This window comes from Schistocerca cancellata, chromosome 8, assembly GCF_023864275.1.
Source record: "Schistocerca cancellata isolate TAMUIC-IGC-003103 chromosome 8, iqSchCanc2.1, whole genome shotgun sequence".
Lineage (NCBI taxonomy): Eukaryota > Metazoa > Arthropoda > Insecta > Orthoptera > Acrididae > Schistocerca > Schistocerca cancellata.
Window position 1 is genome coordinate 198,192,002 of NC_064633.1, and position 288,358 is coordinate 198,480,359.

The 288,358-nt window shown below is 42.7% G+C and overlaps 1 protein-coding gene across 1 annotated transcript; it reads right to left on the minus strand.

Moving 5' to 3' along the window:
• Positions 1 to 878: 878 nt before the first annotated feature.
• LOC126095464 (G1/S-specific cyclin-D2-like) lies at positions 879 to 198,410 on the minus strand. Its single transcript, XM_049910255.1, has 4 exons — positions 198,071 to 198,410; positions 139,796 to 140,011; positions 106,510 to 106,657; positions 879 to 1,138 (listed from the first exon to the last, which is right to left on the minus strand). The coding sequence occupies exons 1-4, from the start codon at positions 198,266 to 198,268 to the stop codon at positions 879 to 881; spliced, it is 822 nt and encodes a 273-aa protein (XP_049766212.1). The 5' UTR covers positions 198,269 to 198,410.
• Positions 198,411 to 288,358: the final 89,948 nt, after the last annotated feature.

The following is a 288,358-nucleotide window of genomic DNA, read 5'->3' on the forward strand; positions in this document are numbered from 1 at the left end:
GTGATAAGGCCATAATGGCATCGTCAAAACATATAAATATAATCAGCACAGCATCATCACACGGATCTAAATTTCTAAACCTTATTTTAGATCCATGTGACGATGCTGTGCTGATTATATTTATATGTTTTGACGATGCCATTATGGCTTGATCAACTTAGGACACGGTGTAAAAAAGATCTGAGGATGGTCATTACGGACTGAAACCGGTCATCGTCTAAACAATTCATACTGTGATCAGATACTGGAATAAAAAACATTTTCCAAGTATTAGACCCACAATCGTTTCTCCGGTCTATGCGCTCAGTATGTGAGAAGCCTGCAGTATCTGAGAAAGTGTGCTCTGGAAATGGCGACAGTTTAGACCTCGAAATGGAGAGAAAAATGTTTTGGCATATAATGAGGATTTATAAAGTTTGGCATGACCATACTGAAGGAGAATATGAGAGAAAAATCACTGAAGCAAACTGGGGGATTAAGCAAAAAGTGAATCAACTACAGCATGTTGATGAACAAGATCTTAAATGAGTACATGTTATAAAGTAGTAAATAAATTGACTTATTCAAAAGACAATGCTATTAACTTGTGTAACACTGTAAATGCTTAGATCGACATAATGAGTGCACAAAGGAGGTTAAACTCGCTCGCAACACGTTGGCACAAATATAGTTTTTTTGTTGGAGGAAGGTGGTGTGGTAGGTGAGTGAAAAATGTTTTACACTCTCAAAACGTAATTCGGTAGAAATTATTTTGACGCGCACGTTGTTAGGCTCAGTCAAAGTTTCAACTCGGCATCGGAGTGTAGCGCGAGTAAGGGGAGTGTGTGATGTGGGCGAGAGAGAAACTGGCGGGAGCAGTCTCCGCGGAGGGCGGAGCGTCAGAAGGAGTGTCCGGGCAGCGGCAGCGCGGTGAGCACGGCGTCCCAGCGGTCGGCGGAGGGCTTGGCGGGGGAGGGGGAGGGGGAGGCCGCCAGCAGGGAGAGGACGCGCTCGGCGGCGGGCGCCGCGACGCCGGCCAGGCGCAGCGCGTCCGCCTCGGCGGCCGGCAGCCACGCCGCCCCGGCGTGCACGCCCCGCGCCGCGCACAACAGCGACGCCGCCGCCACCACCGACGGCGCCACCTGCACCAGCTCCGCCTCTGCAACACGACGGCGCGCTTTTACTCTCTAATTACTTACAATTACTTACAATTTGTACAGAAACCAGATTGCAGTTATAAGAGTCGAGGGGCATGAAAGGGAAGCAGTCGTTGGGAAGGGAGTGAGACAGGGGTGTAGCGGCTCCCCGATGTTATTCAATCTGTATATTGAGCAAGCAGTAAAGGAAACAAAAGAAAAATTCGGAGTAGGTGTTAAAATCCATGGAGAAGAAATAAAAACGTTGAGGTTCGCCGATGACATTGTAATTCTGTCAGAGATAGCAAAGGAGTTGGTAGAGCAGCTGAACGAAATGGAAAGTATCTTGAAAGGAGGGTATAAGATGAACATCAACAAAAGCAAAACGACGATAACGGAATTTAGTCGAATTAAGTCGGGTGATGCTAAGGGAATTAGATTAGGAAATGAGACACTTAAGGTAGTAAAGGAGTTTTGCTATTTGGGGAGCAAAATAACTGATGATGGTCGAAGTAGAGAGGATAAAAAATGTAGACTGGCAATGGCAAGGAAAGCGTTTCTGAAGAAGAAAAATTTGTTAACATCGAGTATAGATTTAAATGTCAGGAAGTCGTTTCTGAAAATATTTGTATGGCGTGTAGCCATGTATGGAAGTGAAACATGGACGATAAATAGTCTGGGCAAGGAGAGAATAGAAGCTTTCGAAATGTGTTGCTACAGAAGAATGCTGAAGATTAGATGGGTAGATCACATAACTAATGAGGAGGTATTGAATAGAATTGGGGAGAAGAGGAGCTTGTGGCACAACTTGACAAGAAGAAGGGACCGGTTGGTAGGACATGTTCTCCGGCATCAAGGGATCACAAATTTAGCATTCGAGGGCAGCGTGGGGGGTAAAAATCGTAGAGGGAGACCAAGAGATGAATACACTAAGCAGATTCAGAGGGATGTAGGATGAAGTAAGTACTGGGAGATGAAGTTTGCACAGGATAGAATAGCACAGAGAGCTGCATCAAACCAGTCTCATGACTCAAGACAACAACAACAACAACAACAACAACAACAACAACAGTCACCGATACCGTCGAGACAGTGCAAAGCAATGAAGCTATTCAGGCCGCAACCACACAATATCAAAAAATTAAACAATGAAAATACACTCTACTGGCCATTAAAATTGTTACACCAAGAAGAAATCCAGATGATAAGGGGGTATTCATTGGACAAATATATTATACTAGAACTGACATGTGATTACATTTTCACGCAATTTGGGTGCATAGATCCTGAGAAATCAGTACCCATAACAACCACCTCTGGCCGCAATAACGGCCTTGATACGCCTGGGCATTGAGTCAAACAAGACTTGGATGGCGTGTACAGGTACAGCCGTCCATGCAGCTTCAACACGATACTACAGTTCATCAAGGGTAGTGACTAGCGTATTGTGGCGAGCCAGTTGCTCGGCCACCATTGACCACACGTTTTCAATTGGTGAGAGATCTGGAGAATGTGCTGGCCAGGGCAGCAGTCGAACATTTTCTGTATCCAGAAAGGCCCCGTACAGAACCTGGAACATGCGGTCGTGCATTATCCTGCTCAAATGTACTGTTTCGCAGGGATGGAATGAAGGGTAGAGCCACTGGTCGTAGTACATCTGAAATGTAACGTCCACTGTTCAAAGTGCCGTCAATGCGAACAAGAGGTGACCGAGACATGTAACCACTGGCACCCCATACCATCATGCCGGGTGCCACTATGGCGATGACGAATACACGCTTCCAATGTGCGTTCACCGCGATGACGCCAAACACGGATGCGGCCATCATGATGCTGTAAACAGAACCTGGATTCATCCGAAAAAATGACGTTTTGCCATTCGCGCACCCAGGTTCGTCGTCGAGTACACCATCGTAGGCGCTCCTGACTATGATGCAGCGTCAAGGGTAACCGCAGCCACGGTCTCCGCGCTGATAGTCCATGCTGCTGCAAACGTTGTCGAACTGTTCGTACTGATGGTTCTTGTCTTGCAAACGTCCTCAGGGATCGAGACGTGGCTGCACGATCCGTTACAGCCATGCGGATAAGATGCCTGTCATCTCGACTGCTGTCCACGGCTCGTGGTCTAGCGGAGCCGGCACGGTAGCTCAGCGTGTTCGGTCAGAGGGTTAGCTCCCTCTGTAATAAAAAAAAAAAAACTGAGTTAATCGATCAACAACAAACTTAAACGGATGTCCTACGACGTCCGCCCCGAGCAGATGCAAAAAAAAAAGCGGTAGCGTTCTCGCTTCCCGCGCACGGGGTTTCGGATTCGATTCCCGGCGGGGTCAGGGATTTCCTCTGCCTCGAGATGACTGGGTGTTATGTCTCTTTCATCATCGTTTCATCCTCATTCACTCGCAAGTCGCCGTAGTGGCGTTAAGGAACTAGTGGAGCGACGGCCGAACCGCCCCGCGAGGGGTCTCCCGGCCACCAATGCCATGCGCTTATTATTATTATTATTATTATTATTATTATTATTATTATCATCATCATCTCGACTGCTTGTGATACGAGGCCGTTGGGATTCAGCACGGCGTTCCGTATTACCCTCCTGAAACCACCGATTCCATATTCTGTTAACAGTCACTGGATCTCGACCAACGCGAGTAGCCGCAATCGCGATAGGCTACAATCTGACCTTTATCGAAGTCGGAAACGTGATGGTACGCATTTCTCCTCCTTACACGAGGCATCGCAACAACGTTTCACCAGGCAACGCCGGTCAACTGCTGTTTGTGTATGAGAAATCGGTTGGAAACTTTCCTCATATCAGCACGTTGTAGGTGTCGCCAGCGGCGCCAACCTTGTGTGAATGCTCTGAAAAGCTAATCATTTGCATATCACAGCATCTTCTTCCTGTCGGTTAAATTTCGCGTCTGTAGCACGTCATCTTCGTGGTGTAGCAATTTTAATGGCCAGTAGTGTAAATACAAAGAAAAGCAATGGCGCTGGGAGGAAATAAAAAGGTAAAAATAATATTGTATGGAGAAGTATTAGAACGGGCGCGAAGATTTAAATACCTCGGAAACAGGACAGAAACGGAATGGATAAGTAGCGCAGAAATTAAAACCAGAATAGCAATGGCGAATGACGCATTTTATAAGAAAAGGAGAATTTTCTGCAGCTTTAAGGACAAAGGTTTTAGAAAATGGCCGATAAAATGTTTTGCATTTAACCTCCTCCTGTAAGGTGCTGAAACGTGGACAGTGAGAAAGAAAGATAAAGCCAGGCTTTTGAAATGTGTACATGGCAGAGGCGGAGAATGAAAAGAATAAGTCGGATGGACAGGCTGAAAACTGAAGAGGCACTGAAAAGAGTGGGAGAGTAAACACAATTACTGGATGTAATAAAATGAAGGAGACGAAACTGGATTGGACATACGCTAAGAGCAAAGGAGGGGGATTATAAAAACAGTCTCAAAAAGGTATGTGGGAGGAATGAGGATATCAGCCGCACACCGGCTGCCATGGATCGCATGAAATGGAGACGCAAGGGATCTGGTAATACAGCAGAAAACAATGTCATTTGTCTATTTGAGGCAAGCTACTTTTTGAAAGTAGTTTCCTCATCGGATTAGTTTGAGCGTTTGCCCATTATCAGTGCAATCTGTATTGTAGAAGTCATTTCTTACAATATGTTATTTGTAGTTTATGGTGATTTACAAGTATGCGGTTTTCTATATTATCGTACTGAGAGTTGGCTTATATGTACTTATTTTTAGCGAATACCAAAGACGATTTTTCTATTATTATTATTATTATTATTATTATTATTATTATGTGTGTGTGTGTGTGTGTGTGTGTGTGTGTGTGTGTGTGCGTGCGTGCGTGCGTGCGTGCGTGCGTGTGTGAGATTATTTTTCCTTGAGCGGTCTATTCGTTCGAAATGTTAGCATATTTCCATTACACATGTGAAAATTTTCTCAAAAATATTCAGAAGTTGCCTTTTTCGGCAATATGTAGGACTACCAGTTTTATGACAGTCAGATTCTAATGTTCTTTGGATCTTGTTTTGAAATTTCCTTCTTTTCTGTCCTGTGCACATTTTCTCACAGTTATTGCACTTATATACACCTGAACGAGCCAATTTACACTACTGTTAAATGTTATGACATATTTCTGATTGTAAGGTACTGTGTACTGAACCTGTCTTCAGTTGGGTTTTTGAAGTGCAAGTATTATTTCATCTGAAATTTTTCGCCAACATGGTACGATAGTGAGCTCTGTTTTTTCCTGGAATTTGTTCTTGTCAGGGTAAGGCTGTCTATTTTTCATTTACGTATAGTTTATCGATATAAATTTCATCGACTAAGAATGGGTTGTAACCCTTGTTTTGTGCTGCTCTTCTTATTATTAGTATCTTTAATTCAAATGTGTTTTCTTTAGCCAAGGTATACCGTACCTTTTAAGTCTCTCCTTAAATGTTCGAAAATGTGCTCCTTTGTGTTTTCAGTAGATGTTGATTTGTGCATCGGTCAACTTCTTTATTTAGAGATTTAGAAAACTTTATTTTATTATTCTATGCGTGTTAGAATGCGAACGTGATATTTTTATGCGAATTAATCTGCTCCGAGTGGAACATGTCTGTCGTCTTCTCGCCCTTCAAATACAATTATTAAATCATCTACGTATCTACGGTAGTATTGCACTTTATTAGTCCGTTCTGTATGTTTTTTAAACAGTGTTCTCGATATGGTGAAAAATACTAGCCGGTGTATCAGCAATACAATTTCCCACTGCTACATCGTCTTTCTGTATACACAGTTGGTTGTTGAACCTGAAATACGAGAGAGTGTCAATTTCAGTAAAGTAATAAGTTCTTCTATTTCAACTGTAGACATTTTACAAAATGGTTTGCTTCATTACCATGGCTGGTTTCGATCTTTTTTACTGCGTGCTTTACTTGTTCAGGCTACGTAATGTAAACAACAACAAAATGTAATTCCAACATATTTCTAACCGACAGAAAGTTTGTATTTATATATTTCAGAAACAATAAAATTGGAAAAATCCACTGACGATGCCCCAGATGTGGTGAAACTTGTTTGAGGATTAAACAAAACAAAAATTGATTTCTTGCAAGGAACACCTTTTCCGTGTCATTGTTAAAAACAGACACTTGAGACTAATTGACAGTTTAGATTATGAACAAATAGTTCTATTCTCATCATAACGCCAAGGCGTCTTCAGAAGAGCAACACGTGGTTGGATTTCGAAAGCATATTTACGTGGAATTTACGATAGTCAATTTTGAACTTCGCATTTGCCTTTACTGAACAGGTTTTGTGATTATTGTCTGCGTTACATTCTAACAGCTGGGGTGTGGATGGTTTTTCGGCGTAAGGTTCTATGTATTCCAACAGCAGCTGAGCACGCCCTTAACAGTGCTTCAGGTCGCTGAATAACAACACTTGTTATAAAAACCGTAATACAAATGTCAACGCCGGCCGTTGTGGCCGTGCGGTTCTAGACGCTTCAGTCTGGAACCGCGTGACCGCTACGGTCGCAGGTTCGAAACCTGCCTCGGGCGTGGGTGTGTGTGATGTCCTTAGGTTAGTTAGGTTTAAGTTCTATGGAACTGATGACCTCAGAAGTTAAGTCCCATAGTGCTCAGAGCCATGTGAACCATTTTATACTTGTGTAAATAGTGTCAGGAAACAGTGGCCGCAGTTTTACTGCATATGTGGCTGCAATTCGTTTTGTCGCAAAGTAGCAGGACAACGCCGCCAGGCTATTTTAATGTACCGCGTAAGCATATTGTAAGAATTTTTTTGAATTCCCCCCCTATTTCGAAGGTGCACAGGTGTGACGCCAAAATCTGGTGCTGGGTAACATCTAATACTCTTTTGCACCATCCCTCTTCTTGTTAAATGCTTGGGTTCCCCTGTCCCCAAGATGGTCGAGACATCGCTGCTCTAGCTCGGCTCACGTTTGGACGGCAGCGCGCTGTGTGCTAAGAGGACGTCTGTGATGTTACATTACCTATCTTAACTGATCCCGTGCACACTCAATAAGGTTATTGTCAGCGGATACAGCAGGCCTTTCCGTTAGATTCTACAGGAAGGTGTTCACAAGGTGGACGCGGTGTCGTCGTGCATTAGAGTAAGTTCAGATGTAACGCGCGTCGACGCCCGCTAACGCGCTATCGAATTTCAAGCGAGTTCACATGGCGACTGGTAGAGTGCGTTAGTCGCTGCAAAAAATGGTTCAAATTAGAGATGGGCAGACTGAAACACGTAACTGTTTCGAAACAAATGAAACAGTACAATGTAATGTTTCGAAACAGTGAAACAGTTTGTGTTTTGTAATGTAATAAACCTACACGTTTTATCATCTTGAATGTCTTCTGTATAAGTATGTCCATATAAACACAAATGAGGTGCGAAAGCGCTAATCATGTCGCAGAAAGTATGAAACTATCACTTAGGCGTCTTGGCAGTTTCGTATTTCCTGCAGCAAATGCGCTGCTTTCGTGCCGTGTGACTTTCATACTCTTCAATTGGCTGAGGACAGCCATAGCTGAAGACAGAAGAACCACCACGAACGAAACTGGAAGTGGGAGCAAACTGCAGAAACAACGGATATGCTACTGGGATTCCCACATTCTGTTAGTATGGGTAATATACCCATCCTGCTAATTTCCATGCACACAAAGGGAATCATTGTGGATAATAGGCACAGTGACTATAGACTCACAAATAAAGCCAAATAATTCGAATAAACAACAAAATATAACATTAAAAAATTTTGTCTTGCAAGGTGTTTCGAACCGTTACTATAAATTCACCATGCTTCCCAGCCCTTCCCGTTCACCAATACACTATTAGTGATATGTCAAACAGATTGCTTGCAATTATACCTACATCAAATTTATGTATATCTCTAATAACTGTCACTCTACGCCTTTTGTTATTCAAAATGTAGCCTTACTTGCGTTTCTTAATATGATTACTGTACATGAAAAGAGAAGCGTATGTTATAAAAAAGTGTAATTTAACGTGATGAGATCACATATTTATTATTTTGAATGTGAATAGTATGCGTTGTTTTATTGTTTGGTTAGTGTTTATAAAGCAGATGTAACGCCATTTCGGAATAGGACAGTCAGCTAGAAACGAAGCTTTATTTTTCGGATATCTTAAGCTTCATGCTATTGCTTGTCAAAAAGATTTCGACACTCTTGAAAGTGTGTCACGAAGTAGTATGTTGTGTTTTAGTACCTGTGCCGAGCCCGAATCTCGTCCGACACAGAGCGGAATGAAACATCACTGTTTCGATACAATTAGTACGTTCCAAGCACAGGTGGACTGAAACAGCCTTATTTTGAAACAACGATAGAGTTGCTGTGTCTGGCTCGAGATCGAATCTGGTCCGGTTATCCGAGACAGGGTCGGAATGAAACACCACTGTTTGGAAACAGTGAACCGCAGCCGTTCCGAAACACTGGCCAAGTCTAGTTCAAATGGCTCTGAGCACTATGGGACTTAACATCTGAGGTCATCAGTCCCCTAGAACTTAGAACTAATTAAACCTAACTAACCTAAGGACATCACACACATCCATGCCCGAGGCAGGATTCGAACCTGCGACCGTAGTGGTCACGCGGTTCCAGACTGAAGCACCTAGAACCGTACGGGCACACCGGCCGGCTAGTCGCTGCAGTTTATCGCAGTCTGTTTCTGTTTCAGGTGTCTTGCAAACGGTTGATCAGTGGTGGAGCTACGATATCCACATAAAATTGGAGAATGGGCTTTATATGGATAACTAGTCAACTATTCAAAGTTATCGGGTTGAAATTAAAAGACAGTGTGTTGCTAACACCTGATGAAAAACTGATTGAAATACACTCCTGGAAATGGAAAAAAGAACACATTGACACCGGTGTGTCAGACCCACCATACTTGCTCCGGACACTGCGAGAGGGCTGTACAAGCAATGATCACACGCACGGCACAGCGGACACACCAGGAACCGCGGTGTTGGCCGTCGAATGGCGCTAGCTGCGCAGCATTTGTGCACCGCCGCCGTCAGTGTCAGCCAGTTTGCCGTGGCATACGGAGCTCCATCGCAGTCTTTAACACTGGTAGCATGCCGCGACAGCGTGGACGTGAACCGTATGTGCAGTTGACGGACTTTGAGCGAGGGCGTATAGTGGGCATGCGGGAGGCCGGGCGTGAGGTCTCCACAGTACATCGATGTTGTCGCCAGTGGTCGGCGGAAGGTGCACGTGCCCGTCGACCTGGGACCGGACCGCAGCGACGCACGGATGCACGCCAAGACCGTAGGATCCTACGCAGTGCCGTAGGGGACCGCACCGCCACTTCCCAGCAAATTAGGGACACTGTTGCTCCTGGGGTATCGGCGAGGACCATTCGCAACCGTCTCCATGAAGCTGGGCTACGGTCCCGCACACCGTTAGGCCGTCTTCCGCTCACGCCCCAACATCGTGCAGCCCGCCTCCAGTGATGTCGCGACAGGCGTGAATGGAGGGACGAATGGAGACGTGTCGTCTTCAGCGATGAGAGTAGCTTCTGCCTTGGTGCCAATGATGGTCGTATGCGTGTTTGGCGCCGTGCAGGTGAGCGCCACAATCAGGACTGCATACGACCGAGGCACACACGGCCAACACCCGGCATCATGGTGTGGGGAGCCATCTCCTACACTGGCCGTACACCACTGATGATCGTCGAGGGGACACTGAATAGTGCACGGTACATCCAAACCGTCATCGAACCCATCGTTCTACCATTCCTAGACCGGCAAGGGAACTTGCTGTTCCAACAGGACAATGCACGTCCGCATGTATCCCGTGCCACCCAACGTGCTCTAGAAGGTGTAAGTCAACTACCCTGGCCAGCAAGATCTCCGGATCTGTCCCCCATTGAGCATGTTTGGGACTGGATGAAGCGTCGTCTCACGCGGTCTGCACGTCCAGCACGAACGCTGGTCCAACTGAGGCGCCAGGTGGAAATGGCATGGCAAGCCGTTCCACAGGACTACATCCAGCATCTCTACGATCGTCTCCATGGGAGAATAGCAGCCTGCATTGCTGCGAAAGGTGGATATACACTGTACTAGTGCCGACATTGTGCATGCTCTGTTGCCTGTGTCTATGTGCCTGTGGTTCTGTCAGTGTGATCATGTGATGTATCTGACCCCAGGAATGTGTCAATAAAGTTTCCCCTTCCTGGGACAATGAATTCACGGTGTTCTTATTTCAATTTCCAGGAGTGTATGTCGAGGAGTGTAACTCCATCGTAGATCTTGATGGCAAACTTATCAGTATACAAAACCCAGAACACTGAAGTTGTAATAGTTCATTGATATTTTTTTTCTCTTAATGCCCTTGGCGCTATGTGACTGCCTATCGCTGGACCTGGATAGATACGCTTGTGGGAAGCACAGCTGCTCAGGAATTTAAAGAAAACAGAAACACATGGAAAATTCGTCTGCTCACGACGGAAACGCCGTCAACTGAACAGCACATGGGCGCCATCTATCTGTCTGTCTGTCTGTCTAGCGGTCGTAAGTTGAATGGTATATATCTAAACTCGCGATTCGAGAACTGAAGTCATGTGAACAGCCTTCAGTCTCGACAGACGAATCCATCGCCGTAGTGTTAGCAGTAGGGCGGAACTACAGATTCCAGGAGCCTGTAAAAATACTGTACACGATCCTCCAATCATCGTCGATACATAAATTCACACATACCAGCCCAAAACATGACTGATGCACATTTTTGCGGAACCCTTGGGACTGCATTCCCGTGGCAGGCACCGATAACTGACGGGCACCACCACACCAAGACCATCAGACCCCAGACAGCACAAGCTGGGGAGGAGGATCTCATGCACTCCTTGGAAGGAGAATCTGATGCCGTTTATCCTGATTACGTTCAAAATGTTCCCTTATCCAATTTCTTCGAGCTCTACGGTGCTAGAGATATGTACAGGGCTATTACAAATGATTGAAGCGATTTCATAAATTCACTGTAGCTCCATTCATTGACATATGGTCACGACACACTACAGATACGTAGAAAAACTCAAAGTTTTGTTCAGCTGAAGCCGCACTTCAGGTTTCTGCCGCCAGAGCGCTCGAGAGCGCAGTGAGACAAAATGGCGACAGGAGCCGAGAGCGTATGTCGTGCTTGAAATGAAATCACATCAGTCATTCATAACAGCGCAACGACACTTCAGGACGAAGTTCAACAAAGCTCCACCAACTGCTAACTCCATTCGGCGATTGGTATGCGCAGTTTAAAGCTTCTGGATGCCTCTGTAAGGAGAAATCAACGGGTCGGCCTGCAGTGAGCGAAGAAACGGTTGAACGCGTGCGGGCAAGTTTCACGCGTAGCCCGCGGAAGTCGACGAATAAAGCAAGCAGGGAGCTAAACGTACCACAGCCGACGGTTTGGAAAATCTTACGGAAAAGGCTAAAGCAGAAGCCTTACCGTTTACAATTGCTACAAGCCCTGACACCCGATGACAAAGTCAAACGTTTGGAATTTTCGGCGCGGTTGCAACAACTCATGGAAGTGGATGCGTTCAGTGCGAAACTTGTTTTCAGTGATGAAGTAACATTTTTTCTTAATGGTGAAGTGAACAGACACAATGTGCTAATCTGGGCGGTAGAGAATCCTCACGCATTCGTGCAGCAAATTCGCAATTCACCAAAAGTTAACGTGTTTTGTGCAGTCTCACCGTTTAAAGTTTACGGCCCCTTTTTCTTCTGCGAAAAAAAACGTTACAGGACACGTGTATCTGGACATGCTGGAAAATTGGCTCATGCCACAACTGGAGACCGACAGCGCCGACTTCATCTTTCAACAGGATGGTGCTCCACCGCACTTCCATCACGATGTTCGGCATTTCTTAAACAGGAGATAGGAAAACAGATGGATCGGTCGTGGTGGAGATCATGATCAGCAATTCATGTCATGGCCTCCACGCTCTCCCGACTTAACCCCATGCGATTTCTTTCTGTGGGGTTATGTGAAAGATTCAGTGTTTAAACCACCTCTACCAAGAAACGTGCCAGAACTGCGAGCTCGCATCAGCGATGCTTTCAAACTCATTGATGGGGGACATGCTGCGCCGAGTGTGGGAGGAACTTGATTATCGGCTTGATGTCTGCCGAATCACTAAAGGGCCACATATCGAACATTTGTGAATGCCTAAAACAACTGAGTTTTTGTATGTGTGTGCAAAGAATTGTGAAAATATGTCAAATAATAAAGTTATTGTAGAGCTGTGAAATCGCTTCAATCATTTGTAATAACCCTGTATACTACTGTTCGTAGTAGAAGCCTAGAGGGTAAATCGATAGTGAGGGAGAGGTTGCGCACTGCCCGGTATGACTCACGTGTCAGTCATCCCAATTGCCTCCACAGAGGCAGCGCGGAGCTCTGTTGCACCCTCCTCCTGATACCTACGACCCACAATTTTTATTTAGTTATCGTCAGCTGGTGGTTATTAAACACTTATGACCAGTACCGCGTGTTTCGACTTCTGTTTAATGAAGTCGTTGTGGTATACATCATTTCGGCGAATAACTTCCCGTGCACGCCTCTTTTTGCCATAAAGTGACAATGCTCGCGACGGTCTTAGCTCGCAATGACGCTAGAAGCTTGTTGACAGTGTAAACAACCCGTACTTGTTCGTAGTTTTAACTTCATTACGCGCGTGGCGGCAAGTAACGATTTCCTACAGTCAAAAGAGTATTTAGAATCCGATAAAAACACCTATGCAAGTCAAGAGTGTACTGTAAAACTTACTCTGCGCAGTTTAGTACGACCATTCATGTAATAACTTTTGTTCTTTGGTGCTCGCAAGAAAATATGTCTTAATGATAAGATTATTGCTGTTATTTATAATAATAATCGATAGAGCCACGTCGTACCGCAACGCTGAAAGGGAAATATATCGTGATCAGTCAGATGGAAATAGTACCCGAAATAAGAGTTCTGTACAGAGGGTAACTTACAATAGGGTATAAATAAAGTACTGAGTGTGAATTAGAAGAATCAAAAACCCATACCACATTACCTGTCTACATAATCACCATACCTATTTAAGTGTTTATTATATCGCCAACGAATTGGGTTCATTTGACAGAATCGGGGGATCAAAGCATTGAGAACCGAGAAACTAACTTTTGAGTCAAATCTAGGCCGTCGGGAGGATGTTCAAGAACAATTGCAGAGGATCGTAAACCCAAGGGCCCCGAGTTCGGTCACCGTCCGGGTCAGAGATTTTCTCTGCTTATTGACTGGGTATTGTGTTGTCCTTACTGGGTATAGTGCTATCCTTAGTTTCGTGTCCTCATAATTGACATTATGACTGTATGGGCACATCCCGAGTTCTAATGAATTTAACAAGACACTTTCAGGGAAGGAACACTGTTTGCCACGCAATTTGTGGCCCAGTTTTGAGAGACATTTCTCAGTTTCCTTAACGTCTCGCACTATTTCAGAATTTATCGCCCTTCGACATTCCACAAAATCCACCAATATTCCCAAAACAACCAACTGTAACCACAAACTTTAAGGCTGACAATGAATGTTGCGTTTATGGGTGAGGCAGTATGACTCCACACAACTGACTGCTGTTTTGTGTACTCTTTAGAATCGGAAATTCATAGCTCGTCACTGGGCACAATTCAATAGGCCTTTTCCTTTCGCATGTAACGAAAAATAAAGTGCAGAGAAGCTGCTATCTGTTGAGCCTGGAACCCAACGAGGACGGAAACGTGGCACCGTAATTGCCAGTGTTTCATATGAAACACTTCGGGAAATCTGCTGAAAGTTGTCAGGCAGTTTTTATGACATTCAACGCCGAATTTTATCGTTAGTTTCCTGTACCAGTTCGCTACTGACCGTAGACTAACGGTCAGTGCTGTCATCACGAACATTTGTCCTTCCCCTTGTAATGGTACTTGAATTACGCAACCATTACGGCACCTCACCTCAACCTCTCGATACCAGCAATATTCTACTGTGTTTCTGTAAAATAGTTAACATATTTCTGTGACAACATTCAGATCTGATTTCATTAATGTAGAGGTACTTCAATACATCGATATGTATATGTTGCAATGATATTATTCTTATGTGTATTCTTTCTTTTGTCACAATGATCTTTGAAGTACTTGTAACTCTGATTTTTGGGCGCGTAAGCGGTTATTAGAGAGTCTAGCTTTGGTCGTCATGTTAAAAAGACGCAAATTGTAGTCAGTTTATGAAATGTGAACTTTAATAGTGAGGAAGATATTTTCAAGTATGTTTTATATTGTGAACTGATGTTTTGGAACGAGTTACGTGATATTGCAACAAAAGTAATAAAAAAGAAGTGTAATTTAAATTCGAAGTGCTGATTACTTTTTTACTCACCATTGTCCTAACTTGCAAAAGTTTAATCTTCAAGAATGGTTTATGAAACACATCTATAAAACTTTTGAATATCGCAGAATAACACCTAGGCCTCTTTGCATCTGAGCTTGGAATCATCACTACCTTGATTTTCGACGATTGAGCCACGAGTTCACAACGAGATCAGCGTGGGAAACACGAAAAGATGTGCCTAGTTTATCCATTATTTCAAGAAATGACTTTATTAACTGTGCTCTAATGACACCTGCCACATAATATAACTTTGTTGTTGCCCGAAAATGCAATATTTAGCAGCGTGAGCAACACTACAATCATAATTAATTTTTGACCTTTGTTGTGGTACGGTTGTTAGACCCTCACATGTCCGCAGCTCGTGTTCGTGCGGTAGCGTTCTCGCTTCCCGCGCCCGGGTTCGATTCCCGACGGGGTCAGGGATTTTCTCTGCCTCGTGATGACTGGGTGTTGTGTGATGTCGTTAGGTTAGTTAGGTTTAAGTAGTTCTAAGTTCTAGGGCCTGATGACCATAGATGTTAAGTCACATAGTGCTCAGAGCCATTTTTTAGACCCTCACAAACGACATCACTAATACGTGAGCACCTCGTTTCGTCATATTCGGTGGATATAGAGTATCAAGTTTATTACGAAAATGAACAGCTTTGATAACTTTTGCCACTAGAAACCGCATTTCAAAAACTGATTTTACATTTGGCCTTCCTCCTCGTGGGTATCTGCAACAGAGCGAAAGCAATTATTCAATTTCGTGAAAACCATTAGACCGATTGCCTGAGTTGCCTATAAAAATTCCGATTTTCCAGTTTTAGGAACCTGCATCAGGACCCTTGACCTAGAATTTTTCGAAAAATCTGCAGGGTAGTGAGCCAGTACCTTTCACAGCAGTTCGAATTGCCCCCGACGAGTAAGCCGAAATCTGAGGAATGCAGGATGTAAGAGGGTCTACAGAATATCGTTCCCAATGAAACCTGCGTTGCTGCTTTTAGGAGTCACTATCGGCGAATTCTGACGTAGCGCTAACAAAATACGAATTTCTGCCACGGGAGATCGGTTATCTGCCAACCCTCCTTATCCACGACCACCGAACTATCATTAAGTACATATACACGGGAACGTTTTTGTCCTTAGTTATCTACACGCTGACTCCTCAAATATTTATTGGTCCGTACGCGGCACGAGTCGCGACGTCTGTGCCAAAATCGAGAACGATAAATCTCGCCAAGTAGAGCAAAGCGGGATACGCACGGTGAAGAGGCCCGCTTGCGCAATGTTTGCTTCTGCAAGGAGCGGCCAGGCGACATTACGAGAGGCAGCTGCGTAGCGGCGCGCCAGTGTGGGAACGCGATGCGTCAGACCCCGCTCTCACGCCACGCTGTTTTCGTCGCCGCTAGCACGCGGGGTTGCAAGGGTAACCCCCACCCCCAGCCCCCTTTCCTCTGTAGTCCAATCCTGGACGAGGATAAAAGAGCCAATCAAGAACACCATGAAGAAAATGGTTACATTGCATTGTTAACACCCCTATGCTCGATACCTCTCCGGCAAGTGTACGCACAGAATGCCCTATGCTCGATACCTCTTCGACAAGTGTACGCACAGAATGATTGATTACGAAATTGTGAGAGTATCGACAGATTTGGAGAATATTCAGTAGTTTTATAACTCTTCTGATAGTACCAACACTGATACATACTTATTACTTAAGTTGACAAGACTCAATTAAGGTATAATTTGCTACGTAACTGCGTGAACTGGCGAAGTCATGACCTACGGAATTTGCTAGGATGTTTTGATCGAGTAGTATAAAATATTCGATGTGTACTTGTCGCGTTAGTGCCCCATGAAAATCTGAGCTTTCCACGATACCCACTATTGTCACAGCCAGGAAAGCAGCCGACTGTCCAAGAAGTAATGGAATTACACAGAAGTAACTGATGCATTCAGGATAAAGAGCAATCCGACAAGAAGTAATCATGCCGATACGAAATTCATTTTATCGTGGTAACACTGTTTTTCCAGAGAACTTTCGACAGTGCTTTCCTCTAGGAATTAAGCAATTACTATTCCTTTTTTTAATATAACTATCAAGAACAACAACGAAGAAAGCCTTAATTTTTAACAACCTCCGACGCCTGGACCTACTGCGCTAGTAATACCGTAGCAAGAAAAGCAATCTACAAGAAAAAGAAGTCAATAAAATGAGGCATGCCAAGTGCAGGAAGGCAGTTTTGCTATTCAAGAGACAATATCCCAGCATAGCTTCGAAGTGGAAAAAAGTAATTTCAAAATGGAGTGAACGATAGTAAAAAGTTGTTAAGGCTTTCGTGGCCACTTGTTGACAAACTGCCTCTTTGCTTCTGTCTCAGATTCTTCGGCCGACTTTCGTCTGCTCCATTGCCCAGTTCACCACCGGCAATGGAGGGTGAAGCTTTGACAACGCCAGCCACTCGTGCTGGCGAAACGTCAGTAAAATCAGCAGACGAACGTCGGCCGAAGAACCCGAGACAGAGTGAAACAGGCAGTTTGTGAACGATAGTAGCTCTGTTGTTAGGAAGTTTAGTGGTGTGGTCTACAACTATGTGTGAAAAAAGAACACTGCATTCAGTATTATGCACGTCTTAATTTCCAAACATTCATAAACCATTAATTTCGTGATATAGATGTACGAACTAAATAAACTTCCCTCGAAAATAATGAACGACGTAGACATGACGTACAATTATAACGAATGTTCTTGCTTCGCTTTAAGCATACAGCTGAGAATTTTTGTTTTTCACGTCTAGTTTCGTGTGACCAAACTGAGTAGCAAATCTCCATGGTCCTGGACCGAGTCAGTACATGAGATTAAAACCACAAAAAATAACTGATACGATGTACACGAATCCTATGCAGACGTGCTGCGAGTATACATATGAGTATAATCAACAATACGTAACACGGAAATTACCGAATTTTTACCAGTAAGAGAACAGAAGGAGTGAGCCATGACGAAATTCTTCAGTTTAGATTTAAAAGTACACAAGAGACAAGGAGGTGGATTACGGAGAGTAAATTTTTGCACTGTATTAAGTAGTATACGCGGCTAATTCTTGGGAATAAGCTCATACTGTTAACAACAAACAACATTAAAGAAAAGTATTGAGAAGCCAACGTCAGCATTCTCGCACTCCTGGACAGGAGTCGACAAGAGGTTCGTCAGCTTACAGCTGTATTGCTCGACATGCCTGTATCCGAGTCAAAGTATCCCTTTGTGAATGGGAACAGTTACCCCACAATATAATATTGCATGTCATAAGCGAATGAAAATATGCAAGAGAGACTAATTTTTCGTCTTTGACTATCACTTATTACCGATACTACTGGTAAATATAGCACCATTCAGTTTTTGAACAATATCCTGAACATGGGCTTTTCGTAGCAGCTTACAGTATCTGAACACCTATGTAAGTGAATCGTTGAGAATCGCTAACTACATGCTCATTCTCTGCAATGAAAATTGAATTGTGTGTTAAGAACAGCAAATACTAAATCTTACTGTAATTTAGCATCAATTTATTTTCTGCAAGTCCTTGAAGTGTACCATTTGATACAGTGCCTACATCGCACTTACTATCCTTCGTTACAAAACTAGTATCAACAAACAAATACATACGGTGTTTTAGAAGTAGCTGTCATATTAGGAAGCCTATTTACACGGGCAACCACCAATTGCAACCGAATGAGGTGGCGCAGTGGTTAGCACACTGGACTCTCATTCGGGAGGACCACAGTTCAAACCCGCATCCGGTCAGTCTGATTTAGGTTTCCCCTGCTTTCCCTAAATCTTTTCAGGCAAATGCCGAGATGGTTCCTTTGAAAGGGCACGGCTGACTTCCTCCCATCCTTCCCTAAGCCGTTGGGACCGATGACCTCGTTGTTTGGTCCCTTTCCCCGAATCAAGAAACCAGCTTAACCAATTGCGAGCTACTCCTCTTCTTCCACAACGGCCCAACTTTTGCAAAAATATTTTGTGAGCAACACAAACGTCTTACTGAAATGATACTTAGACTGCTCGCAACTTTTATTTAATTCGTTCAGTGCCTTTTCGAAAACAGAGAATACACGGTTTTAGTTGTTCGAGTCCTCTAATGTTTGAAATGCTATTTGTTGTTCGCTTTTCACTGGTAAAGTCAATAATATGGTTGAACTGAATATAGCGAGATTAATTTTAGGTTGCTGTATGGACAGGACACAAAAAATGGAAACAACATGCTGAAAGTAAATACGCATTTGGTAGTGGGAGCCCTAGCAACCCTGCTCCTCGTTCCCTGTCATATCTGGTCTTAGATCCAAAGAAGAGCAGCATTTTCTTCGCAGGTTAGTTACTTAAGCTGAACTTATTTTTGTCAGTGTTTTTTTTTCTATTTGTAACAGATTTGACGGCAATAAGCCGAAACCAGTGACTGCGAAATTTACAGCATACGTCATCAAGACGGACATTTATGAATGAAGTGTCAAACACCATCACGAACTTGCTTACAGACTTTGTCTCTTCAACTGATACAAAACATAACGTCGTTTGTGGTGTGTAGATTTAGTTCAAACCGTTCACTCTCTTTGGTTGTCGCTTTTGATAGCACAATTATTATTTGCGAGTTCTCGAAATGTCAGTTGACCTTTCAAGCAATAAATTTATTCTCACTGTAAATGTGAATGAAGTCTTTCTCACCGATGAAATCCTGTCGGGATATCAGTCTGGTGGCATCATCATCTGGTAGCAACGCTTCAACGATGTTGCCACTGATCTTCAGACATCTTCGCCTGAAGATAACAAATAAGAAACTCGTTGAAACATTGCTAAAAGGTGACGCTGCCACTCGGCACGTATTCCGAGAAGATTTCAGCAATTTCTATCCAATATTTCGCTGTTGGTGCTGTCTTTTGGCTATCTGTGCAGACGGAGTCTACCCTTCCCGAGATACACCAAAGACTGACTCGACGAAACGAGAGTTCAAAATTCTATATCGAAAATAAAACGTGAAAAGTTCATCCGTGAGTGTTTTATGAAATAATCTGTGTTTTTGGGTATTTACATATCCCAGACTCTTACTACATTTACTACACAGGCGTTTGGACAGGGAAGTAACATATACAGGCTACTCCCGTTGTTATTCAGTACTTATTGACATGGAAATATCGTTACAAAATTAAAACATAACAATGGACTGTTTAAAAATTAATATATCGTTTGCGCACCAGCTTCAAATTGCTATGTGCCTGTTAATTACTGAAAAATCTTTGAATCACATCTTCGGTAATTAAGAGCTGTGGAGTTATGTGCATTAGTGTCCATAACATAAAACAAAATAAAGATTTTCAGGTAAGCTTTAATTTAAGATAATTTCAGAAATCCTGAACTTGAACAAATTTTCATTCATCCATACACTCGAAGCAGATCGAGCGCCTCCGTTGATAACTTGTGTAGGAGGGTCGTTCAATGAGTAATGCCCCACATTTTTTTAAAAAAAAAGCCATTAACATACACAGACAAACGTACTTGTTGGTGCTTCACATTTGATGTTTGCTCTGTGCGCCGGTGAAGTTTAGAACCATTCTGGCAGATGTCAGAGCAGTAGTACAGCCTCAAAATGGCGTCTACATATGACTCACGTTACAAGCAGCGTGTTGTTACTGAATTCTTGTGTGCAGAAAAAAAGACACCGTGGTGAACATCCATAAAAGTGTGTGTGCTGTGTGTATGGCGATGCTGCAGTTGATAGGAGAACAGTTGGCGATGGGTAAAGAAAGTTATATCCTCATGAAACGCAGAAAAAGCTCCATGATCAGGCATCCTCTGGACGTCCTGTCACAGCCACTGCTCCAGACATGCTAACCTGGCACCCTCGAATTTGCGTCTATTTGGGCCGATTAAAGATTCTCTACGGGGAACACACTTTGAAGATGATGAGAGAGCCTGTCATGCAGTGGAAACATGGCTACGCCTACAAGACACGAGCTTTTACCAGCAGGGAGTACATGCCCTTGCACAACGCTTGCGTACGGCCATACATCGTGATGGAGACTACTTAGAAAACTACTAGGACAACTACTAGGACATGGACAAGACATGTTGATATATATTGCCACCAAATTCTGACTTAACAATAAATATGTTCTGAGAAAAAAATCTTGCTGAACGGCCCTCGTACTTTGCGCTCATAGAACGTGTTCTGTTTGGTTCCTTCACTAAGTCGTTCACACTCGTCACTCTCTGATATATCCAGTTCTGATTCAGTATCTTGTACATAGTTGCTTTCAGGATCACTTTCGTTGGCAATTTCAACATCACTGTAAGCACTGGGTGGCAACAGCTTCAAAATCTGGACCTGAAATAGTCACGCCTAAAGATATTTCTGTAGGTAATGCAAAATGTAAAGTGTTGAAAATTACTGATTTTGTAACGTAAACTGCGTTCTGGGGTCGCGTCATATGCTCAGCAACTTCTACTTATCAAGTCAAATTAACAGCAGCCCGCAATAATGACCATTCACTACAAACGCACACAACCAACTGAGCGAAAGCTTCTGACAAGCCCAAGTGCACAGCATGGAAAACTGCAACGTCATGATCATAGGAATGTTGGAGGGGATATCCTCACACAATACAACACCGATTGAGGGTTAATAGTTCCTTATCCTCGTGATCTTTTTGTCATTGGGTGTTTTTGCCCAAATATGGTGCACATGCCAACACACTTTGTTCGAAATTACTAATCACGCCTACTGGCACATTTCCGGCGCTGCAACGGAAAATCAAGTTCAAAATGCGACAGGCAAATCTCCCGAAGACAGCTGTAAAGGGCCGGGTCTCGGGCAGCTGCAGTCCAATGGTCGTCAAGCACGCTCGCTGCCTCATAACCTGCCCCATAGGCCGTAGCAGAAAGTCGACTAAACCGTGACGTCATTCCAGCCTCCGGCTGCTGCAGCTGCTGTGCGGCGGAACTCATTTAACACGTCTTCCTCGGAAAATATTACAATTTGTACATTCTCGTCTCTAATGTCACCAGCTTCTGTATTCGAGCGTCTCGTATCTTGCTTTTTACAGCTGCATTTTCTTCTCTATACCCCTGCCCATCGTCATTATTTCTCATTACGGTCAGATATAAAAGTATTCATTTGAAAGCGGCTCCTGCCATCCAACAGACTGATACAGTAAAGGCAACAGAAAAGGTATCGTAAGGACTGGGAGTACGTAGTGGATTAGAGCCATTTAATAAACGAAAATACCGTTAACCCCAAAAGAAACTGGTAGCATGCAGCAGCTGCAGGCATTAAAGCAGCTATCTAAAATACATTCAGGAAATGTGAAGGGAAAAAAATGACGTTCATTGCGTTTGACGGTGTGAAATATTCTCTTCCATGATGTTGAAGGAAGCATTCGCTGTCGGCTTCATCGAGCTCCAGGCGAGGGCGCAACCCGCGCAACACGCTCGCTACGCTTTGTACACAACTGGCCATTAAAATTGCTACACCACCAAGATGACGTGCTACAGATGTGAAATTTAACCGACAGGAAGAAGATGCCGTGATATGCAAATGATTACCTTTTCAGAGCATTCACACAAGGTTGGCGCCGGTGGCGGCACCTACAACGTGCTGACACGAGGAAGGTTTTCAACCGATTTCTCATACACAAACAGCAGTTGACCGGCGTTGCCTGGTGAAACGTTGTTGTGATGCCTCGTGTACGGAGGAGAAATGCGTACCATCACGTTTCCAACTCTGATAAAGGTCGGATTGTAGCCTATCGCGATTGCGGTTTATCGTATCGCGACATTGCTGCTCGCGTTGGTCGAGATCCAATATGTTAGCAGAATATGGAATCGGTGGGTTCAGGAGCGTAATACGGAATGCCGTGCTGGATCCCGAAGGCCTCGTGTCACTAGCAGTCGAGATGACAGGCATCTTATCCGCATGGCTGTAACGGATCGTGCATACACGTCTCGATCCCTGAGCCAGCAGATGGGGACTTTTGAAAGACAACAACCATCAGCACGAACAGTTCGACGACGTTTGACGCAACATGGACTATCAGCTCGGAGACCATGGCTGCGGCTACCCTTGACGCTGTATCACAGACAGGAGCGCCTGCGAGGGTGTACTCAACGACGAACCTGGGTGCACGAATGGCAAAACGTCATTTTTCCGGATGAATCCGGGTTCTGTTTACAGCATCGTGATGGTCGCATCCGTGTTTGGCGACATCGCGGTGAACGCACACTGGAAGCGTGTATTCGTCATCACCATACTGGCGTATCACCCGGCGTGATGGTATGGAGTGCCATTGGTTACACGTCTCTGTCACCTCTTGGTCGCATTGACGGCACTTTAAACAGTGGACATTATATTTCACACGTTTTACGACCCTTCATTCGATCCCTGCGAAACCCTACATTTCAGCAGGATAATGCACGACCGCATGTTGCAGGTCCTGTACGGGCCTTTCTCGATACAGAAAATGTTCGACTGCTGCCCTGGCCAGCACATTCTCCAGATCTCTCACCAATTAAAAACGTGTGGTCAATGGTGGCCGAGCAACTGGCTCGTCACAATACGGCATCACTACTCTTGATGAACTGTGGTATCGTGTTGAAGCTGCATGGGCAGCTGTACCTGTACACGCCATCCACGCTCTGACTTAATGGCCAGGCGTATCAAGGCCGTTATTATGGCCAGAGGTGGTTATTGTGGGTACTGATTTCTCAGCATCTATGCACCCAAATTGCGATAAAATGTAATCACATGTCAGTTCTAGTTTAATATATTTGTCCAAGGAATAACCGTTTATCAAGTGCATTTCTTCTTTGTGTAGCAATTTTAATGGCCTGTAGTGTATTTGTATGGAGTGTAGCCATGTATGGAAGTGAAACGTGGACGATAAATAGTTAGGCAAAAAGAGAGTGGAAGCTTTCGAAATGTGGTGCTACAGAAGAATGCTGAAGATTAGATGAGTAGATCACATAACTAATGAGGGGGTATTCAACAGAATTGGGGAAAAGAGAAATTTGTGGCATAACTTGACTAGAAGAAGGGATCGGTTGGTAGAACATATTCTGAGGCATCAAGGGATCATCAATTTAGTATTGGAGGGCAGCGCGGAGAGTAAAAATCGTAGAGGGAGACCAAGAGATGAATACACTAAGCAGATTGAGAAGGATGCAGGTTGCAGTAGGTACTGGGAGATGAAGAAGCTTGCAGAGGATAGAGTAGCATGGAGAGCTGCATCAAACCAGTCTCTTGACTGAAGACCACAACAACAACAACAACAACAACAACAACAACAACAACAACAACAACCTCCTTTTATTGCATCATTTTGCTTGCTTCGTCAAAAGTGGCGTACTCGCCGTGCATAGTAATCTTATCCTATAAATAGCGTTATATCGAGGTATGCCCGCTCGCTTACATTTGCTCCGACGTAAACGATGCTTCCTAGTGAATCACGAGTTCATCTTTACGTATGGTAGTTGGTCTCTCATCTCAGCCTTCAGACTCGTCCATTTGAGCCGGTCGCTACAGCGTCGCAACCACGAGGTGCAGCGAGGCACACAGCCGGCGGCAGACATCTGGCGCACCTCGCAAGCTGCTTCCTGCTCGCTGACAATCCAGTGCTGTTTGTTACAGTGCTGCGATATCGAAAAAGAACATTCTACGGTAGCTAACAGACGGCACTCACCTTCCGGACGGATACGGAATAATTTAAAGCTACTACTTATCTGAAACTTCCTGGCAGATTAAAACTGTGTGCCCGACCGAGACTCGAACTCGGGACCTTTGCCTTTCGCGGGCACGTGCTCTACCAACTGAGCTACCCAAGCACGACCCACGCTCCGTCCTCACAGCTTTAATTCCGCCAGTACTTCGTCTCCTACCATCCGAACATCACAGAAGCTCTCCTGGGAATGTTATTAGCACTTTGCGTCATGTAATGTCAGACGAACGAGGTGCCGAATGCTGGTCACGGTAGTACCGACATCGGTGCATTCCGTCGACGGCCGACATCGGCAGATCTTTTCAAATCAGTACGCCATTAAGCGCGCGGTTCGCTGGTGTTCATTTTGCTTTTAAGTGCGCGGTCACACTACAGAAAATCTCGGGGCCGGAACCTACAGACTTTGGATAACAACCCGTGAAATTCAAATCAGACTGTTTTCTTGGGTAAAGTCAGCCGACGTCATCACACATGAAATATCGACTGTGAGAAACTCTGTAAGTGGGCTGGTTAGGTTTTTATGTTGGTAACGCCACGTAGCGCTCTGTATGAAAATCACTGACTGTGCTATGTGCAGTCTGTGGCTGGTTGGCATTGCTGGAATATTCGCTATTGTAGTGTTGGGCAGTAGGATGTGAACAGCGCGTAGCGTTGCGCAGTTGGAGATGAGCCACCAGCAATGGTGGATGTGGAGAGAGAAATGCCAGAGTTTTGAGAAGTTACTATAAGCGAACGATCTGGACGTGTGTCCGCCAGAAAAAGGAAATTTGTAGAGATGGATGTCACATGACTTTTGAACATTATTAAGGTAAATACATTGATTGTTCTCTATCAAATTTTTTCATTTGCCAACTATGCCTATAAGTAGTTAGTGCCTTCAGCAGTTAGAATCTTTTATTTAGCAGGAAGCATTGGCGGCGGTCGCTGTATTGCAGTAGTTCGAGTAACGAAGGTTTTTGTGAGGTAAGTGATTCATGAAAGGTATAGGTTATTGTTAGTCAGGGCCATTCTTTTGTAGGGATTATTGAAAGTCAGATTGCGTTGCGCTAAAAATATTGTATGTCAGTTTAGTGATCAGAGTAAGTAAAGAGAGGAACTATTTGAGTACGTTGAGTTTTGCCCAGCTGTTTGAAAATCAAATAACGTAGAAGTTTACCAGCACAGTCATTCGTAATTTTTCTAAGTGGACGTTTCAACTCATAAGTTTAATCCAAGAAAGGGCGAGTTTGTGCATCCTGAGGCTGAAAACTATCATCTGGATATAGCTCGTAGCTTTTTTGCAAACACAAGTAGCCAAAATCTTTTACGGAATTTTAGTCGTAAATTATAACCTCAAAAAATAATTTGTTCAAGTTAGAAGGGTGGCGAATTTTATCAAAAAAATGGTTCAAATGGCTCTGAGCACTATGGGACTTAACATCTGTGGTCATCAGTCCCCTATAACTTAGAACTACTTAAACCTAACTAACCTAAGGACACACACATCCATGCCCGAGGCAGGATTCGAACCTGCGACCGTAGGAGTCGCGCGGTTCCGGACTGAGCGCCTGAACCGCTAGACCACCGCGGCCGGCGCGAATTTTATCTTTTTTAAAGTTAGGGTAAGGCATCTTTTTCGAGTTGTACTAGGTGGTCATTATCTGTCTAACAATTATTACTATTGATTCCTGGTTTTTTATTCAAGTAAAATGGTAATTCTGTTATTTCAGGTGGTTTGCAAATGTGGTGAATGCATTTCTACTTTTCAGTGCTGTAGGTGTTCAAGTATCTTATTTTAAAATTTAAGTTACTCTTTGACAAGTGTGCTGAACGACTATCACTGAAGATTAACTGACATATGTCTGTTTTGCTGAATTTATTTGAAATTGTGCAGAGTGTTTATAATCCTGCTCTTTAATGTCCCAACGAACAATCCCTAATATCGGTATGCAATAGAACATTTCTCTCTTCATCTCATATAATCCGTATGGTTATTCCAATAGCTGAGCAAAGAGTGTGCATTACTCGCCAAGTTCTTTTCGAGACAGATATAGCTCATTCTCAGCGACTTTTACCCTCTTCGCTACCCGCGTGTAGTATGCGACACACGGAAATGGTGACACACAGAATCCGCGGAACGCCAAAGACACATGCGCCAGTGCTTTTCTTATATTTTGCACGGTGTCATTATCCACTACAAGAAGTTTCAGTGCTCTGTGTCGTAAATTACATGTAAAAAATGCAGCACTAGTCTCAAAACACTGAAGCGTCGGGCCATCCATCCATCCCGCACCTTCATTCATACCGTCAAGTAGAGTAAGGGTGTAATTACCAAACTTTCAGGTCGAAACTGACTGCAATAATTCGCTTCTTATTCAGTACACAATTGATAGTTTAAATGCAACCCAGAGGGGTAGCTTCTGACGTATTAAAATTATAAAACGAGTTATTTCGGTTCCATATAAATCAGGAAAGCTTAATTGTGGACGGAAGTTTGGGAAAGTCACCTGATGTCACGACAAAAAAAGTTGTTACGGAAGTTAAAACGTAGATTTTGCTAACAGATTAAGAAACAGCTTTCCTTCGACTTCATTGAAAGACCTAAATAATACTACTTATGTAGCGAAGGAAGAGTCCAAGTGTTAGCGTGTTCCCATTAAAGGAATAACGTGTGTTTTTCGTGACATCTTTCGGAAAATTTGTTTCATTATTTTTTAGTATTAAAATATTATTAATTTCAGATTGTGATAAAGCAATACTTGTAGTCCTGGGGATCATGTTCCGTATCAAAGAAGGGGGTGCGAAGCGTTACTCGTACGTCACATACTAAAGAATACAGTATCCCAAAAGGAATGGTTAATATTCAGGGATGTGACAAGTACAATCATTCGAAGCACAGAAGTCTAGAGCATATGGGCTCCAACACGCATATCTTAGGCGCTAAGAACACTTTCTCGGTAGATGACATGTATTATAAGTAGCGAATATGAAGAAGTACTCATACTTCTTAAGGTATGCACCTTAGAGCCTTTGTTTATTGAACATTTTTTCTTGTTTTGTTACATAGTATGCCTCGACAGATACACACTACTGGCCATTGAAATTGCTACACCAAGAAGAAATGCAAATGATAAACGGGTTTCGCAGGGATCGAATGAAGGGTAGAGCCACGGGTCGTAACACATCTGAAATGTAACGTCCACTGTTCAAAGTGCCGTCAATGCGAACAAGAGATGACCGAGACGTGTAACCAATGGCACCCCATACCATCACACCGGGTGATACGCCAGTATGGCGATGACGAATACACGCTTCCAATGTGCGTTCACCGCGATATCGCCAAACACGGATGCGACCATCATGATGCTGTAAACAGAACCTAGATTCATCCGAAAAAAATGACGTTTTGCCATTCGTGCACCTAGGTTCGTCGTTGAGTACACCATCACAGGCACTCCTGTCTGTGATGCAGCGTCAAGGATGACCGCAGCCACGGTCTCCGAGGTGACAGTCCATGCTGCTGCAAACGTCGTCGAACTGTTCGTGCAGGTGGTTTTTGACTTGCAAACGTCCCCATCTGTTGACTGAGGGATCGAGACGTGGCTGCACGATCCGTTACAGCCATGCGGATAAGATACCAGTCATCTCGACTGCTAGTGATAGGAGGCCGTTGGGACCCAGCACGTCATTCCGTATCAACCTCTTGAACCCACCGATTCCATTTTCTGCTAACAGTCATTGGATCTCGACCAACGCGAGCAGCAATTTTGCGATGCGATAAAGCGCAATCGCGATAGGCTACAATCCGACCTTTATCAAAGTCAGAAACGTGATGGTACGCATTTCTCCTCCTTACGCGAGGCACCACAAGAACGTTTCACCAGGCAACGCCGGTCAACTGCTGTTTGTGTATGAGAAATCGGTTGTAAACTTTCCTCATGTCAGCACGTTGTAGGAGTCGCCACCGGCGCCAACCTTGTGTGAATGCTCTGAAAAGCTAATCATTTGCATATCACAGCATCTTCTTTGTAGGTTAAATTTCGCTTTTGTAACACATCTTCGTGGTGTAGCAATTTTAATGGCCAGTAGTGTAGAAAGCAAAGGGTTTGTAGTAGGAAATACATGTTTTCCAGAATCGGAAAAAAAGCCAACACTGAATAGACTTTTTGCTTCGAAGGATAGTTTTTGTCACATCCCTGAATATTGAATACTACTCCTAGGACTGTATAATATCTGCCACGGAACCGTCCTGAAATAACTTTATAAATTGAGTATTATTACAGCAGACAACGAGTTCGCTCAACGTTAGTAAAGAATGCCTATTTTCCGATACTACGATGTTTGTAAGAAGGGGCAAGAAAATGCAATGATGAATACCTTAATGACAAAATTTGTGTTTTATGAACGTTACTTCTCATGCGTACAGTTTTGATAGCACGTGGTTCCACTTCACCGACTTTCCTTCCGCTGCGAGCACGACCGAGCCGCCTCGTTCATGAGCTGAACCCTTATCCGGGCAGCTGCCAATGTGACAGATATGGTGATGTGTCGTCGTGGGGCGCTCAACTGCGCGGTCATCAGCGCCCTTACGAAGCTTTTTGCAATGCAAACGGGTTAGCATATAGGTGTGAGATGTTGACAGTAAACCTATTGAGTGTTACTCTATCCTCCTCTACTACGGTGGTTTCAGATCACACATACACTACTGTTGAGTCGGGTCCTACGCCTTTATTGACCGATATGTTAAACAAACCTGTAGCATGTGGAAAGTGGATACGAATGAAAACTAATGACATTATAGAATGAAAAACATAAATTAGACAGAAACGTAATCAAATATAAATTGTATTTACATATAACTGGTAACCTCAGTCTGGTAAATTCAGCCCTTACAGTTCCAGGCTCAAAATATATCGACATGCTACTATTCAAAGTACACAATTCTAACGTCACATAATAAAACATAAAATTCAACAAACATAAAAACAAAAATTGACAAGAAAATAATCACAATTGTTTATCACAAACATTCTTCATCATAGGTCGAGCAGTCAGGGCACATGACAATTTTATATTCCTCACACATCGATTTTTCACAGGAAGTACAATACGAATCTCCTTTCCTGTCGACGACGCAGCGCAGTGGATAAGTTTTTGAGAAAAGTCGAATGGATTGTATTGGGATATGGCTCCCTGTTCATGTTCCATTTGTAAAGAACTAGGCTGTTTACCCCAGCGATATCAAGGATACCGTGAATGCACCGTATCGGCCATCGATTGCTTTTTCTCTTCATGGACGAAGAACGGCACAAATTTTCTTAACACGTCGACTCTTTCTTTAGTCATGTTGTAAAATCAAATTATTACCGGTAATTTGGAGACACTGTCTTCCTTCTCATCGAAATGCATTGATGATACCAGGACAACTTTATTTTTATTGGAAGTGTATGCTACAAGCGTTTTTCCATCATCATAAGCAAATGTTGAGACCGAGACAGGGCCGTTGGCTAATAACGATGGAGGAATCTGCAGCTTGTTTCCTCGCAGAGTACCGACGTACGTCAGTCTCCTTTTTTGCAACTCTTCAAGCAACTCACTCGATGAAAGCGAATCATCAGTGGTGATATTCCGACAAGTGCCACTAAGTGGTTCGTTAATTTTCACAACATATTGCATTGGTAAGGACAAATCACCCTTTTATGTGGTTTCTTTTCCCACGTACGGTATAGTCAAATCTAGTCACTGTCGCAGGCAAATAGTGAGCTACTGGCAGTACCTAGTCGAGTAGTCGCAGCAGCTTCATCCAGAGCACCGCTAGAAGCAAGGGGAGCACGGCCTGGACGGGCTGTCGGCACCTGCCCACCGGCTGACGCCCGCATAATCCCACGTGGAAGACTGCGACGGGGCAGGTGTCCGGCCGAGGAAAAGTAGAAGGTTATCACCGCAGCGAGGTCATTACATCGCCGGCCTTCTGGCGGGGCGTTCATCGCTGCGTATTAACTGCAATAAATTTTCCTGTCAGATTTATAAGCAGGAGGCCCGGGAATGAACTGATGAAAAACAAGGTCTCCTTCCTCACAGGAAATCATCACTGAAGAGGTTAATACACTACACCACGAAGATGACGTGCTACAGACGCGAAATTTAACCGACAGGAAGAAGATGCTGTGATATAAAAATGATAAGCTTTTCAGAGCATTCACACAAGATTGGCGCCGGTGGCGACACCTACAAAATGCTGACATGAGGAAAGTTTCCAACCGATTTTTCATACACAAACAGCAATTGACCGGCGTTGCTTGGTGAAACGTTGTTGTCATGCCTTGTGTAAGGAGGAGAAATCCGTACCATCACGTTTCCGACTTTGATAAAGGTCGGATTGTAGCCTATCGCGATTGCGGTTTATCATCTGCACGAACAGTTCGACGACGTTTGCAACAGCATGGACTATCAGCTCAGAGACCATGGCTGCGGTTACCCTTGACGCTCCATCACAGACAGGAGCGCCTGCGATGGTGTACCCAACGACGAACCTGGGTGCACTAATGGCAAAACGTCATTTATTCGGATGAATCCAGGTTCAGTTTACAGCATCATGATGGTCGCATCCGTGCTTTGCAACATCGTGGTGAACGCAAATTGGAAGCGTGTATTCGTCATCGCCATACTGGTATGGGGTGCCATTGGTTACACGTCTCGCTCACCTCTTGTTCGCATTGACGGCACTTTGAACAGTGGACGTTACATTTCAGATGTGTTACGACCCGTGGCTCTACCCTTCATTCAATCCTTGCGAAACCCTACATTTCACGACCACATGTTGCACGTCCTGTACCGGCCTTTCTGGATACAGAAAATGTTCGCCTGCTGCCCTGGCCAGCACATTCTCCAGATCTCTCACCAATTGAAAACGGCTGGTCAATGGTGGCCGAGCAACTGGCTCGTCACAATACGCCAGTCACTACTCTTGATGAACTGTGGTACCGTGTTGAAGCTGCATGGGCAGCTGTACCTGTACACGCCATCCAAGCTCTGTTTGACTCAATGCCCAGGCGTATCGAGGCCGTTAGTACGGTCAGAGGTGGTTGTTCTGGGTAGTGATTCCTCAGGATCTATGCACCCAAATTGCGTCAAAATGTAATCACATGTCAGTTGTAGTATAATATATTTGTCCAATGAATACTCGTTTATCATCTGCATTTCTTCTTGATGTAGCAATTTTAATGGCCAGTAGTGTAACTTCCACTTGACTGCCACTTGCAGCGCCTAGAGGAAAGACACGGCCTAAAGTAACTGTGGTGAGATCAGTCCATCGCCTATCTACAGCTTTTCATTCAGCACGAAAAGCGACAGGTTTAGGCGATTGTCCTGCCTATCGCATGAGTCGCTATTTTCGGTTCAGCTTTCACCGAAATATCTCAATATGAAAGGAGCGATAGGTGTTGGATAATGTGAAAAATGGAAGCACGAGGCTATCTTGTAACTGCGTAATTCTTCAGTATATTTAGATGCGCGATACGGCTTGCGGTGAATGCGATAAACAAGAACAGTACATCCGAGCCCCATTGGTGGACATTAATTTCGCCTGGATGACGTTTTCAACTCTGGTGGGGACAGTTTCTGCGAGATGCTTGGATGTCTGGAGGAATGGCAGCCCACTCTTCCTCAAGAGCTGATACCAAAGAAAGCAGTGATGTTGGAAGCTGGGGTTTGGAGCTAAGTCCACGTTCTAATTGGTCCCGAAGGTGTTCCATTGGGTTCAGGCGAGGAGTGTGTGAACAGACCAGTCTGTTTCTGGAATGTTAAGTGTCCACAAACCACTGCCTCACAGATATAGGTTTATGACGGTGCTTTGTCATGCAGATACAATCATTCATCGACTCAGAAATGTTCCTGTATCGTATGCAACACACAATGCAGTAACATGTGTTCCTATCCTTCCGCATTTACCGTTATATTAAACAGAATGAGGCGACCATAACCTAACCACGAAAAACACCTCCATACCGTAGCACCATTTCCCACGTGCTTCACTGTTGCACTCCACATGATGGAGAGTGACTTTCTCCAGGGCACCCTTCCATCGGATTGCCAAATATTCATCACTCCGAATGAAGTTGTGCTCAAGTTAACATAACTGAATTTTTCAAGTGCAACTGATCTGTTGGCCAATTCTACTGTATCGTTTAAGCACGTCCCCATGTACTTATAAATGCTGAGTGTGACGGCATGGTATTTGTGTACTGGTTTTGTAATGGAAACGCTGCTGATGCTTAGAGTGAATACGGTAGCCGAGTCCCTAACCGCAGAGTACCAGATTCAGGAGCGTCTACTCGTGTTTTCACTGACCTTTACAATATTGGTTGAGCCTCCAACGGTCATAGACGGTGTTTCACAATTCCTTTACATGTTTCTAGGGTTATAGTGAGGTTTAATAAGGTCCTGATGTGAAGCCTATGTCCATAATGCACCGTTTACTTCACGGAACGCACGCAGGCGCTGTTGTCAGTCGTCGTTGCAATTTTGACATAACATAGCCTTTGCGTCCAGTCCAACTACAACAACGGCTGTGAAAAACTGGCACGATAGCAAGAAGGCGCACTCACTTTGATTCTCCACAGATTCGCCGCTGGTTTGAGTTCGACGAGGAAGTACACTCCTGGAAATTGAAATAAGAACACCGTGAATTCATTGTCCCAGGAAGGGGAAACTTTATTGACACATTCCTGGGGTCAGATACATCACATGATCACACTGACAGAACCACACAGCACATAGACACAGGCAACAGAGCATGCACAATGTCGGCACTAGTACAGTGTATATCCACCTTTCGCAGCAATGCAGGCTGCTATTCTCCCATGGAGACGATCGTAGAGATGCTGGATGTAGTCCTGTGGAACGGCTTGCCATGCCATTTCCACCTGGCGCCTCAGTTGGACCAGCGTTCGTGCTGGACGTGCAGACCGCGTGAGACGACGCTTCATCCAGTCCCAAACATGCTCAATGGGGGACAGATCCGGAGATCTTGCTGGCCAGGGTAGTTGACTTACACCTTCTAGAGCACGTTGGGTGGCACGGGATACATGCGGACGTGCATTGTCCTGTTGGAACAGCAAGTTCCCTTGCCGGTCTAGGAATGGTAGAACGATGGGTTCGATGACGGTTTGGATGTACCGTGCACTATTCAGTGTCCCCTCGACGATCACCAGTGGTGTACGGGCGGTGTAGGAGATCGCTCCCCACACCATGATTGGCCCTGTGTGCCTCGGTCGTATGCAGTCCTGATTGTGGCGCTCACCTGCACGGCGCCAAACACGCATACGACCATCATTGGGACCAAGGCAGAAGCGACTCTCATCGCTGAAGACGACACGTCTCCATTCGTCCCTCCATTCACGCCTGTCGCGACACCACTGGAGGCGGGCTGCACGATGTTGGGGCGTGAGCGGAAGGCGGCCTAACGGTGTGCGGGACCGTAGCCCAGCTTCATGGAGACGGTTGCGAATGGTCCTCGCCGATACCCCAGGAGCAACAGTGTCCCTAATTTGCTGGGAAGTGGCGGTGCGGTCCCCTACGGCACTGCGTAGGATCCTACGGTCTTGGCGAGCATCCGTGCGTCGCTGCGGTCCGGTCCCAGGTCGACAGGCACGTGCACCTTCCGCCGACCACTGGCGATAACATCGACGTACTGTGGAGACCTCACGCCCCACGTGTTGAGCAATTCGGCGGTACGTTCACCCGGCCTCCCGCATGCCCACTATACGCCCTCGCTCAAAGTCCGTCAACTGCACATACGGTTCACGTCCACGCTGTCGCGGCATGCTACCAGTGTTAAAGACTGCGATGGAGCTCCGTATGCCACGGGAAACTGGCTGACACTGACGGCGGCGGTGCACAAATGCTGCGCAGCTAGCGCCATTCGACGGCCAACACCGCGGTTCCTGGTGTGTCCGCTGTGCCGTGCGTGTGATCATTGCTTGTACAGCCCTCTCGCAGTGTCCGGAGCAAGTATGGTGGGTCTGACACACCGGTGTCAATGTGTTCTTTTTTCCATTTCCAGGAGTGTATTGGAAACCAAGTTATCTAAACTTCTCACGCAATAATACGTGCACTAAATGTTTATATTCGGCTAAGTAATGTATACATAGAGATAAACATCTATACACCTTTTCATTCGTAACTTTGTATTACCTCTCATCACGGACAACGCACTGGGTGACGGCGTAGAGTTGTCAGTGCTAAGAGGCAAACAACACGGCGTGAAATAACCGCAGAATTTAATGTAGGACGTACGATCAACGTATCCGTTAGGACAGTGCTGCGAAATTTGGCGTTAATGGGCACAGCAGACGAACGACGCGAGTACCTTTGCTAACAAGACATCACCTGCAGTGCCTCTCGTGGGCTCTGGACCATATCGGTTGGACCCTAGACGAATGGAAAACCGTGGCTTCGTCAGACGAGTCGCGATTGCAGTTGGTAACAGCTGATAGTACGGTTCGAGTGTGGTACAGACCTCAACAAGCCACGGACCCAAGTTGTTAACAACGCACTGTGCAAGTAGATGGTTGCTCCATAATGATGTGGACTATATTTACATGAAATGGACTGAGTCCTCTGGTCCAAATGAACAGACCATTGACTGGAAATGGTTATGTTTTATTTCTAGGAGACCATTTGCAGCCATTCATGGACCTCATGTTTCCAGACAACGATGGATTCTTTATGGATGACAATGCGCCATGTCACCGGGCCACAAATAGCTCGCGACCGATTTGATGAAGATTCTGGACGATTCGAGCGAATGATTTGGCCACCCAGATCGCCTGATATGAATTCCATCGAACTTTTATGGGACATATTCGGGCGGTCAGTTCGTGCACAAAATCCTGCACCGACAACAATTTCGCAATTATGTACAGATATAGAGGCAGCATGGCTCAATATTTCTTACAGGGGCTTCCAACGACTGGCTGAGTCCATGCCACGTCATATTGCTGCGGCACGCTGGGCAAATGGAGATCCGATACTATATTAGCGAGTATTCCATGACTTCTGCCACCTCACTGTACGTCGGAAGTTTTAGATTTTTTCTATATTATTGCGCAACCACTCAATCTTCACCCCCCTCCCCCCTTTATGTTCAATATTATAGTGCATCAGAAAATATTTCATGTTATTAATGTGCGTCTAATGGGCGGTTTAGAGTACAGAGGTCTGAGCTCATTGTCTGCTTTGTGCGTACCGTGCAGCGGGCTGTTTCAAAGTGATTCTATGTTTGAACTTAATGCAAACGGAACATTTCCGAACATGGGTTACTTATCAAAACTTTATCTACTAAGGCTGCTTTACAACGCCTAGGGGCCTGCAAGAGGAATCGGTTCAAATGGCTCTGAGCACTATGGGACTTCACTTCTGAGGTCATCAGTCCCCTAGAACTTAGAACTACTTAAACCTAACTAACCTAAGGACATCACACACATCCATGCCCGAGGCAGGATTCGAACCTGCGACCGTAGCGGTCGCGCGGTTCCAGACAGAAGCGCCTAGAACCGCTCGGTCACTTGAGCCGGCAATGCGTACGATTCAAAAGCTTTTTTGGAACCTACGCCACCCCACCTTTCAAATATTAACTATTTCTCCTGAATATACAAGCAGAGCGATATTACGTTTAATTGTCGAATAACACATTTCCCTTGTCCAGTCTTAGTTTTAGTATCGTTTATACTCTTTCCATTCGCAGTTATAGTCACGGCTCGGTACTTCAAGTTCCCTGTCGCTGTTCTACGTGTATGTTCGAGCTACAGGAACTACTGAAGGGATTTCACAAACAGATAATTTATGAGGTTTTCTTTGCATAAATGATAAATACTTCGTGCAAATTGGCTGAATTATGATGAATTAGTCTCCCGACGCCGTGAAAACGATGCCATTGGCATCTGGCGGTGATTCACAGAACTTCGACGCACAGATCTGTACGATGCGAAGTAGCCATGGCCACACTGCGAACGTGCAAACGCTCTTGTTTCTTTCGTGTACCAACAAGCAGAACGCGTTCGGCGCGGCGCACTGAGTGATGGTGCCACGTAACTTATTGAGATGTCTTAAGGACACTTTTTCACACTGCTACACGACTCTCCTCTGGCGAAAAAGGTATATACGCCCTTTATCATCATACTTTTTTATCGATAGTTTACTACAGTTCGTGTGTAGCAATGTATAACGTGCACCAACTGAACAGCAGCAGCATCGCTCATACACGTTAATAGATTAGCGAGTTAGTTAGAGAAGAAAATAGACAACGCCACGAGCATCCTGGAACCTTAAAAAGTAGTGTATAGAACGGGACTCAGCAATTTCTTGCAGATGACTACAGGAAGTTTCCAAGGACTTCCATAGATGGTTGGTGGAGGCGTATCCTAAAATGACAACTATTTCAGATTGTCAATCTTTGCTTCCCTCAGATTAACAATCGCAACTCTCCCTCGTGTCACGGGCTACGTGCCTACATCAGTCATCACGTTGTTTTTTTCCCTTTCTTTTTTTACTTTGTTTTATTTCTGGCCTTCAGTCATGATCCACTCTCGCATCTTCCGAAACATGATATGCCAGTAATTAAAACTGTACGGGGTGATACCTAAAGCCATGTCCATTAAAACAAATTCACACGATGAACCAGTAACTCCACTGACAAACTTTCAGGGTTGGTAGTATGAACCAAAACACGAAAAAAATGCCTAGTAACCAAGGGATTTAAAATGCAGTACTTAAGAGCTATGAGCACTAGGTCAGTAGAGGAGATGTGTTTCACAGTAACGAAGACGAACAGGAGCTCATAGTTCGTATGGTGTGCTCTTAGAGCTCTTGTTTACCGGACGTTTTTTGTCTTATTCCATACTATCACCTCTCAAAACATGGAAAGCAACGATCTTGCATTACAAGAGATTTGTTTCACAGTACCGAAGATGAAGTGCTCGTAGCTCGTAAGGTATGTGTGTTAGAACCCATGTTTAGTGGACTTTATTTTTTTATTTTGTCCATATTCTCTCTCTCTCTCTCTCTCTCTCTCTCTCTCTCTCTCTCTCTCTCTCACCCCCTCCCCCCCCCCCCACACACAATTAGCCTAGAATATTTACATTGGTTGTAAACATACTAAATAAGGTATGATGCTTCCATCTTTGGTATGAGATGTCATTCCCAAACGCCAATTAAATATTGGACAGACAACATTCACGCCTCCAAAGAAATGTGCGTGTTGTGCGCTGCTTAAATCGTTTAAGTTATATGAAACTCATAACTTAATCATAGCTAACACTTGGTTTAAGAATCATGAAAGAAGGTTGTATACATGGAAGAACCCTGGAGATACTAAAAGGTATCAGATAGATTATATAATGGTAAGACAGAGATTTAGGAACCAGGTTTTAAATTGTAAGGCATTACCAGGGGCAGATGTGGACTCTGACCACAATCTATTGGTTATGAACTGTACATTAAAACTGAAGAAACTGGAAAAAGGTGGGAATTTAAGGAGGTGGGACCTGGATAAACTGAAAGAAGCAGAGGTTGTATAGAGTTTCAGGGAGAGCATAAGGGAACAATTGACAGGAATGGGGAAAGAAATACAGTAGAAGAAGAATGGGTAGCTTTGAGGGATGAAATAGTGAAGGCAGCAGAAGATCAAATAGGTAAAAAGACGAGGGCTAGTAGAAACCCTTGGTTAACAGAAGAAATATTGAATTTAATTGATGAAAGGAGAAAATATAAAAATGCAGTAAATGAAGCAGGAAAAAAGGAATACAAACGTCTCAAAAATGATATCGACAGGAAGTGCAAAATGGCTAAGCAGGGATGGCTAGAGGACATAATGTAAGGATGTAGAGGCTTGTCTCACGAGGGGTAAGTTAGATACTGCCTACAGGAAAACTAAACAGACCTTTGGAGAAAAGAGGACCGCTTGCATGAATATCAAGAGCTCAGATGGAAACCCAGTTCTAAGCAAAGAAGGGAAAGCAGAAAGGTGGAAGGAGTATATAGAGGGTCTATACAAGGGCGATGTACTTGAGGACAATAGTATGGAAATGGAAGAGGATGTAGATGAAGATGAAATGGGAGATACGATACTGCGTGAAGAGTTTGACAGAGCACTGAAAGACCTGAGTCGAAACAAGGCCCTGGGAGCAGACAACATTCCATTAGAACTACTGACGGCCTTGGGAGAGCCAGTCAGAAAAAAAAACTACCGTCTGCTGAGCAAGATGTATGAGACAGGCGAAATACCCTCAGACTTCAATACCGAGCGAGTTGGCGCAGTGGTTAGCACACTGGACTCGCATTCGGGAGGACGACGGTTCAATCCCGTCTCCGGCCATCCTGATTTAGGTTTTCCATGATTTCCCTAAATCCTTTCAGGCAAATGCCGGGATGGTTCCTTTGAAAGGGCACGGCCGATTTCCTTCCCCGTCCCTCCCTAACCCGAGCTTGCGCTCCGTCTCTAATGACCTCGTTGTCGACGGGACGTTAAACACTAATCTCCTCCTCCTCTTTTTTCAGACTTCAAGAAGAATATAATAATTCCAATCCCAAAGAAAGCAGGTGTTGACAGATGTGAAAATTACCGAACTATCAGTTTAATAAGTCATAGCTGCAAAATACTATTGCGAATTCTTCACAGACGAATGGAAAAACTGGTAGAAGCCGACCTCGGGGACGATCAGTTTGGATTCCGTAGACATGTTGGAACACGTGAGGCAATACCGACCTTACGACTTATCTTAGAAGAAAGATTAAGGAAAGGCAAACCTACGTTTCCAGCACTTAGTTTCTACGACTTAGAGAAAGCTTTTGACAGTGTTGACTGGAATACTCTCTTTCAGATTCTGCAGGTGGCAGGGGTAAAATACAGGGAGCGAAAGGCTATTTACAATTTGTACACAAACCAGATGGCAGTTATAAGAGTCGAGCGGTATGAAAGGGAAGCAGTGGTTGGGAAGGGAGTGAGACAGGGCTGTAGCCTATCCCCGATGTTATTCAATCTGTATATTGAGCAAGCAATAAAGGAAACAAAAGAAAAGTTCGGAGTAGGTATTAAAATCCATGGAGAAGAAATAAAAACTTTGAGGTTCGCCGACGACATTGTAATTCTGTCAGAGACAGCAAAGGACTTGGAAAAGCAGTTGAACGTAATGGAAAGTGTCTTGAAAGGAGGGTATAAGATGAACAACAAAAGCAAAACGAGGATAATGGAATGTAGTCGAATTAAGTCGGGTGATGCTGAGGGAATTAGATTAGGAAATGAGACACTTAAAGTAGTAAAGGTGTTTTGCTATTTGGGGAGCAAAATAACTGATGATGGTCGAAGTAGAGAGGATGTAAAATGTAGACTGGCAATGGCAAGGAAAGTGTTTCTGAAGAAGAGAATTTTGTTGACATCGAGTATAGATTTAAATGTCAGGAAGTCGTTTCTGAAAGTATTTGTATGGAGTGTAGCCATGTATGGAAGTGAAACGTGGACGATAAATAGTTTAGACAACAAGAGAATAGAATAGAAGCTTTCGAAATGTGCTACGGAAGAATGCTGAAGATTAGATGGGTAGATCACATAACTAATAAGGAGGTATTGAATAGAATTGGGGAGAAGAGGAGCTTGTGGCGCAACTTGACTAGAAGAAGGGATCGGTTGGTAGGACATGTTCTGAGACATCGAGGGATCACCAATTTAGTATTGGAGGGCAGCGTGGAGGGTAAAAATCGTAGAGGGAGATCTAGAGATGAATACACTAAGCAGATTCAGAAGGATGTAGGCTGCAGTAAGTACTGGGAGATGAAGATGCTTGCACAGAATAGAGTAGCATGGATAGCTGCATCAAACCAGTCTCAGGACTGAAGACCACAACAACAACATATATGAAACTGATGATAATTATCTAGCACTGTTCTCTGAATTTTATGCATAGCTCTACGCAGTGGCCTGTAAACAAATTTACAGATACTCCAGACAAGTCCTCCGGCCATAGATACTTCCGAGGTGTGGCTATAAAATAACGAGACTATTGCCGTAAAACATTGTATCTCAAAAACATGCATATTTAGTTATTGTCACCCTCAACATACTCCCCTTCTCTATTCCTATAACTCTCCATGCGTGTTTCCCATTGATGGAAACAGTGCTGAAAGTCGTCCTCTGTGATCTCCTTGTTGAGGAAGGCCACTTTTTCTTTCACTGCTGTAACGGACTGCAATCTTCTTCCTTTTAATGCAGATTTGACCTTCGGGAACAGATCTAGATCAAGTGAGATGGTTCTAGATCAAGTGAATGTGGTGGGCGGTCTAACGATGGAATGCTGTACTTAATTAGAAACCTCTTCACAGGCAATGCGGTATGAGCCGGTGCATAGTCTTTATGCAGAACCCATTACTTTTTCTTCCACAATTCGGGTCTTTTTTCCTTATTTTCCCATAAAGTGGAGCTAGAACCTCAAGTAGTAATGTTGATTAAGAATTTACCTTCAGGACCCCAACGAAGATACAAAATTCCTCGAATATTGACAACAACCATCGTCCCTTTTAATCTTGATTTCCACGTTCAAGCTTTTTCCACTCACTGTAAAGTTGGGCCCTTCCAATGCATGGAATGGCGCTTAGTTCCTGGATCATAAATGAGAAATCAAGATCTGTCACGTTATCACTAGACTCGGATTTTAGGTAAAAACCTATTTTGTTCCTCATTAAATGAAGGCAATAAAAGTTGTACATACACGATTTACGCCAATTTATGATCGAAAACGTTAATTTTATAGCACCTAAAAATACCTAATTTCAGATTAGTACTTGTTTGTACTTAAATTTTAAAAAATCCAATTAAATAAAATTTTTATGACTAACATTCTTTTGTGGTCTTCCCAGCTAAGAATGACGCAAATATTTTATAGAAAATTGTAATTTTATAGTACCTAAAATACCTAATTTCGTGTTAAAATCTGATTGTACATCATTTTTAAAAATCCTAAAAATACCTGATTTAATGTTAGAAATTTTTAAAAACCCAGTCAAAATTTCTATGACTAAAACTACTCTTCTGGTCTTCCCGGCTACTTATGAAACAGTAACTGAATGATAACTGGTTTGTTTGCATGCTTGACCCCCAATCGCGATCAGATGACGACAGCATACGCCAGGGTGTTGCAGCCCGGCCTGCACCGCAGAGCGTTGTCGCTCGCTGTGAACCGTCAAATGGGCCGGCAGGTCACGGAGGGGCCTTGTGACCTGCCTCCTGCGCCTTCCTGACCTGTCGGAACAGCCTGTTTAAAACACCTGCACTGTCTTCATTCAGTGGGTCAGCGTGCTGCTTGCGTGTGGTAAAATATTTCACAGCGACAGTGTGTTTGTGGAAAGTGAAGCATGCTGAAAACAGCCAGCTCCAAATCATCTTTGATTCCTCAGTGCTTACAAGAATTTCCTGATTTCTCTACAGACGGAAGAGTGATTCACTGCAATGTGTGCAACAAAGAGGAAGTAAAATGTTAACATTTTATCTTTTACGCTCACTCGGAGACCAATGAAGGCACTGATTTTTCCGAGTTGACTTAGACCAGACACATGAGACAGCAAAAATATTGTTTCTAAACCTTTAATGTAGGTTAATTTTGCTAAGTACATCTCGCACGTAAATTCTTCCACGAAGTATTTCTCATTTCTTGTAGTTTTTAGGTGCGTTCTGAACAGAGGTCGCATTTAAGTCAGCATGTTGCAGGGATTAAACTCCAGGCTAATTTAAAAAATAAAACTTGAAACAAACGTTTGTAACTAAACCAAATGCAACAAACAAAAACGCATTTTATCTTCACCTGTGTCGAGCCATTGTTGTAGCTAACATACCATCCAATGCAGTTGAAAATAGCAAGTTAAAAAGTTTTCTAGAGAAATACTGTCAACCGCAGCATTCCATCAGAATCCACACTGAGAAAAGAACTATTTGGATACTTTATACTGAAATACATTGAGCAGGATAAGGGAAGATATAGGCGATTCAAACATGTGGACTCTGTGGATAAGACAACTGACAGGCAAGGTCGGTATATGGCTAATTTGATTGTTGGAAAGTTAGATCCTGACACTCGCTCTGTATCTCATCTGACCTGCAGCAAGGAGCTAAAAAAGACTAACCAGGAAACAATTGCTCACTTTGTTAATTAAGCCCTCACATTACTTTTCCCCAACAGTCTACATGAAAATAAAGCACTTTTAAACCACATTGATGCAGCCGCATACATTTGACGGAAACAATGATAGCAGCGCTCCAAGTGGCGTAGTAGTGAATTCCGAGTTGGCGCGGAAATTCGCATTATTGCTTTTCGAAATACGAGTACCAGATGATATTTTTCATTTATGTATCTGGTAGTCAGGTGGTGAAGTGCATTTCTTTGTAAAACCCAATATTGAAATTTCGAGCGTATGGCTGTTATCAAGTGGAAATTATGTTCCTGATTACGACCGTCTTCTGCGGATTGCACTCTTTGAATTGCAGCGTAAATATGATGCTCGTATTCTGCTTAACTTTTGCTCTTATCCGTAACATTGGGTATGGAAAGTGATTCTGTATTTGCTTTTGTTTCATATTAAATAGAAACTGCTTTCGTTACACGGTTTTCCGTGGACTCCTGTCTGTCTACTGCTTAATGATCCGCGTGTGATCTGCTCGATTTAAATGCACTGTAAGTATATTGCTCGTATTCCACGGTATTATTGTTACCATCCGTTTTTCATACTCTCGCATTTTTGAAGGCCATCGACATTTTCATTGACTTCTGCTAAAATGTATTGTTCGTATTACCTGTTAATAACGTATGAAAACATTTGCGTAACTACTGTTGCATTTTTTACATTTGCAAGGAAGAATGCTCTAGTCATCGAAACTAAAAAGCATAGAAACTACTCACATACATAGACATCCACACTTTGCTAGAAACCATGAAATGCATGGCGCTCAGTGGCAAGAAGCACCATCATTAAAACCAGAATTACTTACTCATTCCGTGGCAAGATATAATAAAGTTGAATACAAATACTGTCAAAACCTGCTGACACGAAGTTCTCCATTAAACACAAGAAAGTACGGAAAAAGGATACAAACAAAAATGACGTCGAATACGAGCAATATACTTCAATGCATTTAAATCGAGTAGTTCAACCTCAGATTCGTAAGCAATAGCAGATACACGTAAGCCCACAGAAGACCATGCAACCAAATCGACTTCTGTTTCACACGAAACAAAAACAAATTAGGAATCATTCACACCACACAGTACTACGGATTTGAGAAGACCGCAATACGAATACGAGTAACATATTTACAGCGCAATTCAACGAGTGCAGTACAGACGAGAAGTCCTAATCAGAAGCATACTGTAATGAAACCAACTTCTGTTAACTATGAAACGAAAACAAGCACGGAAGACTAAAAATAAGCCAATAAGAAAGCGAGATGATGGACTAATGATAAACTTGCAACCCTCAAAGTGGCGTGGCAGTGGACCACGGACATGTTACCTAGTTACCTAAGTCCCCATACGGATTTCATCCTGTAACTGGCACAATAATTTGTCTTCAGATACCAGAGATGCCGCATTTGACTGAGAAAGCTTCACACTTCACAGCTATCAGCCGTTCATTTTTGGCGTATGCGTACTAACTCTGTGAGACCACCATTCCCGGTATTTTACAGCAACACCTAGTTAGGGCTGTGTGTGAACAAGACTCGAACAATTTACGTCACAGTTCGGAAATCTCGGGTTTTATTCGACCTTTCGATCGGCCTGCGATCTAGTTGCCTTTCGTTGGTACTATTACAACGACCTGTGTTAGCGTTTTTAATACACTATGGATTTTAACTATAAAAATAACTATGAAACACGCACTAAAATATTTTCGAGGGTGCACGTCACGCGTAGCAACAGAATCTAGTTAATACCAGATTGTCTTCATAATTCTGTGTTGGATCGTCTCGCGTTTTAGCCATGTTTGATGTCACTATCTCCATGACGGGTCATTCCGCTTTATTTTTATTCTCGCGATAAAAATTACCGTCACTTTATTATGATACAGTTGGTTCGGCATTTAATTCTTGATTAGTTGTCTTGATTGTTTCATCTGAATGTTGCTGTCTTGTTTTCAAACTGATTAAAAGGTGGAGAACTTTTTATCTGTTATTCAAATATGTGAACAGGGATTGAATTGCTCATTTGCAACCGACTTGGTAAATCATTACCGCCTCTCACAATAAAATAAAATGTTATACCCGGTTCGGTCACGATCTGGATGACAACATTTTCGTCATTGTATGTTACCTTTACTTAAAAATCGGTATGAATGTTTCTTATATCCATACATACAATGGTGTCCAAAATTAATGCAACAAACAGCTATTATCCCGTGCAGTGCCTAATTCACTATATAAACATACAGACTGTCAACAGATGTCGGTACAATCATGTTCTGCACGGAAGATAGCATTCCTGTCGACGGACAACCACGGCAACGGTGACATCACAGCACACCTCAAATGGGCTAGTGTTTGCCGGGTAGTCTCACATCCACAATCGCCGTGTACGCAGCCACAGGCGGTGCAGTATGGACTTGACACTGCGGTGGACGATCACACGGAGAATGGAAGGCCAGTCACAAACTGATGTGGTCCGATGGCTTAATGTGAATAGTTCTGTTGTTTCTGGCACGTGGCGGCAGTTTAGAGAGACCGAAACTGTATCCCAAAGATCAGGGCAGGGCCGACCACGTATATCAAAAAGAAAGGACAGTTTTTGGCTGTAAAAGGATGACGGTACCGCCTTAGTACTGCACGGGAACTGGCATCTGACCTCGCTGCATCCACTGGACGTGTTGGATCGAAGCAAACGGCGTACAGGAGGATTCGGCACATTGGTTTTTACTGTCGCAGACCTGCCGCATGTAGATCTCTGACGCATCTTTACAGAAAGTAAAGTCTAGAGTGGAGTTGTCAACATGCCACCTGGATAGTCGAACTCTGGGCCAATATTCTTTTCACAGATGAGCCCCGATTTGGTATGGAGGGTGAGTCTCGACGGATTTCCATCTGGCGGTAACGTGGAACACGATTTCGGGACGCAAACATTGTGGAAAGAGACCGATATCGAGGAGGATCCCGAATGGTGTTGGCAGGGATTATGGTGACAACTGTAAGACCTCTTCGTGAAATTGTACGGGTGTATCGCAAAGGTTTAACTGCTGTCAGGTATAGTGACGAGATCTTGCGACCTCAAGTGCGGTTGTTGCGATGTACTGTGGGTCCTGACTTCGTACTGATGGACGATAATTCTCGATCTCATAGAACACGGGTGGTTGATGTTTTCTTGGCAACTAAAGATATTGCAAGCATAGCGTGGTCCACTCGCTCTCCCAACTCGAATCCCACAGGACACGTATGGGATGTAGTAGGGAGACCGTCTGCATCACGTTAGCATCCACTATCGACTCTCCAAGACCTGCGAGCAGCTCTGCACGAACAGTGGGCGTTATTGCCTCAACGCGAGGTTGATGACATCATTTACAGCATGCCCCGTCGTTGCAGGGGCTGTACTGCTGTCAGAGGTGGTCTCGCCCCATACTGAGCACATTGACTACTTGTCGGAATGTGTGTGTGCAAATCCGTTAAGTTGAAAAAACAAAGAACATTTTTGTCTACCGTTATGCATGTTGCATTTGATTAGGTTTATATTCGTTACATTGTTTTTACTTTACTATAACCTGTTTTTACACTGTTTTGTAGCAAAATAAACGGAACCTTGAAAAATTTACGTTTGTTGCTTTAATTTTGGGCGCCAGTGTTTATCCATACTGTATGGGAACGCATATTGTAAAATTGTTCAAACGCAATTGGAGTTTGGGCAATGGTAGGATTTATTTCGGTTTCCTCCACTGTTTCACGAAACAGAAATTTATGCAGAGCCTTAAGCCGTCGGCACACGGACCGTGCATCCGAACGTTGAGCGTGCCGAGTTTCTGACGCCATAGCGTGGAATAGCACGTGCGGGAGTCTTTCCGAACGTGCAGAGCAATATCTGGCATGTCATATATTCTGAGCGTGCGTCTGAGCGTTGACCAATGAGATGGCACAACGCCACCTACGTCACACGCACGCCGTCTCCCTTCAGTACAGAGTTGTGAGGCGCCATATTGGCATTCATTTCAAGCTTATATGTATATATGTCGTTTCTGAGCACCAGCAAATTCAGAATCATTGGAAAACCCGTTGTTAACTGTGTGATTCGTTCCAATAAAATAACGAGAATCATCATATTCATGGTTAAAGAATTATTGTAACTTGTGTCTTATGAGAGTAGGCTATTTGAAGGAAGTGACACACGGAAGATCCACCCAAACCGCATTGTTCTTGGTACAATTTGTTATAATTAAATTTCAATTAGTAACATATCTACGACAAGGTTTTCTGCAACGGGTAATATACTTTGATTACTTGCGAAATGTGTATGTTTGTTGTTGGGTTAGCGTAATGAGTAGCGTCATTGTCTCGTATAGATTTGATAGTTGGGGCGGAGGTTCGCGTATTGACTGTCCTAAATTTTATTTCCTAACATTAGCGTTTTTATTAGGTTCTGATACTTTATTATTAGTTTAATATAAGTATATACTACGATATTTGATGTTATGTAAATATAAGTTCACCTTTTTTTGAGGCGTGACTTTGTTCGATTGGCTTAATCTGCAGGACAGCTTGCGCTACTTCTATATATATATTTTGCTCCTTTTTCTTTTACGCTTCGTAATTCACATGTTGCAAAGATTCTGCTATTGGGTAGGAACAGTGATTAAGCAAGACTGACCTTCGAGTTTTAATAAAATGTGGGAATGATGAAAATAATGTTTATGCGGAGAAGTATTCCAAATTTGTACCGCACTGTTTGTTATGGAACTTTTATATGTCTCTGTCCTTACTGATTGGACATGGTACTTTCCTTTTCGTGTGGACGATGGAGGAAATGTGCGTTTTAATTGAGCTAACGTGGGAATTTTACGCGCGCCCGTTGAGCAAACAGTGTGATTTACAAACTAGAAACATCCCTCAACTGCCGCTGGAGTGCGTTTAGATCGCGTATACCACGTTGGGGCCCACGTACCGTATGCACAAGTCGCACCATTCCTGAGCGTTCAGCAGCACGTTGAACTTGGCACGCTCAACGTTAACGTTCGACAGCACGGTCCGTGTGCCGACGGCTTTAGCTTATTGTTGTGGCTAGTTCGTAGTTTCTTGCATATCCCTTGCACTCGTACCGCGCGAATCAAATGTCACGTGATAGGTCGAACAAGTCGATACAGTATAGGACGCAGTGGCGAATCAGGAAATCTCGAGCCCGTTAGTATCGTTTGCCCAGCCCTACTCGTAGTGCCACCCGCGCGAAGCCGGGTCGGGTCGCTAGTTCAGTACTAAAATTGGCAGCAATACTAGAAGCAGCAGTTTACGTTTGCGGCAGAGCAGGGGGCTGGCAGCCCTCGCCACACCAGACCGTGCGGCCACATGGCGCGCCGAACTCCTAATTGCCGGCGCTTCCTTCCGCCCGCTAACGCCGCCTTCCTGTCCAGCCGATGCAGTTATATCTACTGTCGTATCTCAGCCGGGGCCAGCTTTTCCTCCTGCACTACGACCCCGAGTCGTAGGAAACGCTGCCCCCACCCCCTTTCACTACCGCAACCACTGAAGTGTGACCACCATGAAAGACAAGATTCTTCACGATAAAGGATGACAGCCAAAACAGTTGCAGGATAAAAATGTATTAAAATTCTTGACCAAGGTTTCGCTATATCTAAATATACCTTCATCAGAAGTAAAAAATCCTGAACAGGAAGACACTTTAATTAGCAAAAACCTTAGCGTCAGAAATGAGAAACACTAAAGCTTAAGTAACAGTGAAATAACCAGAGTAATACAGGCACAAAATCTTTTAGTTACTTACTAAAATTACATCATGCAATGGAGATTAATAAAACAATTGTGCCAAAGGCGTCGTCAATAATTAAGACATCTTCTCCATTTGTACAACATGATTATGGGCACAAGGTCAATGCGAACAGTTTAGCACCAGTACTTCGCCTATGAACTATCGAGACAAGAGTGTGAAAGCACTAGGGCAGATGGTTTCGCTGAGAGAGGGCACTTGCGGTATGTGCCAGACACACGCACATATTAAAATCTATGGATACCTACATAAGCGCATCAAAACTGTTAAAAGTTGTGCTAATTCAAATCATCTGTCTTAATAAATAAAACATACACATTTATGTAAAACAGAAAATATGGAACCAATTTACCTGTGTCCTAGTGTCAAACAGATGAAGCTTGCGCTATGGAACACGTCTAACGAGAGAGGGCGCTAGTGTAATGCGCGAGAATCTCGTGTAACGTAGGCTGTGAAATACATACTAGCGAGAACAACCAAAATGTTAAGTAAAACGAAACCATCTGTCGTTGTGAATAAAAACATACTAGTCAATTAACCACACATACACATCGAAAATCACAAACAGCAAACATCAAAAATACGTTTCAGCTATGTTTAAAATCTTGGAAGACAAGATGAGGATAGCGCACTGATACAGTAACTTATACAGGGTGTAAACGGTATAAGGCGCCAAAATTATACAGATGGTACATCTCTGTGTGCTTGACAAAAAAGTCTAATGACATTTTCTTGTATCATGTACTTTATTTCTGTATTATTAAAAACTAATGTTCGTAGGATAGATAGTATACCCATTTCTGTTTACGTAGTCGACCGACAGCACACGGCGTGCCGAGCTTATTGCCTACAATGACGGGGCGGCCAGAGAAACGCAACGAGCCGACCAGAGGATTGAAATCATTAGACGTGTACAACGACGTGGTGTGATAATCAGGTGGTACCGAAAAAAGGAATGTAAACGGTTTTTGGGTTGTCAAGAATGTGTAATTCGCTTTACGTGAATTGAATACAACCAGTCTGTTTCTCAACAAGTCGATAACGTAGGTCGTCGTAGTAATGACAAGCTAATATCAAAGACAATGTATTTCCATTAGTACAAATTCAATCAATCACCAAGTAGATAGTTGTGCATTAATTACATTACCTGTTTCACCTTTTTACGGCAATGCCACAACGAATACTAAATTCACATTATTTTCCTTCTGTACAACGACATCGTAACGAAAAGAAAACCCATTACTTCGTTTCCTCTTACACCAATACTACAATAAATGTTCGAAATGACCACCATTCGCTTCTACACATACTTCATTACGGCGAACCCAGTTTTCTCGCACTCGTTCACACACATGTACATTGGCCTTTATGGTATTGGCAGCATCTAAAATCTTCTGCGTCAATTCATCCACATTATTTACTGGCTCAGCATAAAAAAGTTCCTTCATATGGCCCCAAAAGTAAAAATCCAGTGGATTTAAATCAGGGCTGCGTGCTGGCCATCGACGTGGACCCGAACGCCCGATCCATCGTCCTGGAAATCGACTATCCAAAACTCTGCGTACTCTGTGACCAATGTGGGGTGGAGCACCATCGTGGAGGAACCACATGTTATGACGTATGCCTAACGGAATTTCTTCTAACAAAGTTGGTAACAATGTTTCCTCTAGAAACGTTCGGTAATAGTTACTAGTCAAACGTGCAGGTGAAACATATGGCCCAATAATGTTATTATCGAGCATACCCGCCCACACATTTACGCAAAATCGTCGCTGAAAATGTGTTGCCACAACGTGGCGAGGACTGTGTACACTCAACGTGTGCATGTTATGGAAACTAGTTATTCCGTAGCGAATGAAACACGCTTCATCTGTGACGAGTATTTTGTTGACAAAATCATGCTGCCCACTGTGTAACAAAAACCACTCTGAGAATTCACGTCGTGGAGGGAAATCTTGTTCTTCCAATGCTTGTACGCGTTGAATGTAGTAAGGCCGCAGACGCTCCTCTTGCAAAGTGCGATGAACGACAGTGTGCGATATTCCCACGTGGCGGGCGAAGCTTCTAGTACTCTCAGAAGGATCCTCCTGGATGCGGTCCAGAACTCTTTCCTCAGATTCCAATGTACGATCGGCGCGTTGTGGGCCTCTGCCTTCTGCGCGGGGCAGTAAAGAGCCAGCGTCTCTCAATCTAAGGAAATTAAATACGTACTCGTCAGTTGTATTCTGTCATGATGTAACAAAAACGGAAAGCATATCAGAACAGAAGATACGTTTCGCATACGGACGAAAATTTACAAAGGTGCATTAACTACTGTACTTTATTAAGATGTAAATGCCTAATAATCGCATACAAGTAGAGAATTACAATGACACAAACCTTTGGTGCAGAGCAGCAAATGTCTTTCGTGCAGGAAGTCGTCGTCGTGGGAAGCGTTATCGATAAATTCGTACAGCTGCCCTCGCAACACCTTTTGCTTCGCCATAAATTAAATGCATATCGCATAGTTCAGCTATAGTAAATCTCCTTTCCATCCTAACAGTTAACAGAGTTGCAATAACACCTGCACAGGTTACTCGCCTACTGTCGTCGATCGGTGTATTACAATGACGCAGCCACTCAGGCCGCAGTTGCCTATGTGTTTACGATTTACGATCGCGATGTCAATACGCGCAGCGGGCAATAACAGGAACCGATTGCTTACGTACGTGCACGGCCAAGTATCTACTTTTCCAAAACCATTATCCTGAGACGAACTTCTTTTTTTTTCCCTGGGACAACCGTAGGAAATACGCAAACATGTTACTAGACACTTATTGTCAAGCATTGCGAGATGTGCCATCTGTATAATTTTGGCACCTTATACCGTTTACACCTGTATATTCCACAAACCACCGTACGGCGCATGGCAGAGGGTGTCTTTCATTCCCTTTCCTGTTCCGTTCGCAAACGGAGCGAGACGGAAACGACTATCTAGACGGTCTAGTTACACTAATTTGACCACCTGTCAAAAGACTGAATAGCCACCTTTTGCAACGCGGACGTGTAGGAAGTGAGTGAAGGTGGTTCTGGGAGCTTTGTAAAGCCGCATGGCTTTCCAGTGTGCCTCGCGCTCTTAGACGCCTTGCCACGGTTACCGCGACTCCCTGATGACCAATCTTGTCATTTAGATTTTTGTTCTTTACGGCGGACGGGGATATGCTGACGTAATCGCCCCTACTAACAGAAACAGCAACATTATGCTTCAACACGCAATTTTGACACTAAAATACTGCTTTGCCGCTGGCGCTTGCAGAAATAAAACCAGCGAAGTCGACATGAAGTGTTCCAGACAAATCCTATATGTGACGAAACCGAACGATGGACTCATTGGATACCTTTTATTGTGCCACTTACAGTGACCATTGTTAGCAAAGCGGTCTTCGCCAAGCGTGAAAGTGCATCGTTTTACTTTCAATTCTTGCTTTACAGGGAGATAAGCAGGCAGCTGGCTTGTTGATGTATAGAATATGTAATAATAAATCAGTACTTAAATATACAGCTCTAAAACTGGCAATATATTTACAATGTGCAGCCGATATTTTTTTTGGACGGTACGTCGATATTTTTCCGTCGATATATCAATTTTTTCGATGTATTGAGGGCTGATATTGATTTCGTTTTAAATATCGATATGTCGGGTTCCCGATGTTTTTAAGAATGTCAATAGTCCTAATGTAGAATGGAAAGACAACAAAGATTTGTGGTCAGGGGAGTATAGGGTAATACACTCCTGGAAATGGAAAAAAGATCACATTGACACCGGTGTGTCAGACCCACCATACTTGCTCCGGACACTGCGAGAGGGCTGTACAAGCAATGATCACACGCACGGCACAGCGGACACACCAGGAACCGCGGTGTTGGCCGTCGAATGGCGCTAGCTGCGCAGCATTTGTGCACCGCCGCCGTCAGTGTCAGCCAGTTTGCCGTGGCATACGGAGCTCCATCGCAGTCTTTAACACCGGTAGCATGCCGCGACAGCGTGGACGTGAACCGTATGTGCAGTTGACGGACTTTGAGCGAGGGCGTATAGTGGGCATGCGGGAGGCCGGGTGGACGTACCGCCGAATTGCTCAACACGTGGGGCGTGAGGTCTCCACAGTACATCGATGTTGTCGCCAGTGGTCGGCGGAAGGTGCACGTGCCCGTCGACCTGGGACCGGACCGCAGCGACGCACGGATGCACGCCAAGACCGTAGGATCCTACGCAGTGCCGTAGGGGACCGCACCGCAACTTCCCAGCAAATTAGGGACACTGTTGCTCCTGGGGTATCGGCGAGGACCATTCGCAACCGTCTCCATGAAGCTGGGCTACGGTCCCGCACACCGTTAGGCCGTCTTCCGCTCACGCCCCAACATCGTGCAGCCCGCCTCCAGTGGTGTCGCGACAGGCGTGAATGGAGGGACGAATGGAGACGTGTCGTCTTCAGCGATCAAAGTCGCTTCTGCCTTGGTGCCAATGATGGTCGTATGCGTGTTTGGCGCCGTGCAGGTGAGCGCCACAATCAGGACTGCATACGACCGAGGCACACAGTGCCAACACCCGGCATCATGGTGTGGGGAGCGATCTCCTACACTGGCCGTACACCACTTGTGATCGTCGAGGGGACACTGAATAGTGCACGGTACATCCAAACCGTCATCGAACCCATCGTTCTACCATTCCTAGACCGGCAAGGGAACTTGCTGTTCCAACAGGACAATGCACGTCCGCATGTATCCCGTGCCACCCAACGTGCTCTAGAAGGTGTAAGTCAACTACCCTGGCCAGCAAGATCTCCGGATCTGTCCCCCATTGAGCATGTTTGGGACTGGATGAAGCGTCGTCTCACGCGGTCTGCACGTCCAGCACGAACGCTGGTCCAACTGAGGCGCCAGGTGGAAATGGCATGGCAAGCCGTTCCACAGCACTACATCCAGCATCTCTACGATCGTCTCCATGGGAGAATAGCAGCCTGCATTGCTGCGAAAGGTGGATATACACTGTACTAGTGCCGACATTGTGCATGCTCTGTTGCCTGTGTCTATGTGCCTGTGGTTCTGTCAGTGTGATCATGTGATGTATCTGACCCCAGGAATGTGTCAATAAAGTTTCCCCTTCCTGGGACAATGAATTCACGGTGTTCTTATTTCAATTTCCAGGAGTGTATAAAGCGAACCGAAAATGGTATAACGGAAGATAAAGTAGAAGGATTCGTTATGAATGAATTACCGTGAACAGTTCAGTGACAGGGTTATTCTATCAGTATAGGCAGCAAACCAACAGCAACAACAGTTCAGGAATACATTGCCGCCATCACAGGGAGAAGACGGATACCCAAAAATGTGTATGACGACATCGGAACGGGCAGACATTATGTAAAGAGAGATGAAAATCTAATTATCATAAGGTTTGGAGCGCCTTAGTATAGGAAGGAATAGAATACGTAGTTATGGGAGAACATGGGCTCGGTAGTAGAAATTAGAGGGAGGAACATGGGAGCTCTGCAAGAAGTATCAGCTACTAATAGCAAATAAACTGTTTAAAAATCTGAAGACACGGAAATATTCCAGCTGTATTATGTCATGCAGAGACAGATTCAGAAATTAGATAGTGGTTTGTAAGGTGTACAATGGAGCAGGTGTATATTCAGACTACAATTAAATAATGATGAAGAATTGGCGGGAGTTTAAGAGAATCGCCCGGAAAAATCACTGTGGAAGGAACTAGGGAACTGATATACTAAGGAATGCTGTTGAGAAGTTCTGCAAGGCTGTAAATACCGCAGTAAAGAATAACACAATAGGCGATTCAACTGAAGACGTACGGACATACTGTTCAAGTTGCTTTGTAGAATCTATCAACGATATACGATCAGACTTTCGGAAAAATATCAATACAATCCCAAAGACAGCAATCACAGACAGTGTGAGAACTATCGTAGAATCAGCTTAACACCTCACGTATCCAAGTTGCTGACAGGAATAATACACAGGAGACTGGAAAATAAAACTGAAGATCTCTTGGATGAAGACCGGTTTGGCTTTAGGAAAGATAAAGGCACCAGAGACGCGGTAATGCCCCTGGTAATGCAAGCAAGACTTGAGCAGAAACGATACAGGTACTCAAGGTTTGTCCACCGAAAAAAATTCTACATTCCCCGGAAAGTAGTGTAAGCTTTAAAGAAAGACGGGTAATATAAAATATGTAGAAAACCCAGAGGAAAGAATGGCGGACAGAATGAAGTGCTAGGATTAAAAGAGTGTAAGATAGGGGCACAGTCTCTCGCTGCTAGTGTTCAATCTAGACATCGAAAAATCCGTAACGAAAAAACGGAAGGTTCAGGAGCGGGATTAAAATTCAGGGTAAAGGACAACACAGAAGAATTTCATCCATGACAAGTGTTCTCCATCGAAGTGAGAAATAAATATAAGGCCTTGTTGAATGGAAATGATCTGTTTGAATATGGACTGACTGTAAAGCAATGAGAGACACAAATAATGAGCAGCGATATGAGATTAACGAAAAACTTATCAAAATTGGTGACCAAGAAGTAGATGAAGAGCAGGAGTTCTGCCACCTTGGATGCAGAGTAACACGTGATGGACGAAGCAAGGTGGATGTAAAAAGGAGACTAGTATAGGCGGAGAGGGCATTCCCGCCAAAAGATATGTACAGGCGACGGCAAAATAATGTGAACAGTGGTAGTAACGGGATGGTTGTGTTTGACGGTCAACAACGCAAATAAGGCACGTGTCGCGTGCGTGTTCAGTATGGACAAGGCATCAGCGCAGATTGTTTATAAGCAGTGTACATTTCGTATTTGCATCCAGAGGCCGATGTCGAAGTGAAGTGAAAGTTCCAAAGAGGGCAGATGGTGGTGGCCCGGTTAGCTGGAGCATCAGCAACCAAGACAGCCAACTTACTGAATGCTTTAAGAGAAACAGTTTCAACAGTCATGACACCCTGCAGAAAACACGGAAAGACATCTTGTTAATAAACGATTCCCAAGTTCACATTATTTGGCCTATCCCCTATATTAATATCAAACATTGGCCTTAATTTGAGGAACACATTTCTGAGAATACATTAATGCATGTCCAAAGGAACTTTGCATCGTAATCAGAATAACACAGGCACTGCAATATCGTATTTATCTGCAGATACCGGCCAAGGAACTTTCAAGCACAACGTCTGGGCTGCACCAGAATATACAGTACATGATGGATGTTCGAATACAGGTCGCAGACGCAAGGCTGACGACATATGGAAGTTTGGGTCTGGCCGTGAGTCATTCATGGATAGCCGAATGGTAAGGCGACCGCTCGGGATAAGCGGCAAATTCTGGTTCGAGTCCTGGTACGGCACAAATTTTCATTGTCATTCCGTTCTACAGCATGCATGTCCAAAGGAACTTTGTATTGTAATCAGAATAACTCAGGTACTGCACAATCGTATTTCTGAGGATGTGCGTTTGGAGCACAGCATTCTTTGGTAGTGAATCATAGACAGTGGGGGAACCGGAAAAGAAGAGAACCGAAGTGTTTGGAATGATGTGCCACTGCCGGAAGTGGGTAATTAGGTGGACTGATAAGAACTAAGGATATACTCCGCAGGATTGGCGACAATAGGGCGGTATGGAAAACAGTTACAAGAAGCGAAGACAATACTTCTCTACATAGTCGCCGCTCCGACTTAGACAATTGTCGGAGCGTTACACCAAATTTCCAACACCATCGTCATATGAGGCAACTGCCTGTGCTTTCCGATAATTCTCTAAACTGGTCTATGGTGCGTAGCCTGCGCCCAAGTGTTGTCTTGGTATCCAGCGTTTCATGTGAACAGAGATGATACTCAGGACGAGCCAATTAGGACTCTGTTGTGGGTGATCGAACACTTCCCATCGAAAAGGCTGCAGGAGCGCCTTAACTGCCCCTGCATAGTGCGTCTGAGAATTGCCATGGAGAAGGAAGTGCGTGGCAGTTGTGTTAAATGGGCTGCATTCATTAAGGCGAAGCCTCTCAGTGGGCCTTCCTACTTGGCGGGAGACATCGTTGTTCTAGGCAACTTTACCCGCTCACAGTGCACTCACAACTGAAAAGGGCGTCTTGATGCGATCGATGGTCACACTAGAGACACTACCCAACACATCTGTGGAAAGCTTCATCAGGGTTTCACTGTGGTGTCCATTTCGCGACCGATCGGAACTTACTTTCTGGACAACCCTCGTATCTGAGACAAACTTGTGTTTGAAGGATTTATAGAGGGTAAAAACTCTAGGGGGAGACAGAGGTTCGAATATATTTAAGAAATTGCTGAGCACATTGGTTGCAAGTGCTAATCTGAGATGACGAGATTGTATCAGGACAAAAAGTCGTTGCGATCCACTTAAAACCAGTCTGACGACTATTGGTGACATAAATAAGTAACAAAAAATATTGCATGATGTTTTCTCAGCAACAAGTGGTTTGGTCTACATGCACAAAGCGAAACTAGACTGTCCATTCAAGAAGAAACGCGCCGGAGGCTGTAAAATGAAAACCACTGAAAGGATGGTAATGTCACTGGCAGCGAGAGTGGACCCTATAAGACCGCTTAGGGCTCAAACTCGCCGCTAGAGGGCATTGTCGCAAATCAACATGACGAAAGAGCAAGCAAACACACGCATCGCCCGCCCGTTGCAACCAGCAGTCAAATGGAGGCTTCAGTGCAAGAGCAAAGGGGTGTGGTGCGTTTGGGCTGAGTAAATGGAACTTATTCCTTTCTTCGGCACAGCGCTGCAGATGTCCAAGACAAACTCCCATTCGACCTGTTTTCCTTGGTGAGTGAAGATTGTGACGCACCCACCGGACGCACACATACCGAAATTGCGCTCTGTCCTTAACCCTCTCAAGTACATAAGATACCTATAGGGCTAATGACTGAAATTTATGGATCTCTTTAGTAACGAAGTTTTATGAACAAAATATGTTATTATTTCACACATTTTTATTTATACTGCTAAAAAATGCCAGGACGTTTTTTTGTCCCTATGTCCCTTAAAGGTCTGTTATAGAACATATTACACTTTATATATCGAAGAACTACAAAGGCTGTGTATAGGTCGTCTATTTGATATGAAATTCTGCAAAACACTTTCTACTTGAAGTGAAGCATAAGTTAACAACATTGTTCACAGATACTGTAAGTGCGATTTTACACACGCTTTGAAGCACAATGAACACACATTTTCCTCACGTCCGATGCTCTGCACTCTTTGGATTACAACATATTTGCAACCTTCTGAGGTTTTTACAGCTGTCTATAAACTCCTTTGTCCACTTGAATAATTGCCAATTAGATTTCTTGCAATGCATTGTCTGAACTCTAGAGATGATGATGTTGATTTCGATCCCCCTTCTGTTGTCAATTCTGAATATGTTACATATGCATTGTTCACACCAATGTCAAGAAGATCAAAGAAGTAAAACTTAATATGTAGCTTTTTGTCGATCTCATAAGTTACTTTCTGTATATTCTTATCACAAAAGGTCACTGAATACTGATAATCTCAGGCGAACCAGACTGACGTACATGGTATTGAGGAAATAAAATTAGTCTGTAGATAAACTGACTTGTTATCTATCAATCAGCATTGTCAGTCCATTGCTACTAAGACTGTATGAATAACCTCTTTTCATTCCTTTGTCTGGAGTGAATGTCTTGGGGATGTTTTTACGGTTGGTGGGCACTGTCCCACAGGTTCTCGTATTTTCTAAACCAAGATAATACTGCAAAACAAGAGAATTAAAAAAATCATATACATCATATACGTAAATTTCACATCCCAATCTGGATACAGATTTTGTCATTTGCAGAACTACTGACTCACCCATGCCTATTTCAAGACCTTAGTTTTTTCTGCCAGTGTATAAATCAAATAGATAACCAGTTTATGAATCACACCTGCACCAAATTTTGAAAACCCATTTGATTGGTTTATTTTTAACGTACTGCCGCATAATACTATGTCCTTTTAACACGACCATATGCTCTTCTACAGATGATTCCTAGCGCAACACACGAATCATGTTCATTTGTCCAGTAACTTCTAAATGTAGATAAAATGTGGTACCCCATTACCAAGAGGTGCCTTGATTTCATCTTCATTTGTGCTGAATGGACTGCCAGATTGTTCCGCATACCAAATACTTTTAGTAACTAACATATCATGTAACAAAGCTTTCAGGCCCATAGTGGAAGAAAAGATTTCAAATGGCTGTGGGATTTCACCATTTTCACTAATACTAAACAACAGAACGTTCCCAAATTCATGATTCATATTATCACTGAACTGCTTTTGTTGGTAATTTCTGGTCCATGGAAGGCATTCGAGTACCTCAGAATTTAGCTATGATGTGACTTCTTCTGTCTACCTTCTTTTGCTGTACATCCTTTTCAGGATCTTCTATAACATGTTCTCTTTCATTTTACTTGTCTCCACCTAGAAAAATTTTATTCTCTTCATCTAGTAACAGATGATCTTCGTCATCACTATTGCAAGTCTTCAAAATCTGCAGAACACTTTTTCTGGAGCACGTGACCTAGAAGTAAATTTGAAATTATACTAGCGCAAGGTTTTTCGTTCATTTAATAAAAAAAACATAATACATTTCCAACTGAATTCCCCTTTAATACGTAATAGTAACGATTTCGTATCATAACGTGATATTCAAATGCAAGTACACAAGTTACCATTGTGGTACATTGGGACAACTATGTCCCAAAGAATGAAAATAACGATTTCCACTGATAAACTGCAGTTTTTCTAAATAAATGGTCTAAAGTAAAAGAGAAATTTACATGAATATAGTTTCAAACTATGAACCATGGACCTTGCCGTTGGTGGGGAGGCTTGCGTGCCTCAGCGATACAGATGGCCGTACCGTAGGTGCAACCACAACGGAGGGGTATCTGTTGAGAGGCCAGACAAACATGTGGTTCCTGAAGAGGGGCAGCAGCCTTTTCAGTAGTTGCAGGGGCAACAGTCTGGATGATTGACTGATCTGGCCATGTAACATTAACCAAAACGGCCTTGCTGTGCTGGTACTGCGAACGGCTGAAAGCAAGGGGAAACTACAGCCGTAATTTTTCCCGAGGACATGCAGCTCTACTGTATGATTAAATGATGATGGCGTCCTCTTGGGTAAAATATTCCGGAGGTAAAATAGTCCCCCATTCGGATCTCCGGGCGGGGACTACTCAGGAGGACGTCGTTATCAGGAGAAAGAAAACTGGCGTTCTACGGATCGGAGCGTGGAATGTCAGATCCCTTAATCGGGCAGGTAGGTAAGAAAATTTAAAAAGGGAAATGGATAGTTTAAAGTTAGATATAGTGGGAATTAGTGAAGTTCGGTGGCAGGAGGAACAAGACTTTTGGTCAGGTGATTACAGGGTTATAAATACAAAATCAAATAGGGGTAATGCAGGCGTAGGTTTAATAATGAATAAAAAAATAGGAGTGCGGGTTAGCTACTACAAACAGCATAGTGAACGCATTATTGTGGCCAAGATAGATACGAAGCCCACACCTACTACAGTAGTACAAGTTTATATGCCAACTATCTCTGCAGATGATGAAGAAATAGATGAAATGTATGACGAGATGAAAGAAATTATTCAGGTAGTGAAGGGAGACGAAAATTTAATAGTCATGGGTGACTGGACTTCGTCAGTAAGAAAAGGGAGAGAAGGAAACATAGTAGGTGAATATGGATTGGGGGGAAGGAATGAAAGAGGAAGCCGCCTTGTAGAATTTTGCACAGAGCATAACTTAATCATAGCCAACACTTGGTTCAAGAATCATGAAAGAACGTTGTATACCTGGAAGAATCCTGGAGATACTAAAAGGTATCAGATAGATTATATAATGGTAAGACAGAGATTTAGGAACCAGGTTTTAAATTGTAAGACATTTCCTGGGGCAGATGTGGATTCTGACCACAATCTATTGGTTATGAACTGCAGATTGAAACTGAAGAAACTGCAAAAAGGTGGGAATTTAAGGAGATGGGACCTGGATAAACTGAAAGAACCAGAGGTTGTAGAGTGTTTCAGGGAGAGCATAAGGGAACAATTGACAGGAATGGGGGAAGGAAATACAGTAGAAGAAGAATGGGTAGCTCTGAGGGATGAAGTAGTGAAGGCAGCAGAGGATCAAGTAGGTAAAAAGACGAGGGCTAATAGAAATCCTTGGGTAACAGAAGAAATATTGAATTTAATTGATGAAAGGAGAAAATATAAAAATGCAGTAAATGAAGCAGGCAAAAAGGAATACAAACGTCTCAAAAATGATATCGACAGGAAGTGCAAAATGGCTAAGCAGGGATGGCTAGAGGACAAATGTAAGGATGTAGAGGCTTGTCTCACTAGGGGTAAGATAGATACTGCCTACAGGAAAATTAAAGAGACCTTTGGAGAGAAGAGAACCACTTGTATGAATATCAAGAGCTCAGATGGCAACCCAGTTCTAAGCAAAGAAGGGAAGGCAGAAAGGTGGAAGGAGTATATAGAGGGTTTATACAAGGGCGATGTACTTGAGGACAATATTATGGAAATGGAAGAGGATGTAGATGAAGACGAAATGGGAGATAAGATACTGCGTGAAGAGTTTGACAGAGCACTGAAAGACCTGAGTCGAAACAAGGCCCCGGGAGTAGACAACATTCCATTTGAACTACTGATGGCCTCGGGAGAGCCAGTCATGACAAAACTCTACCATCTGGTGAGCACGATGTATGAGACAGGCGAAATACCCTCAGACTTCAAGAAGAATATAATAATTCCAATCCCAAAGAAAGCAGGTGTTGATAGATGTGAAAATTACCGAACTATCAGTTTAATAAGTCACAGCTGCAAAATACTTACGCGAATTCTTTACAGACGAATGGAAAAACTGGTAGAAGCCGACCTCGGGGAAGATCAGTTTGGATTCCGTAGAAATACTGGAACACGTGAGGCAATACTGACCTTACGACTTATCTTAGAAAAAAGATTAAGAAAAGGCAAACCTACGTTTCTAGCATTTGTAGACTTAGAGAAAGCTTTTGACAATGTTAACTGGAATACTGTCTTTCAAATTCTGAAGGTGGCAGGGGTAAAATACAGGGAGCGAAAGGCTATTTACAGTTTGTACAGAAACCAGATGGCAGTTATAAGAGTCGAGGGGCATGAAAGGGAAGCAGTGGTTGGGAAAGGAGTGAGACAGGGTTGTAGCCTCTCCCCGATGTTATTCAATCTGTATATTGAGCGAGCAGTAAAGGAAACAAAAGAAAAATTCGGAGTAGGTATTAAAATTCATGGAGAAGAAGTAAAAACTTTGAGGTTCGCCGATGACATTGTAATTCTGTCAGAGACAGCAAAGGACTTGGAAGAGCAGTTGAACGGAATGGACAGTGTCTTGAAAGGAGGATATAAGATGAACATCAACAAAAGCAAAACGAGGATAATGGAATGTAGTCAAATTAAGTCGGGTGATGCTGAGGGAATTAGATTAGGAAATGAGACACTTAAAGTAGTAAAGGAGTTTTGCTATTTAGGGAGTAAAATAACCGATGATGGTCGAAGTAGAGAGGATATAAAATGTAGACTGGCAATGGCAAGGAAAGCGTTTCTCAAGAAGAGGAATTTGTTAACATCGAGTATAGATTTAAGTGTCAGGAAGTCGTTTGTGAAAGTATTTGTATGGAGTGTAGCCATGTATGGAAGTGAAACATGGACGATAACTAGTTTGGACAAGAAGAGAATAGAAGCTTTCGAAATGTGGTGCTACAGAAGAATGCTGAAGATAAGGTGGGTAGATCACGTAACTAATGAGGAGGTATTGAATAGGATTGGGGAGAAGAGAAGTTTGTGGCACAACTTGACTAGAAGAAGGGATCGGTTGGTAGGACATGTTTTGAGGCATCAAGGGATCACAAATTTAGCATTGGAGGGCAGTGTGGAGGGTAAAAATCGTAGAGGGAGACCAAGAGATGAATACACTAAGCAGATTCAGAAGGATGTAGGTTGCAGTAGGTACTGGGAGATGAAGAAGCTTGCACAGGATAGAGTAGCATGGAGAGCTGCATCAAACCAGTCTCAGGACTGAAGACCACAACAACAACAGTTTCAAACTTTGACGGTAAGGCAGAACCGCTAACGAACGACTGGTGACAGTTAATAGTATTTGTTGCCACCATAGCTGTATGAAATTAAAGAAAACTAATATCTCTGCTTCAAGTAGAGCTTTTGCAGAACATCTACTGCTATTACAATCAAATTATTAAAGCGATTTATAAATGAGACAGATGTTCAAAAAATGGCTCGGAGCACTATGGGATTCAACTGCTGTGGTCATAAGTCCCCTAGAACTTAGAACTACTTAAACCTAACTAACCTAAGGACAGCACACAACACCCAGCCATCACGAGGCAGAGAAAATCCCTGACCCCGCCGGGAATCGAACCCGGGAACCCGGGCGTGGGAAGCGAGAACGCAACCGCACGACCACGAGATGCGGGCTGAGACAGATGTGTCCTACGAACGTGAAAGGGTTAATGATGGCGGGAACACTTCCTCCGCTCAATCCGACCGCTGCGGCAATGACTGCCACCGTAACTAGCCGGCCTTTAGTAATGAGGGTGTCAACCTGCTGGCAATGGCATCGATAATGCGGTGTGGCGTTCCAGACCGTGCATCATAGACCAACGACACCCGTCCTTCCCTGAATCGGTTGTGCCACAGCTTGACCGTTGGAAACCTCTCCAGACGCTTGCGCCATTCTTCGCTGAATTTCCGTTGCCAACACTCCTTCCACTGTCAGGAAACGCACAACACCTCTTCTCTCTTCTTCAAAGGTTCGAGTTCATTGTTTTCAGCAGTGCTGTGTCGGTCGACGCACGCGCGTGCTCGTAGTATCTTCACGTGGATGTGCACGCATACGTCTTTAGCGGCAAGTTTGGACGCCTAAGGCTAGGCGCGCACAGGCGATTTTTCAGTCGGCGCGACTTAACAATCTCTGTCGCGGAAGTACATTGTGGTGCGCACACAGCGGCAGGAAAATTGCAACTACTCTCAGTACCAGCATGTATTTCATCAAACAGCTTGTTTGGTGGCGCTTTTACTACGAAGAAGAGCGAGAAAACAGCGCAAATGTCGTTACTGGGTGCATCTGATTGTTAGTCAAAGACTAGTGAAAGGGCAGTTTTACAAATTACACGAAGAGTTACAAAATCACCCAAATAAATTCTTTCAATACTATCCAATGAGTAAGAATAGTTTTGATACACTGCTTCAGACAGTAGGATCGAATATAACAAAACAAGATACGACATGGAGGAAGTGTATACCACCTGAGGAGCGCTTATCAGAGACTTTGAGGTGAGCACACATTATTTCATTCAACAGTTTTTATTGCCCTTTTACATTACTGATTAGATACATCAAGAGAATCATTTCATTCAACAATTGTTGTTGCCATTTTACATTACTGATCAGATACATCAAGAAAATCACTACTGCAGGTCGAAAATGGCGAACTTGTTTCATGAGAAAACTGCAAAACCATGTTGCGCATAGAGGTTTCTGTGGTCTTGTTGCGGTTGTCAGCAGAGGGGCACACGAACAAATTTCGTGGAGGTTCCATTTCATTTAGGACATTTGAAGAATACGGTTGAACGAATGCTGGAGAATAAGTTGCTTGAGTGGTGTTGTAAGTCGCTTGAGTTGTGTTATAACACATGTTCGGATGCTGTGGAAAAATCGGTGAAAGCTGATAATACCTGGCATTCCTCATCACATTCAGTATTTCTATTTTCGCGTAATGTTTTTGTTATTCGTTTAACTTCGCCAGCATGGGGACAAGCATTAATGCAAAATTCTTATCCTCGTTAACTTCTTCTTTTTGTCTGTCTTTTAATATGTTTAATAGAGATTACTCGTAGGACGTAACCTTCTTGGCTTCTCTTTTCGTAGGATGTCGTACTTTTGTGCTCTGTGCAGTATCGTTGTTGTTTTGTGAAGACAAACTGGGGGGAGAACTTACTTCCTTGTTTCCTGTGCTACTGGGCAAAATTTCGATGTTGCTGGTGGTCGGTCTGTCTTCCATTTGAGGGAGCAGAAATAACATTGCATCGAAGTATAGATATTTCCTCCACTTTCTTGCAGCCTCGCCAGACGAAGATTTTTTCTGTGATGCCAGTTCTATCGCGAAGCAGTCCTTCAGATTTTATCACTTCCTTTGAATTTCTTTACCTGTCATAAATGAAATTATCACTGTATATAACTTATTGTAAGTATTTCCCTTAATACTGTACTTCTATGAATAAATATTAATGCTGTTACTGAATATTATTTCTTCCAGATACCTTGCAACTGGAAATAGCTTTCGCTCATTACACTACGAATATCTACTGGGATCCACTACAAACAGAAATTGTGAAGGATACATGCAAGCTGTTGTGGCAATGTCTACAGCCTATTCATATGGCAGAAAAAACTGAAGATGACTGGAAGATTATTGCCAAACAGTTTTTAGACAGAACTGAGTTTCCAAATTGCATTGGTTCTGTAGACGGGAAACATGTGAGACTGAAGAAGACTGCTTACAGTGGCTCAGAGTTTTATAATTACAAGAATTATTTTTCGACAATACTTTTGGCCGTAGTGGACGCTGACTATTGTTTCACTGTGATAGACGTGGGCTCGTACAGAGCCACTGGGGATTCTAATGTGTTCAAGAAATCCAACTTCTATCAAAAACTGAAATCTAATCAGTTAAACATTCCAAATCCTCAAAAATTACCACACGACGAGGAAGGAGAGCCTCAACCTTTTAATTTTGTAGGAGATGAAGCATTTGCACTGTCTAGACATATTCTGCAGCCGTACTCGAAGAAACCTGACAACGAAACAGCGTTTTTAATGATAGACATTGTCGTGCTCGTAGAATGGTGGAATGTACTTTGGGGATTTTGGCTAACAAATGGGGAATATTTCATCGACCTATGGATTTGGATGTTGGTTTTTCAGACATAATCATAAAAGCATGTTGTATTCTGCATAATTTCGTAAGACAAAATGACGGTGTACGAACTGAGGACGAGTCGTAACAATGCCGAATGCCTTCTACAAGGCTGTGAGCCTGTAGGAATAAGAACTGATGCGTGTGGTATGCAGATAAGGGATTATTTTGCAAACTACTTTGTGACTCCACAAGGATCAGTATCTTGGCAAGATGAAACAATTTCAATTGTTGTAACTGTGATGTCTACACGAATGAATAAAATAAGTGAACCATGAAATACCTTTGTTAGTCTTTTCTGGTCCAGGCAGTTCAGTCCAGTTCCGAATTAGGCTGCATCATACTTCTCCCCATAGCTTCTCTTTCAAATTGCGATCACTGTATTCTTTTAATTTCCTGTTGTAGAGAGCTGGTCGCTTTTCTACTTCTGCAATTAGTCTTTCTGAATCGACAACACAATTTACAATGTCATCCGTAGCGCAACTCCCGTTACTCAGACATGCTGCTGGCGCACTGAACTTGTGTGTATGCAACACAGAGCGAGAGCGACCGACTGAGAAATCGCGTCGCTAGTGGCGCGGGCCCATTCCAGTGCCTGTGAATCATTCCACACCTGCGACAATCGCGTCGCGCGTGAAATAGGGCCGGTTGCGTCTTTTAAATCGCCGCTACTTTTTTGTCGCACGTGCGCGCGCTCCTATTAGAGCCACTGTGTTTCATTCTTGCGACAAATAAACCGCGCGACGGAAAATCGCCAGTGCGCGCCTAGCCTAAGCGCTCTTAACAGGGGCATTACTGTTCTGTTAACAGTTTTCATTTTACAGTGTGTAAACTTTTAGATGGCAGACCTCTCCCTAGTACTGAATCGGCAGAAGTCGGTAAACGTCGGGAGGCTTCGGTAGGCACGCAGTTTCGACTGCTGCCAACATTACGTAGCTGACAGTGTTGTACAAGGTAGCCATTGTCGCCTGCTTCGTTATTGTTTTGCGCTGTACTGTTGTTGTGCTAAACATTATCAAAATGAGCGAAGAGGCAGTTGCTGGCCCATCTCGGGAGTCGCCAACAACCCCTACCAGCAGGCCTACGGTTAGCAGGAAACCAGTATTATGTAGCGATGCTCGGAAAATTATATTGCGTGTGATTGAATGCTGCGAAAGGGAAAGGGAGCAGAAAAAATTGCTTCACCCCATTTACAAATATTCAGTGAGAGATGCTACATACACAGCTCAAAGCATGCGTAGCATTGGAAGATTCAAACAGTTTTCCAAGAATCATCCTGGCGTATCACCACAAACGCCTGGCAAGAAAAGGTGAGTTTCCATTTCAGATATTTTGTTCGCGATCACTTTGAAGGAATCACCAAAATTTCATCGCAATCGGATGAATGGTTTGGGAACGCACAGAGGGCAGACATACATACATTCATTTTTATATATAGATATTGACAGTTACGTTATACTATATGACCTGTTTAAGTATGTTTAAATTTTATAATTAATAGTTTAACATTGCGGGGAATGAAATAAAATGAAAAAAAATGCGAGTAGTGGGAATCGAACGCGGGTGCGCTGCGTGACAAGCCTTTACCCAATCAACTGCGCTACGCATACAACGGGGGCATAATTGCTGAAACATGTCCATTACTGTTTTCGGGCGTTCGGAGAACAACTCACCAAAGATTCATAGCAATCGGATGAATGGTTTGTGAGCGCATAGTAGACAAACACACATACATTCATTTATATGGATTTTAGTGTACATGACGATTTCAGTTTCGTTTACGAGCAACATTTAAAGCGAGTTTTACTTCCAAGCCTTTCGTCTGCTTTCGTGTAAGCATGACGCGCAATTTGTAGTGTCCGCACTGCAACTGGTAGGCGTGCCTTGTCTCTCCCCCCCCCCCTCCCCAAGGGCTCCACCCCTCGCCAGCGAATGCTTGCTTCCTCCTCTCCCCGCACACCCCTCGCAACTCTGCCGTCTTACAGTTAACACACTGTACAGTTCCCGGGTTGTTTCTTTTTGAACGCACCTTGTAGTAAAGGGTTGCGTACTCTGTAGTTATGTGGGTGCTTTCTTTCCAAACTTAAATAACAATACGAATTCATTTCACTTGTCTCAGGCCGACTTTCCGAATCGTGTTTATATTACACACTTTCTATGAAGTCACAAGCAAATTGCAGGAGGGTGTAACACAAGAACACGTCTTTACTACTATATAAAGACAAGTCTTTTAACGCCATTGCCGAAAATCTCGAAAAGTACTTGACCGACTGACTTAATACTTTTACACGATAGTCTAATAGACGTTCGCACGGACGCAGGCTACATAGTTCCGTGATACGGTATATAAATATACATATATAAAGACTAGTCAATTTTTAATGTTATTACAAAAAAATCTCGTAACGTTCTTGATCGATTTACTGGAAATTTTACACGATACTTACTGTAATAAACATTCATTCAGATACAGGACTTTTCTTTAACAAGAATGTAATGGTTTTCTGTTAAAATCGAAGAGTAAGAAAATGCTGTGATGTGAAAATGTGTGATTTCCTTTTCTTTCTCGCAGTCAGTTTTAAGTACGATAGCAGGGCATTTGAAACATTAGACAAATTATATGGGAGTGCAGGGTTTCTCGGGCGAATTTTGATGATGAAGTCTTCTCCGGTAATCAGCCGAGTCAAGGCGTCGCAATGGGGCAGCGTTTCGACAAGTTTCCAACTCGTATCTTCAGGCAAAGTCATAACTAGAGGAGACTTCATCATTAGAGAAACACTTTCCCCCATACATATTCTTTCTCCTTATATCTAATTTTACACAAATTTGTGCAGAGAATTATATGCTGTTTTTTTTATGTTCTTCGCTGTCGGTTTTAACAAGAAACAGAGAAGTTGTACAGCTTAGCGGTGTATGGTTAGAAAACTACTAAGGAATCTGAATCGTTCGGAACTTTGTAAACCTAACCGTTTGCACATTAAAACGGTGCGAAATACTGTCAATGATGCTACTATCCTCATAGCTCCAGCAGCAGCAGCAGAGTTCTCTCACATCCGGTATGATAATGATTCAAACCGATAGAGCCATTTATTTTAAGCGACTTCAATTTCTAATCAGTGTTACATTTGCAATGACAATAAATAAGGCTCAAGATCAGCGAGCAGGAGGAAGGGAAGATAAGCAGAGAGGGGGTGGGGGAGAGGAAAAAGACAGAGAGGGGGAAGGAGATGGACAAAGAGAGGAGGACAGAAAAACAGACAGAGAGAGAACACAAAAAATCTCCTCCGCCTGTGACACTAGGCACCACTGCCTTGCCGCAGTTTTTGCTGTTGCTGTGACGTCAGCAGGCGCTCCTTTAAGCAGTAGAGATGGGTAAACTCGTTCATCCTCGGGAACTAGTTCACTGGTGATCGCTCTTTTTTGGGAACCGTTCATTTTTACTCGTTCACCGTTCATTTGCGCTTGGTATATGGTTCTTATCAAAAAATTAGTAGCATAGGTGACTGAAGATGGAAAGCGCCAAGAGGGGGGCACTTGCCTCCCCCCCTGGAGTACAGAATTTTTATTCGTAACAGAATTCTCGCACATTTGTAACTTTCGTGGTTCTGCAGAACCTTTCATTTAGCCAATTGTAGCGTTTTATGGCTGATCGCAGTGAAATATTATAAGGTGGCGCACGAATAACCGGCCACGAGTACAGACTACTAGCCAATTACGCACGATTTGTTGACCGCTGCGAGCGGAATAAATAAACATGTAATAATTAGGCAGTGAAGAAACAACACATAAGCTAATGCAAACAACAACTTCGAAACCATAGATGACGATAGGTGGGCGACAATGAGCAGTCTAGTGCTTGTGCCGATTTTTCGTGCGCCACCCCGTACCACTGAAATAATATTGTAGGAGTTGTTATATTCTCTTTACAAAATGTGACACCAGACACTCGATTATGGAGCGCAGTCTTCCATAACAATGAACATGTTCTTTTACCTTGGATAAAAAAAAAGACGGAAAATGGCCTCTCGTGTGTGCCATGCCGACTTCCTTTGCATGTGTAATATCAAAAAGATCTTGTTTTTCACAAGTATTTCTTCTGCTGTTTATCGAAATAGTGAAGTAAGGTGATATGCCGCTTCATTACCTGAAAAGATGTATGTATTTCATACAACGTAATTTTTATGTAATTTACGTAATTATAAAATACATTTTAATTACCGGTCGTGGACGCTGAATAGAATACGAAAAGAACCAGAAGTTCAGAGTTCAAAAAAGTTTTGAAACAGAAGTAGAATTAGCGTGCGCAACGAACGAAACGAACAACAACTCCATACTGAACTATGGGTAGTCGGCAGTGGAACTGCAACAAGTGGCGAAGATGGACGAGTCCGGCCGAACGGGACCGAGGCTGGAACGGGACCGGCCGACGTGCCGTTGCGGGACCGAGACCGAAGTTTCCCGTTCCTGGGAACTGTAGAAAGCCGCGACCGAAGTTAACTATGAAGGACCGTTCCTTAGAATTCGTTCCTCGCTCGTTCCGTTCATCTTGATGAACCGTTCATTTGGACCCGTCAGTTCGCGAACGACCCATCTCAAGTACGCAGGCCGCTCGCCGCAGTCCCTGCGATCCGGCTAACCCGCCAACCACTGACGTTGCATAGATACTCCACAGTCACTGACGTCCCAAAACGACACACAACTTTACACACATCGATAAGGAAGCTTCAATGACCTCCCAAATGCAGACCGTGGGTAAACGGCATCTGGACCACAAAGTGTGACGTACTTACGTTAACACAGTTAACATAGGTTTTGACGGCATTATTCATTAATGATGTGCCTTCAAGTGTTCAGCGGAATTGTTTCGGTTTCATGCACGTCAGACCGAGTCGTTTTCTTGGCTGGAGCCCTGACAGCGAGTACACATAGCAGAAATACTGGCAGCAGCTGAAGACGACGCTTAGGTCCTAAGTCGAACTATTGCGCATACTATGTAAACCACTACGTTTAACATCCACAGAAGCACACCACAAATGCTTTGCTGGTCAGCAACCCCGAAGAGAGGCGTTTACTTTCGAACAAGGCTAGTTCAAATGGCTCTGAGCACTATGGGACTTAACTTCTGAGGTCATCAGTCCCCCTAGAACTTAGAACTAATTAAACCTAACTAACCTAAGGACATCACACACATCCATGCCCGAGGCAGGATTCGAATCTGCGACCGTAGCGGTCGCGCGGTTCCAGACTGAAGCGCCTAGAACCGCATGGCCACTGCGCTCGGCCGAACAAGGAGTGTACTACATCTAATCAATATACGTGTACGGAAACACCCCGAAAGTGGATGAGAAATGTTGAACATGTGGCGTCACCAGATGACGTACGTTGTCGCACGTGCAGCGGTTGAGCCTATCAGTCCGTCACACCTGATCATCCCTATCGAAGTAAAAGTATTCACGTCGGTGTGACTCTGGGTCCACGTGCTCGACTTGAGCGCATCGGGCTCGCGATTAGAGTCTTGCATCTGGCAAGCAGCATTTTTTTTTTTCATTTCATTAGACAATTAAGCGTTTCCACTGAGGTAAGATTTATTATTTTCCTCGCCGGTCCCGCGGTCTCCGCTGGTTTATTACAAAGTACAATCTACCGCATTGCGTTATAAAGAAATGAGTATTAGCTTCCGAATTGTTTCATTACCAGTAAATGAGCTATGTTTTGTTTACTAAATATTGTTTGTAAACAAAAAAGGGGCAAAAGGGAAGAAACACAAAATAAGGGCAGCTATCATTTTGGTTACAGAAAGGACAAGAACTGTGAAACTTCTACGTTTACAACAGATCTCATTCACAAAAGCTGTTCGAAATTTGCACCGTTTGCTCACATGCATCCCTCAATCGTCCCTTCAGACCGAAGCCCAACAGGTGCACGGGCGCAGAGGTACGTCATCCAACGATGTCACATGTTAACCATTTCTCATTGAAGTGTTTCTCGACATTTCTGACCTATACGTCTTACATAAATAAATATTAAATTGTGATTCTTCAGTTTCTCCCGGCGTATTTGTTGCTCGAACAGTCCACGGGTATAGTGCCGGTTCATAGTGTCCAACGGGCACAACATTTCGGCGATCAGACATGTCGCCATCGTCAGGTGCGCTGAAATATTGTGCCCGTTGGACACTATGAACCGGCACTATACTCGTGGACTGTTCGAGCAAATATTAAATTATTTCTCTCAGCATCATCTTCGTCGCCTCGGGAGTTTTTAAACGTTAATAACAATCATTCTATATACATATTCTTAGATATCTTTGAAAGAAAATGGTATATCGTTGCAATTTTGTGCGCTTGCGTATTCCATTGTTTTCTCAATACATCTCTGCCCCGGTTTTCCAGCAGATGACAGTACAGCAATGAATGAATTATGATTGTCTATTGAGCAATGCAAGGCGATATTGAAGTGGTCCTGGAAGTGCGAAAACACAATACAGGTACAACGGCAATGGCGTAATTTGTACGGAATTTAGCCACCAACAGGTACAACTATTTATCGGATTCGGGATAAATCTGACGCCGACAGTACTGTTCAGGATGTGAATAAGGAAAGGTCTGGCCGACCAAAAACATCAACAAGTCCAGCTTCCAGCGCTGCTGTATTAACATTTTACTAGATCACCTCAAAAATCTGAAGCAGGGTGCACGTGAAAGCGAGGTAAGCCGATCAAGCATACGACGAATCCTGAAGTCTTCAAAGTGGAAAGCGTACACTCCAAGATCGCTGCACGCTATGAAGGAGGATGAACTGGATCGAAGGCTGGAGTACTGCGAGTGGTTTGAAGGCAGGCTTCGCGAGGATGATTGGTTACCGGGAATGGTTATCTCCTATGACCAGGCGCAATTCAAACTGAACAGCTGCATGTACTGGGCTCCTGAAAATCCTCACGTTCACGTGGACAAACATGTTAATCCAGAGGGTGCTACTTTGTGGTGTGGTCTGTCATCGCGCAGTTTGACTATCCCACTCTTCGTTGAAGGTACCGTAATTGCTGTGGTGTACCTTCATATGCTGCCAACATCGATTTTACATGCAATCCGTGAGGTGTTTGGAAATGAAAGATTTTTACCTACCACAAAATGGCTCTCCGCCTCACCACCATAGAGATGTAAGAGCCTACTTGGATGACAATCTACCTCGATGATGGATAGGTCGAAGAGGAGCTGTTGAGTACCCACCACGATTTCCAGACATTACACCTCTTGATTTGGGTAGACATCACATTAAATCAGGTAATATAGCAGAGAGGACATCAATAAGATAAAACTGCATGATGAGGGAATGTTACGGACTCCGATTTCTTTTATCATAATTACGGGATTTTATGGTCAGCGCCAGCACATCAGTTCTCAAACAAACGCCAAAAAATGGCCTTTGAAAATCTGAAAAATCTGGAGCGCTGAGAGTACGAAACATACCGATTATTTTGACAGATCGTGATATTTGAGGTCGTAGCGCATTAATCTTGTATTCGTGAGGTCGCTAGTTCGATTCGATTCTCGTGGTAGCAAGTTACTTTATTTTTGAAACTTTCTGGCAGACTAAAACTGTGTACTGGGCCGAGACTAACTCTGGATCTTCGTCATACACGGGCGATTGCTTTACCAACTACCCAAGCGTGACTCAGGAGCCGTCTTCATAGCTTTCATTCCGCCAATACCTAAAGCTGTGCAGCAGGGTACCCAGTCGTGCTTGGGTAGCTCAATTGGAACAACAATTGCCCGCGTAAGGCAAAAGTCCCGAATTCGAGTGTCGAACCGGGACACAGTTTTAAATCTGCAAGGACCTTTGATATGAGCGCAAACGCCTTTGCAGAGTGAAACATTCGTTCTGGATACCGTATTTTTATTTAAATTTCATATTTACCAGTTCTTCCAGCGTTTGGAGTTCTTGTTAAGTGGACTGGAAACAGGCAAGGAACGATTTCAGAAACGCACTTGTAGGACCGCAAAAGTTCGGTGAACAGGGAATGCTCGGAAATCTTAAATTGGCATCATAACGATGTTATCCTCGCGAAACCCTGTTGGGTAATTCACGGAACCTGTAAGCGAGGAACACTGTCCAACATACCTCATGCAGGAATCGTGAGAATAAGGCGATGAGATTAGGATGCGTACAGAGGTTTAAAGCCATTAATCTCTCTCCCCCCCCCCCTTTTCACTCAACACGCAAAAACTCATACTGGTAAAAACTTATCCTCCGTCCTTATCTGTAAAATGGCCTTGTGGAGTATGTAAGTAGGCTAGCAAATCCGGCAATGCCATGGAATTGCTACACATTTAAGGTTCAAAAATGGCTCTGAGCACTATGCGACTTAACTTCTGAGGTTATCAGTCGCCTAGAACTTAGAACTACTTAAACCTAACTAACCTAAGGACATCACACACATCCATGCCCGAGGCAGGATTCGAACCTGCGACCTAGCAGCAGCGCGGTTTCGGGATTCGAATCCGGGTCTCCCGCTTACATGGGAAATGCACTAACCACTGCGTCATCGGCACACAGTGGCCATTGCAGCTGCGCCTCCTGTCAGACACAAATTCTCAACTCATCCACAGACTACTGCTGCCTTTCCCGTTATCCTCATTAATCGCGGCACTTCGCCTATTCCCATAACAGCTCGAGCGTAGTGTACATCTGGACATCAGTTGTATGTGGATTAAGTTGTGAATTTGAATCTGAAGGGAGGCGTACTAGGGTAGTTCATGCAGTTGCAATGATCACTACGTCCGGATGGTGCAGTGATTAGCGCATGTACCTCGTAAGCAGAAGTCTGATCCCAATCCTGGTCCAGCACAAAATTTTAACTTTCCCCATTCATTTAAATCAATGCCCACTGGCAGCTAATGTCATTACTTCCTTAGTGTCTTAATGCTTTGTTTCTCTTCTAGACAGTGCCAAAAGGCTATTCCTAAGTAGTGACAACTAGAGTGCTGCAACGCTCAATGTTTGACCGGTCACGGCTCGCCTGTTGACGGGCGGACCGAGCCGCCCGTGTCCGGCCCCATACGACTCGGCTCGGTCAAGTACTCGCCCCATGTCTGTTGTCCGGAATCCGGACACGCCGATAACCGAGCATGACCGGTCACCGCTGACGTCTCACCTCGCTTCGCCCCAGCTCGCTGCTCTGTGCTGTACAAATCCAACGTCTCTCTCTCTCTCTCTCTCTCTCTCTCTCTCTCTCTCACACACACACACACACACACACACAATGTATTTATCTGTCTCTCTCTCTTTTAATAGAAAAGTAAAGTTTCCAAGAACGGGTACGTATAACAGCTAAATTCATAGAGGATTTTTTTTAATAATGTTTACTCCCGTCTTCTTAACGTCCGGGAATTTTGTTGTAAATGAAACATTTTTCACAAAAGACCAATCTGTGTTAATGTAATGTGTTGTAAGCGTCAAATAGTGCACTTGATTATGCGAATCAGTCCACACATCAACTGTCGCAGCACATGTTTTATTAATAACGTGCGCAATAACAGGAGGCATTATGCTGTTTCGTATTGCATCAGCTTGTTCTTTGACGTGTCTGCTTATAGTAGAGGGATGTGGCATGACATCTGCCACGTTAACTTCTCCATAATGCGCACCTAGATGTATTAATTCTTGGCCTAGTTCTCTGAAACCTTCACCGGAAACAGCATTAAAAGGTGTCATATCTTTAGCACACATTGCAACACACTTTCCTGTAATACTGTTTATTACTGCCTGTATCCTTGAAGGAGCTGTATCTTTGTGAGGTTTCTTGCAACTCTGTTTCTTTAAATTAGGGGTTCCTAACTGGAAACACAATAATGTTGAACAGTTTATGCACGAAACGTACCCAGCAGACTCACTGTTTTCGTCTACAACCAACAAAAATGTGCTCCACACTTGGCTTTTTAGACCTTCCCACTTTCTTTATTATGCAAACATTGGTTTCAATCTTACATCTTACTGCACTGGCTTCCTCGCGCTGCATGATTACATGATTACAGAGAGAGAGAGAGAGAGAGAGAGAGAGAGAGAGAGAGACTACAAATGAGAAGCCCGTACTGGCTGCAGTCTCACACGGATTATGACACGTGTAATGTGTTTGAAGTTATATGCTACGTATTTGGTCACGGTTTCTGTGCTCGGTCATTAGAACTAGTGCGGGCAGTCTATCCAGTTACGGTATGCTCGCCCCATCTCGTATTCTGTCCTCGCTTACTCGGTCATGCAGGACTCTAGTGACAACACACGCAGGTCGTTTAATACATATAAATCCACCTGATGATGGAAGTTCAAACCTTTGCAACGCGGTTGTGGAAATAAACAGTGACAGTAAAATTAAAATTGCTGTTTCTTTCAATACTTTCGGCCCGTTCGCAGCCTGCCTTGCAGGCCCGCGTCCAGCGCCTACCTGACCGCGCCAGCCTTGGACTGCAAGTCGCGACTCGCGTGGTCCAGAAGCCCCGCATGCTGCGCTATGCGGGCAGCCGCCGCCTGCCCACCTGCCGCCCCCAGCTGTGTGGCGAGCTCAGCCCCCTCCCCTCCGCCCTTCCTTTCTCTGGCCGCAGCTGCCTCCGCATACGTCACAGGCCGCTCTCAATGCACGTATTGTCGCGGGCCTCGCTGCGCCGCATTTGACGCTGCAACCGACACGCTTCCCACACCGGGCATCCGCTCTCCTGCCCTTGGCGTCCATTCCTATTCATTAGCCTGCGTCACAGGGTTGCACTCGGCACCCCCTTACACTTTATCCTTCCGCTGCTCACGTAATCAATATCGCCACATCCGCCGCGGGGCTTATATATCCACTGTTTAAAAGTCCATAACTGGTAAACTAATCGACAGAGTAGTCTCATCTTTGGTAGTCTAATAGTTTGCAGTTCCGGCAATCGCCACACAAGCATTGTATTGCGTTGTTTTGTTTTGTCTGATGACAGTCGCCAGATAGTCCGTGTTTTGTTCTTATAAGGGAACCTCCCCATCGCACCCCCCTCAGATTTAGTTGTAAGTTGGCATAGTGGCTAGGCCTTAAAAAACTGAACACAGATCAATCGAGAAAACAAGAAGTTGTGTGGAACTATGAAAAAAATACGCAAAATATACAAACTGAGTAGTCCATGTGCAAGATGACAACATCAAGGATAGTGTGAGCTCAAGAGCGCCGTGGTCCCGTGGTTAACGTGAGCAGCTGCGGAACGAGACTGCATCACACATCCTTCAGAATCAGCTTACTGTATTCATCTCTGTGTCTCCCTCTATGATTTGTATCCCCCACGCTGCCCTCCAGTACTAAACTGGTGATCCCTTGAGGTCTCGGAATGTCTCTTATCAACCGATCCCTTCTAGTCAGATTGCACCAGAAATTTCATCCCAATGCTATTCAGTACCTCCTATTAGTTACGTGATCTACCCATCTAATCTTCAGCAGTCTTCTGTAACACCACATCTCAAAAGCTTCTATTGTCTTCTTGTTTAAACCGTTCATCGTACATGTTTCATTTCCACACATGGCTACACTCCACACAAGTACCCTCAGAAAAAGACTTCTTAACATTTACATTTATATTCGATGTTACCAAATATCTCCTCTTCAGAAATGCTTTTTCTTGTCATTGCTAGTCTACATTATAGGCTATGTCCTCTATTCCGGCCATCATTCATTATTTTGCTGCCCCAAATAGCAAAACTCATCTACTACTTGTAAGTGTTTCGTTTCCTAATCTAATTCCCTCAGAACAACCTGATTTAATTCGACTATATTCCATTATCCTTGTTTGCTTTTGTTCGTGTTCGCCTTATAACTTCCTTTCAAGACATTGTCCATTCCGTTTAACTGCTCTTTCAAGTCTTTTGCGGTCTCGGACAGAATTACAATGTCATCGACAGACCACAAAGTTTATATTTCTTCTTCGTGAACTTCAATACCTTCTCAAAATTTTTCTTTGGTTTCCTTGCTCAATGCACAGATTGAATAGCGTCAGAGATAATCTGACTCTCTTCTAAATCTGTGCTCCTTTTCATGCCCCTTGACTCTTATAACTGCCGTCTGCTTTCTGTACACTTTGTAAATTGCTTTCGCTCCCTGTACTTTAGCCCTACTACCTTCGGAATTTCAAAGAGTGTGCTCCAGTCAGCATTGTTTAAAGCTTTCTGTGGTCTAAAAATTCTATAATCGTAAGTTTGCCTTTTCTTAACCTATCTTCTAAGACAAGTCATAGGGTCAGTATTGCCTCGCATGTTCCTACATTTCTCCAGAAACCAAACCGATCTTCCCCGAGGTGGACATCTACCAGTTTTTCCGTTCTATAAGAAATTCGTTTTAATACTTTGGGATTCGTGAATATGAAATGGAAATATCATATACGCTTAGTCCTGGTTGGCGCTTCGGTTTATTGACATTTATCTACAAAGGAGGCAGCTTACAAATCAGTCGTGCGACCCATCCTGGTACATTGCTCTCGTATGTGGAACCCGTAACCAACTAAGACTAACGCTGAATATTGAACGTGTACTGAAATAGGCAGCACGAATGATCACAGGTTTGTCTAGGCCGTGGGGGAGTGTCACAGAGATGCTGAAGGAATTGAACTGCTTGAAGATCGAAAAATGTTTTTAGAAAGCCTACTTACGAAGCTTCAAAAACCGCCTTTAAATAATGTCTCCACGGTTATACCATACGTATCGCTCCCGTAGAGATCTGGAGGGTAAGAGTAATTACAGTGCGCTAAGATGCATTTAAACTGCACTGTTCCCACGCTCCATAAGTGAATGAAACGGGAAAATGCCCTAATAGCTGTTACAGTTGGACGTAACCTCTGCCACGCACTTTAAAATGGTTTGCAGACTGTAAATATAAATGTCGCTATTTCCCACAGAGATAACGACTGATTAGTCGACTGCTGTTTCAGTCGGAGATGATGCCGACTCTTTGTTCGAATCTATGCCGACTGATTTTATTATATTGGAATAAATGCACAAAAAAAAAGCAGATAGTATTTGTTTGGATCTTTGAAAAGGTAAGTAGTCGCAAACAATAAGTTTTATTAATGATAATGGTCGCATACCTCTAACGGCTGTTTCAGGTCGACATACGTATTATCTATCGAGCGAGGTGGCGTAGTGTTATCACACTGGACTGGCATTTAGGAGGACGACGGTTCAAGTCTGCGTCCGGCCAGCCTCATTTAGGTTTTCCGTGATTTTGCTAAACGTTTGAGACAAATGCCGGGATGGTTCATTTGAAAGGGCACGGCCGATTTCCTTCCCCATCCTTCACTAATTCGATGGGACTGATGACCTTGCTGTTTGGTCCCCTCCCCCAAATCAACCGACCAACCAACCAACGTATTATCTTTTCCGTCACAGTATCTCTCCTCCAATAGTCATCACACACGTTGTGGGTGTGATAGAAGGCCTTTCAGGCCTTCTGATGAACCACACCAAAAACGAAAATGACTGCTACAAAAATAAGCGATCCTAGGTTGTAATGCCGAGGTCTCGGGTTTCCGGGAAACCACTTCAAACTTTTATCCTGGAAAGGTCTGAAAGGAGGTCCACCCAGTAATGTGAGGCCTACTGAAAAGCCACCTTAACGCAAAAGCAGCGAAATTGATGAGCGAGTCAGCGAAGAAACGTTAGATCGAAATGCTTGCACCAGGCAAGGTGACTACTGCGTTTATTCATTAACAGCAAAAGCAACCGCTGTTATTTTTTTGAGTTAGCAAGTGAGATTTACTTATTACGACTGAGAATCTCTATCATTTGCAAGACTTCACACCAGTTCTACAGCTTCTATATTACTAAGCAGCTATATAGGAATTTACAATTAATACCGGTAACAGGTTGCCTACCTAGCGGCTTATAGGGGCAATAGAAATTTGATTTTCATTCGCTTAGTTATTGATCGAATTTAAAAATTTCAAATTCGGTCATATGCTACTCATAAATCTACTCTACTGACGTCGCCCAAGTGCCTGGACTTTATCCAACCAGTATTTGTGAATGAGAGCGCATAGGGACTTCCCACAAACTTTACACATAATATCAAACACCAGTTTGCTTTTGTTCTACAATATTATTTTTATTGCTAACCGGTTTTCGGCTTACAAGGCCATCTTCAGGCATTTACTGAGTATTATCACCAAAGAAGTTAAATGTTAGCAGACAACATTGGAAGAGAAGTAACACATCTAGAGTGAAGTAGAAACATACAGTGAGTAACATCTTTGCAATGAAATAGTAAAAACTGAACAGTACATTTAATGTAAACTGGTATACAGCCACTGCTTTGATTATAATGTTAATGTTAAAATGCTGTACCACCACACTCTCAAACTGTAGGTTCCCTCAAACACCTCAATTTTCCTGCATTTATTAATTTCTGTTTATTGTATTGATATGGCTTAAGTTCCTCGTGTATTCTGTATTTACACTGACAACTGTCTCTTCTTTTTTTTTTTTTTTTAATTGGTTGTGTATTACTCTCCATGTTTCATACCTCTTCATGCAGCCTTGCCTAGTACTAATTTTATCTTATTTCAATAGTTTTGTTTATCAATAGAAACTTATGTAGGCATGCTATTCTTATTTTGTGCTAAAGGTTTTCCTGTCAACTCCATTGTTATTTATGTACTGTTCAGTTTTTACTATTTCATTGCAAAGATGTTACTCACTGTATGTTTCTACTTCACTCTAGATGTGTTACTTCTCTTCCAATGTTGTCTGCTAACATTTAACTTCTTTGGTGATAATGCTCAGTAAATGCCTGAAGATGGCCTTGTAAGCCGAAAACCGGTTAGCAATAAAAATAATATTGTAGAACAAAAGCAAACTGGTGCTTTTCATTTATTATTATAATGTTGTTCTACCAAGAACCGACGGAATATTCTGTTAATATGATAATATCAAACCTTAACGAAACCATTTCTTGCTGACATCCGCCACAAAATTATGAAAGGAAGGAAGTTTATCGCTTACTGCATTTCCGCTGTTCATGCAGTAGAACTTCAACAACTAACATGACGTTCTAATTTAATTACTTCTTTACTAGTCACTATACTCACGGCCGGCCGGTGTGACCGAGCGGTGCTATGCGCTTCAGTCTGGAACCGCACGACCGCTACGGTCGCAGGTTCGAATCCTGCCCCGGGCAGGGATGTGTGTGATGTACTTAGGTCAGTTAGGTTTAAGTAGTCCTAAGTTCTAGGGGACTGATGGCCTCAGATGTTAAGTCCCATAGTGCTCAGAGCCATTGTTTGAACTCTACTCGCAAAACATTTTGCAAGTCGTAAGCATGTATACCACTGAACGCACCTGCAACATTGTAGCACTGTGAAAGACACAGTCCACCAGGTATGACGTCGAACACTGAGACGCGTGAGAAAAGTTACTTTTGCTTAAAACTGAGTGCAAATTACCAACACTGAACTCATCCAGGCAGTTTGTGACTTCCGACAAACGTTAAGCACAATTTCAAACCTTTCCTAAACTTTCTCACTTACATGTTAACATCAACTATTTAACAATTTAACACATTTGTAAATTATTCAAAAGTAGAAGGCTATTTTACACATGGGAGTTCGATTTCTTAAGGAACCGGCGGTTTAGGCCTAATTGGTATGGCGGTAGCAGGCAGGAACCCATTTTGTTGCAAAGTTTGTCAGTGTAATTAAGAGGAGAAAGTTGGCGCTCCTTAATCAGTGCCATGAGTTCGGCTTTCCTTGTCTCTGTGTGTTTTTATTTTTTGTCCATTTCTACATTACAGTCCTGTTATAGTCAGATGAAAAATGATCACGAAACGAAACACTGAATTCACAACGATGAAACAGCACTGGTTTGACAATACTCGTCGGACACTGTTACTCCCAACACTTACTCACAGTGTGTAAAAAATAAATGACTTATTCCGGCGCCTTTTAAAAATCAAATCCCAAAGATGAACAGTTTCTCAGAGTTTCTTTGCTAGTCTCAGTGTCCAGTTTCGTGATCGCTTATCACGCTCGCATTCCAAGGTAACAAGGCGCGCTACTTTGAATTGAAACATGACTGTACCTTGTCACCCGACTTTCGTTCATACTACGGCCGCGTTACCATTTCGCCCTGCCGAGTATTATGGGCGGGCATTCTGCAGAAACATGTACGAGTGAGTGTGTGTGTGTGTGTGTGTGTGTGTGTGTGTGGACGAAAAGCTTATTGCCACACTAACTTAGCAAGACTCAGTGTTTTCTTTTTTTTGGGTTCACTAAACAACTGACAGTACCACAGTGTGCGTTTACATATATACCTTGCCACTCCCAGATTCACAATTATCCTGCACTTTTGTTTTCCTAAAATTCCTTCTGAAGGAGTTGATTTCCTTGGTGTGGAGAATAATAAAGTGTTAACAACCGTGGCTTTTTCTTTTCACCACACTGTCTGGCATTCAGTTAGAATTACGGCTTTTTCCCCGAATCACTTCAAGTGAACACCAGGATAGTTACTCTAAAAGGCTTGTTTATGTACAGAGCAGTTGCACAATTCCGTGAAACTTCCAAAAGACTACCAGGCAATATTTTGAGCTCGTGCTACTGTTTCCACATAAAATTCTTTTAATTTCCTTGACAAAGAATATGATACGTCTAGGCCGCTCCTCATACATTTCAACAAAGCCCTGAGCGAGGTAACAAAAAATGGTTCAAATGGCTGTGAGCACTATGGGACGTCTGAGGTCATCAGTCGCCTAGAACTTAGAACTACTTAAACCTAACTAACCTAAGGACATCACACACATCCATGCCCAAGGCAGGATTCGAACCTGCGACCGTAGCGGTCGCGCGGTTCCAGACAGAAGCGCCTAGAACCGCTCGGCCACACCGGCCGGCAGCGAGTTAACAGCTATTGAAGAAACTGGACTGGATACACCGGGAAGAAGGAGCTTCAGATGCCAGTCTGGCCTTTAACAGTCTGCGTGATTTCCCACACTCAACGAAGGCAAATGCTCTGCCTGCTCTTTACATAGTGGTCCCTACTATGACAGTTAACAGTCTCCAACATGCGCAATGTCGGCAAAACAAACTTGTTTGCTTCCTGAGGAAGTATTTGTTTCAACTGCGCCTCGCTAATTAGGATGTGCTGTCTCTGGCGCCTTTCTAGTTCCTTTTTCACATTTTAGATAGCGTTGACGTCCGCAGAATAAGGTGTGCGTAAAGTATTTAGGTCGTGGTGCACAGATTGTAAATTTTTGCGGTGTCCTTTTGCATTCACGTGCGCTCCTGTACAGTGCCCGAAATTTGGTATTCACGACACGCTATTGGCAATGTGGAACTCGGAATACCGAATTCCCTAGCGATTTCCAAAATGGAATACCTTATACGTCTGGCTCGAACTACACCCCGCCTTCGAAGTCTGTTAATTCTCGTCGTGCGGTCATAAACTCGTCGGGGACATTTTTCTATGAATCACCTGACAAGGGAACCTCCCCATCGCACCCCCTCAGATTTAGTTATAAGTTGGCACAGTGGATAGGCCTTGAAAAACTGAACACAGATCAATCGAGAAAACAGGAAGAAGTTGTGTGGAACTATGAAAAAAATAAGCAAAATATACAAACTGAGTAGTCCATGTGTAAGATAGGTAACATAAAGGATAGCGTCAGCTTAGGAGAGCCGTGGTCCCGTGGTTAGCGTGAGCAGCTGCCGAACGAGAGGTCCTTGGTTCAAGTCTTCCCGCGAGTGAAAAGTTTAATCTTTTTATTTTCAGAAATTGTTATTTGTCAGTCCGTCCGTCCGATGCGAGGTAACTGCGCCGTAGTATGGGGACGCTACACCTAAACAAACATCGAAACACACGACGTCAGTCGACTACAGCGCACGGAAGAGAGAGTATTCCTGCTAACGAGGCTCCCTGGCTGGAAGTTGTTGGTTCGCTACTTTGGACGAGAGCGCATTAAGTACGTGAGATGTATTCCGTGGGCAATATGAATCCAGCAAATGTTTTCGGTTCCCAATGGAGAGGCACGTCGTTTCGTTTACTAATCGCACGGTTTTGCGGTGCGGTCGCAAAACACAGACACTAAACTTATAACAGTTAACAGAGACGTCAATGAACGAACGGACAGATCATAACTTTTCGAAAATAAAGAAAGTAAACTTTTCACTCGAGGGAAGACTTGAACCAAGGACCTCTCGCTCCGCAGTTGCTCACGCTAACCACGGGACCACGGCGCTACTAACCTGACATAATATAATCCTTGATGTTGCCTATCTTGCGCATGGACTACTCAGTTTGTATATTTTGCTTATTTTTTTCATAGTTCCACACAACTTCTTCGATTGTTTTCTCGATTGATCTGTGTTCAGTTTTTCAAGGCCTATCCACTGTGCCAACTTATAACTAAATCTGAGGGGGGTGCGATGGGGAGGTTCCCTTGTGAGTACAGCCGGCCAGTGCGGCTGAGCGGTTCTAGGCGCTTCAGTCCGGAACCACGCGGCTGCTACGGTCGCAGATTCGAATCCTGCCTCGGGCATGGATGTGTCTGATGTCCTTAGTTAAGTTCGGTTTAAGTAGTTCTAAGTCTGGGGGCTCATGACCTCAGATTTTAAGTCCCATAGTGCTTAGAGCCATTTGAACCATTTTGAACCCGAGTACAAAACAACTCCCAGAATGCACTGCCTCTTTATATCTTGTGTACTCGATACTACCGACATCTGTGATGTACATATCGCTATCCAGTGACGTTGTCGTCTCAGTGTATTCGTGTGGATAAGATTTTTCAACATTTCTTCTAGAACAGTGCCCGCCTGCGTTTACCAACGTCCATATGGAAATGGAGGAATTACAAAAGTACTGATGAAACCACATTTTATCGTGTTGGTGAAATCGGAGCATCTGATTCTCAGGCAACGTTCTCGCAAAACAATCGACGCTCGAAAAGACGAAGTTTGATTAGGCTAGCAAAATGGATTCAACGCTAACACTTTAACAAGAGAGCGTAAATCGGTTTTCAAACATCGACTGTCCTGTTCTGTACATTGTGTGGCATGTAAACGGAAAGACAGTGGTCTGCCCTAAAGCTCGCCGCCAGCTGCTCAAACAATCCTGTTGGACCAGTTTAAAGGGGCAGCTCGTTTCGCCCGGGAGAGGAAGTTTAAAGGTCCAGCTGCTCAGGTAGCGGAGTTTAAAGGGCCAGCTCAGGTAGCGGCGTTTAAAGGTCCCGCGGCGGAGGCAAAAAAAAGTTTAAAGCCACAATGCGGGCGATCTGAGGCGCGCCTCGAGGCGGCTGCGCCACACCCAGCCGGGCCCTGCCCGCGCTGCGCTCTGCTATCTGCTGAACAAATAACTGCACCCCTCAGACGACGTGGCAACCGCCACGCGCCACGAGGCAGCTACTGGCGACCAGTCGGACATAAAAGGCGCGTAGCCACGGTGCACTGACCTCGCACGCTGTTAAGCTTGGCGATCGACGTCCTTCGATTATTCAGTTCTCGCGCCTGGCACAAGTCCTGTCAGGCACGCCTAGCTGAGTCCAGTGAAATCTTTAAAGTCACCACACTGCAAATCTCTTAAGACATGAGCTTTGTTTACAGAATGAATCACCGAATGGTTCAAATGGCTCTGAGCACTATGGGACTTAACTTCTGAGGTTATCAGTCTCCTAGAACTTAGAACTACTTAAACCTAACTAACCTAAGGACATCACACATAGCCATGACCGAGGCAGGAATCGAACCTGCGACCGTAGCGGTCGCGCGGTTCCAGACTGAAGCGCCTAGAACTGCTCGGCCACACCGGCCGGCGAATCACCGAAGTAACAATGAGTTTCAAGACGACAATTCGGCCTATCCGTCAGACATTTCACAGAATAATCGTTTTATTGTCTTAATTTGTGTCTATATAAAAAACCATAACTTAGAATAAAAAACTGGCCAAATGCGAGTTGCAGTAGCGCTCTGAGGGTTCCGTACAAACTTAATTCTTTATATGATCTGTTCATCCATCCTGGGAATCTACAATCTCTTGCCTGTTGTCGATATTGATATTAGCAAGATATCGGTCGCCAGGATTCCAAGATTTTCGAGACTGTTTTAAGTTTGAAAACGGATAACAAATGATAAAAGAAATATTTTTTATATGACAATTACAAATTTACAGTATTCGGAATTTTTTCTTTGGTTGTACTGTGAAACCTTCCTTTTTGTCAGATTTGATGATTCTAGGCCAACAGGACCTATAGGTTTTGGTGAGAGGGTTTGCATCTACACTAGAGTCCTGCATGACCGAGTAAGCGAGCACAAAATACGAGATGGTGCGAGCACAGCTTAACTGGATAGGCTGCCCGCACTAGTTCTTGTGACCGAATACGTAGCACGTAACTTCAAACACATTACACGTGTCATTATCCGTGTGAGATTGCTGCCAGTACGGGCTTCTCATCTGTGGTGTGTGTGCATGTATCTGTAATGAAGCGGCGCGAAGAAGCCAGTGCAGTTAAGACGTAAGATTGAAACCAATGTTTACACAATGAAGAAACGGGAAGGTTTAAAAAGCCAAGTATGGAGTACATTTCTGTTGACTGTAGACGAGAACAGTTCGTCTACTGGGTACTTTTCGTGCATAAACTGCTCCACATTATTGTGTTTCCACTCATTTAAAGAAACACGGTTGCAAGAAACCTCACAAAGATACAGCTCCTCCAGGGATACCAGCAGTAATAAAAAAGAGTATTACAGGAAAGTGTGTTGCAATGTGTGCTAAAGATATGAGACCTTTTAATGCTGTTTCCGGTGAAGGTGTCAGAACTAGACCAAGAATTAATACATCTAGGTGCGCATTATGGAGAAGTTAACGTGGCAGATGTCATGATACATACCTCTACTATAAACAGACTTGTCAAAGAACAAGCTGATACTATACGAAACAGCATAATGCCTTCTGTTATTGCGAAAGTTATTAATAAAAAAGTGGTTCAAATGACTCTTAGCACTATGGGACTTAACATCTGAGGTCATCAGTCCCCTAAAGCTTAGAACTACTTACACCTAACTAACCTAAGGACATCACGCACATCTATGCCCGAGGCAGGATTCGAACCTGCGACCGTAGCGGTCGCGCAGTTCCAGACTGAAGCGCCTAGAACCGCTCGGTCACAACGGCCGGCAAAAGTTATCAATAAAACATGAGCTTCGACAGTTGATATGTGGACTGATTCGCATAATCAGGTGCACTATTTGACGCTTACAACACGTTACATCAACACAGATTGGTCTCTTGTGAACAATATTTTATTTACAACAAACTTCCCGGACGTTAAGAAGACGGGAGTAAATATTACGAAAGAAATTGAAGAAAGGATGGCTGAGTGGGACATTTCGCCGGACATGTTGCACAGTTATGTTTTTGTCTCCGAGCAGGGTGCCAATGTAATAAAGGCTTCGGAAAATCACGAAAGGATTCCTTGTGCTGCTCATTGTATAAACACAGCACTTAGCCGTACTTTCGATGAAGATAACTGCTTGTTAAATCATGCCCCGAACATAGGATCAACATTAAATACTGCAAAATGCATTGTAAGGTATATTAATAAAGTGGCCTCTCCTCGTCTTTGAAATGGTTCAAATGGCTCTGAGCACTATGGGACTTAACTTCTGAGGTCATCAGCCGCCTAGAACTTAGAACTACTTAAACCTAACTAACCTAAGGACGTCACACACATCCATGCCCGAGGCAGGATTCGAACCTGAGACCGTGGCGGTCACGCGGTTCCAGACTGAAGCGCCTAGAACCGCACGGCCACAACGGCCGGCCCTCGTCTTTGAAATCTTTGTTGAAACAAGAGGTCTGCACACAGCTGGAACAGCTTGTACACTATGCTGCAATCCTTACGCACTAAGTATAACGAAGTTGCTGCTTTGCTGACGGAAAAGGCCTCCGCTTACATATTGCAAGCATATGATAATGAGCTTGCAGGAAAAATTGCACATTTTCTGAGACCATTTAAAGAGGCCACATATGAATTAGAAGGCGAAAAAGAACCGACAATACAGTTAGTTCTTCTTTGGTTTCACAAACTGCAACAAATTTCCAGTGTCAATTACACTGACTGTCAGGTGAGTAATTACTGCAGTTAAAAGCACTGTTTCATTATGATACGCGATAGATTTATAATTAACTAGCGTAATTGATGTGTACTAACATATGTATTTTTTAACAGGAGGTACAAAGGATTAAAAATTGAGCCTTGACTTTCGTTTGTGAGAAGATTGTGATCACTTCCAGACATAAAATTACTACGTTTCTTTGGCCGTCTTTCCGTGATCTTAATACGCTTGAAATAAATGAGAAGCAGGAAATTCTTAACAATGTGCGACAAATGTGTGCTACTTACGCAGGTACAACATGCAATCATTAACATAATCGTTTTTGCATAGTTAGTGGATAGTGTATTATAGAGAAACGGGAATGTTATAATTCGTATACTATTTCATTAACGCAAAACGCCTCGTTTTTACGGGAACGTTACGATGACTTCCGCATCAGTTCTGTATTACTTGTCTCTTTTGTTTATTATCATAAATCCTTAAAGTACTGTGTCATCACCACCCAGAAAGAGAGTTCGTTTCAAGGAATGGAGGAGCAACAGATCATCCGCAGCAGATGAAGTAGATCTCTACATTTTAATACAGTCCGGAGATGATGATATCTTAAAGTGCTGGAGGAGACATGAAACAGATCTGTCAGGCCTGGCTGCAGTTGCAATACATATTTTATGTATCCCAGCAACAAGCGCACCTAGTGAAAGATGCTTCAGTAAAGCCGGCATGTTACTAACAAACCGCCACAGCCAATAAATCGGCAACGCGTTAGTGAGTTCCTGCTGATCAACAATAACTATAATTTTGTTTCTGTTGCAAACAAGTGAAATGTATGACAAGTCACGTCTGTAAATGTTTAATGTTCTTAGCATGCTTTCTTTATGAAGATGGTTGTCTTCTAGATTACAGGGACAGCACTTGTTTAATGTTTCCTGTCAATGAAAGGAAAGATATATCTTCTGTTCGGAAATGAGACTCGTCTTCTATCTGCGATTGTATTGAAATATCATTTTACTTCCAAGTGCTTTATGAATTTAGCTGTGTCACGTACCCGTTCTTGGAAACGTTGCTTTTGTATTAAAAGAGAGAGACACAAAGATAAATAGAATGTGTGTGTGTGCGTGTGTGTGTGTGTGTGTGAGAGAGAGAGAGAGAGAGAGAGAGAGAGAGAGAGAGAGAGAGAGGCGTTGGATTTGTACAGCACAGAGCAGCGAGCCGGGGCGAGGCGAGGTGAGACGTCAGCGGTGGCTGGTCATGCTCGGTTATCCGCGTGTCCGGAATCCGGACAACAGACGTGGGCCGAGTACGTGACCGAGCCGAGTCGTATGGGGCCGGACACGAGCGGCTCGGTCCCCCTGTCAACAGGCGAGCCGTGACCGGTCAAACATTGAGAGTTGCAGCACTCTAATGCACTCATGGTCGTAAATGAAGGATAATGCTGATGCATGGTGAAACAACGCTCTTGTGGGTGGTTTGCGGGTTTAAAGACCTCGGTGTATGACCATGCGGTGCATTTGACCTGCGGTCGTCGCACGGTGGCGCTGGCAGCAGTCCACATACACAGAGGTGAGTTGGTGCATGTAAGAGTACGGTGTAGCAAGTAAGTGTGCAGACTTTTTCAGATGTGCTAATGGTGACTGTGTGTTGAAAATGACTCAAAGAACACATATTGATGACGTTGTAAGGTGTAGAATACTCGGGCGACTGGGGGCTGGTCAAACACAGTAGGTCGTAGCACGGGCCCTCCGTGTGCCACAAAGTGTGATCTCAAGATTATGGCAACGATTCCAGCAGGCAGGAAACTTGTCCAGGCGCTAAAGTACGGGACGTCCACAGTGTACAACACCACAAGAAGACCGATATCTCACCGTCAGTGCCTGCAGATGGCCTGGGACTACTGCAGGTAACCTTGCTCGGGACCTTACCGCAGCCACTGGAACACTTGTCTCGACACACAGTCTACAGACGACTGAACAGACATGGTTTATTCGCCCGCAGACCAGAAACGTGCATTCCACTGACCCCTGGTCACATGAAAGCCCGTAAAACGTGTCAAGAACACAGTACATGTTCATTGGACAGTGGTCTTAGGTTATGTTCATGGACGAGTCCAGGTATAGTCTGAACAGTGATTCTCGCCGGGTTTTCATCTGGCGTGAACCAGGAACCAGATACCAACCCATTAATGTCCTTGAAAGGACCTGTATGGAGGTCGTGGTTTGGTGGTGTGGGGTGGGATTATGATTGGTGCACGTACACCCCTGCATGTGTTTGAGAGAGCAACTGTAACAGGTCAGGTGTATCGGGACGTCGTTTTGCACCAGTATGTCCGCCTTTTCAGGGGTGCATCGGGTCCCACGTTCCTCCTGATGGATGATAACGCACGGCCCCACCGAGCTGCCATCGTGAAGGAGTACCTGGAAACAGAAGATATCGGGCGAATAGAGTGGCCTGTTTGTTCTCCAGACCTAAACCCTATCGAGCATGTCTGGGATGCTCTCGGTCGACGTATCGCTGCACGTCTTCAACCCCTACGATACTTCAGGAGCTCCGACAGGCACTGGTGCAAGAATGGGAGGCTATACCCCAGCAGCTACTCGACCACCTGATCCAGAGTATGACAAACCGCTGTGCGGCCTGTGTACGTGTGCATGGTGATCATATCCCATATTGATGTCGGGGTACATGCGCAAGAAATAGTGGCGTTTTGTAGCACATGTGTTTCGGGACGGTTTTCTCAACTTATCACCAATACCGTGGACTTACAGATCTGTGTTGTGTGTGTTCCCTATGTGCCTATGCTATTAGCGCCAGTTTTGTGTAGTGCCACGTTGTGTGGCACCACATTCTACTATTATCCTTAATTCATGAGCATAAATAATTTATGAGCATAAATAATTTATGAGCATAAATGGCCATATCTTTTCACTGCACTGACACTGACTTCGAAGCTTCAATTTTTTACGCCCTCAAGGGACCGTGGACCTTAGTACGTGACATGAATTTCTACACGATACGTCCACCCGTTTCTTCGAAAAACTGTTTTTGACAGTCGGACAGACAGCATACGGACGGATAACAAAGTGATCCTATAAGGGTTCCATTTATATCGATTGAGGTACCAAATCCTAAAAAACCCTGATGTTGAATTATCGTTGCACTAGCTTGAGGATAACAGTATTTTCATCGAGTAAGAGTCACAAATCCATCTATCTCCACCCGAAATATGCTACGCACAAAAAAAAAAAAAAAAAAAAAAAAAAAAAAATATAATATTGAACCCAAGCATTGATAACGGCGTCAATTTGGTGATGAAGAGTGTACCCAAGTTCCTTCATATATCCAGATGAAACCAGTCCTTGATTACATTGTGTACCGCTACCAAATTTGAGGGTTGCTGTGTGCTACGTTTCACCCTGCGTTCCAAACAATCCCACGGGTTAGGAATGGGTGATTTAGAAGTCGGGACGCGATAGCCTGCCTCAGTATTGGCCAGACAGAGACGAATGAGTGCACCCTGTGAACAAAGCTGATATCTTACGAAGACTCTAATCTCCATAGTGCGAAGATCTAGAAGAAAGGGTAGCATCTAGTCACCGATAACATTTAAATAAACATCCTAGTTCATGTTTACAGTCGCCTGAATGAGTAAGACCAAGGTATGGTGCGATTTTTTTCAAATGGCTCTGAGCACTATGGGACTTAACTGCTGAGGTCATCAGTCCCCTAGAACCTAGAACTACTTAAACTAACCTAACGACATCACAGCGCCTAGAACCCCTCGGCCACTCCGGCCGGCGGTATGGTGCGAAAAAAAACACCGTCAAAACACCACAAGCACCTCTGGCCTGAACTGCAGTCTCCACACTCTGGGTTAAATGTCCGATGGGCTGTCTCTGCTCTCGATGTATTGCACAATTGGAAAAGGAGGCAAAGCTGCTACAGTTCGGACAGTAGTTCACACCTCCAGTTTCTATGTTGTTTGGCTCACTGTCGATGTAACTTCACTGCTGTAAGCAATGACCTTTTGCGAAGTACCCGACTCCAATTTTCCACTGCATGCAGATCCGTCTCCAATGTTTCTTCGGCGAATGGTTGAGGTGGATCTGATTATGCCTTTGATCTTAGTTTCACTGCAACGTCTTTTGACGATCATTCCCATTATTTCCAAGAAGAATTATTATATGTGGGTCAGCAACTGATGTATTTTTCTTTGGAAACAACTATTCGACAGTTACACTTGTCTTTGTTTGCTCCTTCTTCAGTCCCACTCTCACGTGTCCCTGAGCTATTAAGTATTACACACAAATTCATGCCAATACAATACTGCTGTAACGTAATTCAGCACAATTTGTATATTTATGCTGAGAAACCTTATATATTATTTTTATTCAAGAGCGCATGAGATTGGAGCCGCCAAGGCAAACCTAGTAGCGAATAAAGAAATACAAAAGTTGAATTAAACATATGAATTATATCTGTGACACTGCTGCTTACCGGGAAAATTCACGGGAACACGCAGCTGACGTGGTAATGCTTGGCATGTTTGTCGGGTTTGCAGTCGGATTCTCAAATTAAATTAAAGTAATATTTCACCATTCCAGCTGGTCGCCATCGTCATCCTCACATTTGAAGACAGGGGCTAGCTAGTAATCCAAAATATCATATCCACACTGCTCAACAAAATTAAATGACCACTTTTTCGAAATCCGATAACTGTCTCCCATTACGGCGCTAAAATCTGAAAGTTGACTCAAAGACGCCTCCAACCTTCCCCTGTCATGCTGCGAAACCATGGTGTCCTGTGACGACGCATCAAATTGCACGGTATCAACACGTGAGGGGAAAAAAAGAAAAAAGCCACAGCTCAGAAGTTCATGTAAGCTGGAAGATGTGTCAATGACATATTGGCACCAAATTGCACCACAATTCTGCCCATTGTCGCCATACACGTCTCGTATAATCGGATGGTTACTCACATTTCACCCCTTCTTGTGATGCTGCAGCGACGGGGGTTAGAACCACGACAACCAGCGTTGAAATCACGCGGTTTTCTTATGGATGGCCGAGGAAAACATTTTAGGCACACCAACGCTCAGAATCGATATGAAAACGCCTCATCTTTCTTTCTTCCTTTTGCGCTTACGCCATAGTCCCGCAGCGATCGCAGGATCGGCGTGGTTACAACGGATTTGGCAATGTTAGTGTTAGGGATGGCCGGATGCCCTTCCTGCCGCCACCCCGTACCCCCCAGGACGGAATCAGTGTACCCCAACTGTCTGCGTCTAGTGTAAATTGTGAAATAGTGCGGACATGTTTCAAATGTCTGCGACGCGTGTAACTGAGGCGGAACGTGGGGAGCAGCCCGGTATTCACCCATCGGGATGTGGAAAACCGCCTAAAAACCACATCCAGGCTGGCCGCCGGGCTGATTCGATCCGGGGCCGGCGCGCCTACCCGAGTCCAGGAAGCAGCGTGTTAGCGCGCTCGGCTACCCTGGCGGGTTACATGAAAACGCCTCATGGGGTGGCATAAAGTGCGCCGCTAAAACAATCCCTTCAGTTGGGGCGTTGATTCCCAAACATTTCGCTGTCGAAAACGACAGTTTGCATTGGGTTAGACAACAGAATGACGTTTTTGATAACATTCGACACTACTGCCACCTCCTGAGCGTTTTAACTCTACTGTGAGGACATCTGTGGGGCTGCAGTTCCATTGAACGTGATCTGTCCTCTTTGGAGTGTAGTGCGACTGTAATTTCTGCTCCGGTTAAAGGGCGAAGCCACATGAGACCATTAAAAACCGTTCGACGAAATCTGAACGTGATCCGAACCACAAAAACGTTTCTATGCTTCTTCATTCCTCCTTTTTCGCGTCTTACTAAGGCATCATCGTGGGGGAGAGGTGCAACATTAAGATGTGAGTGAATAGAACGGCAAACGGCCTCTAAGATTCTCCCAGTTCGGCAACACCCTCTCTCCCACCTATGCACCTTAGTTAAGCAAGTCACATACGTATCTACCTGTCGAGACTGATACACATTCTGCCCTGCGGCTGCTCTGGCGCCTGCATGCAGGCAAACACCACCTCAGCGATGTCGAAGGGATTGCCTAACCGTCAGGCGCTACAGCAGCCACGGGCTGAATGTGTGTCGAAGTCTCTGATAGGTACATTTGTAACGTGCTCAACTAAGGTGTGTGGGTGGCACGAAGGGTGTTGCCGGACTGGGGTGTCTTAGAGGGACCCATTGCCGTTTTATTCACGCATATCTTAATGTTGCATCATCCATCCCCCCTTCCTATTACCATGTCATATGAGGGCAGAAAGAAGGAGAGATGAAAAAGCATATGAACCCTTCGCTACTTCAGATCACGTTCAGATTTCGTCCAATGGTTTTTAATGGTCTCTAATGAGTCCAAGCTGTACAGCAGAGCAAAACTTGCTGTCGTGCTACACTCCAAAGAGGGTGGGTCAGATCACGTTCAATAGTGTTTCAGACCCACGATGCCCTTAGGGGGTTGAAACGTCCACGGGGTGGCAGCAGCGTCGAACGTTGTCAAGAAGGTTGTCGTGTTCATCGCACTGCGACTGTACTTCGCGACCGCGAAATGTGCGGGAATGAACGCCCCAAGTGAAGGGGTGGTTTCATTGCGGCACTTTATGCCACCTTCATAAACGTCGATTCTGAGCAGCGATGTGTCTGAAATATTTTCTTCGGCCCCCCAAAAGAAAATAGCATGATTTCACCGCTAGTTGTCGTGGTTCTGACCTCCATCGCTGAGGCGTCAAAGGGAAGGGGGTGAAATGCGGGTAGGAGGGGGGGGGGGGTTACGAACTTCCAACCGTGTGCCGTGTGACACGCACATTGGAAAAAATGGTGGTTAAATTTGGTGCCAATGTGACATCCTGAACCCACCTCAAGGCTCACATGAACTTCTGAGATGTGACATTTGTTATTCCACGAGTCGACATCTTGCTGTTTGAAGCCCAGCGGTGGCGTCGCAGAATGCCACCCGTTTGCACCATCACAGAGGCAAGTTGTAAGCATTTTTTGGCCACATTTGCAACTTATTTGTGAGAATGGGAGACAATTACGTGGTTCTGAATAAGTGATCTTTTGATTTTGTTGCGCAGTGTATATATCCATGCTCTGCACACAACCGAGAAGTGTATGCTGCACTGGGTACTCCTCATTTTATCAGTTTTTAGGGCTTTCTCCCGTGCCATTCACTATGAGGTAGGCTGAAAAATGATCGCTTAAAAGCCTCTGTGCGCGCTGTAGCTAATCTATTTTCCTCATGATACCTGCGATACGTAGGGAATCATTTGAAACTGGTTCTTGAAAATGTTTGGACGCAGGTATTCTTTGCATAATTTGCGTCATCTTCAAGTGTCTGCCAGTGCAGTTTGCTCAATGCCGTTGTGATAACCTCACATTGGTCAAACAAACCTGAGACTATCCATGCTACCCCATCTGTATACATCACACATCTCCTGTTATTCCTATTTGGTACAGGCTCCACACACTTGACCAATATCGAGCACTTTTTGAGACTGATTGCATTTCCCTAGTATTCTACCAACAACCGAAGTCTGCCACGTGCTTTACCTATACAACTGAACCAATGTGTGTGTTCCATTTAATATCCCTAAAAACTGTTACCCCCATGTATTTGTATCACTTACCGAATTCCAACTGTGACTCATGTAGAAATACTGTAGTCATCGAATATTACGTGTTTTCGTTTTGTGACGTGCAAAATTTTCCGTTTCTGTAAATTTAAACCAAGTTTCCAGCCTTCGCACAAGTTTGAAATTTTTATCACGATCCGAGTGAATATTTGTACAGCTTTTTTTCAAGACAGTACTCCATTATAGATAACTGCATCGTCTTTGAAACGTTTGAGGCTCTGTTACAATCTGCCAGGTCGTTAATAAACAACATGTCCTTACGTACTTCAAAATGGTTCAAATGGCTCTGAACACGTTGGGACTTAACTTCTGAGGTCATCAGTCCCCTAGAACTTAGAACTACTTAAACCTAACTAACCCAAGGACATCACACACATCCATGCCCGAGGCAGGATTCGAACCTGCGGCCGTAGCGGTCGCGCGGTTCCAGACTGTAGCGCCTAGAACCGCTCGGCCACCCTGGCCGGCTGCTAACGAACTTCCCTGGGACACAAGCGAAGTCGATGACTTTCCATCCAAGGTAACTTGATGCATCCTCCCTACCAACAAATCTTCAATCTAGTCTCAAATTCCACTGGATACCTTATGCGCTGTTATTTTCCGTAACAAGCGTACTTGAAGGACTGAGTTAAATGCTTTTCGGAAGTTAAGAAATACTGCATCTACTAGACTTACTCGCTCCATAGCTTTCAGGATACCTTACGAGGAGAGAGCGAGTTGGATTTCGTGTGACTGATTTTTTCTGAATCCATGCTGGCTGGAATGGAGATCATTCTCTTTGAGATACCTTGTCACGTTTGTGCTCAGAATATGTTCTAAGATTCGACCACAAATGGATGCCAGGTATATTGGATTTTGTGGATCACTTCTGCTACCTTTCTTGTAGATAGGTGTGACATATGCTTTCTTCCAACTACTGGATACGGCTTTTTCTTTGGGACATTATAGTTAAATCAACAGCAAATTCGGTATAGAATCTGACAAAGATTTAATTGCCCCCTGGATCTTTGTCCAGCTTCAGCGATTTCAGCTGTTTCTCAACAGCACTGACTTAGCTATACCACTCGTCTTTCCAACGGTGTGAGAATTAAATCGGGCAACACCCCTAGATTCTCATTTGTAAAGAAACCTTTCAGAATTTGATTCGATAATCCTGCTGCAGACCATCATCGGAACTTCTTTATTAGTCGGCAGTGCAACCTATTCCTTGTGTATCTGTCTTTTCCGTGGAGAAAAACTTCAGCAGCTCCATGGACCATTTTCAAATTGATTGGATGTCTTTTTTCAGAACGTCACACTCTTCCCCGCAGCTACAGTTCTTCGTCCAAACATTCAACTAACTAAAATGTCCGTTAAGTTATTGAGTCGCCTCCACTTACATCAAACTTGGCCACAAAACTTAGCTACGCAAAGCATGGTGATTGGCACGTAGCATATTTGCGTGCTTTCACTGGCTCAATGAACTATATCCGGAGCCAATTAAGAGCTCCTGTTGTATTTTTAGCCATCTGCTTTTCAATGTCTCCCAAGTTTTTTTATCGGGTTTCTTAAGTAAGTTTCCGATCTGACTCCGTTTATGCGCAATAAGCGAGTTGGTTACCTAAGCGCATGTCGGCACCCCTGCGATCTCGAACAATGCAAACAAGGTGTGGCGCTGGAACGCTTTCTCGCAGGACAACAGATAAAATGGTCGCCAGCACTTGAGATTATCTCTAAGGATTCCAGCGTCCGAGAGAGCGTGCCTCCGATAAGTCTCGATCGCCGCAAAATGTCTGCACTTCATTCCTATACTTCTTTGCACGATTCTCCAGACATAAAGTTCTGAAAGTTTCCCACACCAATGAACTCCGTCGAATAGACGAGTTGTCACTTTATTAGAACATCTGATATTATAGTCTTCATTCCGAAGACTAATTTGAGGCAGCTCTTCATGCTAGTCTAACCTCTGGCAGCCTTTTCGTCTTTGCACAGCGAGCGCAAATTACACACATCTGAACCTGCTTACTGTCTTCCTCCGCATTATTCTCCCACACTTCACAGGGTTATTTGGTAAGTGTGATAGCCTTACGTAGATGTTTAGCAAACTCAAGTGGCAGACTCTGCAAGAGAGGCGCTCTGCATCGCGGTGTAGCTTGCTGTCCAGGTTTCGAGAGGGTGCGTTTCTGGATGAGATATCGAATATATTGCTTCCCCCTACTTATACCTACCGAGGAGATCACAAATGTAAAATTAGAGAGATTCGAGCGCGCACGGAGGCTTTCCGGCAGACGTTCTTCCCGCGAACCATACGCGACTGGAAGAGGAAAGGGAGGTAATGACGGTGGCACGTAAAGTGCCCTCCGCCACACACCGCTGGGTGGCTTGCGGAGTATAAATGTAGATGTAGTTTACCAAACTGGCGTTTTCTTCATATCTCAGGACATGCGCCATCAACCGATCCCTTCTTTTAGTCAAGTTGTGCCACAAACTACTTTTCTCTAATTAGATTCAGTGCCTCCTCATTAGCTACTCTGTCCACCCATCTAATCTTCAAAATACGTCTGTAGCATCACATTTCAAAAGCTATTTTTGTCCACATTTCACTTCCCTAAAAGGCTACACTTAACACAAATGCCTTCAGAAAACACTTCCTAACGCTTAAATTTATACTGGATACTAACAAATTCCTCTTTTTCAGAAATGATTTTCGTGTTATAGCCAGTTTACATTTTATATCCTCTCTAGTTCGGCCACCGTCAGGTATTCTGTTGATAAAACAGCAAAACAATACTCTTATTCCTTTTAGCGTTTCATTTTGTAATCTAATTCCCTCAGCCTTACCTAAGTTGACTACGTTCCATCACCCTTATTTTGCTTCTGTTTATGTTCATCTTATAATCTCTTTTAATGACACACTCTATTTCGAACAATTCCTCTTTTAAGTCCATTGCTGTCTATAGCGGAATTACAATCTCACCGACAAACCGTAAAGTTTTTATTTGACTTATTAAATTGATAGTTCCGTAATATGACTCTGCCAAGCACCTGCCTTCTTTGGAATTGGAATAATTAAATTCTACAGATTATTTCGTCTTCCTTAGCTATCTTCCACACGAGTACAGAGTGAAACACATCTGCTCATTATACCACTATTATTTAACTCCCAGGAGAAACTGCGCAAATTTCTACACAGGAAGCTACTCAGAGCGTTAAACTTCAGGAGTACAAACACGCATGTAAGGGGTGATACGTCACTTAGAAGCTAGAGATGGGTACTAACACAACTATATCACACCGAACGTTGGTGGGCTGCCATGAGAAACAATACGTGCCTTTGTTGTGTGTCGATGGTGTATGTTAGAAGTGTGTACTGTTCACGACTGGTTGTCTACAAGCACAATTCCATTTCAATAAAATCTCGTTTCACAAGCAGCGTCACTTCGAATAAAGTACTCAAACTTTCTTTACCTGTCTCCGACACAGTCTTCGGGTGTTAAAAACCACTAACTGCCAGGTCTGATTCGGTGTTCTGCTTACACAAGGTGCTGCCTGAAGAGTCGCTGGCGTTTCGGAAAATATTTTCAATTTCGTTTTTGGAATTTATGGATGGAGTCGGCCCAAACAAAAACTGCCGTAAAGACTTTTATGCGATACCCGGTGCCAACGGAAAGCGTTGGTTTCTTTCCTGTTACAAACAAAATGAATTTTAAAGCGGAATTTCATGTGCCCGATCGATAGAGCGATCCCACATTAGTCTAGTGCGATATTCATTTTATCGATTGCATTCAGACGGACAGTAAAACACGAAGAATAACCAAGTAATCTAGCACAGCTGCGCATGTAAAATTCAGTTTTAAAAATCATTTTGTTTGTAACTGGGAATAAACCGATGATTTCAGTCGACAATGAGCGTCGCAAGAAAGACGTAATGAGCAGCATCTGTTTGGGCTGATTCCAGCTACACACTGCATAAACGAAATTGAAAATGTGCCGCAACTCAAGAAAAAATGAGCCTGGCGATTCCCAGGAGAAACACCCTCTATTGATGCTATGGCAGCGACTGGAACAGCCCAGAGAGGAGCGAGGCACGCGCGGATGGCAAGTTGGGCAACTCCTACGGCTCCGACCAGCACCATCATCTGTATCTGTGCTGTGGCACTGCCAGTCCACGAGAGCCAGCAGCCGTCTGCGGCGGGCAGCGAGTAAATATTTCGGACGTCTTTAACAATTCTTGTCTGCGCATTTAATGCAAGGTCTCGATAGAGCAAAAGAAAGTTAAGACCTTTGGTGGGTCCTTTGTAATTACATATCGACTTCCTGTGGGCCCGTACGGAGTCGCGAGTTCGCGCAGTGTGGCGGACAATCCGACTAGTGTGACGTCAAGTTCGTTGCGGGCCTCTTATTTCTCGTAGGCCCCGCGCGAGACTCACAAGGGAACCTCCCCATCGCACCGCCCTCAGATTTAGTTAAAAGTTGGTACAGTGGATAGGCCTTGAAAAACTGAACACAGATCAATCGAGAAAACAAGAAGAAGTTGTGTGGAACTACGAAAAAAATAAGCAAAATAAACAAACTGAGTAGCCCATGCGCAAGATAGGCAACATCAAGGCGAGTGTAAGCTCAGGAGCGCCGTGGTCCCGTGGTTAGCGTGAGCAGCTGCCGAACGAGAGGTACTTGGTTCAAGTCTTCCCTTGAGTGAAAAGTTAACTTTATTTTTCGCAAAGTTGTGATCTGTCCGTTCGTTCATTGACGTCTCTGTTCACTGTAATAAGTTCAGTGTCTGTGCGACTGTGAAACTGTTTCATTCATTTGTTGCAGTTTATGTGACAAACTCTTATGTTTTCATTACTTTTTTGGGAGTGATTATCACATCCACAAGAAAACCTAAATCGAGCAACGTAGAAGAATCTTTTTACCAATTCGCCAAGTGTACAAGTTAGGTGGGTCGATAACATATTCCTGTCGTGTGACGCACATGCCGTCACCAGTGTCGTATAGAATATATCAGACGTGTTTTCCTGTGGAGGAATCGGTTGACCTATGGCCTTGCGATCAAAGGTTTTCGGTTCCCATTGGAGAGGCACGTCCTTTCGTCTACTAATCGCGCAGTTTTGCGGTGCGGTCGCAAAACATAGACACTAAACGTATTACAGTGAACAGAGACGTCAAGGAAGGAATGGACAGACCATAACTTTGCGAAAATAAAGAAAGTAAACTTTTCACTCGAGGGAAGACTTGAACCAAGGACCACTCATTCCACAGCTGCTCACGCTAACCACGGGAGCACGGCACTCCTGAGCTCATACTATACTTGATGTTCTCATCTTGCGCATGCACTACTCAGTTTGTATATTTTGCTTATTTTTTTCATAGTTCCACACAACTTCTTGCTGTTTTCTCGATTGATCTGTGTTCAGTTTCTCAAGGCCTATCCACTGTGCCAACTTTTAACTAAATCTGAGGGGGGTGCGATGCGGAGGGTCCCTTCTCAGTGACATCACATGGCGCGAGGAGCCGATGCCACGCTTGACACTGGCGCTCCCGCGCCAAGCCCACGTCTGCTTTCCCTTAATGTCCCAAGCCCGACCCACTAATTGCGTACACCTGATCTCTGTTAAAACTGTTGTTGTTTAATTTCGGCCGCTTCTTTTGCAACAGAATCCCAGCCGAAACTCTCTTCTTTTCAAATTGTATTTTGTGCCAGTTTCCTAGGCAAATTTGTCCGATTTGTCGTGAATGCTCTGCACAACGCTCAGCAACAATGCGAATAGTTAGACTACGAAAATGCTACCAAATTCACAGGGGACATCATACACGCCAGGATGTCTTAGACATATGTTGCCTTGGACACGGGCCGGAACACTGGTTTCAGTGCACGTCTCTTCAGCACGCGACCTATCTTGATAGTAGTTGCTCCACAGTATGGAAGGAATACAGCTGGCTTGGCCTCTTTCCCCGATTCATGAGGCGTCTTTCGTCGCTGGCACCTCAAAGCTTTTGGGATTTCTCCCTTGCTATGTTGGCTTTGGACATTGCTTTCGTTCAGAGACATAGGGCTGAAAATGGTTCAAATGGCTCACAGCACTGTGGGACTTAACAGCTGAGGTCATCAGTCCCCTAAACTTAGAACTACTTAAACCCAACTAACCTAAGGACATCACACACATCCATGCCCGAGGCAGGATTCGAACCTGCGACCGTAGCAGTCGCGCGGTTCCGGACTGAAGCGTCTAGAACCGCTCGCCCACCGCGGCCGGCAGACATAGGGCTGACGCTTGCAGAGACGCGAGAGCGTCAGTTTCAAACGTAGCGTGGTCCCTCGCACTATACGGCGTCACTCGGTCCCGCGCGAGACCTACGAGAAAGACAGGCCGCGGCGCGTACGTCACGAAGATAGGCCTGCGCTCGCTCAACTCAGCAGACAAACTACGTTTCTACGCCTGTCAACTCGTAACTAGATGTGTACGTACAAACGAAAATTGCGTCTTCAACTGGAATCTTACTGTTATTAGTCCTACAATGATTAGAACTCCTTAGGCCTACTTATAATTTGTTACGGCTGTGTTGGGGTATAACAAAATTAAAACATCCCAAAATGATTATCAGTAGCATATGACACCACTTCTTGTATGAAAGGAGGGCTGTTAAGCATAAGAGACTAAAGGCTATAAACAAGTCGTTATACAATTTATACCGAGTATTGATCTTCAATCAAATTTCGTTGTAGTACTGTTAATCAGCCGGCCGCTGTGGCCGAGGAGTTCTAGGCGCTTCAGTCCGGAACCGAGCAATTGCTACCGTCGCAGGTTCGAATCCTGCCTTGGGCGTGGCTGTGTGTGATGTCCTTAGGTTATTTAGGTTTAAGTAGTTCTAAGTATAGGGGACTGATGACCTCAGATGTAAAGTCCCATAGTGCTTAGAGCCATTTAAACCATTTGGACTGCTAATCAGTAAGACTCGATAATAGCAGATCCCAGTAGAAGATGCAATTATCGTTAGTGCATACACGCCCAGCTGCGAGTTAACAGGTTGAGAAACGCATTTTGTTTGTTGAGCTGAGCGAGCGAGCGAGTTCAGGCCTACCTTCGTGACGTAAGCGCCGCGGCCTGTCTTTCTCGCGGGCCTCGGTCCCGCGGCAAGACGGAGCTGCTCAACTTGCCTTCCGCGCATGCGTCACTCAGGCCCTCTCAGGAACGCTTTGCACGCTGCCATTGCATCTATATAATCAGAACATAGTGTCAGCCCCGGCAGTCAGTGATTTTAAGGCTGAAAACAACGGGGGAAGTGATGCGGCTTGTAAACGGAGAATATTTTATTCAAGCATGCCACCGCGAAAAATCGGAGGGCAGCACAATTCGCTACAGGAGATGCAGAAATGCATTCAGATTGTGGTGAAGCAGTACGCAGTTTACAAAGTCAAACGATCGGACGGAGGAACGTTTCATAACAGCCGTAAAACGAGATGGAAGTACGAGGTGCATTCAAGTTCTAAGGACTCCGATTTTTTTCTCCGGACTGGAAAGAGATAGAAACATGCACATTGTTTTAAAATGAGGCCGCGTTCATTGTCAATACGTCCCAGAGATGGCAGCACCGTACGGCAGATGGAATTTTACCGCCAGCGGCGAGAATGAGAACTGTTTTAAATACTTAAAAATGCGACGTTTTCCTTACTTGAACAGCGTGCAATCATTCGTTTTCTGAATTTGCGTGGTGTGAAACCAATTGAAATTCATCGACAGTTGAAGGAGACATGTGGTGATGGAGTTATGGATGTGTCGAAAGTGCGTTCGTGGGTGCGACAGTTTAATGAAGGCAGAACATCGTGTGACAACAAACCGAAACAACCTCGGGCTCGTACAAGCCGGTCTGACGACACGATCGAGAAAGTGGAGAGAATTGTTTTGGGGGATCGCCGAATGACTGTTGAACAGATCGCCTCCAGAGTTGGCATTTCTGTGGGTTATGTGCACACAATCCTGCATGACGACCTCAAAATGCGAAAAGTGTCATCCAGGTGGGTGCCACGAATGCTGACGGCAACATGCCACACGGGCAGCCGTGTGGTCGTCCAAGCAATGTTGACGCACAACGACAGCATGAATGGGACTTTCTTTTCGTCGGTTGTGGCAATGGATGAGACGTGGATGCCATTTTTCAATCCAGAAACAAAGCGCCAGTCAGCTCAATGGAAGCACACTGATTCACCGCCACCAAAAAAATTTCGGGTAACCGCCAGTGCTGAAAAAATGATGGTGTCCATGTTCTGGGACAGCGAGGGCGTAATCCGTACCCATTGCGTTCCAAAGGGCACTACGGTAACAGGTGCATCCTACGAATATGTTTTGAAGAACAAATTCCTTCCTGCACTGCAACAAAAACGTCCGGGAAGGGCTGCGCGTGTGCTGTTTCACCAAGACAACGCACCCGCACATCGAGCTAACGTTACGCAACAGTTTCTTCGTGATAACAACTTTGAAGTGATTCCTCATGCTCCCTACTCACCTGACCTGGCTCCTAGTGACTTTTGGCTTTTTTCAACAATGAAAGACACTCTCCGTGGCCGCACATTCACCAGCCGTGCTGCTATTGCCTCAGCGATTTTCCAGTGGTCAAAACAGACTCCTAAAGAAGCCTTCGCCGCTGCCATGGAATCATGGCGTCAGCGTTGTGAAAAATGTGTACGTCTGCAGGGCGATTACGTCGAGAAGTAACGCCAGTTTCATCGATTTCGGGTGAGAAGTTAATTAGAAAAAAAATCGGAGGCCTTAGAACTTGAATGCACCTCGTAAGTTATGGCCATGGATAGACAACATTCTGCCCACAAGGTGGGATGGAAAACCACCCGCCTGCCCTATTTGCCTTAGTGAGCATGCGTGATGTACCTCAGGTCTTATCCCCAGTTAGTGTATCCCTTTGTCCCGTCACGCTCACAGAACTGGAGGGGTCTCCTGCTCCGCGGTACATACTACCCGTGTGGAATTCCACCTTGTGGGCAGCGGGTTACCGGAGACTGGGCCATTCAAACCACATACCGCTTACCAACTGTTTTTACACAAAGTTGTTCTCAAACGAGAATTTAAGAATGTGTAAATTCAGTACATGGTACCAGATTCATTAGCAAGTACTCGCCAACTTGCACGAAAAATTCTCACTTCGAAGAATACAGTATGGAGAGTACTGATGGAGTAGCAATTACGTATCTCAAGGAACGTATGCAAGCAATCGCGCCATCTATTTTTGAACCGACAATCCCATTCTATCAATGGATCAACGAATGACGCATTTTTCAATATCAATAGTTTTACAGCTGACGCAGCAGCCATGTTTGGAGTGATGAAAATCCATACTCTTATGACAACCAACTTCTGAGCTGACATTGTACAATATCACCTCTGGCTACTAAAATTTTTTGCATTATTTAAACGGCATGCAGGTTACGTGAAATTGCGTGGATATGGTAATGGGCAGCACTTCAGCGCAATTGCACGAAGTGCAGTTTCTCACTCAGAAGTAGCATTTCCGTGCTGTTGATTGTAAGAGGCTCGTGCTATGCCTCGGGTAAGAAGATGGTTCAAATGGCTCTGAGCACTATGGGACTTAACATCTGAGGTCATCAGTCCCCTAGAACTTAGAACTACTTAAACCTAACTAACCTATGGACATCACACACATCCATGCCCGAGGCAGGATTCGAACCTGCGACCGTAGCGGTCTCGCGGTTCCAAACTGACGCGCCTAGAACCGCTTGGCCACACCGGCCGGCTGTAAGAAGATGAAATCGACAACAGGACAGTACGTTGGATCGGCAACTGCTGAGGTCGCAAGGTATGTTCTTCTGTAATTCAAAATTATTGTATGCAGTAAAAGTGAAGATACCTGTCGGCAGTAATCATCACAGTACATGTTACACCTCATGGAAAATGTTGTATTATTATGATATGCGCCTAAAAGGTTCGAATAGTTTGCACTGGCCGAATTTGAACTGTAAAATAAAGCATTTCAGCCTTTACGACCGACGCTGCCATTTATCCAAAATAAATTGACAATAATACGGTCGTTGTGCACACGGTTCCCAATGGAATTACACATCAAGAAAATTGTATCAACAAAACACAATGCAGGAAATGTGATGTCATTCTTACGTGTTTCATGTGGTAAAATAGAACAATGAAAATATTTATTTCAATATTTATTCAAAATTACGTTCATTATTTTCGTGAACAAAGTCTGGTAACAACATGAACCGTTGTGTCCGTTAGGACATAGGTTATGTTTGTAACATATTAATTAATTTTTATCGGTTCAATTATGAAACAGCTGTGGTACAGAAGTAGTAATGTCAATGTGCTATTTCAAGTAGTCTATTTTATGTTAAACAAATTATGCATCCTCCAAACCTTCAGACTCTTCTTTCTCTCTTCTGCTGTCTTAAAAACAAGACGTCCATTTTGATACTCTTACGTTAACTGCCAATAACCATCATAATTGACACATTATGAGTCAATATTTATTAGACATATATGTTCTATATCCATAAGTATTTGCATAACCGCATTTTGTGTTTCAGCTACTCATTTCTGCTGTGAAGCAAATGTTCGATGTGATGATTAGGCGCCGTCCGCGTACTACTATGTGATTCAACACCTCATTTATTTTAGAATATGCAGTCCGATTTGTTTTAAATAAAACGTATTTTATCGCACATGATCCAATCTGTTACTATCCAACTGCGAATTCCGTGGAATCAACTACATTGGGAGTCTTGTTCAAAACATTTCTCATTTTGTAATTATTCAGTCATTTCCTCTCTTACTGCAGCTCTTGTAATACACATGTGACTTCCTAATTTATGTGACTACGGGATATGTCACATGTTGGAAAGTATCAGACGCCATGCTGATTTACGTGTTCGCGAAAGTGAAGTGTTGTATTTGGTGTTTCTCATATTTATAATCGTATACTACAAAAATATCCAGTTTAACTGATGCACTGTAGTAAATGTATCTGAAAAACGCGGCAGTTTTATACGGTAAGTTGTGTACAAGTGTATGTCACCTCGCCGACTGTTACTGGTATGTAGTTCATATGACGTCACATCTAGAGTCAAATTATTTACGCATCAAATTACATGTTACTTTAAGGTCATACTGAACTCCTAGAAGTGACGAGAGTCAAAAGACAATTTTAGCATTTTGTAACTGTAACTGTAAATTATGGATATTAGTAAACTGTCGCCCTCAGATTTACAACGTTATTCCACGAGAATGTAGAAAAATGCCAAACGTCACGATATAAAAACCGCCAAAACCGAAATCGCAGATTTGTGACACTCGAGACGGAACAGTTTAGGCGAGCGCTGTGATGCCCGGTGCAGACTGACCAGTGCAGCAGAGGGCGGCCACGGAGAGCGCGTGCCGGCGCAGCGCGGCTGCCCAGGGCAGGCGGTGCACCAGCTGCTCCAGCACGTCCACGGCCGTCACCGCGGAGGCTCGCCACTGCAGCCGCGACAGCACCACCAGCTCCAGGGCCTGCCAACACCACCACAACCAAACGTCTTATAACCTTATCCGAAAAAATAATGGCCACTTCTTCAAAAAAGGTCGCTCGCTTTGGAGCGCTGTAGATCAGTGGGTCCCAACCTCGCGTCATTACCGCCCTTGTAATGTCCCCACAGAAAATACCCTCTACCACGCACCAATTAATCATTTTCAATCAAACCATCCACATTCATTCACTTTGGAAAAGTTATCTCATCTGATTTTCTAGTAATATATGCGGCGACAGCTCGACGACGCCAAAGTATTTTCTAGTGCGTTTATTCTTTGAAATAACAGATGCATATATGCATTCTCCATGGTTGTTGGGAGTGGTAACTAGGACAGCTTCTGGAGTATCTGTTGAGGGATTGATGTGTTTCTGAGAGATACATATTCGGCTTTTCTTCTCGCCGGCTTCGTCGCTACATAGAACGCGTGCAAAAAATCTGTCATCGTCCCGTAATTTATCTCGTGCCCAGTGACAGAACTGTACACGATGTTCAAAGTCGTCGCCATGCAATTCCTGGTGCATAGAAATATGGTGCAGGTGCAATCAATGTTGATGTAGCTTCTCAACACCGACGTTTATGAGATTCCCTATTCTCGCGCAATTTTTCTGCTACTGATGTGCGGATTAGCCGCGACAGCAGCTAAAACACCTACTTGGGAATCATCATTTGTTGCAGGTCGGGGTTGATGTTTCTCTTTGGGCTGAACACTTCCTGTTTCCTTAAATAACGTAACTATCCGGCGAACGGTCCAGACACTTGGATGATGTCGTCCAAGATACCGAGCAGCATACATAGCACACGCCCGTTGGGCATTTTGATCACAATATCCATACATCAACAAGATATCGACCTTTTCCGCAATTGGTAAACGGTCCATTTTAACACGGGTAATGTATCACGAAGCAAATACCGTGCGCTCTGGCGGAATGTTACGCGATACCACGTACTTATACGTTTGTGACTATTACAACGCCATCTATCACAAAGCGAAAAAAGTGGTCCAACTAAAACATTCATATTTCTTTACGTACTACACGAATATGTAATAAACAATGGGGGTTCCTATTTAGAAAAACGCAGTTGATGTCCGTTTGACCTATGGCAACGCCATCTAGCGGGCCAACCATAGCGCCATCTGTTTCCCCTTCAAGCTAGACGAGTTTCGTTCTTTGTAGTTTTTTCGTTTGATGCTTATTTCGTGAGATATTTGGCCCGGTCACTATCAATGGACCACCCTGTATACAAAAAGAAAAAAAAACGCAACACTAAAATAAATAAACACATAAAAAATAATATACAATATTGAAATTTTTGGAATACATTCATTAAGGAAACATATTTGAGTAATTAAATCACAGGTTAGAAGTCGGGAAAGTCGGGTGTATACTGAAAAAGCACTGCGAAAGACTGTCACTTGCCCGCTCAATAAAACACGGGCATTATTGGAGAGTGTCAGAGATGACCTTGGTTTGCGGAAGGCCAGTGTGTATCGTACACGAGGTGTGAGAGAAAAGTAATGAGACTGACAACGCTGTGTTGTTCTATTTGTGTGAACTGCTGTGTTCATCCTTTCCTGCTGCTCAGGTTGAATTTCAGTTCAGTATAGCCATCAGGTGATTTTTGAGAGCGCCATCACTGAAGTTGTGTCGTTGTGTTGTAAAAATGGAACAGCATAATTTAGAGTAACGTTATGCCACTAAGTTTTGTGTTAAGCTTGGGGGATACGCAAGTATCTCTCTGTAAAGTTGAAACACCCATAGGGGGACATTCCTAACAGAGAGCACACGTTTTTCACTGGCAAAATTAATTTTTGCAAGGCCGAGAACATTTGAAGACGAACCTCGCTCAGGGAGATCAACTTGAAAAACCGACGAAAACGTCGAATGTGTGCGTAACGTTGTTACTCTAGGTCAAATTGCCAACCAATTGTTTTACAAAGAGGTCCTTGAAAAGCGAAGGAAAAGGGTGAATCGAGTGAAAGCCGGTACTGCAGATAAGTGATGCTGCATCACAACAATGCCCTATGTCACATGGCCACTTCCATCACAGAATTTTTTTACCTCAAAAGGGTTTCCTGTTCTTCCAAAGCTCACATACCTGAGTTGAGTCCTTGTGGCTTCCTTTTGCCGAAATGAAAAATGTCATAAAAGGACGACAATTTGGGACTCTTGTGAACTCTAAAAGAACTACCAATTGCAATTTTTCAGCACTGCTACCAAGACCGCGGACAACGAGGGAGTGTCGCTAGAGAAGCTATCGAAATTCGCACTAGGGATAATCTCATAAATTGGGACTGCGACTACAATGTCAGCAAAACTTGGGAACCAGGACGGGTCTAATTAAGAAGACAGCCAACATAATGATCTGGCGACCATGGCGGACAGAGCAACTGCATCGACGATACCATAGACATCGACGGAAGCGTCACGGCGGCTGCCGTTGCGCGCCCTCGGGCGCGGACTACGGAGGGAGCAGCTTGCGGTGGGAGGGGATATACACTATGTGATCAAAAGTATCCGGACGCCCCGTAAAACATGCGTTTTTCATATTAGGTGCATTGTGCTGCCACCTACTGCACTCCATATCAACGACCCCAGTAGCCATTAGACATCGTGAGTGAACAGAATGGGGAACTCACGGACTTCGAAGGTGGTCAGGTGATTGAGTGGCGCCGCACGGGATTAGCCGAGCGGTCTGATGCGATGCAGTCATGGACTATGCGGCTGGTTCCGGCGGAGGTTCGAGTCCTCCCTCGGGCATGGGTGTGTGTGTGTGTGTGTGTGTTTGTCGTAAGGATGATTTAGGTTAAGTAGTGTGTAAGCTTAGGGACTTATGACCTTAGCAGTTAAGTCCCATAAGATTTCACACACATTTGAACATTTGATTAGGTGTCACTTGTGTCAAACGTCTGTACGCGAGATTTCCACACTCCTAAACATCCCTAGGTCTACTGTTTTCGATGAGATAGTGAAGTGGAAACGTGCAGGGACACGTACAGCACAAAAACGTACAGGCCGACCTCGTCTGCTCACTGACAGAGACCGCCGACAGTTGAAGAGGGTCGTAATGGGTAATAGGCAGACATCTGTCCAGGCCATCACACAGGAAATCCAAACTGCATGAGGATCCACTGCAAGTACTATGACAGTTAATCGGGAGGTGAGAAAACTTGGATTTCATGTTCGAGGGGCTGCTCATAAGCCACACATCACGCCGCTAAATTGCAAACGACGCCTCGCTTGGTGTAAGGAGCGTAAACATTGGACGATTGAACAGTGGAAAAACGTTGTGTGGAGAGACGAATCACGGTACACAATGTGGTGGTCCGACGGCAGGGTATGGGTATGGCGAACGCCCAGTGAAAGTCATCTGCCAGCGTATATAGTGCCAACAGTAAAATTCGGAGGCGGTGGTGTCATGGAGGGGGCTTGCACCCCTTGTTGTTTTGCGTAGGGCTATCAGAGCACAGGCCTACATTGATGTTTTAAGCACCTTTTTGCTTCCCACTGTTGACGATTGCATCTTTCAACATGATCGAGCAGCTGTTCTAACGCACAGTCTGTGGCGGAGTGGTTACACGACAATAACATCCCTGTAATGGACTGGCCTGCAGAGTCCTGATCTGAATCCTATAAAACACTTTTGGTTTGCTTTGGAACGCCGTGTAAGTCGGCCACGGGCCCTCCGGTGCAGCCCCCTTAGAAACGGTTGGAGTCTACGCTGCCGACACCGCTTACTGGTGTAAAGAACTCAAAGACACAGACCTACCTACAACGACTTGAGAACTTGATGGCTAAGTGGAAAATCCGACCAAACCCATGCAAAACAAATCAGACACACGGCTAAAAGAAAACAACAAAAAACGACAACAAAACGCAGATGACTTACAGATGATGCTCTGGGACTCACCACTGAGACTTGGTGATCCCGCTAGATGCCTGTGTGTCTACGAGTACTTAGACAAATACCTCATTTGGAAAACGCACCTAACATACTATTGAACACGACCTGAAAGGGACAAAGCTTAATCAGATGAGTTCAAGGACTACTTCACGGATACGACGACCAAACCGCAAATTACAAATAGAAGGCGTACATTAGACCCGTGATAGAATATGCCGGAGCTCCTTCAGGGGGGTATGCGTAGACCAGTAGCGGAACGACTTTACTCTAACGCAATACGATTCTTAGTCTTAAGCAGCATCTGCAGACTGCCGAGGTTAACATCCAGTGAAGACGTACGTGACTTCACTGGTGTGGAGCCGCGGCAGACCGGACTGACTAAACTTAGAGCAAATTACGGAAGACACCTACTAACCAAAAGACCCGACATGGAAGACATCTTGACAACAACACAATTAGCAAACAGATGACCCAATTTAAAGCATATTCAAGCTGCGCCCACAATACCTGCAAAGAATACCCGGACCTTGCCCCCATTATGGAATCCTTAACCTCTAGCAGAGATTAAGACTTTGTAATTGCCCACTACTATTACCTCCCTATGGTGACAGGACGACTTTGTGTAGAATCGACGGTCGATGAAACAGCCAAAAAATTGTAAACTGACTAAAATCATCCTCATATCCCACCAATGGCTGACCACTATAAAACAGCATAAAATTGCGAAATACTACGGAAAGAGGAAGAAATTCTATCACCTACCACAGCACAAATATACATAAACACCAACAACAATTACTATTGCTTTATTTATTTAATTAATCTTTAATTTATACAACTATTACTCAACCTCATGCATCCGACTTATTTGTTATTTTTAGCACTTCGCTCCATTTAAGAACTAGTTTGTAAGTAGTAGCCTAAGAGAACACCACCAGCACAAACGCATTCAAAATAAATGTAACACCACAGAATTACACTAAAACAGATGAATCATTCACCTCAAGAACTGTAACCTTAACTTCATAAATTCATTAACGTTGATTAATGGCACTTACGCATGAAATGTGAATAAAGAAATAAATAAATCGTCCTTGCGCAGCAAAAGGCTGGAAAGGGAGATGCAAGCCTTCAAGCAGCCCGCCCATCTCCCTTAGACAAGGGGGGAAAAAAACACCTCAACAGCCCACTGCGTCAGCGCACCTGACGATGGCGACATGTCTGATCGCCCAAATATTAGTGCCCGTTGGACCGGCAGTACATCCATGGACTCCTGTATCTTCCTCACATAATCCACCCATTACACACAAACTTTCTACCATATATCGATGGCAGTACAACTGAGATTATACATATATAGGCCCACATGCTTAAATATCTCGTGAAAATCCTTTCCCCTAGTTGTAGGTAGCAGGAACTGGACGAGATTGGGACCAATTTCAAGAAAAACAACAGCAGACACTTTTTCGGGAAATTCAAAAAGAGTATGATTGTATACAAAGGTAAAGAACTGTTTATAAGACATAAGAAAGTGGAGCTGGCTGTTAGTGCGAAGGAGAACTGTCGGATTTTTGAAGAGCACTTTCACGACCTGCTGAACTGTGAACCACCTGAAAAAGAGCTGGAACTGGGGACTGACACAGAAGAGAGCCACGTCCTCCAACCAGGGATGAAGTCGAACATACCATAAGCGATCTAAAGAATAATAAAGCAACTGGAGAAGATGGTATAGCATGATGATAAAGTGGGGAGGCAACAAAGCAATAGACAATATGACCAACATAATCCACCAGATTTGGAGAACAAAGAAGTTGCCGGAAGGATGGAAGAATGAAATTGTAGTACCAATACATAAGAAGGGGGACAAGAGAGATGCAAACAACTACAGAGGAATATCGCTACTAGAGGATGGATAGAAGGTGCTGTCAAAACTATTGCTCAAGAGAGAGTAGAAGAACAGGTAGAAAGTACAGGTGGCGACCACTAAGCGGGATTCAGGAAGGGAATAAGATGTGTAGAACAGATATTTATCCTGATGCAACTGACAGAACACAGGGCCTTAAAAAGCAAAGAAGCAGTAATAACCTTCGTGGACTTCACAAAGGCATGTGACTATCGACAGACAGACTCTTGCTAGGATCCTGAAGAACAGAGGACTAGATGGAACTACACAAGAACTCATGAAAGAAATTTTGACAGACACAACAGACTGCCTAGCCTTTGCAGCCGACATAGCAATAGTACGTGAGACAGAAGAAGACGCGAAGACACAACTCGACAACTTAAGTAACGTAGCCAGAAGGATGGGTCTGAATCTCGCCTGAAAGAAGACGAAGACAAATACCACTGCGGACTGGGAAACACCTGAAGGCACTGTGCAAATAGTGGAAAAGTTTAAATACCTGGGAGAATTTATAACAGGAAGGAACAGGAGCAAGGAGGGAATAGCAGAGACGATAAAGAAGATGAGGTCAGCCTTCTGTACGACGAGAGGGATATACAATAAAAAGAACATATCCACAGAGGCAAAGATAAGCCACTACAAGGCAACGGTGAGGAATGAGGTATTATATGCTGCTCAGACTATGACACTAGGAAGAAATGGAGCAGAACAACTAAAGAAAGAAGAGAGAAAAACATTAGGTCCCAAAAGAGGTGGAGAGAGATGGATGCGAAGACCTAGGGAAGAACTGTACCGGAACATGAGAACAATACCTGGGAAAAATCATACTGAAAAGAGCAAGGTTTGCTGGACATGTAATTAGGATGCGTATGGACAGGGTTGTAGCCTATCCCCGATGTTATTCAATAATCTGTATATTGAGCAATAAATAAAGGAAACAAAAAAGAAAAGTTCGGAGTAGGTATTAAAATCCATGGAGAAGAAATAAAAACTTTGAGGTTCGCCGATGACATTGTAATTCTTTCAGGGACAGCAAAGGACTTGGAAGAGCAGCTGAACGGAATGGATAGTGTATTGAAAGGAGGATGAATATGAACATCAACAAAAGCAAAACGAGGATAATGGAATGTAGTCGAATTAAGTCGGGTGATGCTGAGAGAATTAGATTAGGAAATGAGACACTTAAAATAGTAAATGAGTTTTGCTATTTGGGGAGCAAAATAACTGATGATGGTCGAAGTAGAGAGGATATAAAATGTAGAATGGCAATGGCAAGGAAAGCGTTTCTGAAGAAGAAAAATTTGTTAACATCGAGTACAGATTTAAATGCCAGGAAGTCGTTTCTGAAAGTATTTGTATGGAGTGTAGCCATGTATGGAAGTGAAACGTTGACGATAAATAGTTTAGACAAGAAGAGAATAGAAGCTTTCGAAATGTGGTGCTACAGAAGAATGCTGAAGATTAGATGGGTAGATCTCATACCTAATGAGGAGGTATTGAATAGGACTGGGGAGAAGAGAAGTTTGTGGCACAACTTGACTAGAAGAAGGGATCGGTTGGTAGGACATGTTCTGAGACATCGAGGGATCACCAATTTAGTATTGGAGGGCAGCGTGGAGGGTAAAAATCGTAGAGAGAGACCAAGACATGAATACACTAAGCAGATTCAGAAGGATGTAGGCTGCAGTAGGTACTGGGAGATGAAGAAGCTTGCACAGGATAGAGTAGCATGGAGAGCTGCATCAAACCAGTCTCAGGACTGAAGACCACAACCACAACCACAACAACAACAACAACAACAACAACAACATGGACAGAATGACGAAGAGAGTGGGAAACAACAGGGAGGATAAGGGGAAAGACAGGAACCAAGTGGGTTGTTGAACTTCGGAAGGACTGGTTGGAACTGGGGACCAAGGTCGAAGGAAAGGAAAATTGGAGGAAGAAATATACACCGACCAATATGCCGGAGATCAACGACAGAGAAGAGTGTCACCAGTGAAGCCGACAGAAGAAAAAAACACTGAAGATCTCGGAAGAAGAGCAGGAGAGAAGAAGAGAAGAAGAGAAAGAATGAAGAGGTTCTGGGAGAAGAAGAGGAAAATGCAGTCCACGAAGGGGCTACCCGTGGTCCTACAGAGGCCGTAACGCAAGAAGAACAAGACGAAGAAGAAGAAGAAGAAGAAGAAGAAGTTGTTCCCACAACGAATCAGAAATTGCTTCATTACGCATTTCGAAACAGTTAAACGGACAAATTGACAATAACACAATGCAACATAAAACTATGCGATTGCTGTTCAAAAAGATTTCGGGCTTGCAGCCGGTCATTGTAAACTTCATCGAACGCATTTTTGGTTGGACAACTGCCAGCCATCTTCAGGTGAGCCGAACGAGGTCTGACGACGACGCTCTTCTCTCCGTCTTACATAGTGCGCTGATAGTACTGCCGCGCATGCGTTACAGTCGCGGAGACAGAAGGGCCTCACCGCCCAGCGACAGCGCTCTCGCTGGTAGAACTGCAAGACTCAGCTGCCGTCGGTATTGTCGCTGGCCGCAGCTATGGAAGTCTTCTGGCGTCTTCGTCTCGAGCAAATTTCGGAGATGACGGGATTCCACGCGTTATTCAATTGGTAACCACTGTCACGCTTCATTAGATTTCCCGCAATGCGCATTTCAACAGATTCTTTGATAATGGAGTCCCAAAAAGTTGTTGCTGTGGCCAAAATCGAAGTTTTGTCGTACTCCATTGAATGTCCGTTAGAAATACAATGTTCCGCAACTGCAGACTTACTGGGTTGCAGTAGGCGAGTGCAACGTTGATGTTCTGTACAACGCTCTTCCACTGTACGCGTTGTCTGTCCTATATAGGCCATACCACATTGACAAGGTATTTTGTAAATTCCCGCCTTCCGCAATAACAAATCATCCTTCACCGATCCCAGCAAATCCGAAATCTTAGAAGGCGGACGAAAAACCACTTTCACATGAATATTAAGAATCCTCGCTATCTTGAAGGAAATATTTCCAACGAAGGGAAGAAAAGCTAGGGAGTTGGCTGGCGCGTTCTCCTCTTTATCCACTTCCCGGTTCCTGGCTCTTGTTGAGAAGGCCCTGTTAATTTGCCGGCTCGAGTATCCATTGTCTTTGATCACCGTCCTTAAATGTGCAAGTTCCTTAGGCAAATTCTCTGAATCAGACACCGTATGTGGCCTGTGCACAAGGGTTTTGAGTACACTCATGGTCTGGGATGGGTGATGGCAACTGCAAGTACAAATCAGTGTGAGTGGGCTTACGATAAACAGAATGTCCCACCTAGCAGTCACTCCTCCATTTAACCAAAACATCCAGGAATGGAAGGGAGCCATCTTTCTCTAGTTTCATAGTAAATCGAATATTCTCATGGATGGAGTTAAGATGATGAAAAAAATGGTTCAAATGGCTCTGAGCACTATGGGATAACTTCTGAAGTCATCAGTCCCCTAGCACTTAGAACTACTTAAACCTAACTAACCTACGGACATCACACACATCCATGCCCGAGGCAGGATTCGAACCTGCGACCGTACCGGTCGCGCGGTTCCAGACTGTAGCGCCTAGAACCGCTCGGCCACCTCGGCCGGCGATGATGAAAAAGCTCCATTAACTTTTGTTCTCCGTCGGGCCACGCTATGAAAGTATCATCGACGAACCTCCAAAAAACAGTTGGTTTACAAACCGCTGATTCAAGTGCTCTCTCCTCGAAATCCTTCATAAAAAGGTTAGCCACGAGAGGAGACGAGGTCTGCCCATGGCGACACCGTCAGACTGTTCAAAATATTCCTGGTTAAACATAAAGTAAGTTGAGGAAAGAGCGTATCGAAACAAAGCAGTGATGTCCGATTCAAATTGTTGACCAATTAGAATCAAGGAATCCGCAGGAGGTACTTTTGTGTAAACGGAAACTACATCAACACTCACTAGAAGATCCGAACTACTTAAGTAGAGAACACCCAGTCTTTTGATAAAATCAGCAGAGTTCCGTATATGATGTGAACATTTGCCAACAAGTGGTCTCAGCAAAGAAGCTAGATGTTTCGCTAAATCATACGTGGGTGCGTCAATAATACTCACTATAGGCCGTAAAGGCAGATCTTCTTTATGCACTTTAGAAAGACCATATATATAGTCTCGGTGGTACGCTGCCATGTGGTCTTAACCGCTTAATGGTCTCTGGAGCTAACGAGGAAGAATTCAAAAGTGCACACGTCTTCCGTTGCACACGTGCTGTTGGTTCTTAATTCTCCTATACATAATATCACTAAGTAGACTATACATCTTCTCCAAATACAACCCACGAGGCAACAAACCGGTAGATTACCTTTATCAGCCTTCAGCACCACTATTTCCGGATCTTCTCTAAGATTACGTAGTGCAGCCCTTTCTTCAGCGGTTATATTACTGCGTTGGGGAGGAGCTTTCAGAAGAACCCGAACAGTTTCCCTTCTTATTTCTTCAGCAGCGTCCATAGGCAGGCGACGTACAGCCTGTTCAACACCACTTACGAAACTTAAAAAAGGTACTGCACTTGGTGTAGGTGCAAAATTAAGACCTTTGCCCAAAACTGACGTCGCATCGTCTAAAATCTTCTCCGTGAAATTAACCACGGAACGTCGTGTAGTTATTTCCTGTGGCGTCGGCTACTGTGGCACCAAGCGATCAAATTTCGACATCTGCCGGGAACTAGCAGTCTTATATACCCAATCGAACTTGGCTGAAGTCACTCCATCCACCCAGTCCCATGATATAGGAGAAAGAAGTACTGCAATCTTCAAGTGTAGATGGAACAATTCTTCATTCTTCTGAGGTGGCATCCAACCATCGTCTCGTATAACAAATTCTCTCCTTCACAATACCACGGCTCGCCTTCTCCATTATTCTCCGTGCAGTGGTAGTCTTAATAAAATGTGTCACTCTGGCAAATTTGGGTATTATGCCATGGTCCCGACATCTCATTAAAAAACTTAAAGAACTTAAAAGTAATAGTTTTTTGAAAATTCACGTTACGCCTGATCCTGGTGTTCGGTTGTGAAGAAGAGGAAAAAATGATGCGTAAAAATGAAACGACGTAATTCGAACACAAAGCAGAGCATACAGTTTACTTTAAACCTGAAGAACCTGGCGATGTCCAAATCAACACCCCATCTCTAAATTAAAATACAGCAAGCTACACTCCTGGAAATTGAAATAAGAACACCGTGAATTCATTGTCCCAGGAAGGGGAAACTTTATTGACACATTCCTGGGGTCAGATACATCACATGATCACACTGACAGAACCACAGGCACATAGACACAGGCAACAGAGCATGCACAATGTCGGCACTAGTAGAGTGTATATCCACCTTTCGCAGCAGTGCAGGCTGCTATTCTCCCATGGAGACGATCGTAGAGATGCTGGATGTAGTCCTGTGGAACGGCTTGCCATGCCATTTCCACCTGGCGCCTCAGTTGGACCAGCGTTCGTGCTGGACGTGCAGACCGCGTGAGACGACGCTTCATCCAGTCCCAAACATGCTCAATGGGGGACAGATCCGGAGATCTTGCTGGCCAGGGTAGTTGACTTACACCTTCTAGAGCACGTTGGGTGGCACGGGATACATGCGGACGTGCATTGTCCTGTTGGAACAGCAAGTTCCCTTGCCGGTCTAGGAATGGTAGAACGATGGGTTCGATGACGATTTGGATGTACCGTGCACTATTCAGTGTCCCCTCGACGATCACCAGTGGTGTACGGCCAGTGTAGGAGATCGCTCCCCACACCATGATGCCGGGTGTTGGCCCTGTGTGCCTCGGTCGTATGCAGTCCTGATTGTGGCGCTCACCTGCACGGCGCCAAACACGCATACGACCATCACTGGCACCAAGGCAGAAGCGACTCTCATCGCTGAAGACGACACGTCTCCATTCGTCCCTCCATTCACGCCTGTCGCGACACCACTGGAGGCGGGCTGCACGATGTTGGGGCGTGAGCGGAAGACGGCCTAACGGTGTGCGGGACCGTAGCCCAGCTTCATGGAGACGGTTGCGAATGGTCCTCGCCGATACCCCAGGAGCAACAGTGTCCCTAATTTGCTGGGAAGTGGCGGTGCGGTCCCCTACGGCACTGCGTAGGATCCTACGGTCTTGGCGTGCATCCGTGCGTCGCTGCGGTCCGGTCCCAGGTCGACGGGCACGTGCACCTTCCGCCGACCACTGGCGACAACATCGATGTACTGTGGAGACCTCACGCCCCACGTGTTGAGCAATTCGGCGGTACGTCCACCCGGCCTCCCGCATGCCCACTATACGCCCTCGCTCAAAGTCCGTCAACTGCACATACGGTTCACGTCCACGCTGTCGCGGCATGCTACCAGTGTTAAAGACTGCGATGGAGCTCCGTATGCCACGGCAAACTGGCTGACACTGACGGCGGCGGTGCACAAATGCTGCTCAGTTAGCGCCATTCGACGGCCAACACCGCGGTTCCTGGTGTGTCCGCTGTGCCGTGCGTGTGATCATTGCTTGTACAGCCCTCTCGCAGTGTCCGGAGCAAGTATGGTGGGTCTGACACACCGGTGTCAATGTGTTCTTTTTTCCATTTCCAGGAGTGTATAAAGAAATTAAAGAATAGCAAGGCTTGTGGCGAAGACGAAATATGCTCTGTGCTGTTACAGAATGGACGACCGCAGCTGGAATGAGGACTACAATCTTTAATGGAAACAATTTGAAAGATAGAAACCATGCCCGCTGACTGGAAAACCGCAATATATGCCCCATATTTAAGAAGAATTATCACCTTATTTGCGATTACTACAGAGGAATTTCTTTACTTGATGTCACTTTTAAAATCCTATCTATGTGCCTAATGTACAGGTGACCCCAATAACTGAAGACAAAGCAGTTTCCGAAGAAGTAGATCCACGTTAGATCATTTATTCGCTCTAAGACAAATAACTGAGAAGGTGTGGGAATTCAATGCAGTTGCCTACATACGTTTAGATTTCAGAGAAGTCTGTGATAGCATACACTGACGGACACTCCTAATTATAATCCGTTTATTTAAAATCTGTATAGACGAAACTATGTCGTTTGCAGACACCTATAGAGAAACTGAAAATTTTATGGTGTTCACTGAAATGAGAGAAGGGGACGCTATTTCTCATACTATTTAACCTCGTCTTAGAGGAAATCGGTAGAGAAGTTAGTAAACTAATCCACAAGGGATTCAAATGCAAGAGATGAACTTTACTAGCCTTGACTGCGCAGATGACGTAGCATTGATAAGTAGTTCTAAAACAGAATATATCAGAATGATGCAAAATCACTGAGAAAACAGAATTACGCGTTAATGAAAAGAAGACAGAATATCTGGTTATAAGTAAGAAAATCCAAAGTGATGCACCTTTGGCTGTCTATGGATTCACTTTTAAGACATTTGATCGCTCCAGGTCAGAAAGAAAAATAAAGACAAACTTAATATTCGAAAGAAAAATACTAAGCAGAATTTTTGGATAGGTATATGATAAAAATAGCGTGGAATGGAGGGTAACAATAAAATGAAGAATTAAGATAGCTGTACAAACCACGTAACTTCGTTGAGGTGCTAAAGGAGAGATGGTTGAACTAGACAGGCCACATAGCAAGAATGACAACAAATAGAGTACCTAAAATAGCATACTGCAAGATAATTGGTGGAACGTGGGAACGAGGAAGACGTAGAGTTAGGTGGCGAGATATCATCCGGGAGCACAAAGCTATGATGAACAACACCAAATGGACGAACAGAGCACTCGAGACAAAGGAATGGAAGAGTTTCGTAGAGTAGGCACATGATCGATAAGGGCCTTGCCACATGTGAAATAATGTGAGTACACAATACAAATTGATAGGAAACACATAAGAAGAAATGAAGACGTTTCTGTTTTATTTGTTTCGACTGGGTCATCACCAACTTTGCAGTGCTAGATTTCGGAATGGCAACTATTAAAGCTATAGAAACAGTGTTCTTCGAAACATACCTATCCGGTTGAAATTTCCACTTCAACCAATGTCGGTGGAAGAAAATACAAGAAATTGGATTAACGGAGGAATACAAGCACAGAAAATAAATCAGATTGTTTTGCTGGATGCGAGCTGCACTGGCACATCTTCCACCACAGTGTTGTTGAAGCGTGGATAGTAACGGAGAAATTCGCAGACCGGTCAATTAGCGAATGGAAAATCTTTGTTGTTGTTGTGGTCTTCAGTCCTGAGACTGGTTTGATGCAGCTCTCCATGCTACTCTATCCTGTGCAAGCATCTTCATCTCCCAGTACCTACTGCAACCTACATCCTTCTGAATCTGCTTAGTGTATTCATCTCTTGGTCTCCCTCTACGATTTTTACCTTCCACGCTGCCCTCCAATACTAAATTAGTGATCACTTAATGCCTCAGAACATGCCCTACCAACCGGTCCCTTCTTCTTGTCAAGTTGTGCCACAAACTCCTCTTCTCCCCTATGCTATTCAATACCTCCTCATTAGTTACGTGATCTACCCATCTAATCTTCAGCATTCTTCTGTAACACCACATTTCGAAAGCTTCTATTCTCTTCTTGTCCAAACTATTTATCGTCCATGTTTCATTTCCATACATGGCTACACTCCATACAAATACTTTCAGAAACGACTTCCTGACACTTAAATCTATACTCGATGTTAACAAATTCCTCTTCTTCAGAAACGTACACTGAAATGTGGAATGTTTTTAACCAGCGGCAGAGGACGACGAATGCTGTCGAAAGTTGGCCCTGGAAACTTAACACCTCAATACATCAAACCCATCCGAAAGCAAACTTTCTGATACTGATACATTAGAGAGGAAGCAGTAAATGCTGTATTTGAAATAAAACAAAAAATACATTGGCCTGCCTCTTCAAAAAGGAAGGAAAAAGGTATATGGATCTTGACAAAAGGTTAAAGGACATAACGACTCGGGGGATTTAAGATTGTTTAAAATAATATCTGGCTTTCTTGCAAAAAATTGCACGAGGAATTCAAATTCATAAAATACACTGAAGACCCAAAGAAAATGGTACACCTGCCTAATTTCGTGTAGGGCCCCAATGAGCACGCAGAAGTGCCGCAACACTACGTGGCATAGACTCGACTGTCTGAAGTAGTGCTGGAGGGAACTGACACCATGAATCCTGCGGGGTTGTCCATAAATCCGTAAGAGTACGAGGGGGTTGAGATCTCTTCTGAACAGCACGTGGAAAGACATCCCAGATATGAATGTTCATTTCTGTGGAGTTTGGTGGCCAGCGGAAATGCTTAAATTCAGAATAGCGTTCCTGGAGTCACTTTATAGGAATTCTGGACGTGTGGGGTGTCACTTGACCTGCTGGAATTGCCCAAGGTCGTCGGAATGCACAACGGACATGAATGGATGCAGGTGACCCGACAGGATGCTTACGTACGTGCCACCCGTCAGAATCGTATCTAGACATATCAGGGGTTCCATATTACTCCAACTGCACACGCCCCACACCACTACAGAGCCTCCACCAGCTTGAACAGTCCGCTGCTGACACGCAGGGTGCATGGAGCATGATGATGTCTCCATACCCGTACACGTCCATCCACTCGATATAATTTGAAATGAGACTCATCCAACCAGGTAACATGTTTCCAGTCATCAACAGTTCAATGACGGTGTTGACGGAACCCGGCGAGGCGTAAAGCTTTGTGCTTTATGTCGTGCAGTCATCGAGGGTACACGGGTGGGCCTTCCGCTGCAAAAAGTCCATATCGATGATGTTTCGTTGAATGGTTAGCACGCTGACACTTGTTGATGGCCCAGCATTGAAATCTGCAGATATTTTTGGAAGGATTGCACTTCTGTCATGTTGAACGATTCTCTTCAGACGTCGTTGGTCCCGTTCTTGCAGGATCTTTTTCCGTCCGCAATGATGTCTGAGATTTGATGTTTTACCGGATTCCTGGCATTCACGGTATACTCGTGAAATGGTCGTATGGGAAAATCCCCACTTCATCGCTACCTCGGAGACGCTGTGTTCCATTGCTCATGCGCTGACTATAACACCATGTTCAAATTCAGTTAAATCTTGATAACCTGCCATTGTAGTACCAGTAACCGATCTAACAACTGCGCCAGACACTTAGTATTATATAGGCGTTCTCTACCGCAACGCCGTATTCTGCCTGTTTGCATCTGTGTTTCAATACGCATGCCTTTAGCAGCTTCTTTGGCGCTTCAGTGTATTTATGGCGCCGGAGCGAGCACCAGTGAAGCTACAGTAGGCAGCGTGCCTATATAAGGACTTGACTAAGTTTTTTAATACATGGCGCGTGTTGTACACTGCGATAAACAATAAACCATTTATTGATTTTTGAAAGGAAAGGAGCTAAGAGTTTCCAATCAGTGAGAAGTACTCTAATTAAACCTCCAGAATGTGATAATAGTGAGACCAAATCTTAAAAACCAGATTTGAATTTAACCGAGAATAACTGATCAATGCACAGAGGTTAATGAAAGTTGCAGCATGGTCTTGCAGGTAAAAAACCAAGAGAGACGGAGCTATCGACTTACGCCGTACGTTTGTTTTGAAGCCAGAATGGGCGGGGCCTGCCGCAGTCTTAAACAGCCCAAAACATTCGCGACTACTGTTTACGATTGCTTCTTCATTACTTCTGTCGTATGCTCGCAACAGCTCTTTGACATTATAAAATTACACTGCTTATATGAATAACAGTGTAAGGAAGTCAATTTCGAACGTTTTTCTATACTGGTATGCGTATTTGCTCTAGTAATACGGGATTTTTGTCCTCGTTGCTGTAACTTGATTTTGTTAACATGTTTTGAATAACCAAGAAGAGAAAGATGTTATGTGAAAAGGATGCTTTCGTAATGCATTTAATTCCGCTTTTACTTTGTTTCTATCGATAACAAATGAAGCGGGAACTTCAAAACGAACGCTTGTTTGCTTACTGGCACCGCTTCTTGTTCGTTACTTTTTCAGCTTAAACTCGTCGCAATATTTTTAATTTTTACGTTTGCAAAAAACTTACCTATGCGTTTGCGTTCTGTTAGCCCAAAAGCGTGTACACTGAGGAAAGTAGCAAGCCATGCTATCGTATCTTGTGCATGTCAATAAAGTGAAATAGTATTGAAATGCCAAAGAAACAGAACTGCCCATGCATGTTTTATCAGATTGTCAGTGCATTAGTCTTACTGTAGTTTACACAGCTTCTCACTTGAAATCTTCCCTATGATGTGCCATTTAGCATGTGGCCAATAATAGCAATTTACAAGGCAAATAACCGATATAGTTTTTTAAACGTGTTTCGTGACTGTGCAATGCTATAAAAGTGATTAAGGGAATGGTCTCAAACGCTTAACACCCCGTGAAATGGATATTTTACTTTAACGTGTATGTAAATTATTTTTTTTAGTGATGATAGCCTAATCTGTGTAACATATAGGCCTACCTTTACAAAAGAAGCCTAGTTACTTCTCTTCCCAGGATATTTCTCGCCAATAACCGTCAGTTTTTTTTTTTTTTAGGAATAAGCAAACATATAACAATTGGAATGTAGACAAACTGCCTGTTGGCTTCTGTCTCGGGTTCTTAGGCCGACGTTCATCTAACGATTTTTCTGACGTTTCGCCAGCACGAGTGGCTAGCATTGTCAAAGCTTCACCCTCCATTGCCGGTGGTGAACTGGAGCCGAGCTCGCGGCCGCAGACTATATGTACCCGGCGCGCCAACGTCCGAGGGCTTCTCCGCGGTCATTTCCGGTGCGGTTCTCCTCTTGCTACCTGCGACGGTCGTTCGCTGCAGTACGGGAATCCAGGGCCCGTTTACCTTAAGGCTTTCCTCTTTCTTGTTGAAACTGTTCGCGTGTTTTTGTATTTCTACAGCTTCTCTGAACAAGCGCGTGTGACAGTGCTTCTCTACAGCCAGAACTTCCGTGTCGGCGAATTTTATTACGTGGTCGGTCTCATTCAGTGCGTGCTCTGCCACGGCCGATTTCTCCACCTGCCCCAACCTGCAATGTCGCTTATGCTCTTTGATCCTGGTGTTAATTGATCGTCCAGTCATTCCGACATAAACCTTTCCGCATGTGCATGGTATACGGTATATTCCCGACATTGCAAGTGGGTCTCTTTTCTCCTTCGCCGATCTAAGACACTCTTTGATCTTCCTTGTGGGTTTGAAAATCGTCTTTACGCCATGTTTGCGCAATATACGGCCGATTCTGTCCGTCACTCTGGGAATGTATGGCAGAAAGGCCGTACCAGACATTTCTTTTTCTGGTTCCTTACTTCGCCGAGTGTTTGGCTCTGTTCCACTTCTAATGTAATTTGTGGAGTACCCATTGCTCCTCAGAACAGTTTCCAGGTGTTGCATTTCTCGTTTGAGGTGTTGAGGCTCACATATTCGTCCTGGTCTCGTTACGAGCGTACTAATCACGCCTCTTTTCTGGCTCGGGTGGTGGTTTGACAGTTTGTGCAGGTATCGGTCCGTGTGTGTCCGTTTTCGATACACGCTGTGTCCCAGGTTTTCGCCGTTCCTTGTGACCAGCACATCTAGAAATGGCAGTTTTTTGTCCTTTTCTACTTCCATGATAAATGTTATGTTGGCATGGAGGCTGTTCAAGTGTCTCAGGAATTCACCGAGCTGTTCTTCACCATGACTCCATATCACGAAAGTATCATCGACGTACCTGTACCACACCTTAGGTTTGCAAGTCGCCGAGTCCAGTGCCTGTGCTTCGAATTGTTCCATGAAGTAGTTGGCCACCACTGGACTGAGGGGACTACCCATGGCGACGCCTTCCAGCTGTTCGTAGAAATCGCCATTCCACGTGAAATAGCTCGTGGTGAGACATGCATGGAAGAGCTTTTTGATGTCTTGCGGGAACATGGAACCGATGTGCTCCAGAGCGTCACTGAGTGGCACTTTCGTAAATAGCGAAACAACATCAACGCTGACCAGGATGTCGTTTGGTGCAAGTTTCAGCTTCTCAATGAAATGTCCTGAGTCCTTAATGTATGTGTCGGTCTTCCCCACGTGTGGCTGGAGCAGAGAGGCCAAGTGTTTTGCCAGTTTATACGTTGGTGAGCCAGGAGCGCTAACGATCGGTCTCAGTGGAACGTTGTTCTTATGGATCTTGGGTAATCCATACAGCCGAGGTGGTAGGGCTTCCGTGTTGCGCAGGTTTCTCTGTATGTCCGCCAGCAGAGAAGACGCTTTGATTAATCGATTCGTATTCAGAGTGATACGCTGCGTCGGATCTGCGCTTAGTTTTCGGTACGTCGTCGGATCTAATAGGTCTCTGATCTTTTGCTCATAATCTTCGGTCATCATTACGACGGTCGCATTCCCCTTATCGGCAGGCAGTACCAATATACTCTTGTCGGCGTTGAGATTCTTAATGGCTTGTACCTCTTCTTTCTTCAGGTTGCAAGTTGGTGGTTTCGCTCGGCGCAGTATCCGTGCGTATTTCTTCTGCCTTTTCACAAGGAAGGGTCCGAATGGCTGCTTCGGTGTTGTCAATGATGTCCTCCATTGGAATGTAAATTTACTTTGCTCATTTGCTTGATTTTACTTTTGAATTTCATTTTGAGTTTTTCAGAGTGTATAAGCCTATACCATGTTTGTGATATACCAGTAGTTAGTTACTTAATTACTTTCATGTACCAAATATCATTTGTACGACAAATCTTAATGCTGTGGAACGAGTAATTTTATATTAACATCAATTTTTTTTAAATGTACCTCCATGCTAACCATTTATTAGATTTTTTTGTTTTTTAGTAAGAAACAGACGGATGTTAGTAATTGCTAACCATCACTATTTACACTCTGGAATAATAGGTTTTTGCGGAATAGGAGTAGTTGTCTAAAAGAAACGTTTTCAGTTGAGCTTCAAATTTTAGTCTGCTGTTGGTCTGGCATTTTATATGAATGGGTAAGTGATCAAAACTTAGTTAGCATTGTGAACCCCTGTTTGTCCTTTAGACAGACTTAATGTGGCGTCATGAATGTAATTTTTTTTTCTTCTGGTATTGTAATTATGTACATCACTCTTCTTGTTAAAAAGAGTGGATTATTTACAACATACTTCATGAGGGAATAGCTGTACCGCGTAGCGGACACACTGCTACACAGGCTGAGCAACAGGCAGGCACGATGAAAAGTGTGTCCACATAAGTTTTCACCCACAGCCTTCCTCAGCAAGGAACCAAAGCGAACGAGAGCGCGTGCACACACGCCCAAACGCACATGACCGCTGTCTCCGGCTTCTCTAGCCAGAATCTTTTTTAAAGAGGGAGGAAATATGAACAATAAATAATTATCGGCGGGAGGAATCCAAGGCATGAAATGATGCTCCACTAATCAGTGAGGTTACGTAGTCGTGTGTTGTGCGGGGACGAGACCGTTCATACACTGTGTCTCGGATAGCGGAGTGTTCGCACTTTGGGGCGCAATAAAAAGTACAAAAAAGAAGAGAAAGAACGGACACTGAGTGAAGTAAAGGAAATCAAAATCAAATGACAGAAATAAAACCACTAGCATAAAAGTAAACAGTGCAACCACAATTCATGTATACAAAAGAAAATATTGCTTGAAAGGCTCTACTTACGAATGAAGCGTGATATCTTTAAACTTTAGATTACGATCGGATCGATTAGTACACCCGTAAAAAGTGATCTACGCCTCCACACAATGAAGGCACCCAACACGATCGAAACAAGGCACGGACATGTCAGAGTATTTTGGGGGAAGTATCACCACGGTGAACCATGCAAATATAAATTCGGCGATCGTTATGTTTTGGGCCACGTAAGATGGCGGGCGCCAGCTTCATATTTGTGACGCAATAAAAACTCCTTTTTTTCACCACCATGAGCGCGATAGTATTCTCTTACCTCCTGTTCTTATAGCAACGGACAATCAACTGCGCTGTAATTACGAACAAACTTTAATTGGAATTTTTACTAGATGTACATAAAATTATTTGTGTTCATGCTCCATCTACCAATCATGTAGACCCTGCAAGAAAACATACCTCGAAAATAAAGTGATTTATGATCCCTAAGCAGCGAAGCTGTCGTAATTTTAAACGTCGAATGTTAACTCAGTACAAAGCACAGTGTCCGCAGCTCGTGGTCGTGCGGTAGCGTTCTCGCTTCCCACGCCCGGGTTCCCGGGTTCGATTCCCGGCGGGGTCAGGGATTTTCTCTGCCTCGTGATGACAGGGTGTTGTGTGCTGCCCGTAGGTTAGTTAGGTTTAAGTAGTTCTAAGTTCTTGGGGACTGATGACCATAGATGTTAAGTCCCATAGTGCTCAGAGCCATTTGAACAAAGCACAGCTCCGCTTAATGCTACTCACACTGAGTCGTGATACCTTCGAATACAGGTCCGTACCACCGATGTTCGGAGTGAACATTGGGAAGGGAACTGCATATAATGGACATTAGGAATCTGGTACCTCGCGAAAGGCCATTGCTCACAGTGCTACAAAGGATGGCTAAACACAGAAAGTGGTGGCGTTCAACGTGCTACGACGAAGCGCGATTCCTCCTCCTCTCCAGCGATGCAAGGACTTGGGTACACGGACGGCCCAATTAGGCTTTTAATTCAGTGTGTGGAGTGTTTAATTCGGGCCGTGGGTGTAGCTCGTACCATGACGTGGGCTTACTCATCCAAGCTACTATGAACTATAACCAGGATGTGATCTCCCAGGTCATCTCGGCGTAACAGATTAATGATTTGCTTCCGCGTATTTAGCCGGGTTGCTGTTACTATTTTATGCACAATCTTTCGAAGACCGACCCAGTTGCCTTCTGTAGGCGCTGCGAGTTGTGTCCTGCACCCGCGTTATGGAATGAAACCAGGATTATTATTATTATTATTATTATTTTACACTGGTGTACAAATCTTAAGGCAGTAGGCGCTACAGTCTGGAGCCGCGTGACCGCTACGGTCGCAGGTTCGAATCCTGCCTCGGGCATGGATGTGTGTGATGTCCTTAGGTTAGTTAGGTTTAAGTAGTTCTAAGTTCTACGGGACTTATGACCACAGCAGTTGTCCCATAGTGCTCAGAGCCATTTGAACCTTAAGGCAGTAAGTAACTTACGCATGGATGAATCACTGCCAACATAGTTCCAAGAACCTTGACATACTTAGAAGTAACAGCTGCAGTGTAGTACATAAGGCAACTGAAAGAAATACGCAATGAGACGAACAGAAATTAGCAGACAATAATTACACTGAAGTCACTGCAATTTATTATGGCCCTGCAGACATTACAAAAGGCGGGACATTGTTTTTTAATAGGGTGTGCGATCGCCACAAACGGCAAGCATGCTCTGCAACACGCTCCCATGGTGGCCACAGGGTTGGTAAGACGGATCAGCTGCTGGAAGGTCGCCGGTGCCTGTGTACGTGCTGCAATACGTCACCTCGACACATCCCACGCGTGCTCGATGGGATTCAAATCAGGAGAGTGGGCACGCCAGTTCATTCGCCCAATATCCTCTCGCTCCAAGAGCTCTTCTACCTGCCCAGTTCGATGCGGTCGCATGTTGTAAGCCATAAAAATGAAGTCAGGGCCGAAAGCGCAACACTTATAAGATGCACACGGTGAAGGAGCAAAATGTTACGGTAACGTTGACCAGTGAGTGAGCCGTGTTTGGAGGTCAGTGCGCCCATGCATCATTATGCCTCCCCATACTAACACCCTCAACCACCAAAACGATCACGTTCGACAACGCTGGACATACAGAGGAAGAGGTAGGAACACGTAATGCACCCAGTAACATTGTCTTTAAGATGGCAGAATAAATGAAGGCCACATTCGCACCTTACATGAGAGCTTTATACATCGCAGCGGGAAGGTGAATATGGCACCTAACTTCATTCGGCGGTAATGAGCAAATTTGCCTAGCAGTGGGTAATGCAAAAAAGGATGACATTCGTTCAATGAGCAAATTTGCCTAGCAGTGGGTAATGCAAAAAAGGATGACATTCGTTCAATCGGCGATAATTAACACACCGTTCCTATAATGCCTGTTAGAGCGGAAGGTGAAACAAGCAGTTAGAGGCGTTTTAGTTTGGAATTCAGAGGGACAACGCAGAGGCAAGGCTGTGCTACAGGGAGTACCATGGAAACCACTTAAAGGGGTGTCCCAGGCGGAAAGTCAACGACCCACCAGGTGACTCAGATGGGGAGAGTGAGTATAACGGCCCATCTCAGGAAGGAAAGGAAAGGAAAGAAACTTATCAGGAAACTGCGCTTCGGAATTCGAAATGGATACGAAACAAGACCAATGATGCAGTCTCGATCATGCGTCCAGTGAGTGGTACACACGTGAGAGTGTCAATGTATGCTTTTAGGCATCTGGAACGGGCACATAACGTCCGATTGGCGGAAACGCGCTAGGAAGGTGGAAAGATCCAAAGTCTCAACGCAATTTAATGGTAGGGACCTTGCGGTTGGTTGAGAGAGTTTCCACAAAATAAGAGGAACGCTCCTATTGGTCGAAACAAGCTGTGACGTGAAGAACGAAAGAACCCAGGTGGGGAGACAGTTCGGCTATGAGTAAGACAAGACGCAAATTTTCGTGGACTCTTCTCTGAACTGGTGTCAAGTGCAGAACAGAGCGCATAACACTCTGCATGACGCAGAGGAGTAATTATGTGAACACTGCGTTCACAGTGGCTGATATCCAGCTAGAAATTAGCTGTAGCATCGTTTAGCTCCAACTGTGGAGAAACGAACCAGTCAATTAGTTAATTGTTCTGGCGAGAACTGAGAGGACATTTTAATATGCACGCTGCTCCAACCATGCGCATGTATTCGCCGCATTCTAAGACTAGGGATGAGTACATGTTCTCTCATGTAACGAGAAACACATGGAAAGTTTCTGCTGGAAAATTCAGCAAAGGTGTAATTAGTTTTATAGGAATTCCAGCAGATGAGAGAGGCCTAGCAGACGACAGTTCATCGCAGCTTAAGGTAAATACCGCACGCAGAGGCGTAAACTTGTTGGTTCACCAGCATGCGTCCACGGTAAACTCGAGCGACCTTGGGTAATCCTTTGCTCAATTTGTCACATAACTAATCATCCACCATAGACTTGGTTGTCATTGTAACTGTAGCACCGAACTTTGAACCGGAATCGGACCATTTACGTAGTACTCACCAACATCATAACATAAGTGTAGAAACAATTTTGTAAAGAAACTTCTAGTTTAATATTGTAGTGTTTAGAATAATTTAACCTTCTGAGAGTTAATATTTAATATTATTGTGTTTAGGATTATTTCATTTTTTTATGTTGACAAGATGCGTTATCCTGACAACTGTTTTATGCTGTCACATTGAAAATTGTGTAAAAGCGTGTATTTCTGTGCTAATATTGCGACATTAATTGTGTCATTGCAACTTACACAGTTTTCTTCAATCCTAGAATAAGCAAATCACAAAATATTGCACCTTACATGTCGATCATGACCTTTTGATGGTTCGTGTGATATGGTATCGGGAGGTTTTCCGTTGAACACATTAGTTGACACCCTGGTCAACGCTATTGTGACTCTGTACTCCTTCCCCATGTGCGTCTTTCCAGAGGTGCATTCAGCCATACTTTATTTTTTATGGATGACAATGCGCGACTGTATCGAACTGGACAAGTGGAGCAGCTCTTTGAGCAAGAGGATATTCTGCGTATGGACTGGCCCTCCCGTTTCCCAGACGTAAACCCCATCGAGCACATGTGGGAACCGTTGTGGAGAGGTATTGCAGTATGTCCACATGCACCAACCATTATCCAGCAGCTGACCACATCCTACCACAAGAACTCCTTACCAGTGTTGTGTCCAGCATGGGAACACGTTGCAGAGCATGTACTGCAGTCTGTGGTACTCCCATGCAGTATGAACAACCACGTCACGTCTTTGTAATGTCCAGGGGACTGTTATAAATCGCGGTGACTTGGCTGCATCAATTGTTTTTGAATATAAGTGTCATTTCCGTTTGTCTCATTGCGTATTTCTTTCAGATGACTTCTATCAAATACTGTAACTTATTTGGATGTATGGTCTAAGCTTACTCGAACTTCCTTACTTGGCAGCGACACATCATTCGAAATTTGCCTTCGTTCTTACGATCTGCACACGAGTACACAACATTCGCTGTTATCAAGTGTTGCACTTTTTTTATACTTCCACGATGAGTATGCTGCAGACCATCCCGTATTCCTAGGACAGCGAAGTTTACAACGCTGCACACATACATTCCTGGTTCGAAGACTATACAAGTATCCTATCGCATCTCGACTTGCACGCTTAATCACCCGATGTTACACTACAGAATATGGCTGAGACTATTTGGAACAGCAGGTGAAAGGGGACTATCAACATCCCCGCAATTGGGTGGCTTTACGAGCGCCAATACCTGAACTACAGTGGTGTGACTAAAATATGGAAACACCGCGAGAAATGCAAGCTCGATCATAAGTACAGATGTTAGCCAAGCCTGCAGACTGTGCTCTTCTATTTGGCAATGAACGCCATCTGTGGAACGTTACTCAGTAAGAGACTGCGAGTGTGAGTCGTAGTCGGAACAGTATTCTGTATAGCTGTTGGTGAATTATGTCGGATCTACACGATTTGATCAAAAGTATCCGGACACCTGGCTGAAAATGATTACTAATTCGTCGCGCCCTCCATCGGTAATGCTGCAATTCAATATGGTGTTGGCTCACCCTTAGCCTTGATGACAGCTTCCATTCTTGCAGGCATACGTTTAATCAGGTGCTGGAAGGTTTCTTGGGGAATGGCAGCCCATTCTTCACGTAGTGCTGCAGTGAGGAGAGGTATGGATGTCGGTCGGTGAGGCCTGGCATGAAGTCCGCGATCCAAAACATCCCAAAGGTGTTTTATAGGATTCAGGTCAGGACTCTGTGCAGGCCAGTCCATTACAGCGATGTTATTGTCGTGTAACCACTCCGCCACAGGCCATGCATTATGAACAGGTGCTCGATCGTGTCGGAAGAGTCATTCGCCATCCCCGAATTGTTGCCCTTCAACAGTAGGAAGCAAGAAGGTTCTTAAAACATAAATGTAGGCCGGTGCTGTGATAGTGCCACGCAAAACTACAAGGGGTGCAAGCCCCCTCCATGAGAAACACGACCACACCACAACACCACCGCCTCCGAATTTTACTGTTGGCACTACATACGCTGGCAGATGACTTTCACCGGGCATTCGCCATACCCACACCCTGCCGTCGGACCACCACATTGTGTACCGTGATTCGTCTCTCCACACAACGTTTTTCCACTGTTCAATCGTCCAATGTTTACGCTCCTTACACCAAGCGAGGCGTCGTTTGCAATTTAGCAGCGTGATGTGTGGCTTATGAGCAGCCCCTCGAACATGAAATCCAAGTTTTCTCACCTCCCGCCTAAGTGTCATAGTACTTGCAGTGGATCCTGATGCAGTTTGGAATTACTGTGTTATGGTCTGGATAGATGTCTGGGTACTACACATTACGACCCTCTAAAACTGACGGCAGTCTCTGTCAGATAGCAGACGAGGTCGGCCTGTACGTTTTTGTGCTGTACGTGTCCCTTCACGTTTCCACTTCACTATCTCATCGAAAACAGTAAACCTAGGGATGTTTAGGAGTGTGGAAATCTCGCTTGCACATGTATGACAAGTGACACCCAATAACCTGACCACATTCGAAGTCTGTGAGTTCCGCAGAGCCCCCATTCTGCTCTCTCACGATGTCTAATGGCTACTGTAGTCGTTGATATGGAGTACCTGGCAGCACAATGCACCTAATATGAAAAACGTATGTCTTTGGGGATGTCCGGATACTTTTGATTACAAATTGTAAATGACTTCGTAATCTTCGAACATGGGCAAATTATTGACGCTCGTATGTTGGGTGCTTTTGTAACCAAGGTAGATTAAGTGTTTGGTGTTTTGAGACATATCATATCGAAGATTTACACCGCTTGCAGGGAAAGCTGAGAAATCACATCATCCGCTTAGTCTCGACGTGGACGAAAGTGTGTATTGAGTGACTGTGACAGACGGGCATTCAAGAGGATTGTTACGCGAAATAAGACGACGATAGCTGCAAAAGTCACAACACAACTAAATGTCGCACACGCGTGCCCTGTCGGCACCAAAACAGGAAGGCAGCCCCATAAGCAGGAAATTGCAGCGCGAGCTGGTTCCAAAGCAAATCAGTGACGCAAATGACCGTAACGGTAAACGTGATGCAGTAGCCATAAAACCTGGAGGATTATGGGACAATGTAAGAATGTCATTTGGTCGTATGGGCCTTGGCACACGCTGTTTCCAACTGACGGCTGAGTTTGCGCCCCAAAAATGAAACATGGAGGGAGTTCTGTGATTTGGACAGGCATATCGTGGTATTTTGTGGGCCCCATGGTCACTGTGCAAGGTCGCATTACTGCCAAGTATAATATGACCATTTTGGCTGATCATTCTATGATATAATGTTTGTATACAAACAGCGATGCTGCATTCCCAGACGAAAAAAAAACCGTGTTCGTACAGGTCGCAACGTCCAGGACTGGCTTTTTGAGCACGATTGATGAACTGTCTTACCTTCCCTCGTCACTGTAGTCACCAAATCTCAATATTATTGAGCCTTTGTAGTCTATGTTGGGCAGAAGAGTGCGTGATCGCTATCCACCTCCATCATTGTTACCTGAAAGCCCCACTATTTTGCAGGAAGAATGATATAAGATTCTCTTGAAAACCATACATGACCTGCATTTATCCATTCCTTGAATGTTAGTAGCTCTTTTGTATGTCAACTGTTTTCTTACAATGTATTATGGTTTTTTCATATTTTTGTTCACCTGCTATAGCTTGTGGGCTCACTCCGCCCCAAATTGAGGCCATTATCAAGGAGTCATGGAGTCAAATGGTATTAGCATTATGACTCCCGAGGATGACCGACTTTCCGTCTGGCGTGCTTGTAACACCAGAATCATAAGAGTATTATACAGCACAATGCTCAAAAATTCCCACACCGATCTAGAGATGTTCAGCTTCGACAAACCCAAACCATGCGCACTGTCATTGGTTACTTCCATCCATTTAGTCGCTTCCGGGACTAAAGCCATCACTATACCTCACACAAGAAGACAGTACGCCATAGATCGGTTAAAGCTGGTTAACACGAGAGACAAGTCAAGTAGTTTGCTAAAATGGTTTAGTTAGCCCTATTAAGTAACTTTGATATTAGTCAGTCAGGTAGCTTCCCACACCCCAAAACATTGATGACGCGCCACTGAACAGATGTGATCCGATCGCTGTCTGTTTCGTAGAGCACATTATAGAGCTCACCCATCGTTCTCTTTTAAGGTCAACTGTTTCTTGCAGATCAGCAACATGGGTCGCGGGAATAACTATACGTGCAAGTTTGTTGCTGCTGACATGGAACGGAACTGCTTGTGGAATGTAAAATGTTCCCTGTACTAAAATAATGCAGCCAGCCCTAGTGGGCGTTTTCGTGGCAGAGCATATTGCGGCAGTCGAAAAAGAATTATGAAGGGCAAAGAAAAATAGGGAGGGTGATCTAGGGAGAGGGGAATGGAGGGTGGTCGGGGGGAAGATGAGGACTGATTTCAGATGTAACGCGCGTTAAAGCGCGATCGAAATCGTACTATTTCAGATGACGAGCGTTGGCGCGGGCTTGCTGCTGCTCGGCAGTAGAAAATGAACGTGGAGACAGCAATTTGTTCATGTTTTATTATATAAAGAGGTATATAAAAGGAAAACACACACATTGGGTCGATCGTATTTTAAATAGAAGGCTTACTACAGATCTATACATCACATTACATTCCAAGATAAGGGACAACGAATGCAATTAACGCTAATATTTGTAACTTTATGTGCTTTTGACTGCCAAAGAGTATGAAACACTACATACGGGGCATGCTGAAAAACAATACCTCCGAATTTTTTTATGTGAAAAAGCATAAAGCTTATTAAATAAACTTTAAAAATATTCTGTCCGCAGCTCGTGATCTTGCGGTAGCGTTCTCAATTCCCGCGCACGGGGTCCCTGGTTCGATTCCCGGCGGGGTAGGGGATTTTTCCTGCCTCGAGATGACTGGGTGTTGTATGGTCTTCATCATCATCATCATCATCATTATTCATCCCCATTACGGTCGGAGGAAGGCAATGGCAAACCACCTCCGCTAGGACCTTGCCTACTACGGCGGTGCGGGTCTCCCGCATCGTCCCCTACGCTCCTCGGAGTATGGGACCTCATCATCATCATTAATGTTCTACATCTTTGTTCTTCATGTTCACATATTTATTTCTCAACACAGTCACCCTGGCGACGAAGACATTTCTCATTGTCACTGTAGAATGTTTGACCTCACCTCTGCTTACACCACTTTATCTCTCGCACAGTGAAGTTCTCGAAGGTGTTCTTTAAGTTTTCAAAACAGATGAAAATCGAATGGGGCCAACTCGGAAATGTATGGAGGAGGAGCGATGACAGTGAACCCAAGGCATCGGACTGTTGCTGATGTGGCAGCTCTCGAGTGTGGTCGACGTATTCATGCAGAAGGAGTGTGTGCTCCATGTGCGGACGTTTTTTGGGGCTAGAAACCAGATTTCAGCACGCTTTCTATCACGTAACGACACAGTTACGTTACATACCGCCATGTCCAATTTGGACCCTCTAGTGGCAGGGGCTGCGATATGTAATATGTTAATAAAGCTTTAAGCATTTTCACATAAACTCGGCTCATCACTTTTCAGCATGGTCCCTTAAACAATTAAAGTCCACCATTTAGGTAGTATTAAGGGCTTGTGAAAATTTATATTCACTCATTCCGTGTGTAGTAACTGTCTTTGAATAAAAACTTATTATATACATGAAATAATCCATTATACTTAGATACCCTCTACCATTTTTAAATAAAATATTTGTTCACACAGTAATATAATTTGAAGCAGGCAAACTTCATTAATAAATACTATGTACAGTCACGTAACAATCATACTGGACAGCGAGACTCATAAGATGCATACACTGAGGTGACAAAAGTCTCGGGATAGCTGTTGTTGTTGTCTTCAGTCCTGAGACTGGTTTGATGCAGCTCTGCATGCTACTCTATCCTGCGCAAGCTTCTTCATCTCTCAGTACTTACTGCAACCTACATCCTTCTGAATCTGCTTAGTGTATCCATCTCTTGGTCTCCCTCTACGATTTTTACCCTCCACGCTACCCTCCAATACTCCATTGGTGATCCCTTGATGTCTCAGAACATGTCCTACCAACCGATCCCTTCTTCTAGTCAAGTTGTGCCACAAATTTCTCTGCTCCCCAATTCTATTCAATACCTCCTCATTAATTACATGATCTACCCTCCTAATCTTCAGCATTCTTCTGTAGCACCACATTTCGAAAGCTTCTATTCTCTTCCTGTCTAAAGTATTTTTCGTCCACTTTTCACTTCCATACATGGCTACACTCCACACAAATACTTTCAGAAACGACTTCCTGACATTTAAATCTATACTCGATGTTAACAAATTTTTCTTCTTCAGAAACGCTTTCCTTGCAATTGCCAGTCTACATTTTATATCCTCTCTACTTCGACCATCATCAGTTATTTTGCTCCCCAAATAGCAAAACTCCTTTACTACTTTAAGTGTCATTTTCTAATCTAATTCCCTCAGCATCACCCGACTTAATTCGACTACATTCCATTATCCTCGTTTTGCTTTTGTTGATGTTCATCTTATACCCTCCTTTCAAGACATTGTCCATTCCGTTCAACTGCTCTTCCAGGACCTTTGCCGTCTCTGACAGAATTACAATGCTATCGGCGAACCTCAAAGATTTATTCTTCTCCATGGATTTTAATTCCTACTCCGAATTTTTCTTTTCTTTGCTTTACTGGTTGCTCACTATACAGATTGAATAACATCGGGGATAACCCTGTCTCACTCCCATCCCAACCACTGCTTTCCTTCATGCCCCTCGACTCTTATAACTGCCATCTGGTTTCTGTAAAAATTGTAAATAGCCTTTCGCTCCCTGTATTTTACCCATGGCGCCTTCTGAATGTCAAAAGCTTTCTCTAAGTCTACAAATGCTAGAAGCGTAGGTTTACCTTTCATTAATCTATCTTCTAAGATAAGTCGTAGGGTCATTATTGCCACACGTGTTCCAACATTTATACGGAATCCAAACTGATCTTCCCCGAGGTCGGATTCTACCAGTTTTTTCATTCGTCTGTAAAGAATTCACGTTAGTATTTCGCAGCTATGACTTATTAAACTGATAGTTCGGTAATTTTCACATCTGTCAACACCTGCTTTCTTTGGGATTGGAATTATTATATTCTTCTTGAAGTCTGAGGGTATTTCGCCTGTCTCATACATGTTGCTCACCAGATGGTAAGAGTTTTGTCAGGACTGGCTCTCCCAAGGCTGTCAGTAGTTCTAATGGAATGTTGTCTACTTCCGGATCCTTAAAGCTATAAGTACATATACAGATGGCGGCAGTATTGCGTACACAAGGTATAAAAGGGTAGTGCATTGCGGAATTGTCACTTGTACTCAGACGATTTACGTGAAAAGGTTTCAGACTTGATTACGGCCTCATGACGGGAATTAATAGAAGTTGAACATGGAATGGCAGTTGCAGCTTGACGCTTGGGACATTCCACTGCGGAAATCATTAGTGAATTCAATATTCTGAGGTCTACAGTGTCAAGAGACTGCCGAGAATACGAAATTTCAGACCTTATCTCTTACCACGGACAACACAACAGCCGATGGCCTTCACTTAACGCCCGAGAGCGGTGGAGTTTGTGTAGAGTTGTCAATGCTAACAGACAAGCAACATTGCGTGGAATAACCACAGAAATCTAGGTTGGACGTACGAAAAATATATACTTTGGAACTGTGCAGCGAAATTTGGCATTAATGGGGCATAGCAGCAGACGATCGATGTGAGTGCCTTTGCTTTGCTTGCAGGACGACATCGCCTGCAGGGCCTCTCCCTACACTCTTGAGCATCACCACTTGGACCCTCGACCACTGGGTAAACCATGGCATGGTCAGTTGTGCCCTGGTTTCAGTGGGCAAAAGCTGTTGGTAGGGTTAGAGTGTGGCCGCAACCCCATAAAGCCATGGACCCAAGTTGTCAACAAAGCACTGTGCGAGCTGGAGGAGGCTCCGTAATGGTATGGGCTGTGTTTACACTGAATGGACTGGGTCTTCTGGTTCAACTGAACCCAACACTGACTGGAAATGGTTATGTTCGGACACTTGGTGACCATTTGCAGCCGTTCATGGACTTTATGTTCCCACATAACGAAGGAATTTTTATAGGTGATAATGTGTACTGTGTGTTGGGCCACAGTTGTTTCTGACTGGTTCGAAGAAAATTCTGTGCAATTTGAGCAAATGATTTGGCCACCCTGATGACCCAGCATGAATTCCACCGAAAATTTATGAGACATAATCGAGAGGTCAGTAAGCGCACACAATCCTGTGCCGGGAACACTACCGCAGATACGGACTGCTGTAGAGGCAGCATGGCTCAGTATTTGTGTGGGAGACTTCCAGCGACTTGTTGAGTCCATACCACGTCGAGTTGCTGCACCACGCCGGGCGTCCGCCCCGATAGCTGAGTGGTGACCGTGACGGAATGCCATCCTACGGGCCCGGGTTCGATTCCCGGCTGGGTCGGGGATTTTCTCCGCTCAGGGTATGAGTGTTGTGTTGTGTTGTCTTCATCATCATTTCCTCTCCATCCGGGGCGCAGGTCGCCCAATGTGGCGTCGAATGTAATAAGACCTGCACCGAGGCGGCCGGACCTGCCCCGTAAGGGACCTCCCGGCCAATGACGCCAAACACTCATTTCCATTTACCACGCCGGGGCAAAGGACGCCCGACACGATATGGGGAGGTATCCCATTACTTCTGCCACGTCAGTGTAGTATCTTAATTACAAACGCTTTTTGCGATTTGAATGATGCAGTGAACTATCGATCGAGGGTAGCAAGTTAAGGATTATATTATTGGGTTGAATCATTAAATCCAAAAAAAGAGAAGTACCAAGCCCCAGCAAAATCGTGGACTACTTGTGCAGAAGTTCAGACTGCAATCCAGTCAGTTGCCATTTACTGGCTTATAGAAGTGAGTCAAGCACCACACCAGCACCACCACCACGACATACTGTATTGTGACGTACGGTGATCTCCTCGGGCGGCACACTGTTGTCGGTGAAATGGCACAGCACGGTAACTGGCAGGCAGCACGACTGCCTCAGCTTGGCGGCGATGAGCAAGCAGGCGCAGGCGAGAGCTTGGAGCTGCGTCCGGCGCACGCAGGTACCACAGAGGAAGCGGTCCAATAGGTTCACTGCTTGCGGGAACACTGCTGCTGCTGTCTGCAGCTCTTGACACACCTGTAACAAACATTAATTCAGTTTCTGAAAAGCATGCATGGAATACTCTGGGGCTGACAAAAAATTTTAGATGAGGAAAAACAGATGGGGTGTGCGTACTGTAAGACCTTCGGTACACACACCATCAGATTATTTGACTTGTCGCTCTAACGAAGTAGGCGATTGTCAGCAATAGGTCTCGTGGTCTTATTGTGGCGTGTTTATCTTCTGCCGTTAGGTCAGACAATAGAAATGCCACTTGCATGCTTAGAGTAGCAGACTGACAGTGACCAACTTTAAACAGAACTTGATTACTTTTCACACACATTTATTAAAATAATAAAAAGCATAGATATTACGTAAGTTGATTCTTGATGCTGTTTACAATTGACAATCCGAAGTCCCTTTGGTCTTGGTACGTTAATCTTATTCTCACATATCTCTGATACTTGACAAAGTGTCTATACGTTTCTCTTCATGGCTATGTACAGGAATATGATAATCTTATTAGGCGCAGACTGAATCTTGACTACAGACTAATGCAGACTGGTACAGACAAATGCAGACTGACTAACTGGAGGTCTGTACACTCGTTATAAGACCTCGAGCGTTCAGGTATCACTGCGCGAGTGTGATCCACGAGGAGAAAAGGTTCTACGTTTGCAGCAATCTCATTGGCTGCGTTACATATTAATACGCGGATCGGCGTAAGCAGAATTTTGTCCGCCACTAAGACAGCGCCATCTCGTAGTGCGGAGACGGACGAGCGCTGCGCCTGCGCTGTTGTGCTTAGCGGGGCGCGCTCTAGTGGGAAAGTTGTGTACGCGCTGACTACGCGGAACTATGTACACAACAACAGACCATACCAAAATCTGACATTTGTTGGCACGGATTTTTTCGCAATCCTTTTAGTAGAAAATACACTTATTTTCCGCCTGTCGGTCGCTGTCTTGGTTATATCAAACTGACCAGTTTCTGGCAGTGTGGCCCTGTTTCAATTCGTTTTGATCTATACTAGCGCACTGTGTTGGGACGGGACGGGGCGCTTTTACCACACGTCTGCTGCGGGATCCACCGCGCACTCAAGCGTTTGAAACGACGGTAGAAACCGCACCGTGGAGCTACTTTCGGCCCGGCATTTACGCACTTCCCTCTACGACAGTTTTAATGGAAACGAAGGTCGGGCACGTTCTTGAAAGTCTTTAACCATTTCTTTTTAATAAAATTTGTTTGTAAATCTATGAAATCCTCTGTTGTGCTAGTTTAATGCTCTGGTGCCTACGACCAACTGAGCTGACATAATCTGCCATTTAATGGGCATAGCACCCCTGGATATTAAAAACTAAGAACAGCGACAGGGGCTAAAAAAAGGAAAAAAGGGGGAAATGATTCCAGGCATCCCGTGTCTGGAAGTGAAGTATCATATCCTAAACTGAAGTCGAGAAACAGCTTTCCTCGAACAAATGAAGTCACTGCATCATCACCTTCCGGTTGCCGAACGTAAGTGTGATGTAACAAGACAACAGGAAGTAATAGGAAAAACCTGAAGGAGGAGCCCGCGGCTGGTTTCCAGCTACCCTACCTGACGTGCAAGACTCTGAACACATTGCGAACTGGAGTGAGGTGGTGCAAACAAAACTTGAAGCGGCGGGGCTACGTTACTGGAGATGCAACCTGCGCCTGTGGATAACTTCAAGATGCTGAACACCTTTGTGTCAGCCCGGAGTTCCCTGAAGCCTGCACGCCGGAGGATCTGTTTTCAGCAACTGTTGCAGCAATCAAGTTTGCTGGATTTTGGACCTCAAAATCAGTTTGACATGTACCAAGCTTTGTTTATATATTGTAGGTATGTTTTAAATTTGTAAATAAATGTACTGTACTGTTCTGCATACTAAAATAATAATGATAATAATATTCTGGAATTTTGCAGGTATAAACTAGTAAACCCCCGATTCTTTAAAGAATCGAAGTCCCATGTATAAACAGCTTCAGACGTCTGATTACTTTACAAGTGAGTTATTGTGTCGTCAATATTTGTCGTTAAGCGTGTAAGCGGAAAACGTTTAGAACAAGTCTGAAATAACGCTTAACGTTTGGTGTAAGTCTATGAGTGCCCTTATTATGAAACACTAGATGAATATAGTCTGGGTAATTGGATTTTCATTTTAAACAAAAACACGTTTTTCTCGCATCTAAATGTCTATGACGTGTTTCCTGGACTATGTGTCGCACAATGATATAATTTTGCAGGTACATTCAGTAGTGTGCGTGACTATCGTCTCCAAACTTTGTTATGAATAGTATTGGCAGCAAAGAAGAAATTAAATTACAACGTCCTGTCTGATGCTGAAGTCTTGCTGTACGAATAGCACAAATGTAGTAAGCGATCAAGTTTTGTCCTTCGATCATTTTGTGATGGGTGTTAGCGAGAAAAAGTTTTGACAAGGTTTGAAATTTTACGTAAAGTTTGTTTGAAGTCGCTAAGTACTCTCAGTCTCCAAAATTGGATAACAAAGTACGATTATTTGAGCTCCATCAGTTACACTGTCTCAAGGCAAAGAGCAGTTTCTAATACTTGCCTTATTACTGATAAACTGGTAACATAAGATTATACCTATTTAAATCTGTCAATAATTATGCGAAATGCTGAAAATAATTTTTTTTTGCCTCTGGAAACCTTTAGACAGGCATTCTGCAACTGGATCCGGAACAGTCACTAATTCACATTATTTCAAGCCTGTATTCCTAAACCCGTTAGTACATGTAGAGAGAGGGTGCTCATTAACACAACGGCTTTTTAGACATATCATATTTGTCATAAATTTTAATATAAGGCGATGACGTACAAGTTTCGCTTTAATATCAGAGTGTAACTGATGGTATTTTCCGGTAACACTGCTTATTCTGTAATTAGGGGAACTGATACGTTACGCAACGTTTGTATTTTAATTAGGTAGAAAAAACTGCCCTCTGCAGTACCGTAAACACAGGAGTACAACCCAACCATAATTTTTTTATTGTTTAACAAATCTGAAGATGGGCGACACTGTCTCAAACAGGTCAATTTGAAGTTTTAAAAAACAACAACCGGCAGACAAAAAACATTTCAAGGTGCAATCTTCAGGGTCATTATGACGTGTCACATTCCTCTCAAATTTCTGCAAAGCAAACCGTTTCTATCCACTCGCTACCATTCTCTACAGGAGGAATGGAAATAACTACCAAGAAGCTGTGTGTGCGGAAAACAATATTTTGATAAAGTTCCCACTCTCTCTCACGTCCAGCTATCTACACGTCCTCTATGTCTATGACGATGACCCATCAACGGCAGCCTGAGGAAGCTAGTTAGTCATTAACTCTTCCTCAAGGGAGAAAACTTCCTGTGAACGTGACAATGATGTTGCCTATGTACGAAGGTTGGAACTTTAATAGTTGCAAGTATTTATTTACAACTCGTACAAAATAGATACGTGTTTCAAAGTTTTACTGACCATCAAAGTAGTCACTAGCGTTGTGTATAACCCGTTGCCAGCGATGTGGAAGTCGTAGGATACTTTTAGCAGTGCCAGTTGTGTTGACAGTTCGAGCGGCGCGGTCTATTGCCCGACGAATTTATAGCAGTTCTGAAGCGAATGCCGTGATGTGTTTCCTTCAGTTTAGAAATCTAGCTGAACTCACGAGGGGTTGTCAGAAGTGCAGTAGGCGGTATAGCACTTAGCAGCCCCATCAGTCAAACAAATCAGTAGCAGCTTGCACTGTACGTGCTTGAGCATCGTCCTGCAAAATGGCCAGGTCCTGCAGAAAGTGTCATCACTTCTGTCTCTATGCTGTTCATTTTTGGAACACAACCTACTAACACGTATCTTCCACTTTTCACTGTTTTGATTTGTTGTGTTTACAGTATGTAGTGTTGCCATCTGTCACTCCGTGTTTTTAATTTGTGTTCTGTGCTGCTGCGTCTGTGTAATTTAATTGTGTGTGTGTGTGTGTGTGTGTGTGTAGGGGGGAATTTGTTCCTAGGTAGTCTGGTTATGTTCTGTATCTCCTGTTATTGTTTTAGTGGCTAACACGATCGACGACTTATTACTTATATTAATTTGGTCACTTATCACTTTCTTGTTCACTGCAAAGGCAGTTTGCATGTGAAAGTTTCCCTGTAATGTTAGGGAGTTTTCTGTTGTAATTGTTCATCCTAATAATTTCATGGTATGTTCTATGTTAGATGTTTATGTACATACTTTATTAGGTGTTCAGCAAATGCAGATGTGTCTTTTCGCATTTCCAACTTCTGATGTGCTCTTTTCATATTTCCAACTTCTGATGTGATGAAACATCCTGAAATAACAGATTTAGCAATCGAGTAAAAGTCTAGAAGTCTTCACCGGTAAAGTAAGAGGTCGGCAGAGCAGGACAGTATTGAACAGCTGGGCAGAAGGCCAACAAGGAAGGCCTGCTGATGATGTATTTAATACAACCAAAATACAAGAGTTAATTGATAGACACCATAAGAGCTCTGTGTACAAAGCACCAATACATCAGAATGGCAACACACGAGGGAGGAGGGAGTTTTCATTGTGTTGACCATGCAAAGAAGGTGTAACTCGGATGCAAGAATAACTACTCAGAATACTGACACTCCAAAATATGTCCACCATTGCTTCTGAAAGACAAGGATGAGACTTTCAGCTGGAGTGTTTGGAAAACTGATAGGTCGAAAAAAGCAGGCCAAGTGAAGTCATGGTTGCCTCTTAATAGCAACGTATGCCACACAGATCCTGTATAATTATTATTCCTGTTCCAGTTGTTGGCTACTATTCTGTAACAAATCCAGCTCAGGAGAGTGACCCGTGTTCGTCTATCCTCTGCTCGTCGAGACCATCTTCGATCTCTGATGGAACAGCGAGTCCTACATGGAGTGCATTGTACCTGCAAGCCACAGTGCTGCCGTTCGAGTCAAGACCTGTGGGTGATATCAACCAATAGCCCTTCTGGAGGCCTAACCAGAGGGTCCAGGTAGCGGTCAGTAGTCTTCAACGGTGGGGGTGTGCCATGGCCACAAACTGCTTTCCGTTCCTGTGGGCGTACTTTGATGCTGTGGGCCATACTCTTGTTGGAGACCACAACTTGGCTCAAAGTAACACACTCCGTGAAGAGCAAGAGGGAGCTAACAGCGGCAGGGTTCACGTTGTCATTTAGAGCGTCCTGGTTGCGCTCTCCGCCAAGCTGTTAAGGGGGGGGGGGGGGGGGTAGGACGTGAAACGGGCCGACTTGGAGCATGAGAGGCGCCACTGTCTATACTTTTACAAATAAATTCATAAAACTTTGTCAGCATGACCAGGAAGGATTCAGGATTCACACTCATAGCAGAGGAAGTTCAAAAACATAACAAAACAAAATTTTTACATGTGAAATTTCATCATTTTTTCACTTGGTATTGGCTGCATTTGTTGCGGTAGGTACACTTTTCTTCATAAGTAAGAGATTCTTCGATGAATTTTGCACAGCATACAAACCATACTTACAGGTGTATGAAACTCAAGAATTTCCCAAATCTGTTGAAAACTGTGGTAAAAATTGAGATAATTAACTATAAAATTCGAGTTTTCTCTAAACACGAAGTTTAAAACTTAACAGCCTATTCATTTTTCCGTACATTAAATAAATTCTCGACTTTCATACACCTGTAAGTATGGTTTGTAAGCTGTGCAAAATTCATCGAAGAATCTCTCTTACTTATGAAGAAAAGTGTACCTTTAGCAACAAATGCAGCCAACAGTAAGTGAAAAAAATCATGAAATTTCACATTTAAAAAATATTATTTTTTCATGTTATAGAACTTCCACTGCTATGAGTGTGAACCCTGAATCCTTCCTGGTCATGCTGACAAAGTCTCATGAATTTATTTGTAGAAGTATCGATAGTGCAAATTAAAATGTCCTGTGGTGCCTCTCCTCGAAGTCGGCCCGTTTGACGTCCTACCCCCCTTAAAGGCCTGAGGCAGTGTGGCCAACAGCGGCCGACATGCAGCCAGCGACCCGTGACGTCACTGGACGTCGAGTCTGTGCCTCTACCGCTCCAGCATCCGAGACAGCAGCGCGCGTGAGCGTCAGCGCACTTAAGCGTGGCAGGCGCCACTTCTAACCACACACTGCGGTTCGCAGACATGTATTTTGGACGAATAAATGTTAGTTTCCAAATGAACTTTTATCAGCGTCTGCTGGAACATTCCGGGCATCAACGCACTCCACACTGCAACCCACAACAAGTAGACGTTACAACCCTGGCCTGTACATTTGGCGTAAGAACTTCCTGTACACACTATATTTTGCTGACAGAGGAAACGTGCCCGCTGCCATCCTTTAAGAAAATGGCTAGACTACTATAGGATAGCAGATTTGGCGACATGCAGTATGGTGAGTGTAATTTTTTGTTTGTTTTGCTTTTGTTTGACTGCAAGGATTGTGGAGATTCGACGTTTTTTTTTTTTAAATTTGCATGTATAGGATGAAGGAAACGAGAACCGATGAAGCTCAAAGATTGCGTATGTCAGCTTGTACCGTTCGGATTGGGCAATGCAGTTAGTTGTGGGCAAGAAGTATGATTTATTGTGTTTATGTATGTGCTAATGATAGCTACGAGTAGCCCCTGAGGTGGAAAATTATGTTGTAATAAATGTGTGCTAGTCGTTTAACCAAATGTCTGCACCGTCATCTCTCTTGTTGTTTGTTAGGTTTTATGTAATAGATTGTCAACCACGAATGAGTCCGAAACGCTGGAAGCGTTGCGACCTTTGGCAGCGCTAATAGCTCAATGCAAACGAGCCATGCGGGTATGTCTAGGCAAGTACAGCCTATGAATGCAGACACAGCAGCTTTAACAGAAAATACGAAAATTGAAAGCGTCGTTGAAGGGAATGCATGTGTGTGCAACACATATACTCCCGCGGCACGACCGACTACCTCTGACAAAGCTAGACCTATCGATCCTGGAATTCTAGTAGAGCGTCGATTATCCGGACTAATTGGGAGACTTGGGTGTTTGGCAATCCAGAATATTCGGATAATCTAACCTCATACTTTTATTTACCAACTTACCAATAAAAAATACATACGTTTATAACAACATGAATCTCTCATTATTACAAAGGCAAATACTGCACGAATGTATGTAGTATCTAGTATACAAAAAATGTGTGTTACATACGCATTTTGCATATGCAGTATATGTGTATAGCATTAACACTTAAAAATCTTTAATTTTGGTTTATCAATGCACGCCAACCTGTTTATGAGCAGCTACGTCACGCACTTTTTTCAGGGCAGTTATTTCACACTGGTCGCTTTCATTTTGAGACTCAACCCGTCGAAAGGCAGTATCTAAGCAAGTAAATGCTTCAGAACCAGCTGGTGTATTTTCATCTTCATTTTCTGGACCATTAGTTGATGCTGGCGACATCAGGTTTATCAGTGAGGTTTACGGTTTCGCTTTCCTGCATGGTTTGGTGCCCTGGATCTGCGTCCTCGACACTCAACCTTTCCTGAATGTCGTCTTCATCAGATTCATAGTCACCGAGCTCTTGTAGCATTATGAATTTTCTGGACATATCATTCTGATCATCATTTTCTATTAGACATTGAGAACTTTCCCATACACCCAAAATTTTACTCCAGGATTTTTTAAAAATTTTGTTTCTTTACACTACCCCATGCTGTTCTGATCATGTAGGACGCATTTTCAATCCAATATACACTCCTGGAAATGGAAAAAAGAACACATTGACACCGGTGTGTCAGACCCACCATACTTGCTCCGGACACTGCGAGAGGGCTGTACAAGCAATGATCACACGCACGGCACAGCGGACACACCAGGAACCGCGGTGTTGGCCGTCGAATGGCGCTAGCTGCGCAGCATTTGTGCACCGCCGCCGTCAGTGTCAGCCAGTTTGCCGTGGCATACGGAGCTCCATCGCAGTCTTTAACACTGGTAGCATGCCGCGACAGCGTGGACGTGAACCGTATGTGCAGTTGACGGACTTTGAGCGAGGGCGTATAGTGGGCATGCGGGAGGCCGGGTGGACGTACCGCCGAATTGCTCAACACGTGGGGCGTGAGGTCTCCACAGTACATTGATGTTGTCGCCAGTGGTCGGCGGAAGGTGCACGTGCACGTCGACCTGGGACCGGACCGCAGCGACGCACGGATGCACGCCAAGACCGTAGGATCCTACGCAGTGCCGTAGGGGACCGCACCGCCACTTCCCAGCAAATTAGGGACACTGTTGCTCCTGGGGTATCGGCGAGGACCATTCGCAACCGTCTCCATGAAGCTGGGCTACGGTCCCGCACACCGTTAGGCCGTCTTCCGCTCACGCCCCAACATCGTGCAGCCCGCCTCCAGTGGTGTCGCGACAGGCGTGAATGGAGGGACGAATGGAGACGTGTCGTCTTCAGCGATGAGAGTCGCTTCTGCCTTGGTGCCAATGATGGTCGTATGCGTGTTTGGCGCCGTGCAGATGAGCGCCACAATCAGGACTGCATACGACCGAGGCACACAGGGCCAACACCCGGCTTCATGGTGTGGGGAGCGATCTCCTACACTGGCCGTACACCACTGGTGATCGTCGAGGGGACACTGAATAGTGCACGGTACATCCAAACCGTCATCGAACCCATCGTTCTACCATTCCTAGACCGGCAAGGGAACTTGCTGTTCCAACAGGACAATGCACGTCCACATGTATCCCGTGCCACCCAACGTGCTCTAGAAGGTGTAAGTCAACTACACTGGCCAGCAAGATCTCCGGATCTGTCCCCCATTGAGCATGTTTGGGACTGGATGAAGCGTCGTCTCACGCGGTCTGCACGTCCAGCACGAACGCTGGTCCAACTGAGGCGCCAGGTGGAAATAGCATGGCAAGCCGTTCCACAGGACTGCATCCAGCATCTCTACGATCCTCTCCATGGGAGAATAGCAGCCTGCATTGCTGCGAAAGGTGGATATACACTGTACTAGTGCCGACATTGTGCATGCTCTGTTGCCTGTGTCTATGTGCCTGTGGTTCTGTCAGTGTGATCATGTGATGTATCTGACCCCAGGAATGTGTCAATAAAGTTTCCCCTTCCTGGGACAATGAATTCACGGTGTTCTTATTTCAATTTCCAGGAGTGTATTTATGATCTCATACCAGACTTTCTCCTCCCTCCTCTTTCCAACAATAACTTAGGTAACAAGTCTTTTCTGTAATTACTTTTGAAAGTCTTAGAAACGTCTGGATTCATGTGCTATAATAAGCAGTTTACTTTACGTGGAGGAAATGGAAGAAATGTCACTTTTATGAACTCGTCCTTTTCGTTAAGATATCAGATGATGGTTGAGTTAGTACGCTGTCAATGACCTGTAGCGTTTTATCCCTTTTGCCAGTCTTTAACCGATAAGCTTCTACAGAGGGTGCAGAAACTTCCATAAACCATTCCCTGAAAATCGCACAATCCATCAAAGCGCTCTTTTGTGACGTATAAACAATAGGTATCGCAGACACATTAATGCGTATGAAACAACCCGGTTCCTTACTTTTAACAATGATGAGAAATAGGTGGTCAGTGGCTACCATTAACATTAGCACAAGCTAATCCGTTGCTGATGATTTACCGATCATGTATTAATTAGAGTAATTGACTGCAGGTTCATGTTCCTCTAACCTTTTATTAAAACCTAACTTATCTCTCATAGAAATGACTACATGCCTACATTTTATGCATTATATAGCGCAAGTTTACTTTGCGTGTCAATGGTGGCACAAGTGACCTAACACACTACTGTATTAGGAAAAACAAAGCAGTTGCCATCTACTGGAACTTATTTAAATGAATACAACTATTTCACATTATGTCTAAATAAATGCAAGCATTTTAGCTTGTTTTATTAATCAAACTAGTTATAAAGCGGCACTAAATATTCAAATACACTCCTGGAAATGGAAAAAAGAACACATTGACACCGGTGTGTCAGACCCACCATACTTGCTCCGGACACTGCGAGAGGGCTGTACAAGCAATGATCACACGCACGGCACAGCGGACACACCAGGAACCGCGGTGTTGGCCGTCGAATGGCGCTAGCTGCGCAGCATTTGTGCACCGCCGCCGTCAGTGTCAGCCAGTTTGCCGTGGCATACGGAGCTCTATCGCAGTCTTTAACACTGGTAGCATGCCGCGACAGCGTGGACGTGAACCGTATGTGCAGTTGACGGACTTTGAGCGAGGGCGTATAGTGGGCATGCGGGAGGCCGGGTGGACGTACCGCCGAATTGCTCAACACGTGGGGCGTGAGGTCTCCACAGTACATCGATGTTGTCGCCAGTGGTCGGTGGAAGGTGCACGTGCCCGTCGACCTGGGACCGGACCGCAGCGACGCACGGATGCACGCCAAGACCGTAGGATCCTACACAGTGCCGTAGGGGACCGCACCGCCACTTCCCAGCAAATTAGGGACACTGTTGCTCCTGTGGTATCGGCGAGGACCATTCGCAACCGTCTCCATGAAGCTGGGCTACGGTCCCGCACACCGTTAGGCCGTCTTCCGCTCACGCCCCAACATCGTGCAGCCCGCCTCCAGTGGTGTCGCGACAGGCGTGAATGGAGGGACGAATGGAGACGTGTCGTCTTCAGCGATGAGAGTCGCTTCTGCCTTGGTGCCAATGATGGTCGTATGCGTGTTTGGCGCCGTGCAGGTGAGCGCCACAATCAGGACTGCATACGACCGAGGCACACAGGGCCAACACCCGGCATCATGGTGTGGGGAGCGATCTCCTACACTGGCCGTACACCACTGGTGATCGTCGAGGGGACACTGAATAGTGCACGGTACATCCAAACTGTCATCGAACCCATCGTTCTACCATTCCTAGACCGGCAAGGGAACTTGCTGTTCCAACAGGACAATGCACGTCCGCATGTATCCCGTGCCACCCAACGTGCTCTAGAAGGTTTTTTTTTTTTTTTTTTTTTTTTTTTGGTTGTGGTTATAGGGCGCAAAACTGCTATGGTCATTAGCGCCCAGCCCGTGACTTAAGACAGTAAAAAACCGAAATTGAAAACCAGCAGCAATGGAAACAAACTCATAAAATTGGAGAAACTAAAAGTAGAAAGAATGCTTAAAAATCCAGTACAGACGGGGTGGTTGTCCCAAAAAAAAAAAAAAAACTTCAAATGACTGACGTCATTTCACTGTCACTAATAAACTGGAGAACGCGGTCGGCTGAGCGCGTGTCATCTGCTAAAATCGACGATAGATCAGGCGATAGCTGTAGACGGGAACGTAACGGATTAAAATAGGGGCATTCAATTAAAAGGTGTCTGACCGTCCACGGCTGAGAGCAGTGGGGACAGAGTGGAGGAGGATCACCGCTTAAAAGATGTCTATGGCTAAAAAGACAGTGCCCTATCCGGAGTCGAGCTAAAGTTACCTCCTCCCGACGACGCGTTCGGGAGGAAGAAGTCCAAGCGCAAGGAAGGGCTTTCACTTCCCGCAATTTATTACGGGGAAGTGTTGACCAATGCGCATACCATAAATGAGCAACTTGGCGACATAAACCGCTCCGTAGATCGGTGAAGGGAAGCGACTGAATAGCTGGCCGAGGAAGAGAGACTGCAGCCTTGGCCGCCATATCGGCCGCCTCATTCCCACAGATACCAGCGTGTCCCGGGAGCCAGAGGAACGCCACCGAGACGCCCCCCAGGTGGAGCAAGCGCAGACAGTCCTGAATCCGGTGGACCAGAGGGTTCACAGGGTAAAGAGCTTGGAGACTGAGGAGAGAGCTGAGAGAATCTGAGCAGATAACGTACTGTATCCGCTGATGGCGGCGGATGTAGTGGACAGCCTGGAGAACAGCGTAAAGCTCCGCAGTATAAACCGAACACTGGTCGGGAAGTCGAAAGCGATTTGGGGTGTCGCCAACAATATAGGCACTCCCTACACCTAATGATGTTTTCGAGCCGTCGGTGTAAATAAACGTGGCGTCCGTCATTTGTGCACATAGAGCAGCAAATGCCCGACGATAAACAAGTGTAGGGGTACCATCCTTGGGAAATTGACAAAGGTCACGGAGCAGGCAGATCCGGGGACGGAGCCAAGGCGGTGCTGTACCCCAAGTTGTCAAAAAGGTTTTCGGAAAGCGGCAGGAAAGAGAATCGAGCAATTGACGGAAGCGGACTCCCGGGGGTAGTAGGGAGGAGGAGCGGCCTGCATACCCTACATCAAAGGAGGCGTCGAAAAAAAGGTCATGGGCTGGATTAGCAGGCATGGAAGACAGATGGCTAGCATAACGACTCAGGAGGACTGCTCGCCGATTGGACAGCGGAGGTTCAGCAGTCTCAGCATAAAGGCTTTCCACAGGGCTAGTGTAAAAAGCTCCAGACACTAAACGTAATCCACGGTGGTGGATAGAGTCGAGACGCCGAAGAATAGACGGCCGAGCAGAGGAGTAGACTATGCTTCCGTAATCCAATTTTGAGCGCACTAAGGCGCGATAGAGGCGGAGAAGGACCACTCGGTCCGCTCCCCAGGAGGTACCATTCAGGACACGGAGGGTGTTAAGCGATCGCAGACAGCGAGCCGAAAGATAGGAGACGTGGGAGGACCAGCACAGTTTTCTGTCAAACATAAGACCCAAGAATTTAGCGACGTCTGAAAACGGAAGGTTGACAGGACCTAGATGTAAGGAGGGCGGAAGAAACTCCTTACGTCGCCAAAAATTGACACAAACGGTCTTACTGGGTGAGAAACGGAAGCCGGTTTCGATGCTCCACGAGTGGAGGCGATCGAGACATCCTTGAAGACGTCGTTCAAGAAGGCTGGTCCGTTGAGAGCTGTAGTAGATCGCAAAATCGTCCACAAAGAGGGAGCCCGAGACATCAGGAAGGAGACAATCCATAATTGGATTTATGGCGATGGCAAACAGTACAACACTCAGCACGGATCCCGGGGGTACCCCGTTTTCTTGGGAGAAAGTACGGGAGAGAGTAGTGTTCACCCGCACCCTAAAAGTGCGCTCTGCCATAAATTCGCGAAGAAAAAGGGGCAGCCGGCCTCGAAAGCCCCAAGAGAACAGTGTGCGGAGGATGCCTGTCCTCCAACAGGTATCGTATGCTCTCTCCAGATCGAAAAATATTGCTACCGTTTGGCGTTTCCGGAGAAAATTGTTCATGATATAAGTGGAGAGAGCAACAAGATGGTCAACTGCAGAACGATGCTTCCGGAATCCGCATTGGGCTGGTGTTAAAAGACTGCGGGATTCCAGCCACCAAGCTAAACGGTAATTCACCATACGCTCCCAAACCTTACAGACACTACTCGTGAGAGAAATGGGGCGATAGCTAGAGGGGAGATGTTTGTCCTTTCCAGGTTTCGGAACAGGAACGACAATAGCTTCCCGCCACCGTTTGGGAAAGGTACTGTCGGTCCAAATTCGATTATAAAGGCGAAGGAGGTAACGCAGACTAGGGGTTGATAAATGCAGCAACATTTGGACATGGATACCATCCGGTCCCGGGGCGGAGGAGCGAGAAGATGAGAGGGCATGTTGGAGTTCCCGCACGGAGAAAACAGTATTGTAGCTTTCGTGATTTTGAGAGGAGAAAGCAAGAGGTCGCACTTCCGCTGCACGTTTCTTCGGGAGAAACGCTGGCGGGTAATTTGAAGAGCTCGAAATCTCAGCAAAGTGCTGACCCAACGAGTTAGAAATTGCGACGGGGTCCACTAAGGTATCATGCGCGACAGTGAGCCCAGAGACCGGGGAGAAACTAGGCGCGCCTGAGAACCGTCGAAGCCGACTCCAAACTTCCGAGGAGGGAGTGAAGGTGTTAAATGAGCTAATAAAGAATTTCCAGCTTGCCTTCTTGCTATCGCGGATGACGCGACGGCATCGCGCACGGAGCTGCTTATAGCGGATACAGTTGGCCAAAGTAGGATGGTGACGGAAAATGCGAAGAGCACGTCGCCGCTCACGTATTGCATCACGGCATGCCTCGTTCCACCAAGGAACTGGGGGGCGCCGGGGCAATTCGGAGGTGCGTGGTATTGAACGTTCCGCAGCTGTAAGGATAACGTCGGTAATATGTGTGACCTCATCGTCGACGCTGGGAAAGCGACGGTCATCGAATGTCGCGAGAGACGAAAAAAGTGTCCAATCGGCTTGGGCAAACTTCCAGTGTCGCGGGCGCATATATGGCAGTTGAGGCTGCAGTCTGAGGACACATGGAAAGTGGTCACTCGAGTGTGTATCATCAAGGGCGAACCATTCGAAGCGCCGAGCTAGCGGAACAGTACCGACCGCAAGGTCCAAATGAGATAAGGTTGTCGTGGAGGCAGACAAAAATGTGGGGACCCCAGTGTTGAGGCAAACGAGATCCGCTTGGTGGAAGACGTCTAGCAATATGGAGCCACGTGGACAAGGATGTGGAGATCCCCAAAGCGGGTGGTGGGCATTGAAGTCCCCAACCAGCAAATAGGGGGGTGGAAGCTGACCAAGAAGATGAAGGAGATCAGCTCGTGCCATTGGTGTGGACGATGGAATGTATACAGTACGAAGAGAGAGCGTGTATCCGGAAAGGGAAAGACGGACGGCGACAGCTTGGAAGGAAGTGTTTAAGGGGATTAGGTAATAATGGAGAGTATCATGGAGAAGAATCATGAGTCCTCCATGGGCTGGAGAGCCTTCAACAGAGGGGAGATCATATCGGACGGACTGAAAATGAGGGAGAACAAAGCGGTCATGGGGACGCAGCTTCGTTTCCTGAAGACAGAAGATGACCGGCGAGTAGGATCTTAAGAGGATCGACAATTCATCCCTATTGGCTCGAATGCCGCGGATATTCCAGTGGATAATGGACATGGGGTGAACAGAAAATGGAGGACTGTGACCAAAGTTGCTGTCAAGTCAAAGACTGCTCGGAGCTAGCGACCGACAGCATGGAATGGCAGTCAGCCGAAGGCAGAAGATCCTGATCCATAGGTTGGTCAGGAGCAGCTCCTGCCACCAGCGATCGGCCGGTTGACCGGCCACCAGCAGTGCGCCTCGGCGACACAGAAGATGGCCGAGGGCGATTTCCGCCAGGTGGTGCTGTAGAGGGGGCACGCCTTGGCGGAGAAGGAGAGGAACTGGGTTTCTTTGTAGCCTTCTTGGAAGAATGTGGTTTAGATGAAGAAGGAACCGATGGTTGTGAAGTTGCGGTACGTAAAAACTCTTCACGAGTATGCTCTTTTTTCGAAGACTTGGCGTCCGACTTTTGGGCTCGAGATGTAGCAGAACCCGACGAAGGGTGAGCCATAGAGTGGGCAGGCGAAAGTGGTGAGGTTGATCGAGCGATCTTTGCGTTGGCCGATCTGACGACCGTGGTACTAAAGGTGAGGTCGCAAGTCTGCGTGGCCGCCTCCTTTGTTGGCCGAGGAGAAGCAAGGACAGCGCTGTATTTTCCTGTCTGAGGCACGGTGGGCTTGCGACTGGCGAATAATTTTCGAGCAGCAAAGGTCGCACCCTTATTTCCTGGATGAGCTTCTCGTCCTTAAAAACGGGGCAATCTCGAGAGGAAGCTGCGTGGTCACCCATACAGTTGATGCAGCGAGGGGATGGAGGTGGACAAGCACCCTCATGGGCATCCTTGCCACACGTTACACATTTGGCTGGATTGGAACAGGACTGGCTGGTGTGATTGAACCGCTGACATCGATAGCAACGCGTAGGGTTTGGGACGTAAGGGCGAACGGAAATTATCTCATAGCCTGCCTTGATTTTCGATGGGAGTTGAACTGTGTCAAATGTCAAGAAGACAGTGCGGGTTGGAATGATGTTCATGTCAACCCGTTTCATTACTCTATGAACTGCCGTTACGCCCTGGTCAGACAGATAGTGCTGAATTTCTTCGTCAGACAATCCATCGAGGGAGCGTGTATAAACGACTCCACGCGAGGAATTTAAGGTACGGTGCGGTTCCACCCGGACAGGGAAGGTGTGGAGCAGAGAAGTACGCAGCAATTTTTGTGCCTGGAGGGCACTGTGTGTTTCTAACAACAGGGTGCCATTCCGTAATCTGGAACAAGACTTTACAGGACCTGCTATTGCGTCGACACCTTTCTGAATAATGAAAGGGTTGACCGTGGAGAAGTCGTGACCTTCATCAGACCGAGAAACAACAAGGAACTGTGGCAACGATGGAAGAATCGTCTGTGGTTGAGACTCAGTATACTTACGTTTGTGAGCAGACTTAGTGGAAGGTGAGGAAACCATTGCGGAAGAATCCCCCATGATTACCGGCGTCTCCGATGGCGCGCTCCTCCCTTGTGGGGGCCCTCTCTGAGGACACTCCCGCCTTAGGTGATTGTTCACACCTCAGGTCACACCTCCCGACAAACGGACGGAGGGACCAATCGGCATTTTCGGAAGGTATCAGCTCGGGTAATCACCCCTCCCTGGGCCTGGCCGTTACCAGGGGGTACGTACGTGTCCTACCTGTCTACCCGGGGCGGGGAATTACGCGTTACCCCGTCACCGGCTACGCACGAAGGGCGTGGGTCGGCCTTCAGACACGCACAGGGAGGAAGAAAGAGAAAGGGAAAGGAAGGAAGAGAGGTCTCAAACGCTGCAGCGGAGAAAAGGGAAAGAGAAGAGGTAAGGAAAAGAGAAGGACAAAGGAAGGAAGAAGACAGAGAAGGACAAAGGAAGGAAGAAGACAGAGAAGGACAAAGGAAGGAAGAAGACATAAAAGCAAGGAAGGCAAAGAATGCAGTACATTTACGAGCGTCCGTCTCCGGACGTAGGCACAAACCATACTCCCAGATGGGGAGAAAGGGAAGGAAAGAGCCAGAGGTGAGGGGAGGAGGGGCGAAGATAGGGATGGGGAAGGATGCGGAATGGGAAGGTATGCAGCCCGGAAAGGAAGGAAGGCCACATTAGCTCGGGGTCCCGTGCTCGCTACGCACGTATCCACAAAAGAGTTGTGGACCCCCTGGGGGTGCTCTAGAAGGTGTAAGTCAACTACCCTGGCCAGCAAGATCTCCGGATCTGTCCCCCATTGAGCATGTTTGGGACTGGATGAAGCGTCGTCTCACGCGGTCTGCACGTCCAGCACGAACGCTGGTCCAACTGAGGCGCCAGGTGGAAATGGCATGGCAAGCCGTTCCACAGGACTACATCCAGCATCTCTACGATCGTCTCCATGGGAGAATAGCAGCCTGCACTGCTGCGAAAGGTGGATATACACTGTACTAGTGCCGACATTGTGCATGCTCTGTTGCCTGTGTCTATGTGCCTGTGGTTCTGTCAGTGTGATCATGTGATGTATCTGACCCCAGGAATTTCCCCTTCCTGGGACAATGAATTCACGGTGTTCTTATTTCAATTTCCAGGAGTGTATTATTGGGCAGTGAAGGAGCAGACGGCATGCTGTTGATCAAAACATCTATTTAACTGAAAATATCACCCACCTGAAGATGGGCAAGGTAGTCCGAAACAGATTACGGCTAATAAATAAAACTTTTTAAATAGTATTTGTGGCAGGTTGCGTCATTCACCAACTACCATTTATGGCCGTGATTTTTTTTTGGAAATATGTGTGGTAAGATGCTATAGGACCAATCTGTTGAGGTCCTAGGTCCCTAAGCTTACACACTACGTAATCTAACTTAAACTAACTTACCCTAAGGACAACACACAAACACCGAAGCCCGAGGGGAGGACTCGAACCTCCGACGGGGCAGCCGCGCGGACCGTGACACGGTGACTCAGATCGTTCGGCTGCCGTTATTATCTGCTGTATTATACAAAAGCCAAATTGGAAAAATGCGAAATTTATTTTTAAAGGACACAGATTCGTCGCCATTTTTGCTGGCGCCGCCTTCTCCATAAAGGGTAGTGAAAAAGAGGGGGAGAAAAAATTCTTTTTAAGGCCAATAATCTAGAAGCCAATAATCGAGCCTACAAGGTTGGATCCTTTCCGAAAAGTGTGGCTGAGGATCAGGGTAAAAATTGACGACACTTTTAATGTTACACGTAATGAGAGTACGAATAAACATTGTGTAATTGTTCTTAAATGCACAGTCAAACTTGGGGAGACATTATTTCAGCCAAAGGCGACAGGTGTGCTTTTTAGAACGTCGTAAAATTATTATTATGAAAGTAGAACCACATAAACTGCGTACGACATCACAGACTCAATTCAACGGTAGAGTGCCGAAGAGAAATGGCTGGTTCAAATGGCTCTGAGCACTATGGGACTTAACATCTATGGTCATCAGTCCCCTAGAACTTAGAACTACTTAAACCTAACTAACCTAAGGACAGCACACAACACCCAGCCATCATGAGGCAGAGAAAATCCCTGACCCCGCCGGGAATCTAACCCGGGAACCCGGGCGTGGGAAGCGAGAACGCTACCGCACGACCACGAGATGCGGGCAGTGCCGAAGAGCACTAGATAATTTGTTGTGGAAATGAAAGGTATAACAAAGCATGTTACTGGAAGGCGGAGTCAGTGTGTGACCAGAAGCAGTTTTTGCATAAGCGTAGTTTTAAGGATGTGTGTCTTTGGGAAATGTAAGGGAAACATTTACTTCGAAGAAAGTTACAAATGAAATACTGGAACAGCTGGTTAAAAGCCATCTGAGAATCACAGAAAGATACCGAACAATGGAAATAACCAAAGAGAACCATTTGATGTGGAATGATTTGCCGAGGAGAAAGAATTTTGCAATTTTATTTTACATGATATGATGGTTTAATAGGAGAACGAGAGAAGTTAATTGGTTTATTGGTTTATCAATAAGAATCGAGAGAGAGAGAGAGGGGGGGGGGAGGGAGAGGGGGAGAGAGGGAGGGGGAGAGAGGGAGGGGGAGAGAGGGAGGGGGAGAGAGGGAGGGGGAGAGAGGGAGGGGGAGAGAGGGAGGGGGAGAGAGGGAGGGGGAGAGAGGGAGGGGGAGAGAGGGAGGGGGAGAGAGGGAGGGGGAGAGAGGGAGGGGGAGAGAGGGAGGGGGAGAGAGGGAGGGGGAGAGAGGGAGGGGGAGAGAGGGAGGGGGAGAGAGGGAGGGGGAGAGAGGGAGGGGGAGAGAGGGAGGGGGAGAGAGGGAGGGGGAGAGAGGGAGGGGGAGAGAGGGAGGGGGAGAGAGGGAGGGGGAGAGAGGGAGGGGGAGAGAGGGAGGGGGAGAGAGGGAGGGGGAGAGAGGGAGGGGGAGAGAGGGAGGGGGAGAGAGGGAGGGGGAGAGAGGGAGGGGGAGAGAGGGAGGGGGAGAGAGGGAGGGGGAGAGAGGGAGGGGGAGAGAGGGAGAGAGAGATTTAACTAGGTGAGTAACAAATGTGATTGTAAACTTGAGTGTGGGTGGGCTATAAGAAAACATTATGCCAGTAAGTAAGTAATGACTTTTAAGTAATGACTTAGAAACTGTAGATAACAGTCAGGTAAAATGCTGGGTGAGCTTCACTCTTGAGAGTAATATTTTGACTAAGTGGAGGAACATTAGATTCGAGTTCAAATGGAACAAAGGGAAAAATTAAAATGTACAATGTAAACTTTCTTTGTAAAAGTTTAGCAAGACTGTTCTAGGAACTCCTAGACTCAAATATGAGGCGAATTTGTTAAAGGAGCGGAGTGAAGAGCACTGAAAACTGAAATAACAAGCTTGGCAACTGACGAAATTTTTCCCCCCTGTATCGCAAGAGGCGTGCACTGAATTTGAGGTCCTGGTCACTTCTGCCATTGGTCATAAACCGTAATGTAGCTAACAGTGTCTCCTCGCGGCTTACATCCTCTCTCATGATTGTGTTCTTTATAGTTAAAAATGGTTTGATGATATTCAGCAGCTCCGAAAAGCATGTTTCACCAACTCTCAGATAATTACGAGAATCATTACGTACTAGAGTGTAGGTGAATTTCTTTCCTTGCATTAAGCACTGAGCCGTGTTGCGGCTCGCGTTGGTGCTGTTTGTAGGTTTCCGCCTCTGTTGTAGGCCAGACGGTATCGTTTAGTTGGCATAATTGCGGTTGTTTGTCTTCTTCTCGTGTTGACTGGCGCCACTTGGTTTTGCAAGCGTTGCCTGTCCGCTAGTGGCAGCAGGGGCGGTTATCGTTGTGTAGTAACTGTTTCCCTATCTCTGGGGCGACGTCGTCCTGTTTCCGGGTCGTGTGGGTGGGCCAGTTTGGTTGGGGACTCAGGAGGAGCCAGGTCCGCTGGCGGGGCGCACGGACTGCCAGATGGAAGGGCTGTGGTCACGAGGGTGCACGACCTCGTTGTAAACCAGATCCTGCAAGCTTTAAGATGAGTGCATTTCAATTCAAACCTCCACCATTGGGACATCTCGCGATACTCCAGCGACCTGGGTTCTTGTCACCGAGGCGAAGAGCATCGAGTGGAGTGCTTGGGGAAAGCGGATCTGATTAGCTTTCCTCGACTTCTTATTACTATTTACTGTGTTCAGCTTGTTACAATTTGTTAAGTTCAACCAGCGGTATTTTTCCTGCCTGGTGGCCTCTAACGCCGAGTTACCTGCCCTGGGGGTTGTGCATGTAACGGCAGTGTACGTTTCCTCACCTTGCCGCTGTTGTCCCGTAAGGCGTGTAGTTTTCACAGTTTTCTTGATTGTAGGCCGTTTGTGATTCTTCTAATCTGGTGGTAGTGATTCCTTTCTCGTTCCGGGCGCTCTAAGCACAGTATTCTGGGGGTGTAGTGCAGTCTGCTAGTTCTGGCTTTGGCGTTTTGTTTCAGTGTTGCATTTGGTTTATTGGACGTCAGGTAGCTTCAGGAAGATTATCATTAGTCATTCGTTAGACTGCCACTAGTCTGAGTTATCATCTTGTGAAGTGAATGTAACTCTTGGCTGCCTATGTCATCGCTCCTAAAGTGTTTGTTGCCGGACCTTCTCAGATGTCGATTCCTGGAGCACAGTCTGTGACTGGTCATTGTGTTTTATTATTGTATTATTTATTACCATACCTCGTAATGCCAACATTAAAGGTTATATATGTCTAGTGAATAGTTCCGGTCGCCTTCTGGAATAAACCTAGCAGGGTAAGGGTTGTGTAACAAGGTTACCATCATCTTTTTTCACCCTTTGATGGTCAGTTCCTTGTTTCTTTTAATTAACTTTTGCTTTTATTTGCTGTTTTACGACAGGTTTCTAAATTTTTTATATAATTGCTGTTCCTGGCGTGTAAGGCCTTCAGTCATGATCACAGTGGCTTTTTTTTAACATTATCTGTATCTGTATTTTGTGGTGATTTGCTAAATTGTAACGCACTGAAAACACTATTATTTTACACAGCTGTTGATTCCTTCATTAATAACGTGTGGTATTTTTTATTTATTTTTGAGTCTGGAATTACTGTTTTAAAAATAAATGTGTGTAACTGTAAAAGAGAGCCAATAGTAACTGATTACGGCCCCGTCCACAATCGTAACCGAATCCTGCCTTCCCTTGACTATCAGGTTTCAAACACTTCTTTGCCCACAGCTTTCTTTCGACTTTGCCTTATTGTTTTTACAACAAAGCATACCCTAGTTTATGTTTGTCAGTAAAACCAAGCGGTGCCTCATACAACATAGCCTCCTGAACTTACTATAAAGAACTCGCTACCAGCGATAGGAACAGGGTGGCGCTACGATCGACGAGAGTAGACGGTGGCGCTGTAGTCGCTGAAAGCAGTCTGTCGGGACAGGTGTAGGTTGACACGAAAATGGTCGGTCGGACACTAAATTGATGCGTGTGGAAGGGCCTTAATGTTAGTGTGTTAATGATGTATTATTGGCAGCCACTGGAGCGTCCAACAAGCATCACCCATTCTACATCGCAACGCACAACAGTTGATGTGACAACACCAGCCTCTACAGAATTCGGTACGTCTACTTTTGAAAGTCTGCCAGGCGTTCGCAGGTGTACCGATCTCCAGTTTTGAAGTTCTAACTGGAGTATCATTGAAACATCCAGTCGCGTTAAAACTCCGAGGCTCGGACTTCGAACCTTTACCCTTTACAGGCATGTGGTGTACTAACTGAGCTACCGAAGTTCACGACCGTTCCTCACAGAACAGAGTGGAGATGCTTAAGCGAAAATCTGTCATACATCGAGAGTCTACTCGTCACTGAATACATCCAACACGAGGTCAGCAGCAGTCATTTTACCATTTGAATAGATAGTGTTCGGCACTACAGCACAAACTACTAAATCTAGATATACGCATATGTTAAAAAAAGCGAAGTATTACAAAAGCGATCGTGTACGATGTGTGTTTTGCTATACACTGAATAGTATTTCAGGTAACCAGTAATGTTAAAAATGCTTTCAGTGTCGTGGTGCAATGTATAATGTGACAAAGTTTGTGTGGGTGTCAAGGTGGATGGCTGCATAGCATCATGTGAACACGGATCATATACATCAGATATTTAATGTGTACAAAAGACAGTTATTTGCTAAATACTCCCATATGGCGAATAGTTGCGATGAAAGTAACACCGTGTGTTAACAAGCTTGTATATATGAAAAATGATAAAATTAATATTGTTTTTAAAAAGTTACAACACGTGTTTAATTTCCACTTTTACACATTACTATAGTCCCATGTTTTACTTTTATATCAGGTTGGTGCACAAGCTCGTAGCATTTTTCCATGAATTTAACACACACAACAGATACAAATAGAGACTTCAGTCATTAATAATACATTCTCCTTGACATTTATAACCCGTCAGATCACTGAAGTTAAGTGCTGTCTCGTTTGGCTAACACTTTGATGGGTCACTTCCGGGTCTACCGAATACTGTTGGCAAGTGGGGTGCACTCTGCCCTTGTGAGATCAACCTGAGGAGCTACTTGATTGAGAAGTAGTGGCACCTGTCAGGAAAACTGACAACAGCTGGGAGAGCGGTGAGCTGACCACATGCCCCTTCGTATCCGAATCTGGTAACACCTAAGGGCTCAGGATGACACGGCAGCTGGTCGGTATCATTGGCCCTTCAAGGCCTGTTTGGGCGGTGTTTCCGATTCTGCAGCTGTAGAATCACATGGTTTTGAGGCAAAAAACTCGTCGAGCCCTGTCTGGGGTTCATTTTCGTCCGGAAAGGTAGTTCTGTGGAGGTTAATTGACAGAGAGTGGAATAGGTTAAAATCTGAGGGCACACGATTAGGTGAATGAGGTGGTTCCAGAATGATTTCCCAAACCAACTTCTCTATGGTGTTTTTCCTCACTATAGCAGAATGCAAATGGGCGTTCTCGTGGAGATGCATCACTTCACGCAGTCTTCCTGGTATCTGTTCTTGAATTGCATCTGCAAGATGTCTCAGTTGTTTACAATAAATCTCACAAGTGATGCTTACACTTTGGGGGAAGCAATTCATAGTACACCACACCATTGCTGTTCCGCCACCTGCATAATATTATCTTTCATGGATGTGTGCAGGTCTTTGGACGAGCAGTTGCTGCTCTGTTTGGGCTCAACCATTCTTTCTTTTCATTATGTTACCATAAAGACACCAGTAACGATATAGGATAGGAATGGCCAGTGTTGATCACGAGCCAACTGATGATGAGCAAGCAGAGGTGCACATAAGGCTACCTGCTGACTTTCGTGACTCTGACTTCGAGCATGCAGTTCCCACACATCCGATTTTTGAACCTTCCCCACTGCATGCAAATTTTGTACAATGGTGGAATGTTCACAGTTCATCACATTTGCCAATTCTCGAGTACACTGATGTGGACCATTGTGGATTAATGCATTTAAACGGTCTTCGTCAAACACTGAATGTCCTGAACATAGTGTGTCACAAATGTCTAAATGATCCTCATTAAAACGAGAAAACCATTTTCATGTCATGTTCTGTCCAACGGCATTATCCCCATACACGGCGTAAATGTTTCTGAAGCCTCCACTGCCATCACCCCTCTATTCAACTCAAACCCAAGAATGTATGAAATATTCCGATTTCTCCACTAGACACTCCATTTTCTAGCGCCCACAGTTCCACTCACTATCTCCAAATGGCAATATGTTAACTCAAATAGCAACAGCGAACTACAAATAAAGCCGGCCGCGGTGGCCAAGCGGTTCAAGGCGCTTCAGTCCGGAACCGCGCGACTGTTACGGTCGCAGGTTCGAATCCTGCCTCGGGCATGGATGTGTGATGTTCTTAGGTTAGTTAGGTTTAAGTAGTTCTAAGTTCTAGGGGACTGATGACCTCAGACGTTAAGTCCCATAGTGCTCAAGGCCATTTCAACCATTTTTTGAACTACAAATAAAGAATGACAATAGATAGATAAACTCATAGCAATCAGAATACCAACATGCATAATTATCTGCATAATTAGGTTACAGACATCCAGTTATGATTCTGCATGTTTCGCTCATAACAACTTTATAGGCCGTGCACATATTAGGAAGCAGGATAGGGCAGAGCAGGAAAACTACAAGTCATCATATGACTGTGTATTGGGTCACAATATTCAGTCAATATCTTATAACAGCATTCACTTGTGAAAAAATGGCAAATCTCTATTTTAGATCACAATCTTATTCTGAAGAGGGAACTGAGAGGTTCAAATGGCTCTAAGCACTACGGGACTTAACATATGAGGTCATACGTCCCCTAGACTTAGAACTAATTAAACGTAACTGAACGACGGACATCACACACATCCATGCCCGAGGCTGGATTCGAACCTGCGACCGTAGCAGCAGCGCGGTTTCGGACTGAAGCGCCTAGAACCGCTCGGTCACTTCGGCCGGCGCAGAAACGATGGTATTAGATTTTCTTGAAAACTATACAGGAACCGTATTTATCCAGTCCGAGAAGACTGGAAGCCGTTTTGAATGCCAGCTGTTTTTCTACATCATATCAGGTATGATAATGTGTCGAGTTTTTTTTTCCCCCTCAACGTCTTGCACGAGCGTAACCTTGGCCGTTTAGTTAGCATTATAATACATCTTAAGTACATTTCTAGTGCCATATGCTGATCCATAGTTAAAATTTAATGCTCGCTGTGTGAAGTAGAAGAGCTGTGTGAAGTAGAAGAGATAAGAGTTTTGAATTCTGAGTTTGTAATTCAATTTTTATGTTTTCTTTGTAGATTTTGAAGATCTGGTTTAAGTAAAAATTTTGTGATTGCTCCGACGTAGGCCGGCCGGAGTGGCCGAGCGGTTCTAGGCGCTTCAGTCTGGAACCGCGCGACCGCTACGGTCGCAGGTTCGAATCCTGCCTTGGGCATGGATGTGTGAGATGTCCTTAGGTTAGTTAGGTTTAAGTAGTTCTAAGTTCTAGGGTACTGATGACCTCAGAAGTTAAGTCCCATAATGCTCAGGGCCATTTGTACCATTTTTGAACCTCCGACGTTAAATATAATTAGATTACTCCCAATCATACAAATTTTGGCATTCAGTTCTTTGTTGAAGCACCTCCAGTCTTCATCAGTAAACCACGCAAGCATTCTCAGCTCTACTACCTGAAGGACAAGTTACGGAGTTCGGACAGGAGGATTAGTGGAACTTTCCCCGAGCTTTTCAGGGCGCAGTTTACAGGCCACTGTTCCAATGTGCGCCTCACCTTTGCAGCATACGCAGATTTGTGCCATTCTCGTGGCACAATAGCACACTGCCAATGCTATTAGTTTTATTACTTGTGGTTTATCAACCCAGTTTGAACCTACAATTTTCCAAGAGGATTTATGTTTACCATTAACTTCCATCGTTGTATTCGCACAGTACTGCATTACACACGGGTCCGACGAGGAATGGTCAATATTCAGGGATATGACACGAACGCTCATTTGAAACAAAGAACTTCACATGAACATGTGCCCTATTCGGAATTGTTTCCGAGACAGAGCACGTTTTATGTATATTTCTATTGTTGAAAAGACTTTCTATTTGTTTTTCTGCGTCAACCGTCATCAATTTACGCATGAGTGTACACTGGCGACAAGCTGCCAAAATATATACTGAATTTTTATAACAAACGACCTTTCAGTTTCATCTTTCGATCTCCTGAAGGCTTTAATCACCGACATGTTATTAACTGACATTTAATTATTAAAAAAAATCCTACCAAGAACTGCGTGTTTCTAGAACCATCACTGTGCGTTGGCTTAAAGCGGCACATTTTACAATTTGCAAGCTGTAATTCGAAAATAACTAAATACGAAAACTCTTTAACCACCAATTTGACGTTCCCCGTCATTTTATGACGACTAGTCGTATAGTGACGATGCATTTTCGAGAGATCATCAATGTGGTGGTGCTTAGAAACAGCATACATTCTTTGTAAGTTATCATATAAAACCCACCAAATACCGGCTTCAACTAACAAGAGACAAATGCGACATGGCGTCTCACAAGTTCTCCTTGTAACGCAGAGTGTGATCTTGCTTCTTACTGCTTCAACTTTGCGTGGCACGTGCCAAAACATCGCAGAACTTATTTTGTTTTACGCGCTGCAATGTCTCCTCAACGTGACATAAGAGGAAGTGAGGTACAAAAACTTTTACAGCTCCACGTCAACGTATGCTAACTTGTCCCGTGTGAGGATGGCTTTAACCCTGTAGATTTTTGCCTGCAGGGATGCTCAAAAGGCGAAGACTACAAGCAGACGACACCAGACGAATTGACACCGAGACGACTTCACAAGAGCTAAACGCGTTGCTGTTAAGAGAATTCGAAAGTGCATGGAAGTCGAAGGTTGAATTTATGAAAATCAATTTTGAACTTAATCATTCACATTTTCTAAAAATCTTCTGTGAGTGTTTTGATTACATTCTAAACTCTGTATCTCTGTAACCAATAAACTGGATACTTTTTTATTCAAAGTAAAATAACATACCCCCCTAAAAATTTACGATTTCTCTCCTGTATGCAAGGGCCCTGTCGAGGATAACGCTCAGGTGTCAGGACAGTGTACCAACTTCGTTCCTCTCCAGCTTATGTGTAGCCCCGTAGCATATTGCGATTCAGTACGTCGCACTCCCTTGTCGCTTTTCGTGGTGGCAGAAGAAAACGCGTTCCGATACATTTTTTTCCCTTGCGGCCCGGCGCTGAAGCTAGCTGGTTTTTGTGACGCGTTCGCAGCAGGCGGGGCTCACTGACCTACTTCTCTGCGGAGACACGGTGACATGTCGTCTTGCTTCATTCAGAATTAAAAAGGCGCGTCTAGATCACCTATTGCTTGGCTGTTCCCGATATCCCCGTAGACAGGATTAGGATAACAAGAGATGTTCTGCTGTGTTTTTTGGGCGTGCTGACCTCATAGATGAGACATGGGATTTTCTCAGTTCTTATCACCACCCCCCCTCTGACAAAGGCCCATTGCCCTATCTATAAAATGACCGGAGTGTCAAAATGACCGGAGTGTCAAAATGACCGGAGTGTCAAAATGACCGGAGTGTCAAAATGACCGGAGTGTCAAAATGACCGGAAATTCAAATTTTTTGCGAGAAATTAAAACATAGCCCAACTGGACTAATGTGTTGCTTATGGATGTAGAGCTTTGTCCTAAATGTAAAGTATAAATTGGTGTAAAATTCAAAATTGTGCATTGTCATGCTGCCTGACATGGCATACTACTACGGGCTCTATGATATCACAATCCACTTCAGATCTGTTGGGGTGTTTGTAACAGTGTAGAATTCTGGTGCACTGCTCCAGAGCTGGAACACTTGCACTGGCCCTATGACGTCACACTCCAGCTCAGATCTGTCGGGCTATTTACGACAGTGTAGAATTCAGCTCCGGATATACTGGGATGTTCGTGGGGAGGGAGGGAGACTGCCCCTTGCAATTATCATTCTTATGGACGGAATAGTACCAGCACATTTGCCAGATGGTATGGTATAGTGCTGTAGTATCCCATGCATTAAGGATGGTATTCGCAACAGGCAGTCTACCTCCCTCCCACGGACATCTGTCACAAAAATAGCGTAACTATGCTAGGAGTAAACAACTGGGTTGCAAGTAAAACCCAATTTAGAATGTATGACCAGGAGATCACTTAACCAAAAGTGTCTCTACCTTGGATCTTTAGAGTATAAAAGAAAGCCAGAAAGTCGCAGCTGGTCTTCTGTCGTAGTGGAAAGAGTCAACATGAATTCCTCCAAAAGTGCTAAACATACCTCAGTTATTAGGGAGGAAGACAAGACCAACAGACGAATTCTGCTACTGACTCTGGCAACATAAATCACGCCGAAAACGGTATACTTCTTAGCAAGAATAATTTAAATTTGGTTACACCCATTACAGATCCGTTTTGCGACAGTATTATGGTAGTTAAAATGTGATCAAAGTGGACTCTCAAAAACAATTAGAAAAGGGACAGTCTGTAATGTTAAAGAAGGAGATGTGTTGTCCAAGTTCGTCACTGCAAGGCATGGTATCAAGACAAAGCTGCCATTTCTCCTGCATCAGAATGACAATGTGACAGCAGACAGAATATTGGGAAAAAAAGGCAAGGAATCAATGGAAACAATTTCGAAGAATTATAGAAATCCTATGGCTATAGCATATAAAGAGGAATTACCCGTCGTTAAAATGGATGTTGTAATGGAAGAGCTGCCTGGAGTATTGGAACAGCCTTGTGTAGATGACTTACCTTTTGGATTTGGCTCGAGATTTTGCTGGGATTTTTAACAGAATAGAGATGTGCAACTACCTAAAATAAAACTACAACTTCTACAGAGAAGGTGAATGCCAGGGAAACAGCAGTGTGATTGTGGAGAACGATAAGACAGCTGAGAATGACTGTTTTAAGATGGTAAATCCCCAACCATACAGATATATAACAAAACTTTATTTCAAATCACAAGCTCGGGAATGAACAAAGTCATCGGTAAATACCTTACAGATCTTATAAAGCATCCAGACTACGAGAACTTTTAGGTCTTCCTTGGCTAAATAATACAGTATTACCCCCGGCTGGATGCTATAATACAAAATTACAGAATGGATGCTGTGTTTGACTCTGTGCAAATGTGTTAAAGTGTGTTAGACACCAACAAACAGTATTTAAAATTTGTTCCATTGCATGCCAACTGCTTCCACGTTGCGTGAATTGACAGAAGTTAAAGAACTATGCTGCTTGGTATTAAACAACGATCTGTAGTTTGTGTACTATGGTAATAAGAACACCCGAAAACTGACTGCTGTGCAAGTAAGTCTTCCACATACTCATGACCAAGGGTAGCTTCTGTCTGCATACAGTTTTAATTATCCGCCTATAAACTTAACACTGGTGCCAACAAAGACGATACGAGTGTTATGCTAAAGCAAGGGAAACTTATTTTTCTCAGTTATGGCACTGTTCTCCACAATATGGCCAGATGTAGATATTGTAAAATTAGGAACAGTTGACACAATGTTGTACCACAAATCCTCAGAAAAACAACCAATGTGTCGAAGAGACTTAAACCACTCCGTGTTAAAGACCTTACCATTTTCAGTGCAGTAATGAGTTATTTGCACACAAACGAAAACTGGAAATGGGAGAACTCTGAAATAAAAAAAAAGAAAAGTGGAGCATATTGTTAAAACAACTGCCATAAAGGAAGAATAAAAACCGCTGTTGGAAAAAGAAAATAAAGCTACTGCAGGTGTGCAAGCAAGGTTTGCGTATTACTTTAAATACACTGTATGGAGAAATCTGTCTATGACTGGGGAATATAATAAAATACCTGCTTTTACAGTAAAAAGGAGACTGTCACATGGTGGAGTCTTGGCCGTCATCAACTGAATCGACAAGGTTTATTACATTAAAGGTTACACGAAAAACAGCGTTTATAAAGTGCCAAAAATCGTGTTTATAAAGCTCCATTGCCGTCTGGATCGGCTTAAAACGGATCGTTATATTCTATCTAAATATGCTGGACTGTCCATTGTCCACTTTGCACAGAACAGCCGTTTGTCGAGTTTAAAACTGATGGAGTGACTACACAACTACATTTAATGGACACTCATTTGCAAAAGTTGTAAACTTAAAGATTGTGTACAGAAATTCTGCAAGAATGTGGTGCAGAACAGCTGCCGTCCTACATACAGGTATATGATGAACGCTTTAACAATGGTGTCATGGCGGAAATAAGAGGTAAAATTAAAATCCCTGAATGCTTTTGCCTAGAAGAACTGCAGGAAGGAACTAACTGTTAAAGCCATAAAACACACATTTTACAGGAAGAAAATGAGATATGTATTAGAATTCGAGATACACCTTCTCTGTATTTGTCAAACTGTTGGCTGGGGGAAGAAATAGCTGATTCAGGGGGTTGAGGAAATCTCATGACTCTTTGATAATGTCAGCACGCCAGTTGTCCGACATATAAAACTGTGTGTCTACATTCCGGGACATTTTAACAGTCTGTAATTTCTCATTTTCAACATATGAAGAAGCCAAGTCACACAGCAACTGTATTACTTGACTGGCTCCACAGATGCACACTAATGCCATACGAAACTGTCTGCATTCAATTTTACAATTCGTTATTTTTCGCACAATTACTTACTTCCAATGACGAACCTTTCAAAATTTACATATAGACATATATTTTCAATCCATCTTACAGTGTGTAGCGGAGGGTACTTCTGGTACAACTATCTTCCTTTTTTCCTTTCGCAAATGTGGGAAGAATGATTGTTGACAAACTTCAATGTTGGTTTTGTATTCAGCTCGAAGGCTGGCTTAAAGCATGTTGGTATATACTGTACAAGCGTTTTTATCTCTGAATAAATACTGCAACCTACATCCAGTTATAGATTTCAACTTGCTTATTGTAAACATGCCTCCGTCTTCCTGTACAATTTCCACCCCCTCTCCCCCCACTCCAACTCCCACCATTAAAAAACTGACGATCCTTCGTGCCTTAGGGTGTGACCCATCAATAGATCACTTCTCTTACGCAAGTTGTGGCATATAAACCTCTCCCCCGCCCCCGCCCATTCCATTCAGTACTTGATTTGTTATTCGATCTCAAAAATGGTTCAAATGACTGAGCACCATGGGACTCAACTTCAGAGGTCACCAGTCCCCTAAAACTTAGAACTACTTAAACCTAACTAACCTAAGGACATCACACACATTCATGCCCGAGGCAGGATTCGAACCTGCGACCTTAGCGGTCTCGCGGTTCCAGACTGTAGCGTCTAGAACCGCACGTGTTAATCGATCTATCCATCTATTTTTCAGAATTCATCTGTGGCACTACTATATTGCCTGAACCACGTTATCAGTTCAATACAAACGCCTATAGAAAAGATTTCCTAACATTTAAATTTATACTAAAAGTTAACAAATTCATCTTTTTTCAGTAATACTTTCGGCTATAGCCAGTGTGCTATACTTTCTATTTCCGCCATCGTCAGTTTTTTGCCGATTAAATAACAGAACTCCTCTACTACTTGGACTGTCTCATTCCTTGCTCTAATTCCTTCAGCATGATCTAATTTAATTCGAATACTTCCCATTATATTCGTTGATGTTCGTCTTTTTTTTTCAGGACTATCAATTCCATTCGGTTGTTGTTTCAAGTCCTTTGCTGTCTCTGATAATTACGATGTCATCACGAACCTAAAAGATTTTATTTCTTCTCACTGAACTTAATATCCGTTTCTAAATTTCTTCTTATCAACAATACCAGTATTAGAAGGACCAATATGCGAAGAGCGTAGTACAGCGCATCAGTAGGTACGGCGAGAAACTGCCGTCGGATATTGTCTTTGAGCGTCCCTAACGATGTCGGGCGATCGCGGTAACCACACAACCAATAATCATGTGTTTCAGGCCAGGTAGCCTGGCAGGCCCAGCATTACGGACGTAGCGGCTCAGCACGCGGTCCTCAACAAACGATATGCGCAAGAGTTCACTTGGGTAGCAATATGGGATGGAGCGCTATCCATTAGTTGTTTATAATGCCACGTTAGGGAGAATCTGACTCTCTCAATACATTTCATTTATAAAACATTCCAATGCAGCATAACTGAAGTGTTGCGGTCCAGTGCTATCTGTTGGCCAGTTTTTGCACTCTTTTGTTTCGATATAACCCCATGTCAATTTTTACATCTCTACCTACATTACCCTGTGCATTACTGTATTTTCAACGGTAACGGTCTTATGGCGCCCCCGTGCAATCGAACTCTTACGGAGGAGATCCGAAGGGCTGCGTGTGTCCGTTCATCTCGCTATAGAACCTCCCCTCTGTTTCGCCAAGTTGCCTCGCTCTGCAGGGCCGGCAGCATATTAAAGTTGAAAGGTGCCACCCACCCCCTTTTCAAGTAACTTCTCTGCAAGTTCTACACTGTTATGATAATTATCCATGCAGAGGTGATGCCACTCTCCATCAGAAGGTGTCAATAGTTCCGTCACTGTTTTTGCTAAAGGTTGTCCAGCGCCGGAATATATCTTGAATGAAGAAATGTATCCCATACTCGAATCACACAGTATCCGAATGAGTATGCCGTATTTCGCAATTTTCGACGGATTGTGAACTTTAAAATTTAACCGTCCACCCCACGGTATCACTCCATCAACTGAGATGTTTTGACTTAGATTAAACGTTTCTTTAAACTTTTTTGGAAAAATAATCAATTAGGAATTGCACTTTGACAAGCCGGTCGGCACTATCCAGTTTATTGTTGCTGTCGGAAAAATGACAATATTTGTCTGAATCGGCTGCGGGACATTGTTTTGCGAAATATCGGTGTGTCTATCAACGGATTAGTTGACCAATAATCATCGATCCTTGCTTTTCTTACAATTCCCATAAGGATAGCAAACCCAAACCATTTTCTAAGTTCGGGTCACGTAACGTCGACAAATTTGGCATTTTTTAATCCAGTTTCCTTCTATTGCAATTTTGACTGTAGTACTTTTTTGTTTCGTTGCTAATATATTCAAATAGATGATTCCCAATATATAATTGTAGGACATCCTCGACGCTCTGTGTATCTTTGGGAAATATGTTTGGACCCGGGGATCCTTCAAATTTATTATTGGTCCTCGGTAAATCAAAGTCTGACCACTGTGCACTGTCTTCTTCATCTGATTCAGCCGAATCAGTTGGCAATCGTAGCGTTCGCCGAATTCTTCTTGGATGTACTTCACTATCTTCCTAGAATTCTGCTTCACTTTCACTTTTTTTATATCCAATGTCTTCTTCCCAGTCGGTCAAGTCGCCCGGAACGACAGACAAGACGTAGACAAGACGTCCGCGCATTCACCGTAAATAATCCTAGTGTCTCTTTCGTCCGCTATGATGAAAGGCACAAGTCCTTATAAAAACAAAACAACAGAATGCAAAAGATACTAACGTGCTGTCGCCGGCCACTGAGCGATACTATGAAGACGACGACACCACTGTGGTGTCGCCGGCCGTTGACAGCTATTTTGCGCACGACACCACTGTGGTGTCGCCGGACGGCATAGTGTTAATACTTACTAGGTTGACCACACAAATCTTGGTTTTTCGCCTAGCCAATCAGCCTCCTCCATCTTCCTCGGTCCAAGTAGCTTTCTCCATCTACTCTTATCATACATACACTGATGAACGACAACATTATGACAACATTCCTAATAGCCAGTATGTCAACCACTGGCACGGATAACAGCGGCGTCGCGTCGCAGCATGGAAGCAACGAGGCCTTTGTAGGTGTCTGGAGGGAGTTGGCACCACATAAGCACACAAGTCACCTAATTCCCGATAATTTCGGGGAGGGGGCGATGAGCTCTGACGCCACTTTCAATCACATCCCAGATGTGTTCGATCGGGTTCAGATCTGGACAGTTGGGGAGCCAGCATGTCAAGTGGAACTCGCCACTTTCTTCCTCAAACCACGCCATTACACTCCTGGCCTTATGACGTGGCGTATTTGTCTTGTGGAAAAACCCCACTGCTATCGGGAAACATGGGGTGTACCTGGTCTACAACCACTGTACGAAACTCCTTGCCCCTTTCTTGACATATTTCTTGCCTGTTCATACTACCATACGCTTTTTGGAAGTCTACGAAAAGTCAGTGAACGTCTCTGGGAAATTTCCAGCGCTTCGATAGCATTTGCCTTATTACATGTTGGTCTACCGTTTATTTTCCCTTTCTAGCCCCTGCTTTTTTAAATCTAAGTACCTCCACGATGTATGGTGTTAGCCGCTTCAGCAGCAACATGCTCAGAGTATTATAAGTTGTTTATAGTAAGGTAATTCGTCTATAGCTGCAGCATCACACTGGGTCTCTTCTTTAGTACTGGGCAGATGGCAGACCGCTTCTATCCTGCTGGGATCCCTTCCGTCTTCCAGATTAAACAGATTAGGTGATACACTCTCTTCCCTATTTCAGCATCTATACCGGAATGCCATCTATCCCTGGTGCCTTTCCTCTCTCCAGGCCAGCATGTTTATAGGCTTATATTGCTGATAATCTCTAGCAGAATCATGTAACACGTTTTATGCTTACGCATTATGATCTCTTGGGTAACTAAAATCTCCTTCGTGAGAATCAACATCAATTCCGTAAACAGAAAACTTGCGAAACGCATCTCCTTCTGCCTGTTCATGAGACCCAGATCGTCGTAGACAACGGCACTCCACTTGATGCCCTCTCCTGACTTCCAGAAGGTTCTGTCGTTTACAGATCGAAATAAGAGCTTTCTGAGTATCGGATCAGATTTGTGACAGAATACAGCACTTCCTTGCCGATATAACTCAATACGTCGTTTTTAACGAATCAAAACCGACACATGTAAAGGTAATTTTGGGAGTACCCCAAAGGACTGCTACAGCCAGCTGCTATTTACAATTTACATTAAGGACCTAGTGGAGAACGTTCGATGCCCGGTGTGCCTATTTGCGGAAGCGTCGCTTCTTCTTCTTCATTTCTTTCTGATGATCAGCTTCATGCAGTAAAATAAATGCTGCACATGCGATGATTAGTATATCCTCTCCTTCCTTCCTAATACCGGCCGGTGAAATTGTAATTAGGACGCTACTTTATAACAATAACAGAACGGGAGAAACCTCGACAGTTTGTCACAGCCAATTGCGATTCCACACGGCCAAATCCCTTGGCCCCAACTCTTTGGTTTGGTGAGGATGAGAGGCCGAACGCCAATACGTTAGTAAGCAACGTTCGGCCGAATTCACTGGCTATCGTTCATTGGCCTTCGTGGGACTTGTGCTAACGTACTTAAGGTAGAAAGGTCAGAGGACTGCGCAAAATGCAAGAAGGCCTGCAAGGATTGTTGACTCCGAATATGAATAAATGTAAAGTATTGCGCATAAATAAGCAAAGGGACCTATTACCGTCCGATTACACCATTGGCGAGAAATCACTGGATACAACTATTACCGTAAAATACCGGTTGGTTATAATTAAAGTGCAGCTTCTCACGGAGATCCAGTGTGGGCTGTATTTATTGTATGGCAGCGAAACTTGGTAGTGTTGCTCATCCGTTAATGCGGAAGCGAATTACGCTGGAAAAATGTTAATTCATATTTTGGCCACCAGGTGAAAATGACGCTGTGCAGCATCTCGTCGACGTCTCCAGTTCTCAGACTGAACAAATGAAGAGGAGATGATAAAATCAACAGTATGCCTTTCTCATTTGTTTGCTTTTTTTTCTGTCCACGTCCCATTTCTAATTCGTTACATATGGAAACATTTCTGTATATCTCTCTTCCATTCACAGTGCCAGATTTGCACTTGATGACCAAAACTGGAACTAATTTTTTTCCAGCGTGAATCAGTTCCACATTAGAGTATCTACCTTTTCGCCGCCATACGATAATTACAGTCAACACTGGACTTCTGTGAGTAACTGCACTTTAATTATAACCACCCAGTACCTAGGATTTACCATCTGGAGCGACCTAAGCTGGAATGGCCACATAAAAAAAGTGGTAGGACTAGCAGATACTACGCTAAGATTCACTGAGATAATATTAAGGAAATTCATCCGTGAAAGAGTAGCTTACAAAACCCTTTGTTAGTCCTTTCCTTTGGTATTTATTTTCGCCTCTGCGTTACGGTAACAATACTGTGGGATACTTGATCAGTAGGATTGCAAGAAAGTTAAAGATTTAGTTTTTTCCAAACGCGTTAAGCATTTTTAATAAGTGAACCGTTGACAGTGACACGTTTTCAGAAAATCTTACATTCCTCCTGTTGTTGACATCTTGCTTCCAGTAACACAATCTAACAAATCTAACTGCAATTAAGATAGGTTCCGAAACTAAAGACAACATAGACCAAATATACATGAAAATTCTCAATGATACGATTTCTGAAGTATTCCCAGAGTGACTGATGGTTTAATACCGGCAAACATATTTAATATACTCGTCGTCGATATAAAGATGAAACAGTAATTTATTAATTATTTTACTGTAAACACGCACAATAATTGCATGGCACAGATTCCTTTGCACCCCCACGATTTAAGCCACATGATCGTCTTTGACAATACGTTATTAGAAAGAATGATAAATAACTAGAAACAGAATGTTAAACAACTTTCACTAAACACTGCTAGAAGTGAGATTGCTGGATAGTGTGAGGAAGAGTCAGCGGTATTGGATTAGCCTTATTAGGTTTCACAGGAATTTACAAGTACAATTATCAAAAATAACATCAAGATACAATAACCAAATTACGAAACTGGCACATGTAAAGGGAAACTCATATGACAGCTCATATTCTGCCTTACGTAACACCTTAGATTTTGCTGTTCTGTCAACCCACTTTCCCAACCTCACAAAATACTTAACCAATGCATCTTTGTTTCTAACAGCAGACGTTCCTCCTCCCTTCATCTAGGTTTGTGACAAACTCCAATCCTTTCACAGTAAATGTGCCTCCAAGTCGGTGACCATCTCTCTACCCGTGTGGCAGCTCGCAACATTGCGAATGTCTTCATTCTACGAAGATTTCTGTATGTACTACAATAAACAGTATTTTTCACTATTTTTCTTGAATTTTTGTTGTCCTGTAATTGCAAGGTAAATTGGTATTAGGTCACTTGCTTCTTTTTTTTTTTGTAAAGAGCTATCGAATGTTTCTTGACTAAAACTCGTAGACAGAATGCGACCTGACGGTGGGGCTCAGGGGCCCTATTCTGTATCTTTCCGCCATTGTGCCGATCGTTTCGGTACTCAAGAGCACCGAACGGTCGAGTACTCGAATTAGAGCCCGTGCATTATTCAGTATGCATTTCGGTAGCGATGCCGTTCGGGTCTAGAGAACCGAAGCGCTGTTGTCGGTTCGCATCGCGCAAGCCAATCAAAAGCAAGCTGCCGCACATCCGCGCACTGCAGCGCGTACAGCGGCACGAACACAAAGCGACTAGCAGACGACACAGGCGCGCTATTCTTCGCAGTACCGAACTTGCGTTTTCGCAGTACGAAGTGTTGCTAAAATACCAGCGGAAATATCGGACGAAAAAGAGGTTAGCAGGTTCACAGTTCAGTGACACTGAAAGAGTGTTTAGGATTGCTATTGTGATTGTTGTTTATGGGTATTTTATTTGAAACAAAAACAGCAACCCTGGGTATGGACAGGCACTTATTATTGAACAGTTTTGGCCAGTATTTATAGCCTGTGCTAAAAGAATAAGAAGATAAACAGAATGTGGTTATAACTCGCTCTTAGAGATCCAAATGATTAAGTAGCCCGTTTCCCTATATGGTATGTCAACGATTTCAGTCTTAAAAATAAAATTGAAAAAAAAAAAAAAACGCGTTTTCGAGAGCTCCCGCAGTTCGTCGAAGTTTATAACAAGCATCTCATGAATGAAAATGTTTCGTATATGGTGCTACAGTCTAAAAATATTACGGCGGAGGTCTTTCATCTCTATCTACTGTTGTTGAGGATTCGATTGCAGATAAAGACTTGTGACAAGCACGATTATGAAGATGACTGCTGCTAGTTACATTACCCGTAATTTAAGTTGTGCTCTTAGATTCCTGTCTAACCGCGTACTCGGACATCACTACATATTCGGAAAAAAATGGTGAATTATTTCTGACAAGAAAAAATATAAAGGTCACTGTCGCTTGTTTCACTCACAGCAATTTCATCTCCAACAATTTCATATTTGGTATTTTAAACACACAGAAATCACGAAATCATTATTGAGTAAGTGCGTTCTTACATGTAGGTAGTATTGCAGAAAAATCTTCACTTACACGAATAACAATGCTCAGAACGTGTTGCATATATGAAGAGGAAAAACAATTTATTGCACCCATCTGTGCGCGAACCTATGTCCTTACGTCTTGTAATCCCGTGCGATAACCACTTGGCTGCGCTAAACAACAACTACAGAAGGCTGAATTCTCGTACTATTGCGTAGGAACGTAGGCTGACCTCGTTGCCAAACGATGCTGCGTAAGTCAGAAATGCGTAATACTTTGGAAGGTTTCTAGTATCAGGCTTCACATAATTGCTTTCCATTCTTACTTGAAAGTTGTAGAAACGTTTCGATAATTACTAACTAAACCATTTATGGGAAAAAGTACACAAAGTCACTAGTAACGTCAGTTCACGCTCATGTAATATACGTAAGCAGAGCCGATATCTTGCTATTTAATGATCTTTAAACTCTTATTTGAATTAAAATAACACGTATTTTGAGAGAATATTGACCGAAAACGTTTTCTGTTTGGATGTAATCATTCACAGTAACAACCTAACCATAGCGCTCAGAGCCATTTGAACTACCTAACCTAACCATATTTCTAACAAAGGAAAATAGTCTATTATGAACTCACTTTCACATGGATGCGTCCTCTGGTGATTCTTTAGTAACTCAATCACTAAACCCAAAGTTAAAACCGCTAAATACGTTTAAAATAACAAATTATAGGTGTACATAAACCACAGCTCACCGATCGACAGGGCCAGACCGAAATCCAAAACCTCTCGGTACAATTCTCGTAAAATCGGTGGGATGACCGATCGTTAACAAGTCCCAGAAGCTTACTGAATAGGATATTTCGATAAAGAACCGAAAATAACGTCACTACCGAGCCTAACCTACTACACCGATCGGTATGAACGATACAGAATAGGGCCCCAGGTCGCAGCGGATGGCTGGGGACTACCGCAGCAAGGGACGCCACACAGGCTGCGTCAGCTGTCGCCCCGTGCAAGCGACCGGAATCTCGTTAGCAGCTTGCATCTGCAGCGCGATTGTTGCGTCGGTACACCATTTGGCAGCGTCAGCCAGGACACGTTATCTTTGTGTGACTGAGGCTCGATGGTGTGACTGAGGCTCGATGCACACAGCTGTTTATTATCGCTAGCTCGCCGCATCATTTTCTCGCGGGTTTCAGCGGTGCATGTGAAAAAATGGAGTCGTGCACGATTTGGATTTGACGCTGCGAACTCGCCGCGAGATAACTGTCTTCGTTAAAGCTACGTTTTCCTAGGTGCTGAAATTTATCGCCGCGTACTCCGGGATAAGCTTCCGTCTTTCTCTGTCACATGTGGGGCCGCAGGACGTTGCGTGAAACGTTTTCCTTGGCGCGGATTGGTGCGCACTAGAACGTAAAAAAGGACGGTGTTTGTTGTAATTTGACAACTGTACATGACAGAGTGAGACGAGAACTATCTTCGGACACCATTTTTTAAGTCAATGAAAATTCTGTGCTATTCAAATATACACTCCTGGAAATTGAAATAAGAACACCGTGAATTCATTGTCCCAGGAAGTGGAAACTTTATTGACACATTCCTGGGGTCAGATACATCACATGATCACACTGACAGAACCACAGGCACATAGACACAGGCAACAGAGTATGCACAATGTCGGCACTAGTACAGTGTATATCCACCTTTCGCAGCAATGCAGGCTGCTATTCTCCCATGGAGACGATCGTAGAGATGCTGGATGTAGTCCTGTGGAACGGCTTGCCATGCCATTTCCACCTGGCGCCTCAGTTGGACCAGCGTTCGTGCTGGACGTGCAGACCGCGTGAGACGACGCTTCATCCAGTCCCAAACATGCTCAATGGGGGACAGATCCGGAGATCTTGCTGGCCAGGGTAGTTGACTTACACCTTCTAGAGCACGTTGGGTGGCACGGGATACATGCGGACGTGCATTGTCCTGTTGGAACAACAAGTTCCCTTGCCGGTCTAGGAATGGTAGAACGATGGGTTCGATGACGGTTTGGATGTACCGTGCACTATTCAGTGTCCCCTCGACGATCACCAGTGGTGTACGGCCAGTGTAGGAGATCGCTCCCCACACCATGATGCCAGGTGTTGGCCCTGTGTGCCTCGGTCGTATGCAGTCCTGATTGTGGCGCTCACCTGCACGGCGCCAAACACGCATACGACCATCATTGGCACCAAGGCAGAAGCGACTCTCATCGCTGAAGACGACACGTCTCCATTCGTCCCTCCATTCACGCCTGTCGCGACACACTGGAGGCGGGCTGCACGATGTTGGGGCGTGAGCGGAAGACGGCCTAACGGTGTGCGGGACCGTAGCCCAGCTTCATGGAGACGGTTGCGAATGGTCCTCGCCGATACCCCAGGAGCAACAGTGTCCCTAATTTGCTGGGAAGTGGCGGTGCGGTCCCCTACGGCACTGCGTAGGATCCTACGGTCTTGGCGTGCATCCGTGCGTCGCTGCGGTCCGGTCCCAGGTCGACGGGCACGTGCACCTTCCGCCGACCACTGGCGACAACATCGATGTACTGTGGAGACCTCACGCCCCACGTGTTGAGCAATTCGGCGGTACGTCCACCCGGCCTCCCGCATGCCCACTATACGCCCTCGCTCAACGTCCGTCAACTGCACATACGGTTCACGTCCACGCTGTCGCGGCATGCTACCAGTGTTAAAGACTGCGATGGAGCTCCGTATGCCACGGCAAACTGGCTGACACTGACGGCGGCGGTGCACAAATGCTGCGCAGCTAGCGCCATTCGACGGCCAACACCGCGGTTCCTGGTGTGTCCGCTGTGCCGTGCGTGTGATCATTGCTTGTACAGCCCTCTCGCAGTGTCCGGAGCAAGAAGTATGGTGGGTCTGACACACCGGTGTCAATGTGTTCTTTTTTCCATTTCCAGGAGTGTATATTTGAGCTTTTAAGAAAACTTACGTTTTCGCGCCACTCAATATTTATCATGCCACATTTCATAAACTGTGTGCCATACAACAACATAATTTTACAACAGCCTTCAGTAGTACAAGTCGATAACGTGTGCAAACTTTCTGGCCAATAGAGTCAGTAACAGTGAAATAATAAATTAAACTGTCACGTATGATAGAATTTTTAGCAAACCAGCATCCGAGATGTAAGCGATAAACTTTATCCCTTTACACTTTTTGTGGGGGAAGGGAGATGACCGAAACGAGAAAAGGTTTCAGAAGGCTTGGAATTCATTTTTACAGTTTGTCGGAAGTCTGAGGGTGCCACAATTTCCCACAGACGAGAGCAGCGTTAATGCGGTTCATTGGCGCGATGCGGGTTCCAGTGCGCTGCGAAGAACATTTTGCTATTAAAGGTGTGGTGCAGTGCGACGCGACAGTAGTAGCGGAGGCAACAAAAGAAACCTCGCAGCGCAGTAATCGATAAAAAAAAACTTGTTAATTCTGGCACTCTGAAGGTACATGGAAGTCTTGGAAAAGGGCGAAGACTGTATATTATTGGGAAGAGTACTCACGACGAGCAAAGCAGTCACACAAATGTTTTCACATCGTGAAGAACGAGCGTATGACATTTTAGTAACAAAACAGTTTCTCGGCGATGGGGAGAAATGCTAGTTCCCACTGCCCTTAAACGCAGACGTTTCAGAAATTAATGAACTGGCCAAGTGCAACATGATACCTTGTTAGGTGACGGCGGATACACCAAAGCTGAGAAATTCACTGTGAGGAGCGGAATCACTGATTACTTCAACGGGCTGAATCAATCGTCGGTCACGGTATTGATCACAATAACAACAACATCCAACTCATTATAACGGTGGTTAAAGATTCAGTACAAATATTCTTGCTACTACTGCCCAAATTAACTCCTTTTACGTTTAGTTTTCCAACTCGCCGTCGGCCATGTTCCACAAGATCTGCTGTTCAGATACCAACTCGATATGCCTCAACTCAAAGTCTGAGGCTGAGAAGTGGCCTCCGACATTTCTGGTAATGTTTCAGTAATTAACATGGCAAGAATTAGCTTCTCAACTGCTGCCGCCCGTGCGCGCGAACAAAAATACTGCAGCTGTCGGGCACAGTAGTTTGCTGGTGCTCACGTCGACTTCCCCCACTCCGCCTACCAAGCAAATCGCTGCGAGGTGCGGGGCAGACTCCTCCCGACGCACGGAAGCATTTCCCGCAGGCAGAGTTCGCAGTTGCACTATGTTGCCCGCGCCCTAGGGAAACGGCCTGTATCCTCGCATTGTGTGAGTGACGTACGAGGTCTCGCACGCGTTTTACGCAGCACGTTGCTGAAATTCCCGCAGCTATACTCTGTTCATCATAAAACCAAACCTAATGTAAACAAACACAAACGTAACGATTGGTCAGAAGCCGTAGCACACGTACTCTGGTATTGTTACGCTATTGGAAGTCAGCCCTAATTATGTAGTTAATACACAGTACAAAAATGGCTGAGTCTACTTCTTGCTCCGCGGTGAAACAAGCGTGTGGAACACGGTAAAAAAGTGCCGAGAAAAAGGTTGTTTCTAATGTTTTTCAGAAGTTTACAGAAAAAAATTTGGCTTTTGAAGTTTTCAGAGGAATGTACTTGATGATACAGTTGAGGTACAAATACACACTGGATAGCAGAACCTGTAGCGGGTAGAAACATGAAAAACAATCTTTTTCACAGCATTGAGCACACCATACAAATGCTTCATTATTTCGAGGGTCACTCCAAAAGAAATGCACACTATTTTTTTAATTCATCTTTTATTCTACATGTTTGGAAGTTTTACAGTGTGTAGATACATCCTTTACGGACAATATTTTCATTTCTCTACATAATTTCCATCCCTCTCAACTGCCTTACGTCATCTTGGAAACAGCGACTGTATATCCGCACGGTAAAATTCTAACCAACCTGTTGGTGCCACTGTTTGGCAGCGTGCACAAGGGAGTCATCATCTTCAAACCCTGTTCCACGAAGAGAGTCTTTCAGTTTCCCGAAGAGATGATAGTCACATGGAGACAGGTCAGGACTGTAAGGCGGGTTGTTCAGTGTTGTCCATCCGAGTTTTGTGATTGCTTCCATGGTTTTTGACTGACATGTGGCCGTACATTGTCGTGCAACAGCAAAACATCCTGCTTTTGCCGATGTGGTCGAACACGACTCAGTCGAGCTTGAAGTTTCTTCAGTGTCGTTCACATATGCATCAGAATTTATGGTGGTTCCACTTGGCATGATGTCCACAACCAAGAGTCCTTCGGAATCGAAAAATAGCATAGCCATAACTTTTTCAGTAGAAGGTGTGGTTTTGATTTTTTTTTTTTTAATTTGCATGATGCCACTCCATTGATTGCTTCTTCGTCTCTGGTGAAATATGATGGAGCCATGTTTCATCACCTGTCACAATACTTCCAAGAAATTCATCTCCACCGTTCTCGTACTGTTCCAAAAGTTCGCTGCATACCGTTTTCTTGTTTCTTTGTGAGCCACTGTCAACATCCTGGGAACCCACCTGGCACAAACCTTTTTTAACGCCAACACTTTCAGTATTCTGCAAACACTTCCTTCCCCTGTCCCAATGTAGCGTGACAATTCGTTCACTGTGATGCGTCTGTCAGCAGTCACCAATTCGTTAACTCTCGGCACATTGTCTGGAGTGTGTGCAGTACGAGTCCTGCCGCTGCGAGTACAGTCCTCAATATTAGCGTGCCCGCTTTCATCACGTAACCTGCTTGCCCACCGACTAACTGTACTGCGATCGACAGCAGCATCTCCATACACCTTTTTTAACCTCTTGTGGATGTTTCTCACTATCTCGTTTTCACAGCACAGGAATTCTGTGACAGCACGTTGCTTCTGACCAACGTCAAGTTTAGCAGCCATCTTGAAGACATGCTGTGACGGCGCCACTCACGGGAACAGGTTGAACCAAGTTTACAAACAAGTGGGAAGGATGTATCTGGACACTGTAAAACTTTCACACATGCAGAATGAAAACCGTATTTTTACAAAATAGTGTGCATTTCTTTTGGAGTGACCCTTGTACATTTGCCACTGTACCAATGCAACATGAACCCAACCGAACTGATCTAGAGCCAAGTTAAGGGGTTTGTCGCGAGAAATAACAGGACTGTTAAGTTACCAGGTGTACTGGAACCAACGCGCGCAGCTTTTTCACGTGTCACTGTCTAGCGCTGGCGGGATATAGAACGGCACGTCATGAAAGAGGAGGAGCAAATGTGGCGCATGGGTGGCTCCGTGGATTCTGTCGTTGATCGACTCGTTATCAAGTGGCCCATGACAGTTCCAGAACTCAAATGTATTTCTCGAATCGGATAAAAAAAGACCTAAGCGATTATCAGCCAACTAACTATAATTGTGCGGAGCGTGTTTGCACGTGGAATTGTTCATAAAGAGATGAAGACATATTCTGAAATAAGGGAGACATCGTACAAGGATTAAGAACAAAGTCGTTTGGTTTCAGGTATGTGAAAAGTTTCGTGAAGGTTTTGCTGTGAGAAAGTTATCAGGACAAAAATGATATAGGTATCAAAGTTCAACAATTTTCTGTTTCTGTTCTATCGGTGACGTTTTTCCTCGAATGTGGCCATACAGAACTTAAAATTTCGGTAAGCAGCAAACGCTTTGCTCCCTGACGAGAGTCCTTTCACCTGAGCGAACAGATCTTCAGTTTAACATAAATTCTGTTCAAAACTACAGTGTAATCTATGCTTTATTCTACTGCAGCCACAAAATACTTGACTGCACATACTGCAGTACTGATTTAAATTAAATAGCCTTTCACGTTCCGTAATAAGTGTTCACTACAGCTGTTACTAACTACGGTATAGTCGGCAAGTGGTGATCAAAGGGATCGCTATGTTAAGAAGAAATCTACGGATACCAGTCACTGAATGCTGGTCTGTATTCTGACTGAAGCGGGATTCTTTCCACATGTCGGTCATGCGCTCTGAAGGTGGCGTAATGTAGTGCTGAAACTGGTTGTTCAGATAAAATAACTGTAAGGCGTTTTGATTCGGCATTTTACATACATTTGTCTTGCCATGGTACTTTTCCAGCATTTCCTATCAAGTAATCAACGAAAATACTACACCTACTGTCAAGTGAACTTATTCCTTGAATTGATGGGATTTCATTTTCCAGATTATATAGCATTTGTATCCTAAAGGCTAAATGGCTCTGAGCACTATGGGACTCAACTGCTGTGGTCATTAGTCCCCTAGAACTTAGAACTACTTAAACCTAACTAACCTAAGGACATCACACACATCCATGCCCGAGGCAGGATTCGAACCTGCGACCGTAGCAGTCCCGCGGTTCCGGACTGAGCGCCTAGAACCGCACGGCCACCGCGGCCGGCACGACGTTTGCAGCAGCATGGACTATGTTATGTACTCAACGACGAACCTGGGTGCACGAATGGCAAAACGTCATTTTTTCGGACGAATCCAGGTTCTGTTTACAGCATCATGATGGTCGCATCCGTATTTGGCGACATCGCGGTGAACGCACATTGGAAGCGTGTATTCGTCATCGCCATACTGGCGTATCACCCGGCGTGGTTGTATGGAATGCCATTGGTTACTCGTCTCGGTCACCTCTTGTTCGCATTGACGGCACTTTGAACAGTGGACGTTACATTTCAGATGTGTTACGATCAGTGGCTCTACCCTCCATTCGATCCCTGCGAAACCCTACATTTCAGCAGGATAATGCACAATCGCATGTTGCAGGTCCTGTACGGGCCTTTCTGGATACAGAAAACGGAATGCTGCCATGGCCAGCACATTCTCCAGATCTCTCACCAATTGAAAACGTCTGGTCAATGGTTGCCGAGCAACTTGCTCGTCACAGTACGCCAGTCACTACTCTTGATGAACTGTGGTATCGTGCTGAAGCTGCATGGGCAGCTGTACCTGTACACGCCATCCACGCTCTGTTTGACTTAATGTCCAGGCGTATGAAGGCCGTTATTACGGCCAGAGGTGGTTGTTGTGGGTACTGATTTCTCATGATCTATGCGCCCAAATTGCGTGAAAATGTAATCACATGTCAGTTCTAGTATAATATATTTGTCCAATGAATACCCGTTTATCATCTGCATTTCGTCTTGGTGTAGCAATTTTAATGGCCAGTAGTGTATTTGTACCTAGAGTCGCAGCTTTATTCCTATAACCACTATGCAACCTTTACTAGAATTATTATTATTATTACACATTTGGGCAAAGGCGATTTATAATATGTATCAAAGTTATTTTCCAAACAAACTATTTATACCCAAAAAAATTAAAAGATGACTTGTTGGTACAGATTTAGGAGGTTAGCTGAAAACTATTGGACAAAACAGGGAAAAGAATTTGGAAATCATTAGTTATTTATTGTGCGCAATATGAGGGACGTTTCATAAATATTACACAGGTTGGTATTACTGTGAATTATTGGATGCAACAACAACGAAAATTACGCCAGATGCAGTTGGCAGCTTGAGGTAGAGCCCGTGTTTTTGTTTTTGAGCTGTGTTCCCTAACATAACATTGGCGAGTGGTAGAAAGGGACTCTGCAGGGGTCTCGGATACCGTGGCTGTCTAAGACCACAGGCCGTACTCGTACATCAAGATCGAAACGGTAAGCGGGAAAAACCCGACAGAAATCCACAGTGCGTTAAGTGGGGAATTTACTGTTGACCATAAAGTTTCGCGTTGGATTAATCGTTTTCGTGGCGGTAGTACACCATTGGCGATAATCCAAAACCCAGGCCAAAAACGTCAACAGATGAACGAGGCGTGGAACTTGTGGCATATGCTCTTGAAGAAGATCGCAGTGTGACTTGTGAAGAACACTCTAAAACCACGGGAATTCCCACGAGATCAGTATTACGTATTCTGACAAATGATTTGAAAAAGAAAAAAAAAATTCTGCGAAATGGGTCCCACTCTGTTTTCACTGCTGAAAAGAAGCAGGGACACCTGGACATTGCACCTTTGCTCAAACAACGATTAAACCGCGAAGGTCAAAGAGTCTTGCGTCGAATTCTCGCTACTGATGAAACGTGGATTAGAGACTTTGAATAGGAGTTGAAATCACAGTCCAATGAGTGGAGAGCTTCAGATTCTCCACGTCCAAAAAATTTCGACGCGCTCAATAAAATGATAACTTTTGCTTATGATCATCAAGCAGTCATCATGACAGGAAGTCCCACGAGGAACACGTGTCTCAGCAGTGCATTGTCGAAATTTCATGCAAAACTTGCTCAGAAAAATGCACAAAACCCGACCTCAGTTGCTCGAGGCTGGAAATACTCGCCCGCATATCGGCAGTACTGTAGCCCGAAAACTGTACGAGTACGGATGGGGAGTGTTGCCGCAGCCTTTCTGACATCTCGACATAAATCCACCCGAATTAATTCCCAAAGTTGAAAAAAAACTATGCACGGACGTAGTTATTTATCTTTGGAAGAGCTTTCTACCACCGTTACCCGAGCCATTCGACCGACAGATTAGTGTGTCCTGGCTGGAATAATAGAGCTTCTGAGACGTTGGCATTCAGTCAAAGAGAAGTAAGGAGACTGGTGGGGGGGGGGGGGGGGGAGTTCATTAACTGCGTGAGCCGATTACCGCGTTTTTTCGACCCCCTTCCCACGTTGGGAGATTTACCTCGACCGCCTCACCGGCCAACCCCCCCCCCCCCCCCTCCCCGCGTCAGTGTCACGTGAGATTATTCAAAATGTGTATTTTTAGTGTAAATATGTTAATCTTTAATCGATTGCGATGGATTTGTTTTAAAGAAACATAATTTGCTCGCTTATTTTTTTTAGAATCTAGTTAAGACTAGTCTTTAAGACAGAACGTAGTTTAGAATCACAGTGAGAAAACTGAGCAATAAAATACTTAAAATCGAACGGCTACTATGCTACTTACAAGGGAACATCCCCATCGCACCCCCCTCAGATTTAGTTATAAGTTGGCACAATGGATAGGCCTTGAAAAACTGAACACAGATCAATCGAGAAAACAGGAAGAAGTTGTGTGGAACTATGAAAAAATAAGCAAAATATACAAACTGGGTCGTCCATGCGTAAGATAGGCAATATTAAGGGCAATATGAGGTGAGGAGCGCTGTGGTCCCGTGGTTAGCGTGAACAGCTGTGGAATGAGAGGTACTTGGTTCAAATCTGCCCTCCACTGAAAATTTTGCTTTCTTTATTTTCGCAAAGTTATGATCTGTCCGTTCGTTCATTGACGTCTCTGTTCACTGTAATAAGTTTAATGTCTGTGTTTTGCAACCGCACCGCAAAACCGTGTGATTAGTTGACGAAAGGACGTGCCTCTCCAATGGGAACCGAAAACATTTGATCGCAAGGTCATAGGTCAACCGATTCCTCCACAGGAGCCGGCCGAAGTGGCCGTGCGGTTAAAGTCTGGAACCGCAAGACCGCTACGGTCGCAGGTTCGAATCTTGCCTCGGGCATGGGTGTTTGTGATGTCCTTAGGTTAGTTAGGTTTAACTAGTTCTAAGTTCTAGGGGACTAATGACCTCGGCAGTTGAGTCCCATAGTGCTCAGAGCCATTTGAACCATCCTCCACAGGAAAACACGTCTGATATTTTGTATACGACACTGGTGACAGCATGTGCATCACATGACAGTAATATGTTGTCGACCCACCTAACTAGTACACTTGGCGAATGGGTGAAACGTTTCTTCTACCTTGCCCGATTTAGGTTTTCTTGTGGATGTAATAATCACTCCAAATAAAGTGATGAAAACATAAGAGTTTTTCACATAAACTGAAAATAAAAAGTTAAAATTTTCGGTCGATGGAAGATTTGAACCAAAGACCTCTCGTTCCGCAGCTGTTCACGCTAACCACGGGACCACGGAGCTCCTCGCCTCACATTGCCATTAATATTGCCTATCTTACGCATGGACGACCCAGTTTGTATATTTTGCTTATATTTTCATAGTTCCACACAACTTCTTCCTGTTTTCTCGATTGATCTGTGTTCAGTTTTTCAAGGCCTATCCACTGTGCCAACTTATAACTAAATCTGAGGGGGGTGCGATGGGGATGTTCCCTTATTAGTGGCGTCCGCATAGCCGCCATAAATACTATTGTGTAGGATTTAGCCGTATATTAGTGGAGAAACAAGCGCTGAAGAAGACGAAGAATAGGAAGGCATGTGGAATCGATGATTTGCCAGCAGGACTGTTGAAGAGTCTGGGAAACGAAGCAAGAAAAGAAATAGTCTATCTCTGTAACGAGATATATGACAAAGGGGAATGGCCTGAGGACTTCCTTGCGACAGATATCATACCAATAGAGAAAAAGAGAAAACCTAAAAAATGTGAAAGCTTAGGACCATCAGTCTAATTTCTCATGCAGCTAAAGTCTTGCTGAGAGTGTTGAACTGAAGGCTATATGGCAAGCTGGATAGAGGGATTTCAGAGGAGCAGTTCGGATTTAGAAGAAGAAAAGGAACAAGAGATGCTATTGGCCTGTTAAGAACTATAGGGGAAAGATGTATGTAAAAAGGTAGAGAAATCTTTGATGTTTTTATAGATTTAGAAAAGGCCTTCGACAGAGTTCAGTAGAACAAGCTGATGGATTTTTTGAAGAGGAAAGGAGTAGACTGGAAAGAGAGACGACTGATACAGAATCTATATTTACACCAAAAAGTAAGGATAAGGATTGGAAATGAAATGTCAGAAGGAAGCAGTATTGGACAAACTGTTAGACAACGTTGTTGACTTTCCCCACTGTTGTTTAACGCATACCTTGAAGAGATTATTGCGAAAGGCTTAGATGGGAAAAGAATATGTATTGGTGGAAAGAGAATAGAATGAATAAGATTTGCTGATGACATGGTATTGCTGGCAGAAAGTGAGCCGACAGTGAATAACATGCTGAAAGATATGAATGAAGTTTGTGTGGAATATGAGATGCAAATAAACACAGCAAAAACAAAGAGTATGGCCATCAGTACAAGGCGCAGACTGTCCGATATTAAAATAGGACAGTCTACCACTAAACAAGTAAGTGCATTAAAATATCTCGGAAGCACAATAACTGAAGACTTGAGATGTCACCAGGAGGTGAAAACTCGAATTGCCATGGCGAAGGAGGCATTCAACAGCAATAGAAGACGCAATGGACGCTGAGACGAGAGGATGCAAAAAGGTTAGAAGCATTTGAGATGTGGATGGGGGGGGGGGGGGGGAGAATGGAGGGAATAAGCTGGAGGGAAAGAGTGAGTGATGAAAGAGTATTGGAAAGGTTTGGTCAGAGAAGATGTCTGCTGAAGGTTGTAAGAAAAAGGAAATAGAACTGGTTGGGACATTCATTGAGAAGGGAGTGCTTGCTAGCAGATGCTTTGGAAGGATTAGTTTGTGGGAAAAGACTGAGAGGAAGAAGGAGATACTAGATGATAGACGACATAAAGGGAAGAGAAAATTATGCACGCCTAAAGAGGATGGCAGAAGACCAGGCATCTTGGAGAACTACCATGTGAAAACCTGCCTTTTGCAAGAACACTGATGATGATGATACATGAATTCTAAGCTGTACGGTACACACTGTAAAAATTGATAGTGCTTACCTCAGAAGGAAAAAAAGCAGTAACAAAGAAAATTTTACTTTAGTATGGCGAAAAGATGGAAGTGCTCCACCTATCTTACTCGCTGTCCAATTCCCTTCTATTGTGGAGTGTCCAACTGTTGTTGCCAACCAACTGAGTACCAAAACACTGAATATCCTTAATTTTTTTCTCAAATAATGTATGTGGCTCTAAATACAAGATGGCCCTAGGTACACTGGTTCAAATGGCTCTAAGCACTATAGGAATTAACATCTGAGGTCATCAGTATCCTAGACTTAGAACTACTTAAACCTAACTCACCTAAGGACATAACAAACATCAATGGCCGAGGCAGGATGCGAACCTGCGACCATAGCAGCAGCGTCTCCTCCGTATCCTTTCTTTCAGGAGTGCTGGTTCTGCGAGTTTCGCAGGAGAGCTTCTGCAAAGTTTGGAAGGTAGGAGACGAGATACTGGCAGAAGTAAAGCTGTGAGGGCCGGGCGTGAGTCATGCTTCGGTAACTCAGATGGTAGAGCACTTGCCCGCGAAAGGCAAAGGTCCCGGGTTCGACTCTCAGTCGGGCACACAGTTTTAATCTGCCAGGAAGTTTCAGTATATAGAGGGTCTATAAAAGAGCGATGTACTTGACGACAATATTATGGAAATGGAAGAGGTTGTAGATGAAGATGAAGATGAAATGGGAGATACGATACTGCGTGAAGTGTTTGACAGAGCACTGAAAGACCTGAGTCGAAACAAGGCCCCGGGAGTAGACAACATTCCATTAGAGCTACTGACGGCCTTGGGAGAGCCAGTCCTGACAAAACTCTACCATCTGGTGAGCAAGATGTGCGAGACAGCAAAATATCCTCCGACTTCAAGAAGAATATAATAATTCCAATCCCAAAGAAAGCAGGTGTTGACAGATGTGAAAATTACCGAACTATCAGTTTAATAAGTCACAGCTGCAACATACTAACGCGAATTCTTTACAGACGAATGGAAAAACTGATAGAAGCCGACCTCGGGGAAGATCAGTTTGGATTCCGTAGAAATGTTGGAACACGTGAGGCAATACTGACCCTACGACTTATCTTAGAAGAAAGATTAAGGAAAGACAAACCTACGTTTCTAGCATTTGTAGACTTAGAGAAAGCTTTTGACAATGCTGACTGGAATACTCTTTCAGATTCTGAAGATGGCAGGGGTAAAATACAGGGAGCGAAAGGCTATTTACAATTTGTACAGAAACCAGATGGCAGTTATGAGTCGAGGGGTATGAAAGGGAAGCAGTGGTTGGGAAGGGAGTGAGACAGGGTTGTAGCCTATCCCCGATGTTATTCAATCTGTATATTGAGCAATAAAGGAAACAAAAGAAAAGTTCGAAGTAGGTATTAAAATCCATGGAGAAGAAATAAAAACTTTGAGGTTCGCCGATGACATTGTAATTCTGTCAGAGACACCAAAGGACTTGGAAGAGCAGTTGAACGGAATGGACAGTGTCTTGAAAGGAAGGTATAAGATGAACATCAACAAAAGCAAAACGAGGATAATGGAATGTAGTCGAATGAAGTCGGGTGATGCTGAGGGAATTAGATTAGGAAATGAGACACTTAAAGTAGTAAATGAGTTTTGCTATTTGGGGAGCAAAATAACTGATGATGGTCGAAGTAGAGACGATATAAAATGTAGACTGGCAATGGCAAGGAAAGCGTTTCTGAAGAAGAAAAATTTGTTAGCATTGAGTATAGATTTAAGTGTCAGGAAGTCGTTTCTGAAAGTATTTGTGTGGAGTGTAGCCATGTATGGAAGTGAAACATGGACGATAACTAGTATGGACAAGAAGAGAATAGAAGCTTTCGAAATGTGGTGCTACAGAAGAATGCTGAAGATTAGATGGGTAGATCACATAACTAATGAGGAGGTATTGAATAGAACTGGGGAGAAGAGGAGCTTGTGGCACAACTTGACTAGAAGAAGGGATCGGTTGGCAGGACATGTTCTGAGACATCGAGGGATCACCAATTTAGTATTGGAGGGCAGCGTGGAGGGTAAAAATCGTAAAGGGAGACCAAGAGATGAATACACTAAGCAGATTCAGAAGGATGTAGGCTGCAGTAGGTACTGGGAGATGAAGAAGCTTGCACAGGATAGAGTAGCATGGAGAGCTGCATCAAACCAGTCCCAGGACTGAAGACCACAACAACGTGTTCTACATCTACATGGATACTCTGCAAATCACATTTAAGTGCCTGGCAGAGGGTTTATGGAACCATCTTTACAATTCTCTATTACTCCAATCTCGCATAGCGCGCGGAAAGAATGAACACCTATATGTTTCAGAACGAGCTCTGATTTACCTTATTTTATCGTGGTGATCGTTCCTCCCTATGTAGGTCGGTGTCAACAAAATATTTTCGCATTCGGAGGAGAAAGTTGGTGATTGGAATTTCGTGAGAAGATACCGTCGCAACGAAAAACGCCTTTCTTTTAATGATTTCCAGCCCAAATCCTGTATCATTTCTGTGACACTCTCTCCAATATTTCGCTATAATACAAAACGTGCAGCCTTTCCTTGGACTTTTTCGATGTACTCCGTTAGTCCTATATGGTAAGGATCCCACACCGCGCAACAGTATTCTAAATGAGAACGGACAAGCGTAGTGTAGGCAGTCACCGAAGTAGTTCTGTTACATTTTCGAAGTGTCCTGCCAATAAAACGCAGTCTTTGGTTAGCCTTCCCTACAACATTTTCTATGTGTGCTTTCCAATTTTAGTTGTTCGTAATTGTAATACCTAGGTATTTAGCTGAATTTACAGCTTTTAGATTAGACTGATTTATCGTGTAACCGAAGTTTAACGAGTTCCTTTTAGCACTCGTGTGGCTGACTTCACAATTTTCGTTATTTAGGGTCAACTGCCACTTTATGCACCATTCAGATATTTTTTCTAAATATTTTGCTATTTTGCAGTTTGATTTGATCTACTGATAACATTTTTAGTCGATAAACGACAGCGTCATATGCAAACAACAGCAGACGGCTGCTCAGATTGTCTCCCAAATAGTTTATATAGATGAGGAACAGGGCGAAAATACATGTTTAATCCCGGAGGTACGCATAAAATATCATCCGAAATTGTACTAAACGCATTCTCTGAAAATTATTTCGAGCAGTTAGTTCATGAGCCCACACGAATAATATATAAACTGTTGTGAAAACACACTGGACCTCTTAGCAACAAATAATCGTGAGTTAATAACGGAGCTTCAAAACCGATTCAGGCAGGGTTGTCTTAACAGGATTGAATATTGTAATCCCCAAAGCCTCGAAAAATCAGCGAAAAATACACCTATTCAAAAAAAGCAGATAAAAATTCACTTGACGCCTTCCTGAGAGAGAATCTCCACTCATTCCAAATTAATAATACAAGATTACACCAGATGTGGCTTGAATTCAAAGAAGTAGTATCGGCAGCAATTGAGAGATTTATACGAAATAAATTAACAAACGATGGAGCTGATCCTCTTTGGTACACAAAACGGGTTAGAACACTTGAAGAAACAACGAAACAAATATGCCAAATTTGAACAGACGCAAAATCCCCAAGATTGGCGATCTTTTACAGAAGCTCGAAATTCAGCGCGGACTTCAATGCGAGATGCTTTTAACAGTTTCCACAACGAAACTTTGTCTCGAAACCTGGCAGAAAATCCAGAGAGATTCTGATCGTAGGCGAATTATGTTAGCGGCAAGAAACAATCAATGGCTTCTCTGCGTGATAGCAATGGAGATATTATCGAAAGCAGTGCTGCCAAAGCAGATTTACTAAACACCGCCTTCCGAAATGCCTTCACGAAAGATGAAGTAAATATTCCAGAATTCGAATCGAGAACAGCTGCCAACATCAGTAACGTAGAAGTAAATATCCTCAGAGTAGTGAAGCAACTTAAATCACTTAATAAAAGCAAGTCTTCTGGTCCAGACTGTATACCAATTAGGTTCCTTTCGGAGTATGCTGGTGCATTAGCCCCATACTTAACAATCAAATACAACCGTTTGCTGGACGAAAGATCCGTACCCAAAGACTGGAAACTTGCACATGTCACACCAATATTCAAGAAAGATAGTACGAGTAATCCACTAAATTACAGGCCCATGTCGTTAACGTCGATATGCAGCAGGATTTTGGAACAAATGTTGTGTTAGAACATTAGGAATTACCTCGGAGAAAACGGTCTCTTGACACACAGTCAACATGGGTTCAAAAACAACGTTCCTGTGAAACCCAACTAGCTCTTTATTCGCATGATGTGTTGAGTGCTACTGGCAAGGGATTTCAGGTCGATTCCGTACTTCTGGATTTCCGGAAGGCTTTTGACATTGTACCACACAAGCGGCTCGTAGTGAAATTGCGTGCTTATGGAATATAGTCTCAGTTATTTGACTGGGTTTGTGATTTCCTGTCAGAGAGGTCACAGTTCGTAGTAACTGACAGAAAGTCATCGAGTAAAACAGAAGTGATTTCTGGTGTTCCCCAATGTAGTGTTATAGCCCTTTGCTGTGCCTTATCTGTATAAACGATTTGGGAGACAATCAGAGCAGCCGTCTTCGGTTGTTTGCTGATGACGCTGACGTTTATCGACTAATGTCATCAGTAGATCAAAACAAACTACAAAATATTTAGAAAAAATATCTGAATGGTGCATAAAGTAGCAGTTGACCCTAAATAACGAAAATTGTGAAGTCAGCCACACGAGTGCTAAAAGGAACTCAAACTTCGGTTACACGATAACTCAGTCTAATCTAAAAGCTGTAAATTCAGCTAAATACCTAGGTATTACAATTACGAACAACTTAAATTGGAAGGCACACTTAGAAAATGTTGTGGGGATGGCTAACCAAAGACTGCATTTTATTGGCAGTACACTTATTGCTAGAAAATGTAACAGACCTACTACGGAGACTGCCTAAATTACGCTTGTCCGTCCTCTTTTAGAATAGAGTTGCGCGATGTGGGACCCTTACCAGATAGGACTGCGGGGTACATCGAAAAAGTTCAAAGAAGGCAGCACGTTTTGTATTATCGCGAAATATGGGAGAGAGTGTCACAGAAATGATACAGCATTTGGGCTGGACATCATTAAAAGAAAGGCGTTTTTCGTAGCGACGGAATCTTCTTGCGAAATTCCAATCACCAAATTTCTCCTCCGAATGCGAAAATATTTTGTTGACACCCAACTGCATAGGGAGGAACGATCACCACGATAAAATAAGGGAAATCACAGCTCGTACGGAAAGATATCGTTCATTCTTTCCGCGCGCTATGCGAGATTGGAATAATAGAGAATTGTGAAGGTGGTTCGATGAACCCTCTGCCAGACACTTAAATGTGATTTGCAGAGTATCCATGTAGATGTACATACCCATCCAATCGTGAAGCCGTCATACTCCATTACTTTCTGTACCGTATTTGATAATTTTAATGCACAAGCGAAGCAAGCAAAAATACAATAATTATAAAATAAAAACTAAGATCATGCATGGACAAGCATCGCACAGTTCTAAATTGACGTGCTGTAATCACACTAGTTTTAGCACATCGCAAGGCATACACATGCTTTAGTACGGCTTTAGAGTCACAGTTTCTCTACCTACAGCTCACTGTACATGAAGAGTTCACGATAAATGATTTCTTCCCGACATTTATCAGGTTTCATTTTCCATGTTCGGTTCACGATCTGTTGAAGAAGCGGAACTTGCGTATCATGTTCAGAAGTCGCCAATAACTCTATCGCAATGTGAATTTTGATATGTTGCGCGAGTTTTTACCCATGCCTAAACAGGCAAGGTGGGTATTCAAAATTAACGTACTGGACACCCCCACCCTCCTTTCACCCCCGTTTTGCATTGGTCAATATTGCGCGGATGTAAACAACAGGTTTCGCTACCGGTTTTAAAGGCGAGGGATGGACGGCCAAGAAAACCTAAAATGTAAGACTGCATAAGGATACCATAACTAAAACCAATATTAGCACGTAACCACTAATTACAAACACTTACCATACTGAAGAATTATGTGGCTGACTTGCTAGGCACTGCAAATTTTCCATAAATTAATAAAAAGAAATTGACCAAGAAGGGGTTGTTCCAATAGAATATTTGTTTATGTTTGTGTTCGGAGTTCTAAGCGATGTTGCGAGATCCGATTAACTTCTCAATGTAAATGAGCACATGTTGAGAAATAAACACGAAAATCCTAAAATCATTTGGGTGCGAAAAGCTGACACCGAATCTATGAATACTACGCATTCACTAAATAGCGCAAGTGTCTGGATTCTCGATGTATGACTGTAACTAACCAATAATCTGTATGTTGCAGAATATTTTATTGTTTTAGAATACACTGTAACGAGATAAGTACTCAGCATCGATTATGAACCAGCTCGACTTACGCGCAAAGGCTATTGTTGCTTATCATGTGATAACGCGTGACAATCTCAATTGTTGCGAACCTTCCACGCAGCGAGCATTCCTCGGCACGATGGTGATATTAGAAATCCCTGTTTCTCGAAGCATTTGTATTCGAATAATAAAAAAGGAGAATTTAAGAAAGTTCTCCGAAAAATTCTTTAACTGACGTGCATTAATGTAAAGAACAAAATGATTAAGCCTCGTTTAGACAAACAGTATTCAATTACCGGCACTGAACAATTCCGCAAGACTGCTGTATACTTGTCTCACACTATACGGCCAAAGTTCCACCACTATGGACACACAAGTTCTTCCAGAATGCAAAAATGATATTACCGCTTGTAACTAGCATGATTTGTGGGGGACGTAATTCGACAACAAATCATCAATAGTCGAGAGCATTGAAAGATTTCAAGGAGTAATCTATTTTTGAATAAATTGCCAAATTTTGCTATGTTTACCATAATTACACTGCAGACGATGAACAGTTGTCATTAGGCAACTAACAACGCAACACAATTTTAAGACAAAAATAATATCAATAAATTATGATCTTTTACCCCTTTTAAATGAGCGGTAAGGTCATCGTGAAAGAGTTTAATGAAATTATTTAACAGTTCAGCAGGGTCATTGTGGGGGCCTAGCAATAAAACAAAATCTTAATCCACAGACACACACAGAATATGTAAACAAAGCCACAGGAAGTGCGACACGGCTGTTGCACACAACACACACTGCATTCTTGAACTAAAGACTGGAGGTATCCCTGTAATGACTGTAGAAAGAGACTGATTACTTAATTAAAAAAAAAAACGTAAAAGCAATTAACTAAAAATGCAATAATCCATAGCGTACTCACTTCCATCATCCAAGTAGCCACAATTTTCCTCATGAAGGGTTTAATATCTTTCTGGATCTTGACGAAATAATTTATCGGCGGAATGCTGTTCTTTTCTTCTTCTAAAAGATTTTTGAAAACGCGTGAATCGTCGTAAATGACGCTGTCCCTTTCCGCACGTTGGTCGTCCTCGAGACGTTCTACACACAGCAAATTCATGTCCCTACACACACCTGTAGAAATAAGTTTGTACTCTTCGAGTAAAATGTTAACACAAGTAATTATGTGGCTGTCACTTCTACTGCAGGAACAATTAGCAACTCAACACAAACTTCTTCCTACCACACTCGTGTTCCCTCTGCCTCCACACAACTGACTGTCAACAATTCCACTGCATCTCTGGGATTACTGGTTCAGCGGAAAGCCGGCTGAATGTGATGGCATCTAGCGAGTAGTGGTGGAATTAACGCGCGTGCTGCCGTGAGTCGAGCGGCTGACAGGCGGACAACGGAGAGTGTACAAAGTATATAAAGGGGAGCATGAAATGTTGATGCTTGAAATCAAGAAGCGACCTAAAGATCTGAACGAGCAACTTGTCAGTGCATTTTGTTGACAAACTTAGATTTATAATTATAAAAAACTTTATGCGTACCGTATTCTTACTTGTAATGTACGTACCATACCCTTTCCCGAACAATACGTCTACATGACCTCTTCTAGTGTGTAGGTGCCTGAATACACCGCTTGGTAAGAGGTTGACACGATATTGTTTATTAGATACGTTACTACGGACGTAAAATGTTAACGGTAATGAGAGAAAGATCAAATGCCTCTCAAAAATCAAATAGCTAATATAATACTAAAAGGCATGCCTAAAAGTACCGTTAGTTTTTGACTTTCCACATTCCAACAGTTTCACTTCGCGTAACACCAATTGATGAGACCACCTGTCAGAGTTTAGTGGATGGGAGTCTACTGCAGCTGAAGGAAACATGCAGCAGACCTCAACAATGAATGAGACTAAGTCAGTGGTAAATTCAAGTAGAAAAGAAGGTTCTGCTGTTATATGTAACACGGTAGAGATGGTTAATAGTTGCAGGAAGTGTTGGGGAGTGAATACCAGGTCACCAGCATGCAAGATTGGTTCAGGTGACGGGCAACATTCATTTATTTATTCGTTCTTAGACCATTCAGCACAACAGTATCGGAAATGTTTGACACATTACAGGAATAATAAATACATATACAAAGTAGGTAGCATAGGACAGGAAATCGGCAATGACCTTATTGAGGAACCCAGCCCAGCATTTCTCTTAACAGTGTGGGAAAACATGGAAAACTCAAGTCAGTATGGCCAGATTTCAGAGGGGGGGGGGGGGCTGAAGTCATGAATCCCACTCTTCCCAAACGTGAGTCCAGTGCATTAACAATGGCTTATACACTTTGTCTGTCCTTGATTTGGAAAGAATACGACATATACTTAGTCCAAATAGAGATCATAAAATGTGCAAGAAGCATTATCAGTAATGTAGAAGCTAACATATTCGTTTACACTGTAGAAACACTTCTCAACAAGAAATTATTATCTCGGTTCTAAAAGTAATTTCCTTCTTCAACCTTTTTAATTATGATGGCAATGTTTTTGCCTGCTCTACATGAAGGACCCTCAGTTGTGGGTGTTATAGCTATAGTGAGCACTATTATTTTGAAGCATTCCAGGTCTTGTCATCAACACACATTTGTATATGTAGAGGAAGCACACAGTAAACTCACACAGCTTTCTAAATAGGGACTTGTGGAGCTATGTGAGAAAATTTGAGTAGGTCGTATCTGTACCAGGTACATAAAAATTTCATTTAATTGAATGTTAGTTTTACTCCAAAAACTGTTCCATAAGCTACAAGGGACCACACTAAGCCCTTTTAGCATCTTTGGGAAGCATACTTTGGAAGTGATCCTCAGAGCAAAATATTCAGAACTGAGTTTCTGAGAGACTTTTGTTACACGGTCTTTCCAGTTTAAGTTGTGTTCAACATGAGCTGCTAAAAGTTTTACGCACCATATCCTTTCTAACTTATTTGTGTTTGCTAACAATTGGAGATCTTGGTACTGATTCATTTTTACAACTAGAATGTAATCTGTTTTCTTCTCTTTAAAGGTCAGCCTGTTGGCATTGAACCATGGATGCAAGGACTTGAGGACTTGATCAGTTGTTGTAGACAGCGATTCCTTAACATCACACATTATTACACTAGAGTAATCTGCAAACATGATGTTAGGTGTATTTGATGATGCATATACTTAATTCATATATGTGAGCAACAGAAGGGGGCCTACCACACTACCCTGTGGTGCACTATTTTACCTTTCTTTGCATCAGATAGTAATCTGATTTTATCATTAGAATGAGCTGAAGTCATTTCGACAGTCCACAATCTATTTTTAAAATATGACTGAAACCACTTGTTTCCTATCCATTTTATTCCCACTGCCTCCAATTTGTCTGAAAGAATTTTGTGACTGATAGTATCAATAGCTTTAGAAAGATCTAAATTTACTCCTACAGCACTATTGTTGTTATCTAATATTCTAATTATTTTGTTTGTGTAATTCATTATTGCTGTTTCTATACTTCTACATGTTTGAAAGCTATGTTAATTGCTATTCAGTAGCTTGCAATTTTTGTTCCATTAACCTCTCAAATACTTCAGAGAATGCTGAGAGGAGAGATGTGACTCCTTAATTTTCAGCTGCATGCCTATTAACACTGTTGAATAAAAATAGCACTTCCTTAAGTTTTAATTTGTGGGGGAACACTCCCTAGTGAATGATATAAGGAATGAACAAATAGTTTCCCTCTGAGGGCATTGTGGCAGCGTTTATGCAACATAGTGCGACTCCACTGTGGATATGTAAACACTGACAGGTGGGCATGGAATTAGTGTGGCATTTATGTATTTCCAAGAAGCATGTGGTAAATGCAGAAATGTGAACTATGGCAATATTGTGCAAAATGCATCCAAACAGGACGAATGTGCTATTATTCTTTCCTACAATTAATAGGGAGGGCAGAAATAAAAGATGTTCAGAGACAGGCAGAAAATGACTAAATTAAATTAGATTAGATTAGTACGTGATCCATAGATCATGAATATGACACTTTGTAATGATGTGGAATGTGTCAGGTTAATAAAACGTGTCTATACAAGATATTACATTACACAAAATATTACATGACACTTAATATTTTTAATTTTTTTATTTTTTTATTTTATTTTATTTTATTTTATTTTTTTTTTTTTGTGGGGTTTGGGGAAATTACCCACTTACTACATCCAAAAATTCATCTAATGAGTAGAGGTAGTTGTCATTAAGAAATTCTTTTAATTTCCTTTTAAATGCTATATGGCTATCTGTCAGACTTTTGATGCTATTAGGTAAGTGACCAAAGACTTTTGTGGAAGCATAATTTACGCCCTTCTGAGCCAAAGTTAGATATAACCTCGAGTAGTGAAGATCATTCTTTCTCCTAGTGTTGTAGCCATGTACACTGGTATTACTTTTGAATTCGTTCCGATTGTTAATAACAAATTACATAAGTGAATATATATATTGTGATGCTACAGTGAAGATCTCTAGCTCTTTAAATAAGTGTCTGCAGGATGATCTTGGATGAGCTCCAGCAATTATTCTGATTACACACTTTAGTGCAATGAACACTCTTTTACTCTATGATGAGTTACCCCAGAATATGATGCCATACGAAAGCAGAGAATGAAAATAGGCATGGTAAACTAATTTACTCAGATGTATATTGCCAAAATTTGCAATGACCCTAATAGCATAAGTAGCTGAACTCAAACGTTTCAGCAGATCCTCAGTGTGTTTTTACCAGTTCAACCCCTCATCAATGCATACACCTAGAAATTTGGAATATTCTACCTTAGCTACCAATTTCTGATCAAAGTTTATATTTATTAATGGTGTCATTCCATTTGCTTTGTGGAACTGTATATACTGTGTTTTGTCAAAGTGTAAAGAAAGCCCATTGGCAGAGAACCACTAAATGATTTTCTGAAAAACATCGTTTACAATGTCACCAGTTAATTTGTGTCTGTTGGGTGTGATAGCTTTTCTTGTATCATTGGCAAAAAGTACCAGCTTTGCATCTTTGTGAATATAGAATGGCAAGTCATTAATATATATTAAGAACAGCAGAGGACCGAAGACCGAACCTTGTGGCACCCTATTCTTGATCGTTCCCCAGTTTGAGAAATCACCAGTTTTTTGCATATTATGTGAACTGCTTATTTCAACTTATGTAGAAGTATTCCATGATTTACACAATCAAACGCCTTTGATGGATCACAAAAAATCCCAACAGGTGACTTCCGGTTACTCAGAGCATATAATATTTCATTAGTGAAAGTTATATAGCATTTTCCACTGAAAAACCCTTCTGGAAACCAAACTGACATTTCTTTAAAACTTTATTTTTACAAAGGTGTGAAGCTACTCTACAATACATTACTTTTTCAAGAATTTTGGATAAGGCAGTCAGAAGAGAGATTGGGTGATAGTTGTTGACATCAGACAATCACAGTAAAAAAACAGGCAGCCAGAAAGCAAATTTAAATGTACACAGTTAATGCAGACAGCCTCTTACAGAAACTACGGATATTCAAAAACTGACAGAAAAATTAAGTTCATCCAGTTGTAATTCAGCCAATGCACAAAATCAGTTATCCTTATTGCAACAGAATATCCGAGGACTAAGGGGTAAGCCTAATGAGTTGCTTATTTCTGTTGAAGAATTAGAGTTGAGCAAATCAGTTGAAATAATATGCCTCTCTGAACATCATGTGATGACTGGTATAGATATGTAAAATTTTACATGATTCACGTTAGCTCCTTACTTCTGTAGAGAAAATATGGAGAAAGGAGGAGTTGCCACACTTTTAAGAAACTGTTTTGATTTCAAGAATATTGATATTAATAAATGTTGCACAAAGCTGATTCACTGCCATAAAACTCTGAAAACACCCACTATATGCAGTTCAGAACCTGCACAAGATTTCATTCCAGCATATGTATAATGTATGAAGACATGCAGATCAAACAGGTTGACAATGTTAAATTTCTGGGATTACAACTCGATAATAAATTTAGTTGAGGAGAGCATACCACAGAGTTGCTGAAGCACCTGAACAAGTCTGTATTTGCAACGAGAATGATGTTAGATGTAGGAGATATAAATACAGTATAAAAAAACTTGCATACTTTGCTTGCTTTCATTATATTATGTCATAAATGATCATATTCTGGGGTGTCCACCTCAATAACTGAAAGTTCAGTGTGATGGACTGCTGTCCTAAGGGGCCCGGGTTCGATTCCCGGTTGAGTTATGGATTTTCTCTGCTCAGGAACTCAGTGTTGTGTTGTCTTAATCATCATTTCATCCCCATCCGGCGTGCAGGTCGCCCGATGTGGCGTCGAATGTAATACGACCTGCACCAAGGTGGCCAGACCTGCTCTGTAAGAGACCTCTTGGCCAATGACGCAATTTTTGTTTTTTATTATGTTTTTATATTCTGGGGTAACTCATCAAACTGAGCAAAAGATTTTAGCACACAAAAGCGTGTAATAAGAATCATTTGTGGTGTAAATTCAAGAACATTATGTAGAAACCCATTCAAGGAACTTTGTATTCTAAACATTGCTTCTCAGTATATTTATTCCTTAATGAAACTTCCTGGCAGATTAAAACTGTTAGCTAGACTGTGACTTGAATTCGGGACCTTTTGCCTTTCGCGGGCAAGTGCTCTGCCAACTGAGCTACCCAAGCATGACTCACAATCCATCTTCACAGCTTTACTTCCACCAGTACCTCATCTCCTACCTTCCAAACTTTACAGAAGCTTCCCTGCAAGACAAGGTAATGGCAGAAGTAAAGCTGTGAGGACAGGTCGTGAGTCGTGCTTGGGTAGCTGAGTTGGTAGAGCTGTTGCCCGTGAAAGGCAAAAGGAAGCTTCATATCAGTGCACACTCTGCTGCAAAGTGAAAATTTCATTCTTTAATGAAATTTGTCACAAGTAATATATTTCTGTTTCCAAAAAATAGCTCAATATTTAGTATCAATACTAGGAATAAGAACAATCTACATAAATATCTAATATCAGTTCCCTTGGTCCATGAAGGGGTCCAATATTCAGGAACACATTTTCAATAAACTGCCAGCAACCATTAAAAACTTAGTATCAGATAAAGCATGGTTTAAACAGGGTTTGAAAGAGTTTTTGGTAGGCAACTCCTCCTACTCTGTAGATGAATATCTTAGCAAGGACTGTCAGACTAGCTTAAGTAAAAATGTGTGTTAGATTTAGCTCTGACAGCACTTGATTACAACAGTCAAAATGAGGTATTTTGTGTATTATAAATTCATTAAAAGTGCATAATAATGTTTCATTCTGACAGTGTATCAATCCTGTAAATGTTAGCAGTTCCATTTTACTGTAATGTATTTTGACAAGCTCCTGACAAATGACCAGGGTAATAAGTATTATATTCAAATATTTTATGTTTTTTATGCTACACTTTCTGACATGTTCCACGCCCATGAGAATCATCTCAGTTTTGGGTCTGTGGAACAAAAACTGAATCTAATCTAATCTTTATAAAACAGGAGAAAGGGATAATGTAAACAATTTCATACCTATTTCTATGCATCAGTATTGATTGAAGTTATTGAAAATCATGTGTATGTAAGGATAATTGATCATTTTATTTCAAATAATTTGCTATCAAATGAACAGTTCAGTTTCAGAAGTGTTTTAACAACTGAAAATGCTATTTTCCATTGTCTCTGTGAGGTACTGGATGGATTAAATAAAAGGTTTTGAATATTAGGCATCTTTTCTGATTTAACTAAGGTGTTTGATTGTGTGGATCACAAAATATTGCTCCAGAAGTTGGACCATTATGGAATATGTGCAGTAGCTCACAATTGGTTTACCTCTTACTTTAACAACAGACAGCAAAAGGTCATTATCCACAGTGTTAAGAATGGATATGATGTAGGGTCTGAGTGGGGCATGGTCAAATGGGATGCCTGAGGGATCATTGTTGGGGCTTCTCCTGTTTCTTATCTATACAAATGATATGCCCTCTAGTATTACAGGTGAATGTAAAATATTTCTGTTTGCTGATGACACTAGCTTGGTAGTAAAGGATGTTGTGTGCAACATTGACACTGTTTCAAATAGTGCAGTTCATGACATAAGTTCAGGGCTTGTAGGAAATGAATTAACACTTAAATCACAATAAGACTCATTTTTACCTTTTTCCAACACACAATTTGACAAAATGTGACGTTCTAATTTCACAGAGTGGTCATATGATCAGTGAAGCTGAACAGTTCAGATTTCTTGATATTCAGATAGATCGTAAACTGCTGTAGAAAGCCCACATTCAGAATCTTGTTCAAAGACTTAATGCTGCAATCTTTACTATTCAAACGATACCTGAAGTAAGTGATAGTTTGACATGAAAAGTAGTCTACTTTGCTGATTTTCATCCGCTTATGATGTATGCTATTATATTTTAGGGTTACTGTTCCCATTCTCAGGGACATTTTTGGCTCAGAAACAGGTGGGCCACACGGGATTAGCCGAGCGGTCTGAGGCGCTGCAGTCATGGACTGTGCAGCTGGTCCCGGAAGAGGTTCGAGTCCTCCCTCGGGCATGGGTGTGTGTGTTTGTCCTTAGGATAATTTAGGTTAAGTAGTGTGTAAGCTTAGGGACTGATGACCTTAGCAGTTAAGTCCCATAAGATTTCATACACATTTGAACATTTTTGAGAACAGGTGGTTTGGGCAATGTGTGGTGTAAGTTCATGAACCTCTTGTCAACTCCTGTTCACTAGTCCGAGTATTCTGAAATTGGCCTCTCAATATATGTATTCTTCACTGTCATTTCGTGTTAACAGTATCAGCTTATTCCCAATAATCAGCAGCTTTCAATCAGTTAATACTATCTGAATTTGTATCGCACTTAGTTGACTCTTGTGCAGAAAGGTGTGCAGTATACTGCTGCATTCATTTTCAGTAAGCTACCACAAGAATTCAAAAATCATAGCTGCAATACATGTGCTTTCAAATCAAAGCTGAAGAGATTCCTTATGTGTCACTCCTTCTATTCTGTCAAGGAGTATCTCGAAAAATTAAGCTGATTCTTGTGTTATATAGTTGATTGTGTTTGCATAAATATATGGCTCGTCTTTTTTTGGATTCATGAACATTTTATTTTATCTGTTACTACTTTTATGTTGTAATTTCAAGTATTGACAAGTTCCATGACCTTGGAGGGAAAAACAAAGTCTTGGCTGTCGAAGGACGAACACTGTATTTATCCATCAGAGAATGAAGAATGTGTATGTCTGTCAAAAACCATGGTTGTGGAATGGTGTGCCAGGTTCATGATAACGCATGTCCCATACTGTGAATGTCGTAATGCAACAGTTGTGCCAACTCAAGTGGGAGATAGTTGGGCACCCACACTATAGTTCTGATCTCTCCCCAGATGATTAGCACACCCTTGGCTCTTAAAAAAATGTTTTGAACAGTTGACAGTTCCTGTTGGATGAGGATGTGCAGCAGGCAGTTACAGACTTCTTCACGCAGGAGGACACAGTGTCGTACCAATTGTGTATCTTTGTCCTGGTGCATCGTAGGATGATTGCCTAAATGCTCACAGTGATTTTGCCTGATTAGCATACTGATTCTGGACTGTGCAGCCTTTGAACTTTTTGATCACTCCTTATAAATTACTTATGTGAGCTGAGGGCTTTGCAATTTGTAAAGCAGTGTGGATATACTTCATCTACACCTGCTGAAATTTTGCATTTCAAGGTTTCAGTTACCATACCTACTTCATGTTCACTAGTTGAAATTCTGTTTGCTGTTGTACGATGCTCAAAGTTGATCTTGATTTGTGACATTTAAGATTAGTGTTTGGGAGCATTCATAAAGTAATAATTTATATAATTTCTCATACCTCTTTTACCAATATTATTGTTATCAGTATTTCTAAGTGTGATTTCGTGCTCTTTTTCTCTCTTACTTGTTTCATGTTTTAGAATTTCCTGTACAGATTTAGATTTATTGACTGACTGTCTTATTATTATATCAGTTCTAAGTATTTTGCCTTTGCAATTACATCCGATATATTTTCTTATAAGTTTTTGCAGAAGAGGACCTTTGTATTTTTTCAGTCAAGAACTGAGCCTTTTTAGAGTCCTGCAGGAAATCTTAATGTCTGATGTAATATAGGTACTATTTGCGTGATGCGACACAAATGGAATCTGGTCAGTTTCTTTGGAAAACAAATTTCAAAATTAGTCATGATTACTGAAGAGAAACCATTGTAAGCCTTGTTAGTACCTGATTGTGAAAGCACTTCTAACCATGAATTATTACTTTTGACTATCTACAAAAATAGCACACTTTCCTGTAGGGATGTTTCATCTATAAGCATATCGTACATCCCTTTCTTTTACCGGTGTAGTTCAGATTGAAAGGGTGAGGGCGATATAATCAGGCAGTCCTAATTCAGTATTAATAATTTCTATCTCTGTGGTGTTCACATTTGAAAATATGTTGTCTGTAAAACTTTCTGTGCTATTTGTCATTCTTATAGGGTTATTTATAAGAGAAAACATGTTGAAGCTGTGCAGTACACCAAATAATAACCTCTTTAATGCAAAATCATTCACATGCTTTATATCAAAGTCTCCACAGTCAATTATTGTAGCTTTTTTAGTAAACATAAAATCCAGTAGAGACTCTAGTTTATTAATGATGGAGTTTTTGTCTCCACTAGGTGATCTGTATACTGTTATTACTATTGTGTCATCCACCTCCCCATGGAACTGAACAGCACCAACTTCAAATTACCTTTCAGAACTGAATGATTCTGTGACACGCCTCCTTTTATATTCAACATTAGTTTTAAGAAAAATACAAACTCCTATACTTTTGTCATACCTTTTACAGAACTGACTAGCCAAATTATAATGGTTAATGTTAACAATACCTCATTCAAAATTTATGGACCAGTGCTCCATAATGCACATACACTCAGTAGTGGCATCATTAATTACAACTTGAAATTCAAAAGATTCATATCTTGAACTCTTGGATATTATAGCTTAAAATCCAGTTTTTGAGGTGGGGTGCTGAAAATCCTTGAGCGCTACAGCCCTTCTGTTCCTTGCAGGTCTTTCCTGTAGTGCACTCTTATGCTACAATACAATACAAATACAATACTGGTGAGGATGGATCTTCTGCTGCCAGTGAAAGATCTTTTTCTTCTATTGCTGGTGGTATCAGGCCTCTGGTTGGCAGTGAAGGGTTTTCTGTTGCCAGTGCCAATGTAGGGTCCTCCACTACTAGTCTAGTGTCCTCAGCTGTCGATGTAGGGCCCCCCACTACTACTGTAGGGTCCTCCACTGCCAATGTAGGTTTACCATAGTGTCCTCCACTGCTGATGTAGGGTCGTGCACTGCCGATGCATGGACCTCCACTGCCAATGTAGGGTTTTGCACTGCCACCAATAGAAGGTCCTCCAGTGCTGGCGTAGGGTCCTCAGCTGCCAATGTAGGGTTCTCCAATTCTGATATAGGATCTTCCACTGCAATTGTAGGGCCATCCACTTCCATGTCAGACCTTCCACCATAACTAATAGCAAATTTTGATCTGCACAGCATACATTCTACAGTTTCTCTACTACCAGTGATAAAAGGAAACTCACTTTTTATATTGCTGTTAAAATTACACTTTCATTTTGGCATAATGAAACAGTGATTGCACAGTGCAAAACATTAACAGTGTGGTGACAAAAGCCAGGGAACAAGTATCAGTTGTGGAGAGTATCTCTGGACTGAAAGGACGGATTCAGTGGATCAATTTGGAAGAGAAGAATCTTCGTTGTTATTCGTAACCTATAGTGCATTTAAAATTACTTGTGATTTTTGAAGGTTCGGTACATGTTTGGGGTATGCTGAAAGTCATCACACGCTTTCTAGCGTAAATAATTGCGCAGTTAATAGCAAGTCAAACAACCAGTAGTGTAAAATACTCTAGCCAAGTGGAATCACAAAAAAACGGTACATTTGAGTGTCCCCAAAAAACCTTTCGGGACAGTGGGACCTTTGGGTAAAAAACGGGACTGTCCCAGGAAAAATGGGATGAATGGACACCCTATGTTAGTACTTTCACAAAAAAGGATCTGATAGTGATTGTAGATGGACCAGGGAATATTCTTTTTAGGGACAGGGAGTGTGACATAAGTTGTGATCTGTAAAAGATAGCTACTTAAGCTGGGGCCACAAACGTGCACCTCTTGCACTTATTTCAGCTTCATGATTAGCCTCATCTTAAAAAAAATAGAGCTGTTAGGATTATTAACAGAGACTTGAGGAGGCACTTATGATGGAGGTTATGGCTCACATTGCAGTGTTGCCAGTTGAGTCTGTTGATAGATCAGGTTTCACCAGGAATGGCTTGCGCCTCAACATGTATGGGATGGGGAGGCTGGCAAAACTTATACAGAGTGGGACAAATAAAAGTGGCCTGGAGAATAGAGTTCTAGGGTACAAAGAAAAGCAGCAGAGGAAAGGAAATATAGTACTAACCTGACTATAGCGGATGTTGAAAGTGACCACCATTCATCTCCTGGCTCTTTCGGTCCCTGGTCTGCAAGTTGCTGAAGGTGGATCAAAGCTTGACTGCTGAAATTGCTGCAGTCTCATCTGAAATATTCTGCTGCAGTTCTATGAGGGATGTTGCAATACACCTTAGACTTAAGGGCTCCTCCACACAAAGTAACCGTACTCTGACAGATCAGGTGACCTGAGTGGCCAGCTAGGGTAGTGACCAGACTGCCAGTCCAGGCGGAGTATTCGGCCGTACGATTGATGTGATATGCTGGTCTCTTGCGACAGATGTTGGGTTGATTTGGTAGGACTCTGAAGCACTTTATGGTAAACTGCAGCTACAGTTTCTGGTGTGTGGGCACGATTTGGAATGTTTTTTGGCTTGTTCAAAACAGATCCTGTCTGACACCATTTTTGGACTAAGTACTGCTTGCCACTCTTTGCTGGCACTTTGACACCATTAAACTTCTCAGCAAAGAACTTACCACATTATTTCATGACTTTGTTGCCATGTAACTTTCTGAAATGAACACCTGCTGCTCCACTGTGAGCACCATCATCTCCTTTGCTCTACTCCACTCACACTCACACAGACTGCACTATGCTCTGAACCAGAGTGAATCACGAGGCGGGTGTGCACATGGTGTGCACGTTACAGGATGTGGTTATATGCATACATTCATGTCCAATTGTATCCACTCATCAAAGCCCCATTTATTTGCCTCATAGAATAGTGAGAGTGGTAGGATCACTCAAAGTAAAATTCCTCTAGTAATTGGTGTTAGAGCTGCACTTTTTTGGGCTTGAACTTAGCTAATAATTATCCTTGCTTAAGACAAGTCTAACAAAGGTACTACCTTAAAAAAAGGTCAGGTATCAAAGTAATGAAGAGATTGGCATATTCCACCAAAATATAAGTGGTGTTAAAAAATAAAGTTAGTGACTTGTTATAGACTTTGGCTCTGATATTATTGGTATATCACTGCATCATTTAAACATTGTGACAATTCATAGGCTTCATTTACTGAGATACAGATTAGGTGTCTATTCTCAAGGAGCTCTTTGTGGAGTGAGAGAGTGGCTAAAAACATAAAAAATGGTATTCCATTTGAATCTATTGACATATCAAAGCACTGCACTGAACAGGTCATTGAATGTTGTGCAGGAACAGTTGACTTAGTGAAACTAAACTTTAAATTATATTTATCTATAGTTCCACTAACTCTAATTTCAGGACATCTCTCTTCAAACTAGAGAGAGTCCAGGGTTCACTTTATAGACAGCACCAAAAATTATTTACACGTGGCGTCTGATGCAGACTATTCTTTCCAGCCAGAGCATAGGGGAACAGTAGCTCAACTGTAGACAGCATTTCTATTTATTCTTCATTGCTAGAGACACTTTTCATTAGTTAAACATACTTTCAGACCATGAGAGACAAATTTTAACATTAAAAGGAATTTGTGCACACTTACACATTATATATTATTACAAACTATTGAGAATTATTCAGTGGGACAGATATTTTTTTAAACCTAATTACAGAACAAAAGTGACAGTCTGCTGAAAACATTTATGATAAATACAGTGCTTTCCTGGATGCATTTCTCATGCTCTTTGAAAGTTGATTTCCGTTAGAATATTTGAAATAGGGCATTAACACTAACACGCGACATGGGTGGCTGACTAGTGGAACAAGGATTCAACGTAGAAGAAAGTGGAAATTGTATCAAAATGTTAGAAATAGTCATAATCATACTTAGGCAAATGTGCAATTTTTCCTTTAGGAATTGCTAATTTTCTGTGAAACCGCTTTATAGTGATGTAGACAGTTTCAGACCTATTTATATACCGTCAGTGTTTGCAAAAGTTATTGAAAAGGCTGTATAACAGGGTGATTCTTATTAACATTGAAAAACCTCTGAAATGATGTAGATGGTGCTAAGACAAGTAGTATAATACAAGACACACAGGTCCACAAATGTCAGGAAATACACCAAAAGTGGGTGACAAATACTCAGCATGTGACGTCACCAGACGTCTTACTTCAGGACATGTGCAGAGGTTGAACCTACTGGTCTGTCCCACCTGATCATTCTGACCCAAGTCAAGTATTCATGTCTGTGGGGCTCTGTGCCTATGTGCATGACTCACATGTGGTGCTCAGGGTTCGAGTCATGTGTCTAGAAGGCAGTACTTTCTTTCATTATGTGAGACAATTATTTGTTTACATTGAGGTATTAATTTATTTACTGCTCTCACAAACTCTGCTGATTTATTGCAAACTGCAGTACGACAAAAACCTATTGTATTATATCACAGGTAAATTAGGAGACGTTTCTCAGTTGCATCATTACCAGTAACTGTCCTATGTTTCTTTACTACATAATGTCTGTAAACAAAAAAAGAAGGGAGAAAGGGAAAGAGACACAAAATAAGAACAGCTTTTGCTTGGTTACAGTGAGGAGAATAATTTTGAGGCTTCTACATTTACAACAGATTACATTTACAAAAAGTATTCAAAATTTGCACCTTTTGCTTGAATTCAAATATTACATTGCTCATTCATCCCTTCATGCCCACACTTGAAAATACCCTCTGTATTTTGGATGTGACTTCACATGTTCCACATCTGTTATCCACTTTTGGGGTATTTCCTGACATTTGTGGTGCCATATGCCTTGTATTAAATTACTTGTCCTAGTATCATCTACATTGCTATGTGTTTTTTTAACATTAATAAGAATCACACTGTATAAGGATAATTGATTGTTTCAGTTCACATAATTTGCTGTCAGAGATATAGTTTGATTTTATAAGTGGTTCAACAACTGAAAATGCTGTGTTCTCTTTTCTCTGTGATGCTCTGGAAAGCTTAAATAAATAGTTGTGAAGATCAGGCATCTTCTTTGATTTATCTAAAGCATTTGATTATGTTGATCACAAAATACAACTGCAGAAGTTGGACCATTATGAAATAAGAATAGTAGCTCACAATTATTTTATCTCATGCTTTAAGAACAGAAAGCAAAAAAATTGTTCTCCACACTAATGAGAATGGCTGTGAGGTGATTCTAAAATATTTCTGTTTGCTGATGACACTGCCTTGGTAATAAGGGACGTTGATTGGAGCACAGGCAATGTATCAAATAATGAAGTTCAAGATATATGTTCATGGCTCATAGAAAATAAATTGATGCTAGATCACAATTTTTTTACAGTTTTTGATACACAAGTCAGCTTTCACTCAGTTAATGCTAGACAGAAATCCAATCTGCATTTGGATCACATCATTTGATTCTTGGGCAGAAAGATGTAAATTATTCTTCCACATCCTTTTTCAATAAGCTACAACAAGAATTTAAAAAAAATGGTAGTAATCATCACACTTTCAAGTCTAAATTGAGGAATTTTCTCATGGCTCACTACCTCTATTATGTTGCAGAGTTCCTGGAAAAATTTTAGCAAATGCATGTGTTATATTGTTGAGTATGCTAATATATCTCAGCAGCTTACTATCTGATTAGTATTTGTATAAATTTTGCTTTACTTATTAACTTTACTGGTGTAGTTTCATGTAATGAATTGTTCCATGACAATGGAGATTAGTTTCTCAATTTCTTCCTGCAGAACTAGACATGTAAAGAAAATAAAAATGGTGTATAATAAGAAGAAATAGGTCCCTCTTCTCTTTATCACCTCTACAGTTAATAGCTAAAAATCAGTGAATTATTAACATCACCATGGAGCATGTTACAAGACAAAAATACTTAAAGATGGAAAGATACTGATGTTATTTATTGATCTGCTTCATCATTTTTGCACATAGGTACAAAGTGAGGCAAAATACACCTGCCACTGCTTCTGAAAAATGAATTTGAGTCACCTGTCAGCTACAACAGGGGGTCTATAAAAGCTGACTGGATGAGAAAAGCAGGTCAGTGAATTCACTGTTGCTTCATGGTGGCAGGCGAGTAGACTAACTAGTTTTGGTTTCTGACATAGTACTGGCAAGATGAAAACACTAGCCAGCCTGATTCACACAAAAAGGACTCATTAGCTGGCCAGGTTCACATAAATAGCCCTTGATTCAGATCCTCTCTAAGATTTTCTCAAACAGGTGAGAACATGATGCTCAGCTACGCTGTCACCCCTCACCAATGACCCTCTTGACAATCACTGCTGAAACTAGTGAAATTGCCATCAGCACTGTCCTACAACAAACTGTTAATGGCATACACCTACCCTTGTGATTCTTCTCATGCAAATTGAAGGGACTGCAAAAATTGTGGTCAGTATACGACCATCAACTACTTGCCCTGTATGAAGCATTGAAGTATTTCAGAGAATGCACTGAGGGTTGCCCTCACACATTTTTCACCAGCCATCACTCTCGGAAAAAGTCATTCACAATCCTAGTTCAGATGTATTGCCCCATTACTTCAGATGGGGTGATACATCCAAACTGGGGGTGGAGGGAGGGGGGGGGGGGGGGGGGGAGATTGTGGTGGCAGACTACATGTCCCGTATCCAAGCCACCAGTACCATTTTCAACCATGAAGACATAGCGAATTCACATGAACATGACGAACATTCACATGAACTCCTAGAAAAGCACTACACACGTCTACAACTCAAGCAAATAAAGCTCTCTGACTTTCCCATCGCAGTTTGGTGTGACATATTGCAGGGAAGATCATCTTTACTGTTACAGTCCCATTCAGGAAATCAATTTATGACAGCCTTCATAACCTGTCCTGCACTATGGTTTGCCCCACTACAACACTTGTTACAGAATGTTTTGTTTGGCCAGTGGTTAAAGCAGACTGCAGGAAATAGGCAAGGGCATGTGTTCTATACCAGCCCAATAAGACCAGATGACAGACACACGTTCTGTTCACATGGCACCTCCATGGTATCTAAAGGATGCTTCTAGCACATACACTTGGACCTTGTTGGCTTCCTACCGAAGTACAAAAGCTACAAATAAATCTTAGCAGGCACTGACCACACAACCCACAGGATTGAAGTAACCCTCTTACATCACATAACAGCTGAATCAATGACATGGGCCTTCACTAACAGATGGATTTCATATTTCGGTTGCACCTATCCATCATAATTGACCAGGGCCGACAATTTGAATGTGCACTCTTCACTGAGCTGTGCAAACCATGCTGAGTGCAATGGTTCCATACAACAGCCTACCATCCATAGAGTGGGATGGTGGAAAGGTGGCACAGGACTTTGAAGGCCTCCTTAATGTGCCACGACACACAATGGATGAATGCTCTACTCCGAGTTCTGCTGGGCACCCGAGCAACGTGCAAGGATGACTTCAAGTCATCACTTGCAAAGGTGTTGTACAGTGAATGCTTTACCCTCCCAGCAGAATTTCTCTTCCCACTACTCACAACTACAGAGCTACCCACGTTAGAACAGAATGTCTGACACCACATTGACAACTCCCTGATACCACCCCCCTTCCTCCGCATGCTCATGGGTTACAACCAACCTTTATCCGTAAGGGGCTAAAGCACTACTTACAACCACAGAGCTACCCAAGTTACAACAGAATGTCCGACACCACATCAATAACTCGTGATACCCTCCCTGCTGCATGCATGGGCTACAACCAACCTTCATCCACAACAGGCTAAGTGGGTGCTCTTATGTAACGGGCCCATACAAAGTATTCTGATGGTGGATCAAACATTCTCAATACTGCAGAAGGACAAATGACAACTGTATCAATCCACTGGTGTAAACCAGCCTGGGTGCTAACAGCAGAGGAGAACATCAACCTCTCCAACCCTCCTAGCTCTACCTCTCCCATTCTCAACCATTCTGACATGGATATCTGTCCCAATACAGCAACTTCGACACCAGGACTGGAGACGATTCCACACATCACAAACATTGCTGGCAGTGACACTCCCCGTTCTTGCTATGCAGACCCTTCCACCACCCACCATTCCAATGGGACTACAAATAGATGTGAACCACCCACCTCCCTACCTACTACATGGTACCCTGCACTAGAGAGGGGGATCCTGTGGCAACGTCAACTGTCAGTATTGATGCTGGCCAACATAACAACCACAGCAACTACGGACATGGTTTATCTATAGCACAAGTTCACAATCTTTGATCACCAGTTCCTGCTTGTCTCTCAAACTGCACATATCATGATAGCTTTGCTTGTATACCTTCAGTTTATGTTCATGGCAATAAAGTGTGGAATATTTAACCAAAGTGTCTGTACAACATTCTACTCAACCACAGCTACCGGCTATTTCCAAATACTGTTCCGCTTCTGGTTCCCCATCGGAACTGTAATACTGTAAACTAGTCTTAAATTTGGATTCTTGTTTTGTTCCCTTCTCATATGTTTACAAATCCTCCTAATAAATTTTTCATCTTTTATCGCCTGAATATAGAATAACCTAATCTTACTTCCATTGTCCTTGGTATTGACATTATTACTTCTGGATTAGATTTACTTTAATTCCAATTGATCCATAGTGAGGAGGTCCTCCAGGATGTAGAAAAACAATAATACATGACAGATATTTACAACTAAAACAATTAAGCTAATATACCTTCCACAGGTCCCAAGTGGAATGATCATCATTTTTTTTAATGAACACTATATGAAAGGATCATTTTACAACACTCATTTACTAAGATTGCAGTAATGCACTGAATTTAAAATTTGAAAAAATGTTTTTTTTTATTTATAAGGTAATAAACATATAACACAACTACTACAATACTTATTTACAATGAACACATTACTGCGCTGAAATGGTGCAGAAGTTGTACTTTACACACACACACACACACACACACACACACACACACACCAAAATCAGTAGGTTCTACTGAGAAATTCATCGGTGGAGTAGAAGAAATTAGCCACAAATAAATCCTTTAGGCTTCGCTTAAACTGAACTTAATTGGTTGTTAAACTTTTTATGGCTACTGGCAAGCTATTGAAAATGTGTGTTCCTGAATAATGCACACCTTTTTGTACAGGAGTAAGTGACTTTAAATCTTTGTGAAGATTATTCCATTAACTGTTGGTTTGAAAAAGTGATATATTTTTAAATGACAAATTTAATTAAGGAATAAATATAATTTGAAGCAGTAGTTAGTATCCCCAGTTCGCTAAACAGGCCTCTGCAGGATGTTCTTGAGTTCACACCATGTATAACTCTTATTGCACATTTTTGTGCCCAGAAAACTTTAGCTTGGCTTGATGAATTACCCCAAAAAATAATCCCATATGACATTATGGAGTGAAAGTAAGCATAATATGCCAGCTTTTTCATTTTTATATCCCCTATGTCTGACAGAATACACATTGCAAATAGAGATTTATTTGGACACTTCAGTGGTTCTGTGGTGTGCTCCTCCCAGTTGAATTTATTATCAAGCCTCTAATCCTGAGAATTTAACACTGTCCACTTCTTCTATCTGCTTGTCATCATATGTTAGGCATACACTCATGGGATACCCCTTACAAGTTCTGAACTGCATGTAGTGTGTTTCCCCAACGTTTAGTGACAAAGAATTGGCTGGGAACCAGTGATTAATGTCCACAAATATTTTATTAGCTGATCTTTCTAAGACTGCACTTGAGTTGCTATTTATTGCAATGTTTGTATCATCAGCAAACAGAACAAACTTGGCATCTTGTAATGTTACTGATGAAAGGTGATTGGTATACACGAGAAAAAGTAAGGGCCCTAAGATGGAATCTTGTGGGACACCACATGTAATTAGTTCCCAGTTGGATGATGCCTGACAGCTTAATACATGTCTCTTTCCTAATAACGCCCTTTGTTTCCTGCCAGATATATAAGATTTGAACCATTTTGCAGCATTTCCTTTTACACCATAATATTCTAATTTACTTAAAAGGATATTGCGATTTACACAGTCAAATGCCTTTGACAGATCACAAAATATACCAGTTGCCTGCAATTTTTTGTCTAATGAATTGGGTACATTTTCACTGTAAATGTAGATAGCCTTCTCAATATCAGAACCCTTTGACAGTATGTTATTTGTGATAAGATGGTTATAAAGCTGATTGTACATTACCTTTTCTAAAATTTTTGAGAATGCTGGCAAAAGTGAAATTGGACAGAAATTTGACGCTATTTCTTTATCTCCCTCCTTAAACAGTGGCTTAACTTCAGCATATTCCAACCATTCAGGAAATATTCCACTGATAAACTGCTGGTTACACAGATAGCTTAATATGTTATAATATGTTACTTAAGTCAGAATCACATTCTTTAATTAACTTTGTTGATATTTCATCATACCCACTAGATGTTTTTGATTTTAAAGATTTTATGATGGACACTACTTCTGCTGGGGTAGTGAGGGTTAAATTCATATTATGGAAATTACTTGAAATGTCTGGTCTGAGGTATCCCATGGCAGCATCTACAGAACCTGACAACCCCATCTTTTCAGTAACAGTTATCAAATGTCTGTGAAAAAGTTCTGCAACACTATACACATCTGTCACCAATGTATCCTTTACTCTTAATGCTGTTTGTTCCTCTTCATGTCTGGTTCTACCGGCCTCTTCCTTCACCATATCCCATGTTGTCTTTAATTTGTTATCTGTTATGGCTATCTTTTCCTTGTAATACATTTGCTTTGATGTCTGTATTACAGGCTTTAATATTTTGTAGTATTTCTTGTAATGTGTTAGAGAATCAACATCAGAACTGTTTCGGATTGACAGATACAGTTTTCTTTTTTTGCTTTAACCTTGGTTAGTTTTGGGGGAAAACATTGTTCAAATAAGGTAAGCACTTTATTAGCAAAAGTATTGTATTTTTAATTCATGCCATGAACACTGTAAACATCACTCCAGTGGATGTCTCTGAGGAGTGTTTTAAAATAATCAGTTTTGGCTTATTGGTTACCTTCTTGAGTTCAGATTTAGCAGATTTTATTTCCTGTTCAGTATTAACATTTAACAGAAGGAATTGCATGTCATGGTCTGAGAGGCCATTGATATTGGTTTTGTAATATAATTTTGTTCATTGGACTTTTCTATAAAGATATTATCAATGGCTGTTTGTGAGCAGTTGGCTACCCTAGTTGGGAACTTTACAGTGAGATTTAAGTTGAATGATAGAGTTACTAACTCAACTAAGTTCTTATTGTGAGAGTCTTTAAGGAAATCTACAATGAAGTCACCAGCAACCACTATTTCTTTGTTTCTGGTTGTTAAGTGGCCAGTACAGCTTCAATTTGATTTACGAGCAGATCAAAGTTACCTACAGGTGCTCAGTATACACTTAATATTATGAAGGATTTTTATGAAATTATACTTCTGTTGCACATGCTTGCATATGCTGTTCTAGGCAAAATTTATGAATGTCTATGTTTTTAAATATATGACAGTTCCTGATGAATGTGGCAAATCCTCCTTTCTCCATTTCTGCTCTATAAAAGTGAGATGCTAACCTAAATCCTGTAACACTTAAGAGTTCTATACCAGTGGTCACATGATGTTCAGAGAGGCAGATTATGTCAGCTAGGTTTGATGACTCTAATTCATCTATGCAGATAATTAATTTGTGGCATCGATAGGTTATATCGACCATAGATAACATTAATCTTTGGGACTCACGTTGCTCATCTGAGCCGCCACGTTAATTCAGTCTGTTCTTATACTTTGTACTGTGTGCATGTGTATGATAATTGACAAAATATATGTATGTGCAGATATTATTGGGGATAGTTTATTCTGTATACCATTATTCGTATCCTTTTCCCATACTGGTGACCCCAAAGTTTCTATGTCTCCTGTAACTTCCATGCCGGGTGTTGTAAATCAACAGGTTATGCACATGCCACCATGGCCACTTCACCCAATGCTTTGTTCAAAGATTTGGAAGCCCAACTATGACCGCCGGGCCCCTTCAGTCCTTCACCAATGGCTAGCTCTCCATTACTCCATAGTGATTCACGATCTCCAACCAAATTGAGCACAAACTTTGTTGTTCTACAACGGTCGAGTGCTACACTGTTAACTCAAACAATGGACTCGGGTTTCATGTTGCCGGACTGTGCTCGCCAACATGTGAAGTGGATAATATTCAGAACTGGGTACCTACCGATCGATCATATAATGTTCAAAGCGATCTACATTTGCACACATACTTTGACTCTCAACAGGTCAGAACAACAGTTACTGTCGTACCTTGTGCAACGCCGTCATTTGTGCAAAACACACCCGGCCACTATCAATCGCGACCTGTTCCAGTTTTGCCTCATTTTCAGACTAACAAGGGACGTTTTCATGTGCAAAATTCTCCTTGCTCACCCAACTTTTTGACCATGTGGGTTTGAGTGCATCTTTCGGTGTTTCACCTTCCAGGGACGTCTTACCACACCGCAGTGATTTCCAGCCGCTAGAGCATCTTCATCAGGGTACGCCCTCTAACCCTGGTAGGACGGAGTGTCTGCAGGCTACCCCTGCATTGCCTCCATGACATCTCGTTGACGAATTTCTTGGTTCTTCTCTTTTTGTTGCTGTCTTCTGGTTGCCCTTTTCAGGTTTTTCTTGACTTCTGTGTTGCCCGCGTGTGCGGGCAACGGTGTTGGCCCATGGCGGGCCGACTGCTCTTCTCCCGGCGCGGACGGCGCAGGGAGCGCCTCACTGCGGCGGCTGCTTAGCGGCCGCTTGTGTGGCCATCAGCATGGCCTCTGCAACGCGCTGCAGCGTGTCGGCAAGGCTTGCCACCTTGTCGATCGCCACAGACAGTGCAGAGACGGCTGCTGCCAGTATGTCTTCGCTCGCTGCAGGTGCAGCGACTCGCCCTGGCACAGCTGGCTGACGGGCGGTGGCAGTCGTGTTGCCACTCCTGCCTCTGCCCGTTGTTGCGGTGTCTTCTTTGCGCACTTTCCCCTTGTGGGGGGAAATGCGCTCAGCGTCTGGTGTGCCCTCTCGGACACGTTTGGTGGCGCTTAAGCACCTTCTTCTGTTTCCCACCGCAGTGGGAGCGTTGGTAGCGCCTGCGGCTGTCCTCTGCGTCGCTGTTGCCTGCCGCCTCGCCGGTTTTGCGCCTGGGCGCGGACGGCCGAGGGAGCGGCCGGCAGACTTCTGTGCTGGCTGCCCGCGCTGGCGAGCAATCGCGGCTTTGATGAATTCGCAGCCACGATAACTCGCCACATGTGGGCCGCCGCAGTTTGCACACTTCGGAGCGTGCGTCCTGGGATGTGGGCAGAGCCCACTTGCGTGGGGGCCTGCGCACTTCACGCATGCCTCAGGAAAGTTACAGTGGCGAGCCACGTGTCCCATCCCCTGGCAGCGGAAGCACTGGACGAGCCCCCTCTTCTGCTTGAGGCCCTCTGCGGTGACCGATGTGTTGGCCACCTTCTTCAGCTCGAAGAGCCGCCTGTTCTCTGGTGTGTCAGTGGCAATCACCAGCAGGGAAGGCGACTCTTTATGGCTGACGTGGGACTTGACCCGCGTCACGTTCCTGACGTGGAAGTCAAGGTCCGCCAGCTCCTCCTTCAGCAGGTCCGGTTCAGCCGTCATGGGTAAGCCCTTGACGACTACCTTCAGTAGCCTCTCGGGGACGGCGGCGTGCGTGTACCAGTGCAGGCCCTGGTTCGACGCCTCCGACGTCACCTTTACGTAGTCCTGCGTGTTTGCGACCTGCAGCCGCACAAGGTTTCCAGATGCAGCTCGCAGCGTGAAGTCGGCAGTCGTCCACTGCCTGACGAGCTGCAGGAAACGCTTGTAGTCTTTGGCCACCTCAAAGACTATCGGCGGCGGCCGTCGATGAGACCACCCGGTGGTGGGGGCTGTCTCTCCATCGTAGTTAGAGTAGCCATCCATTGCAGCGGTCGTGGGCGCCGTCTGCGCGGATGATGACTGCTCTGGCCTCACATCGTCTGCAAGCACGCCGTAACGGTTTGCAGTCGATGTGGGAGGTGGGGAAGGCGTCGCCCTGGGTCTGGCCGCCCGTCGGGACGAAACGGTTGTCCAGGTGGCGCCTGCCACGCTGTCGTCAGGGATGGCACGTTTTCTGCCTCCTGTGGTAGAGACAGTTGGCTGCCTCTTCTTCTTTGTTGCCTTTCTGGCGCCGAGTTGAGCGGCGGACATCGGCCGTTTGCGCCGCCCGCCTTCTGGGAGAAGCGGTGCGCTGGCTGTCGTCCTTCGTTTGTTCCTCGGGGGCAGGAAGTCTGCCATGTTGACGATGACATCGTCATCATCTTCCGACTCGGGGTCCACGTGCGGAGGCCGGGTCGTCGTAGGCGGCGGGTCAGACGGGGCCGCCGGGGGAGCACGCTCCTCCGGACGGCGGTCTGCCACACCAACATCTCCAGTCGTCGTAGTTGGGGGGCCGGATGGGGCCGTCGACCGAGTGGGCTCGGCCGAACGGCGATCCGCCACACCCATAGCTCTGCTCAGCGATCCTCGGAACTCCGGGCGTGCCCACGACATCTCTGCGCGCTGCCGGAGCGACGACTGCGTCTGCGTCTGCGGGCGCAGTGATTTCCACAAGTTCCTCTGGTAATTTATAGTCCGACCCCATGGGGTGTGTTTTCAGAATGCGCAGAGAACTTACACTTTTGTCATACATGTTACCAACCCCGCCCCCCCCCCTGCCCCCCCACACCGCACACTCACAGGGGGCCCCGGTTCTGACTGCTCAGCCACTCACCTCTCCCACAGCTCTGCCTATGTCTGTCACGCTGGCCTTCTGTGTTATTTCCAAGGTGGGCAAATTCAAATCACTACCTGTAGCCTACGGTCCAGTTTACAGGATCCCTACACGTATCGCGCAACCGCTCATTCCAACAGTACTGACCGTGCCAGCTGCATCATGTTTTCATGACACATCAAGGACAATGCAACCTGCCGTTGCTATGGATGTTCTTGCCAGTAACACACCCAGGCCTATTGTGCTGGCCTGCTTTACAACTTCTCCTGCCATGGACCAGCCAGTTTTCCGAGGGACACCAAACTTGCCTTCGTCCCCTCCCCCCCAGATCATCTGCCGAAGCTGCCACCTTTATATGAAAACAACCCTGTATTGTCATTTGCACTTGTTGAGCATCTTTTCGAATAGCATCATGTGTCCAACGACAACTCTAAATTCCTGTGTCTCGTCATGCACCTCCGGACTTAATTTGCAATCAGCTCCTCTCACCACCGCCTCCACCAAAGTATGAGTTAATGATCATGGAATGACTTGCCTGCTCACCACAAAAATTAATCATCAAGGTCTTGTACAAGGAACACCTGGGGGACCGAACTCCATCACAACTCTGGCGCTGCCTTCGGTTACTTGCAAGTGAGAATACCATGCTGGACGTCATTCTGTGTTGTGGTCTGCCAAATTGCCTACCGACCTACAGAACCATCTGCTACCACACTCCTTCGAGTCAATCTGCTCTCGTCTCCGCATCTCAGACCAACTGTATTCATTGCTACAACAACACCAACCAGCTCACCACTCACCGCTAGTTGGCACAACTGCTCCTGCTTACCAGCTGTCAGCTGGCAGAGGCAGGGCTCACTCCACCTCCACACCTACTACATCACCTGGCAGTATCTACTTGCTCTCTCCACCGTCTGAGCACTCCAGGATCACCCACACACATACGTGCTGGTATACACGCTGGAACAAATCAACGAAGACAAGCCTCTTCCGCTGCCGTAGTCACCACCACCACCACATCCGGCTCATCCGTGCTGCTGGTACCATAAGATTTTTGGCGATAATGCCAGGAAGTGCCAATTACATTGCCAGCACCCAAACGCCAACCGCAGGGCCTAAAAGATGCCTAGTGCTAGGGGGAACCTTACAGGCATCCTCTTGTCTGTCCCGCCAAGCGGTCATTTGTATGTGACTGACATTTTATCACAGCTCAATTTCCTAGTCGGCACTGGTGCTAACTTGTCTATCACACATACATCGATACCACAAAACAGCCTACCCCCCCCCCCCCTGCAGTACAGAGTACCGCATGTGAGTCTTAATGGAAAACCATGTGGACATACACATTGTTGGTGGTCGTATGAGCTGGTAGAAACGCACGACTGGGACCTCCACCCTGACCAGGACAGGGTGCGGAGGTGGAGCGATGGGAGGCAGGTTCACCTCGAAGTCACTGAGCCAGCGAGGATGGATGATACACCCTGTCATCCACCACTGAACCCACCTGCTCTCGGGCTGGCCGCCACATTGTCTGTCGTCGCTGGTTCAACAACTTCGAGGTGGACCTGTCTCCCATCGCTCTGCCTCCGCACCGCGCCCCAGTTGGGGTTGAGGTCCTGGTTGTGTGTCTACCAGCTTGTACGACCACCAACAGCGTCAACATTTTCCATTAAGACTCACATGCGGTACTCTGTACTGCGGTGGGGGTGGGGGGTGGGGGGGTGGGAGGGGGGGACACGCTGTTTGGCATTGATAGGTCATATCGACCATAGACAAAATTAATCTTTGGGACTCAAGTTGCTCATCTGGGCCGCCATATTAATTGAGTCTGTTCTTATACCGTGTACTGTGTGCACGTATATGATAATTGTCAAAATATGTGTATGTGCAGATACTAGTGAGGCCAGTTTATTCCATATACCGCTATTTGTATCCTGTTCCCATAAATTCATTAATTTTATTTCTCAGTCCTTGAATATTTTGATGCAATAAAGATAGCTGACATTTCATATTGACTGAGTTAAGATTGGGCAGAGTTGAAATTTTTACTGACTAACAAACTGCCTATTGGCTTCTGTCTCGGGTTCTTCGGCCGACATTCATATAATGATTTTTCTGACGTTTCGCCAGCACGAGTGGCTGGCATTGTCAAAGCTTCACCCTCCATTGCTGGTGGTAAACTGGAGCCGAGCTCGAGGGTGCAGACTATATGTACCTGGCGCGCCAACATCCGAGGGCTTCTCTGCGGTCATTTCCGGTGCGGTTCTCCTCTTGCTACCTGCGACGGTCGTTCGCTGCAGTACGGGAAGCCAGGATCCGTTTACCTTAAGGCTTTCCTCTTTCTTGTTCAAACTGTTCGCGTGAAAGAGGAAAGCCTTAAGGTAAACAGATCCTGGCTTCCCGTACTGCAGCGAACGACCGTCGCAGGTAGCAAGAGGAGAACCGCACCGGAAATGACCGCAGAGAAGCCCTCAGATGTTGGCGCGCCAGGTACATATAGTCTGTGCCCTCGAGCTCGGCTCCAATTTACCACCGGCAATGGAGGGTGAAGCTTTGACAATGCCAGCCACTCGTGCTGGCGAAACGTGAGAAAAATCATTATATGAACGTCGGCTGAAGAACCCGAGACAGAAGCCAATAGGCAGTTTGTTAACAAGTGGCCACGAAAGCCTTAACAATTTTGTTTTTACTGATTGTTGAAAATTCTCAACCAATGCTAATGTAATAAGCTAGGATTATGTTTATTGGTTTCTTTCTCAAGCAGAAGGTTTGTCTCAATCCTAACCTCTCTTAAAACTTGGTTTCTTTCTGTTGGCATCCTAGAGAAGGCATTAGCTACAAAATTGTCTTTTCCTTTAATATGTCAAATTTCAGATCAAATTGTTGGACATAATCTTGGAGGTTGGAGATAACCTTGGCTGTTTCAACCTACACTGTTGAAGAAAACTCAAGCCTTTATGGGCTGTGTATACTATAGTTCTGTGTCCCAGTAAATAATATTTAAACTTTTTAAATCCAAGAATAATTGCCAAAGCTTCCACTATTGAAATACAATAATCCTTTTCTGTGTAAGTAATGTTCAGCTTGTGAATGCAACTCTGCTGTGTTCCATCCCTGTGTCAGTTTGTACTAACTGAAAAATTTCAACCCCTGCCCCCTGCCCCCTCAAGCCACAAAAACTTTAGTTTGTGCTCATACAAATTGGTAGTGAAAGTTCAGAACAGTAAAGCAATTTACTGTTGACTGACTCCTTTAAACTTTGAAAAGCTTCATCACATTCTTCAGTCCAATTCAATGTTTCATTCTCTTTCAACAAATTTCCCATACATGGATGGTTGAATGATTCATCTGTTACATATTTTTGTATAATACCTGAAAAGGCAAACATAGCTTTCAGTTTTTCCTTATTTCTAGGTGATGGAAAATCAGCAATAGCACTCAGTTTTTTTGGTCTGGGTGTATAGCTTCCTAATTAATTTTAAGACTAAAAAATGAAATTTCCCTTTTTACATATTCAGACTTGCTTAGCTTTAATTTCATGCTGCCCCCCCCCCCCCCCCCCCCTCACTCTGTACACAGCTATCAATACTTCGTCCAAAATTTCATAATGCTCAAACCACTCATAGCTAGCCACAAAACTTTTGTCAATATATACAGTTACAGTTTTAACTAACTCATCTCCTAGCACTTTATTAGTGGCCCTAATAAGAACAAAAACAAACAAATTTAAACCAAAGGGTACCACACAGCATTAGTAACACTTATCTTCACATAGAAAAGCTGTACAATGGCTCAATTCCTTTGCCAGGCTGCTGCTCCAATACCCACAAGTTACATCACAAGAAGTCAAAAATCTTCATCCATAGATTTTTACAAAATTTCATCACATTAGCTGGTCTGTCATTTTCTCTCACCACTATTTCTTTCAATTTCTTAACATCCAGCACAACTCTAATGCCTCCATTTCTGTTTTTTTACAACTACCACAGGATTAATGATCTACTGTTTGTCCATTCAATATCACCGCACTCAAGCCTTTTCCTAATTTCATTTTTTACAGCTTCCTTTGTAGCAAAAGGAATAATAAATGTTTTTCTGAAAAACATTTCATGTTTCTTAAATTGTGATTTACACTCACAGTCTTTTACTAAGCTAGGTTTGTTTGAAAATGCCCCCTACTATTTTGCAACAAAATCCCCTCCAAATTATTATTTTGATTTGCTATTATATCTTCAATGTTCTGGATTCTCTTCCTTAGTTCTAATCTAATTATCTCCTCTTCTGACTCAACTGTGATATGTTCAGTAGCTAAATATCGTAATGGCAAGTCCATTCTGTTACGTATTCCTGCACCCATTTTCTCTAAACGTGATGTTTCATACACAATTTCATTACATATAAAATTAAACATTCCACTGGCAAAATCAACTGTTACACACCATTTACATAAAAACTCTGTAGGCCTACTCAAAACTGTCTCAGTGCTGAATACGGTATCAGCAAGAAATTACAATTTAATTACTGCCTTACTAATTCAGCTGTCAGCAACACTTACTGCTTAATACTTTTTGATATCTTTCCAGCAGCACTTATAATTCTTATTGCTGAAACTTGCATTACAACTACTCCTTCTCTATCTGTAACTGACAAAAAATACTTGAGAAATACCATTTAATTCACTGCTGCTGCCCAAAAACATCTAACAGGTATACCTTGGATATTTTCCATAATCACAGGATGCCATACTTGCTTATTACTTAACACTGTGTCATAGTCATGTAACAAATCCTCATTAATCCTTTCTCTAGAAAAACTATCATCTTTATCACCAAACCTGTTTTCATTTGCAGCTAAGTGACAAATAGCATGATTCTCATTATTTTCTAACTCTTCTTCATCACTACACTGTTCATTTACATAATTTACTTTCTTCTTTGCTTACCATATTGCATTCAATAGCAAACATAAATTCAAACAACTCTTCTTTCTCCTCTTCATCAGTATACTGGACAGCTGAAACAGTTCCTATTTCACTAACTAGCTCTGTCGTTATGCCCAGTTCTTCCCACACTATTGGGAACACTTCTACATTTTTCACTTACTTCATTATTACTATTAATATCCACATTCTCAGAGTTACAGTACACCAGATCCAAAGAGAATTATTACTGACAAAGAACAAGATTAAAAATGATGGACCAGAGCCCATATACTAATGGACTGATATGGTGTAATAAACTGCCAGAGTCCATTGAAAAACAGCAATAAAAAACTATTCAAATCAAAACTAAAAGAATTCTTAATTGAAAAGTCTCTCTGTTCACTCAAAGAATTTTAAATGGTTAAATTTAAAAGCTGTAAAATAATGTATAAAAAATAATTTGCTGTATTAATATGTATAAGATGTAATGTACTTTGACAAGCTTCAATTTACTGTTTAATTACTACCTGTAAGGCTAAGATCTAAATGTATTTTATGTTTGTAACTGTACTTGTTGTTTGCAAAAGCCATCATATTGATGACTACATGCAAAAATATAAATAAATAAATAAATGAAATTGTTTAAAAGTGACTCTTACCTGTGTATTGCCCACATGTGATCCCCACATGGAGCAAAATCTAGTTTAATTGGTCTGACCCAAAGTTGTCATTATTTCCAGTGTTTCTGTCTCTAGAATTCCTTTTACCACTTCTGCATGCACTTGGACAATTGTCCACCCTATTATTCATAGGACCACCATTATTCTTCCCCAAATCTGCCCTGTTCATCATATTTACATGATAATCCCTCCCTGAATGGTTACTATCATCTTCATCCCATCCATTGCGTTCTACTTTTGTTATAACACATTCCACTTCTCTTGCATAAACCAGAAAGTCAGCACTATTATCTCTTAGAGCTGGTATAAGTACTTATTTAATCCTTTGAGGCAGTATATTTTTCAGACCTACAATAGTGTATGTATCATTTATTTTATCATCCAAACATTTGAGCCTCTGAACCAAATACTGACAGAAACCTTTCACAATACCTTTTCAAGGATCATATTTCTCTGCTCCCCAAAATTTACTTACCAGCTTCTCCTGTTCCTTCATTGGCCAATATTCCTTCATAAATGTCTCCCTAAATTATTCCTGTGGATTTCATGATTCTGCAAATCTGCTTTCAAAAATACTATTACAAATGACATGTTTTCCTACTCTGGTGAATTTTTGGGTATATCATCAAATTCCCTAATGAAGTCAACAGTACATGCTCACCCACATGATTCAAAATTACTAAATTTTTTATAACTAACAAAACAAGATAAATTTCACAGTGCAACAAATCTTATGTTTTCCACTTTGCACGTTGATGAAACTTCTTTGAATTTCAACAAGCTTAGAATCTACATTTTTGTGTACCTTTCCCCTTTCCTTTTCAATAACAGCTGTACATTTATTTTCTTCCTCTGTTTCTAAATTATTCTCTAAATCTGTTTTGATCTGATCAATTGGACTTTCCAGCTCATCTCTATTGTTAGAACTGAAATTCTTGTAAATTATTTTTACAGAAGTCTCAAACAACACATTTGTTATTTTTAATCATTTTTAACTTCACTCTCCTCCACTACTTTCTTTACTGTTTTCTCACAATAAACTACAACATCCTCTGTTTTCTTATTTAATTTTGTGAGAACAGTATTACTTACACTAATTTCTATTTTAGTTTCTTCCACATCATTCTTACACTAACAATTTCCTTTTTGAATTCTTTTTTAATGTCACATCTACTTGTGCCTATTTTTGAATTTAAATTACTGCTACTTGTGTCTATTTTTGAATTTATACCATCCCTTATTCTTTCCAAGTCATTCCTCATTCTTTCCAAAAACTTAAACAAAGCCTGATTTTTATCCCTCGTCCTACTTATTCCTTGCCCCACTTCTTGACTTTTATGACATGAGTTTTGTCTAATGTTAACTTGTTTCACAAAGTCAGAACTGTTTACTTCTTGATATACACTACAGTCAGCAGTGTGTGATGCCCTAGACATCCACATCATATTCAGGTTCATCTTTAATCAATACTTCATGTTCATCTACTAAATGAAATACCTCCTTTTCTCCCCTAAGTACCTTAGTTTCCTCTTCTCTGCTTTCAGTGTTCATTCTCTGACCATCACCATCTTGCACAGTGTCATTGATCTAACTGTCACACATTTTTAAGAATAGTTGCAATATCAATTATCCTTAATTATTTTCTTCAGCAATGGAGGCTGCCATTGCATCATCTGCTAACTACTGCAGCTTGAATTCTTTGTGTTGGCTTAGCTCTTCATTGTTTTACATCTGTTCTGCCTCATGCTGTTTGACTGTCATGCTCCTGGCTGTGATGTCAGTTGCATGCTGATTGGTGACTGTTCAAGATGGAGTCAACCATGATGATGTAAGGCAGTACTGTGTTCCTCATTTGTCAAACTTATTTCTGCAATGACTCCAGCTTCTGCATGTAAATCCAAATAATAAAAATTTCACTGTCCTACCAAAAACTGTCTGTGCACCACTGTCCATGAGAAATTTCAGTTAGTCTCTATGCTACACAATAATACTTTGTTATAGACCAACAGTAACTTCATCACTTTTGCTGTAAATATTTCTTAAGTCCATTGCACTGTTACAAGATATTGTCACTGTAAATCTCCAAAAACAAGATGCACCAACTGTTTTAAAAATAGGTACTTATAATAGTTTATTCCTTTAAATATGAACTTATCTTACTGTGTACGAAGGGATTATCAGGATTATCACCGTCTCCTTCAGTGACCTGACATAAATTGTGGTAAATATCGAGTTCTTATGCAAGGTTAGTGTACAATGGTTTCCTCCAGTACTAATATGCATGAAACGATGGAAAGAGTGTGGAATAAACCTTGCTACTGTAAAAAGAGGGTAGAAAAATTGTGCAAAATGTGGACATAAATTTCATTACTTGTGTGTTAAAACAAGAGCTAGAGCAAAAAGCTGGAAGTGTAATGAGTGCTTTCTATTAGATAGGCCTAAGCCAGATAACTTCAGGAATGCTCTCTTGAAACCATGTGAATGTAAAAAGTTAAGTGAAGAACTCAGAACAATGAAAAATGAACTAAGGAATGCAAAATCATTAATAAGTGAACTGACTAACAAACTGAATAAACAGGAAGTGCTCAAACACGATATTTTGCGTGATACAAATTATTGTAATGAGACTAGTGCTATGAAATAAAATGTTGCAACGAACTTGTCAACATGACATCCAGTGACTGTGTGAGCCATGAAACAGAAACCAACCATTTTGAAGCATCAGTGTCAGATATAAATGTGAAATCCATGGGAAAATGTGACAATAAGGACTGTAAACAGAAAATGCACGTAAGTAGACACCACAGTATTAATGATATGCACAAAAATAAAAGTGATGTAAACATATATTCCGATAGTTATGGTCGTGGCATTGCAGAAATATTACTATATGACTACTGTGTGGAAGCTAATAGCTTTGTCAGACCAGGAGCCTGTACGCAACAAATTACCGAAAACATAAAAAGTGAAGAAGATATTGTAATCATTGCAGGAGCAAACGATGACTTTAGAAACAAACTATCCAATGCAACACATAATCTTAAGACAGTAATAAACACTATTAAGGAAAAAAAACTGTCATTGTTGTTGGGATTCCACGTAGGCATGATCTTCCAGATTGGTCACATGTAAATAAAAAAAACCAATAGGCAATACTTGAAAATATGCAAGTCCTATCAAAACGCACATTGCTTAAGTGTGTAGTCCATAGAAAGAAAGGCATGGCATGGCATGCATTTTAATAAAATGGGCAAGAAGTTCCTGTGCCAAGAAATTAGCCGAATGCTAGAAGCAGTAACCAGGCAAGATGTTGTTCCAGCTCATCCACTAATGCCACCAAAATCTACAAAAGCAGCAAAATCCATTACTAGTACAACAGAACCAGTCAACAGGCAAGATGATTTAGCAGATGTCATTCCAGCTCCTTTATCAATGCTAATGAAGTTCACAGAAGGGGGCACCTCTCCCACACCAGCAGCAGAATCTACTACAGTTGGACAAAAATCGTTGCAAGAATATTCATTAGTAGAAGATGAAACACCATCCACACCACCACCAGCTGAAGAAATATCAGAAGGCAACATTAGACTTCGACTCAGAAGAAAAACAGCTCCACCAAAACATCTCCAAGTTTTTTATTGGCAGGCAGCATCACACAAATAATAAGGTAAACGGTACACTGAAATCAAAAAACAAAAATATGTTAACAGTTTTCTGTCAAAATGTACAGGGTTTAGACAGCAAGCTAGGTGAAATAGAAGTCCTTCTAAATGACTATTTAAAAGAAACTGCAGTGTTATGTGTAAATGAACATTGGCTGAAAGCTAGACAGTCATGTACTGCTGTTATTCATGAATTTGAAATGATAAGTATGTTTTGTAGAGTTAATAGTAAGGGTGGTGGTACGTGCATATATGTTAGGACAGGTCTTGATGCAAAAGAAATTAAATACAGTAATGTGAAATGCATAGAAAAAGACTGAATACTGAGAATATGATTTAAAAAAACTGTAAATGTTTATTGTGTGCATATATAATCACCATCAGGGAATTTTACAACCTTGAAATGCTGCTAAATCAGCTGTGCTTTTTACATACATTGACACACTCCCCACACTCCCATCTCTGATAGAAGAGCTGCAAAATTTATTAACTAGTACCATGTTTGGAGGTTTAAAAAGTTCTAATTTGGTATCAGATAACCAGTGTTCACTAATACCAAGCACATCAGGCATAGTTTCATTTACAAACACGTCTAATTGTTCATAGTTTTTGCTCAAGCCCTGTACATTCTGGTGGATTATTTTAAAGTAGTAAACACCTTGTTGTAGATTTCTCTGCTTTTCCAACTTAAATAAGGTCATAGCTCTGTTTCTCTTGTGGACTTCCTCCTCTTTCTGGTTTTCACTAAAAAGTCATTTGGATGGGATCGAGGCACTGGCTTTTGTCTGCTGTCTGAAGTTTTTTTACTTGACAGTACTACTTCTGCTAATGTTGGAGTTGATTCTGCTGCTATTGTGGATGGTTCTGCTGTTGCTAATGATGGTTCCGTTGCTTTAGCTGTAGATTTTCCTGCTGGTATTAGGGCTGGCTCTGCAGTTGATGGAGCTGTTTCTGCATTTGTTGTTATTAGTATAACTGTTTTAAAACTAACTGCATTAAACAACAACAAATGACCAATCTGTTAGTATCTTATAATATGACAGCAACAGTAACAGAAGACACTAGATGTTTAAATGGGTCTGAAACAATAACTGATCAAGTACTTGTCAATAAGAATAAGTGTGAGCATATTACTGAAGTAATAGATACGGGGGTTCTCGGATCATAAGGCAGGCATGTTAACATTATATAATATATCCATTAAGGATCCAGTAGTATATGAAAGATACAGAGAGAAAAGATTTGTAAATGAAGACAGCATAAAGATTTTTAATCACATGTTAAAAAATATAACTTGGGGCACAGATTCAACCTGTGATGTAGATAAAAAAATTTGAGTCATTCTTAGCAAGTTATTGACATTGTTATGATATTGCATTTCCTATTAATGGAGTCAGAATTAAAACCAAAACAAAGACATGGGTAGCACAGGGGATAAAAAAAATCTGCAGGCACTGAAAAAGTTAAACAAATCTGCAAAAAATACTGTTGCATTAAAACCATATGTGAAATTTTACAGGAAAGTATATAAAAAAGTTATAATAGCGGCTAAGAAACTAAATAATGACTCATATGTCAGGAAAGGTACTAACAAAATAAAATCAACCTGAGAAGTAATAAATAGGAGCATAGGTAAACAAAAAAGTAAAAACAGCATTGTTGTAATTAAAAGTGAAGGGAAAACAGTTGAGGACCCACTACAGATATTCAACAAACATTACACAAATATCGCAACAAAACTAATTCAAGGAAGATGTGATTTCAGCTCCAGAGTGCAACTACCCATGAATGATAAAACCATGTTTCTATACCCACTGCATTAGGGGTACAAAATGCCTTAAATCAGTTAAAAAATAAAATGACATGTGGCTGTGATGGGATTTCAGACAAAGTAATAAAGAACAGTGCAAGATACATAGATTTCCCACTTGCTGACATGATTAACGTGTCTTTTAGCACAGGAATCTTCCAAGAAAAACTAAAGAAGTTGATTGTCAAGCCTATTTACAAGAAGGGTGACCAGTCTGATGTTATCAAATACTGGCCTATATAATTGTTATCTGGATTTTCAAAAGTAATTGAAAGAGCAATGTATGAAAGCTGTCTCATTTTCTTAATAAAAATCAAATTGTAGTTAATAGTTTTAGGAAATATAGGTCAACTGACACAGCAATTTACAACTTTTTAAAACTGATCATAAATTCTCTAGACAAAAATGAATTAAACTGTGGCCTGTTTTTGGACCTGTCTAAGGCATTCGATGTCATTGACCATAATTTACTGCTCAGGAAACTATATAGCTACTGGGTTTTGTGGAGTAGCACATGATTGGTTCAAATCCTATCTTTCTAATCGATATCAGAAAGTAGAGATGCATGCGGGTAAAGTCTATTCATCGGCATATCAACGCGTCAGGTATGGTATGCCGCAGGGGTCTGTACTGGGGCCATTGCTCTTCCTAACATTTATAAATGATATTCCAAGCCATATATCAACAGCAGATACACTATTGTTTGCCGATGATACCAGTCTGTTTGTCAAAGCTACGAATGAAACTGACTTACTGGAGAGAGTCATTGTATTGTATTGTATGTTAACCGGGGACCTAGAAACGATGGAGAGGCTCCGTCTCCACCGCAGCCGCAGTGGTCCACAACCCCACGACGACTACCGCAGTCCACTTCACCGCTCCGCCACCCCACACAGAACCCAGGGTTGCTGTGCAGTTCAGCCCCCAGTGGACCCCCCTAGGGAATGTCTCACACCAGGAGAATGTAACCCCTATGTTTGCGTGGTAGAGTAATAGTGGTGTACACATACTTGGAGAACTTGTTTGCACAGCAATCGCTGATGTAGTGTAACTGAGGCATAATAAGGGGAACCAGCCCACATTCACTGAGGCAGATGGAAAACCACCTAAAAACCATCCACAGATTGGCTGGCTCTACGGACCTTGACACAAATCTGCCGGGCGGATTCGTGCCGGGGACCAGGCGCTCCTTCCCGCCCGCCCGCACGGCCAACCGGGAGGGCGGAGAGAGTCATAGTAGTGGTGGTAGTAGTAGTAGTTGTAGTAGTAGTAGTAGTAGTAGTAGTAGTAGCAGCAGCTTTATTCACCTGTAGATCTCTTTTTACAAGGATATAGGACATGTCAAAGTACTTACAAATTTAGGTCAGTTTAAAATAAGATAATTTGTACACACATATATTTACAGATTTCTAGTTAGAGAGAATCATTATATTTACTCCTGGTGTACAATATGTTTTTTTACAACAAATAACTTATTAAATAATGTAATGCCACACTGTTCACTCGTATCTCACTTTCAGTCACTGCACACACTAAACATAACATTTCACTCACCACTCCCCCCCTCCCCGCACACACACACACACACACACACACACACACACACACACACACACACACACACACTGGTGATCTCTGGGCCATTTTCTGTACTGCAAGTTCCCATTTGCTATCCTGAAAAACTGAGTCTGCATCCCTCCATATTGAGTGAGATGTTGAGCTCAGAAAGAAGAAGAGGTATTAATTAGTATTGTGCTATTCATAGTTTGGGGGTATGTATTTCTAGAGAGGAAAAAAGAAGGAAAAAACATAAAGTGATGGTGTTATGTGGAATGATGGATATTTTACAGTCATTATTATTATTATTATTTACTTGTATAACATTTTTTTTATCAAACCCCTACTCTGTTTTAGCTAAGTAATCCTTCAATGCATAAAATGTATTGCATAACAGGTACTTTTTAGCTGCCTTTTTAAATAAGTGTATTTTTGCAATTTCTTTAATCTCTTTTGGTAATTTATTCTACAGTTTTATTCCTTGGTAGAAAATGCTGTTTTGAGATTTATGTTTATTTTTTCTTGGTAAATGTAAGTTGAGTCTATCTCTTGTTATATGCAGTTTGTGCAGTAATTACCATTTTTTTATGTGTGCAACTGACTGGTAAATGTATTCACATGGAGCAGTTAAAATCACCAGTGTTTTGAACAGATCTTTACAATGAGCTCAACTAGTATTTTTGGTTATTAAGAAAAACAGGCGATTGAGCTATCTAAGTAAATTCAACCTCCCCTGCAATGACTAGCATGGTTTCAGGCCTGGTAGAGGTACAGAATCTGCAATATCACAATTTACAAAAACAGTTTTAGAAGCAATAGATGAGAACAGCTATGTAACTGGCCTTTTCCTACACCTGTCTAAGGCATTTGGTACAGTTGACCACCAGAAGCTGTTGCATAAGTTAGAGGCATTAGGAGTAAGGGGAGTGGTTCTCAAATGGTTTTGTTCATATCTAGAAAACAGAGTACAGTTAGTAGAGATCACACATGTCTCCACTGGATCAAAGTACATTGAAAACATATATCTTATCCATAATATATCAATATTGGGGTCCCTCAAGGTAGCATACTGAGCCCAGTATTGTTTCTGGTGTATATAAATGATTTCACACAACATATCAGCCATGGAGAGAAGATATTGTTTGCTGATGACAGCAACATAGTAATCACCAGTAAGTAATACACCAGCACAAATGCTGGAAAATTCTACTGAAGTGCTGAGGGATGTTCACAAATGGTCTCAGGAAAATAAAGTAGAGAAAACAGAGTCCCTTAAATTTGAAATGAGTTAACATCTCATAGATGAAGTACCTACAACAAAATTCTTAGAGTTGCACATTGACAGCCAAATGAAGTGGAATGAACATGCTATGAAACTCTCAAAAAAGATATCCACAACATGTTATACACTTAGAGTCCTTGTATCCACATGCACTATTGAATGTTTGAGAACTGTATAGTTTAGTTATGTTCATTCAATAATCAGTTATGGTATTATTTTCTGGGGAAACAGTGCTCAGAATTTACAAACAGATTTCAAAATTATAGAGAGAGAAGTAAGAATTATAATGACAAGCAGTAAGCAGGCCCACTGCAGACAACTTTTCAAAATGTTAGAAATTGTAACTGTTCCTTGTGAATTTATATTCCAAACCAAGTGCACATCAAGAAAAATATAGAAAATTATAGCACAAATAGCAGTTTTCATAACTATAGTACAAGAACAAGTCACAGTCTTCACCTAGACAGGAAGAATAAACATAAGACTCAAATTAGTTTCTTGTATGAAGGTGTAAAACTGTATAATTAACTGCCGCAGAAAATAAAAGAAACAGATAACATGTACCGCTTTACGAAAAATCTTGAATTGTTTTTGTAGGAACACTGCTTTTACACTATAAGTGAATTCCTTAGTACAAAATGATTGTAAATAATTTATATCTCACAATATTTAACTACATGTAACAACAAACTGTATAAATATATGAATGTACACAAACTGACAACATCCATACATTTGAAAATGTCCACGGATTGATAAATAAATAAATAAATCTTATGACTCTTTTCTGGAGTTTTAAAACTGTGTTGATATTTTTGTGCATTTGTTCCCCCAAAAAGAAGGCCATAGCCAAGGACTGAGTGTACATATGAATAATATGTAACTAAAAGACACCGCATGTTACACACTGATGATAGGATTCTAAGGGCATAACATGCTGATGAAATTCTGTTTACAAGAACCTTTGTGTGTTCACACCACTTCAACTGAGAATTGTTACACAGTCTATGGAGGTGCCATCTACATTTAATTTAACATAGTCATTTTTTCTCTTCAAACTGAAATTCATGGTATTAGTTTTCTTTATGTTCAATGTTACTTTAGTGCTTGTTGACCAATCATAAACTTCTTTGAGAGTTTCATTTGCTTTCTTGGCAAGGAGTTCTATTGTTTTCTCAGTGACTATAATATTGCTGCCATCAGCAAAGAGAATTTTTTCACCATGAGTAACACTACTGGGAAAGTCCTTGATTTATATCAGGAACATTTCATTTTCATTTCATTTCATTTTATTATCTTCCTGTATATCATTTACATGATGTAGGAATTGTCACAACAGTTATCATACTAGTACAAGTACTACAGACATAATAATGGAACATCACTTTCAAGGCATTTTTTAAAAGTACAAATTTAGACATATAAATTAAAATTTTTGGCAATAAATTTACACACAATCAAAGTACTCATCTACATCTTAGAAAGTTTTGCTTATAAGGTAATTTTTAAGCTCAGTCTTAAATTTTACTTCATCTGTTATTGCCTTCATGTACACTGGCAGAGCATTGTAGAGTTTTATTCCAAAATAACTTACATGCTTTTGGGTTTGTGTTGTCCTTACCCTTTCTACATACAAATTCTTACGAGTTCTAGTATTATACACTCCTGGAAATTGAAAAAAGAACACATTGACACCGGTGTGTCAGACCCACCATACTTGCTACGGACACTGCGAGAGGGCTGTACAAGCAATGATCACATGCACGGCACAGCGGACACACCAGGAACCGCGGTGTTGGCCGTCGAATGGCGCTAGCTGCGCAGCATTTGTGCACCACCGCCGTCAGTGTTAGCCAGTTTGCCGTGGCATACGGAGCTCCATCGCAGTCTTTAACACTGGTAGCATGCCGTGACAGCGTGGACGTGAACCGTAAGTGCAGCTGACGGACTTTGAGCGAGGGCATATAGTGGGCATGCGGGAGGCCGGGTGGACGTACCGCTGAATTGCTCAACACGTGGGACGTGAGGTCTCCACAGTACATCGATGTCGTCGCCAGTGGTCGGCGGAAGGTGCACGTGCCCGTCGACCTGGGACCGGACCGCAGCGACGCACGGATGCACGCCAAGACCGTAGGATCCTACGCAGTGCCTTAGGGGACCGCACCGCCACTTCCCAGCAAATTAGGGACACTGTTGCTCCTGGGGTATCGGCGAGGACCATTCGCAACTGTCTCCATGAAGCTGGGCTACGGTCCCGCACACCGTTAGGCCGTCTTCCGCTCACGCCCCAACATCGTGCAGCCCGCCTCCAGTGGTGTCGCGACAGGCGTGAATGGAGGGACGAATGGAGACGTGTCGTCTTTAGCGATGAGAGTCGCTTCTGCCTTGGTGCCAATGATGGTCGTATGCGTGTTTGGCGCCGTGCAGGTGAGCGCCACAATCAGGACTGCATACGACTGAGGCACACAGGGCCAACACCCGGCATCATGGTGTGGGGAGCGATCTCCTACATTGGCCGTACACCACTGGTGATCGTCGAGGGGACACTGAATAGTGCACGGTACATCCAAACCGTCATCGAACCCATCGTTCTACCATTCCTAGACCGGCAAGGGAATTTGCTGTTCCAACAGGACAATGCACGACCGCATGTATCCCGTGCCACCCAACGTGCTCTAGAAGGTGTAAGTCAACTACCCTGGCCAGCAAGATCTCCGGATCTGTCCCCCATTGAGCATGTTTGGGACTGGATGAAGCGTCGTCTCACGCGGTCTGCACGTCCAGCACGAATGCTGGTCCAACTGAGGCGCCAGGTGGAAATGGCATGGCAAGCCATTCCACAGGACTACATCCAGCATCTCTACGATCGTCTCCATGGGAGAATAGCAGCCTGCATTGCTGCGAAAGGTGGATATACACTGTACTAGTGCCGACATTGTGCATGCTCTGTTGCCTGTGTCTATGTGCCTGTGGTTCTGTCAGTGTGATCATGTGATGTATCTGACCCCAGGAATGTGTCAATAAAGTTTCCCCTTCCTGGGACAATGAATTCACGGTGTTCTTATTTCAATTTCCAGGAGTGTAATTATGGCAGTCCTCATTTGAACGTAGATTTTTCATATGTGCTCTTGTACACAGAATGCTTTTAAAAATATACAGTGATGGTATTGTGAGTATTTGCAATCCTTTGAAAAGGGGCCTACAATGAGTTCTTGGAGAGTTATGTGTTATGATTCGTATAGCTCTTTTCTGAAATTTGAAGATATCTGTTAAACTTGATTTAGTTTTACCCCAGAACATTATGCCGTAAGACACGATGGGCTGAAAGTAAGCAAAATACACTAGTCTAGTACAGTCAGTGCTGCATACTCTAGATAATATCCTCAATGCAAAACATGCCGAATTGAGCCTTTGGGATAAGTACTTGAGATGGTCTTTCCAGCTTAAGTTTTGATCAATGTGCATGCCCAAAAACTTTGTGGATTGTACACTCTCTATCTTCTTATCCATTAGTTTTAACTGGAGGTCCATATCTTGAGTTGCTTTGCCATACTGTATATAATTTGTTTTACTTAGATTAAGTGTTAACTCATTAGCATTAAACCAATGTTGAATATATTTCAGGATTATATCAGTTGTGGTGGTTAATGATTTTTTATCATCACTTATAATTATGCTAGTGTCATCTGCGAACAACATTATTTTGGTAGAAATATTAGGATTTTTTATGTCATTTATATAAAGCAAGAATAATAAGGGACCAAGAACACTGCCCTGTGGGACACCTATTTCCAAATTCTTTGCATCTGAGACCCACTTGATTTTCTGATTTTTATGTTCTGCGATGACTTCTACTACCTGAGTTCTATCTTGAAGGTAAGATTCAAACCACTGCTTCACAACTCCCCTTACACCTATTGCCTCCATCTTGTTTAACAGAATTTTGTGATTTACTGTATCAAAAGCTTTAGATAAATCTAAGTTAATTCCCACTACACATTTTTTAGTGTCGAGACTCCTGACAATCTTTTTGGTATAGGCATGGATAGCTGATTCTGTGCTGTGGCCCGAGCGAAAGCCATGTTGATTGCAGTTTAGAAGTTTGTGAGCATCTAAGTAATTTATGAGTCTGGTTTTCATTAATTTCTCTAGAATTTTTGAAAATGATTTGAGAAGGGATATTGGTCTATAATTTTCTACCTTGTATGGATCTCCTTTTTTAAACAGAGGTCTAACCTTAGAGATTTTCAACCTCTCAGGAAACACACCTTCGCTGAAAGACAAATTGGCAATATGTACCAGGGGCTTTATAATTTGTTGGGCAACTTTTATTTATTATTGACACAGGCACTTCATCAGCACCTGCAGACATTTTTGATTTTAGACTCTTCATCACCTTTAATATTTCATTATCATTTGTGGGAGTTAACAACATACTACTGTCTACTTTTGGGGCTGTTAATTTCTCATGTTTAGTAAAGTTTTTACTTAATGACACTGGTACACTTAAAAAGTAATTATTAATGTAATTTGCCAGAGTTTCATCTTTTAATTCAATATTTTCACTATTTTTGAGTACTATTTCCTGATCCTTGAGGCCCTTACCTGTTTCCCTTTTCACAATTTCCCAAATAGTTTTTGATTTATTGCCTGATTTTCGTATTAATTTATCATTACTTAGTAATTTTGCTTTTGTAATTACTTTTCTATATATTTTTTTGTAATTTGTTACATATTCTTTAAACTTGGGGTCAGTCCAACTTTTCAGTCTATAGTTAAGCATTTTCATGGTCCTGGAGGAAATTCTAATACCTGTTGTGATCCAGGAGTTAGCAAGTGTATGCCCATATGTGTTTGTTTTGACAAGTTTCTTAGGAAAACACATTTCAAAATTCAACATAAACAGGGAAGAAAAAACATTATATGCAGTGTTTGTGCTAGTTTGTAACAGTACCTCTGTCCATGATTGGTTAGTCAGTGTATTTATGAAGTGACTGCAACTATTTGTGGAGAAGGTTCTTTTGTACATTTGGTATGAACTATTTTTGGTCACAGGGGCTATGGGAAATTTAAGGATAAGTGCATTGTGATCAGATATTCCTAGGTCAACATTTACTACATATATATCTATGGCATCTATATTTGTGAAGATATTATCTATGAGACTTTTTGAAGAGTTTGTTATTCTTGTAGGGTTAGTTGTATGTGGATACAAATTGAAGCTATGTAAAACATTCAGGAACTGACCTTTGGATGCACCTTCAGTCAATAAGTTGACATTAAAATCTCCACTTATAATTATTGTTGATTTTTTATGATGTAATATTTTGAGCAATGCCTCTAACTTATTTCTAAAAATTTCAGGATCACCACATGGTGATCTGTACACTGACATTATTATTAATTTACTCTTTTGCATATTCAACTGTATTGCTGCAGCCTCAAAATGTTTTTCTGCATTCAAGGATTCAGTTACAGTCATATTTTTAACCTTTACTCCAGGTTTTACATAAATGCAAACACCACCATGTCTTGTTTCCTTCCTGCAAAAATGGCTTACTAATTTGTATGGGGAAATGCAAATATTTTCTAGTTCATAACTCATGCACCAATGTTCTTGAATGCAAATACAATCTATACTAGCTTCACTGGCTGCAATCTCAAGTTCTAATATTTTATTTTTAATTCATTGTATGTTAAGGCTCATTATTTTTAAATTATTGAAATTAGAGTGAGAGGAGTTTGTACTCATGCTTTCCAATGTTACCGGCTGTTCGTTGCTGAGGCTGGGTACCAAAAATCCTTAAGAATTACACGTTTCCTGCTCCTTGTATTTCTTGCCACCATACTTGTTGTATCTGTAGTTGTAGCTGCTGTTTCAGTGGATGCTGGAGGTGTTTCTGAAGCTGATGATTCAGTGGATGTTGGAGCTGCTACCAGTTTTGATGCTGAGTCTGGTTTTGTAAGTGATGTTCCAATTGATACTGGAACTTTTACTGAAACTGTATTTTCGTTTAAATCTTGAATTACAGTTGGCACTGACATTACTGTGGACGTTGAAGCTGCGTATGAAGCTGATAAATGATGCTCCGATGGTGTTGATTTTTCTTCTGTTGATAATATCTGAGTGGCATTTTGTACCACTGTTCTTGCCTCTGTTCTTCTGATTGATGGACTAGTCACAGATTCTGGACTTGATTTTGAACCTGCTGGGGAGGGTGGTACATCTGCTGCTGATGATAATGGTTCAGCTGTTTTTGATGATTTCGACACTACTGACAATTTGGCTGATGTGGCTGCTGTACTGGACGACACTTCAGATTTTTTTACTTCTTCTAATGTCAAAGAATCTTCTGTTGCTACCAATGATTGTGGGACATCAGCTCTTCCTATTTCCACTAATGTTGATACTTTAATAAGGCCGTTTTCAGACAGTGTAATAGTGTTTCGTTCTACTTTAGAGTGTTTAATAGCATTCGATATTTCAGCACTCATGGCTTCTTTCCCTTTCATGTTTCTGTGAAGTCCATGCTCTGTAAAATGCTCTCTGCAATCACTATTTATCCCAACATATGTAGCATTAACCTTGACATATCTTAACGAAAAGTCTGTTGGCGGTAATAATCTCAGTATTCACGCAAGAGTTTTCCATGAGATCATACCTATGAGGGATACTGACAACAAAAAATTTCACTTCAGGCATTTTACAAATTACTTGCTTTAAAACTGTTGTAGCACGTCTAGTTTCATTATGGTATACATCGTTGGCGCCTCCAATTATCACACATGTGCTGCCATTCATCATACATTGATTACAGCTATTTAAAACTTCACATAGTGGCGCTCCTGGTTTGATTATGCCAGTTACCTTCAATCCTGTTTTCTTAGAACTCATAATTTCGGCTACACCTCTTCCATGGCTGTCTGCTAGAATAAGGATTTCTCCTGTCTATTTTCCAACGTGTGTTTTTTGTTTTGTTTACAAATAGCAGGCCGATTTGTTTTGCTCTGTGAGCGCAATTTAGCGTTGATTACAGAACTGTCCGTGTGGATGATGGTACAATTTGATTGTTCTTTCTCCTCTGTGCTATTTTCAAGCACACTAAATCTATTACTTAGTTTTAAAGTAAGTTCCGCAAACAGTATTGGTCCTAATATGCTACCTTGCAGAACCCCTATATTAATGTATTTTGGTTCTGATACGTGCTTTACTAAATGTTTAGATCTATTTGAAGTATGTGTTTTCTCTGCTTTTGTACCCTATCTGTTAGGTACGATCAAAACCAGTTATTAGCCACCCCTCTTATTCCTAATGCTTCTAATTTATTTAATAGAATCTTGTGGTTGACTGTATCAAACACCTTAGAAAGATCCAAAAATATGCCTGTGACACACTCATCTTTATCAAGAGCATCAAGTACAACTTTTGTGAATTCTACTATGGCTGACTCCATATTTTTGCCACTTCAGAAACCAAACTGTGATTTGCTTAAAAGATTGTATTTATTCAGGTAATTCATAATTGCTTCTATTATTTTTGAGAATGGTGACAGCAGGGAAATGGGCTGGTAATTTTCTATGTCTCCTGCATTACCTTTCTTAAGCAATGATATAACTCTTGCCAGTTTTATTGACTTCATTCTCTGTGGTTGGAAGTAACATCATTGTATTTAGTGCAACATTATTTACAGATGTTATATTTGTTTGGGGGAATTTTTGCAGTACCTTCTCTGCAATACTTGAAAATAGTTTGCTAAGTGTTATGCATCATTTATTAACTTATACCCCTCCCTTAGCAGTATGTTATTCTGTGTTTGTTTGTCTCTCCCCGTTTCCTTTTTTATAACATCCCAGACTGTTTTTTTAATTCTTTGCATTATATATTATCTTGCCATTAAATGACTTTTTGCAGCAATCGGCACCTTCCTATAGATCTTTTTGTATCTATGATAGAAATTTAAGAATTATGGATCATTGTGAATCTTTTTCGTGGAACTGAGGTGTTTAAGTGTTTGGGAGGACTTCTTAATACCTGCTGTTATCCATTGGTTTTTGATAGATGTTGATACAGACATGCGTACTTTTGGAAATGCCTTTTCAAAGTTCAATTTAAACAATGTGGAGAATTTAGAGAATTTAATATTCACATTGGTTTCCTTATGCACTTCATCCCAGCTCTGTTTTTCTAGCTTTTTGAAAAATCTTTTATTTTGATTTCTGATAGATGTCGTTTGTAGGCTTGTAGTTTAGAGAATGATTCGATGCCTGATTTTACTGTTGTTATTTGACAGAGATGGTCTGATAGTCTGAGATCTTTTACAGCTACATCATATTTTTCCCTGTCCATATTTGTGGCCATATGGTCAATTACTGATGAAGTCTTTGTGGTAACCCTTGTTGCACTATTGACCAATAGGGACATGCCAAAACTTTGAAGGACGTTTATGAAGGTGCTGCTGGATTCATTTATGATATTAGTGTTGATGTTAATGTCCCCACACAGAATTATGTTGATCTTTGCACTTGAGATTTTATCTAGAACTTCTGTTAACTTATTGAAAAAAGTGATCTATACACACACAAAATGATTAATTTCTTGGTGATATCAAGCCCTGTTAATTGAATAGTTGATATTTCTAAGTGCTGTCTGCACTTACCGTTCTGTCATGTCGTGATTTGAACTGTGTTCCTTTTCTGATATAAATGCATGATACTCCACCCCTTGAAGTAGTTCTGCAGTAAGAGTTTGCCTTTTCAAACAATGATAATACTACATGTTGGATTTCTGTATCTCTACACCAGTGCTCACTAATACAAACTACTGTGCAGTTCAAAGATTGGACCTCAACTTCTAATAGTTGTATTTTATTTTGAGGTGTTAAAATCTGTCTTGTGAGTGATTGATTCACTATTTTTTAAAGTGCTGTACCAATTTACCCTTCCTAGTCCTGTTTAAGTGTAGGCCATGCCTAGTGAAACCCCATCTGTTGATAGTTCCGATGGTCACCACAGAAACATGAGCAAGTTGGCTGTCCTCAAAGCCATCCCCAACCCCACATTGATTCGCCTCACAGCTCCATCAAGGTGTGGATGATCATTATGCCAGAACAGCTCAACAAAGTGTACTTTGGTGCCATGAGTCAGGGAAGCTATCTTGTCCAGGTCACCACCTATGTCATATACCCCATCCCTGTCCAAACCGTTTCCCACCCCACACACTATCTCTAGATGGTTCTCTTTTGTAAAGTCCTTACATAAAGACCCTCGGTCCTTAGCCCTGCATTTGGCTTCAAGATGTTAGTGGCCTGGTTCGCTGCCCCTAAACTTTCCTCTAACTAAGGGCCTACATCTCGCCCATGGCTACTACCTAGCAGCAGCACTTTCTTCTTCCTAAGACTTTGTACATTCCTAGGCTTCCTGGCGTCGGTTGAAGTGTGCTGCACATTTCCTGCTCCTTGTTCTACCAGAGGCTCTTCTCCACTTAACTCTGGCAGTGGTAGATACCTGTTTTTGGTACTGATAATAAAACTGTCAGATCGCATTCTTTTCTGTCCTGTTCTCCTACCAGCTGCCAGTTACCAACCACCCTCCTCCCCCTATCGCCCTTGATCCTTATGAGTTCCTTCCTTGCTTCCTCCAACTTTGCCTGAAGGGCACAGACTTTCCTTTCCCGTTCCCCAATCAAAATGTTCCTACTGCATACTCTGTAGTTACAGGAGAGAGTTTCTTCTGTTGTACCATTCCCCCACTTCATCCCCCCAGTGAAAATATTTCCTACAATATTGACAACAAATCCCTCTATTCACTACACTATAGCAGCTCCCACATTTCTTACTCATGGTCAGTTTCGAAAGAATAATTAAGTTTAAAGAAAGTTTTTAATTTGTCAAGGACGCGAGATTGGCTGTGTGTAAACAAAAAACGACACAAAGGTCTTACGTGCGGTGGTGGTTGTTTTTGTACTGATTTAGAGATACAATTAGAGAAGAATGAATTTCTAATTAATTTGGTTTTAGAGAATTTGCGCTATCAGGAGTGTTTGGTCAGATTTTTAAACGTTTATAACTCGGAAAATTTAGGCCTATATCGCGTCTATCTAACTAGTAAACAATACGAAATGTGTTAGTTAAATACGATTTAGAAACGTTTAATTACACTTTTATTGCGACAATAGACACTGATGAAACTAGTAGCTGTCTTTTTTCAAACGAATTTTGCACTATCAAGAAAACTTGAACAGTATTTTTTGTGTTTATGTCACGCAAAATTTCGGGTTATGTCGCGATTATCGGGATTTCAGTTAAAGAACCAGGTTTTTCAAGAACAAGCGCTGCTTGGACGTTAATATTCAGTTGTGTGACAAGAACGGACACTACAGCAAGTATAAAAAACGAAGAAAATTTAAATTTGACACTATTTCCACTTAAATAAGTTATTTTAGCAGACGAAGAAAATACCTGTGATCTCAGTCGGCGGCTACAGAAGAAGCAAACATGTGGTTTACAAACAACATATTAATTGTGAATGAAAAAAAAAAAAAAACAGTTTGGATGACGTTCAGACATATAACAAACAAAGTAAAATCTGACCTAACTGCAGAACTTGTGCAGTGTAAGATAGAGCAAACCCCTCCATACTAAATTTTTAGGATTATGGCTAGATGAATATTTAGTGTGGGAGAAACACACAGAAATGTTAAACAAAAAATTAAGCCAATGTTGTTATGTTCTTAGAATACTAAAAAAATTCTGTAGTGTTGATGCAGTGTTTTTTCATGCTTTGCACTCATACATAGTACACTAAGAATGGTATATTTTGGGGGAATACCAGTTTGGCCAAACACTCATTTGTGCTTCAAAAGAGAGCAATAAGGACAATCAGAGGTATGACGCAGAGAGAATCATCTAAATAAGTTTTCAAGGAACTACAAATCATGAATCTACCATGTATCTACATTTATGAAAGTATATGTTTTATGAAGGCACACCAGGAACATTCTTTGTCAAACAGTCAAGTTCATAACTACAAACCAAGAAATAAAGATGACTTTCATAGAGAAAGTCACACAAAAGCTATGTATCAAAAAAGTGTTCTTTTTCAGCCAAAAATTTTATTTAGTGCGCTACCAAAAGAAATTAAAAGTATACCAAAATTCCACATATTCAAAAAAGAACTTAAAAAAAGTTAATTAGCAAGAGTTTTTACAGTGTCAAGGAATACTTAAATCACCAGCATTCAATATACAGTAGCTTATTTTCTTCATCATAATGACCCAAAATGCTCATTGAAAACTAAATTGTATTCATTTATTATTCTAATTTAGCATATTATGAATGTTGTTATGCATATGGTTCCAAGTTATATGTAATAATATTTTATTTATGGGCATATAATTGTAAATCTTTTCATGTCCTATTTTCCATGTAAGGCAATGTATGACAAATCCTATATCACTTTTATGATGATGAGATACAAGGATGCTAAGTAAATAAATAAATAAAGCATAACCATTACCTGTACAGATGTGCTATTGGTAGCTGCGTCTCCACTGAATCTGGCTAAAAATTGATTGTCAAAGGTAGGCTATTGTCAGTAATGTAGGTTACACCGTATTTGTATTTCAAACACTCTACTTACACTTCAGTGTGGAATAACCTATACTTTATAACCAGACTGAGTCTCATCTATGTAAATTATGCACAGATAAACAGCTAACCACATACTACACTCTTTCAAATCTGGCTGAAAAGTGGTTTTTAAAGGTAGGCTATTGTCAGTGATGTAGGCTACACCAGATTGGTAGTTCTTACACTCCAATGTGGAATAACCTGTGCTTTATGACCAGTTTGAGTCTCATCTACATAAATTATGCATACTACACTCAGCTGAAGTCCAGTAACATGATTGATCAAGTGCAGTAACCTAACATAGATGAGATGATTTACAATAATTAATGTGTGGCAAGTAAATCATTAACACAGTCACTAATCACACTGTTCTTCCAAGCAGACAATCATATCAAAATGAATATACTGTGCACAGTAAGTATAATTTGGAAACACACAATATAATTAGGAAACACACAATTCAAAGTCTGATACTTTTGACACTGTGAAATTTATTGAAGTATGGCACATTCCATAATACTAACTAAACATTTACAACTGTCTCTGAATTACTATATATATATATATATATATGTCTGCTTGTGTCTGTATATGTGTGGATGGATATGTGTGTGTGTGTGCGAGTGTGTACCCGTCCTTTTTTCCCCCTAAGGTAAGTCTTTCCGCTCCCGGGACTGGAATGACTCCTTACCCTCTCCCTTAAAACCCACATCCTTTCGTCTTTCCCTCTCCTTCCCTCTTTCCTGATGAGGCAACAGTTTGTTGCGAAAGCTTGAATTTTGTGTGTATGTTTGTGTTCGTTTGTGTGTCTGTCGACCTGCCAGCACTTTCATTTGGTAAGTCACATCATCTTTGTTTTTAGATATATTTTTCCTTCGTGGAATGTTTCCTTCTATTATAACTATATATATATATATATATATATATATATATGTCTGCTTGTGTCTGTGTATATGAGGATGGATATGTGTGTGTGTGCGAGTGTATACCTGTCCTTTTTTCCCTCCTTTTTCCCCCCTAAGGTGAGTCTTTCCGCTCCCGGGATTGGAATGACTCCTTACCCTCTCCCTTAAAACCCAAATCCTTTTGTCTTTCCCTCTCCTTCCCTCTTTCCTGACGAGGCAACCATTGGTTGCGAAAGCTAGATTTTGTGTGTATGTTTGTGTTTGTCTGTGTGTCTATCGACCTGCCAGCGCTTTTGTTTGGTAAGTCTCATCATCTTTCTTTTTAAATATATTTTTCCCACGTGGAACGTTTCCCTCTATTATATTCATATCATTAATTTGAACCCAACAATCACGTTTGTTATTGTTATTGTCACTGTTACATTTCGTAGTCTTTTCTGTCATCTTATTTCCTCCTTCTGTTTTTGCCAGCAGTTTTACTTTCTTTTCACCTTCTCCTTTTTTACCGTAATCCAGTATTCAATTTTATCCCGCCGATATATACTCAATAATACGTAATAATACGTAACCCACTTCCAAACAAAAAATTTTTTTCCGCTTTCAACACTACCGCTGCTATAAAATCCACCGTTTCCATTTCACAAACAGTTCCTTTCAGCTATTTAACAACCACAAATGTCTGCTTGTGTCTGTGTATATGAGGATGGATATGTGTGTGTGTGCGAGTGTATACCTGTCCTTTTTTCCCTCCTTTTTCCCCCCTAAGGTGAGTCTTTCCGCTCCCGGGATTGGAATGACTCCTTACCCTCTCCCTTAAAACCCAAATCCTTTTGTCTTTCCCTCTCCTTCCCTCTTTCCTGACGAGGCAACCATTGGTTGCGAAAGCTAGATTTTGTGTGTATGTTTGTGTTTGTCTGTGTGTCTATCGACCTGCCAGCGCTTTTGTTTGGTAAGTCTCATCATCTTTCTTTTTAAATATATTTTTCCCACGTGGAACGTTTCCCTCTATTATATATATATATATATATATATATATATATATATATATATATATATATATATATATATTTAAAAAGAAAGATGATGAGACTTACCAAACAAAAGCGCTGGCAGGTCGATAGACACACAAACAAACACAAACATACACACAAAATCTAGCTTTCGCAACCAACGGTTGCCTCGTCAGGAAAGAGGGAAGGAGAAGGAAAGACAAAACGATATGGGTTTTAAGGGAGAGGGTAAGGAGTCATTCCAATCCCAGGAGCGGAAAGACTTACCTTAGGGGGAAAAAAGGACAGGTATACACTCGCACACACACACATATCCATCCATACATACAAGACACAAGCAGACATTTGTAAAGGCAAAGAGTTTGAGCAGAGATGTCAGTCGGGACGGAAGTACAGAGGCAAAGATGATGTTGAAAGACAGGTGAGGTATGAGCGGCGGCAGATTGAAATTAGGAATTAGCGGAGATTGAGGCCTGGCGGATAGCGAGAAGAGAGGATATGCTGAAGGGCAAGTTCCCATCTCCGGAGTTCTGACAGGTTGGTGTTAGTGGGAAGTATCCAGATAACCCGGACGGTGTAACACTGTGCCAAGATGTGCTGGCCGTGCACCAAGGCATGTTTAGCCACAGGGTGATCCTCATTACCAACAAACACTGTCTGCCTGTGTCCATTCATGCGAATGGACAGTTTGTTGCTTCTAGTACCATGTCACCCTCACAACACCTCCACAACGACCCCATTAAGTTTTATTTACATTCCCTCCGCAAACATGCCTTCGCCCTAGCCAGATTACACTCCCATATTTTATTTTCTCAGGCTTGTCTGACATTTGGCATCACCCCCAAAGGCCTCACACTTAAAGTTCCCATCTCTGGCTGCAACCCTTCTTTCCATTAGTCCCTATACCAGTTCCAAACCGAACAATCCATTGCCCTCACCCACCTAATCCTTCACCTACACATCCACTCAGCCAATCAACACACCCATCAACTCCTGTCCCTAATAAAAGTCCTCAATCTTTCCTCTCCCACATCCACACCGGTTGTTCAGAGCATCCTCCTACAGGCCAACCGCAAATTAGAAAAGCATGCCACCCTCCACCTTAAAAAACTATCCAATCTCCTGGTTTCCCACCTCCGGAAAGGCAACTCACTCACCCTTCACAACCTTTCCAGCAAACCTCAACCTCCTCTCATTGCACACAAACCCAGTCTCTCCCATCTACTCAATCTCCCACTTCCAGCTCCACTCCCTCCAAAACCTCAAAATTCCAATCAACACAATCTGGAACCACAACACCCCAATTCAGTAGTTAACCTCTCCTCCAAACCTCTCTCAAAATCCGAAACCTCTGTCCTATCCAAAGGCCTCACCTTCAGCCCCACTCCCAGATTTAACCAAACAGCCCTTGTCAAAGGTTTACTGTCCTACACCCGTACTCTCTGCTGGAAATATCACTTTGCCACGAAGAAAAATGATCCTAATCCTACTCCTAATGATCCAACTCCCCAAGATACTATCCAAATTGAACCATGCCTGGAAAAGTTCCGTCCTCCGTCACAGCGGGACCCACCTCCTCTTCCTCAAAATCACCCTCTCCTAACCTTCCAGGAATTTCTGACTTCCAGCCTTGCCTCTCAATCCTTCTTAAAAAACCTTAATCCTACTCCCAACATCACCACTGCTGAAACCCAAGCTATGCGTGATCTGAAGGCTGACCAATCCATCGTCATTCTTCCGGCGGACAAGGGTTCCACGACTGTGGTACTTGATCGTCGGGAGTATGTGGCTGAGGGACTGCGTCAGCTTTCAGACAACACCACTTACAAAGTTTGCCATGGTAATCCCATTCCTGATGTCCAGGCGGAGCTTCAAGGAATCCTCAGAACCTTAGGCCCCCTACAAAACCTTTCACCTGACTCCATCAACCTCCTGACCCCACCAACACCCCGCACCCCTACCTTCTACCTTCTTCCCAAAATTCACAAACCCAATCATCTCGGCCGTCCCATTGTAGCTGGTTACCAAGCCCCCACAGAACGCATCTCTGCCTACGTAGATCAACACCTTCAACCCATTACATGCAGTCTCCCATCCTTCATCAAAGACACCAACCACTTTCTCGAACGCCTGGAATCCCTACCCAGTCTGTTACCCCCGGAAACCATCCTTGTAACCATTGATGCCACTTCCTTATACACAAATATTCCGCATGTCCAGGGCCTCGCTGCGATGGAGCACTTCCTTTCACGCCGATCACCTGCCGCCCTACCTAAAACCTCTTTCCTCATTACCTTAGCCAGCTTCATCCTGACCCACAACTTCTTCACTTTTGAAGGCCAGACATACCAACAATTAAAGGGAACAGCCATGGGTACCAGGATGGCCCCCTCGTACGCCAACCTATTCATGGGTCGCATAGAGGAAGCCTTCTTGGTTACCCAGGCCTGCCAACCCAAAGTTTGGTACAGATTTATTGATGACATTTTCATGATCTGGTCTCACAGTGAAGAAGAACTCCAGAATTTCCTCTCCAACCTCAACTCCTTTGGTTCCATCGGATTCACCTGGTCCTACTCTAAATCCCATGCCACTTTCCTTGACGTTGACCTCCACCTGTCCAATGGCCAGCTTCACACGTCCGTCCACATCAAACCCACCAACAAGCAACAGTACCTCCATTATGACAGCTGTCACCCATTCCACATAAAACGGTCCCTTCCCTACAGCCTAGGTCTTCGTGGCAAACGAATCTGCTCCAGTCCAGAATCCTTGAACCATTACACCAACAACCTGAAAACAGCTTTTGCATCCCGTAACTACCCTCCCGACCTTGTACAGAAGCAAATAACCAGAGCCACTACCTCATCTCCTCAAACCCGGAACCCTCCACAGAAGAACCCCAAAAGTGCCCCACTTGTGACAGGATACTTTCCGGGACTGGATCAGATTCTGAATGTGGCTCTCCAGCAGGGATACGACTTCCTCAAATCCTGCCCTGAAATGAGATCCATCCTTCATGAAATCCTCCCCACTCCACCAAGAGTGTCTTTCCGCCGTCCACCCAACCTTCGTAACCTCTTAGTTCATCCCTATGAAATCCCCAAACCACCTTCCCTACCCTCTGGCTCCTACCCCTGTAACCGTCCCCGGTGTAAAACCTGTCCCATGCACCCTCCCACCACCACCTATTCCAGTCCTGTAACCCGGAAGGTGTACACGATCAAAGGCAGAGCCACGTGTGAAAGCACCCACGTGATTTACCAACTGACCTGCCTACACTGTGAAGCGTTCTATGTGGGAATGACCAGCAACAAACTGTCCATTCGCATGAATGGACACAGGCAGACAGTGTTTGTTGGTAATGAGGATCACCCTGTGGCTAAACATGCCTTGGTGCACGGCCAGCACATCTTGGCACAGTGTTACACCGTCCGGGTTATCTGGATACTTCCCACTAACACCAACCTGTCAGAACTCCGGAGATGGGAACTTGCCCTTCAGCATATCCTCTCTTCTCGCTATCCGCCAGGCCTCAATCTCCGCTAATTCCTAATTTCAATCTGCCGCCGCTCATACCTCACCTGTCTTTCAACATCATCTTTGCCTCTGTACTTCCATCCCGACTGACATCTCTGCTCAAACTCTTTGCCTTTACAAATGTCTGCTTGTGTCTTGTATGTATGGATGGATATATATATATAATAGAGGGAAACATTCCACGTGGGAAAAATATATCTAAAAAGAAAGATGATGAGACTTACCAAACAAAAGTGCTGGCAGGTCGATAGACACACAAACATACACACAAAATTCAAGCTTTCGCAACAAACAGTTGCTTCGTCAGGAAAGAGGGAAGGAGAGGGAAAGACAAAAGGATGTGGGTTTTAAGGGAGAGGGTAAGCAGTCATTCCAATCCCAGGAGCAGAAAGACTTACCTTAGGGGGGAAAAAGGACAGGTATACACTCGCACACACACACATATCCATCCCTCTGTCGATATGGATGGATTGATGGATGGATGGATGGATGGATGGATGGATATGTGTGTGTGTGCGAGTGTATACCTGTCCTTTTTTCCCCCTAAGGTAAGTCTTTCCGCTCCTGGGATTGGAATGACTCCTTACCCTCTCCCTTAAAACCCATATCCTTTTGTCTTTCCTTCTCCTTCCCTCTTTCCTGACGAGGCAACTGTTGGTTGCGAAAGCTAGAATTTTGTGTGTATGTTTGTGTTTGTTTGTGTGTCTATCGACCTGCCAGCGCTTTAGTTTGGTAAGTCTCATCAACTTTCTTTTTAAATATATTTTTCCCACGTGGAATGTTTCCCTCTATTATATATATATATATATATATATATATATATATATATATATATATATATAAACCTGTGGATATGAAATCTTTGATAAATTATGGTACATCTTCTTACCTGTAACTTGTACTGATTTGTTTGCAGTACACTGTCCAGTAATTTTGTGCACAGAACTTGCTTGTGGCATTATTTTCCAAAGACTGACCAAAATTGCTTCCAGAATGTTTCTTATATAAGATTACAATAATTACAACAAAATTTACCTATTGTTCCTCACTGGCTTTTTAGAAATTGAAATTAAAGATTTATGTTTCTGAGTAAATGAATAGAAGAATAAGATTTGTTTGAATGAGGGCTTTTAGATACAACAATAATTTCTATCGAATTATGCTACCTAGTTTGCAGAAATATGAGTTTCAGTTGCAGTAGTAATGTTTTAACTCAAGAAGTTAATTATTCCAGAATTAAATGAGTGCATATCTTACTCACAAATCTTCATAATTAGCTGTATAACTGCTACAGTTATTTGCATGCCTTTTTCACGTACACTATTAGGAAATTAGTAATCAGCGTATGTTTAAAAGTGTACAATGACAACAAAATTTGAAATTACTCATGACTGTAAGTAGCACAGTTTTTTTTTTAGATAAGGTAATAACACTTATGGTTTCTAAGTAACGAAAGACTGTAACAGGCACTAAAGTTAAGTTGGGTAAGTCCCGAGTAAATATTCAAGATTTTTATCTGCAGTATATGATCTATATAAATGATTATATGAAAATTAATCAAGAGAGAAAAAGAAAAAATTGAAGAAAAGAGAGAAACAATATTGGGTGGGGGGAGTTGGGGGGGGGGGGGGGGGGGAGAGAAAAACATAACAGATGGAAAAGAGCCATCTGCTTTGTTACAATGTTTTTTTTAAATGTGCTGATCTTGTAGTGTGTTTAGTTTTCATGAGAACTTTGCTAATCAAAAATTAGATATAATTGAACATAATACTACAGTTCACTATGAGAAATTTCTTGTGAACCAATCCACAGAAACTGTTTTTTTCACATGTCACTTTTTAAATAGATGGGAGTTCACCACAAAATGTCCATCCTGAGTGCTATAGCCATCACACAACATCTATGTGTATATGTGAAAGTCTGCTCTGAGTCTGAGGCAGCTGATCAGAGTGCTAACATGTTTATGTTACTCTCTCACAAATGAAGTCCATGGTTAACTATCAAACACACAACATCTCTGTGTAGCTGGTTCACAAAAAGTATGGATTCCAATATTTGCCACTTAATATCTGGATCTGTACAATTATAGTTTCATCTGTTGATTCTACATCTACATCTACATACATACTCCGAAATCCACCATACGGTGTGTGGCGGAGGGTACCTCGTACCACAACTAGCGTCTTCTCTCCCTGTTCCACTCCCAAACAGAACGAGGCAAAAGTGACTGCCTATATGCCTCTGTATGAGCCCTAATCTCTCTTATCTTATCTTTGTGGTCTTTCCGCAAAATGTAAGTTGGCGGCAGTAAAATTGTACTGCATTCAGCGTCAAATGCTGGTTCTCTAAATTTCTTCAGTAGCGATTCACGAAAAGAACGCCTCCTTTCTTCTAGAGACTCCCACCTGAGTTCCTGAAGCATTTCTCTAACACTTGCATGATTATCAAACCTACCAGTAACAAATCTAGCAGCCCGCCTCTGAATTGCTTCTATGACCTCCCTCAATCCATCCTGATAGGGATCCCAAACACTCGAGCAGTACTCAGGAATAGGTTGTATTAGTGTTTTATAAGCGGTCTCCTTTACAGATGAACCACATCTTCCCAAAATTCTACCAATGAACCGAAGATGACTATCCGCCTTCCCCACAACTGCCATTACATGCTTGTCCCAATTCATATCGCTCTGCAATATTATGCCCAAATATTTAATCGATGTGACTGTGTCAAGTGCTACACTACTAATGGAGTATTCAAACATTACAGGATTCTTTTTCCTATTCATCTACATTAATTTACATTTATCTATATTTAGAGTTAGCTGCCATTCCTTACACCAATCACAAATCCTGTCCAAGTCATCTTGTATCCTCCTACAGTCACTCAACGACGACACCTTCCCATACACCTCAGCATCATCAGCAAACAGCTGCACATTGCTATCCACCCTATCCAAAAGATCATTTATGTAGATAGAAAATAACAGCACACCTACCACACTTCCCTGGGGCACACCAGATTTATTTATTTATTTATTCTTTGCCCATGGACTCCAGCTGAAAATCCAGCTGAGAGTATTGGGTGTGTCATACAATAGCCTATTAACCTCAAACTTGATTTCATTATAGATAAATGAAACAAATACACTCCTGGAAATTGAAATAAGAACACCGTGAATTCATTGTCCCAGGAAGGGGAAATTCCTGGGGTCAGATACATCACATGATCACACTGACAGAACCACAGGCACATAGACACAGGCAACAGAGCATGCACAATGTCGGCACTAGTACAGTGTATATCCACCTTTCGCAGCAATGCAGGCTGCTATTCTCCCATGGAGACGATCGTAGAGATGCTGGATGTAGTCCTGTGGAACGGCTTGCCATGCCATTTTCACCTGGCGCCTCAGTTGGACCAGCGTTCGTGCTGGACGTGCAGACCGCGTGAGACGACGCTTCATCCAGTCCCAAACATACTCAATGGGGGACAGATCCGGAGATCTTGCTGGCCAGGGTAGTTGACTTACATCTTCTAGAGCACGTTGGGTGGCACGGGATACATGCGGACGTGCATTGTCCTGTTGGAACAGCAAGTTCCCTTGCCGGTCTAGGAATGGTAGAACGATGGGTTCGATGACGGTTTGGATGTACCGTGAACTATTCAGTGTCCCCTCAACGATCACCAGTGGTGTATGGACAGTGTAGGAGATCGCTCCCCACACCATGATGCCGGGTGTTGGCCCTGTGTGCCTCGGTCGTATGCAGTCCTGATTGTGGCGCTCACCTGCACGGCGCCAAACACGCATACGACCATCATTGGCACCCAGGCAGAAGAGACTCTCATCGCTGAAGACGACATGTCTCCATTCGTCCCTCCATTCACGCCTGTCGCGACACCACTGGAGGCGGGCTGCACGATGTTGGGGCGTGAGCAGAATACGGCCTAACGGTGTGCGGGACCGTAGCCCAGCTTCGTGGAGACGGTTGCGAATGGTCCTCGCTGATACCCCAGGAGCAACAGTGTCCCTAATTTGCTGGGAAGTGGCGGTGCGGACCCCTACGGCACTGCGTAGGATCCTACGGTCTTGGCGTGCATCCGTGCGTCGCTGCGGTCTGGTCCCAGGTCGACGGGCACGTGCACCTTCCGCCGACCACTGGCGACAACATCGATGTACTGTGGAGACCTCACGCCCCACGTGTTGAGCAATTCGGCGGTACGTCCACCCGGCCTCCCGCATGCCCACTATACGCCCTCGCTCAAAGTCCGTCAACTGCACATACGGTTCACGTCCACGCTGTCGCGGCATGCTACCAGTGTTAAAGACTGCGATGGAGCTTCGTATGCCACGGCAAACTGGCTGACACTGACGGCGGCGGTGCACAAATGCTGCGCAGCTAGCGCCATTCGACGGCCAACACCGCGGTTCCTGGTGTGTCCGCTGTGCCGTGCGTGTGATCATTGCTTGTAGAGCCCTCTCGCAGTGTCCGGAGCAAGTATGGTGGGTTTGACACACCGGTGTCAATGTGTTCTTTTTTCCATTTCCAGGAGTGTAATTAAACAGAAATAGTCCATAATCATACAAAGGTTTTACATGTTTCACATTATATGTACACACAAATCCAAACAACATACAGAAATGATAATTTTTAAAGGTACATTTCAGTAATGATATATTTCAACACCATCTTAGTATTCACTCAAACTGTATATACATTTCTCTGTGAGATATAGTTTCAAATGATTTTTAAAACATTTTAGATCGTTTCTTTTTTAATGATTTTGGGGAGTTTATTAAAAAACCTTTTGCCTGCTTCTTCTGGGGCAGTCATAGACAGTTTTAGATTTCTGTTTATCATGTAGTAATTTTCATTTCCTCTTGTACCGTGTTTGTGTACATCTTTATTTAGGAGGTGTTTATCACTTGACCTTACCGCCATTATGCTTTGGTATATGTACAGTGAATATACTGTCATAATATTATAGTGTACAAAAGCTTGCTTACAGGTCTGTCTTGGTGGTATTTTTGCAATGCATCTGACTGCCCTTTTCTGAATTGTGAATATTCTTTTTAGGTAGCCAGCTTGTGCATTTCCCCATACATGAACTGAATAAGACAAATGTGGGAAGACAAGTCCATAATACATTGATCTGAGGACTTTATCATCCACAGTCTTAGCTGTTTTATGCATGATGAAGATCTGTTTGTTTATCTTTTTACACAGTGCATCTATGTGCTCCCCCCATGCCAAATGTTTGTCTATTATAGTTCCTAGAAAATTTGTGCTGGTTACTTCTTTAATAGTCTTTCCATTTATATTAACATTTATAGTATAATTTTCACTATGCTTGGTCTGAAATACTACATTCATTGATTTAGACTGATTCACAAACAGGTTGTTTTGTGTTAAATATTTATTTGCATTTTCAATAGTCAGGAGTGCTTCCTTCTCAAGCTCCTCCTTTGTGTCAGCTGTGCAAATGATTGTTGTGTCATCAGCATACATTATAAGTTTCTGATTTATATAGCTAGGGAAGTCATTTACGTAGAGTATAAATAGTATTGGCCCAAGCACAGACCCTTGCAGCACACCGTGTTTAACTGTTTGTAATTGTGATCTGTAGTTTGTTATATTTCCCCCACTAGTATGTCTGATTTCTGTGCATTGTTTCCTATTTGTAATGTATGATTTAAGTATGTCATAGCATTTTCCTCTAATTCCATACTGATATAATTTCATCATTAATTTTGAGTGGTTCACACAATCAAAGGCCTTAGATAGGTCCATAAAAATCCCACAAGTCTTTTGTTGCCTGTCAAGTAAATTAAGAATGTGGTCAATTATATCTGTTGATGCTGTTTTTGTTGACTTCCCTTCTCTGAAACCATGTTGTGATGAATGCAGTATACTGTACTTTGTTATAAAACTTACAATTCTATTCTTTATTATCATTTCATAGATTTTAGCAAATGTTGAGATCAATGATATTGGCCTGTAATTTCCTAATTCATCCCTGTTCCCTTTCTTAAATATTGGCTTCACTTTACTTACTTTCAGTGAATCTGGAAATATACCTTCTTCTACCGCAGCATTCAGCATATGTGTCAATGGTTTTAATATACATTCCCTGCATTCCTTTATGAGATGTGATGTGACACCATCCAAGCCAGATGAATGTTTAATTTTAAGTTGTTTTATTACGTTTGACACTTCTGCATCTGTTGTAGGTATGAAAACCATAGTATGATTTGTATGTGGGGAGTTTAACAATTTACTTACTGCATTTGTTTTATTTTGACTTATTAATTTGTCTGCTACGGTAATATAATATCTGTTAAAAGTATTGGCTACTTCGAGAGGGTTTGCATTGCTTTTCCCACTCATCAGTGGGCAGATGTCCTCTGCCCGATTTGTTACTTTTCCTCTCTCTTCATTAATGAACGACCATAAACCTTTTGAGTAGTTCTTTCCCTTATCTATAGACATCCTAATGAATGATGCTTTAGTTTCTCTGATAAAACTACAGTACTCTTTCTTTTTTATTTTATACAGTGTGTTGTAGGCCTCAGTATTTTTTTGTTTGGAGAGGTCATAATACACCCTCAGATTATTTCTGGCATGGATTACTTCTCCAGTCACCCAGCTTTTCTTTTTTTGTTGCTGTTTGACAAGCCTTTTACTAACAGGACATGTAACATCATAATAATAATTGAATAAAGAATAAAACTGGTTCCATTTGGTGTTTGCATCTTTAGCTGCATATATTGTTTCCCAGTCTTCTCATCTCCCATATCTTCTGCACTGAATCACTAGTCTTTGTATTTATGTCTATCATGATTGCAAAATGGTCTGCTAATGTGGAGTTTATTACCTGTGTGTCACAATAGCATGTAGGAATATTTGTTATTACATGATCAATAATAGTTTCACTATGCTTTGTTACTCTGGTTGGTTTATCTATTTTTATTTTTAGATTGTATATGCACAATAAGTCCAGTAGGGTCTTAGTATTGTCTGTATTTTTACTCGTGTCTATGTTCAGATCTCCTATAATGATCAAATAAGCATATGTTTTTGAGAGGTGTTGGATTATATCTTCCAGCTGTTCAAAGAAGGTTTTAAGTATACCATTTGGTGATCGATACAAACCTAATACACAACATAAATTCCCAGCAATTTTAGTTTCCAGTGCTGTAGCTTCAAAGCTCAATTCTATAGCATATTTTGTTATATTTATGGCTTTAGTTGATTTATAGTTAGAAAAAATGGCAACCCCACCACCTTTATAGGAAGTTCTGCAAAAACTGGCTACTTTCACATAATTCTTCAACCCTCACTTCCGATGAACACTCACCATCGAGGACAGCATACTGGGTTCTATTACTTAAGAAGTCTTCGAGCCACTCACATACTTGGGAACCAATCCCATATGCTTGTACCTCAGTTAGGAGTCTGCAGTGGGGCACTGAGTCAAACGTTTTCCAGAAGTCAAGGAATATGGCATCCGTCTGTTACCCTTCATCCATGGTTCGCAAGATATCATGCGAAAAAAGTGATGTTATATTATTGGAAACATTTTTATATACAATACTCTTTTTGTTATTGTAGCATTATGTCAAGCTGTTATAGTGTTCACTGATTATTGTGCCATGTCACTGAGACAGTGTTACTATGTTTATGTTTGGCTAGTGCTAATAAATGTGGAAAGAGCCACTTAACTGCAACAGTTTTGTAGTGTACATCATTTGCACAACTGTTTAACAGTTATCAGGTATTTCACCAAGACATTGAACTATGAGACTCTGAGGGTTTAACAGGATATGCAGCTAGGGTCTGTTGCACAGTCAAGCCACTATCTCGAAGTCCTCAAGCCACTGTCACAAAGACCCTACTTTATTGTATATCAATGTCACTACCTAGACTGGATTACACACACAATCATAATTGTGCTGGCTGTGGTTCAGGGAACTAAAAATACTAGTGGCACAGCTCTCAGCTCTGCACCCTCTACTAAGAACACAGTGATCCTCTGTTTTATAAGTGCTCAGTAGGGCTGACTACAGCATCTTGGAACTAGATTTTGTCAATGGACCACTATATGGCAGCACTAGCCGATTCTCACGTTCTGGATATGTTGGTACATTCTCTTCACTATGATGAATATCAGAGGTAGCTCCTCATTTGAAGCTTCACAATCATTGAGCTGGTCTTCAGTTTTCTTGACCAAGAAGCTTTCATTGTCAGCCTGTGACTCAAGACTATAGTAGTGCTTCATAGAGAGAATGTGGATGATGTCTCTGTGGTTTTTCCCTCTTCATCAATTGTCTTAATCTTCATTTTTGTATGTCACAATTGTCAATTGACAAATTGACAAAGGATATGATACAATCCATAGTATTACTTTAGTAATTTTTCCAATAGATCCTCCTTCCTGCACAGGCCTAAAAATACATACCTAGTCTTCCAAGCTGTACCTCATTGGTTAGTGCTTGCTGTTACAGATAATAATCCAGGCATTTTCTGTTAATGGTGATCCATGAGCGAAGTAGCCAGAAATAATGTAAAGCAAATAATTTTGTGTTAGCCTTATCCTGTGCATACTTATTTATTGTTTACATGTGTTGTGGTGACACCCTAAATTGCATGTGTGCTCGCCACACATCTGCTTCAGCAGATGACAATGGCAGATGACACAGATTGGCCATTAGCAAAGTGGACTGAAGTAGCAGAATCTGTATCCACCATGTACAGCCTTATGGCAGCCTCGGGGTTTTTTCAGCAAGAAGCATCCGATGGAAAGACTCTTGAAGACGGATGTAAACTATCCCGAGAAAGTATATTAACAAAGTTTCTAGAACCAGTTATAAATGATGTCTATAGGAATATACTAAAATCCCCTATGTATCACTCACATGGGATCATAAGATTAGAATAATTAGTGAACAGTCGGAGGCATTCGAACAGTTATGCTTCCCATGCTCCACACATGAACGGAATGGAAAGAAATCCTAATAACTGGTACAATGGGATGTACCCTCTGCCATGCACCACATGGTGGTTTGCAGAGCATAGATGTAGATGTAGAAAGAGCTCCCTGAGCAATACTTTTGGCACAAGCACTGAATGACTGACATGCTCACCCGAGTGAGCAGAGAAGATGACACTGGTGAGTCTGTATCACATGCTTCCACCGAACAGTGATTCCAGGCACCTGCAAAAATCTTGCTGAGCGTTAGTGGCAGAGATTTAGTGTTTTGTTCATATGGACCAATTTGGGATTGATTTTTTTCATGCTGCCCCTGACAGTTTCACAGATGTGGCAGACTGCTTCCATATCACAGAATTCTCAGTAACGATTTTATCACAGATGGTCTGCCACGTGTCACCTGATTGTCACAGACTATCGTGTGCAAGTCCACAAATTTTATTTTCTTGCAGTTGCTACGTGTGGGAAAGCTGTGTACAATTTTCAACATTTATGATTCATAACTTGCAACTCGCTGAAACTTTACATTCAATGTCAGTGAGGAAAGAATTTCACACAGTGTCAAACCATATAACTGTGTCGGAATACATAAATGTGTCACTGTATATAAATGAAGTGTCAAAACTTTCCTGACCTATGGAGTTTGTTTTAGGAAAGCAGTGTACCCTGCTGTAGCAGAGAAAAGAAGGGAACCAGTAGAAAAATGCTCCTCTCAGAGCATAGAAAAGGCAGATATGTTCCTCTTTAAAAGATTGACAGAAAACTGGGGAACCAGCTGCATCACCCTCATTCTGCCATCCTCAACAAAAATTTTATAATAATGTCAGCAAGTTTTTAATAAAATAAAGAGATAGCTATATGGTAGCAGAATTTTGCACAGACCAGACTTGGCATTACCATTTTGCATTATGCCAGGCAGTAGTAATAGTGGAGTGAGAACATACTTATTTCTAGAGAAAGTAGTAAACTGTACAACAGAACATCGTACTATAGCATTTGAAAGTAGAACATTACAGAAGCATGAGAGGAATTACTCTGTGACTGAGAAAGAGTTATTAACAGTACATTGAGTGTTTACCAAGTTTATAAATAATTTACTGGGGCATAAAGCTAGAACATATTCTACTCACAAGTCATTAAGTTATTTGCAGGAATGCAATTTATATTACAGTAGAACTACAAGGTGGGCACTTTTTTTTGGAACAATTTGACTATGCAATTAAATATATAAAAGGGTAGGAAAATCTTATAGCTGATGCATAATCTACATTACCAGTGGGCAGTGGATGTGAAGAGAGTAGGAATCAAGAAGAGAGGGATTTCAGAATTATGTATATGAAAGGAATTAAAAATGAAAAAGAAATTAGGATGAAATCATGATGAAAATTAGAAGCTTGTAAATACAATGGAAAGGAAAGGAGAAGATGGAACAATGTCATAATGTTTACATTGGAGCATTATTTAGGAGGAATAATCCAGATAGTGATAAATGGGAGCTGTATTGGCCAGAACAATATATGGATGGTCTGATAATATAAGTACAGGAAAGTTATGGACACTGTAGAGCCTTGAAGTGAATCCAGAAGATTCAAGAAAATTTATATATTTTACAACTCAAATCAAGAGTTAGAAAAATTTTAGCCATGTGACACATGCCAACATGCAAAGGTCAGTAAACAAATTAGTAGAGAATACATGCAGAATACTGTCCTGAAGAAACAGATGGAACTGATGGGAGTTGACTTGTTTGTGCAGTTGCCAAAATCAAATGGAGGTTACAGTTAGATGTGTGTTATGGTAGACTTAGTTTCTCATTTCACAAAAGTATATCCTATAAAGAAAGCAACCAATAAAAGCACAACACAATATATAGAAAAGGACTACTTTGGGACCTTAGGAATCCAAAAGGCTATTCTTTTGGATAATGGAGCTCAGTTAACTTGTAAATCATGGAAAACACCTGAATGATTTTTTATTGACAAGATAAAGGTAAGTGATCAATTAAATATGCCAGAGTCTGACAATATGACAAAGTCCAACAAATCTTTTAATTTCATGCTGATTCATCAAAATGTCCAATCACTGCTAAACAAATTAAGTGAACTTGACATTTTATGTACTGATGAGCTAAAAAACGCTTATCTAATGTGTATAACTGAACACAGGCTGCCTAAAGATGCAATGTCAGTCACAAAACTTGCAGACTTCAATCTTCCATGATCATTCTCTAGAATTACATCCAGTCATGGAGGGTCATGTATTATTTGTTAAAACTGGTATTGAATATTGTAACATAACACCCATTGAACTGTTAACTGAAGAGAAAGTTTTTGAAGTATCCACAGCTGAACTCTCTGCATTAAAATCAATAATCATCTGTATATATAGGAGCCCTGATGGGAACTTAAATGATTTCTGTCATCAACTAGAAGCAGCTATATATACAATACTATAAAAACTTCAACAAAACAGTGATCATATGTGGAGATTTTAATATTGATTTTTCAAGAAACCTCAAAAGACCAGCAAAGCTTAATGGCCCTACTGGAAACATATAACATAAAAGCCACCACAGATTCTCCTACAAGAGTTACACCAACAACAAGCTCAACAATTGATCAGATACTAATAAACACAAATGTACGAGGGTCGGTCAAAAAGTAATGCCTCTCATTTTTTTTCTACTTAAAGAAATTAAGTTAAGTGAAAAATTTGAATTTGGCGCCATTCCTCAAACCTTCTTCTGCAATCCACTGCAGTAGTAACTTTCTGTGTCAACAGGTGGCAGCACAGCAGAAGTTTGTAAGATGGCCGACATCGATGTTCGTTTGAGACAGCGTTGTGTGATTGAATTCTTGAATGCAGAAGGTGAAACGCCCATACGCATTCATGAAAGACTGAAGAAGGTGTATGGTGTTGTGACAGTGGATGTCAGCACTGTTAGACGATGGGTTCGTCGTTGTAAGGAAGCTGAAGGGCAAACACCGTTGACTGACGAAAAGCGGAGCGGCAGGCTGGTGAGTGCAGTGACTCCACACAACATTCAGCAAGTTGATGACATCATTCATGGTGACCGTCGGGTGACTGCAGATGAAGTGTGTTGCATTATTTCTCTTAGTAAAGGCAGTGTGATCACGATTATTAAACAATTGGGGTACTCAAAAGTTTGTGCACGGTGGGTTCCAAGAATGTTAACCGATCAGAATAAAGAGGCAAGGAAAACAATAGCCTCCCAACACTTGCAGCGCTTCCGTTTGGAGGGAGATGAGTTTCTGAAAAAAATTGTGACCGGGGACGAAACATGGGTGCATTTTTTTGAACCCGAATCAAAGAGGCAGTCAATGGAGTGGCGTCACACAAGCTCGCCGAGGAAGAAAAAATTCAAAACTGTGCGATTGGCAGGGAAAGTTATGGCAACAGTTTTCTGGGATACAGAGGGTGTGATTCTGGTTGATTTTTTGGAGCAGGGATGCACAATAAATTCTGTTCAATACGTCACAACCCTCAACAAACTTAAAGCACGTCTTCAGCGAGTTCGCCCAACAAAATCAATGGCAGATGTTCTTCTTTTGCATGACAATGCAAGACCACACACCAGTCGTCACACCTCTGACGAGATTGTCAAAATTGGATGGGAAGTTTTGCCTCATCCCCCATACAGCCCTGACCTGGCACCATCAGACTTCCATCTGTTCGGGCCACTAAAAGAAGCTCATCGTGGGATTCATTTTGAAGATGAGGAGGCCGTCAAAACATCCGTGCGTCAATGGCTTAGGAAGCAGAGCTGTGATTTTTACCGTGCTGGGATACATGCCCTTGTTCAAAGATGGACCAAAACTGTAGAGATGGGCGGAGATTACATTGAAAAATGACAAAATGATCCTCAATGTTGTGGTTTTCAACCTATGTAATTGCATTTAAATTTCCTGACAATTAAACGTAGAAAAAAAAATAGGAGGCATTACTTTTTGACTGACCCTCGTAAATGACAAATTCTGTGCTGGAAATATTAATACTGGCTTCAGTGATCACTATGCACAATTTATTGCTTTACTCACCCAAAGCGAAAACAAATGAGAAAGAGGAATTTGTAAAAGAAACAAGAAAATTCAGTAACAAACTAACAAACATTTTTATACAGAGACTAAGTCAAGAAACCTAGTATGAAGTGTATACTTGTGAAAATACCAACAAAAGGATTGAAAAATTCATGAAAACCTTGATGTCATACTTTGAAGCTTCATTTCCATTAAAAAACAAAAATGTCAACTTAACTTCAAAAAGAACAAATGGATTACAACAGGTATTAGAATCTCTTGTGTAGAGAAGAGAAGATTACACAATATAGCAAAGACACAGGTCATGCCTCATGAATTTCATTTGTACCTGAAGAATTACAAGAGGATCCTTAAAAATGTCATAGATTAGATTAGATTAGATTTACTTTCATTCCAATTGATCCGTAGTGAGGAGGTCCTCCAGGATGTGGAACATGTCAGAAAAACAACAATACATGACAAATATTTACAACTAAAACAAATAAGCTAATGTACCATTCCACAGGTCCCAAGTGGAATGATCGTCATTTTTTAATGAACACTAAGAGTCATTTTACAAATACTAATGCACTGAATTTAAAATAAAAGAGTTTTTTATTTATTTATAAGGTAATAAACATGTAATACAACTACTGTAATACTTATTTACAATAAACACATTACTGCACTGAAATGGTGCAGAAGTTAGATTATACACTCCTGGAAATGGAAAAAATAACACATTGACACCGGTGTGTCAGACCCACCATACTTGCTCCGGACACTGCAAGAGGGCTGTACAAGCAATGATCACACGCACGGCACAGCGGACACACCAGGAACCGCGGTGTTGGCCGTCGAATGGTGCTAGCTGTGCAGCATTTGTGCACCGCCGCCGTCAGTGTCAGCCAGTTTGCCGTGGCATACGGAGCTCCATCGCAGTCTTTAACACTGGTAGCATGCCGCGACAGCGTGGACGTGAACCGTATGTGCAGTTGACGGACTTTGAGCGAGGGCGTATAGTGGGCATATAATGGTCGTATGCGTGTTTGGCGCCGTGCAGGTGAGGGCCACAATCAGGACTGCATACGACCGAGGCACACAGGGCCAACACCCGGCATCATGGTGTGGGGAGCGATCTCCTACACTGGCCGTACACCACTGGTGATCGTCGAGGGGACACTGAATAGTGCACGGTACATCCAAACCATCATCGAACCCATCGTTCTACCATTCCTAGACCGGCAAGGGAACTTGCTGTTCCAACAGGACAATGCACGTCCGCATGTATCCCGTGCCATCCAACGTGCTCTAGAAGGTGTAAGTCAACTACCCTGGCCAGCAAGATCTCCGGATCTGTCCCCCATTGAGCATATTTGGGACTGGATGAAGCGTCGTCTCACGCGGTCTGCACGTCCAGCACGAACGCTGGTCCAACTGAGGCGCCAGGTGGAAATGGCATGGGAAGCCGTTCCACAGGACTACATCCAGCATCTCTACGATCGTCTCCATGGGAGAATAGCAGCCTGCTTTGCTGCGAAAGGTGGATATACACTGTACTAGTGCCGACATTGTGCATGCTCTGTTGCCTGTGTCTATGTGCCTGTGGTTCTGTCAGTGTGATCATGTGATGTATCTGACCCCAGGAATGTGTCAATAAAGTTTCCCCTTCCTGGGACAATGAATTCACGGTGTTCTTATTTCAATTTCCAGGAGTGTACTTACACACACACACACACTCACACACACACACACGCACACACACACACACACACACACACACAAATTTTCCGTGAACACATTACTGCACTGAAATTGTGCAGAAGTTATGTTGTAGTTATATACAAATCAGTTGGTTTTACTAAGAAATTCATCAATGGAGTAGAAGGAGTTGGCCACCAATAAATCCTTTAGGCTTCTCTTAAACTGAATTTCATTGGTTGTTAAGCTTTTTATGGCTGCTGGCAAGTTATTGAAAATGTGTGTTCCTGAATAATGCACACCCTTTTGTACAAGACTAAGTGACTTAAAACCTTGTGAAGATTATTCTTATTTCTAGTATTGATTCCATGAATTGAGCTGTTGCTTTGAAAAAGTGATATATTTTTAATGACAAATTTCATTAAGGAATAAATATATTGGGAAGCTGTAGTTAGTAGCCCTAGTTCCCTAAACAGGCTTCTGCAGGATGTTCTTGAGTTCACACCACATATAATTCTTACTGCACGTTTTTGTGCCCGGAAAACTTTAGCTTGGCTTGATGAATTACCCCAAAAATAATCCCATATGACATTATGTAATGAAAGTAAGCATAGTATGCCAGCTTTTTCATTTTTGTATCCCCTATGTCTGACAAAATTCGCATTGCAAACAGAGATTTGTTAAGACGCTTCAGCACTTCTGTGGTGTGCTCCTCCCAGTTGAATTTATTATCAAGCTGTAATCCCAAGAATTTGACACTGTCCACTTCTTCTATCTTCTTGTCATCGTATGTTAGACATATACTCTTGGGACACCCCTTACAAGTTCTGAACTGCATGTAGTGTATTTTTTAAAGTTTAGTGACATAAGGAAAGCTGAAACAATGGCAAAAGACAAATACATTGAAAATTCGAAAAACAAATCTAAAGCTATAAGGGAAGTTATAAAAAATCAAGCAAGTGAAACCAAACAATACAAAAATATTAACTTATGTTATGAAGGGCAAATGACTTCTTGCCCAACAAAAATTGCAGAGACCTTCAACAAATATTTTGCAAACATAAGTGAATAGTTGGTGAGTGGACTGGAAGAAAACAACAAAATATCACCTCCATCATCCAATAGCATGAGAAATGTGTCTACATCACTGTTCCTTTCACCCAAAAAACCTTGAAAACAGGGCACTCATGCAGAATTGATGGAATACCAGATGTGATTATTAAAAAATAAAATTCTGTCTTGCCTTAGCTGAACCCTTGACACACTTGAGCAACAGCTCACAGCATCAGGAACCTTCCCTTCATGTTTAAAAACAGCAAAAATGAAACCACTGATCAAAAAAGGAAATCTAGAATGTGTTTCAAATTATAGACCAATTTTCCGAAATTTTAGAAATTTTTTTTTATAAGAGATTGTCTGATTTCCTAAATAAACACAAAATTCTTTCTACCTCACCAGCTATTCAATTGAGAGTGCCATATTTGAATTTCTTAATGAAATCTATGCTAAACTGGATACGAGTGAGCTTGTGATGGGCATATGTCTTGATTTATTCAAAGCTTTTGACGTCATTGACCGTAATGCCCTACTGCAGAAGCTTGACCAATTAGGAATTAGAGGTATATCCAATGAGTGGCTCAGGACATATCTATGTGATTACGAAGAGGTGGTTGAAGTGCATTGTACTGACCATAACAAAATCAGCTACTACTATTCAGGATGTGAAAATGTAAAATACGGCTTCCCTCAAGGATCAGTATTAGGACCCATTCTGTTTCTCCTCTACGTCAATGATTTTACGTACAACAAATATTGCCAAACTACCATCCAATTTTCAGATGATACAAGCTTCCTTATTAGTGGCAAAACAGAAGAAAAACCAAAAGATTGCACTATCCAAACAATGAATACTGTAGAACAGTGGTTCAGTTATACAAGCTAATTATAAACAAAGAAAATACAGTAGCACTTAACTTCTGGTAAAAGGAAGGCACCACCCAAAAATACAAATAGAACTAGGGACAGAGTTCTTGAAAGTGTTGACAGCACAAAATTTCTTGGGCTCTGGCTCCAGAACTACACAAAATGGGAGGTACACATTGAATATTTACAAAGAAAACTGAGCAAACGTGCTACTTGATAAGGATCTTAAAAACTTGTTGCAGCAAAGGCAGCCTGTTAAATGTATACTACTTCTATGTGCATTCTGTAATTAAATATGGCATAATCTTCTGTGGCAATGCAACAACAAATATTAAACTTTTCAGGATGCAAAAGAGAATATTAAGAATTATTGAAGGGGTAAACAGACCCATATTCAAAAAATTGTCAGTTTTTCCTCTTCCTTGCATTTTTATCTACAAAACATCAGTTTTCATAGAATAATATATTGATAGACACCCAGATATCTTATTAAAAAATGAAGATATACGTGCATGCAAAACAAGACAAAAATTTGATCTTCATATGAAACAGTGAAAACTTCATTGTACCAAAAAGGCGGTCTTCATATTGGAATAAAAATTTACAATAATCTGCCTAAACATTTTAAATCAGGAAGTAAAATCAGTAGTTTTAAGGCTGAACTAATGTTGATCATTGCTTTTACAGCCTGACAGAGTACCTAGAAGGCAAACAACAAAAATAAAGATGCATTATGATCATTCTACTTTGTATGTTTTCTCTAATGTTTGTTGTAGATATGATTCTTTGCTAAATTACTTAAATATCTAGTCCTTAAGTGTGCAATACAAACTGTATTTTATCTTGTACAGACTGAACCATGTCCAATATCCTTGTATATATTCTATACATGTAGGATTAGAAGGACTAAATAAATAAATAAATAAAAAGAATTTATAGGAGAGGAAAATATAAAGTGCACATTAATATCAGCATGTCATCCATTAAGAAACCCTGCTAAATGATACATGAGGGAAATTGGGAGATTATGTAGGGCCTACTGCAGTAAAGAGCATAAAAACTGCATTGAACATATAAGTAGTTTCAAAGACATTTTAAATATTTTTCACCTTATGGGATCATGTATAGCAAGTAACCCACTAATTTAATAAATGAAATGATAGAATTCCATGCATACAAAAATCTTACTGCACAAGAAAGAGAAGAAGTGTTTAGGAAAAACATGGAGGAACAATGTAATAACAGGAAGCAGAGACATGGTAGGTAGTTGAAAGCATGGAGGTAAAAATCTACCTCCATGGTTGAAAGTGACATAATTTAAGACAGGTAACCTTGTTTTTATGAAGACAAATGAAAAATCAAGGGCAGACAGAGGGGAAATTAAGAAATTTTTCTAATAATTACATTGAACCATTTGAAATATTACAGATTCCTCATTCAAATGCTTATACACAACTTTATGCAAAATGAAGAAACTTATCTGGGTTAAGAAATGTAATACAGTTAAAACCATATAAGTTTCAAACCAAAATTGGTAAATAAGTTCTGTCATTACAGAAGAGTAGTAACTTAATATTGATGAATACAAGTAATTTTGTATGCTTTTGTAAAAGGCAAAGTAAGCCCCCAGGAGGATGCATGACCTTTATGTGTCCAGTGTGAGGCAAACTTTAGGTCCCTAGCCATTTAATTCATATTACAAAAACATCAGTTTCTAGAGTCACATTATTCTTTGTTATTCCATTCTGTCGTGTACAACACTGCAGTATAAGTGTATCTCAGTCAAAATTACTAAAATGTGCAGCACCAACAAAGCATGTCTTCTCCCTGTTATAGCTAACTTCAAGTAAAACACACATGTAATTTTATTGTAATGGGGTTCCCTTGCAAGTGCAAATGAGTGGATTAAAGTTACCTGCAACAAAATATTTCATTCACACCTTACCAAAACAGTGCACACACAAAGATGCTTCAAGGACCATACTTAGTTTACTACCACATTTATTATCCTTAAAACCACATAATAAAATGTTTGAAATTATTATTACTTCGACACTCACTATTGCACACTTACACAAAATGTTATGTAAGTTGAATGTAGATATTTACATGCATACATACAATCATGAGATGTACTATATTAATACTTTAATCATAACTACAGATATTGCTTATGTTATAAATGTCATGCTATGAAAACTTGGAACTATTACACCATTGTCATACTAAGAAAATACACTTGTACTATTTATCTACAATTTATATCAGACCACCTTTATTTGGAATAGAGAAGGATTATTCAGTCATTCTAAAGTATAGGAAGTAGTCTATGCATGAATCTATTTTGTATGAAGAGGGGTCTAGAAAAATGTAGACTCTCTTTGATAGTCAATATTAACTGAACAAAATTACATACCATTTAAAATATTGTTATTTTATATGTCTAATGTAAACACTATTAGCAGCAAAACAACATTGATGCTGCTGAATTGTTGACCAAACTATGGCTGTCAATATTGCCTGTGTCAAGCTGCACAGGATGCCTCAGTGGTTTCTCGTAGCTCGTTCAGTGTATCTGGCTTCTGTTAATAAACTTCATTTTTCAAGGTCCACCATAGGTAGAGGTCAGGAGATGAGAAGTCTGGAGACCATGGTGGGTACTCAATAGTTTCTCTTCAACCTTTCCATCATCCAGATAGATTTTCATCCAAGTAGGGTCTGACATCTCTGTGGTACTAAGGATGAGCACCGTGTTGTTCTTTCATTTCCAAACATCTTTCGAATGGAAGGTAAAATCAATGTTTGCAGCATATGAAGATACATTCACAATTTACAGTACCTTCAAAGAAGAAGGGGCCAATTAAATTGCACAATAACAGAGCACACCACACATTAATACCCAGTAGATTAACATGTTTGTCCACTTGGACATGAGGATTTTTAGGAGTCCAGTACATACAGTTGTGTGGTTCATGGTACATTTCATTTGAATTGCATCTCATCAGGCCAGATAACCATCCCTATAAACCATCCATCCTCATGAAGCATGCATTCAGACCAGTAGCAGTACTCCACCCTTTGATCCAAGTCATCCTCATTCAAAGTGTGCAGTGATCTTGGATTGTACACTTTTCACTTTGCACCCTTCAGAATTCATTGTACACTTGATCAGCTTACCCCCCTTTCACATGCACTCTGCTTCACAGATTTTTGGAGTGACCTAGTAAAATGTCGCTACACAGCAGCATTGGAAGCTGGACTTGTTGATGTATTTCGTCTGCTATCTGCCAGAAGGATTCGAAGCTTCACCAGCACACAGAACAAACATCAAATGTGAAGCATGAACAAGGATGTTTGACTATGTATATTAACGTATTTTTTTTTTTTAAATGTGGGGAATTACTTATTGAATGACCCTCATACATGAACCATGTGTGTGCCTAACTAGCAGTCATTCCTCACCAGATGACACTGATATTACCTGTATAGGTTTATATTGACAGGAGGTCATTGTTCATAATGTTATGGTTGATGGACATGCACATAAAATCCTACACAAATGTTAGTTACATATTTTGAAGTCATAAGCTTAGATGAATAATACTTATGTGAACTCTCCTTCATGGAACAAAAAAATATGTAGTATGGTGCACACTGTTTATACCTGTTTGTCTGTCATTATTATTATTAGACATGCTCAGTTATCTAGTTATTGTTATGATGATCAGTACTATGCTATTTGTTGTACAAACATTATGCTTGATCACTTATGTACATTATGTTGACTGGAGAATGAGGATGTGATGTACTAGGAAGGATTATACTTGATTGAACATGATTCATCAGTGGAATATATTCACATAAGGAAACACTTGTCATTATATAAGTAAAATTTCATAGTAAAAGGAACATATAAGACTGTGATGTACATGCAACTACTATCTGTCAGTTTATTCGTTAATGTTTTTGAATAAGGAGTGTAAGGTTGGAAGAAGGAGAAGAAAACAATTTTATTCTATCTGACATGTATAATATGGTTATAATAGAAGGAAACATTCCACGAAGGAAAAATATACCTAAAAACAAAGACGATGTGACTTACCAAATGAAAGTGCTGGCAGGTCGACAGACACACAAACGAACACAAACATACACACAAAATTCAAGCTTTCGCAACAAACTGTTGCCTCATCAGGAAAGAGGGAAGGAGAGGGAAAGACGAAAGGATGTGGGTTTTAAGGGAGAGGGTAAGGAGTCATTCCAGTCCCGGGAGCGGAAAGACTTACCTTAAGGGGAAAAAAGGACGGGTATACACTCGCACACACACACATATCCATCCACCAATCATATGTGTGTGTGTGCGAGTGTATACCCGTCCTTTTTTCCCCTTAAGATAAGTCTTTCCGCTCCCGGGACTGGAATGACTCCTTACCCTCTCCCTTAAAACCCACATCCTTTCGTCTTTCCCTCTCCTTCCCTCTTTCCTGATGAGGCAACAGTTTGTTGCGAAAGCTTGAATTTTGTGTGTATGTTTGTGTTCGTTTGTGTGTCTGTCGACCTGCCAGCACTTTCATTTGGTAAGTCACATCGTCTTTGTTTTTAGGTATATGACATGTATAATATTATATTCTGAATGCTATTTGATGAATTAACAAAATAATCAAATCTACTGTAACAATATTATGAGAAGGAAAGTTGTTACTCACCATAGAGCAGAGATGCTGAGTGGCAAATAGGCACAACAAAAAGATTTTCACCCTTAAAGCTTTCGGCCAATGGCCTTTTGTTGTGCCTATCTGTGACTCAGCATCTCCACTATATGGTGAGTAGCAACTTTCCTTCTCATAATATTGTTACATTCTGTCCTGGATTTTCCACTGTCAAAGCTACTGTAATTAGTAATCACTTGATTAGCATAGTATCTTGTAATTCTTGACTCCACATACACTACATGAATCCCCAATTCTACAATGAGGCATGGGAGCTACTAAGATAAACATAGGTCCGCAAATTTTTAGTTACAGAGTTATGGCTAATAAAAGATTTTGCCTGAATTTTAGCAACTTTGCTAATATGAAGCCATCACAAAACTGTACAAGGTTAAAGTAAAGCACAATTTCCATTTATTTTGTTGTTATTGATCTGGTGAATCTAATAAACATGTCCCAGATGTGTATCTATAGCAGTTTTCAGGAACATCCAGAGACGCAAAGAGGTAATTTCGTAAAATTTTTAATTTATTAACTACTTGGTCCAATTTGTTTTTGAAATTTCAGACAATTGCACAAAGTTTTCAACAGAAGTTGTAGAGAATTTAAGTTTGGAAAAATGATGTTACTGAATAATACAGAAAACTAACTAATTTCAATGTTAGGAAATGACTGAAACAACTCAATTTGTTGCCAACAATGACATAAAAGTTTCTACATTGTTAATGGAAAGTAAACAAATTTACTTGTATAATAATCTTTGCTTCTCTGGATGTTCTGGAAAACTACTGCAAATACATGTCTGGGACATGTTTTGTTAGATTCACCAGACTAACAACAACAAAATAAATGGAAATTATGCTTTACTTTAACCTCGTACACTATTGAAATGGCTTAGTATTAGCAAAGTTGCTAAATTTCATGCAAAATCCTTTATTAGCCATAACTCAGTAACTAAACATTTCCAAACCTATGTTTATATGAACTTTTTCTTTAGTTTTACTTGTAGAATAACATATTAAAATATTTGCATATCTTCATGAATCACCTTGTATTTGTAATAACAGAAACTGAATAGGTAAACCATGCATCTGGATCAGTTAGAATTGTTTATATTTTTCTGTAGTTGTGCTCTGACTGAAATATCGGTAATGGAGATTATGCATTATTTCAGAGAAAAACAAAGCATCTGAGTGAAACTGAGGAGAAGTGGGACACTGAATGGCGACACTTCAAATTTGAGTTCTGGTCATGCTTGAGATTTCATGGACGTGAGGAAGGACAATCACATTGCATTTATGAATGAAAAATATATGTTAATCGTGTGTGTGTGTGTTTTAAATCAGTACTTTGCACAAAATATCTATGTACTGTAAACATGAATATTAGAGTTTACCACTACTTTATTTCACAAACATATACAAAACTACAGTTACTCTGTATAACAAATTCCCTGTCCTTGTGCATGCATGCCATGGCTAAGTCTCAACTTTGGGGAAGTTGGCTTCACTATGCACCTAGAGGTCTCGCTGTCCTATGTAGTGGGACACACTTTCTCTGGCTCCTCTGTCAAGACCACTCCAGCTTGGGCGACTTACGCTACCGCCAGCACAGCTCTTGACTTCAACAGAACACTCAAGCCCTCCCACATGACATTGAAGGTACCTCTGACAAGGTGGCAACCCAGGAGGGAATTAAATTCAATATCTCAAGTATTATTCAAAGATTTTTACTAGGCCTAGTCTTTTTACCTATTTTATCCTCTGCTACTTTCACCATTTTATTTCTTAAAACTATCGATTTGTCTTCTACTATTCCTTTTCCCTATTCTAGTTGACCATTCTACAATGCTCCTGCTGAAACTCTCAAGAATCTCTGGCTCTTTCAACTTATCCAAGTCTGATCTCCTTAATTTTGTACCTCTTTGCAATGTGTTCAACTTTAAATTACTGTTGCTAATCAATAAATTATGGACATAGTCCACATCTACCCCTGGAAATGTCTCACAACTTAAAATCTGATTCCTAAATCTCTTTCAAACCATTATATAATCAATCCGAAACCTTCTGGTTTCTCCAGGTCTCTTCCACATATTCAACCTTCTTTCATGTTTCTTAAGCCAAGTGTTAATGATGATTAAATTATGCTCTGTGCAAAATTCTACTAATTGGCTCCCTCTGTCATTCCCCCCACTCCAAATTCACCTACTATTTTTCTTTGTCTTTCTTTTCCTGTTATTGGATTCCAGTCCCCCATCACAATTACATTTTTGTCTCCCTTAGCTATCTGAATAATTTCTTTTATCCCATCATACATTTCTTCAATCTCTTCATCATCTGCAGAGCTAGTTGGCATATAAACTTGTACTGCTGTGGCAGGTGTGAGCTTTGTGTGTATCTTGGCTATGAACAAAGCATTTACTATACTGTTCATAGCAGCTTAGACACATTCCTATTTTCTTATTCACGGCTATTGCTTGACCAGAAGTCCTGTTCCTCCTGCCACTGAACTTCACTAATGCCCACTATATCTAACTTCAACCTATCCATTTCCCTTTATAGATTGTCTACTTACCTGCTAAATCAAGAACTCCAATATCCCACACTCTGATCTGTAGGATGCCAGTTTCATTTCTCCTGATGGCGACATTCTCCAGAGCAGTTTCCAACTGGAGATCATAATAGGGGACTATTTTACCTCCAAATATTTTAGCCAAGAGGATGCCATCATCATTTAACCAAAGGGTACAGCTGCATGTCATTGGGAAATATTATGGCTGTAGTTTCCCCTTGCTTTAGCAATTAGCAGTACCAGCAAAACAATCCCATTTCTGTTGATGTTACAAGGCCAGATCAGTCAATTATCCAGACTGTTGCTCCTGAAACTACTGAAAACGCTGCTGCCATTCTTCAGCCTCTCAACAGATAGCCCTCTGTCCTGGATGCTCCTATGGTACAGCTATCTGTATCACTAGGGAAACAGGTAGAGTCCAGAAGAGTCACCCAGAACACTGGTTCAGGAGAGACTTATCAGGTGGGATGAGAAAGAAAGACTGATTATTATGGACTGCACCAGATGAGATTTGAAAACCTGAGAACTCAAATTTAGAAGATAGGGTAACATGTTAGACAGAGATTATTGGTGAAACATTGTGCACAAGGTAATTAGAGGGAAAAGTTACTTGAATTATTTGTGATAGAATTGGGATGAGGATGGCAAAAAATAGACAGATCACAAAATGAAAAGTGTAGAAAACTGAAAGGGAGTGAAGGAAGGAATAGCTACTGTGAAAAGCTGCTGAGACTGAAAAAAATAACATAAATTAAGGCCAGGCAGGTGGCAAGAACCAGGGACATATCATAACACCAGTTCCCATCTGTGGAGTTCTGAGAAACTGCTGTATGGGGGAAGAATACAGTTGTTTGTGTGGTGAAACAGATATTGAGGTCACGATTGTCATTCTGTGAGACATGCTCTGAAACAGGATATTGTGTGTTACCAGTATACACCTTCTGCCTACGCCCACTCATCCTAAATGAATTACAGGAATGGATCTTGATGGCAGATGCTGTCTGTAGAGGTGTCAGACAGCTGGTTAGACCTTCCACTTACATACCCCTGTTGGTCAGTTACCTTGGCTGCTGGAGGATAATGATGGAGTCATCAGCTTTTAGAGAATGAAGAACCTGGAGTTCTGCATAGGACAGGTTAGGGTCATGTAGTAGGGACCTGAGGAAGGGTCATGAAGAAATTTTGGACACGAGAAATTCTTGGAAGGCTTTTAATGGATGATTTTGAGGTAGTGATGGTGGACCATGGTCAGAATTGTTCAAAGCAGGGTTCAATGTCAGGTTTGCTGTTGGACTTTGGTTTGGGATTGGATTGCAAAGTGATATTTACAGTTTGTGTTATGTGTGAAGGAAAGCGTGTTCTTTGCCAAAACAGCATGACTAAATGGAGATTTAGAGCCGAAAGTGAGACTCCTGTATAACACAGATAATTTGGGAGGGAGAGTTATTTAGATGTGAGACTGAGGACACTGTACTGTTGTGATTGGTTCTTGTGATTATGAGTTATTCTTGGTCTGGGGGGTAGTGGTGAAAGCTGGGGGACATTAAGGGGGTTGGCCAAACTTGGATTGTAGGAGAGGAGTGATGGTTGACAATGTGGCTGTAGAGGGACAGGAAGGGGAAAACTGTTGAGGTAATTTAGGAGAAGGTGGGATAGTTTTTTTCAGGTGAAGTCTGGCATGGTGTTTCAAGTTGGCTTGGCAGATGATACCATCCAATGAAATATGAGGGGCAGATAACTGCAGGGTTCTGTAGAAGGGGAGAAGTCTGGTGGAGTGGAAATTTGCAGATTAGCTGGATAAGTGCAAGAGATTGCTGTATTTGAAACTAACTATCCCACCTTCTCCCAAACTACCTCAACAGTGGTGTTTTTGTTCCTGTTTCTCTGCAGCTTCCTAAATGGCCACACTAACAACCATGACTCCTCTCCTGCATACCAAGTTTGGCCAACCTCCTTAACATCCCCCAGCCTTCACCACTGCCTCCTGGACCAATAATAACTCATAATCACAAGAACCAATCCCAACAGTACAGTGTTCTCAGTCTCTCATCTAAAGTACTCTCCCCTCATGAATTATCTGTATTATTCAAGGGCCTCACTTTCATCCCTAAACCTGCATTTAATCATGGTGCTTTTGTGAAAGACCTGCTTTCCTTCATATGTAATGTCTACTGGAAATACCGCTTTGCAATCCATTCCCAAATGATTCCAACAGCTGACCACTGGGCATAATCACAACTTGATGCACCACTGATACCTCAAAATTATCCCTTACTAGCCTTCCAAGAATTCCTCACATCCAGAATTGCTTCAGAAGCCTCCCTCAGGCCCTACAACTAGCCCTAACCTGTCCTCTGCAGAACTCCAGGCTCTTCGTTCCCCAAAATCTGATGACTCCATCACTATCCTCCCATCGTACAAGGGATCTACCACTGTGGTACTTGACCAATGGGAGTATGTAGATGGACGTTCTATGCCAACTGTCTTCCATCAAGATTCCATCACTATGATTAAAACGGATCTGCAGTCCCTCCTTAAAACCTGAGGCCCCTCACAAGGACTAACGCCTTAATCCATAAAAATTCTTACACAGCCAAAAACACACACCACCACCTTCTACCTACCTTCTAAGATCCACAAACCCAACCATCTTGGCTGTCCCATAGTTGGTGGCTTCAAAGCACCTACTGAACATATATCTTCCATTAGTTGATCAATCCTTGCAACCCGTAGTACAAAGATATCCATCCTATATTAAAACACCGACAGTTTCCTAGATCATCTGAAGTCTTTGCCTGTCCCACTCCCATCATACACCTTACTTGTTACCATTCATGCCACCTTCCTGTATACCAACATTTCCCACATACAAGATCAATCTGTTGTTGAACATTTCCTCAGTTAACACCCACCTGATTCCAAACCTATGACATCCTTTCTGCTCACCTTAATCAAATTTATACTTGTGAACAACTACCTGACTTTCGAGGAGCAGTCATACAAACAGATCAGGAGTACAGCCATGGGGGCCAGAATGGCTCCTTTATGTGGCAACATTTTCATGGGTCATTTGGAGAAGGCTTTCCTGGGATCCATAAGCTTTCAGTCCCTGGTTTGTTTTAGAAGCATTGATGACATCTTTGCCATATGTAGCCATGGTGAGGTTGACTCATTAAAATTCCTGGAATCTCTAAATACATTCTCACAATTAAATTTCACATAGTTACATCCTCACAAAAAGTCAGCTACACACTTCTGTTCACATTAAATCTACTAACAAACAATAGTACTTACATTCTTACAGTTGCCAACCTTTCAATGTCAAATGTTCCCTCTCATACAGACTTGACATTTGAGGCAAATGTATCTGCTCAGATACTGATTCTTTACAGCAATACATCACCATTATCTCAGCCTTCACTGGATGTAATTACTGCACCAGCCTAATTCAAAACACATTTCCTGGGCCATCACATCCAGTCATGGTACTGCTCATCCCTCCAAACAACAACTTAGTACACCACTTGCCAGTGGGCATTATCCTGGTCTGACTGTATTAATCAGGTAATACAACAAGGCTATGACCTCCTAAAATCATGCCCTGAATTCTGTCTGAGATTTTGTCCATCATACTTAGAATAGCTTTTCATTGCCCTCCCAATCTCTGCAATATCCTTATCAGACCCTACGCTCCTTCTGCACCCATCTCCCTATCTTATGGGCTCCTACCCCACTGCAAGATTTGCTCTTTGCATTCTCGTGCCAGCCTCTATACCAACCCTGCAACTAGAAAAAAGATATACTATCAAAGGAAAAGTCACCTGTGAGACAACAGATGTCATATACCAGCTGTTATGTAAACACTTTATGGCCTTTTACATTGGCGTGACTACCACTAAGTTATTAGTTAGGATGCTTGGGCATAGGTAGAGGTTGTATGCTAGCAACACACAATATCCTGCAGAGCATGCCCCACAGCATGAAAGTCATGGCCTCAGTACCTATTTCAGCATACCAACCACCTTGATTCTTTCCCCAAATACCAGTTTCTCAGAACTGGTGTCAAGACATGTCGTTGGTTTTTGCCATCCACCTGGCCTTAATTTATGTTAATTCCTTCTGTCTCAACATTTCTTCACAGTAACTACTCCTTTCTCCACTCCGTGTTAGTTTTCTATACCTTTAATTCTTTGACTTGTCTATTTTTCGTTGTCCCCTTCCCACCTTTAACACATACAACACACTTAGCTTTTCACTCTTATTATCTCATGTACAATGTTTTAGCAATAATATCTGTCTTACATATTACCATATTTTCCACTTTTAAGTTCTCAGGTTTTCAAATCTCTTCTGGTGGAGTCCACAACAATCAATCTTTCCTTCTTGTCTCATCCAGTAAGTCTTCCCTGACCTAGTGTTCTGGGCAACTTTTCCGAACTCTACCCCTTTTCCTAAGCCTCACCAGTTCTTTTCCAAAAACTCTCTTCCTTCCCTTAAACCCCTCTGCCAGAAGAAGGAACCAGTGGCTCCGCAAGCTAGAAAACTGTAATAGCTTTTATATGTGTGTTCTCCTGTCAGTGCCTAGTGAGCAGATTTTTTACCTGTCCAGTTACATCACACACACACACACACACACACACACAAATTAGATTACTAACTTCACTCAACCAGAAAATTATCCTCATGAAATTCCCAACATGCCACTAAATTATCCACTCTTGTCAGAATATTCATATTACCTTTGAGTTTCTGTTACCAGTTAATTAGCAAAAATATTTTTTCTTCAATGAATCACCATTGCCTTACCATGCCACAAATAGCAATTTCCAATAACATGTAAAACCAAAAATGTGGCAGTATATGAGTAGTACTTCATCAAAATATTATTCTTTCAGTTAATTTTCTGTTTTCATCACAAAATATAAATAGTACCAAATGTTGCCTAGCTCAAACAGATTTTCAGTACAACAAAACCACACTTACATGTATGTAATTAGCATTATATTATTCATTCATTTCTGTTAGTTCCACCATATCCTTCCAATTATAGCCTTATTATCTATAGAAGTGCATTATCAATAATAACCATCCTCCAAAGACAGGCTCCCTGGTCATTAATACCCTACGTAACACAATTCTCATTATTACTTCATTACTTCAGTTATGCATAAATACCTCATTACTCCATTATCTAAGGAATAAACACCTGATTTGCTTCTAATATAAAAAAATGAACCTACAGAACTACACTTCACAGTAACAAATCATAGCATTGTGTGCAAATTTTACTCTCATTACATAACAGACAAAATAGCAATTTCTAAAGTAATTGCTTCACTATATTCCATCATATTACTCTAATTTCTCACCAGAATGGTAACACAGATACAAGCATTGCTTTATCACCTTAAATATTATATTTTACAATGTGTAGTGTTGTTTTATCTTCCCTATTGGACTTAGTTTAAGCAATGTGGGTCAGCATTCTGTAGTTCAGCCATGTTGCTGCACATATCTATGTAGAATTATCTGTAATAGTTGTCTTTCATTAGATTACTCAATAAGTTCTGTGTATTCTGGTTGTCTCTGAGGTTATTGTGACAGAGCATCGGCCACAGTTTTATCCTTACCAGAAATAAGAATAACCTCAGAACAGAACTCTTGCAGAAACAAGGACCAGCATGCTGAGTGCAGATGAAGTAACTTGCAAGACAACAAAAAGCTTAACACTTGGTTATCACAGTATATTTTAATTTTCTTTTCACAAACGTGACTTACTGTTGTCACCCAAAGTATCTACAGCATGTGCAACACTCTCATCAGTAAATTCTACCTCCTGTAAATTTTTGGACTCCATCTTAATTAAATTCCTTATCTTTACCAAAACATTTACAAAATATCAGAATTCACATATGTGAATTTACATAAACAAAAATATGATGACACACAACTGAATGTTCTCGAATATGGCATCAACAAAATTCAACATTCGAGCATTGCAGCACTATTACGTGCACTTGCTTGGATGATTTCAGCCATCTAGCTCAACTAAGCTACTGATTATTGTTAAGTCTAAACACCATTAAAAATTTAAAGCAAATGGCAAATTCTGTATGAGTACTCTATACTTGGAGAAGAGGGAAAGTCCACCTTACCTGTTATTTTACAACGACGTGCAGACATCTAAAATTTTTCTGGTTTCATTATATACATGGTGTACATAAACCCTGGAACACTTTCAATTATTTATACACAAGAACCAAACATTGTACAGATATCATACATATGTCATTTTCAAGAGAAAAACCTGAAAGTTTCTTTTTTTTTTCATGTATACCACCACATCATAGTTTGGTAATTTGCCAATCGTCAGCACTAGTCGCAAACATGGCGAGTTCAGGTGCAGAGTGAGCTTCATGAGTGTTGGAGTTCGACAAAAACAAGTGTGCTACAGCTGTTCAACAGATGTTTAGAACCGAGTACGGTAAGAAGCTACCAACAAGGAAGGCCATTTACCACTGGCGGCACAACAAATTTGTTATGACGGGTTGCTTGTGTGCAGTAAAGAGAAGCAGACGTCTCAGTGTGAGTGAAGTGAATGTGGAGCGCATACGAGAAACATTCATAAGGAGTCCAAAGAAATCAATGTGTCATGCATCCTGTGAACTCAAAATGGCTCCAATGACAGTGTGGAAAGTTGTGTGACAGAAGTTGTCAATGAAACCATTCAAATTGAAGGTAGTGCAGAAGCTCAATGATGACAACAAAGAGAAGTATTTTAAGTTTTGTTCACAGTTACAATAATTGAATGAGGATGGGGACGGCATTGTTGATAGCTTAATTTTTAGTGACAGAACCACTTTTCACACTTATGGGAAAGTGAACAGGCATAATTGTCGAATCTGGGGTACAAAGCATCCACATGAATGCATTGAATTTGAATGTGATTCCCCAAAGGTAAATGTTTTTTGTGCCTTGTCACGTCGAAAACTGTACGAGTCATTCTTCTTCGCTGAGAGCACTGTCACTGGATATTCCTACTTGGACATGTTGCAGCAATGACTGATGCCTCAAATGCAATCGGACTCTCCATTCATCTTTCAGCAGAATAAGGCTCCACCCCATTTTCATCGTGAAGTTCGTGGGGTACCTGAACATGGAATTGCCGCATCAATGGATCGCTCATGCTATACAAGGGGACCTGTTTCATGAAATGTCCTCCCTGATCACCAGATCTCACTCCGTGTGACTTTTTTCTGTGGGGACATATTAAAGATCTGTTGTATTACCACCTCTACCACATGACGTAGCAAAGTTCCGGGAGAGAATACGGGAAGCAACTGCCACTGTCAACAATGCCATGCTGGGACGGGTATGGTAAGAATTCGATTACAGTATTGACATCTGCCGGGTTACTCATGGTTCGCATATCAAATGTTTGTAAAAAAAAAACTTTCAGAGTTTCTCTTCAAAATACGATATGTATGACATCTGTACAGTGTTTAGTACTTGTGCAATAAATAACTGAAAGTGTTTCCGGACTTTATGAATAGCCTGTGTGTTCAGAACGAGATTTTCACTCTGCAGCGGAATGTGCGCTGGTATGAAACTTCCTGGCAGATTAAAAATGTGTGCCCGACCGAGACTCGAACTCGGGACCTTTGCCTTTTGCGGGCAAGTGCTCTGCCAACTGAGCTACCGAAGCACGACTCACGCGCGGTACTCACAGCTTTACTGCTGCCAGTATCTCGTCTCCTACCTACCTACCTTATCCATTTACTCAGTTACTTCTGTATGGATATAATTTTTACATTCTTCTTCAACTCTCGCAATACTGGGAGGGGTGTGGTGGGGGGAGTTCTTTATGCGCACCATTTAAGCAAAAGTAACCTATTCAGTTACTTTATAGTTTAAAATAATGGAAAAACATATTTGTAGTTTTTAATGAATTTTTCTATCAGATTCCATATACGTTTTAAATTTTTAGTTAAATTTAACCCAAAAATTTAAGTCTCAGTAGTAGATGTCACTTTCCCCAATGAATGTCATATTCAGTATTTTGAGCTTCAGGGCCATACTCACACATCAGTATCTCCTTAAGAAGTGTTTTGAGAGTAAAAGTGAACAAAAATGAACGAATTTTGAATTTTTTAAATGTTTTGTGGTTGTCATGAAGTCAGTAGTACACTTTATTGGAAGGTGTTGACATTGCAAGTGTGTGCTAAAAGATATTTTTGGGTTCTGCACCCTACTTACACAACAATATCTCTTTAAAATGTAAGTTGTTAATATAATTCAACAATAATTAACGAATTTTGTATTTTTTAATTTTTTTGGGGTGGGCATAAAGTAGCCCCCCACCTTCCCCTGGAAATTTCCATTACGGAAAATGCCTTGGTATTGTTAGCGTTAATGTATTATTGTCTCATCATACTCCATGAATTGTTTCCATGAAGAAATAAAGAATAACTATAATTATGTGGCAGAGAAAATTAGTTTCCTACAATTTATCATGTATGTGGTCATGTTAAAGAAAAATCCTGTTGTAATATAGCCAATATAACTCACCCCATATAGAAAAAAAAAATAAAAATAAAATAAAAAAAATAAATAAATAAATAAAATAAAAATAAAAAACAAAATCAGAGAAGCTAACATGTTTTTTTTTTTTTTAATTTTTGAGAATTGAGAAAATTACTGATGTATCATTCTTGTGAAACATAATTATCTGGAAGCTGGAATGCGTCACAATGATCACCGCAGGAATTGAATACGAAAAGCATTACTGAACAGAGTAATAACACTGTATTAAGACTTCTAATGGTCTGATGTAATTAATTGAATTACCTGGTTTGCTGGTTGTCAGGCTGTGAATCATTGTTGGCAAGTAGCTAAGATGAGTTACATTGAGCAACAAGAATCGTACTTAGTATAATCAATTTATATTGCAAAGGTTTGACTTTTCTGTGTGTGCAAATCTGCATGTAATGGCATGCAATTGGTGCACAAACTGAAACATCACCAAAATGATCTCGTTCCAGCTTCAGTTACAACGGTTCAAATGGCTCTGAGCACTGTGACTTAACTGCTAAGGTCATCAGTCCCCTAGAACTTAGAACTACCTAAACCTAACTAACCTAAGGACATCACACACATCCATGTCCAAGGCAGGATTCGAACCTGTGACCGTAGTGGTCGCCCGGTTCCACACTGTAGCACTTAGAATCGCTCAGCCACCTCAGTTACAATGAAATAGAATAACTTTTTCATATAATTAATAACAAAAGGTAACAACAGTGATCTACAAATGAAACTTGGGCAAAAGTAGTAATTATTACCAAACTTTTTAGGTGTAACTACAAGGATGTTTATGTGCTAATCTGCTGCTGCAAGAGAGAACTGGAAGAGAAGTGACAAAAAGCAGAAGGCAAATTAGACCTTTCTTATTTACAAAGGAATGCAGTAATTCACATCAGCAACTGCTGTATTAATTTGGTAATAACATAGTAGATCCACTTTGATATAGAAATATTTACTTACACTGTGTCCGTCAGAAACCAACAAACATTTTTTCGTCATGACCAACCCACCAGAAGACCTGTGAGACTCATCCATGTTGGTTTCTCCTGGTCCATTTCTCAGATCAAGGAGGATCATCATTGTAAACACCTACTTTAAATTTCTGTACATCAGTCATCGCCACATCATTTCAGAAACAGCTACCCAGGCTTTGGGGTAATTTTTTACCATAGAGGAGCCCCCAAGCACAATAACAGCCCTCAGTTTACATCAGTCTTCTCGGATTTCTGCGCACAATGTAGTATCATGCATTTATTGACACCCCCATTCCAAACTCACACAAATGATGAATTTGAGCATATACTTAGTACTTCTGAAGGAAAGATGAAAGCAGCTGCCTAATATGTACCCACTTAAGATGCTCTAACTGTCTTTTCAAGCTCCTACAGTAGACTATTCCAACTCTAGTGTCTGCCTGTGGGCAGGGGTCATCAAATAGCTGACACATGGGCAGAGAGGCAGCTGGGCAGAGATGTATATGACTGGGCTGTCCTGGTCTCAGAACCATGAGCAGGGGTAGCTAAGAGGTTCACACATGTGCAGAATGCTTACCTGGTAGGCAGCCTACTAGTTGTGTCAGCCTGTGAGTGAGCTGAGGGGTGCTCCCCGGCAGCCATGTTCCGATGGGCAGTGTTGGCACAGCCTAAACTACAGGGCTACATCAGCATATAATAAAACTGCAGCAGAGCTTCTGGATAGTTGGTGGCCCCTAACTCTTCACCTGTTGCAATCAATACTTTGTGACCTGACGACAGTACATTGCCGTATAGGCAATTAGGTTTTGCCAACAATCTGGATGGGCCCCTGAACAACAGAGAGACATGTGGCTGCCATATTCTCTCTCTTTGTTGATGGAGAGAGCTTTTCCTTGTGTTGGCTCGAAAATCGAGTCCTTACCAGACAATACCCAATGTCACACAACAGGCTGCTCCAGCTGGGCACTCATGAGCAGATGTGGGAAAACAGCTGACATGTGGGCAGTCAGGCATCTGGGCAGTACCCGAAGCAACTGTACAATCCTGGCCAAGTGGAGACAGGAGGAGGTGGCAAAGTGGCTCGCACATTCAAAGAGGAGGTGGCAAAGTGGCTCGCACATTCGAAGTAAGTGGGCAGCAGGGGCACCTGGTGAGTAACCTACCCACCTGCACCTACTCACAGGTGAGCTGATGGATGCTCAAGGATGCCCCAGTACCACAGGATAACAGCATTCAAAGAGCCTTCCATACAATATGGAGGATCCATCCTCAACACAGGGCAACTGGTGAGACATAATGTGTTCGTGTCACTCGAGACAGTCAATGTGGAGGCTGGCCATCTTGCCTCACCCATTCAGGCATGCTGTGGAACCTCTAAGGGAAATAGCATCAGGACTGGAAAGAAATCCAGTG

Bases quoted from the DNA above. Each gene is read 5' to 3' on its own strand.
- LOC126095464 (XM_049910255.1), bottom strand. From the start codon at position 198,268: ATGAATTTGCTGTGTGTAGAACGTCTCGAGGACGACCAACGTGCGGAA. The intron at 106,658-139,795 runs GTACGTCACAAT...TGGTGTTGGCAG, and splicing joins TGCCGCCCGAGGAGATCACC to GCCCTGGAGCTGGTGGTGCT. The intron at 1,139-106,509 runs GTCAGTCTGCAC...GTCGTGTTGCAG, and splicing joins GGCCGCCCTCTGCTGCACTG to AGGCGGAGCTGGTGCAGGTG.